Source organism: Tachypleus tridentatus, chromosome 7 (genome assembly GCF_004210375.1).
Source record: "Tachypleus tridentatus isolate NWPU-2018 chromosome 7, ASM421037v1, whole genome shotgun sequence".
NCBI lineage: Eukaryota > Metazoa > Arthropoda > Merostomata > Xiphosura > Limulidae > Tachypleus > Tachypleus tridentatus.
In genome coordinates, this window is record NC_134831.1 from 4,075,867 (window position 1) to 4,364,224 (window position 288,358).

At 33.6% G+C, this 288,358-nt stretch overlaps 7 protein-coding genes and 1 long non-coding RNA gene across 25 annotated transcripts; 5 read left to right on the plus strand and 3 right to left on the minus strand.

Annotated features, from left to right (window-relative positions):
* The first annotated feature begins 7,050 nt into the window (after positions 1-7,050).
* LOC143255018 (beta-1,4-galactosyltransferase galt-1-like) lies at positions 7,051-24,902 on the plus strand. 4 transcript variants are annotated; one of them, XM_076510018.1, is made up of 4 exons: positions 7,051-7,143; positions 7,244-7,300; positions 19,198-20,625; positions 22,935-24,902. In XM_076510018.1, exons 3-4 carry the CDS (start codon positions 19,299-19,301, stop codon positions 23,153-23,155), a joined length of 1,548 nt encoding a protein of 515 aa, XP_076366133.1. In that variant the 5' UTR covers positions 7,051-7,143; positions 7,244-7,300; positions 19,198-19,298; the 3' UTR covers positions 23,156-24,902. The 4 variants fall into 4 exon arrangements, with proteins under 4 accessions (XP_076366133.1, XP_076366130.1, XP_076366131.1 ...); XM_076510015.1 differs by lacking the exons at positions 7,051-7,143; positions 7,244-7,300 and adding exons at positions 10,028-10,537; positions 15,055-15,118; XM_076510016.1 differs by lacking the exons at positions 7,051-7,143; positions 7,244-7,300 and adding exons at positions 10,028-10,533; positions 15,055-15,118.
* A 16,153-nt stretch (positions 24,903-41,055) lies between these two features.
* On the minus strand, positions 41,056-51,863 carry LOC143255023 (uncharacterized). Of its 3 annotated transcripts, XM_076510037.1 has the most exons (3): positions 51,308-51,863; positions 48,852-48,959; positions 41,056-44,605 (listed from the first exon to the last, which is right to left on the minus strand). In XM_076510037.1, exon 3 carries the CDS (start codon positions 44,140-44,142, stop codon positions 42,610-42,612), a length of 1,533 nt encoding a protein of 510 aa, XP_076366152.1. In that variant the 5' UTR covers positions 44,143-44,605; positions 48,852-48,959; positions 51,308-51,863; the 3' UTR covers positions 41,056-42,609. The 3 variants fall into 3 exon arrangements, with proteins under 3 accessions (XP_076366152.1, XP_076366151.1, XP_076366153.1); XM_076510036.1 differs by lacking the exon at positions 48,852-48,959; XM_076510038.1 differs by lacking the exon at positions 48,852-48,959 and having other exon boundaries at positions 51,135-51,863.
* Positions 51,864-52,472: 609 nt separating this feature from the next.
* On the minus strand, positions 52,473-63,785 carry LOC143255024 (synaptogyrin-like). Its single transcript, XM_076510039.1, has 4 exons — positions 63,526-63,785; positions 60,491-60,712; positions 58,842-58,979; positions 52,473-58,308 (listed from the first exon to the last, which is right to left on the minus strand). Exons 1-4 carry the CDS (start codon positions 63,616-63,618, stop codon positions 58,105-58,107), a joined length of 657 nt encoding a protein of 218 aa, XP_076366154.1. The 5' UTR covers positions 63,619-63,785; the 3' UTR covers positions 52,473-58,104.
* Positions 63,786-63,965: 180 nt separating this feature from the next.
* On the plus strand, positions 63,966-83,658 carry LOC143255021 (E3 ubiquitin-protein ligase ZNF598). 2 transcript variants are annotated; one of them, XM_076510029.1, is made up of 7 exons: positions 64,017-64,333; positions 68,392-68,420; positions 72,945-73,187; positions 76,136-76,347; positions 76,976-77,196; positions 79,165-79,270; positions 81,494-83,658. In XM_076510029.1, exons 3-7 carry the CDS (start codon positions 73,002-73,004, stop codon positions 83,370-83,372), a joined length of 2,604 nt encoding a protein of 867 aa, XP_076366144.1. In that variant the 5' UTR covers positions 64,017-64,333; positions 68,392-68,420; positions 72,945-73,001; the 3' UTR covers positions 83,373-83,658. The 2 variants fall into 2 exon arrangements, with proteins under 2 accessions (XP_076366143.1, XP_076366144.1); XM_076510028.1 differs by lacking the exon at positions 68,392-68,420 and having other exon boundaries at positions 63,966-64,333.
* On the minus strand, positions 75,701-137,923 carry LOC143255025 (uncharacterized). The gene is made up of 2 exons (XR_013030414.1): positions 137,305-137,923; positions 75,701-76,370 (listed from the first exon to the last, which is right to left on the minus strand). It is a non-coding gene; the product is annotated as an uncharacterized LOC143255025 (long non-coding RNA).
* LOC143255019 (protein Gawky-like) lies at positions 120,390-177,529 on the plus strand. 8 transcript variants are annotated; one of them, XM_076510021.1, is made up of 17 exons: positions 120,390-120,587; positions 122,256-122,357; positions 142,685-142,828; positions 144,381-145,655; positions 146,612-146,838; positions 147,879-148,257; positions 148,536-149,167; positions 151,925-151,999; positions 152,375-152,432; positions 157,525-157,736; positions 159,585-159,740; positions 161,500-161,634; positions 162,264-162,494; positions 164,896-165,752; positions 166,331-166,498; positions 167,873-167,922; positions 169,226-177,529. In XM_076510021.1, exons 3-15 carry the CDS (start codon positions 142,789-142,791, stop codon positions 166,434-166,436), a joined length of 4,383 nt encoding a protein of 1,460 aa, XP_076366136.1. In that variant the 5' UTR covers positions 120,390-120,587; positions 122,256-122,357; positions 142,685-142,788; the 3' UTR covers positions 166,437-166,498; positions 167,873-167,922; positions 169,226-177,529. The 8 variants fall into 8 exon arrangements, with proteins under 8 accessions (XP_076366136.1, XP_076366137.1, XP_076366142.1 ...); XM_076510025.1 differs by lacking the exons at positions 120,390-120,587; positions 122,256-122,357 and adding an exon at positions 139,465-139,714 and having other exon boundaries at positions 169,226-174,795; positions 176,099-177,529; XM_076510026.1 differs by lacking the exons at positions 120,390-120,587; positions 122,256-122,357 and adding an exon at positions 139,465-139,714 and having other exon boundaries at positions 169,226-174,791; positions 176,099-177,529.
* Positions 177,530-188,134: 10,605 nt separating this feature from the next.
* On the plus strand, positions 188,135-214,855 carry LOC143255022 (epsin-2-like). Of its 5 annotated transcripts, none has more exons than XM_076510032.1 (9): positions 188,135-188,248; positions 191,401-191,811; positions 193,429-193,656; positions 196,203-196,260; positions 199,991-200,241; positions 204,700-204,841; positions 208,356-208,577; positions 209,491-209,661; positions 210,865-214,855. In XM_076510032.1, exons 2-9 carry the CDS (start codon positions 191,539-191,541, stop codon positions 211,086-211,088), a joined length of 1,569 nt encoding a protein of 522 aa, XP_076366147.1. In that variant the 5' UTR covers positions 188,135-188,248; positions 191,401-191,538; the 3' UTR covers positions 211,089-214,855. The 5 variants fall into 5 exon arrangements, with proteins under 5 accessions (XP_076366147.1, XP_076366145.1, XP_076366146.1 ...); XM_076510030.1 differs by having other exon boundaries at positions 188,153-188,304; XM_076510031.1 differs by lacking the exon at positions 188,135-188,248 and adding an exon at positions 188,278-188,401.
* A 4,859-nt stretch (positions 214,856-219,714) lies between these two features.
* LOC143255026 (uncharacterized) lies at positions 219,715-237,588 on the plus strand. The gene is made up of 2 exons (XM_076510040.1): positions 219,715-220,103; positions 235,095-237,588. Exons 1-2 carry the CDS (start codon positions 219,989-219,991, stop codon positions 237,494-237,496), a joined length of 2,517 nt encoding a protein of 838 aa, XP_076366155.1. The 5' UTR covers positions 219,715-219,988; the 3' UTR covers positions 237,497-237,588.
* Positions 237,589-288,358: the final 50,770 nt, after the last annotated feature.

Genomic DNA, 288,358 nt, shown 5'->3' on the forward strand with positions numbered 1-288,358 from the left:
CTGCTAAATTTGGAATAGCCAGCGCAAATAGCGCTCGTGTAACTTTGCGCAAAATTCAAAACAAACAAACAGACCCATCACAAATTCTTGTTATTTGCAAGTGACAGCGATTCAAGCTATCTTATTTAAAAAGCTCTTCTTCGCTCATCGACTTCAATTCAGATTCGCCAGATGAAAATTTGATGCATTCATGTCAGAGAAAAATAATAAAAAAAGTTTATGCTTAAGTATTTGTAAACATATTAGAATGTTTCGGAAAATAATAAGTGCAATAATGTCATATTGTCCACATATGTAAATATTTATTGATTAGGCATTGTAATCATGTGTTATAAGTTTTTACCAGTAACTATTCAAGGTGGATGCAATATATGGATAACAGACGTAAACAAATATTGAATCGTCAGATTTTAGTTATATTTTCAATTTCAAATAAGAATATTCAGGAAACTTTAGCAGAAAAATCTCACAGAAGAGTCAGAATTAATCGAAGATTCGAAGAGTATATCAAAAAGTCTTTGTTCGGTTAAGTGAATGAACCGATATTGTGATTTTGTATTTAATGTTCAATGGGTATGGAATCATTTACTTTTTGCGATATTTGTTTCGAATACCAGTAAGATCCAAATGCGTTTAAAACTTATTTATCTGGTTGTTATTATTTTTGCGCGAAATTCAAACCAACCAAGTCAAAAGTAAACAGCTCAAAGTGAATCAAGTGCTTATCAACGAGACAATTGCAAACAAACAAATAAAAACCGAATTTCCATTGGCGTGAAAGTACGAGCGTAAGAAAATAAACGAATAGGTTATTTTATTATGTCAAATGTCTATGACTTTTAAATAGTCGAAACATATTGATTTAGATAAAATATAACCTATCTAACGGCTTGTTTGTTTAAATTTCTTTATTTGTTAATGAGCAAAAAGCCATATACAATGGACTATCTGCGCCCTGACCCCACGGAGCGTGTCGAAACCCGAATTTTAGCATTTTCAGCTGAGAAATTCACCGTCGAAGTGGCTTATTTACGCTACAAAATGTACTATCTGCGCTGTCCTAGCTCTAGGTATTGAATCTCGACATTCAAAGGCATCACTATGATTAATAATGCTCTATTTTTGAGTAGTTATCAAATAAAGTAAATATTTACATCCTCGGTAAACTTTTTCCCACATTGATATGCCGTGAAAAGTATCCAAATTAATCAGGAAATAAACGAAATAATCACTTAAGAAACACATGGTGAACTTTAGTTGTTGTTGTTTTTACGCTTTCTCAGAATAAGGAGATTTTATGCTGTTTTAGACGGATCATTCTTATTCACTACTTTCTATTTGATAGACCCGGCATGATGGTTAAGACATTCGACCTGCAATCAAAGGGTTCGTCACACCAAACATGTTCGCCTTTTCAGGCGTGGGGGAGTTATAAAGTTATGGCCATTCCCACTATTCGTTGGTAAAAGAGTAGCCTAAAAGCTGCCGGTAGATGGTGATGACTAGCTGCCTTCCCTCTTACTTTTCACTGCTAAATTAGGGACGATAGCACAGATAAGCCTCGTGTAGCTTTGCGCGAAATTTAAATCACACCAAATCAATCCTATCTCATAGAACTGAAACTGGTTTTAAATCATTGTACCGTTCTTGCACTGTTATGCACATATTGTTTAAATACTTTATGTGAAAACGTATTTAGAGCCTCACCTAATTCTTTCAGTTCGTGCCACCACTTCAAATCACGCTATGTCTGCAAACCGAGCATTAAACAATGCTCCGTCGTAACATTGTCATGTCCAAAGTACATCACTTCTCCACGTTGGCTTTCCATAAACAGTCAAGCTTACAAGGACAATGGTTTCTCGGTGCTCGTTTTAATAGCCTAATAACACTAGAAACCATAGGTGCTGGATATAGCGATTTGACTACTATGTCTTCGTATGAGACAAATATCTGTTTTATTCTTTGCCCGCTTGAGGTATACGACGGTTGAATGGGAGATATGACTAGAAGCCTTATCTTCGTAAACCTATACCATCTTGACCACGTTTAGAGACGGATATCGTTTTTGACTATGCTGCATACATTTGTTATCGACCTATTACAAGACGCCACACTGCTTACTACGGTTGGGGTAATACTTGTTGCAGTTCTATTTCTAAACAATCCTGGAACCCCAAAGTGATCCATATTTTTTATTTTCCAGTGGCGTTATTTACAGGGATTATCTCCGTCTTAGAAATTCTAAATCTCTGATGTAAAACATATTTTGATTTGACGCAATTTTAGACGCGACTTGCCGAATTGCATAATTAGAAACGTTTTTGTATGTTATATTTAAGTCTGTATATATTCCACGAATATATAATGTGACGGTCAATCCCACTATTCGTTGGTAAAAGAGTAGCCCAAGAGTTGGCGGTGGGTGGTGATGACTAGCTACATTCCCTCTAGTCTTACACTGCTAAATTAGGGACGGCTATCGTAGATAGCCCTCGTGTAGCTTTGCGCGAAATTCAAAAACCAAACCAACGCAGTTATTTAGTTCGATGAAAAAAAGTTTTTGCAAAACAGATTTTCATCTTTACGGACTTTTTGATCGCGTTATAAGACTGAGGGTCGCTGCGAAAACCATATGATACCTTACTGTTTTTACTTGCGTCACATAAAGTTTTGGTCTATTTTGAATTTCGCGCAAAGATATACAAAGGCTATCTGCGCTAGCCGTTCCTAATTTAACAGTGTAAGACTAGAGGGAAGGCCTTTAGTCATCACCACTCACTACCAACTCTTGAGCTACTCATTTACCAACGAATAGTAAGGTTGACAGTAACATTTTAATGCCCCCACACCTTAAAAAACGAGCATGTTTGGTGTAACAATTTGAACCCGCAACCCTCAGCTTACGAGTCGAGTGCCCTAACCACTTGGCCGTAAGCAGTCTGTGAATTATATTTAAGAACTAAAAGTGTGATCCTATTGGAATAGTTGCATGTTTACTCTTACAAGGCAAACTGAATTTTTTCTATGATTTTCTTAAAGTTTGTATAAATAACATAATATCAAAATATTAAAGGATATTACTGCTTCGTGAACATGGAATACATTTTAATTTATACGCTTTTGTAACTTTAGCTTTAGGACTATTCCAATAAAAATAAAATATTTAGCAATTTCGTTGTATATTTGTTACTAAGCGCAACGTTTCAGTCATCATGAGTGTTGAAACCGATTTTTAGCGCATCGATCAAAAACCATAACAAAACTAATAGTTCTGAATGTTGCTGATAGATGTCGCATAAGTATTTACATTGATATTGAGCGAAATTCTATTAGTATTTCTCAATATGCAATAAGAATGTGGGTTATAAGGCACGTGTGTTACTTGTATATAGACGATGTAATGATCTCTTCGGTTAATAAGATATTAGTATACAAGCTATAAACAAACTAATTTTTAATATACATATACTGAATTTTTGGTGATATATCTGGACTTATTGTTTTGAATGAAGCACAAAGGTACACCACGGGCTATTTGTGCTCTGCTGCCCATCACGGGCTCGAAACTCCGTTTATAGCGTTGTAATTTAGCAGACATTCTGATGTGTCACTGGGAGGCATTTCTGAATTAGAAGCATGTTCTTATACAAGACAGATATACACGGTTAATTCCTAAACACGTATGAAACTATAATGAAAAACTACTAGTTTTGCTGTTATCGTTTTAAACGTCCTACAAAAACAGAAATAGTAAGATGTTTATTTTTTCAACAACTTACACATGTGAAGACAATTTGTTATTTTGTATTTCACAGTTGTTTGTAAAACAGAATAGACGTTGTTTCAATGGAATTTTAGGAAGATTAGACATAGTAAGTATGAACAATTTAAAAACATACATAGTAAATATGAACAATTTAAAGGACGGCAGCTGCTAGTTGAATGAAACGTTGACGACGTTTCGCCCTCTGTACTTAGGCCTTCAACTGAAGTAACGTCAACCTACATAATCTTCTTTGGCACCTTGGGTACACAATTATCCATGAAGGTGGCTTCGGCCATTCTTCACACGATTGGTTTGACTTTTCTAACGTTATATCCCAAGTAACAATAAAATCATATGGAAAGCTTTAAATGATAAACACTCGAACGCTACATTCGGCTCATTAGTTTCAATTGAACGTTTCGATATTTTGTGAATATTGTGAAGAATTTGTTTGTTGCGTAATTAAGCACAAAGCTACACAATGGGCTAATTGTGCTTTGCCCACTACAAGTATCGAACCTCGGATTCTAGCGTTGTAAGTCCGCAGAAATACTGCCGTGCTCCTGAAAGGCAGTATATAACCTGATGATTTAAATTACACAGTACTTTAAGACGATGTGTGATTTTGTACTTGTAATCTTTTAGTATTAAGAATTTAGGAGTAGAGGTAGTGAAACATAATTCTGACATTGTAAGAACTAAGAACGAAATAAAACGCCATTAGTGACGAAAATCTTCCTTAAGAGTCTTTTATTCTAATTTAGTTGCATGAATTACGAAACCAAGAGTGGCATTTACAAGGTTTTGCTGAATTTCAATTTGAACAAGGAAATTAACAGCTAGGAATCGATGAGTAGCAGACGATAAAAACATCACTTATTAAAACCCGGTTTGTATACTTGTTTCTAGATGCTGGTAAATCATTTTTACTAGCGTCATCAGCTGATTAAACTAGTTTTTTTCCGCCCCAGTTGATTCCCGTTAACTAGTTCATTCTAGATCAAGAGCAATAATCTTTACTCTATGAAGATCTATTCTATAATTTTTAACTCTAATGTGTCTTGCTTAAAGGAAATCATAAGTTTTATTCACAGAAACTAGCAACCATTAGTCATAGTGACTAGTGCTACCCACAAACAGGGTAATTCTCGTTCAGGCCAAAACTCCTGATATCAAATGGTTCACCACTGGAGAACACTGGCTGGCTGTCGACATTTTTTTCGACATGCAACATTATAGTTCTATCCCGTTATGAGAAGTACAGACGTTATCTCTATAACATAACAAAGGAACGAAAACAGATTGAATGTAATCAAATTTCTTGACCATGTGTTATGTGAAAACTTCACGTATGTTACGGCTGCGTACCAGAAAAAGGTGAAAATTCAAGAAACTCCCAGATCTGACTTTCCACACTGTGAAACAGCACGCAGAAACAAGGTACACTCTAATGAAATTGAAATTGGTAAAACCTATTTAAACTTATGAATAACAATAGAAGAGATACCTGCATTCAAAGAATTTAGTAAAAAAAATCAAGACAATAAATAAGATTAATATATACATTGGCAGCAAATATAAGAGGGCTTATTACATTTGGTGTAATTAATAAGTAATTATTCCTTCGAAAGGGAGCCAAGGCCACCAGGATGGTCATTTGTTTTAAACAGTCACACCACTCTACAGTGGTATGTTGTCTGTTAATCAATTAGTAGACTAAAATGAAGTCTGATGAGGAACACTCAATGTTGTAATTTGTACTGTCGTGACGTCATGATTCATGAGAAGATTATTCACTCTGTAGATGCAACATAGCACGATATATGAACTTCAAAACAAATAAATAAAAATATTTGATGAATTGTATTTTAAGAAACTATAATTTAAAATGAGTTGATACTTCAAAAATCTGAAGCATTATAAAATTTTATTTAGTTTAGTAGTAGTTTCATGTACTTAATTATGTGAATTACGTTATAATATACTGTGTTGTGACTATGGTACTTCTGATGCCAGTTAATGAAATATGACGCATTTGTTTAGAAAAAGGGCCTGGCATGGCCTAGCGCGTTAAGGCGTGCACTTCGTAATCTGAGGGTCGCGGGTTCGCGCCCGAGTCGCGCCAAACATGCTCGCCCTCCCAGCCGTGGGGGCGTATAATGTTACGGTCAATCCCACTATTCGTTGGTAAAAGAGTAGCCCAAGAGTTGGCGGTGGGTGGTGATGACTAGCTGCTTTCCCTCTAGTCTTACACTGCAAAATTAGGGACGGCTAGCACAGATAGCCCTCGAGTAGCTTTGTGCGAAATTCAAAACAAACAAACAAATTGTTTAGAAAACCTAAAAAAAGATCTTCAGAAATGTGTTTTAATAAAAAAAAAAGTGAATTTCAGTTTTCTAAAAGGGAAGTTATTCTATGACTGATTGCAGTAATTACTGAGCCCATAAAAACGTCTTGACGTAATTCGGATCAGACCAATCAAATGAGCTTATGCAAGAAATGAGAAAAAAAAATCGCACCGCTGACACGTAAAACCCGTTAATAAAATATCGTTATATTGCTGTTTGGGATGAAACTTACTGTTTTTTGTGCTCATTTACATATACCCGGTGCATGTAACCTAATGATCCAGTCTGAATGTAGCTCGGTAGTGAGCGTGGCTGGAACTGATAATTCATGATTTGCGTTAAGTCACTGCAAAAAGAAATCACACTTTAGGAGGTAGTAGGCATGTTAAAATATGTGGTAATTTCCTGCTATTTAATTATAGTATAGTTCTTGTTATTTTCCCTTCAATATATTAATTGAAAGTTAGATATAACTAGAGCTGTAGCTAAGGTTAATAATGAATATATAACTATATATTTCTTTATTATTCTGACGTTAATAGTTCAGAAACATACACTTGTAGACACCATAATAACGCTGATTCTTTACACACCTATTCAAATAATTTAATATTCTACGGAGATTTGCGTTGGTTCTTCATTGCAGAAATATAGTTGTGTGTGTGTGCATACATTAACTATAATATATACTCTTCACGTACTTGTATTTCATTTTTTTTAGTACCTGAATATCGAATTGATATCTGAAATTCTTCAGGAAAGTTGGAGGGGGGAACTCAATGTAAAATAATCAGAATTTGCAGTCGTTCCGCACGCACGGACCGTAGAAGTAACTGTAACGTGAAATGACGTTCGAACCATACATAGCAGAGATTGGTCGTCACGTGATTGATGATAAAAAAAAAAAGCTAACATTTTCCATTCCTTGAAAAGACAGAGAATTTAGCAATGTGCCTGAGAGGAAAATTTGCCGAGAAGTTGGAATTTATAAGGGCCAGGCTTTCTTAAGTGGGCAAATTTCTCTGAGTGCGTTCCTTACACTAATGTATAATAATTTCTAAACGATTGACGATGGAAAGAGCTTTCCAAACATATATAATATGAAGTTTTTTGGTTTTTTTTTCAGTAAATCAAGGAATAAACAATGAACAATGGTGGGGTGCTTAACGCAAACATAATAACTGTAAGTACGACTTAAGCCTTTATTGTGATTAATTAGTTTATTAGGTTTTGAAAATTTGTTATTATCTGATTCTTCCCCTTACTTTTCACATATAAAAGATGTAAAAAATAACGGGTCATCGTAATCGCTTGTTCTCATTTACGGTTGTTTATTTTCAAGATAACGATTACACCTTTTTGAGTAAATAAAAATATTAGAGTCTAAAGTCAGCCTGGAAAATATATAAAACAGGGTATCAAAAAATGTTTTGAATAAGTTTATTTGGAATATTGTAATAAAATTAGTTTTTTAATCAAGTATCTAATGTAGATGGCCCGACATGACCTGGTGGTTAAGGCACTCGACTCGTAATCTGAGGGTTACGGGTTCCAATCCCTGTCATACCAAACATGCTCGCCCTTTCAGCCGTGGGAGCGTTATAGTGTTTGATCAATCCTACTATTCGTTGGTAAGTCATGGAAGTAGGAAGAGGTCTAGTGTACCTGACCCTACTGGGTATACAAATAAATATACCCAAATACCAGAGAGAAGGGGGGGGGCTATATAACAGGTATGTGTATCTTTAACTGCATAACTAACATTGAGATGGCGTGCTTGGTGGTAGTTCTAGGTTTAAATTATTGATAGATTATAAAACTAAATTTGTGAGCGGTAATTAGGGGTCTGCTTATAGCAAATGGATAACTTGGTGCAATGAATGTAAAGGAGCTCACAGAATTAGTACAGAAAGTCATCATTTTAGCTGAATTCTTTATATATGATTTACACTTCTTAGTATAATGTCACATTATAATAAAATATAATATCTGTGTGAGTAGTTTAATATAAAATAATTACTTTTATTAGCCTGATGTAGCTTCGTTTACTGTAGAAATATAAAGGAGGTTACAAATGTTACGGAAAGTTTTGTGTACAGTACAATCGTAGTAAATATATTGATTAAAAATAACCATATAATAGCAGGATAATATGGAAGAGACTGGTGTAATCTCCACGTCGAAGACGTTCCTCTAAATGTCGCATAGTCTAGTGTTAAGCTCCTTGCTGACGTTTGGTTAAATAATGAAGCTCCTATGCTGACAAATATCTTGTATGAGGTTTAAATTGGTGTGATCGAAATGAAAACCTGTCGTTTTAAATCTTTCACATTTTAAGTGTTTGGAGCACTTATAAAGTTAGATGTTCTTGAAGGGTTCATTATATTAGAAATTGAAATAACAATCGTTATTTCGTCAAATGATGTGTAACTAAGTCTTCAATAAAGAGTTTTCTAACTTATTTACTATCTGTTTACTTTTTACCTTTTTACTCTGAGTGCAATATAATCTGGGAAAGTAGAACACATGTGAAAAACAGTAGCCATGTTCTTTAAGGTCGAATAATATAACGGAATGTAACCCGAGTATTAGATGTTTGACACATGGTTTTTCTGGAGTTGTGTTTTCAAGAATTGTAAAAATCGTACTTATGGGAGTAGAATTTTTTCAATATTTTCCAGTTGAAAACTGGACACATAAGAAAGCCTGGCCGCTAAATATAAGAAGTTATGTTGTATTGGAAGACAATCTTGACAACGATGTCGCAAAACTTTTTCAGTTCTTGCACGAGAGACTTGTATTATATATATATTTGATTTACCTTGAAAATCGTAGTCGAATTATGAAGGTTAACATCCTCGATCTGAATAATGATGCCTTGTTTTTGAACGCAAAAAAAAACAAACTCGACTAGTTATCACTGATGGTTAGGGCGCTTCACTTGTAATCTGTAGGTCACGGGTTCGAATCCTCCTGCACCACCAAACATGCTTGCCGTTTCAGCTGTGGGGATGTTATTCTATGATGGTCAATCCCACTAATCTTTGGTAAAAGAGCAGCTTAAGAGTTGGCGGTGTGTGGTGATGATGACTAACTGCTTTCCCTCGAGTAGCTTTGAATAAATTTAAGAACCAAATTAATTTATCCCAGCTGAGCCTTCCAAATTCCTATGGAGTCGTCCCAACTTCTTTTCAACAGACTAAAAGTTTAAAAATTTCCTTCCCTATTGTGTCACGACGACACTTCCGTTTTGTGTTTCTCAGCAACCAGAGAACACAACATGCTACGTTGTTGAAAATATGGTACGAACACGTCTAGTTTAACAGTTTCGTTTCTGTAAAATGTTTAAAAACAAACTAGTTTGTTTGTTTTTTCGTTAGAAAGTTTCGGAAAAGATTAAGAGCACTTTGTTGTTTGTTACTCTTAGCTTGAACCATTTGCGATAGCAACACGATAAATGTTCCGTAGTTATATTAGCTGCTATATATATATATATATAGTGATTTCCAGTATTTCGCTACATTACATATTTTGTCAGAACACTATGACTATTGGCTGGGTTTAGGAAGTGAAACTACGTCGACAAATAAGCAGTCCAATAAGGTATCTAAAAATGTGAAGGAATATGATACTTGTGATCTTCATTCTGTGTATAAATTTGGAACCACATGTATTTTATACAATGAAACACTACTTATGTCTCTGTTTGTTTGTTGACTAGCTCTTAGACACATCCGTTTCTGAGCCGCTGTGATTCGTCTAAAAAATGAGAGTTTGATTAAGAGAAAAACATAAGTTAATGATAATGCGTGTTTTAACCCCTAGGTTACACTACCATCTCCTTTATCAAATTTCGACAAGATTGGTTTTAAAGAAAACTTTTTATCATTATTCGAATAAAGGTCCCCGATGGTATAGCAGTGTGCTTGATGTCATGTAGCGCTAAACATCAAGGTTTGATACTCGCGATTGCCCTGACGAAGATATGTATCAAAGCATTTCAACGCAAAAAATTCAAATAAGCATATCCACTAAATTTAATATAAGTATTAGCTCCCCTATCTTGTGTATGACTGTGCCACACGAAATAAAACACTGGTGCGAGAGTAAACCAGATCGATAACGCGTTATTTTTCAACAGTTCAGTAAGGTGGACGCAGTAACAGTTTCTGCTACACTGACAGCACGTTGGACTGTTGCAAGCCTACCTCGTTGGTTCCGTCAGAAAACGCGGATTTAATTTGCAACTCGAATCAGACATTGCGTGCAGAGTTGATTGAAGTTAATCAAGCCAAGCTTTTCATACGAGATGGAGACTGTTTATTGGACAATTCATTAACACAGCTTTAATGTTCAAACGACCAGTCAGACTCATAGAGAAAGAGCAAATTCTGAAGCCATATCTTTCGATCTGAAGTCAGTGAGTTGGGGCAAATGTTATTATTTTTGTTTCAGTGGTAATTTCTTTTAAAGTGGCATATACACTAATAATTTCGTTTCATTAACTTACGCCCTTGTTTTCCAACCACTTATTTGTTTACAATTCAGAATACTTTGATTTTAAAATAGAATAACTTCCCAGTGGCACAGCGTTATGTTTGCGAACTTACAACGCTGGAAAGCGGGTTTCGATACCAGTGGTGGGCAGAGTACAGACAGCCCATTGTGTAGCTTTGTGGTTACCTTTAAACGGCCAAACAAAATGGTATGTTTATATTAACTTCCGTAATGGATTTTTTTTTTTTTTTTATTTTTTAGTTTCAGAATACGTTATCTTAGATGAAACAATAAAGTTAAAGGTGGAAGTGAAATAGTAGATTATACTTAAATTGGTTCTAATTCATACAGTAAAAGGCTGGAAACCTAAAACAGTGGCTATGGAAGTACAAGAGAAAGCTGTTTAAACAGGTGCTGGTTTACAATAATAGAAATCTGGAAATATGGAGAAATAGCTATGGTAATGAAAACCCATATTTGTTGTTCACGTCGCAATGCGAAGTAAAATGCTTGCTTTTGTTCATATCAAAGTAGATATTTTTGTAAGAAGATGTGAACGTGAGACATCTACCATTCATATATTATACACCATCAGTATACCAACAGACACCTAAAGCAAATAAAAATATTAGACGTATCACTTATATTTGAATACGTAAAAGCCATATAAGAACTCTTTGCTCTAATTTTTGAACAATATGTAAACATATAACACAAATCGGTGGAGTAAATACAAAAACAAATAATAATAATTGGGGCCCAAAAATCTATTTCGCTATAATTGTAGTTGATTTGAGTCCTTTTTTGGCTCAGTCCTTCCCCTCAGTTGCAGGGGGGTGCGAAGCCTTACTTACACCACTGTCAATAACAATATGCAAAATATATTACCTACAATATATACATATATCACCAATAATATATATATATACAAGCGTATATCACATATTACTAGAAGAGAAGCACAATACTGTCGGCATCATGTGCATTTTTTTATTATTTACTAATTATAATCAAATAGTTTTAACTCCCATAGTGAGGCAGCAACTGACCCCACTTTTTGGCCAGTGATCTTGTATTACGTTTACTCTACAGTCCTAATGACCTCAAGTTTAAGCAACCGGATGTGTGATTACTTTGTTCTAGTTATATATCACCAGTTTACCAGAACAAGAACCAAAGTCCATTATTGTTTGTTTATAATCAAGCACAAAGCTACACAATCGGCTATATGTGCTCTGCCGCTGCTGTGCCACTGGAGGACATACCCATTGCTATATTTGACTCAGTCAGATAATGTTTGTTTGTTAGAATAACAACCGAAGTCCACTGTTATCTTTATCTTGGCTAGGTAGTGTCTGTCAAATAGAAGAACCAAAGTTCCTTGATATCTTTGTCTCACTTAGGTTGGGTTTGTTTGTTAGAACAAGAACCAATGTCCCTTGTTATGTATCACATGTTTATGAAAACAAGAACCAATGTCCCTTGCTATCTTTGTCTTAATTGTGTAGTATTTATTTACTGCAATAAGAACCTTGTTATTTTTACATTTTTTACTTAGTATTTATTTACTAGAACAAGAACCAACTTTAGAAATCAGTTTATTTAAGTATAGAGTGTACAGGATCAAATAAACAGTTTTAGTAGAAAACATTTTTATTTTTTGTTGATTAGAAAGATCATAAAATCAAACCACACTTTCGCTAATGAAACTGATGTTTTAAAAGTTCTACCTTTTCTGTTATGTTGTGGATTGACTCTAATAACCAATTTTTGATGACAAAGTTGATATCTTCAAATTTCCCGTGTTAGTTAGCAACGTGATGGAATCAAAGAACCTGTTCTAATAGCCGCATTTAGGATTTATATCTGGATTCGGATCGAAATGTTGACGCGTGGTGCAATAGGTGAACTTGCAGAATGATGTTAATGATCAGTTTTTTTTTTTTTTACAAAATTAAAATTACCTGAAAATTATCTAGAAGAAACTGAAAATCTTGACTAGACCACAAAGTGTTATATGTAAAGGTACGATCAAATCATCAGTGGTTGAACGATGGTACGATCACATCGGCAATTATTTAGTGGTTGAATAATGGTACTATCATATCAGCAATTAATATTTAGTGATTGTACGATCACATCAGCAATCGTTTAGTGGTTGAATGATGGCATGATCATACCAGCAATCATTTTTAGTGGCAGTACGATAAAACCATCAATCATTTAGTGGTTGAATTATTCAGGTTATTTGTTTTTGTTAACTCCAGTAAATATTATATGTCTATATCGCTTCACGTTGGCGGAGACCATGATTCATTACTTGTACACGTACCGGTCCTCCTACGTGGCTTATTGATTATTTGAGAACAAATACTGGCAAATCTCTATCTTCTGTCGGTCTTGCTAACCAAGTACCAGAACGTAGACTTCTTTAGTAATGGTTCAAGCGGAGTTCTACGATTTCACGAAAATGTAGCTCCAACGTTCGCAGCTGGGCCTCGAATAGCCTAATGTCTTAAGGTACTTGACTTGCAATCTAAGGATTGTGGGTTCTAAGTTCCGTCATCGAACATGCTCGCCCTTTCATTCACTGAGATGTCACAATGTTACGGTCAATCTTACTCTTACTTGGTGAAATAGTAGTCCAAGGGTAGGTGGTAGGTAGTGTTGACTTGCTGCCTTTCCTCTAGTCTATCACTGCTAACTTAGGGACAGTTAGTACAGATATCCCTCGTGTATATTAGTGTAGAATTCAAAACAAACTGTACTTTTGCAGCTGCCAATATTGCAAAAGTATGACAACAGGAACCAAACGATTCTAGAAGGAAGGTGGCCAACCAACAGCATCCTCCACCAACTGTTGGGTAATTCTTGTCTAGTCGGATAGTGAAATTTGACCATCGCAGTAAGAGCACGGTAAATCACGCCGTCCCATTAATTCATTTAATTAAAGGATTAAGCCTAAAATCGCTTGTGTAAATAGATATGTTCAAAATACATCGTCTTAACTTTCTCCAGTTGAAATTTCGAAACACAAAAACAATTTTTCAGAGTCATTCTGACGTTAACATAAGATTCGCGTTAATTATATCAGAAGTTTTGGGTTTAGGAGCCGTCGAGTTCCATTATCGCTTAATCAACTTTCATGACGTTGTCAAGAGCCTATCATGTAACCCACAGTAATCTCACAAGTTTTAGGTTATGCATTTCCTCTAATACTTTATATGTATATTATTATATATAAATATAATTAACAGATTACATTTTTGTCCATTATAGTTTCTTTTCGTGTAGACCAACACTCTTTAACAGATGTATGTTTACCCGTTATAAGTTTTTATGTAAGCTAGCACTGTATGTAGGCTAACAATGCTTAACAGTTTATATTTTTCTCAGGTACAACTTTTTATGTAGGCCAGCACTGCTTAACAGTTTATATTTTTCTCAGATATAACTTTTCATGTAGGCCAACACTCATTAACAATTTATATTTTTTATCAGATATAACTTTTATGTAGGCTAACAATGCTTAACAGTTTATATTTTTCTCAGGTACAACTTTTTATGTAGGCCAGCACTGCTTAACAGTTTATATTTTTCTCAGATATAACTTTTCATGTAGGCCAACACTCATTAACAATTTATATTTTTTATCAGATATAACTTTTATGTAGGCTAACAATGCTTAACAGTTTATATTTTTCTCAGGTATAACTTTTTATGTAGGCTAGCACTGCTTAACAATTTATATATTTTTATCAGATATAACTTTTATGTAGGCTAACAATGCTTAACAGTTTATATTTTTCTCAGGTATAACTTTATTATGTAGAGCAACACTCCTTAACAATTTATATTTTTGTCAGGTATAGCTTTTTATGTAGGCCAGTACTGCTTAACAGTTAATATTTTTGTCAGGAATAACTTTGTTATGTAGGCCAGCACTGCTTAACAGTTTATATTTTTCTCAGGTATAACTTTATTATGTAGAGCAACACTCCTTAACAGTTAATATTTTTATCAGATATAACTTGTATGTAGGCTAACAATGCTTAACAGTTAATATTTTTGTCAGGTATAACTTTATTATGTAGGCAAACACTTGTCAACAGTTCATATTTTTACTGTGTTGGTTTAAGAAGTAGATTTTCGTCTATTGTAACTTGTTTCATATAGGCTCGTTAAGACGTTGATTTTCGTTATAGCTTTTCTCATGTACGCTTACCCTCAGTAACAAGTTATGTATTTAACCATTTCAACAGCTTTTTTTCCCCATTGTTGATGTAGTGTAACTGTTAATATCTGAAAGTTATATAATTTTAAAATATGGAATGATGTATATAGAGTCTGGTGTCATAGCGAGCCATTATTCCCTTCTAATCTGTATGTATGCCTTATTGAAAAAATGTACTTGTTCTTGACAAATTTCGTCCTAAGCAGATTTCTCCAGTTCTGGAACGTCGCTCCGGAAACTGAAATTGAAACTGAGTACCGATGCATAAAAGTACGAAAATATATATGTTAAAAAATTATTCAATTTACACCTAAAATTAAAGGTCTTTCGTAGCCAAACTTGTAGCTAAAAATCACTTTTGTTAGATATCCATGTTGGCAGATTAAGAAGTAAACATGTTGTTATAAAAGTTATGGTTGTTAATTTTGTGATACAGTAAGAGAGATAGTAAGTTAGTAGGATATATAATTTTAAAACTTTCTAGTGATTTTTATTTGATATACAGTTCTTGTTGTCGTGGTGTTTTTTTTTGTTGTTGTTGTTTTCTGCATTGTTACTTAATTTAAACTAAGTTGAGTATTTTTATCTTTAAAATAGTCCCCGTAATATGAGGGTCGTGAGTTTGAATCCCCTGTCACACCAAACATACTTATCTTGTCACCCGTGGGAGCGTTATAATGTGACGGTCAATCCCACTATTCGTTGGTAAAAGAGTAGCCAAAGAGTTGGCGGTGGGTGGTGATGACTAGCTGCCTTCCCTCTAGTCTTACACTGCTAAATTAGGGACGGCTAGCACAGATAGCCCTCGAGTAGCTTTGTGCGAAATTCAAAAACAAAAAAACTTTATTTCCCCTAGCGGACCCGGTGATGAAGTTTGTTTTGTTTGTTTTGAATTTCGCACAAAGCTACTCGAGGGCTATCTGTGCTAATCGTTCCTAATTTAGCAGTGTAAGACCAGAGGGAAGGCAGCTAGTCATCACCACCCACCGCCAACTCTTGGGCTACTCTTTTAGCAGCGAATAGTGGGATTGACCGTCACATTTTAACGCCCCCACGGCTGAATGGGCGAGCATATTTGGCGCGACTAGGATGCGAACCCGTGACCCTCAGATTACGAGTCGCACGCCTTAACACGCTTGGCCATGCCAGGCCCCGGTGATGAAAAAAATAAAACTTAGATTCACTATTAGGAAGATCAATTTTATTTTAGATTATTCTACACGATATTATGTGTTTATTTATTTACTCTTAATATTGGGAGACTGTTTCGAATACCGTGAAATATATTAGTACCTGTAAAACAGCTGCAGTGAAACTCACAGTTATTATTGTTTTCAAACTTTTATGTAGTTCGTGAACATTTCACTTGACCATAACGTCCTTTTATTGAATACAAAATTGTCGATATAAGTTATACAATGAATTATGCAAATAACGCCAGATATCACTCATCTCTCTTTAGACATTGTGTAACATTTTCAACCATGAAATTGTTTTTAATCTGTGTTTAAGGGTATATTTAATTATTCATTTATATGGTAATGTGAAAATGTTCAATGTTTGATACATCTGAGATGAGAAAATGTAGCAAGTAATTATAAATAATATGATAATGTATATTTAAAAAGGCATACAGGGAAGGTCATGCTCCGTCTGCCCACCGTGCATCTTGACAATAGCCCTGCAGCTTAGTTTCCAATACAAAAGGTTATAATGTCAAAGAACACCGCTCCTTCCTACATACATTTTACTATTCATCTAGTGTACGAAGACGACGGTTCCCCAGCATCCATTTCAACAATCTGATTGCACAGGAACTGATAGATGCTGCATCCGGCAACTAAACAGATACGTTTTCATTTGTTTGAAGTATGTGACGATTGAATGTAAAGAATGAATGGAAATCTTATCTTGGTTAACCCATACTCTGTTGGCATTGTTTCTGTAAAAAATCAAGTATTACTGGGTGGTACAAATAATCCAAGACATTCATCTCATACTAAGTAAAGTTTGCTTTGACCTTTCCATTGATCCAATACTTGCACAGTATCCAGTAGTGATCACGAATCCCTTGGATAAAGTTTCTCGACATGCCATATGGTACTTTTGGACGTTGTTTTGGTCCATGAATGGTGGAAATATCCCAGCAGTTATTACATTTATGAAGGTCTGTATTTATTTTGTTGTGTCACCACTTGCTTCCACTTTTGCAGATGGAATATCTTCTTGATCACGTCTTTCTTGGCCCTCAGACACGAAGATGACGTTTTCTGTTGATATTTCTGAATGTAAATTCTTATATCTTACAAGAACTTGCTTATCATAGCTTAGGCAAGACATGTTGCAGATCTCTTTCTGGATGGTCCCCGACTTCCAAGTTCATCCATATTCATTCTTTCTAATGCTTCTATGAACAAGGATTATTTTATTGAAGATTCCAAATCTCCGACCGAAATTGGTCGTTTTGGAAAAGGGTAAGCAATAGCTCTTTGTCACATGAGTGTATGAATATTTTTTGCCGGAAAAAGCTATTACTTAAGCTCTCCCAAAACGACTAGTTTTTGATGATATCACACCACAAACAATGTCAAAATATAATTTACATACATGCTGTTCCACCGCGATTTTACATTGACTGTGTTTGTCGCATGACTTGTTAATTTGCCCTCTCAAAATCGTTTAAATATAACGTACGTAACCCTCTGTATAAACAGATACTTTAAACACTATGAAAAAAGATAAAACAGTAATTACTGGAAAGTGATTTCCTTCATATATACTCTTCAAAAAAAGAAATGCAAAAGGCAAAATATGAGACAAATTGTTAACAAGTTTATTCCGGGTAGTTCTGTATGACATGTGTGAAACTTTGCACATTCACTGCTGAACCTCCAAAGTTTGCAAAGGCGAAGTCCACGCTCACTAGGTGAAGTTTAACGTTACTCAACGTCAATAACGAGTATGCCCCCGTGAGCATCAATAACTGCTTGACATCTCCTGCCCATGGAAGCGATGAGATGACGAATCACATCCTGTGGAATGGCTGTCCACTTAGCCTGCAAAGCTGCTGCAAGCTGAGGTAGAGTCTGCGGTTGAGATTGTCGCCGTTGCAGATGTCGGTCCAACTCGTCCCAAAGATGTTTGATAGGGTTTAAATCTGGTGATCTGGAGGGCCAGGGAAGAACGTTGATGTTGTGGTGTCTCAAGAAGACAGTGGTGAGTCGGGCTGTGTGAGGACGGACGTTGTCATGTTGAAAAACGTTGTTGACGTTTACCATGATGGGTTGCACATGGGGCCTAAGAATCTCGTCGACGTATCGTTGAGCCGTAAGATTCCCTCGAATGTGCAAAAGGTCTGTTCTGGCATTGTAGGCGACGGCAGCCCACATCATGACGCTGCCACCATCATATCTGTCAACATCCTGCACACAGTTTCCTGCAAAACGTTCACCTTGGCGACGGTAAACACGGGTCCTTCCATCCTGCCTACGAAGCATAAAACGTAATTCATCGCTGAACTAAACATGCCTCCATCGTCGATGAGGCCATACCCGATGTGCCCGAGTCCACTGCAGCCGTACTTGACGATGTTGCTGGGTGAGGATGACGCCTCTGACTGGACGTTGAGGTCGGATTCCTGCATCTCGTAGACGGTTGCGTACGGTCTGATCGAGAATCCTACGCAACCCTGGTATGGTTGAGGTAGTAGACGTTGCAGTGGTGGTCCTATCCCGAAGGTGACGTAACCGGATGTAGCGATCTTGTGCGGACGTGGTCACACGAGGTCTGCCAGATCGTGGACGGTCACGAGTTGATCCATGTTGTTGGTGACGATTCCATAGCCTTGTGATGGTGCTTGGGTGGACATTCACAGCTCTGGCAACATCTGATCGAGAGTCGCCTGCTTCCAAGCGACCAATGGCGTTGTTGCGTTGTGCTTCAGTCAGTCTTGGTGTAACTGTATTGCGTGTCGGTGGCTTAACACACAGCTATGGAAACCGAGAACCCGTCACTTTTATAGGGATTTTGCACATGTTGCACTTGCAGAACATGCAGATCTCTCAAACAAATTTATTGAACACGCATGCGTTTTGGCGAAAAATCCGATGTTTTCCTCCGTTTTCAAAGTGCACAACTTTTATTGTCATTTTGGTCTGACAATCAGTGCTTTAACACGTGTAACATCACATACTCTGAGCTTGTAACGTTATTACATATATTTCTCTTTAAAATTTAAAAAAAATATATCCCTTTTGCGTTTCTTGTTTTAAAGAGTATATTTTCTTATTTTCAAATTAAAAAGTTTCATTTTCAATGACATTTTTCATACTACTTATTCAATTATTTAGAATCTGCTTGGACAAGATATCTGATAATTGTGAAATCTCTGCATATTTGACCGCTGTCTCCAAAGCATAAAGAAAATTAGTTCAAATATTTGAAGTCGTGGATGAATTGTCGTCGTTGTTTCATTAAATACAGAGCTGCTAAACGCCAAAGATGGTTGCTAAATTGTAGTTGCTGGTCTTATTTTGTTAAGATGCTGTTTTCGCTCCTCCTTTTGTGTTGTGGATCTTATATCTGGATGTTAGTTTTGACTTCAACCATCGTAGATCAACAGAATGTTGCAGACTTCAGTAAAAATGGACTTCATGGAGAAACGATGGGAGGGAGCTGGTTAAAAAGTCCGTCAGTAAGAGTCACCAAATCTTTAGCTAATCAGAGCGAGGATAGGCTATATACAATTAAGAATTCGAAACGTCTCTATGTGAACATTTGGAACACTCACGTAGATCAGTGGCAGCGAGCGAATATGGTTTCGGCTCCTTACAAACTAATGGTATATTCTGCTTATTTGGACAAGAGGAACCCACATGCACCGACTGTCGTAGTCATCGGAGCTACGCTAATCAAAGGTGGTCTGAAAGTGTACTGTAAACTTCAGTTCTCTCATAAAAAGCCAGTTCTAGTAGCAGCTTATAAAAGGGTCATAAATGAACACTGGAACCTCAAATACTCTGCTTGCTTCTTCTACTGCGCACTACGTAAAGGTGACCCAAAACCACTCAATGTTTCTGTCGCTGACAACAGTCAGTTTAAAGCTGCTGCCATTCTGACAGTTTATGACAATAAGGAAGACAATGAGTCACCTCGTGGAAGAATAGCGTTGTGCGTGAAGCCCTTGCATTATTCTTACGATAGAGCTACATGGTTTATAGAGTTCGTAGAGCTTCATCGGCTTCTGGGAGTAGAACACTTTTTTCTCTATAACCATTCAATGGGTCATTCAGTAGAGCGTGCCGTGATGGTCTACAAACAGCTGGGAGTTGTATCACTTCTGCCATGGAACTTGGAAATTCAATCTCAGAAAGAAATCCGAACAGAAGGGCTTTTCGCTGCGCTCAACGACTGCCTCTACAGGTCAATGTGTCTTTTTAAGTACGTTCTTATGTTGGATTTGGACGAGTTCATCATTCCAAGTGGAAACGTCACATACGAGACCTTCCTTGCGGATATTACAAAGCTCAAACGAGGGCCATACCAACCGAGCAGTTTCGTGTTTCAAAACGTGTTTTTCTATTTGTACTGGGATAATGACACTTCGGCTTATAACGAAAAGCCGGAGACACCCCCGGCAAATATTCCGTACCTCTTGACACAGTACAAAACGAGACGACTGAAGTATCCGATGAAACATGGAAGCAGGTCAAAATTTATTGTTGTTCCAGAAAGAGTACTGGAAGTAGGAAACCACGTTGTCTGGAGAGTCGTCCCACGTAAGTTTCCAATTTCATTTTATCCGGATACTAACTTCCCTAATCTATTCATTTTGTCCTAAGAGCAATTACACATGAATTTTGTTTGTTTGTTTGAAGTTAAGCACAAAGCTACACAAAGGGCTATTTGTGCTCTGCCCATAATGGGTAACGAAACCGCTGTGCCTCTAGAGGGACACGTGAATTTTGCTGTATAACTTTGTCTTGAGAGTAATTCGTGTAAGTTAACGCTGTCACTTTATCCTGAGAGTAATTTCTGAAGGTTAATCGTTTAACTTTGTCAAGAGAGTAATTCGTGTAAGTTAACGCTGTCACTTTATCCTGAGAGTAATTTCTGAAGGTTAATCGTTTAACTTTGTCTTGAGAGTAATTCGTGTAAGTTAACGCTGTCACTTTATCCTGAGAGTAATTTCTGAAGGTTAATCGTTTAACTTTGTCAAGAGAGTAATTCGTGTAAGTTAACGCTGTCACTTTATCCTGAGAGTACTTTCTGAAGGTTAATCGTTTAACTTTGTCAAGAGAGTAATTCCACTGATTTTTTATTTATTTTCGTACGTTGAAAGTTTATATTGTAATAAAAACAAACTTCTGTTCTAGTCTTGAAATACGACAGCGTGCTTTATCTGGTCTCTTCTATTGTCCATAATTTGACAACAAATTTTCAGAGATGTATGATATTCTGTGTATGGGGTAACGAGACAATGAGACAGATGAACCTAACATTAAAACAGTTGTCACCTTGAAGTGTTATAATTCAATTAACTGCTACCAGATATGGCACAAAACATGTCATAACTTGTTTTGCCATTATAAATTACTCCTGTAAAGTACAACTGCATGTATGGTAACTGATGCACGTCAAGGTCATATCGACGTGAATGTATGGTAATAATACTGATGCACCATTAAGGTCTTATCGACGTAAAAGCAACAATCGAAAACGACTGTGCGATAATACAGCTTGTCGAAAATTTCTACGCAGATTTCACTAAGGTAGGTTGGTTGTGGAGGTAACTTGATAACATAATGTTTGTTCCGAAACTTGAGAGGCCATAAGTTTCGAATAAAACATCCCTCATGCAAGATGGAGGATTTGACCCCCATTATCAACTCTCGATACATTACTGGGGCAGGGATTGAGTAACCAATAGAGTTTTTCCAAATCACACGAAACGAGGACCGTCTACACTTCCCTGTCTTGTTAAATATTGTGCATGGGACTATCTTAAAACTTCTTAGTGTTCATGGCGCACTTGATACCTTAGAAGATCAGAGATGATTTGGGGACAATTCGTTGCACTCCAGATTCGTCACAATAAATTACAGTTTTTATTCGATAGCTGAGCTCAATTTGTATTTTCACTTTTAAACTTTTTTCTTAAGCCTACTTTTCGATTGTAAAAAAATGTTTAGCCCAGTAATTATTACAAATTGAATTGTGACCAACTATCTGTGTGACGAATAAATACTGTAATCTATTTTTACTATAACGAATACAGGTGCGACGAAGACCTTAAAGATATCACGAGACGCTAAATAAAATGCAACTGTTACAAATCAGACAGTATCTTTCAGTTCTGTTTCGTGTTCTGGTGGTTGCACGTTGTTCTTATGTTAAATGTAAGGGTTTCGCGCCTTGATAATTATTTTCGTCTTTCTAATCGTCTTATATGTGTAATTGTAGTTGAGTATTTGTTTGAAATATTTTAACGTAACTGACTATCTAGTTATACGGTGTCTAGTTCTATCAATCAAAATGGCTATTAAGAAGTTAAAACTATTTTATTTGTTTTTCATACAATGCATATCAACTACACAAAACTTAAGTGCATTGTATTTCGCTCTGTATTATATTCATGTTAACTTAACATTATTTAAATGTGTACAGATAAGAGAACCTGTTCTAAGAAACAGTTCTAATAATAATATAATAAAACAGATTTTTAAACATGAACAGTTTATTGGATGAAACAGTAGACTCAGTACACGTTGCTAAAATTGAAAGACACTGACCATATAAAGTGCTTAACAATGTATATTTAACTTATTGTTTAATATAGCAAGGCCTTATCTAAGGAGCTATTTTATCATGTTTTTATTAACCTTCAGCACAGAGTGCTTTTCAAACGGCATAAATACAATCCAGCTTTCTGAAGTAAAATCTATGAAAATATAGTACAATGAGAACACGCACTGATGTAATTGTATTTCACTTAAACTATCTTAAATTATGAATAGTTTGGGAACATTATAAAAAGTTACAAGTGTTTTAAGTTATTATATATTCATGGTTTATTTGCTATATGTAGGTTCGCAAAACATCAAGGTACCATTTTCCAAAGCTAGTCTTCACCATTATCGGATATGCGAAAACGGCGGACACCGATGTCTGAAGCAACCTTCTGTTGTTGATAGGACAGCCTTACGCTTTAACTCCACATTGTTATCACGTGTGCAATACATCTGTCACCGAAGTTTCGTAAACGTTAACACGTGCCCTGTTGTACCACCTCTCGGAAGTGAATGGTAGCAACAACGTTTCTTTCTCTACACTAAACCGTAGCCTATGTATCATTTCTGAAGCACTTAGTTAATGAATTTATTTCATGCTAAAAATTCCAAGAGAAGTCGAAGTTCCTTCCAAACGTGTTTTGCAACCAAATTTAACTGAATTTCAAATAAAACGTAGTACATGGATAAAACTTTAAAGTTGAATTGATCCTGAGATTATTTAATATTTCTATATTGAAACGATAGAAATATTTGTATAATAAACATGGCAGTAAGTCGATGACGCCACTTTGATCTATTTAAACTGTAGAGTTACCATAATGTTTACTGATTTTATCGCCCCTACAGTGGCTTAGCGGTAATTCTGAGATAGAGCTTTAAATATTAAACATCTGGTTTCGATACCCAGAATGGGTAGAACATAGATTACCCATTGTGTAGCTTTGTGTTTAACAACAAAAATAACTAAGTTTCTACACTTTTCTCATTGAAAGCACTAACACTAATTAAAATATTTCATGATTCAGGGTTTTTGTATAGTTTTCAGAATTTCATGTTGGGAGATATTTGTATTTACCAATTTTTATTTATGAAGTTATCGTCAAACAAATAAAGTTATATGTTAACACACATGAACATCTTTTGTAAATGTGTGCCAACTAAGCAATAATTTCTGGTATAGTTCTTGCAGAAGATTAAGACAATTTTGGACATTACGTTTCGCCTTTTATACAGCGCAGAACTTTTGATATTAAGAGCAAAAAAGTAGTTTTCATTTCTCTTCATGAATGATCCCCACTAGTATAGTGATAAGTCTACGGATTTACAATGCTAAAATCAAGGGTTTGATTCCCCTCGGTGGGCTCAGAAGATAGCCCAATGTGTGTATGTGTGTTTTCTTCGCTATAAGAAAACACACATACACACTCTTCATGAATACCACCGAAACAAGCTAGTTTTCTAATAAAATATTTAAGAGAATAAAAATGGTCTCTCCAGCTTCTGTAACTTGTCTTAATATTTTAATTTTACAAATCTCCAACTATCTAAAACACAACAAAAAAAAATCTGCGTTTTTTTTCCATGTAACAGAAATTTGAATGAATAAATTCGTAGAATTAGGGACTTTTTCTGCGAACTAAAACCCGAGAAACTTAAATTTAATTTTTTTTCCCACAGATCCCCAAACGTATTGATCAAATTTGTTTTAAAAAACTATTACATGAAAAACAGAACTCCATCGTAAAAGTTTTAATTCGTATAAATTTTATTTTATGAAAAAATATTCTTTAAGTAATATGTTTTAATATTTTTAATAAAATGATGGAGTTGACTCGCAGTCCTCAGTGTGAGAAACGCTGTTTTATCCGTTAATAGTATAATAACAATAGACACACACACATGTATATACGAAATTGAAACAGAATTTGATAGGAATATTTCATTTTTTAATTTGGCAGGTGGTTAAGACACTCAACTCGTAATCTAAGGGTCGCGGGTTCGAATCCCCGTCACACCAAACATGCTCGCCCTTTCAGCCGTGGGGGCGTTATAATATCACGACTAGTCCCACTATTCGTTGGTAAAAGAGTAGCCCAAGAGTTGGAGATGGGCGGTGATGACTAGCTGCCTTTCCTCTAGTCTTACGTTTGTTTCTTTTGTTTGTTTTTAAATTTCGCGCAAAGCTACTCGAGGGCTATCTGCGCTAGCCGTCCCTAATTTAGCAGTGTAAGACTAGAGGGAAGACAGCTAGTCATCACCACCCACTGCCAATTCTTGGGCTACTCTTTTACCAACGAATAATGGGATTGACCGTCACATTATAACGCTCCCACGGCTGAAAAGACGAGCATGTTTGGTGCGACGGGAATTCAAACCCGCGACCCTCAGATTACGAGTTGCACGCCTTAACCCATCTGGCCATGCCGGGCCTTTTCTAGTCTTACACTGCTAATTTAGTGACAGCTAGCGCAATTAACCCTTGTGTAGCTTTGCGTGAAATTCAAAACAAACCAAACCTTTCCTTAACTACAACGTTGTGTCTGTAAAAGTGAGTGATTACAACGTATACGTATGTTTTACTTGATGTTCTCGGAGTGTGTATGATGTATGTATGTTGTAATGTATGATGAATATACGCTGTAATCCATTGTAGTATTTTTTGTCTTTTACTTTCTTTAGTAAATATTTTAAGTAACAATTCGAAACTTATTTTCAACGTCATTAGGGTCACCAGTTTCGATCTTCATATCAGCGAGTTTCCATTATGGCTATTTGATATTTTTATAAAACACACAGACAGAAAAACAAAAGTATTTAGTTTGGTTCTTTGTTTTGAACTTCGTGCAAAGCTACTCAAAGGCTATCCGCACTAGCCGTCCCTAACTTAGCAATGTAAGACTAGAGGGAAGGTAGCTAGTCATCTCAACGAATAGTGGGATTGACCGTCACATTATAACATCTCCACTGCTGAAAGGGCGAGCATGTTAGAAATATCTATTACATTTTAATTTGTTACCAAATATAGTGTGTTTTATTTGTTCTATTACTATGGTAACAGTGTTTTATCTTCCCGTCTTTTAACGTTCACAACAAGACCTAAAGAGGCCTCTTAAAGGTTTTAATGTGTGTGGGTGTTTTCTCATAGCAAAGCCTCATCGGGCTATTTAGTGTTTCCACTAAAACGAATCGAACCCCTTATTTTAACGTTATAAATCCGTAGACAGTTGCTGTCACAGCGAAGGATTAGGTATTACTAAGTCTATTATTGGGTTAAGAGAAAAGCTACACAAAAAACTATCTGCGCTTTCTCAACCACAGAGATTCAAGTCCCAGATATCAGTGGCTTAAGTCTATAAACTTCCCACTCACCACTTAGGGACAGCTCTGATACATTCAAATCAACAAAAAAAAAATGTGCGTATGGATAATGAAAAACTTTGTCAAATAAACTGTTGAATTAAATGTTGCAGAATAAATTTACAGTTGGAAAAACAGAGACAAACAATGAAACATAAACTTACTTAGAGACTAACAACAATACTTAAATATTCTTAGAGACTAACAACAATACTTAAACATACTTAAAGACTAACAACAATACTTAAACTCACTAAGAGACTAACAACAATACTGAAATGTACTTAGAGACTAACAACAATACAGAAACGTGCTTAGAAACTAACAACAATACTTAAACATACTTGGAGACTAACAACAATACTGAAACGTACTTAGAAACTAACAACAATACTGAAACTTACTCAGAAACTAACAACAATACTGAAACTCACTTAGAGGCTGAAAAGTATACTTACTTGGAGACTAAAACAGTACTTATGTTTATTTAGAGACTAACAACAATTCTAAGCTAAGTGAGGAAAAATCTTGATGAATTCTTGGAGAAATATAAAGAATTAAGTTGTATTTACTCACCGTAAGTGTCTTAAGTTAAGAAAACATTTTCTATGGTTTTTCATTTTTTTACTGTTTTCATACGCGTAATTTGTCTGAAAAAGCCATTTTTATAATCTGTGGCTTGTTTTCCTGCGACATTCAGAGTACAGAGAGTCTACTGTGTAACTTTACAATAAGAAAACAACACAACATTAGACTGTAAGTTTGAACAGGAATAACACAATTCTCTACTGTTGTAATAAGCTTCGAATGTTAAAACGATAACCTTATTTTTTTTGTCTCTCAGTGACATAGCAGTATGTGGTGGGCAGAGCACAGGTAGCCCATTCTCTAGTCCTTATGCTTAGTAATAAACAAACATTTTCTTTTTCGTTGTTTGAATAACGACCTTAAATTTTTATCTTTCACTTTTTACTATGTTTTGATTTACAACGCGACAATCAGAGAGTTCGATTCCTGTTGGTGGACACAGCAAATAGTTTGATGTAGCTTTTTTGTAGGAAAAGACTATACATGGATTTTAATTTCTTACACACTGACTTTGCTTTATGACACATATTTCTGCTGTTATTATTGGAATTATGTTAATATCATAATATATTTCCTACTTATAAGTAGGAGGCATGGTCAGGTGGGTTAAAGCGTTAGACTCGTAATCTGAGGATCGTGGGTTCGAGTCCCGTTCGCACCAAATATGCTCGCCCTTTCAGCTGTGGGGGCGTTATAATGTGACGGTCAATCCCATTATTCGTTGGTAAAAGAGTAGCCCAAAAGTTGGCAGTGGGTGGTGATGACTAGCTGCCTTCCCTCTAGTCTAGCACTGCTAAATTAGGGACGACTAGCGCAGATAGCACTTGAGTAGCTTTGCGCGAAATTGAAAACAAACCAAACCAAACCTTATAAGTAGTGTAGAATATGAATTTAAGTTTAGGCTACTTCTATAAGTCTTCGTGCAGGCTTTGCATGTAGTCAATGTCTTTCCAGTGAACAAGGCGCACGAAAGTCATAATAATGTCTTACTTATCATTACTTATAAATAGAGATTGCACACTACAACGGTCATCTCGCATGAAAGCTTGACCATGGGCCTCCCTCTAGTTCCTGAGATTTTATAAAGCCGGTTGAAAGGGGTGACACACATACGTGGACTAGTTAGTATAAAATGAATGTGCTCTTTTCTGATAATGTTTATTTTTAAATAAGTCGTTAACGTAAAGAATTGTGGGATATCAAAGAAGGATCTCGGTTTGACATAAAACCGATTAGCTCCACAACTCACTGGCTGTTTTGATCTTGTAGTTTTACGATGTTTCGGTCCTGTTCTACATTCCAACAGCGTAACTACACAGTTTTACTGTTGAAATAAAACCCGACCGGTTTTTTTATAAGATTTTCAATTTCGTGAATAAAAATTTGTTTGAACTATTCACTTGTGTTACTTCTCTTCCTTTACCGTCGGGGTTCACTTTAAACCCTGGATAATGTTTCTGGAACCTGCGTTTCCCGATTTTTTTTTTTTTTTTGGCGTACTGGAGTAACTAACACTTTATTGCGTGTCAGAAAGAAAAAAAATCACAAGTTAATCGAAAGTTTACCGTCCACCGTGCCATCTTTTAAAAGTAAAAATACCGTTCACCAGAAACTTATATTACAGCAATATTATCCAATTTCAAAACCATTTCAAGGAACAATTTATAAAGTAGTAATTCTACAATCAATTCCACGACACTAAGTTTAAAGTGAAAAAACACTTAATGAGTGATTTTTTCAGAAATAAACAGTTTTAAAATTTACAGAATCACAGCAAACAGTGTTTATAAACGTCGAGCGAAAGAAAAGGAAATTATCTGTTTTTCTAGACACTATCGGACGATCGATCAATATAGATAAATAGTTGGCAGAATTACAGAGTTATAACTATATACGTTTAAAGATTTTCGCACAATGTTCAAATCACACAATTTGATGATTAGATTTAGTTTGTTTTACATTTCGTACACGAGGACTCTTTGCTTTAGCCGTCCCTAATTTAGCAGTAAAAAACTAGAGGGAAGGTGGCTAGCTAGTCATCACCACCCACTGCCGGGGCCGACATGACCAGGTGGGTTGAGGCGTTCGACTCGTAATCTGACATCGAGGGTTCGAATTCCCGTCGCACCAAACATACTCGCCCTGTCAGCTGTGAGAGCGTTATAATATGACGGTCAATTCCACTATTCGTTGGTAAAGAGAAACTCAAGAGTTGGCGGTGGATGGAAATGACTAGCTGCCTTCCCTATAGTCTTACACTGCTAAATTGGGGATGGCTAGCACAGATAGCCCTTGAGTAGATTTGCGCGAAATTAAAGAAAAACAAATAAGCCATCTACTGCCAACTCTTGGGTTACTCTTTTACTAATGGATAATGGGATTGACCGTCTCTTTATAACGCCCCCACAGCTGAAAGGGCGAGCATGTTTGGTGTAACGGGGATTCGAACCCGCGACCCTCAGATTGCGAGTCGAGCACATTAACCACCTGGCCATGCCGAGCCATTGATTATTAGAGTGGTCTAACTTTTCAAGTGGGTACAGTTAGTCGTTTGCCTCCCCTGAAACGTCCAAAGAGTTTAGTATTGAATGATGCCGAAATGATAAATATATCATTGTTTTGTTTCAATTTTATTGAAATGAAATTCTTAAAGAGCTGAAATGGCCAGGTGGTAATGGCGATTTACTCGCAATCTAAGGGTAGCCAGTTCAAATCTCTCTCACACCATATATGTTTGCCCTTTCGGCAGTGGTGGTGGTGGGTATAATGTCATGACCAATCCTATTATTCGTTGGTAAAAGAGTACCCCAAGTGTTGGCGGTAGACAGTGATGACTAGCTGCGTTCCCTCTAATTCTTCACTACAGGATTAGAAACAGCCAGCACAAATAGTCCTTGTGTAGCTTTGCGCAAAATTCAAAAACAAACGAACAGTCTGACATATTCATGAATAAGTAATGGTTTAGTTTTAATTTCGCGCAAAGCTACTCGAGGGCTATCTGCGTATAAGTAATGGAGTAAATGACAAATTAATATATTTATGTACACTTGTGAAAATCTGAGCAAAAATATCATTTTTCGCATGTAAATAATGATGCTAATATGGTTAGAAAGAGGGGCAAAATACAGTTTTATCTTCCTAAATTTTGGACATTCAAAGTGGTTTACTAATATTATCTTTGTTTTTGGAGAGACATGAAAGTATGCATTATTGTTGTGTTCTAGAAGAGTTGCAAAGAACAGTGAAAATTGTTTCCTTTATTTTGTAGAGTATATAATTTCACAATAATATAAATTATAATGTGTTTCTATCACATTGTTGATAAAGTGCATCAAAAAGCAGCGATATAACTTTGCTAGGTCAATAATAAAGGCTGGCAAGGCTTTATGTTTTTTAAGTGCTATACCAGAAAATTTCGGATCGTAGAATCGACATTCGTCACCGAACATATTTCTTTTCTAATTCGGGGTCGTTATAACGTGATGTTCAGTTTTTCAGAAGTTGGCAATGAATTGAGTAGCTCCCTCTGATAGTTCACTTCAAAATTACATACGGCTAGATAGTACGGTTTGAATAGCTTTGTGCGAGTTCTGGAAAACGAACAATTAGCAAAATTATATAAATATTTCGGGGTTTTACACTTCTTACAATTTGAAATCATTCAAGGGAAAAAAAGAGTAATTTAGATTTACTTCGATTTTTTTTTTTTTTTGGTGATTACGAGGTCGGTGAAATTGACCAATCTTGTATAAAGTTTTTGGTAGAGAAATTAACATAAAATCTATAAATTTTAGTGAAAAAGTTTTAAAATGTGTTTATGGTTTAGGGATTATGCCAATGGGATTTGATATTTTTGAGATGAAGAAAAGTATTTTTAATCATAAAATAAAAATCACTTTGCACTTGGACTAGAAAAAAAAGGCTCATCATATTCACGGTCACGAACATATATTTTTTTAGTTTATTTAAAAATACTTCACTGAGAGATATATTGTTTTTGTTCTATAACAGACTTCAAATGTTTAGTGAAAGTCTGCCAAGTTTTGTGAATATACATATAATATATCAAAAGTTAATAGTATTAGAACTACAATACGTACAAACTAAACTCTCTCTACAAGAAATTGGTCGAATTAACCATCAATAGACCTTCCTTTTTACTCAGTTCTTGTGCCATTTTTGTCCTTGCAGGGAGTTAAGTTGTCCCCTACCAATAAGGTCATTACATTCATTCAGCCCTTCTTTCTCAATACTTAGAAATGGTGTGGTGCTCAGATTAACATGTTCTTGTATGCGAACTGTTAATCACCTAGTGGTGGAAAAAGTATAAATTAAAGAATATTTACGACATTTATATACATATACCACATTATAATTTTTCAAGTTAAGTATACATTATTCATATCTGATTAAACAAATGGTTAAAAAACAACTCTCAAAACCTGAGATTTTTTTATGATAATTAAAGTACCGTATGAATATATTTTAAGAAATATTGATTTAAACTGAGAAGGATATTCTCCAAAACAACACGTTTCACAGTGGCGCAGAAACAAATTGTGAGTAAAGTGAATGATCTAGATCCTACACCAACACCATTAGCTTGATCAAAAGTATCATAACGAATAAAACGTAGAACTCTTCGGTGGGAAAGTTTACAAGATTCTGAAACACGTGCTTAAGAAAGCTTATTTCATCTTTTTCATTTTGATACAGAAGTTCAGTACGTGAATTTGTGGTTCTCAACTAACAGTACGTTGGTAAAAGGAAAACTTTGTATGAAAACTAGGACAACATACTCCATCATTAAACGTTCTCCAGTGGTAAGTCTGATAGGTTGATTAATATATGTGTAAAAACGGCTGGTTTGGGCTGAGAAAATTTTTATGTAGAGGAACGAACAACGTTTCGACCCTCAAAACGTTGTTCGCTCTTCTACATAAAAATTTTCTCAACCCAAACTAGCCGTTTTTACATACATATTTTTCTCTTCAAGTGGGTTTTCTCGTCATCACTGGTAGGTTGATTAATATTTTAAAAAACAGTAAAATATTTAAAAATAAAGTTAGCATCAAAATAATATAAATCTTCTTATGTGAGGAAATGATAATAAATTATTTTTTATTTTAAGTTATAGAGAAAAAAATTATATTAAAATTATAAAAATAAGAATGACTGGCTTTATTTAAATAAACCTCACAATAATTAAAAAACAGGAAGTTGTGACATACCTGCTGCTATCTGGTGAGCCGATTTGACATTTTAACCTTTGTCGCTATTTACACAATAGCTTTACAATTTAAGTTATACAATCTGTATTACTTTAAAAGTTTCACATGAAAGCGTATAGCCGTGTACCACTTCTGAAAGCTTACTTGTCTTAAAAAAAAAATACATACAGTACCAACTGTACTAACAGTGCGCCTTTAAAACTGTTTCCAGTGAAATGGTTTTATGTTTACACAGAATCTACATTAACGGGGTAATGAGAAGAAAGTGTAGAATAAAACTGAAACTATCGTATAATTGTTATGCACAAGATATGTAGTCATTCTTTATATTAACGTCCAACTTACGTGGAAAACTCAGTCTATGAAGGGAAGAAATTTGTTCTTTTTATTGCGGATATAGTATTTGTCGTTTCTTTGTAGTGCAGAAAATGTCATTATTGGTTTGTTTTGTTTTGAATTTCACGCGAGACTACGCGAAGGCTATGTACACTAGCCCTCCGTAATTTAACGGTGTAAGACTAAAGGGAAGACAGCTAGTCATCATCACCCTCTTCAACTCTTGGGTGACTTTCGCCAACTAATAGTGGGATTGACTGTAAATTTATAACATCTCCACAGCTGAAAGGGCGAGTATGTTTGGTAGGAATGTGGATTTGAACCCGCAACCCTCATAATGCAAATCAAGCACTCTTAACACATGGCCATTTCATTATGAATTGCGTGTTTCTGATATTTAAGCAAATCTATTAAATGAATATTTGTGCTAACCGTTCATAATTTTGAAATGATAAGCCAAAGGGAAAGCAGTTAGTCAACATAACTCACCATCAGCTCTTATGCTAGTATTGTCTTACCGAATAGTAAAAATTTGACGATCACTACTATTACGCATCCATGTCTCCTTCGAAGTACAAAGAGAGTTTTTTTTTTTTATATAACGAGACGTGGGCGTTGAAGTTGCAGGTGCAACAAGTTAGACGTTGAGCCACACTCTTAATTAAACATATTTTTTCGTTTTAGCATATTATTATTATTAACAAACTGATATATATTAACTACCATCTAAGTTATTTTAACCAATAAAATCAGATGGTTTTATTTGTTCCTCCATACAAACCCGGAGCGATCTGCTGGTACTATCTTTATATTATTATCTATATTTCTATTTCACTGTAAACTTTGCAAAATTGTGTTGTTGGTTATGCATCTACTGTTTTAAATAACTTGGTTGGTAGTTTTTGTTGTTGTTTAGGATTAACGTTTAGTACTAAGTTCTGGAGGACACAACAGTTGATGGTCTGTCAACTTCAAGGTTGTCGTTGAAGTTCCTTGTGGTTTAACTTGTTTGTTGAGGAGTGGTGTAGATAAACAAACTGATGGAAAAACCGTAAAATATGACTCAGCTCACAATCCAACAACGCAAGATTACGGGAAACCTGATGCCATTTTTCTTAACAACCCAACTTCCTTAAAAATGACTCATCTGATTATCAGATATTTATATGTGAAACAACTGAGTTATAACCAGTTCTATATCTCAGAATGGCTGGTATGAGTATTAACACTTTTATTGATAAGCAGAGAACAACGTTTCGACTTTCCCAGGTTATCTTCAGGTGAACAAAGGGAGTTTGCAGCTGATCGTTGCCGGATACATGTCTTTAGGGACGAGAGTATAAACGGGTACGGGACTGTAGGAAGCGTTACAGTTGGATGTTAGGCTATTAATTAGTATAGGTATAAGTATAAAGATGTTTCTTTACATTGCTTTAATTCTGGTTTTAGTTGCTGTATAATGACATTTTTATAACACAAATTGAATATAAAGCGATCACTTCAGCCTTACACACACCACTATACTAGTACAGATATGATCATACAGTTGCTGAATTCACATCTACAGAACACACTTAATTTTTTCAATCACGTTAACTCAATACACCCCAACATAAAGTTTACCTGTGAACAGGAAAAAAAACACTAACCATATAGCATTACTAGATTATACATTCCCTAGGACTTAGTACATAAAACAAAACAAAAACTCAACATATTAAAAAACCAAATAAATACAGCCACAAAACTATGTTCACCCAATAAAATTAATGATGAAATCAACAAATTAAAACAACACTTCATCAACATCAACAAATTTCCTAAAAAAACCGTTGAAAAAATTATACGCACACACCTAGACCAACAACAAACAAACAATGATAAATCCCAAGATACAACAAACTACAAAAACTTATACTGCTACATACCATATGTTCCCGACATCAGCGAAAAAATAACAAACATTTTGAAAAACTTATAACACAACATTACATTCCAGTAAACACCAAATTTATTCAAAAACTAGGTACAAAACTAAAGTCCATACTATGTAAAATCTACACTGACAAACACAACACCAACATTATTTATTAGATACAATGCAACAACTGCCACGACTTCTGTATTGGAGAAACAAGCAGAAAAATGGAAACTAGATTAAAAAAACACCTTTACACGTTTTTGAACACTGCAGATCAAATAAACACAACATAATTCTAGAAAATACCCAGATATTAAGTAGGGAAACAAATACAGTGGTACCTCGGTTCTCGAACGACTCCTTTCTCGAACAATTTGGTTTTCGAACATATAGTTTGAGAAAAAAATGTCTCGGTTGTCGAACATAAACTCGGTTTCCGAACCAAGCTGTCGTGGCCCGAACCCCCGAAATAACCCGATTGATAATCCAAACGACCCTTCGACCATTTTCGGCCCACGCCAAGCTTGCCCAAAACATTTTACCCGCACCTGTCGCTCAGTCCACACCCCCGCTAAAATCTGCTGTGAACGTTCTCGTTTTACTTTTTGTTGTTTTTCTAAATATTCTGATTAAATAAACCAGAAAGGGGTCAAAGAAGGATAATGAAAGCAGCAAACCAAAAAGAAAAACTGTTAGAGCCACAATAGAGGTGAAAAAAATCTCGTAGCGAAGTATGAGAGTGGTGTTCCCGGGTCTGACCTTGCTACACAGTTTGATATGGTGAAGTCTACAGTCTGCACCATACTGAAAAATAAAGAGGTCATCAAAGGAGCTGATGTTGCAAAAGTAGTGACAGTGCTTACGAAACAAAGATCACAAACAATTGAAGAGGTAGAAAAACTGTTTTTGATTTGGGTAAACAAAAAACAGTTAGCTGGTGATAGCATTTCTGAGACCATTATTTGTGAGAAAGCACAGCAGTTGCATGCTAACCTCCTGAAAAACACCCCTGGAACGAGTGCTGATACAAGTGATGCCATTAAGGCTAGTAAGGGTGGTTTGAAAAAATTAGGAAGAGAAGTGGCACACATAGTGTGATGAGACATGGGGAGGGTGCCAGGCAGAAACAAACCTCATTAGACAAGTTTTTAGTGAGAAATAAGTCCAGCGAGTCTCAAGCAGGTTGTAGCGGTGCAAAGAGACAGAAAAGAAAAAGAACCCCAGAAGGAGAGTTACCTGACGTTTTTGTGGAAGGTGACTCCCCTTCGAAACAATAATAACCCTCCTACTCTCCACGTTCCTCACCACCTTTCACTTACACCATCACCTCTCCTCAGCACAGGTAAAGTGCAGTTAAATTTTCATTTATTGTTTTTTTATTGTGTTTACAGTTTTTGTGGTTGGCATGTAAGTATTATTATACAGGTATAAATAAGCAATATTTTTACTTAAAATGCTTCACAATGCGTAATTTTTGGAGGTCTGTAACGGATTAATTTAATTTACAGTATTTCTTATGGGAAAAATTGATTCGGTTTTCGAACAGCCTTCATTAGTTTTATTGAGTGAGCATAGTTTTGTGGCTGTGTTTATTTTGTTTCTTAATATGTTGAGTTTTTTTTGTTTCATGTGCTGAGTCCCAGGAAAAAACAAGCAGGGAAATGGAAACCAGATTCAAAAAATACCTTCACACATTTTTGAACACTGCAAATCAAACACAACATAATCTTAGAAAAAACCTAGATACTAAGAGGGGAAACAAATATAAACAAATGCAAAATCAAAAAAGTCTTGCTTATACAACAACTAAAACCAAAATTAAACCAATATAAAGGAACACCTATACAAATCAATAACCTAACATCCAACTGCAACTCCCCCTACAGTCCCGTACCCGTTTATACTCTCGTCCCCAAGACGTGTCCGACAACGGTCAGTTGCAAACTCTTTTATTAACCTGAAAATGACTTAGGAAGGTCGAAACGTTGTTCTCTGCTTTTGAATAAAAGTGTTAATACCCATACCAGCCGTTCTGAGATACATTTCTATTTCATGTGGGTTTCTCGTCACCAAGAATTACAAAAACCAATTCTTCCCAAAAATATATACTTATATCTTTTACAAACCAAGAAGACACGGACGAAGGGAATGATTTATGAAGGAAGACAGATTAGATGTTATTATTGGAGAGTTGTATACCATACTTAGTGTTTCCACGTATTGTTGGATAGCAAACTGAAAAAAAAACCAAGAGAAAGAGTTTTTAAAAGTAAGTTTGCCAGTATCCTTTCTCAAGCTGAATGTTATATCAATGTTAATATGTTTAAGAAATATTTTAAAAATCACACAAATGAAATAAGTTTGTTTAAGAATTACATTTTTTTTTTGCTATAAAGCTTTCAACAGTCGTGGTTAACTGGTTTGAAATCTGACGAATGAATGAGGAGAAAAGAATTCTGAAATGTTAAGTTCCAATAGAAACCGCTTTTTCATTTGTTTTTATTTTTGGTCTAATTTGATTAATAATTGGTTATCAATTGGTTGATTGAATGGATTCTAAGACTCCCAACTTTAACTGAAAATAAATTCTATTTTTTATTATTCACTCGATACCTGGTCCGCCATGGCCAGGTGGGTTTAGACGATCGACTCGTAATCTGAGGGACGCGGGTTCGAATCCCCGTCGCACCAAAGATGCTCGCTCTTTCAGCCGTGGGGGCGTTATAAAGTGACGATCAATCCCACTATTCATTGGTAAAAGAGTAGCCCAACAGTTGGCGGTGGGTGGCGATGAGTAGCTGCCTTCCCTCTAGTCTTACTCTGCTAAATTAGGTACGGCTAGCGATATTAAAACAAACAAACAATACTCGATACCTTTTCGTGACATGTTTAGCATGAAGGTTCAAAGACATCGCAGTATTGAAAACAAACTCTTATAAATAATAAAATACGATAACAGTTATTTATCGTATCGTCCCAACTGCCGCACGGACTTTCATTCGTGTTTCCTAATACTTTTCTCATCACGAACAGGTGTGGTATTTTTTCTTCTCTTATCATGAACACACTTATTATTTATACTTCTGTCATAACGTGTACATGCGCTATTTTTACTTCTCTCATCATGGACAAACGTGTTATTTTCTCACAGACTTTATTATAAGTCGTGTAGACCCTCAATTTGAAAACGTAACATTATTCACATGGTAAATTTGTTTGTTTTTGCTTTGAATTTCACTCAAAGCTACACGAGAGCTATCTGCGCTAACCGTCCCTAATTTAGCAGTTTAAGACTAGAGGGAAGGCAGCTAGTTATCACCACCCTCCGCCAACTCTTGAGCTAATCTTTTACCAACGAATAGTGGGATTGAATGTCTCATTATAACGCCCCCACGGCTGAAAGGGCGAGCATGTTTGGTGAAACGGGGATTCAAACCTGCGACTCTCGGATTACAAGTCGAGTGCCTTAACCACCTGGCCATTCTGGGCCCCACATGGTAAGAAAGAAAGCATTAGTTTCATAGTGTGCACAACCATGCATACAGAGATATATACCTATTTCCTGGTTTGAAGAAATAATTTTATAGAGAATAAATGGAAAAACGTTAATTTTACCCATGTCTTTTTTGAGAATACTACTTGTGATAACATCATGTGAACTGTTGACGAATTTTCACATTATTCTTAATCTGTTCTCTTCAAAATCAAATCAGAAAAAAGAACAAGCATTTCAGAACCACTTTTTGTCTCTCACAAATAGCCCCCCACTGGCTCAGCGGTATGTCTGCGGATTTACAAAGCTAAAAACCGGGTTTCGATACCCGTGGTGGGCAGAGCACAGATAGCCCCTTGTGTAGTTTTGTGCTTAATTCAAAACAACAACAACTCTCACTAATAATTGTACGATAATCAGTGATGTCGAGAAAACCCACTTGTAGAGAAATATATATCAAAACGGCTCGTTTGGGTTGAGAAAATATTTTACATAGAAGGTCGAACAACGTAAACCTGACGTTGACCGAAGAAGGTCGAAACGTTGTTCGCTCTTCTATTTAAAATATTTTCTCAACCCAAACGAGCCGTTTTTGCATATATAATTGTACGATAGTTTACAAATGTAAACATTTTTAGTAAATTATGTTTATTTTACACAGCTGCAGGCAGATCAATAAATTTGCATATGAATTTATATATCTTCGTGAAATGTGTAAGTCTTCCAGGGGATTTAATAGCATGAAGTGTAGATTATAAGTTGTCATGTACGTTTAATAAATCCACAGTTACATTGCTCAACCAGCTTGTGAAGTTACAAATAGTAGTTGCCTGCACTATATGGCCAAAAGTATGTGGACGCCCGATTATCACAACCATATGTGTTTGTTGAACATTTCATTCCAAAACCATGATCAACAATAAGGAGTTGGTCCCTTCTTTGGTGCTATAACAGCCTCCACTCTTCTCGGAAAACTTTTCACTAGATTTTGAAACATGGCTGTGGGGATTCTCTCCTACTCAGCCACAAGAGCATTAGTAAGGTCAAACACTGGCGTTCCAATTCATCCCAAAGATGTTCGATGGGGTTGAGGTCAGAACTCTGAGCAAGCCAGTCAATTTCTTCCACACCAACCTCGGCAAACCATGTCTTTATGGACCTCGTTTTGTGCACGGGGCCATTGTCATACTGAAACAAAGAAGGGTCTTCCCCCAAACTGTTGCCACAAATTTTGAAGCACACAATTCTCTAGAATGTCATTGTATGTTGTAGCATTAAAATTTCCCTTCACCGGAACTAAAGATTCTAGCCCAAACCATGAAAAACAGTCTCATACTATTATTCCTCCTCCACAGGCAGGTAGCGTTCTACTGGCATTCGCCAAACCCTGATTCGTCCGTCAAACTACCAGATAATGAAGCGTCATTCATCACTTCAGAGAACGCGTTTTCACTGCCCCAGAGTCCAATGGTGGTGTGTTTTACACCACTCCCGCCAACGCTTGGCATTGTGCATGGTGATCTTATGCTTGTGTGCGGCTGCTCGACCATGAAAACTCATTTTATGAAGCCCCCGACGAACAGTTCTTTTGCTGACGTTGCTTCCATAGGCAGTTTAAAACTCGGTAGTGAGTGTTGCAACTGTGGACAGACGTTTTTTACGCTCTTCAACACTCGACAGTCCTGTTCTGTGAGTTTGTGCAGCCTACCGCTTCGTGGCTGAGCTGTTGTTGCTCTTAAGCATTTCCACATCACAATAACAGCTCTTACAATTGACCGGAACAGCTCTAGCAGGGCAGAAATTTGAAGAACTGACTTGTTGGAAAAGTTGCATCCTATGACAGTGCCACGTTGAAAGTAACTGAACTCTTCAATACGATCCATTCTACTGCCAGTGTTTGCCTATGGAGATTGTTTGGCTATATGCTTGATTTTATTCACCTGTTAGCAATGGGTGTAGCTGAAATAGCCGAACCCACTAATTAAAGGAGTGTCCACATACTTTTGGCCATGTAGTGTAGATAAAGTGGGTGTATCATACATAAATGTAATTTAAATTACAAGTTTACAATTGACGTATCATACATTCACACGAATAAGTTTTATCTTACAGAAAAAGAAGACTGAATGATTAGTTATGTGATTCAAACCTAGATGGCACTAAAACCTTAAGCAAAAAAAGTAGGAATTACTACAGGTAATACCACTTGATTATTTGCGACAGAAGTAGAGCGCTCCACGTTAGGTTTGGTTTGGTTTGGTTTTGGAATTTCGCACAAAGCTATTCGAGGGCTATCTGTGCTAGCCGTCCCTAATTTAGCAGTGTAAGGCTAGAGGGAAGGCAGCTAGTCATCACCAACCACCGCCAACTCTTGGGCTACTTTTTTACCAACGAATAGTGGGATTGACCGTAACATTATAACGCCCCCACGGCTGGGAGGGCGAGCATGTTTAGCGCGACTCGGGCGCGAACCCACGACCCTCAGATTACGAAGCGCACGCCTTAACGCGCTAGGCCATGCCGGGCCTTACTTCCCGTTAGAGAATTGTAAGGATAAAAGGCTGTTACACTACTAGTTACCATTGAAAAAGGAAGATTATAAGAAATATTACCTATGTGATTCTTTGGGTATGATTTAATTATTAAATTACTTATTCCATTAATTAAACAGTTATTAAAGAATGCGAGAAGTCATAAGTTTTAGCGTATTAAAAATTATTAAATTTTCATTTTATAAATCGTTTGTGTGGTGTGCTTATAAGTTTTAATTTGTTCTACAATTTTTAATTTTTTCAAATTGGTTTACTTCCTTAGTTATTTCAAACAATTTGTTTTTCTAGGTTTCAAATCTTGGAACTATGTGCTATAGTAAAAATGAGTTTACGATTTAAAATATGTAAGCTTAATAACAATCGTTCAAAATAAGACAGAACTGTATATCCTCCGATTCGCAGTCTGGTATGCTATCTACTAAGCCTCGTACAGCCCAATAATAATGGTAAAATTGAAATAATGATTGACTAAATACGTAACAAAAACAGCATAAATGCTTACAGAAAGCTGACTGTATTTTGGTAAAAGGTTTTAGTGCTAGTTTTAGCAGTTATAAAACTATTTGTGCAGTATTGATATCTCAAACTGAACGCGCCATGTAGATAAACGGCCAGGGAAAAGATCCTCAAAATTCAGGCACAGCCACCTCTAATTTAAAATTACCTATCATATAGAGAACACCAATCAATATCACCCATCGCCTCTTCTGCGGTTACTCTTAAACGGATGGCGGAATCGACTGTTATACTTATAACGACTTTGTAGCCAAAAGTACAGGAAGCGATCAGTAAGCAGCCCGTGTAGGAAGTTATTTAAGATACTTTGAAAAGTGCTTGTAAAAGCTATTAAGGCGTCGTATGGATAACAAAGAAAAGTGTTTTAAGTTGTAAACTGTGGAGAAACATACAGAATTCAAAACATTTTGCTACCGACTCATATTTTCACAATTACAAACAAATAATTTCTTTTTTTAAGTATTTTATTTGCAGTACAATATACAGTTTTTATTTAATTATAAGCGACTAATTATGACACAGTAGTAAATGTAACCAATAAAAGGCACGAAAAACTCGTCGTATTTCTGAAACTATAGAATCACCATTCTGCTTCCTCTGCAATAACTTAGAAAAAACAAATCTTAAATGACCTGAACAGATCTCTTGGAAGAAGAGTTGGCACTCTAAATATACATGTGTGTATAGTAAATAAATAGCTTAAAAATACTAGCATTTTGTACATAATTATTCTTGGTACGCACTTCAAACCCATTTTTAACAGTCGGGTACAAATGATGCCACCTATCATATTTGACTTACTATAAAAGAAATAAACGAATGATTCTTTCTGTGCTATACATTCGGAGCAGTTTACAACTTTATGCCTGTTATAAGTTAATTTACTTTTTTTCAATTTACCATTTTATACTAGTTACAAGTGAACTGACTTTCCCGTTACCAGTTTAAACTAGTTCATGCTAGCTTACTTTCCTTTAATTTACTAGTTCATACCAGTTACAAGTTATTTTATCTTCCTGTAATTTACCAGTTTATATCAATTTCAAGTTAACTTACTTTCCTTTAATTTACCGGTTTCTATCAGTTATAAGTGAACTTACTTCATTTATCATTTTATATCGGTTACAAGTAAACATACTTTTCTTCAGTTTATTATTTTATATCAATTACAAGTTAACTTACTTTCCTTTAGTTTACCAGTTTATATCAATTACAAATTAAATTATTTTCCTTCACTTTATACCAGTTACAAGTTCACGTACTTTCCTTAAGACTAACTCCCATGAAGGCCGCATCCGAAATTCTGATTAATGGCAGAAAACAAACAGTCTTTGTTTATGTTTTGTATTCTAAGTTATTGTTCTAACGGCTATCAAGACTGCCAGAGATGGTTTCAAGAACAGTGAGTGTACATAAAATGATAACTTCAAAGGCGTTAAACTACTTTTGTTATCAGTGTGGAGAAACATCTACAAGTAAAGGGAAGGTGAAATGTTCTATGAAAATTCTCATGCTATTCAGTAGCTTATGGTAGAAAACCTACTACTAATGGGTTTGTTTCTTTGTGGTTAAGCACAAAGCTACACAGTGGGTTATCTGTGTCACGGGGTTGGAGGCGAGTAAGATGAACGTTAAAGGGGTACGTCACACTTTGCTCTGTCTTCTTTTCTTATGAATGTTTTTTTCCCTCAATACCACACTTCAGACTATATTCCCATGGCTGTCCTTAATTTTGAACTGATAGACTAGAGAGAAGGTTACTAGTCAACTGCATACACAGCCAGTTCTTGGGCAAATAATAAAATTTGTCCGTCACCATTATAGTGCACCCATAGCTCAAAAGTATGGAGTGTATTTCTGAGACAGCACGAGTTGCGAACCATAAATTATTAGGTTTACGGTCCGAAGAAATTAAGTACTAGAATACTTCCGTGAATTATTGTAAATGGATGTGTTCTTAAACTGTAATTAGTCCTTTCAGTGAGAGATGTTGATGTTTATGTCTGATGAAACGGTGGAGAAGTTACACACGAACTCCCAGTTTCTCAGACGTGCCTGTACTGCTTGAACTAGTTGGTCCTTCCAACGATAAATCCTGCGGTCCACCACGGACGTCGTGTTGACACAGTCGTTTCCTCCGAACTCACAGATTCGGTAGTGATGTAGAAATCCAATGTCCGAGGGAATGTTGACCATGGCCCGACCTGGGAGAAATTCCCACACGAAATGGTTACCCATTTCTACCACTCGTTCTGGAAGCATGATACACTTGGAGCGCTGCTTGTGAGGGTGAAACTTCAGTTTCCGAGTAGTTCTTTCTAGCGTTACCAATGGAAGAGGCAGACTTTTGGACTTAGGATCTTTAGGCCACGGAAGATAAAAGAAAGAGTTTTGGAAAGAATAAGCACCTGTTTTCAGAGGTTTGTTTTTAGTAAGAACTTCCAGCATTTCGGTGAGGGATTCGCTCTTGTGAGGAACAATGAATTCATCAAAATCGATCATTAAGACGAACCGAAACCTATACATCGTTCTGTACAAACAGTCGTTTAGAGCAGCGAACAAGCCCTCTGTCCGGATCTCCTTCTGGGACAACATGTCTAGTTTCCAAGGAAGAACAGTCATAATTCCGTTTGCCATATATTGTCGCATAACACACGCAACGTCACGACCGATTGTGTTATTATATAAAATATAATGTTCAGCGCCAAAAATCCTGTTTAATTCAATAAATTCGATAAAGTTCAACAGTTTGTTGTAACTGTAATGCATGGGCTTCACACAAACTGCTATTCCGTGAGAGGAAGTGGAGTTTCTTTTATTGTTATGTACAACCAGCCAGTTCGTAGTTTCAGCGTTTTCTGAACTAATTATGGACACCCTTTCTGGCAATGCGGAAAGACCATTACTTAACGGACACAGCACAAAATAAGCACTGTACTTCAAGTTCCAGTTTTCTTGTATTAACTTGTTAAATGCATGAACAGTTTTGGGAGGATAACCATCTGTAAACCAAAACTTACATATTACTTTATCCGCTGTTCGCGTTCGTGCGGCTGCGATTACTCGAACTAAACGAACTCTTCGAGTATCTAAATAGGCTGAGAAAACAAAGAATTTATCTTTCGTACCCCTAACCGGTTGCCAGTGGTCGACAAGTTTACTCCCAGGTAATTCTTCATCCTCTGCCATAAAATCTTGTTGAGAATCATAGTATAGATTCACAACGACGTCCAAATCTTCCTGTACAGTATCAGTTATGACTCGTGCAAGCTCTCGTGCCAGGTGAGAGGGCAGCACTATCTCTTTATTCATGTCTTTCTTCCACCTCAGCCTTTCAAACAAGCTAAATTCCGTGGAGGAGTTCTCTTCAACGAAAAATATTTCGGTAAAGAGAATACTAAGAAAAAAAAGCATAAACATCAAAACAAAGTAAAATGACTTGTTTCTCCTATCGTTTATACGACTGATACCCGCCATTTTGTCTAAATGAATCCTTCTCCGAACAGGCATATTTCAAAATGTTGGTAACAAACAAGGTTTCAAAGTCTCCACGTCACTTCTTGTCAAAATGTTGGTAACAAACAAGGCTTCAAAGTCTCCACTACGCTTCTTGTCAAAGTGTAGTTAACAAACCAGGTTTCATAGTCTCCACGCCACTTCTTGTCAAAGTGTTGGAAACAAACAAGGCTTCAAAGTCTCCACTACACTTCTTGTCAAAGTGTTGGTAACAAACAAGGCTTCATAGTCTCCACGCCACTTCTTGTCAAAGTGTTGGTAACAAACAAGGCTTCATAGTCTCCACTACACTTCTTGTCAAGTGTGGTAACAAACAAGGCTTCAAAGTCTCCACTACACTTCTTGTGTGTACAGAAAATAAATCGTCAGGAGGTGCTTCTAATGCAAAACTACATCTCAAAATCTTTGTTTCTTTTACTGTCTCTAAACCACTTTCTTCTCAGTCAGATTGTAGAACCTGAAAAGGACACATATATGTTTATACGAACAAAATTATTTGATTTCAAAACCAATGTATTTCAGACAACAATAACAGGTCTAATTATAACGAAGTAACTTTAAAAATAAAGGATTTCTGTGTTTCGGAGCTGGCTAACCGGATTCGAATCTGTGCGACATCACGAAATATTCCTCTCACTTGACATCTTGAATGCGTTACAAAAGTGACAGTTAATTCCTCAAGGTTGTTGGTAGCGTGTTGCTGATTAACTGTTTTGCTTCTGGTCAACAATTCGAAACAATAAAAAAGGTTTTAATCAATAAAACATGACTATCGTTAAGAAAAGAGTAATAAGCTACAAAAACTTTTAACACCTTAGCAGTGGTAGGTACAATGAATAAATTGGAATGGCTGTTGACACAAAATGGAAACCGAATGAACTTACTGGGAGCAGTAAGATACTAGTGAGCTGGCGAGATATTTCTGGGTTTTCTTATTAGAAAAGTTCGATTTTGTACACAAGCGTTACATTGTAATAAGTAGAATATGTTGTTGTCGTTCCCTTTTTCGAAAGTTTTATGTAAGTATTGCTCCCAGTGGTTCAGTGGTAAATCTCGAGGCTTATAATGCTAAAAATTGGAATTCGATACTCAATGTGGGAAGATAACCTCTTGTGAAGATTTGTGCTTAACAAGAAACGAACAGCAGGCACATAATGTTTTTTCAGATGGAAGGCTTGTAACTCCGTGTTGTTAGCAAGCCACTTAAACACCAGAAAATTATAGTTTAAAACTGTTGTTAACAGTGTATTGCACATGCTCAAGAACAGAGAACCAGCACACGCTATCATGAAGCATGCTCCTTATCAACAGATAGCTTGTTTTGTTGAGTGTGTGTTTTCTTTTAGCAAAGCCACAAAGGCTATCTGCTCAGCCCACCGAGGGGAATCGAACCCCTGATTTTAGCGTTGTAAATCCGGAGACATGCCGCTGTACTAGCGGGGGACTTGTTTTGTTGAATTTTGCATAAACCTACACAAGGCCTATCTGCGTTAGCTGTCCCTAATGTTTCAGTGATAGAACAGATGGAGGGCAGCTAGTCAACATCACCCACCACTAACTCCTTGGCTATTACTGTAGAATTGAGTAGTGGAATTTGACCTTTACCCTTTTAGTGTATCCATAGAAAATGTTGATTGAGTTGACATGTATAAAATAAGAATACAGTATACAGAGCTCGGGCAACTTATTAACACTTTTTAACTCAAGTTTTAAGATGAATTACTGATAAATATAAACATAACCCTTACTGTGAACCACGTGTTGATCCCATCTGCCTGATTGGAAAACAATGTTAATGTTTCACATGATTTATTATTATCCAACATGTGCTGAACTCTTCATAACCAATAGTAAAGAGCAAATAAACGCTCTAAAGTGATTTGATATGTTAAACCTTATTAGCATCTTAAGTGGCATACGGAATAAACGTCTATTTCAGGAACCACGTGACGACACATGGGCTACATGGCTAGGTAAGGAACTCTGTGACGATACATGGGTTAAATGGCTAGGTCACGAACTCTGTGACGACACATTAGCTAAACGGTCAAGTCAGAAACCCCATGACGACACACGGTATAAATGGACAGGTCAATAATCCTGGGGCTACACACGGGCTAAATGGACTGATCATGAACCCCGTGATGACACACTGGCTAACCGGGCAGATCAGGAACCCTGTGGTGACACACGAGTTAAACGGCCAGGTCAGGAACCCAGTGACGACATACAGGTTAAATATACAGGTTATGAACCCCTCAGTTAAGGCATAGTTATATTTAATTTAGAATTTTGACATGAAGGAATTATTCAGCAGCATCCAGCTACTCTTAACATAATAATGGTTTTACATTTTAACGCCCCCACCCACGCACAGCTGATAGTTGAAGTGTGTTCAGTCATCTACTACACTGCAAGACAAAATCTAGGCCCTCTCTTAATGTGGGTAAATATATAAACACACTGGCTGACAACTTTATTAGAAACTATACTTAATAATGGGCTGGGCTACTTTTTGCCATAATAACAGCCATAGAATGATGTGGTGTATAATCCATAAGATGTTAGAGGGCGTTCTGAGGAGTTTTCCTCCATTCAGTCATTACTAGTGTATCATCCTTACCGCATTCAAAGCATGTTTTCTGGATAGTAACGAAATCTAGCGACTCATTCAATGACCCCCTACTGCCAGAATCCATTACTTGTTGCAATGTTCTTCATGAGGTACAACTGAAGATAAATGTGGATCGCCATGTACTGATTCTTTCTGATGACAGTTGGACTTTATCATCCTGTCATTACGTGTTTGCGGCCATAATTTGCTCTCGCAGCAGACACATTAATCTCTTTTTTTACACTGATGATAAATTGGAATGACCAATGGCTTGGAGCAGTCTGTCAATGAAACTTCCTTGAACAACGACACATGTTAGACAGACACCCAACATCCCGTTCCTCTTTTGAGCGCTGGATATTTTTACTTTTCCACATATCTGTTATTACTGTAAACGCAAGTGTACTAGTCATGCACAGGGATCACCTAACACACCTAAGCCTAAAATGGTATATAGGTCCTATTAATGTGGTCAGCAAGTGTAGAGGTATCGGTCGTAGAATTTTCGCGCAAGGCTACACAGGGACTATTTGCGCATAACTGTTATTAATTTTAAACTTATGAAGTGCAAGTAAGGTATTTAATTAACATCACTTGGACAACTTTGTGTGATTGACCGTCTCTTTTTTTAACGACCCTCGACCCCTAAAGTGCAGAAAGCAGTTTTGTGGCAGAGAAAGGCGAACCACGAATCCACGGACTTACAGACTGTCCAGTTATGCTAGCCTCTAGATCAGTCTCATTCATCTCTCTATCTCCAGAGATAGATACAAGTCATCAGTCAGTATACTCGCGTTATCATGTAAGTCATAAATTGGGTTTGAAAAACACATCTTTGGAACAAGACCTACCTGAGGTCTAAAATTTCTCATTTTATTCTGATAAAAATTAAACTGTACAACAATCTTTAACAATAGTGTTCCTTCAATTATTTTTAGGGCCAGGCATGGCCAGGTGGTTAGGGTCCTCAACTCGTAATCTTAGGGTTGCATGTTCGAATTCCTCGCCCTTTCAGCTCTAGGGCGTTATAATGTATGGTCAATCCCACTATTAATTAGTAAAAGAGTAGCCCAAGAATCGGCGGTGGGTGGTAATGACTAGCTGCCTTCCCTCAAGCCTTACACTGCTAAATTAGGGACGGCTAGAGCAGATAGCCTTTGTGTAGCTTTGTGCGAAATTAAAAAAAACAAACAAACAATTTTTTTTGGAGAGGGAGTGATTATGTATTGTACTGGAGCTATTAATATTTTCCTATTTTCAATTATCATTTCTAATGCTTGCTGACCAAAGAAGAAACAAAATTTGTTTTATGCTGTTACAAAATATGTATGTAGTTAATAAAGACATAATTCAGAGAGGTTACATCACCTTCCTGATGAGAAAGTTAGTCTACATCTACTGAGCACACACAACTTAAAACCAGCTTTAACAACAAACATCTCATCAGAATGTTCAACATTGTCTGTATACAAAGTCCAAAAATTATTTTTTTGTTGGATGTAAGGAGCTATAGGGAATGTTAAAGGCGCATTTTTTTGAGTAGGCTCAGCCCCAGCAAGCCCCCTTCACCGACCCCAATCCCTGTATAATATATATACCCGAGAAGAAACTTTATTAAATATGAACATAAAGTTTCAAGTACTTCGACGACAAGTATAATGCGGTAAAAGAATCATGTAAATAGATAATTAGTTTTGCGATGGCCAGAAAGATAAATTGATTACTATTATATGAGTGCATGCAGCCCTCGAACACCTATTTTTAGTATTATAAGCCTTCAAACTAATCATTAAGCCGTCGTGGGTGGGAAGAGCTAACATAAAGGAAACATTTCTATAAATGTAAAAACAACTGGTTTGGGTTGAGAAAATTTTCTCAGCCGTTTATACATATATATTTTTCTCTACAAGTGGGTTTTCTCGTCATTACTGATTAAAGGAAACATTTCGTAGTCGAAAATTTAAACTTGTAAATAAGTGACATTTTTCGTCCAATAAAATTAGGTATTTTCAAGCACTAAACATTAACCACCTGTATCTTATTACTGTGTCAGTCAATAGAACTACAGTGATGGTCTGAAAAAACTAACCTCTCACTGGTAGAACAACGTTAAGTTTGATGAACTTACAACACTAATATTCGAGGTTCGATTCCCCGCTATGGACACAGCCGATAGTCCAATATAGGTGGCTACACTCTAAATTCAAACAAACAAACAGATGAGCCAAACATTATATTATTATTTCAAGATCACCCTTTAACCTTTAGTTTTGTATGTGTGACGTCTCCACATTCAAATAAACGTATTGAAATATATGTCGGGGGGCCGAATCTTCACCAAATCTACAGGCCCGACATGGCTAGATGGATAAGGCACTCGACTCATAATCTGAGGTACGCGGGTTCGAACCCTCGTCATACCAAACATGTTCGCCCTTTCAGCCGTGGGGGCGTTATAAAGTTACGGTCAATCCCACTATTCATTAGCAAAAGAATAGCCCTAGAGTTGGCGGTGGGCGGAGATGACTAGCTGCCATTACTCCAGTCTTACACTGCTAAATTAGAGACGGCTAGCGCAGATAGCCCTTGTGTAGGTCTGCGCAAAATTCAAAACAAACAAACCAAATCAAGTACTACATTGCATATACAAACTAAGTCTCGGAGTAGAGTTATAGACCTCAACTAAACCTTAATGCTTAACTTGTTACTGAAAATGTTATAAACAAGAAAGATAACAAGAAAGTACATTAAACCTATGTTTTTGGATCGAACTCGACGAGATCTGTTCAAATATTATCTCAAATTCTAATATTTAACACTGGCTTTCGTAAATATCTGAACTTTATGATACGAGTTACATTTTCTATTAAAATGTGTTGTTATAGTATCTTATATCTTCTTATTACAGTTAGCCTAAAACATCAACAAATGCTGTAATAAGTAGTAACAGTTACAATATATGCAAGCGAAAGGAAACAGGGCCGCCCAGGAGGAAGAGGGAAGCATCTGGTACACTTCACACCATCTTTCAAATAAAAACTGCCACCTAATATACAAATTATTGTTTAATAAAAGCTGAAAAAGAAGCTAGAAGCGGACCAGAAAAACAAATTTTGATTAAAAAAAAGGCCCTTAAAACACAAAACAGATTTAAACTACCTGATTGGAATTCGGAGAGGTTTGTTTGTTTTGAATTTCGCGCAAAGCTACATGAAGGCTATCTGTGCTAGCCGTCCCTAATTTAGCAGTGTAAGACAAGAGGGAAGGCAGCTAGTCATCACCACCCATCGCTAACTCTTGGGCTACTCTTTTACCAACGAATAGTGGAATTGATCGTAACATTATAACGCCCCCACGACTGAATGGGCGAGCATGTTTGGTCTAACCGGGATTCGAAACCGCGACCCTCGGATTACGTTTGGCCATGCCGGGCCTATTCGGAGAGGAACCAGCTCAGAGATAACATTTCTTGTGATGTTTATAAAGTTACATTTGTTTCACATCCAAAATATAACATAATTTGATTATCGTTATTGAATATGCTAATGAATCAATTTTCAAGACATTTCATACAGTATATACAAAACTATTTTGGAGAAGTCCCCACCTTTTTAACTGTGTCTTGGACCCCTTCAGACCTCTGGATAATTCTGTAAAAGTCTAAAGATGTATTGCAACATAAAGCTATGCGGAATATACTGTAAGATAGTTTTAACATACAGACACAAAGTGTCAATACTAAAAAAGGCGTCACGTAGAAGGCTGAAGATATCGTGTCCGGGGTCGATGGAAACTTCCACGAGCTCCGGAAAATGATTATTAAATTATGTTGGCTTCTTTCTCCTAATCAATTTATCTCCTGCCTTTTTCGGAGTCCTCTTCAGATCAGTGGGTATTGGGAAATGGCTCCGACCTCTCGGTGAGACTGGTCATGCGACAGACGGTTTTACAGAATATCTTCTAAAATAACTTAAGCCTAAATAACAATATTAGCCCGACCTCCAATAAACCTACTGACAATGAGGGGAGGACACTCTTTATTTACTGATTTTTTAAATTCGTATATTTATCTTCACATATCAGTTTCACGTAGCACGAGTTATTAAGCCATATTGATTAAAATGAATACTCTAGAAGGAGGATTGACACATAAGATGGTGCTGGTTGATGACAAATAAAGTTACAACAGTTTCCATGTGTGTATGGTCTTCAAAGTTGCTATCGTTAACAGTGAATGATTTCATAGGGCAGTTATAAGCTGACGTCAGCATGTGATAATACTCTTAAACGTTTTATCGGTGGAAAGTGAAGACAGGATGTCCGATTCGTTATTGTTTATATATATGTCACAAGCAATTGTAATATGTCATACCATTAGTCGAGCTGAGGGCACGGAGATACCTACTCCTAACTGCACTGCCTTCTCCCAACGTGTGGTGATCTCTTTCTATCCACTCCACGTTAGCGAGTAGTTCAAGAGAGGAAATACACAACAATGAAAAATTGTTAACAAATACGTTTACATAATAATAAAACACCACTTACTAGTCACTCTGATCTGATCTTAACCTCCATGACAGAGATGATCACGACTTCCCTGTTTCTCTACACTGCAGATTCACCTTTTTCCCTACACTGCACATGCTCATGTATCGATTATCTTATGGGTTAAGTCGCCTCTGCTCATGTCCACACACACACAAAGCATTGCATCTGGTCGTTTCGGGGGCTTACCGTTAGTGACTCAGTATTATAAAAGAGGAAGTTTAACGAGGGCTAGATTACAGAACTTTCAAAATGAGAGAACAGGAGTAAATAATAATATTATGGATGTCGAATTGACCAGTCGGTAGGGTAAAGAGATTCATAGAGTGAAGCAGCCTGCAACATAAAAATTAACAAATATTTACTGTCGAAATACCAACTGACAATCTTATTTGCGTGTCTATCTCTCGCGTTATTTCATGAGGAAATGTTTATTAAAGTTTTACGATTATTTATGGTATTTCCATTGCCTTCTGGAAATTTCTTTATCGTTGTGGTTTTTGCAAACTACAAAATGACGTAAAAACAAAGTTAGAATGAAGAATCGCTAAAAATAGCAATCCGTTAGGCTTAACACTTTTCAGGTGTGAGCTGTGCAAATAACAATGTCAATAATACAACTAAAATGAAGGATGGCTTATAACGTTAAAAATCGAGTTTCGATATTCGCAGTGGGCACAGCATCGATAGCCCATCGTGAAGTTTTCGTAAAAAACTGAATTAGACTTAGTAAAAAAACAATGGGTTAATTTCCAGAAGTATTTTAAGACGATTAATTTTTTTTTTACTTTCAACAGACTCGCGTTTTCTGATAACATGTTTGATAAATATGAAACAGATAAGTTTAAAATTAGCACGTTTGTTCTGAACGTAAGCAACATTATATATCGCAACAATACGAATATCATTTTATTTTTCACACATGTTAAAAGGGTACAAAACATATCGATTATGAATTACATATACGTTTCATGTAAAGTATTAATGAAATTAATATGCTATATTCATTACAAATTAAATAAACGTATCGGACCGTTCATTAAGAAATAACACGAAGCAAATCTATACGCGTGAGCAAACTAATCACACAGATTAGAAGTGACTGTTTCAAAATGTTAAAAAAACAAGAACCGATATTGGTTATAAAGTAAATAAAAACCAAACATTTAATTTTAAACATTTATTTTGACTAGGAGTCATACATGACACATTTACACGCATTATGTTTACACACAGTAATAATAATAATGGAATAAAAGTGCCATATAGTCGTCTAAAATGGCAGCATTTGTATTTCATACGAGACTAAACCTAAGCATGTGCAACTGGTTATCCCATTAACATATAATACACCAATCCAGCTTCTTAGATTAAACTGAAATATCGTAGTCATAATAGAAAATACGTCAGTCACGAATTCTGAGGTTATACGTTAACTAGGAAGTTTTCACAAACGTAAATTTGACTGACAAACACACACAAAAGGTTGTGTTTTTATACGATACTCCTAGGTTTTTATAAATTAGAAACTTGTATGATCTTGTGAAATATTTAATTATAAAAATCATAAAAACGTCTCTGCCTGCAAAAGTATTAAATATAATTATGATACGAACCTCCATAAGAACAACATATTATTGGGTGCTGAATTAAAGTTCTTTCGCAAAGCGTGTATAATTGTAAACTATACGGCTAGGCTGTCATTAAACTATTAACATAATTATCTTTTGATGTTGTTAAACCTTTGTACAAACTGATTCACTTACAACATCCAGTAGAATATACTTAACATAACTAACAACTTTTTACAATCCTTTAAAATGTAATTCTTTGTACTACACGTTTTTAATAACTAATGAAAGGCTTAGAAATCTCCAGTTATTTAAATCTACAAACCATTCTACTTCCATGTTTTAAAAAAGGTTATTTTCTCTTATAGGTACAGAAGGTAACACTGTTATTTGAGAATCCAATTCAAGCAATTAATAACTGATAGACTTATTATATTTAACTATTTATATTAAATATAATAACAAAACATAACAGCCATTCACTCCAGATAAACTGGAATATAGTTTGTCCAATATTTACCATCTTCAAAATGTACATAAAACTAAATTACAGTTTTAATCAAGAGTCCTAAAGAAACCATAATGGGAAAACATTAGACAAACTAAGTCCCAATTAACTTAGAGTAAATGATAGTTTTTATCCAGTTTTGCAAATGAAAAATATTTAAAACTAAAAACTGTAAACATATTCATTACAGTTTTCTTGAATCTTTTAATTGATAAAAGAGGGTGCATCACATACAGAAACATAAAACCTGAAACACAAATCAACCAAACAATAAACAACTATTTGAGGTAAATTTTTTTGGAACCAAAACTAAAAATCACGAGAAAAACACTGATGAATAGAACATTTAGAAAATTACACATTTATAGTGAGACATAAGCTTCTCTTCTCAGCTTTATTGGCAAACATCCTAATAAAAATCTAACTGAAAGTGAGCTTCCAGATGTAACTGTCTTGTGAAAGATACAAGATTTTAATAATATCTAACAAGGGAGAAATATTGGCAAAATGTTTGTCTGACAACCACTCCAAACTGTTGAAATATTTCAGTTTTAATGAAAATAAATCTTCAACAAATAAAACAAGTTCACATCACTTGTTAAAGTTCTGATAAAATAAATGGGTATTTCCCCTTCAACACCAAAATCACACAACTAACAACATACAATGCACATGTCTCTGCCACTATTTATCCCACTATTGTGGCTTTAGGTATATGTGATGTTGAAGTCTGTTCAACGTGAAGCGAGTAGTTATTATTACCTTTGTAACACCTGTAACTCACTAACTATGCTTAAGTTATGCTTTGTGTGTAAGTATCAAGAAGAAAACTAGTGAGTCCTATACTTATATCAACACAATGTTGGCAGACTGTACCAATACTCGTGGCCTTCTTGAATGAAGACTTGCATTTTACAATTATGACCAACCAACAGTACTTTGACTCTTTGTCCATTGGTAACATTTTTAATGAGTTATGTAAACTGTAGTGCAATATTTGTTGAAAATAACTTTACAATAAAGTTAGTACCATATAAATTAGTTTTATTTAATACACTTTTACAAAAATTGGTAAAAAAAGAACCAAAAATTTAGCTAATTTCTTTATGAGCAAAAATATATAAATTCACATAATTTCTCTATATATAAATCATTTCTTTTGAAAGTGAAAAATAACATCACTAGTGATTTCCTTGTTATTTGATTACAATACTTAAACAATCAGCTTTAACTATAACTTTCATGTTATTACACACACACACACACACACACACAAAAGTTTCAAACTCTGGTTGAATTTTTCATAGATCTTACACCAGAAGAATGTAGTTTTAACAAAAACATGATCTTAGACTCATTAAACCTGAATAAAACCATTTAGGAACTTTATGCTTTAGCCAACAATCATAAACACATACTATTAAACTTACCAATTCCATTACACAGCAAATACCTGTCTGAAAAAATGGTTAGGGCTATCTTACACATGCTTAGTTCTGCTAACCAAGAAAATAATATTAAGAGTGGCACACAAGTGTAACAAGTGATAGTTACCTTTCTTTAAAAACACCAACAGTGACACACAAGTGTAACAAGTGATAGTTACCTATCTTTAGAAACACCAACAGTGACACACAAGTGTAACAAGTGATAGTTACCTATCTTTAGAAACACCAACAGCGACATACAAGTGTAACAAGTGATAGTTTTGTTTCTTTAAAAACACCAGCACTGATATACAAATGTCACTATGCTGACACCCTGTTCCAGTTCTTTACAAGATAATTGATTTTGTTTCCATATGCACCAGGTCCTAAAATGTACTTTTGTTATTCTTGAGAAACCTATATAGTCAATATGACTACCATGTTTGATTTTCTTAACAAGAACACGAAACACCCAGATATGAGGAATAATTTTCTCTGTATCTCAATGATATGTTGATAATATTAAAACATTAATATTTATAAATATTACCATAGAAATACTATTTAAGGAATGTCTAAAATAATTTGAGAAATACATATCACAATGTACTTTTAAAATAGAACTTACTGAATGGTGAGAAGAAATAATAAAACTTAAAAAATGTGGCAGCTTAGAGTTGTTCTAGTTGATGCCATTATTAATTCTTTTAACATGCACACTTGCAACATAATTTGCCATTTGTGAAAAATATGACCTAACTATATAAATGACAAGTAAACTGAAGGATGTGTAATAAATAAATTAAAGAGACAAACACAGTCTGTTTATTAAATCCACAGAACTGGTAAAGAAGAGCAGATAACTAAAGCAAACAAAAGATTAAGTGAAAGAAACAAAGCTGTGCATGTACAATTAAGAGAAGTACAATGTTAAAATAATTCCATAATAAATTATTTAATGTGTAATCACTTAAACATTGTAATCCTTTTAATTTCATATGCTGGTTGAACAAATGTGTTCTTGTTGAAAATTAAATGACTGAACACACTGCAAAATCACTAATTATCTAAAGCTGGTCATTGTTCTTTAGATTCAGAAAGTATTAAACATTTACTCCATGAAAGCTATGCCTTCTAGTCTACTGTTCTAAATATGGAAACAAACAACAAGAACATTCTAATAATATTTTAAAGCATTCAAAAAAACAAATCAGTTTTGCTATTGCATTGGAAACTAGAATTTAGAGAGTACAACGAACATGTGAAAATAATTATATGAAAATTACACCCTTAAAGTCTACTTAGATACAAATGTATTAATCAGTAATGTGAAAAATGAATTTTATGAAAAACAATTTTTTTTATATTTTTAGTGTTAGTATAACCTTCAATACAACACTTAATAATTAAAATGCCAATAATAATAATATATTCATATTTATTAAATAATTTATTATTTAGACCTTAGAAAAAGGTAATAGCTTTTTAAATTTCCTAGTTTATTTTCAGAACTTTTATTTTTAATAAAATAACTACAAATAATTCCTGTTTCTGAAATTATGCAGGCACAGAAATTTATTTAATAGACTAGTTTTCATTTTGTACATTAAAGCAGAATATGAGAGGCCATTGAACATGCATGCACAAATATTCTAATTATTTTTGAACATAATTTGCTTATTGACAGTTCTTACCTAGAATATTCCCATTTATTTAGTCCACTAAATCATTTGGTAGTGGTCAAGTATAAGCATTATAATTTCTTCTTACACTTTGCACATATAATACCCACCTTGAGTAAAGTGTTTTGTTACAGCAAAGCCACATCGGGGTATCTGTGAGTACACCGAGGGGAATCGAACCCCTGATTTTAGCATTGCAAATCCACAGACTTACTGCTGTACCAGTGGGGGACTTGAGTAAAGTATTATACAAAATAGGATAAAGAGTAGACTTTTGTGTTTGTGTAAGGATATTCTAATGTTCCAGAAAAACAACAACTAGGTCTACAACTAGCTACATTTCTAGGACTGTATCATTCAGTATCTAGTCCAATAGCTACCACTTAAATTTTGGTGAGAATGGTAATAAAATAGCATGCAATACAGAAGATAAATGAAGGTGTTTTTTGAATACTTGGCCTTGGCAACAAAATGGAAGTTAGGTATACAGTAGAGCTACATTTATGCAGGGTGTTTGGAAAGTCACTGTGCACTTACATATTTAATAACAGACAAAACTCCACAGTGACTTTCCAAACACCTGTATAACCATCCAGAGAGGGCAATATAATTTTAAAATATATTTTATTAAGAATTTCAATAAGCATACTCATTTTTAATCACAGAATTCATTATACTGAAGTTGAAAAAATATATTATTTCCGTCTTTAGTGACATAGTAAAAAATTTTCAGGTCAACAGTGTAAAACAGTTGTACAAAAATATATGAAAAGATTTTTACAAAATTGTTACAGAAATACCTTTCTTGATGGGAATAGTTTGAAACATGTTTGCTAACACTTAGCCAGGGAACAACTTAGGGCAACACTGCAGCATGCTTATATTTATTTTTATTAGTATAGCAATAAACACAAACTGATATAAATGTCAATCACATGTTTGTGTCATTTTGACATGCAATATATTCTAACTTCTTCCATTTTATCACAGTTTGACATTTTATGTATTGTGGCATGTAATTTGAGCTAGATTGTTATGTGAAAGAAATTTCACTCATCTAATCATTCAAAATTTTGATGAAGTATATTCCACAGATATATAAATCTACCAAAATAATTATGATACCCCTGTACAATAAAATACAGGTCCCAGTTAAAAATAACTTTATGTTTCGACTTTAAAAAAAAAATTTAATTAATCCAAATCTATGGTCCCAGAAACAATTAATACATATTATAACATGTTTTACTATAAGCAAAATAAGTTCAATAACTTAGTAACTCTTAATAACTCTCAGACGTGTAGATTCCTGAAACCAAAAAATCAAGTGTTTGATACAGTTCATCAGATACACAAACTATCAGCTCCACTAGTATTTTAAACAAAGCACTCCATAAAAGTATATACACTATGAATATGATAGTTTTTACCTTTTAAAACTAAACAACAGTTAACAATCTTAAATTCCAAGAGCTCACTCATAAAAATACACACATCGTGAATGCCCTCACCACCTCGAAGGATCCTCGGAAGAGAATAAAGAGAAGTTGGTTTGGATATCTTCTTCCTGCAGTCCGGATTATGAATATGAACCAAAATAGTCCATTTTTTAGTAAGAAACTTGGAAGTTGGGACCTCCTACATTTATTTTGCTTTCTTGAGGAAGTTGTGAGAAAGGTGGCTCTTCGTATGCTTCATTCATGTCTGGACCACCTGGGTAACTATCATATGGACTTCTTGAATTATTGCCAGTACCAAATGACGCATCTGCATCTTGATAGTAACGTCGATAAGCAAGATATGCACATCCAGCCTAAAATATTAAGTAATCATTATTTTCAGTTACTAAATATAAAGTTGTTTCATTAGGATACAGTAACTTGTAAGGTCTTATACTGAAACAAACAATATTTAAACTGGTTTTAGTTGTGTTCATAATACATTTATTTAGTGCCAGCTATTTGGAACACAGTGCAAGTAAACTTCAATAGACTGGGTAAAAATAAACACAATTCTATATAGGACATTCATGCTTAGTTTCAGGCATTAAGACTGGACTTTAGGTTAAAACTAATTTGCTTCACACAAATTACCAGTGCTGAAAATGGAACCCGAGTGGTTTTGAATAACATGAAATAGCTATTTTAAAAAATCATTAACTGTCTTTCATAAAACTAAAACATTACACAAAAACTGATTAAATTAAATGAGGTAAAGCTTGTACTACTATAAATTTCACCTCATGAACTGTATCAAGAACATTCAATCTTGCTAATTTATTCAGTTACATCAATATTGTACGTTCAAGTTCTACCATAATTAACTACCAGATATTTTAAGACTTACCCATGAAAAGATAGAAAAAAAACTGAAAGCAATGGATGCCTTTGCATTTCCAACACCAAAACCTCCTATAGGGTTGATCGACTTACGCCACGCATCACACAAGTAGCAAAACCCAATAAAATACAAGAAGGACCAAAAAACCTAAATAAAATAATGTACGAATACTGTAACTGAAAGCAATAATAATACCAAATTAGGTTTTTTACCATAAAATAATAACAGAAAACATTTGAAACTGATTACTATGTTATGATAAATTCAAATTTTCTGTGAGAGTGTGTGTGTCGCTGTATAAACAATGCAGAATGTGTTATGGTGTGTATTCCTTTTGCAAGCTAGCAAATAATAATTACAATCATACTTGTCATAAGACACTACATTCATTATATCTACACACTCTTACAATTCTTAAGTGACTAAATAAAAATAATGTATTAAAAATGTAATACACTTAACACTGATGTCTTACAACACATATAACTGTGCTTATTCTTTACCAACTAACAAGTGGGGCATGTGCCACAACAACTGTCGTTGTAATAAATGGCTTGTATAAATAGTTAGAAATACTATGTTTTTTGTATCCCACACAGACTGAAGAGCTTTGGATTGAGTGAAACACATCATTAGAAATAGATATAATTAATATAACATGGTTAAACACTTATTATATACTTTTATAATTCTTGGAAATGCCTGAGAGACTAGATCAAAACAGCATAATACTTAAAAATGTAATAGGCTTAATACTAATATCTTATGACTAGCATAATTGTAATCATTTTTTGCCAAATTACAAGGGTCCAACACACAATAACACATTTTGTGTGAACAAACTTGTACAGTGATACACAAACACACACAGAAAGTTGATATTTATTGAAACACAAATAATCAGTGCATGTAAAAAAGAAAAGCTGTATTTGCTTTTAAGTCTTAGAGTTACTTTACTTCAATGTAAGTATCACATAGAATACATTAATATATACAAATACAGGACAGTATTTTAATATTACACACAAAAAACCTTTTTCCCAAACCTCAAAATTCTATTTAAAAAGGAAATACTCTTTCATCTTTATGGAAAGCTATTTTCTTAATAATGCACCCAGGTTAAAATTTATTTGTAGTATGCAAAACACCTGGAAAGTTCTCTACACATTCTCACTGATCTGTCATTTCAATAATTAACAAATTTAAGAAAACTTGTTCAATTAAAAACACTCAAACATTTATATAAAATGTTATAGCATTCATAGTAAGAATAGTTTAATCCATAAAAAAATATTTTATTATTCATTTCTAGTTTCTGTTAAACTTATTATACAAATACAGAAGAGATTATAAATTAATTATGCTACAGTAGTTGCTAATGTTCCTAATGTGAGCTAGAGAACCAAATATTACAAAGTTATGGTGGTACTAAGTTCAAGCTCAGTACAAACAAGACAATATTAAACAATTATTACTGCACAGACCTCTTACTTAAAAATGATCCAGGCAAATAAGTAAAGCTCACAAAAATATTTCTTCCTCATTACAAAAACTCCACTACATATGTAGAAATAAATTACATTTTGTGATAAAATATTCTACAAATGTGCACACATTTTTTTAAAAATATACCAAAAGTAATTAAAGTGAAACTCACCTGAAACTGCTAAATCACAAAGGACCAGTTGCTTACGAAGTCTGATGCTTGAGATAGTTTCAAACATTACTTCACCCACTAAAAATACAGTACTAGCTAAAAATGCAAATACACCTATGACAACTCCATAGTTGCATGCATGGATGTCACCGTTGAAAATACACTTCCCATTCACCCACCCTTCATCAGAAATACATCCAAAAACAACAACAGCAGAAAGCTAATAAAAAACAGAAAACAAAAATTAAATATTTTGTACACTAATACATATTGCAAGGAAAACATTAAGCAAATAACACTAATACTGTGTCAAAGGTATCATGAGAATGACAAGATATATAACACATCCAAAAGTATACTGTGTTCTGCTTTTCCAGGTTCATATAAGATGAAAAGTGTATCTACAAATTATTACAGTAATGTTTTTATATGTTCAGAACTCTTCATACAGATTATTATACTAACTCTTTTATAAATACAGAACTCTTCAAATGGATTATGAAGATTTAGGCTTTAAGAAACAAACCATACAACATGCATTACTGTCATCCACTTAAAAGGATCACACCTAGTCCACATCTCATCTAGCATCACTGTCATCCAATTATAGGATTATGTGTACACTGTTAATTCTGTGTCTGATGTAACATCACTCTTTCACAGCCTCATGCACTATTCAAACTTGAATAAACTTACAGTTGTCATTCTGATGAAGACCTCAATGATCAAGCACAAGGATTACACAGTATATTTTAACATATGTTAATAGATGTAATACATTACCAGAAATAGACCACTGCCAGAAATGTGTGGACTGGTTTGATTATCTTATCAGACCTTCATACTTGTCTGTTACTGAATTATAACATTCCTGTTTCTACAAGTATAACTTATAAAGATTAAAAATCCTCCTAAAGTGGTTAAGTTGCACTTTCACATTTTAACCAGTACAATATTTAATTTTAAAATGCATAGTTACAGATATTTATCATTGTGTTTAATCACACCATACACAAACATGTTAATGTCAAGTTATGTCTAACAGTTTGCACAAACAAGAACAGAATGGATAGAAAAGCTAATTAGTTTAAATGTAAGAGATGTGGTCAGATATACTGGAAATGTGGTGCAATACAATAATAAATTAATTAAACTATTTTACAAAAATTGGTAAATATATGAGTGGTCATTGCTTAATTAATTTACTCTAATCATGCCTAAAAGAACTTCAACTGCCATGATTATTGAGGATTCCCTCTTGTTTTATCAATGTGTGATCTCTAATGTACTTTCTTCCATCCCTAAACCCACACTTTACATCTCACAAAATAACTGAAACCCCTCTTAAATGTCTATGATTTCTAAGATTCACTACTTCTCACAGTAACTTATTCCATAAGTCAACCACTCTGTAAAAAACAATAAAACCATTTTAACTGAAGCATGTCTGTCTTTCCAAATCTTAAACCTGTGTCCTCTATTTCCATTATAGTCACCTTTTACTCTCTTAAAGAATAATAATGAAGTTTTCAAAAGCACTCATGTTTTGGGTCTTGTTCAAAAACCACTACAAGTTTTGTGTGTAATCCTGTGTGCTAACTTCTTAATGATAATCAGTTATATTCCCAACATAACACAAGCAGTCAGAGGTCTTTATCCATCTGATCCCTGAATAATCTTTAAAATTTCAATACCACCACATTATCCATTTTATGTAAGACCAAAACTGTACACAGTGCAGTGTTCAAACTGAGTTCAAACTGAAACCAAACTATTAATTTTTATTGATAAACAATTACATTTTTTGACATATAGATGCACCCTAAAACTATACTAGCATTACATTAGTTATTAGGATTCCCTCTTATTTTATCAATGTGTGATCTCTAATGTACTTTCTTCCATCCCTGAACCCACACTTTACATCTCACAAAATAATTGAAACCCCTCTTAAATATGGTTCCAAAGGCTTGAGTAACTAACCTTACTACCTATTACTATCCTTTTCTTTGGTATGCCCATTGTAATACTTTTCCATTTTCCAGAGTGAAAGTTTTTTTTTTCATGTGGAGTGATACTATAATAACCTTGAAACATTAAATCACATCACACATTTGCCATTTGTTAAATAACATAGTGCTAATTGCACTGCATCTTAAGACAAAACAAAATTCTAAGAGCTTATATAGTTAAAATATTGATAAATAAAGTATCCAGGTATGAGCTGTTTTGAATCTACTCACAAAAAAAACTCATTTTCTTTTCCATAGTTGATTTTCAAAACTCATTTCCCAGCAGTGTGTTCCAATTTGTTTTGTCAAATGATTATACAAGTTAAAAGAGCCATGAATAATGACAAGCCATACTACGTATGAAATTCACACTAAGATACAGAGTAAATGGGACAAGAAAATTAAAACTAAAAACTGGAATGACTACAGTCTTACTGGTTATGTCAGGCAACTTTAATCACATTACTGTTTGTTTCCATGTACATTTATATTGGATGTACAATTCAAATTACAATAACCTAAATATATTACATGAAACTTACTATATTTAATAAACGTCATTTGCTAAATATTTATTACTATTTCTACAGATCCAAACATATCATATTACTAGTTGTAATGCAACTTGTGTTATTAATATCAGTATTAAATGAAAAATATTAACCTTTCAGCTTTACCATTTGCTTACTGTGTTACTCATTTTTGGTTTCAGTAACATTTAAGTGCTACTTCAATTTGAGGCAGTCTTAAAAAACTTTAAAAAGCTACTTAAGTAACATGATGGTTGTTAACGTTGTTTCTACTAGTTTATTATAAAAATTATGTTAATATAATATGGTGTTCAATTTCGACAAACAATGGTTAGCGTTAAGCCTTGACCACTGTTAGTCGAATGCTAAAACTGATATGATCTTAAGTTTAAGGTTTACTTTTGAAACTGAAATAAATATATTGTTACCACATGTATTTTCAATTGCGTTAATTATTTCAGTTATAAAATTTCAACAGCAACTGTTCTTACCCAGCATAGTAGTCTTAATATAACTTGTGGCTTTTTGATGAATGATAAAGGATCAAACGATTCCCTCGGATTAACTCCCCCACGTCCTTCCATTTTGAAATCTAATAACCACCAACGTACGATAAGAACGAGAATGTTGGAATTGAAGGTTTGATTTTGCCTGTAGAAACTGTAATCTAGTTCACAAGTTTTTCTTAATAGCTCTCCTTAGTTCGTAAATATCAAGTTACTCGAGTCTACCAAAGATAACAACCGAAAATCAAATACTATCACTCCAACGTCATTTCCTGTATTTGAAACCATATTAATTAAGTAAAAGTTATAATTTTATAACTTTTATAACAGTTATAATGTCAAACTAATTCGCAAGAAATTATTTTTAATAGCATCTAAAAATTTTCAAAAGTTAAATATATACAAAGTAATTCAATTAAGGTTTCATAGTAAGAATAATTTACGAAAGTCTTGTTTCTTCATAAAGAGCAATTTCCGTTTTCAAACGAGGTGATGTGTAGATTACTTTTGTGGAATAGGCTTCATTAAGAGCAAGTAGGAGTTAAAGGCTTAATGCATATTTGTAATTAATACATCATTTAACATCTACTTTCAATAGAAAAAAAGGAAAGATTAGCTAAAAATGAATTCAGATGACCTATCAAGTGATGATAATTGTGTAGTGTGTTGTCGCAAATTGAACATATTTGCGGTTGGTATTTGCGACCATCCTGTTTGCCACGAATGTTCAACGAGAATGCGTGTACTTTGCCGGCAAAATGAATGTCCCATATGTAGAAGGGAGACGCCCAAGGTAGGCTTATTTTAATTTTTAATAATATTAATATAAACTAGAAAGGTGTGTAACCTCTGCAGTGGAAGCGTTTCGTATGCCATATCTGCCATCTTGTGAGTATTTTGACAACCCTTGTCCTATGAAAGCAACTGCAAGCCTCGAAGCATTTTTAAGGTTGCTTTGTAATGTTACTTTGTCTATATCACAACCACAATGATAGTTGATACTACACATTGATTACTCCAATCTGCTTAAATTTAACTTGAACGAGAAACAATAACATAAATAGCCATGTAATTAGAAATAATGTTAAAAATCTTATGTGCGTGTGTTATAAAGACTTATCAAATCATATCACAGTTAAGATAATATATTTTAGTGATTGAATGTACACCTTCTAATGGAATTATGTTAAGTAGTAAGGTGTTTTTGAGAAGCTGTGAACAAATTAATTAAAGATAATTAAATGTTTGTAGTAGTGAGTGGGCCTGGGTACTTTAGTAAACAAGTTGACAAGATAGCAAACACAATGAAAAATTAAAAATAGGAAGTTATGAGCATATGTTAAATAGTAAAATAAAAATATTCAAGTGTGTGAACTTTAAAATAGTAAGATGAATATTAAACTTGGATGCATTTATTGCATTTCTTTTTTGATATCAAGAATTATTGGGAAAAAGTAAATACCTCAAGGTTGTAGTTAAAATTTAAGAATATGAATATGATATAAAGGAAATTAGTGCAACTTGGTTAGATTTGGAGAATGGTGGTTATATTAACAGGAATTATTTTGCAAGTCTAGGTTTTAAGTTATTTAATGGCCATGGACTTTTGAACAGGAGTTGGGTGGCTACCTGTGTGAGTAATTAACTGTAGTCTGATAAACATAAAAAGTGGTAGTCAAGAGATTGAATACAATTGTATGAGTAATAATTAGGGTTTTAAGGGTAGTGCATTTTTAGTGGATAATGTTACAGTCTACCTGATTGGAAAGAAAGGGTGAATGATAAAATGTGTAATGTTATCATTTTTGTTAGTATAAGGATGATAGTGTAATAACTGTCTCTAAATACACCCTAAAATTCTATTGCATTCACGACTAGTCATAGAACAATGCACTGATGGGTTGAATGACCCATTTGCCACTTTTCCAAGTTCTTTTTATTCAGTTGTGCTTTTGAGCAAATTTCCATAAATATTAAATATGTGATTAAAATTCTGATAATATAAATGTACTATTTTGTGCTAACTATAAGTGTTTCCATTGGTAACACAGCTGTAATCTCATGTAAATTCTTATTGACTTCATGAAAAACAAATTCAAATAATGAGATTTATTAAGAAGTCTACTTGTGGTAAAGAAACTTAAATTTAACTTTTTATTTTAGTTTTGTTGAAAGGGGGAGAGAAGTATTTAGATGTAAATGTCTATAAAATTCTTAGTTTTTTTTTTATCCTTGCTGAAAAGAGTAAAGAGAAGCATTGAATCTATATATAGGAATTTTGAATTTAGGAACAAAAACGTTGTTTGAACAAAGTTGTAGTCTTCTTACTATAATAATAAGGATACCAGTGTGTTGTAATGAGTGTAGACAGGCTATGATAATTATTTGTGCTTTAGGTACATTACAATAAGTGTAGGTTTGTAAACTTTTCTCTCTCTTTTGAAAGCCAAGTAATTAATCTTTTCAACTATCTAAAATGTTTTAGGGTTTATACTTTCAGTCTTTCTTTGGGTTGCCTATTTAAGTGGCAAAATGGAAAAGTTAGAAATATAAAATGGAATATTAATAACATAATGCCACAAGTTGATATCAAATTTGTCTCCTCATTACAATCTTACAAAGAAAGTAACCCCACCTAATAGCACCTCCTCACATCCATATAATTATCAAGCAAAATACTTGAAGAAAATCAAACTATCAACATATAATGTACCACTTGGAAACCATTTCACAACCTAAGTCTAAGAGATAAGTGTTTTTTCAAATATCTGATTTGAACCAGTGGCTTCCATCGCTTGTATTTAAGTTCTCTAGTACTCGGGATTTCATCCCCACCACAACTTCAGCACAACTTCCTTGAGAAATTTATCAAAGTCTCTGATAATTTTAAAAATCTGACTCAAGTGGCTTTTCACTCATCTACATTCTAGAGAAAACAAGTTTAAACCAGAAATAATTTTGATAGCTCATTTCTTAACTGTTGTCAAGGAAATTAGTATCTGTTTTATAATATGGGGACCAGATCTGGACACACTACTTTAGTTAAGATCTTACCAACTGTAAGGATAACCTGTCTTTTCAGAAACTTAAAATTTCTTTATATAGATTTTTGGAGCATTTTGCTCTTTTTATCACTTCCAAATGTTCAGCAATGACTTTCAAGCATGAAAACACTTTCATGAACAAAAAGAAATTTTAAAACTCCAAATGTTTGTTTATAAATCTTTTAACTGTAAGTAGGGGTGGTGGTTCAAAGGGGCTCTTGGAGAGTTACAAGCAGTTAGGATTGAAGGTGGGTAATTGATAGAAATAATATTAATAATCAGGAACACTAATTTTTGGTCATTTTATTTTCCGTGGTTATATCGTTGAACAGTCGTATTGAAACTTTGAGTTAATTGGAAGTAATAATGACAAATCATAATGACAGTGTTTTGATTATGTGGGGCAGGTGGAAACAGTAAGTTTGATTACATTATAATTTTCATGACATAATTCAGTTGTAATTTTGATTAATAGATTATTTTGCATGACACTAATTGCTGCAATAATCCAGCTGTATATACCAGTGTATATAACACTATGATTTATTACCTTGGATCTGATAGTTATCCAAATAAGGCCACCCCAAAATTATTTGCTGGTCAGAATTTGTACTTTATGAAGTACTCTACATTAAATTTATATTGTGTTGATTTATTTACTGGAAAAATTTTATAGAAAAAAATGTTGATACCTATATGATTTTTACTAATTTACATTGTAGTTCAACCCAAAAAGCAATGAAAATATTGCAAACTGATTTTAAGAAATTCCAACCTCATGTTTTGTGATGTTTGAATTCATGTGTGAAACACCTACACATTGATCGTAAATATTTATCAGTGGTAACAACAAGTAAAGAATCCATCTAAAGCTAATAACTTTCTTAACTCACCAGCAAAACAACAAAACAAAACATAATTAATGTTTAAAACTGTCTTGAATCAAGTTTAATTTGTAACTCATAGAACTTTTGTTTTAATACAGACCACACTGGTGTTTTTAACTAATTTTGAAACAAAATACTATAATTAATAATTTACAGTTCTGTGAAGATTATTTCATCTAACTTGAACTGTTTTTTGTTTAAATAATTTCCACATCTTAATGCTTCAATTTATTTTTGTATTTGAATAAAAAATGGATACTGAATGGTGAGGCTTGAATTGTATCTGTTTAATTGCATACAGTACAGAACAAAATTTTTATAATAAAGTACAAAATGAATGATTATCTTAAAATTTTCTTATATTTGCCCTAATATTTAAGGGAAAATCAGTTTAAAAAACCAAAAGTTGAAAGTGTTTGACATAGAAAAATGGAAATTATTTTATTGTAATGAAGTATTGTAATTTTATGTAAAAAGTATTTTAATTAGCATTACAGAAAATTTCCTCAATACTATTATGTACTTCAAAGAGCACAAAAATTATGTGTCTCAAGTGAAGGTATGAAGCTGAAATGTTCTTCCATTAAAAGAATGACAAAAATCTTCCTTACAATTTTGGAATTTTTAAATCAATGTTGAAGGTAAAATTGAAAGCCTAAAACAAAAAATTGTATTTTTAACATTTTCAAGTGTCTTGACAAAATTTTGAACACGTCACAACATGATGATGTGAAAACTGAATCTAATTGTTTAAGCCTAAACTAGATACTGTAGGTTGGATCAGAGGTTCACTGTATAAAAACTAAAATCTTGTGTTAGTAATAAAGATGTTGAACCTTATCTTACTTTATCAGGGCATCTGTTTCCCATTTTTATGTATCTTGTGAATTCAGCATAATTTTTATTTATTTTGTTTTCAGGCCACAGTGTTGTACATTACACAACTACTGTAAGTCAAGTTTTCTAATTATTCATTTTCTGTATTTACATTTTCTTTGCATCATGAATAATACAAGTTGTATATCTGTTATATTCAGATGAGCTTTAACAAAAATTAGAGTACTTAGGTTTATTTTGTATTTATTATAAGAGTGAATGTCATATTGGGAAATTTTTACATGTAATTTTTTTGATACATTCTGTATCTCAGAAAAAAATAGTTTCATGAAAATAATCAACTAATTAATATTTGTTTCAGTTTATTACTGTTTTTAATTATTCTGACCAACCAAATAATTGAAATATTTTCTTTATCATTTCTCATTGGTTAATTCAAAAATAATAAACTAAACAAAATTGGTGTTTTGTTTATTACTATGTTTGATTATTCCATATATACGAGCTTCAAAGAATAATTAACAAATGTAATTGGCTTATAGGCCTGGTGGTTAATAAATTAGTCAGCATTAATAATTACTTTATAAAGGTGAAGTGGTGGCATTCTTTGTGGACTGTAATTTTAATATCTGCAGCACTATTTGTAAAGAGTTCAGCAATACTATGTGTATAGAACCTAGATTATTAATATTCAGTATACATTCACACACAGTGTGATCCCACCCAATAGTTTTTGCTCACATCCAGTATCTCTGATAAATTAGTGTCACAGATACACTGCTTAGTATTCTGAGAAAACATGATATCCAAAATAATCTAAATTGTATTATAAGGTGTAGTGAGACAGAAGAACATCTGTGAAACATTTTTTTTAATTGGATGCTGTAATGTACTGATGATTAATTTCAATATGCAAATTTAAATAATTTTTAGTAGTTTTACATATTCAGAAATTAGAAAAAAAATTTCTTTATAAAAATTCTGTAGATCACAAAATGTAGGATTTATAGTCATCTGCTTTGTATACAGGCAACTGGAGTAATATCCAGATGTGAGTAAAATGCCAGTCAAGTCCTTTAGCTCGATAACAATAAGGGAAACACTTAAGTGCTAAATTTAACCTTCCTGCAGCTAAAACACCAAAAAGAACTATTTTTATCTAAACTCTTTTTAAAAGGAAAAAGTAAAGATTACTTATTTTATGGTAAAATAAACTGATAAAAATTGGAAGAAATGTCAAGAAAACAATCTGTGGAAGGCAAAGCGATGAGAGACAAACAGGATAATTATCCACAAAGTTATCTTTAAATCATTTTTAAAATGATCATTCTTATGAGTGTTTTAAGGAAGTAGGATATTACTTTTAAAACAAGCTTAAATTACCTGTTCATGTATAGCTTCTTGTTGTTAAATATAAGTTATATATTTTTGTAAATATTTATTTCATCTGTTGTTCAAGAAAATGAAGGGAATTACTACTAAATGTTTCTAGTGTGAAAAACAACTCTAAAATATTTATAGTACTTAAATATATAGCACAAGTTACAAATGTGTATGTACCTATGAAAGAAACATAAAAATTAGCACTTGTTCTATACTGTAAGCTCATATTATAAACAATCACTAGTAAAATTAGGATTATGTCATCAAATGTTACTTGTCGCAGTGAGTTTGTGATGTGGCATTCAAGCTAAGAGAGCTAAGAATGATAAGTAATGCAAAAAAGTCATTTTGAAAAAGTAATATTTGACCATATGAACAAAAAAACTGATAAGTATTTGCTGTTTCGATGTATTTCATAACGCAAATATATACAAAGAAAAATTTCATAGTAGCTAGTCCGTACCTACACTTTAATACTGTAACTTATTCTTTTCTTTTAGTTACACTTCTACTATTACAGATTAATGTTAGTTTATCTAATATTTTAACCACTTCAGTTAAAGCACTTTTATTTGTACATTACTCTATAGAAGATAATCTCTTATTTTTGAGCCACTGAATTTTTTAAAGCAAATAATTATATCAATTAATTAATTATTATTATGACTGGCAGTGCTTGAACTTCTAATTATAACCTCAACAGAACAAAAAGAGTAGACTTTATAAATATTTGAATGATAAGGGTTCACTTTGAAATGTTTTGGAAGGACATCCTAAATGGATCAACATGTTCCTTTTTGCCCTGAAATTTTAGGTTAAAAGCAAAGTGTAGTATCTGTTTCATAGTCTATATCCCTTGTCACTTGGGCTTGGCCTGATAGTTAGAATGCTTAATTTGCAATTCTAATCAAGGGATTAAAAATTGGCATGAAACATGCGTGCCATTTCAGCTGTGAAGGCATTATAATTTTATTATCAATCCCACTGCTCATTGACAAAGGGTTCAAAAAGAGTTGACAGTAGATGGTGTTGACCAAGTGCATTCCCTATAGTCTGTCACTTCAAAGTTAAGAATGGTTAACACAAATAGCTTTTGAATGACCCTGAGCAAAATTTAACAAATAAACTCTTCAGGCTTATCTGAAGTCTATAAATGAATGTTTATGTTAATATTGATTTAAAAACTTAAATTTAAAGGATTGTTATTTATCTTTATATAAAAGTATGGAAAAAGAAGTAAAAGTAAACTAAATTTAATAACAAATATTTAAAAAAGAATCTAGTAACTGAGAAGTAGTAATTAATATACATCTATCACTTTAGGCTTAAGTCTTAAAAACTAAGAACTAAGAAATAGGTTGGTTGGATATGTGGAATAATTTTTATTAAATGATGGCTTTCATTTAAACAACACATGGACTAGCATGTTAACAAGGCTATTAACTCAGCTGGCTATAGTATTAGTAAAATAGGAAATATAATTCCTAAGAAACATTCTACATGAGACATAAAACTTGGACATATTTTAAAATATATGATTAATTGTTACTATTCTAATGCTAGGAGTATTGGAAATAAAACTGAGGAGTTCACAGTAGTTGTGGAAACTGAGGATTCTGATAGTATGGGTATCACAGAGACTGTTGGATTTCAACAATTTTGATGAGAGAATTTTTTTTTTTTAATACCAGACTACAGTTATTACTAGAGATAAGGTGTTAAAAAGGGGAAGGAATAACTTTATGTGTTAGGAGTGAATTGAATCATGTTGTGTTAGAGCATATTAAATAAAATAGAATTGAGGTTGTATCAGTTTAGGTTGATTTTAGTGGATATAAAGGGGAATGTCATGTAATTGGAATTTGTTATAGACCACCAGGTTAGAATGTAGAAGTTAATGAGAAAAATTGCATAGTGAGATCAGAATGGTAGTTGAAAAAGTCATTGTTATTGTAGTAGGTTTTAATTTCAGGGGTATTGATTGGGGAAATTTCGAGTCTGACGGTGAGGGGGACAGGTTTTTTGGAAACTTTTCAGGATACTTTTATACACCAATTGGTGATGGAACCTACAAGAAAGGAAATTAGATTTAATCAATGTGAGTATGATAGAGTTATGGTTGGTGATCATTTACGTACAAGCAGCCATTATACTATTAGTTTTGGGATTTTACTGCATGTGGAACTAAAAAGAATAGTACCCTGATTTCAGGAATATCAGTTTTGGTGGAATGAAACATGATCTGCTTTCTGGAGATTGAACTAAACAGTTGAGAGGGGAACAGATGTGGAAAGTGCATAAATAAAAACTAATATGAGAGCATACATATTGTCTACAGTAAAATAAAAGGCAACAAAGAGTAATAAGCCATTATAGTTTAGTAAAAGATTTAAAAGATCATATTAGGTGTAATGATTAAGCATGCATTTAAGGCACTTAAAGCAGCTTCATATAGTGTCAAAAAGCCAGCATGATTTCACTAAAGTTTCACTTGCTTAAAAGATCTGACATTCTTTGAGGATGTTACTGTAAGTGTTGATGAAGGAAACACTGTGAATTTGGTTTATCTTCATCTTCAGAAAGCATTTCATAAGGTGCCTCACAAAAGACTAAATCTGTAGATGTGGGGAAAATGTTAAATTGGATAAAAATTGGCTGGAGAGTAGAAAGTAGGAGGGAGTGGTAATAGATGGGGTTGGATATGACTGGATCACAGGTGTGCTTCAATGTTCTGTGTTGGGTCTTTTGATGTCTGTGATTTATGTTAATGATGATGACTCTGGAATGATTATCAAAATATTGATGTTTGCAGATGATACTAAGATTTTTGGAGTGACTAACTGTATCAGAGCTGCTGCAGACTTGCAGTTAGATTTAGGTCATTTGGTGCATTGGGTCAATACATGACAGATGATGTTAAACAAGGTAGTTTTCTTGGTCTCCATATGTTTATTGATTTCCAAACTTCTACAGCAAGCTCTACTGCATTCCCAGTATACCTGTTAGTTTACTAAACATACTATAAATGAAAGCAAAAACCATCTTTTGCTACCACAGATTATTTTTTTAGAAATAATAAAAAAAAAAATTAATTTTATTATATGCCTCCTAATTTTGCATTGTTTCTTTGTTTGGTTTTCAGACATTTAATATTCATTTTCTCTTTTCCAGTATTCTGTATTTCTGCAACCAGTATTTTAGTTCAGAATTTAAATTATTTTTGTGATTATAAAGACACTTGTTCTTGTTGCAGGTCATCTTCACAAGGAACTTACATCCATTTGCTGAGCTTTCTAAGAGCACATACCCAATGGACCAGAAATATAAGATTATGTTTGAAGACAAATCAGTTCAATCAGATTATGAAAAGTTGTTACAACATGTTTGTAGCGTGTGTCATACAAAACCAACCTTTCGAAATTTCAGTTTGCTAAAAGATCACATGAGACGATACCATGAACTCTTCTTCTGTGATCTGTGTGTGGAACATCTGAGGGTATGTTTGAAGTCTGTGTGTTTTTAATTTTTAATAGAACTAGTGTTATTTGTTGGAACTGCTGAAAACATTTCTATAATAACAACAGTGCTAAATATCATGCAAAGTACTTTACCATTATGCAACATAAAGATGAGCAAAGTTAAATAAAGCATATTTATCATTTAGTTCCACACACACACACACACACACACAAACATCATAAAGTTCAACCCTTCGCTCCATAAAATAAAATAAATCAGTAAAGTTTTAGCATAAAATCATATAACTATGGTCAATAAACATATGAGTTCCATTCCAAGTTGTGCCCTTCAATGAAACCTTGAAGTGAAACTGAACTTTGTTTCATAAATATATGTATTTATAATTACACCAAGAAATTTAACCAATGTAATTGATTACACATTAGCAGAGATTGCATTAGTTGAGTGTCTTGCAAGCTGACAATTTAGTATAAATAATGAAAGTAATGAAACTGTTGTCATTATGATTTCATGTTATTCTTTATGATTAATGACGTTACTCAGTCATGACTTCTTAAAATAATCAGTTGATCAAAACTGACATGTACAATTATTAGTTTTTAATTAATCTGATAATTAGTTATTCAAAATTAGTTGTTCCAGGTTTAACTGTGTTTCTTTATTCCATCTGTTGAAGTAATCAAAGTATTGTCATTATGTGTATTGTTAAGAATAAAGCTGCATAACTGCAGGTGCCTCACGATTAAAGAGTTTCTGGTTCCAGTCTCATTACTGCTAAACTTGATTAAGTGTTAAATAATACTGTATAAAAATTTATTATTTGTCTCCAATGTGTTATGTTTCTAATTTATAATTGTTTAACAAATCTTTAATGTTGTAGAAGCAGATAAGAGTCTACAGTTGGGTCTTGTCTTTATTTTTCAGAAATTATTAATGTATTTTCTGTTGTACGAGTACACACAGCAATTCATAAAAAAAACATCCAGATGTGTTTACAACATTAAAGAGAAACATTAGATATTTGTTGTTGTTTTTCTGTTATGTAATTTGACTGTTTATTATCAGATTTGTTGTGGGTTTTCTGAAATTGATAAAACTGCAGTCTACAGCCAATAAATGATTACTTCTGAAATGAACACTAGTTAATTAAACAATGCTTTGGAGAATATTTATGTCGTGTCTTTTTACCAGCTGCTCTAAGAATTGCCGTGATCTTTAGAAATTTGCTTTTGTTAAAGTTAAGAATGTCTGGAAGTGCATAGTAATTAGTTAATTAATTAGAAAGTCCCACAAATTGCTCATCTTTGTTAACCAAAGTGAACAATCCTAGAACAATTTGGATCAAAAGTTTATAGTTTGTTCTTGATACTTCCATTATTCAGAAACCATTTCCAGCCCTTTTGTCCATGATTTCTTACAAATGTAGACAGCAAGTTGAAACTCCAACCAGCATTCTTGGTTGTCATAATTAAATTACTTTATAGGCCAAATATATTTAACATTTATCAAAGTACTCAAAAACCAAAATTTCTCAAATATGATTTAAACAGCTTTCTTTTGAAAGCACAAGTTCAGAGGTTTATTTTTGATTTTTTTGTCTTTTTTTAAAAATTCCTGCATTAATTTGCTCATATTTCAATGCTGAAACCTTTCAGACATGCAAATTTAAAATCTTGCCCTTATGATAGAGGTTTAGTACATTTGTTTCTCACTGTTGTCTTCTTGAGATGTACACTGTAGAATTACATTATTTTTATTGAAAACAAATATTTGTCACAAGTTGGAGTACCTGTCCCATAGATGGAAGTTGTGTAAGTTTATGACTAATAAAAAGTTACCTTAGAATATGAAAAGTTGCTTCCCTTGTATGTAATTGTAAAAAATGCAAAAAGAAACCATGCAAACTGCAAAACATAAAATATGAAACTGAAAATTTTTATACATCTCTCCATGGACACAACAAACCTCCATGTCAGATTTGATGAAGTAGTGGTAAGAAACACAAAAATATCTATAAAAACTGCACACTGTAAAACTGAAAATATACATATACACCCATATAGATCTATTGAGCCTTCATACCAATTTTGGTGAAGATCCATCCACACCTAAGTCTTTACATGGATATAAAATAGATGCTACTATTATATTTATATTGACAGACAACAGATGCTACTATTATATTTATATTGACAGACAGCAATATTATATTTATATGGATATACAACAGGCATCACTATTATGTTTATCATTTACTTTGCTTAGTAATCAGTCCACAAAATAACCAGTGGAATCTTAAATGTGTTATTGAGATCTGAAATGTTTGAGTCTCATCTTGTTTGTTCTCATCAGCACAAACATTTCTAACCTTGGAATCTTTCTTAATTCACTTAAACTACAGATTTCTGGACGTGTGCATTTGGATTGGTAAAACAAATTTGTAAATAGTGAACATTTGTTTTCCAAAAGTTTATTTTAACAGTATTACTTAAGCATTTATTTCATGTAACAACAACAAAGAATCAATGAAATTGAAAGATCTTTAATTGATTAGTAAGACAGGCTAATACATACAAAGTAGAACATAGTTAAACATACATAATGTAATTCAAAGTGGGGAAAATAAGCAATTATTAAAAGAAAAATTTTTAGGTAAGAAAAATGTGATATTAATACAGGACTTTTTTTGCTACATTCACCAACCAAATACTAGCTGAAACATGCTGTGTATGTGTATATATGTCTTTGTTTCTGTATAAGGAAATAATTCATTCTTTATACATATGTAACATAAAAATAGTGTAATTTTTAACTAAAAAATATTAATTTTCGAGCATTTTATGTGCATTGCACTTTTTTCTCTTTTATTTCAAATCCTGCATCAATAAACAAAAAAAAAAAAATATATTTGTGAGTATCTATAAAATGCCAACTATTGACTTGCTTTTAAAAACAATTCAACAGATATTCAGTTTTGAACGAAAGTGTTACACCAGAAAGGAACTTGGACGGCACCGAAGAACTGGAGACACTGATGATACTTCACACAGAGGTCACCCTCAGTGTAAATTTTGTGACGAACGTTTTCTCGACAGCGACGAACTGTTTCGACACCTGAGAAGAATACATTACTTCTGCCATTTCTGCGATGCTGATGGACTTCATCAGTTTTATAGGTATTTTCGTTACCTAAACTATCCTGTAAACAGAGAACAACCAGATGTACATGCCAGATGTATTAATGTTGTTTGAGTGTTTATAGATTTTTTTACATAATGTCTGTGAATCTGTGAATAAATGTGGTGAAGATAAAGTTCATGTGTCAGTTTTGTTAAATTCTGCTGGGAACCTGCTAATCAGTAGTATGTATAACACACAAATAATATTTCTTGTTTGAAGACCTCTTTCTTTAGAATAGATGAAATTTATGTATGCATATTTTTTGATTGTCAAATACTGTATATGTATGTATTTTTTTGTGCTATTCTTCAACTTTTATAAATAAAATAGAAGTCACAGTAAAACAAAAATATCTCCAAAATAATTCACTGTCTTCCTTTTTAGTTACCACTTATTTTATTATTTCCATGAAATATATGAAATTAATATTTTATCTTGAAAAATATTGAGGCGTGTGTTTATGTAACGATTATATAAGGAACTTTTTTAATTAAATATTTTTTATCTCACATTTTGAAGTGTCTGATCCATGTAGCATTATTAGTTGTAATTGAAAAGAAATTCAAATTGGTGACTAGCCTAATAAATGACTATTATTTATTAAGATTCTTTTTAACATTCAAGTGACTATGAAGAATTGAGAAGACATTTTCGTGATGAACATTATTTGTGTGAAGAAGATTCATGTCAAGAGGAGAAGTTCACATCAGTGTTCAGGAATGAAATAGATTTGAAAGCCCACAAAGCCCAGAACCACAGCAAAAACATGACAAAGATGCAAGCTAAACAGTCCAGAACTCTAGAACTGGAATTTACTATCACTCCTCGAAATTCAAAACCAAATGGTGATTACTTATGTTGCAGATTCTTCAAAATGTTTTTCTTGTTGTTGTATTATTAGGCCTCTGAGATAAATTAAACGTGGGCTTTTATCAAGTGATTGATTGGACTGTACTGATTGTTGATGTATGTTATGGCTTCACTTTCCAAGTGTGAACGTAACTGTATCTAGTGACTGACTGATTGTATTGATTGGTAGTATAGAATATGATGGTCCAAGTGTGGTTGACAGTTGTGTATTACTTGTTGATCTATAATGTAGCTATCCAAGTGTAAACTGACTGTATCCTACGGTTGACAGGTTTGTACTGATTGTTGATGTATAGTGTAGCTATCCAAGTGTAAACTGACTGTATCCTGTGGTTCACGGGTTTGCATTGATTGTTTATGTATAGTGTAGCTATCAAAGTGTAAACTGATTGTATCCTGTGGTTCACAGGTTTTTACTGATTGTTGATGTATAGTGTAGCTATCCAAGTGTAAACTGACTGTATCCTACAATTGACAGGTTTGTATTGATTGTTGATGTATAGTGTAGCTATCCAAGTGTAAACTGAATGTATATCAGCTCTACATGCTTGTATTGATTGCTGACTTACATTGCATCTGTGTAATCATACATTTACTATATTTGGTGAAATTCAGTATTGTTGTTTGTTTATTAATACAGAAGTAATTAATATTTATCATAATCATAATTTTGATTCCATCATACTAGTTATTTTTAGGCCTTGTTAATAATCATTAGCTACTGTAAAAATAAACAATTACAACAGTTTTGTGTGTAGTTTAACACTAATATTAATACTCATTGTTACACTCAACATTTCAAAGTTTCAAATACAAGTAACGTTTTCTTAATATGGAAGGTGGTTGTGTGATGAGAGTGTTTTTATCGTGGATTCGTGTGTCAAGATGTACTGTACTATTCATGTTTGTTTTAAACCCAATGCTTTGTTTGTTCATATTTTCTGTGAGTGAAAAAAGAAAAAGAAACAAACTTTTGTCAGAACTAAAATCAATATTTATTAAGTAGCATTTAACAATGCTATTAAAAATGCAGGAACTGGGAATACTTCAGATCTGAACGTTGCTCACAGGGTTAATATTCTACATCTAAGATAAATGGTAAATATTTCAGTCCTGTGCTTAAAAATACTTTGGTGTAATTTGTTTTCACATTGCTTTGGGTACCAACTATTAAGAGAGACTAAATGTTAAAACCTGTTGGATTCCCTTATGTCAGCACCATCCTTTCACTCATTTTCTCCATGGTGTGTACATGGACCAGTTGAAGGTGGATGTTAATTTGTAACATTTTCTGTGTTATATTAAAGTTCTCAGTAAAAAAAAATACCAGATATTAAAGAGATTGTTTGATAGTACTGTTTTTGTATTTGTTTCAAATTTTAATATAATTTGATCTTCTATTTTTGCTTGGGTCTCTTACAATACAATTAATGTAATTTGTACAGTTATGTGCTATCATTTTTTACAAACAAATAAATTTGTAGTTAATGCTATTTCTTTTTATTTTAGAGCTAAATTCAGATTTAGTACTTGAACTAAGATTAATCTAGTAGTTTTGGGCTACCACCATAGTATTATTATAATTGATGTTCCAGCTTGTTCCTTTCTAATTATTTAGTGTGTTCTAACAAATTGTAGAAATACTAAAACTGCAATAGTAAGAGAAGTTAATACAATTGTGAATGTTTTGATTGCATACAAGATGTTTTTATGTTCGTCAAGATGTTCCTAGTGTAAAATGCACAAAAACTAACAGACAAGCTCAGTTTTGCTTGTTTTAAGATCATACCAAATTAAAAAAACAAAACTTCACTCAGTTACAGTCAATATTATAAATTTTACCATCAATTAAATGAGTATGGTATTGAGAATTGTGTTTCTTGAATGAATGTTAACCTTGACCTCTGTTAAACCATTAGAGACAAATGTGGATCTATTTGCAGGAAATATTACTGCAGCTGATTATGAGGATTACCACATGCAGAACAGAAGAAGTCGACGAGGTAATCCGCGTGGCCAACCGAACACTAAACCACAAAGGCAGAAAGGGTAACATGAGGCTTTGTTTTTTATACCAAGTAATAAAGACTTTTAGTAGAAATTGTATTTTAACACTTGGAGGACTGAAACTTTTTTTGAAATCCATCCATTCTGTTGTCATGCTCACAAGCTATTAACTATCCAGTCAAAAGATCATTGATTTTGTTATGTTGGGCACTGTTGTTTACCCAATAAAATAACATATTCAAAAAGGATATCCAGTATAAAGATCATTGATTTTATTATGTTGGACCCTGTTGTTTGCCCAGGAAAATAACATATTCAATAAGATTATTATTAGTTTATGTTCAATATATCATTGCTGTTTAACACATTTTAAGACTAGTTTATATAAAACTTAATCCTGACTGTTAATTCTTTCACCAAGGCAAGAAAACCTAACCATATAATATCTCAGTCTAAATTATTAAGTGGTATAAAACTAAATAATCATTTCAGTGCTTAGTTTCACATTACTTTTGTTGTGGGATTTGACTTACCTTGGTGAACATTATGCTGGACTTTGAGTCTAGGGTTCCATTGTTCACACCCTGTTGCTATAACATTGATCTTTATACTTTAAGATTGTGGGTACGTCATTGTTAAAATAAAATTGTAATGTTTGATTAGAGTAAGTAGTTCAAGATGTCTTCTGTCTAGTGTATCAGTTCAACAATTAGTGCCACAAACCCTCTTGTAGCTTAACACAAGTACCTGAAACAAACAGTTGTTATTTTGTAAGTAGTTCAAGATGTCTTCTGTCTAGTGTATCAGTTCAACAGTTAGTGCCACAAACCCTCTTGTAGCTTAACACAAGTACCTGAAACAAACAGTTGTTATTTTGTAAGTAGTTCAAGATGTCTTCTGTCTAGTGTATCAGTTCAACAGTTAGTGCCACAAACCCTCTTGTAGCTTAACACAAGTACCTGAAACAAACAGTTGTTATTTTGTAAGTAGTTCAAGATGTCCTCTGTCTAGTGTATCAGTTCAACAGTTAGTGCCACAAACCTTCTTGTAGCTTAACACAAGTACCTGAAACAAACAGTTGTTATTTTGTAAGTAGTTCAAGATGTCCTCTGTCTAGTGTATCAGTTCAACAATTAGTGCCACAAACCCTCTTGTAGCTTAACACAAGTACCTGAAACACAGTTGTTATTTTGTAAGTAGTTCAAGATGTCCTCTATCTAGTGTATCAGTTCAACAGTTAGTGCCACAAACCCTCTTGTAGCTTAACACAAGTACCTGAAACAAACAGTTGTTATTTTGTAAGTAGTTCAAGATGTCCTCTGTCTAGTGTATCAGTTCAACAGTTAGTGCCACAAACCCTCTTGTAGCTTAACACAAGTACCTGAAACAAACAGTTGTTATTTTGTAAGTAGTTCAAGATGTCCTCTGTCTAGTGTATCAGTTCAACAGTTAGTGCCACAAACCCTCTTGTAGCTTAACACAAGTACCTGAAACAAACAGTTGTTATTTTGTAAGTAGTTCAAGATGTCCTCTGTCTAGTGTATCAGTTCAACAGTTAGTGCCACAAACCCTCTTGTAGCTTAACACAAGTACCTGAAACAAACAGTTGTTATTTTGTAAGTAGTTCAAGATGTCCTCTGTCTAGTGTATCAGTTCAACAGTTAGTGCCACAAACCCTCTTGTAGCTTAACACAAGTACCTGAAACAAACAGTTATTTTGTAAGTAGTTCAAGATGTCCTCTGTCTAGTGTATCAGTTCAACAGTTAGTGCCACAAACCCTCTTGTAGCTTAACACAAGTACCTGAAACAAACAGTTGTTATTTTGTAAGTAGTTCAAGATGTCCTCTGTCTAGTGTATCAGTTCAACAATTAGTGCCACAAACCCTCTTGTAGCTTAACACAAGTACCTGAAACAAACAGTTGTTATTTTGTAAGTAGTTCAAGATGTCCTCTGTCTAGTGTATCAGTTCAACAATTAGTGCCACAAACCCTCTTGTAGCTTAACACAAGTACCTGAAACAAACAGTTGTTATTTTGTAAGTAGTTCAAGATGTCTTCTGTCTAGTGTATCAGTTCAACAATTAGTGCCACAAACTCTCTTGTAGCTTAACACAAGTACCTGAAACAAACAGTTGTTATTTTATTTCCTGTTTTTCATCAAAAAAAGGGGGTGGGATTTTGATTTTTTTTTGAAAAGCTGTTGTTTTTATGTGTAATTAACTAATGTTAAACTTTAATTTTGAAAGTTTGTTTATGATTTCCAGAGATGCTGGAGAAGTGAATGTAACAGCATTTGACCAACCTGAAAAAAATATCAATACAAAGTGTGAAAAAGAGTTTCCCCAGCTAAGTACAAACTTCACCAGAGGAGCAACCCTAAACAGCGATACTGGAAGTATGACCACTAGTAATACAATGGCAAATCGTTTGGCTAAAGCCAACCGTTTTACCATTCGTACAGGCGCTCCTCTTAAGACGGGCGGTCGAGTGAACCTTACGAATGCAGAAGAATTTCCAACTTTAGGATCTACTACAATACAGATTCCTTCACAGTCTTCTTCCCAAGTAACGGTGACATCTAAACCAGAATCGCCCGTAAGTCCGGGAACGAGGAAAACATTACTCTTTAGAATTAACAGCCAAGAAGAAGGTAATAATTCATCTAAGCGGAGGGCTCCTAATTTATCTATCCAAGTTTCTCGAACTCAAAATGTGATTCCACCAGATGATGGTAAAAACTCCATAGCAGACAGTGGGACAATGAAAAAGGTGTCAAGTTACCAAAATATAATGCTTCAAAAACCTGGAACTTCAGCTACAACAAGTGGTCTTACGTCGGTATCGTCTGATGTGCACCTGGATGTTAGAGCTTCGAGGCCTGGTGTGAAGCCATCGTGGGTTAGTACAAAGACTGCCAGTCAAGGAAAATTTGATGATGAATTTCCTCAATTAAGTGAAACAAAGGAAGTTTCTCAGTCATCTGCTAATAATGCCTGGTCCTCTGTCACTATTCCTGTTAGTAGCTGTGATGTGCCAGTTACTGAATCAAGTGACACTTCTAAACCTACAATGGTGACAGTGAAAAGTAAGTCCAAGAAGAAAAAACAGAAACCCATTAGCAATGAGATAAACATTAAAGAAAAAAATGAAACAAACAAAAAGAAAAAGAAAGAAACTGAATTTTTTATTAGAGAAGAGGATGAAGAAATTAGTTGTGGTAGCAAATGTTCTGTTGCAAATCAAGAAAACGAAGACCCCGGTTGTACCCGAGAACAAGATTCCACTACAGATCTAAATAAATCTTCAGAAGAGAACCCTAAAATAACATCTTCAGACAGCACAGAGGAGTTAACCCAACAAACTAAGAATCTAACCATAGAAGACTTTCCACCTCTTAATGTTCTAGTGAGTAAGAAGTCCTCAACTCCACCTGGCTTTAGTTCTAAAACTAGTAATGTTGTCACCACCACTCCTCCTCCTGGATTTGATTCTGGCCAAAGTGTTGTAAAACCAAGTGTCAATATCTCACTGAGCTCAGTAGCAAGACAGTTGACCTGTACAGCTTCTCCCGTGTCCTCAATGACCTTCACCAGCAGTAGTGGACGAACCTTTCCTTTGTCTACACAACCAACAATACCAAATCATAATTATACCCAACCTTCAGACTTTCAGGAGCGAAACCATGCCCTTATTCAAGCCATCCAGGTCATACTCAATGGAAACATGGAGCGGTTTCGGAGTTTCAAAACCTTTTCCGGACATTTTCGACAAAACCTCATCTCTGCTCAGGAATACTTTGAAAATTGCCTTGAAATACTAGGTAAAGCTGAATTTATCCGTATTCTCCCAGAGTTAATAGTACTGCTTCCAGACATCAACAAACAACAAGAGTTACTAATAGTTCTCAACAATTTCAAAAAAAATGAATCTGACAAAACTGGAGGAGCTATCCCAAAGAACAATACATCAGGAATATGTCATTTCTCTAGTATTCAGTTTTTGGTTTGTGCAACTTGTCAGCAAGTTTTGGCTAAAGAAGACTTTCACAACCATATGGCAGTACATAATCCAAGTACAGATAATTTGTTCCCTTCATTATCTCCACCGAGTGCCACTACCCGTATATCTTGGGTTAAAAAGTAACCTTTGTTTCCGTTTTTGTATAGAAAAATACTGTTGTACAGGCTTAGGAAATTTCAAGTCTTATGCTATTTTGTGAAGATTAAAAAAATTCATGTAGACTTTAAGGCTGTTCTGCACAAAATTAAAAAGGAAGTAAAGTAATTGTAATCAGTGAAACATGAGTATTGATGAAGTAATTCTTGTTTGGTTATTGAATTTTTCATGTCATTATTAACAGCTTTTTATTTTGTAAAAAAAAGTAATAAATAGATCTGTAGTTTCATAAAAGTAAAAGCTTATGATTTGTAACCAGTTTTTGTCAGTTTTTTTTTTTATTATTATTATTTATGAATGTGATACTCACCAAAGAATAGGAGATACTATAAAAAAAATAGTACATCACCAAAGAAATTCCTTCCAAATTTTGCTTGTAAAATTTTTTTTATTAAAGTACCTTATAAACAATCTTATAATGCAAAACAGAAAATGTTAGAACAGAATTGATACATTCATGTACACATACTGAATTCTATGGCTTTGTTTCTCATGTTATATTTGTAACATTCACCTTTCTGGGAGTATTTTAAAGTGCTCTTTGGAAACAAATTTTTGCAGCTGAAATGTTGGAAATAAGCCACCTTCACTTGAAGTCAAGTTGCAAATTATTTTTAGTGTTTTGGTTTGAGTTCACCTAGTTACCACTGATGTACTTAAGTTGTAAAATATTATAAACTTGACTGTGGACTGTTTTACAAGCAAATTGGAGAATTTTAGTTTCTTCTGTATATTTTGTTTGACAAAAAGAAAATATAGAGAAATTTATGTTTAGTCCTCCTTTAGCAAAATCTAGAGATTGAAACTTCTACATTTATAAAGTTTTTATTTGAATTATACATGCTAGGCATGACTTTTGAGACCTGGAATGGGCTCTCTAGTTTTGTCTGCTCATTTGCTGTAGGTTCTATTATAAAGAAGCTTCTGAAGATTTTTTTCTGTTAAACTTCAATAGGTGTAGGTATTAAAAGTAGCAAAACTGAAACACAATATTTAAGTTTTGTAGTTTAAATAATTTAGTTGTAAAGTCACCAATGTAAATGACATGCTAAGATGTTGCATGTCAGCATAATTCCTTGTATAAACAAAAAAAGGAAAAAAAAGAAAAATATATATGTTTACGAATGTGTGTGTGCATATCTAATTACACACACACTTTTTTCTTTTTTTTTCAAATGACTGTTTCTCACCTTTCTTAATGTGACACTCTTTCCCTGAAACAAATTGAATTGTCTTTGAATATAGCTCTGATTAAAAACAACAACAAATGATAAAAACCCCATTTCAGAATGGTCATACTTTTAACTTTATGAACACTGTAATTCAATATACAAAATGTTTTTTCTTTCAGATGCATAACATCGATAACATGAAAAATGTAGGCCCTTGGGTAGCTTTATGCTTAACATCAAACAAACCTGTAAATTAGTAATTTTCAGTTATTTTGAATACCTGTAAATTTGGTCATTAAACTTGCATCTTAAATCTGATTAAAGCAACTAAACATTTTGCTAGACTTGTGACTGAAAATTTTCTTGTCACTGATTGCCCTGCTTTTAGAAAGTAACAAATTTTATGTGTATTTTCTCATTGATCGTGAAGGTTAAAAGCTTCATCTCAGAGTAATGTAGATCATTTTAAATCTGGAATTACAGCTAGTTTTTATTAATTTAAATCTATATAAAGTTGTATGTGGTTTTAATTATTTTAATCTGGTATTATAGGCAGTCATTTATTTATAAACAATCTGGAGTTAAATGTAGATTGATTTATTTAGAAGCATTGGATTTACATGTGGTTTTATTCTTTTAGAAACATTGGAGTTATATGTGGAATTATTCTGGAGTTACAAAGAGTTTTATTTATCTTGCATCACTGGAGTTGCTCATAGTTTTATGTGCTTTAAATCTCTGGAGATGTATATAGTTTTGCTTATAAACTAAACAGTATGTTTGAACCAACTGAATCATTCATTAGCTCTGGCATTGGCAAACTGTTTAATCACTGGAAAGTAAACCATTGGTGTTAATTTTGAGTAACTCAAACTGGAGATATCAGATAGCTTCATAATCAAGAAACTAATGGTTAGTTTCACGTAACATCATAATTATGATGCTGAATGATAGTTTCACTTAGTAACCTTTTTACCAGTGATTAACTTGTTGGATGAAATTAAAAAGGATTTCTGTTGAGATGGGATTAAAAAAAAATGTGTTAACCATTATCAAGGCTACTAATTGGTGGAGGAGAGTGATGCAATGTAACCAAGACTCTTAAAATTAACTGGGTAATTCTTAGGTAAAATATCAAAAACCCAAAACAATTTCTTGGTCTCTGATCCATTTGCAAATGTAGGCTAAACAGCCAATTTAAACACCTCGAGACTGATATAATTGGTCCAGGTTCTTCTAGGATGTATTATTTTCATACATTATTTATACAAAATGTATCAAACTTTTGTTATTTTGTTAGGATACAGGACATAGTAAGCAAGATGTTGTTTTATGTATTGGACTTGGATGTTTTCCCTAACCACTTCATTCTTTTCAAATGTTTGCAAGTCCTGTGTAAGAATAATCAGTTATAGCGTTTTTACAGTTACAACGAGTGTGTGCTCAATTGTACATTGGAGCTCGAAAATTGGACTTTTCTATTTACAGCACAAGTTACTAACCTTGATGCCATGATTGGTCCCTTTGAGCCCATCTTGAATGACTCTGCATTCTTTTTGGAATTATTGTGTTTAGGACACGTTAAGGTTCTATAGAGTGTGTATGTGTTCATTTGTTGGATGATTTAATCACCTAGTCTTCCCACAACATCTATTTTCGTTTATGATTTTTGTATCTTAAATGTATTAGTGAATCAGGTGCATGCACTTCGAATCAAGGAAAAATAATTACGTAAGTAACTTGCCAACCTAATACATCTATTGACTCGTGGTAGATCAAAGGCAAGTCAAAAGCGATAAAATTCATGGTTTGATACCAGTGATGAGATTAACTCAATTAGCCCATCATTTCTTAGCAATAAAATATCTATGTTAGCAGTCCCTCCTTTTAGTGATTCAGTGATAAGTTTGAAAGCACAACTTCCTAAAATTCAGATTTTGATCCCCGTAGTGGTCAGAGCGCAGATAGCCTATTTTATAGCTTAGTGTTTGAGAATAACTAAACCAAGCTATATCTGATATTCAAGTAAGTGCAAACTGTGTAGGCCTAAAAAAAGAACACTTTGAATACTAGATAAAATTAATAACTGGAAGTAATTCTATTCACAATGATAACACGTACTGATTAATTATTTTTGTCGCAGATGAAGGCGTGGTTATTTCTTAAAGATATTGTTTTCTGTGTTTGCTAGTTTTCCGGACTATATGTTCATAATAGCTCTTCGTGCAAAATTCAATATATAGCATCAAGACGACTTGGTCCTGCTTATTATATAAATATTCTTTCAAAGTTTAATAAAAACCAAACGTAAGCTGGTGGAGAAGAAAGTGGGTTATAAAGCGAGGGTTGATTCTACTATTAGTTCGTTAAACGTAGCTCAGTAGTTGGCGGATAGTGCTGCTTGACGGGTATCTTCTTTTTGGTCGGTAGCTCAGAAGAAGAGAAGGCGGCGTAAAAACACAAGTTTTCCCATCAAGTTAAAAAAACAGTCTCTTCTACCTCTTTCTTTCAAGAGAAAATGATAGATCGTAACCTATCCTTATGGAATAACTCATCTTAGCTCTTCCCTGAATCCTTTGTAACAAGACAAGACCAAACTAATGACTTGATTAGGGTATTTACTGCAGAGCAATTTATTAATAAACTGGTGTACGCAAAAGCGTTTGTTAAGGCTACATTTCAATCATCTTCGAGAATTCTTGTTTAAACTTTTATTTCGAATGGGTCATGTTAAATCTTCGTTGTTGATAAACAAATTAAAGCGAAAGTCCTAACAACTGACGCAGAAAACGTTGTTTGTCGCGGCGCTCTTATAGCCTCTGTGTGTATCTAAGACACCTTAATTCTCTGGAATATAAAGTACGGTGTGTCTGCCGGTTACAGTTTATTTTCCTAATGAGGCACGAGGGAGCGCTTTGAATATCTTTTTTAAACTAGCGATTAATTATATAAAGTGAGGATGGTAAGTGTTTTCTGAATTTTTAATACAGTCAGAGCATCAAACAGGTTCGCTCTTTCAGCCGGGGGGCGTTATAATGTGACGGTCAGTCCCACTATTCGTTGCTAAAAGAGTTGCCCAAGCGTTGGCGGTGGGTGGTGATGACTAGCTGTCTTCCCTCTAGTCTTACACTGCTAAATTAGGGACGGCTCGCGCAGATAGCCCTTGAATAGCTCTGCGTCAAATTCAAACCAAACCAGTACAGTCGGAATACATCACTGACCATGTACGTTTGTATACCGTTAAGTTAGTTAAGTTCTTTCAGATTGGAATATGTTTAAAAAAGAAAAAAAGTTTTTAATTAAATATTTCTTTTGGTAACGTGAAAAGTCACTCGTTCCTTTCTTAGATTTATTATGATGATCCTATTCAATTATAAAATAACTATAGGGTATTTGTTGTTATTTGGGTGAGTGTTCCGTTATAGAAAAAATTGGCTTTTTATTTTGAAAGGAACATTTAGAAAAAAAAAAAAAATAATTTATCGGAAACATTGTTTTCTTAATATTCGATAGATAGCAGCACTATCTGGATGTAATAGAGGATTCCTCGATGCGTGAATTTTGTTTACAACAACGAAGTTCACTGGATGACAAGTTGTGACTTAGGGAAGTGTGATATAAGTTTTGGTTATTGTATATTTTACAAAATTCTGAAAAGTAATTGGAAATTACTCTGTTCTAACTGTATAACGTTTCATTCATAGTTTAGCAAATCAATTTTTAATTATATTTGAGTGTTATAAAAGCATGTCAAAAGTTAGGATACTTCTGCTGTCTCGGTATAAAGTGACATTCGCAGCAATGTTAAAGAAGCGCAGTAAAATAGGTAATAAAGTGATTTATTGTTGTATAACGTACGAAGGTAATTTTAATAACTTAGAAAGTGCTGACAGTTTACCTAACCATTTTGATCATAGGTGGCGTGTTAGTCTTGTTTGGGTAGACATTTTTGTCACGTGGCGATGAGTGGTGGGGGTTGCACTGTTTGAAATAATCAGTTTGGGCTCCTATATATAAACTTTCCTCAGTGATGCAAATACCTCTTATTCTGTGTGTGTGTGTGTGTGTGTGTGTGTGTGTGTGCGTGCGTGTGCGCGCCTCGCAATGTAACAATATTTTTGTATCGTGATACAATTTATATGGGGTGGTTATGGTATTGCAGGAGATAACGTTATATATTCATTATTCTTTGCAAGTTGTTAAAAATTGTCTCAGGGGTTAGTTTGAAAGACTGTGACGCTACAAATCAGGTTTCGATACCAGTGGTCGGCCAAGAAAGGTGACTCCCTTACGCTTAACAACAAATTAAAAGTTTCCACTGGGATCCATTCCTTTAACAATAAGCTTTACGTGGTTTAATCTGACTCATGGTCTTCGAATAGAAGCGAATCAATTTCACGTACAGCTACTAGAAGACTTTGAGCACCAGACGTCACTAACTTGGCATTGAATGACTAGAGGGAAAGCAGCTGGTCAACAATTCTGTCGTCAGTTCTTGGGGTATTCTTTAACGAATAATAGTGGGATTGAGCGTTACATTACAACGTTCCCACGGCTGATTAGAGAATTCGATCAGTCAAACAACAGATAGTGATTCGAGTGCTCTAAATACCAGACCTTTATAAACCGAATATTTATAATTATAAACTGTTTATATTTTGCTCTTTTTATTTTCCCTCTTTTCCGGTTTGTAAGGCTTGAAATCGGTTTTCGATACCTGTGGTGAGCAGAGCAGACACGTTCAAATTTCATGAATATTTATTTATTTACTAGAAATATTATCCTTAGATATTATTCTACAATCTTTTCATTTTAACAAAGAAAGTGAGAAAAGTGTGATTAATTACAAACAAATAAACATATTTTTCTCACTTTTTTTGTTAAAATGAAAAGATTGTAGAATAATATCTGAGGATAACATTTCTAGTAAATAATTAAATATTCATGAAATTTGCACGTCTTTTTTCTTCACAATTCTGTAATCATAGAGTACTGCAAAGTACCAATAGTTTCAAGTATTAATTATAAAGATATGTGATGTAAAGATAACCTCTTATTTTGATTTAAATGTACATGCAATACACCGAAGGTTAAATTTAGTTCACGTTATTCCTTGAAAAGTTTGCTTGTTGCCATGCGCAGAAACACACAGTGCAATATCTGTGGTATGTTCACCGAAGTATGGACATCCGATTTTGTAAAGGTTATAAGCGCCCAAACTTCCTGTTGAACAAGCAGACAGCGTCACAAGTATGATAGAAAATATGATATTTAATTCCAGTAGAAATGGAATTTTATCTTTGCGTTTAAGTTTAGATTCGCAAGAATTGTTTGTAATTTAGCACAAAACTAGAAACGCGGTTCTAAACTTTGCAAGTCCACAGATACACCCACTTGTTCCCCGCTGGTACAGCGGTAAATCTACGGATTTACAATGCTAAAATCAGTGGTTCGATTTCCCTCGGTGGACTCAGCAGATAGTCCAATGTGGCTATGTTATAAGAAATCACACACACACACTAAGCTTCCGCCAGCGGGGTGGGGGCGGTTTTACTAATTAAGAGGACTTTTTGTTCTGATTACAAAATATTTTTCCTCTAATGCCTTAGCAATAAGTTTACGGGCTTACAACACTAAAATCCAAGGCTCGATTCTCTGCAATGGACAGATCGCAGCTAGCCCATTGCTCTGTAACAAAGAAACTTAAACACTATTTTAGTCAGCATCATATAAATGTTTCTTTTTGTTGCTGTTTAATTTGATTTCCTTATTGGTGAAAGGTTTAACCGCGTTTAAATGTTGGGTCTAGCTTATTTTAATTACTATTATCGGGTTGTCATGGCAACTTACAAAACTTTAAATTATATAAACACATTGATTAAAGGTACGATTATTTAATCATTGTTACTCTACCCGTTTATAATGTTAAACATCTCAGCTTTCCTCAACGGTGGCTAGTCTACTATCTTATTACAGCGTTAAAGTTCAGGACTCGATTCCCGGCAATGGACATAAAAGATAGCCCAAAGTAGAATATTATATGGAGTAGCTTGAAAAGTTTATTTATTGTATTTCATAATATTTTTTTAAACCATTATTTTTGAATTACGGTCTGGCTTAGCCAAGTTGTGAAGGAACTTCATTCGCAGTCATGGGTTCAAATTCCGTTACTTAACATACTCGCCCCTTTCAGTCGTGAAGGGCATTATAATATGACAGTTAATGCCCCTATTCACTAAAAGTAGAGTAAGAGTTGGCGGTGGGTGGTGTTGACTAGTTATTTTCCCTCTAATCTTATTTCAAAATTAGGGACAGTTGGTGCACGTAGCGTTCGAATTGCTTTGCAAGAATTTCAACAAACTAAACAATGCCTCACAGCAACTAGGGGTCGCAATATTGTAATAAAATACGTGTATATATGTCATTATATTTTTTTAGATCAATTCGTGTTGTATTTTATAGAATTCTTTCTGAGATATTGTTTTAAATTACAAAATTAAAGAACGACATAAGTTGTTGGTTTGTTTGTCAAAATAAGCACATTTTGTTGTTATGACAGTTTGTTTATCTCGCACATTCCCGCAGAGTAAGAGCGATCCATTCATATCCAAATTGTATTACATAACCCCTACAGCAGCACGTGAGAGAACCCAGTTTCTCGAACCGTCAACCTCTGATTTCTCCGCACACAAATATAGAAGTGGGAATACGAAACCTGCTGTCTAGGGGGCTTTTATTAGACGTTTTGTTTAGTTTGCAGTTCTAAATGTGGTACTAACACCCCTACGCATACATGGCTTGTTCACCAACCTTATTTTAGGCATCTAGCTATCTCAGTTGCACGCATCAGAACTGTATTTGTTTATTATTCCTTCCACGTAATATAATAGACCTGTTGAGAAATCCTAAAGAATGCAACTATTAACATAATATTTCAATAGAAAAATGCATAATCGTATTTTCTTTTGTTTGCATCCAAGATACTTACGCCCAGGAAGGAAGATTCTCTCCCATCCCACATGATATTTTCTATACACATTGTTTATTTACACAAACTTAACATTTTTTTGGCGCTATTAGTGTTATCAAATTCATTATATTGTTTACACACAATGCTAATGTTGACTAGCTGTAACTGCCTGTTGTACCGTTGAATTCGTTGCTCGGCGTAAAGCATGATTTTGTATCAGGTAGAAATTGATTTAAACCACGTGTTATAATTTCTAAAGAAGTAGGCCTTCCAATCCCTCACCTCCCCCGTGGTTTTTTGTGGAGTTTATAACGCTAAAAACTTTGGGTTTGATTCCCACGGTGAACATTGAACAATTTCAAGCTTTCAAAAATTCTTAGGGTTATATATAAAATTATTAGTAATGTACATCGTTTCGTGCAAAATTCTACAATAAAACATTTAAAAATAAGCTTCATTTCAATTTCATTTCCGTGACATTTGACCCTTCTACTTGTTTAGATGGGAGACGAGAGTACAGATAAATGTTGGGTTTTTATTTACGAAACTGGTCATCCGTTTCATAATGATGTCTCGCTGTTGGATTTCATTCCTATTATTTAGTTGAAAAAGCCGAACAATGCTGAAGAAAAATATCAAAGCGTTTCATTTATTTAAAGATTTATATGTGTAATTAGCGTACTTATAAACAATAATATTTGCAGAAATAAAAACGACAAGAGATTCAGTGATTAGCTGATTATTGCAGTTTGAGGTCAAACTTGTGTTCTCGTATCGCACGTTTTTTTTTCAGTAAACTATGTTTGTAATGTAAAATATCTAAAGCCCCAATTAAAAATTATAAAAAAAATAAACATTTGGGTTTTCTGTCACTGACGTCCTCTGTCGGAAATTAATTCGGTAAAAATGTAGAACAAAACACTCAGATAAACCAGTTCTAACTCAACTGCTCTGAAGGTTTTATTTTGTTTTTGTTGGGCAGGCATTAATATTTTTGATTAATTCTGCTCAGATTAAATAACGAAAGCACAAACTGCGGGACAAAATAAAACTGTTAATTATAATACTAATACTCGGCAGTACAATTAATAATGTTTTTCGATGCGTGTGTGTGTATGTGTATTTAGAAAGTCAGAAATATCGATTTTTTTGTCAATATTGCACAATAGATAACAGTCATAAACACGGTGTAGCAGCGTTATCAACGCCTTCCGTTCGCTATCAGAACTATAGCGACAGTTCGAGAAATATCACTAGAATCGATAATTCCAGACCTGCAGAACTGCAGTTTGATACAGAAGCTTGATTTACATAAATAAAGACGAAGGTTTATTACTAACGGTTCTGGTTCTTCCTATCAGAGAAATAACAGGGGTTCTACTGGTCTTATTACATCTGAGCTGTATCCTGACTTCAAAATGACAAATAAATTAATTCGCAGTTTACTATAAAATGTTACATGCGAACAAGTTGTAGAAATCTGCGTTGACAGTGGTCACAGTCTGTTGTTGTGAGTATAGAATGTTACATGTAAGCATGTTGTAGAAACCCATGTTGGCAGGAGTCTCAATCTGTTGTTGAGAGTAAATAATGTTGCATGTTAGCAAGTTGTAGAAATACGTGTTGACATTGGTCGCAGTCTGTTGTTGTGAGTACAGAGTGTTACATGTGAGCAAGTTGTAGATATCTGTGTTGACAGCAGTCACAGTCTGTTGTTTTGAATATAGAATGTTGCATGTAAACATGTTGTAGAAACCCATGTTGACAGCAGTCACAGTACCGCTATAAGGATAAGATAAAAGACTTGACATTACTGTGATGTCAGAGTTCTCTATATTTTGTCTTCGATAAAATAATTCATTAAATATTACTAAAGGGTTTGACGAGAGTGAGATCTCTATCTTTTGACTCCTGTTGCTATAAAGTCCTGAAACTGTCTTTCATTTCAGTTATAATGATAATCATTGCTAGGAAACAAACATAAGTATGTACGAAACCAATATAACCTAAATCAGATGTGTTTTTTGCTTGTTAAGCTTAAAGCTACAAAATGGGCTATTTTGCACTGCCTTTCTTTATATCGAAGCTCGATTTTTAGTGTTATAATTCTTAATAATTATTGTTAACCGATGGAGGACAAGATATTGCGATTCGTGAAATGCTAAGTGTTAAAAAAAAAAAGCGTGCAATATAACAGAGAAGCCATACGAGCCAGTATGTTACATGGCTCTAAACCTTATGGCAAAGCCACGGTTCGTGAACCGTTTTTCCTCCTTCACCAGAAAATTTGTAGTTGCTTGTAACTTAATCTTACTAAGTTTTTCGTACCGCTTTTAATTGCGACAAATAAACTTTTGCATAATTCAATTTATTTTCACATCCGTGTCTGAATGTACTACAGAACAGAATGTAAATAACTGAAAACAATTTGCACGTGCCAGGAGAACAGCATGTCACCACAGATAGCGAGTTGTGGCGCTAGGTATGAATTGTTTAAAACATATATAAATTACACTAACGTCAATTTTCCGACCACTGAACGTGTGATGACGGCTGATATTTAGTTACAGCTACAAGTCCATATCACAACCCTTTCCAACAAAGAAGGTTAGTAATGCAAAATATTTAAACGATACAATTTCAAAAAATGGCGGAACAGCGAAATACTTAGAACAGCAATAGGCTTCGAAATCACATTACAAGTCAATACAAAGAAGTGAGAACTATGATTACAAAGCAGGACCTTCTAACCCTGAAAGTCTGTACAGCGAAACTCGGCATATAACTGTTCGAATAACAAGGTGATAGGTACTGATTTGAAACTAAGTCTCACAAACTGAAAGTTGAAAATCTTCCAGTCGCACCACGAAATATGAGCTGTTTACATGAAATTTGTTAATTTGTTTTCGGAATTCAGCGCAAAACTACACGAGAGCTATTAAAGAGTCCAACAACCTTTGCTCCACAATGTTTTCGGTTTATGGAGCAACTAAACCATGATATAAACAACAAAAATGAAATAAAATCCCTCGCTTTCACAAGCTATCCAGTAGCACGTCTGTGGACTTCTACTTCTAGAAACCGGGTTTCGATACCCGTGGTGAAAAAAAGCACAGATAACCCTTCGTATAGCTTTGTGGTTAATAACAACAACAACAACACCCTTACGAGTGTAGGTGTAGGTAGCTCTGTGGTTAATAACAACAACAACAACACCCTTACGAGTGTAGGTGTAACACCCTCACGAGTATAGATGTAGGTAGCTCTGTGGTTAATAACAACAACAACAACACCCTCACGAGTGTAGGTGTAGGTAGTTTTGTAGTTAATAACAACAACACCTTCATAAGTGTAGGTGTAGGTGCTAGGACATTCTTTTTCAAGTTTTGATCATTCTTGGAAAACCTTAGTTGGTATTGTTATAAGGAAATTGGTTGACCTTAAGCGTGACCTTTAATCTTTATGCTACATTCAGCAATTTCTAATCAATTGGTCCTTGTAGATACCCAACCTTTGTAGAGAATTTGATCAAGATCATATGAAAATATTTCTGGTTATACGATTGACAAAAACACATGTGACTAAGGAGTAAGTTTGCAACCTTAGAATTCAATGTTTTGTCCTCGCAGCGAGCACAACTCAAATAACAATTTATAGAAATAATATATTATTTATTGCAGGGTGATTTATCATGTTATGTTTGATACTATAATAATTATGTCGTACATGATATATCAGAAAAACTTAGTGTGTTTAGTGTCTAGCGTTGTGGGCTGCTTATCCAAGGGTCGAGCTCTCCATGTGCACTATCATGGATGGAAATGTTGTAAAAACCAGAGTCAATTATATGATTTAGTCCAGCTGTCCGAAATTTGGAACAGCTATGCCTGAACATCGAAGACTCTGACTTAGTCATGTCTTTTTCGCGTGGGTATATTTACTAATATAAGAAGGACAGATATATATGTATTTCTTAAATAATAGGTAGAAATCTGACTATAGAGTATTTAACGATTTGTTTATTTATGTTTGTACAAAATATTTACTCGTAAATTTTCAGTCATTTACAGAAGTTTTTTTCTTTCAAAATTCCGCATAAGGTTGTCCAAGGACTACCTGGACATAGACGCCCCTAATTTTAAACCATTCGACTATAGCGAAGCCAGCCGGCCAACAGCATCCAGCACCATTTGTTGGACTATTTTTATTTCATCGAATTGTGGAATTTTATCATCGTTCTTATAACAAACTCACGACTCCAAAGTAGGTAAGCCGTTCGTAAGGCAATGAGATTCGAACCTTGAGCCTTCGGATTCACAGTCAAGGCAAGCTAATTATCTTTTTCTGTTTTGACACTTAATATTTAAACAGAATTAAGATTTCGAAAGTTAATTTGGACTGAATTGGATTTTGAATCACTTGCAAAACTACACGAGGGTTATCTGTGCTAGTCGTATCTAATTTAGCAGTGGAAGACTAGAGAGAAGGCAGCTAGTCATCACCACCCACCGCTAACTATTGGGCTACTCTTTCACCAACGAATAGTGGGATTGGCTGTTACATTATAACGCCCCCACGGCTGAAAGGGCGAGCATATTGGGGCGACGGAAGTTCGAACCTGTGACTTTCATATTGCGTGAGGAGCTCCCTAACCACCTGGCTATACCGGGGCATAAGTTAAATGATAAATAATGCAAGGAAAAATATTATTTTAAGTTTCAAAGCTTCCTCAATTGGAAGAATTCCCCCCTCCGACATTATCTTCGAAAATAGACAATACAAAAAAACATAGAACGAATAGCGATTGGATAGACTTAAAATTATCATAACTTGGAAAACGTATTAGTATATGCAGACCTGACCACCACTTTTAACCAACAGAATGTAGACTGTGTGTAGACTGTTATCAGTGCACAACGGAAACAGGCCCCGCTGAGATGATAAATAGATCGCTAAAGTTATAATTTGTTTCATTTTTGTTTGTTAGCGTATGTTTTTGTTACAGAGCAAAGGCACACAATGCGCTATATCCAGAGCAGGGGAATCCAAGTTTCGGATTTTAGCGTCTGTAAATTTCCTGGTGACTAACTGGGAACAACTTGTTTATGAACCGGTTGGCGTTCTTATCGTGAAAAAGGTTTGCCTGTCTGTCTTAGAGCCATGTGCTCCATCCACCACGTGGAATCGAACATTAGTATGTAGCGTTGTTATAAACTTACCGCTGTCTCACTGGTGGGACTCATGAAGAAGGTTACCGTATGGTAATGGTATGAGTAATTAAAAAAATAATTTCACACTCACTCATGTAAACAATAATATAATTGGGAAATTCATGTTAAACTGTTTCAGGTTATGTGTTATTCGCCAATCGTGTTACTGCTCTTAGCGCCTCTAACAACGTATTCAGAAATTAATTAATATATATTTTGTATAGAATTTATACCCATATCAAAATAATATAATATGATTTTGACTAAGTTACATAATATAATTAAGTTTGTTGTATTTGGTTACTCCAACAACAATGTAATCAATCTTTTAACTCTGGGTGGGATATGAGATATGTGATATGGATATCATCAGATGTTTGAACACATTTTTCTTTAAAATATTTATTCATTAAAATAAGTTGCACACAAAGTATTTTGCCTGGTAGTTGGAATTGTCGACTTCCAGTATGTATGTTACAGGTTTGGATCCCGTTACCAAAAATATTCATCATTACAGCCGTGAAGTAGGTGGGTGTTTTTCTTATAGCATAGTCACATCGAGCTATCTGCTGAGTCCACCGAGAAAAATCGAACCTCTGATTTTAGCGTTGTAAATTCGTAGACTTACCGCTGTGCCAGCAGGAAACCAAGCCGTGAAGACGTTATGATGTGTCAAACAATCCCACTAGACATTAGTAAAGAGTAGCCCAACAGTTGGCGACGGGTATTGTTAGCTAACTCATTTTCTCTCTACCTTCACTTTTAAAATTCAGGGGTGGATACCACAAATAATCATTGACAAGCACTGCTTAAAATGAACACTAAAAAAAAACAACTCAATAATGTTAAACAAAAATACCGACAATATTGCATCTAATACAAATAATTACTGGTGGGGAACCTGGTCCCCCTGTGTAGCTTACTTATAATACGGTAATTTCACCTCATATGTCAGTTCGTTAAATACAAAGTCACTTAATAAGATGCAATATGTGGTCTCCATCTGTAATAAATGATATATAAAATAAGTCAGTACTTGAATTTGAGGATTAATACAATTTTTTTTTCACTTTCGTTCGAAATGTTTGTGGAATAAATAATCATGTTAAAACTGTAGGAGGTCCTTTGGTCCCTAACACTTATTCCTTAAATTGGCAGAGACATTGAATACTATTACACAAACTTATTAAATTGTTTGTAAGCTACATTGGAATATTTGCCACGTACGTCACAAGGAACTAAACTCCAGGTTTTTAGCGTCTCAAACTTACCGTTGACCCACCACCTGGAGAGTAACTTATTAGAAGACACATATTATTTCTTGAAAATCATTCTAACGATTGCTTTAAAATATACTTTATATTCCAGTTATCACCCAGCGCTTGAAAGAGTGTTCTATACATACTGTCAGAAGCAACATTTACTTTGAAATATAATTTATAATCTATTATCAAGCAACCTTTAAACGTTTGTTTCACCTTGAAAATATATCTTGCAACTTTGTAAGCTCATTCATTATCGTCAGGACGAAAGTTCTCTTTTCAAACAAATATATCATATGGATTTTATCAGTCTGATTAGGAACAGCACCAACAAAGAAAGAGGAAGGAGTTGGAGTGAAATCCGTTCGTTGTCGTCGCTTCATAACACATAAACTGCAACCATTAAGCCTAGTCAAAATGGCACATGTAGCTGTTGGAACAGCTACCGAAAAACAAAAAATAAACTAATCATAAAAAAAAAAACAATTCAGAGAGAATTCAGGAAGCGACGTAAAATAATAAACTCGATAAAGTTAATCTGTTAACTTGAATTTACTGCATTGTAATTAATTTTGCGAGTCACGATTAAAACGTAGATTTATCTAACTGCTACAATAAACGAAACATAAAGTGGAAAAAAGTGGCTGACCCATATCGGTGCTCTGTTATTGAGCAAAAAACCTTGTCGGTTGCGGCACATGGTTAATAAAATGCTTAGTTGAAATGCGATCATACATTCATTATATCGAAAATCCATAATGGGCCAATCAAGAATTATGTGATTCGAATTATGAACAGTTTTGTTGTGATTTAATACTACGTTGTCCATGTCGGCCTGCGAGTCAGTTCCAACTAACTCTATAACCACCAAGCAAAAAAAAATGAAAATAAACATAAGAAATGAAGCTATAAAAAAGCGTATTTACCACCTTTGATTTTGAGTTTCAGCCCCTTCTCATTTATTACCTGTTACTGTATCACATTTTATAACAATTAACTTGAATAAATATATGAAACGTTTTACTTTTTCACCAATAACTAGTGTTCATTGTCCAAGATCGAACCTGAAATCGTGACCCATCACTGCAGCATAAAACTGAACAACCTGATTTAATATTAAACAAGTTACTACAATGACACAAGATCATGCTTCGACATCTTATACGATCCGATAAACTTTGATCAAACAAACCTTATGCACTTGATCCATTACATTTTAAACTTATTTCTTTACTTATTGGTATGTCCTCGGTAGTATAGTGGTGAGTATCCACGCGGGAGACCGGCGTTCGATTCCCCGCCGGGGAGTACGTGTATTTTCTTGGCCAAGCGTGTTAAGGCGTGCGACTCGTAATCTGAGGGGCGCGGGTTCGCATCCCGGTCGCGCCAAACATGCTCGCCCTTTCAGCCGTGGGGACGTTATAATGTGACGGTCAATCCAACTATTCGTTGGTAAAAGAGTAGCCCAAGAGTTGGCGGTGGGTGGTGATGACTAGCTGCCTTCTCTCTAGTCTTACACTGCTAAATTAGGGACGGCTAGCACAGATAGCCCTCGAGTAGCTTTGTGCGAAATTCCAAAACGAACAAAACTTATTGGTATATGACTGCAGCGCACCCTTCATTTTATAACATAATCTTACACAATTGCCCATGCGTATCATAAGATTTACTACATGTTTTGTCCCTTTTGTGCAAGTTGCGCGGTTAGCATCTTGGGGCTTCGTTTGTAAGGGTCAAGCTTTTAAAATGTGATGTGTCTGTGTACATTTTACACTTTAAACTGTGTATACCATATAAGAGTAGCAGGATATTCCGTAATTTGGTTCAAAATTTTTGACAAAGCTGTAGAAAGTCAAAAAGTAACTTAAAAGTAAGGACTACTATACCTGAATCTTATAGAAGTATCTGACCTAACCGTTTAACCTTCTTGATTGTAAGATGTCGTAGAGGTATAATAAGTACAAATTTCTTTCTGAAAGATTGAGGCTAATTATTTTAACTTTCTCCGATTTCCTTATTTTATTTGTTTTGTAATAAGTCAACAGGCATAAAATACAGTAACTCAAAGGAGTTACAACTGTAATTGAGTTAATTTCAAAATCCATACCAAAGAACATTTCTTAGTTTCTCCTGTTAAATAAAACAACTCAATATTATTGTTAAAATAAATGACATTATAAAAATTGTTGTGATTATTTATATGTTTGTTTATGGGTTTAAATTATGTTTCTCAGGAACCATATTCCTCAGTGGTGGGTATTACTAATAACAAGACATTACATATGTTTCTATCTAATAATAATAAATAATGAACTTCACAGGCATATGTTTATTCCTTTTTTGCATGATTATGAAAACAACATTTGAACTATAAACTCTTGCTCTAACAAACATCTGCTTGATTATAGTGTTGGAAGTTGTACTGTTGTATTAAACTGAATTTTTGGGGGATTGAAAAGTGGAACACTGGTTTATTAAAAAGCGAAAATTTATGTGTTTATCATACTTCCAGAGAAGTTTCTAAGTCTAATACAGCACTTAGAACTTTCTGTATCCAATATGGCAGTTAGAACTTTCTAAATCCAATATCACAATTAGAATTTCTAAATACAATACGACAATTTTTCGAAGTGGGACTCATTCATGGTATTTAATACAAGGAATCGACCATATATGTATATTTATTGCAACCAGGCCTAATTTTAATATATATGCTAAATACAGTTAAGCCTTATCGTTAACATTTACGATATCTCACTTGTAAAGGTATCAGTAACACAGCGGTATAACTGTGGACTTACACCGTTAGAAACTTGATTTCGATAGCCGTGATGAACATAACACAGGTATCCCATCGCGTAACATTGTGCTTAACTTGAAACAAACACAATCATTGTTAAACCTTATTGTTTGATTTTATTTATAAAACTTTGTGTTTCCTTTATTCATTTATTTTCCTTTCAATAAGTAACCAACCTATCGTTCATTCATTCCAAGAGGTAAAACTGTGTAGGTAATGTAACAGGAGGTGTACACCTTTCTGTAGGGAAGATATTCCAGGAGGAAAGTTGACGTTGTAAAATGATGCTCTAAAGTGTTTAAGCCTTGTTTTAGTCAATTATGAATGAACGTAGAATACAAGCAAAGAAAGACATCTTCATGCAGGATAAGTAAACGAAGACTGTTGTTGTTGTTGTTTTTCTTTAGGGAAATATAATTTCCTGGGTCACCCCCTGGAAGAAATGTCTTAGAGATGTTGAAGAGATTTTCAGCTGGAGAGAGCAGATTTTGTGAAAAATGAACCGCATAGTTTAAAAAGTCGACAAGGGTGATACTGTGAGGCAGGAAATAGTGGCACGAAGTCTGTGAAGAATATTAGGAAATATATTTCGATCAGACATCTGCAGAGTTGGACTTGGTAGCTTTATTTCCAAAGTCAAATGGAGAATGTGACTTTCGAGTATCGTAAGTTGTTCACAAAAGGAAGAGACAGATATCCGTGAGGTATGATCGTCGATAATACCAGGATGAATAAAGGCCTTAATAGAGTGTAGGAGAAATGTTGGATTCAAACCCCAAGTGGTTTCAGTCAGACGCCACAAAAATGTGAGACGTTGTGTAAATTTAAAGTTCACTGTTGCAAGGTGAGTCTTTCTTGTGAGATGCTTACCGAAGGTGACCCCAACTGAATATTTAAATGTGTTAGTTGTACAGGAACATTGTCTATTTGAATACAAAAGAGATTATAATTAAGAAAAATTGATCATTCCCTTTGCTTTGACGAAACAGAATAGCTTTTCATTTATGTACATTGAGTCTAAGCCATCAGTGATTTCACCATACAAGGAACGACTACTGTTTGTAGAACCTTGTTCAAGGTGGCGATGGTTGAGCAGATAATAATTACGACAGCAACTTTTATTGACCAGAGGAGTTGGACCTCTGGATAATCTTTAGTTTGTCAAAACTTTAAATCTCCCTATTTTGGGACCATTTGCTCTGTTTATTTTCTATGCCATTTAATATCTATTGAAAAAACACAAATTACACAATTTATATATAAGTATTCTTGAAGTCTCATTTGAAGTTAAGCACAAAGTTACACAATGGGCTGTCTGTGTTTTTTTCACTACGGATATCGAAACCCGATTTATAGCGTTGTAAGTCTGCAAACAAACCGCTGTACCCCTGGGAGCGGAGGAAGGGCAGTCGTTCTCCGATAATGAAAAAATGCTATTAAGCAAGAAAGCGATAAGGGCAAATATCCCTTGCCCAAAGTAAAAGAGAGTATGTAATAAATATGAAAAATTAAATCACATTATTGTAAAACTCGGATTATTGATTAATGGTGTAAGTATGTCACACGCTTTTCTTAGATCAGAAATGTCCTTCGGAGTCAATAACTTGATGAGTAAACTGTTTGTGTTAAAATATTCGCACGAAACTTCGCAAAGGTTATCTGCGCATAACAGGGACTAATTTTGAAATGATAAATCAGAGTGAAGGCTGGTAGCCAAAAGCGCCCACCACCACCATTTGGGCTATTTCTGTCTGACCGAATAATAGGATTTGAATGTTAGTTTTATAGTATACCCTGACCCCAGCGTGAGTGTTCATGGCAATGGAACGTGAATTATACCCTTTTGATTTACAGTTCCAGTCCACTAACTACTAGTACTTATAGCGCTTTCATTTTGGCAAAACTCACAGTGTTAACTTATATATACACAAAGTGAATCGTAATAGATGAATCACAGTCATGTTTAAACAAACGTTATATGCTTTTCTACCACAAACGTTGCTAACTTTTTGAAACTAGATATTTACTGATGATAGAAAGTCAAGGAAGCAAATAAAGTATTTTTATCAACTCTGATGAATCTTTCCTTCTTTCGTCATCACCATGTTATATGTTAAAACGCTCAGAATTACGTCACATCAGCTCACGCTTTAGTTTGTTTCGATTTTTCGCTCAAAGGTACTGAAAGGGCTATTTGCACGAGCCGTCCCTAATTTAGCAGTGAAAGATTAGAGAGAATGCAACTAGTCATCACCATTCACCGCCATCTCTTGGGCTAATATTTTACAAACGAATAGTGGGACTGATTGTAATATTAAGACGCCACCACGGATGAAAGTGTGAGCATAATCAGTGACGGTGGTTCGAACCAGCGATCCTTAGATTACGAGTCGAATGCTCTAACCGCCAAGCCTTGTTAAAGTTAAAAAGTATTTTTTAAACTTATGTTTTTCTCTGTTTTCAGATCAAAGTTGGTTATTTCTGATGCATAACTACAGCCAGTAAGATGACCAATACTAACACCGACAAGTGTAATATTAAAATTTTATAAATCACGTATGTACCAAACTGGTTGTAGTTCCTCAATTTATATTTCATACGGTCCCTAAGAATATGAATATTATCAATGACAATATCATCAGTATTACATTAATTACTAAGGGGACCATCTACATATAAAAATGTGTGATTCCAACCAATTCTTTGAACTGAGTTTTGTAAAAGGCATAACAATGAAACTACTCAGAATAATGAAGTATACAGACCCTACCAGGAATGAACTGTATAAAAACAGTTCACTGACTTAAGGGTTAATGTGTGTTTTTGTGTGCGTCTAATACTGTCTTACTCCTTCAGTACACGGCCCGGCGTGGCCAGGTGGTTAAGGCACTCGATTCATAATCTGATGAAGTGTATTCTTTTCTACAAGTTTTCTTTTTTATCACAAGTGTTCCATTGTTTTCTTTGTTTTATTAATGTTTTTCGTGTAATTTGATTTAGATACTTACTGCTAACTATTACTTCTTTTATATTTTCTAATTCATTTTATACGTTTTGTTGTAATTTTTTAACAAGATGGTATCTTGCAATGTTTTCTCTCCATGTGCTCATTATTTAACTCGTGTTTCATTTGATGTACTTTTGTTTACACCCCCTCTTTGAGGTGGGATGAATAAAGAGAAAAAAAAAAACTCGATTCGTAATCTGAAGGTCGCGGGTTCGAATCCCTGTCACATCAAACATGCTGGCACTTTCAGCCGTGGGGGCGTTATAATGTCAATCCTACTATTCGTTGGTAAAAGAGTAGCCCAGAGTTAGCGGTAGATGGTAATGACTAGCTGCCTTCCTAGCTGCTAAATTTGGAACGGCTAGCGCAGATAGCCCTCGTGTATCTTTGAGCGCAATTCAAAAGCAAATAAACTTTCAATATAAACATAAAACTTCCGAAAATGTCTTTAAGAACTATAGTTAACCAAAACTGAGTTGCACAGTAAATATGTACTATTGATGAAATAAAGTATTTTAGTATAATAAGTTTTAAAATGTATCTCGTCGTTTCTTAACATCAGTTTATATTAATTCTTCTAAGTAAATATGACTTGTAATGTCAACGATATATTCCATTGATTGGGTAACTCTACCAAACGTTTGGAAAATGTGCTGAAAGAACGAAACAAAAAAACCAAAGATAATAACTACGAATATAAAACCCCGGCATGGCCAGGTGGTTAGGGCGATCGACTAGTAATCTGATTCTCGTGGGTTCGAATCCACATCACACAAAACGTGCTCGCCTTTTCAGCCGAGGGGCGTTATAATGTGACGATCACTCCCACTATTCGTTGATAAAAGAGTGGCCCAAGAGTTGGCAGTAGGTGGTGATGACTAGCTGCCTTATCTCTAGTCTTAACTGATAAATTAGTGACGTTTAGCACAGATACTCCTCTTGTAGCTTTGTGCAAAATTCAAAATAGACAAATAATCGACTAGATCGTTTTCATAACCTACATATATTGAAAGACATTGTAGACGAGGACAGTGAAAGCCTATCAGCACGATAAAGAAATAACAACTTGTAGGTGAGATTATTATAAATGTACAGAAAGCTCTCAAATACATTATAAGTGTGTACTCACTATCGTATGAAGTGTATTGAAAGAATCATGGATGAATATGGTTATGTTCTGTTTACATAGAAGCCATTAATATCATGCGTGCAGCTTTGCAACACACTATGGGTATCAAAGTTTCTAATGTGCAAAAATATATCACTGATTGGTACGAAACTTCAAAAACAGCTAGAACATTTGAAAGTTAAGCTATAAGAGGATATTTATGATTCACGGTATCGCATTTAGATCCTCTGGATCTATATGAATCATATTAGTCTCCGTAGAGATGCTTAAATGGTCTTTGTCTCTTCGCTGTGTTACAATGTACAAAGCCTAGCTTCTACTGGTTATTGCCCTATATTTTTTTTATTTGTTGCTGTTTTTTAATCTCGCGCAAAGCTACTCAAGGGTTATCTGCGCTAGCCGTCCCTAGTTTTGCAGTGTAAGACTAGATGGAAGGCAGCTAGTCATCACCACCCACCGCCAACTCTCGAGCCAACGAATAGTGGGATTGACATTATAACGCCCCCACGACTGAAAGGGCGAGTATGTTTGGTACGACGGGGATTCGAACCCGCGACCCTCAAATTATGAGTCGAACGCTTTAACACATTTGGCCATGCCGAGTCTATTTTCTCATTCAGCATTAATATGTATATAGTCATAATTTTCAAATATTTTTATGTGAGTGACATAAAACATAGATCTATTTATAACAACAAAGACTTCAAATTTATTTTTTCCATAAACAGTAGTTTATATTGGATATGAAATCAAACATGGTTCGATGGTTAGGACGCTCGACTCAAAATCTTTGGATCGTAGCTTTAAAGCCCATCATCGAACATGCTCGTTCTTAAACCATGAGGACGCTATAATGCTACAATCAGTTCCCACTGGTGTGGTAAAGAGCACCCCAAGAGCTGCCAGAAGACAGTGTTGCTTAACTACCTTCCCTCTAAGCCTATCGTTTGTTTGTTTTTTAATGAAGGACGGCTAGCGCAGATAGCCTTCAAATAGCTTTGTGAGACCAGCAAACAAACCCAGTCGTGCAATGTCTGTTGGAAATGTTTATGCTATCTTCTTTCCTTTGTGTTCTTTTGTCAGATGTGTGTGACTCCTGAGTTGCTGAAGATAGAATAAAATATATACTCTATGCCTCTTTAACAAAACATGTAAACGTTTTCAACAGTATGCACAATCTCCGTTCTTATGTTCAAGATTATGTGAAACCTACTAATATGAGCACTTGACGGAGTTGTTTGCCAGGCTTTTTAGAACAAACTACAAATGGAACAATAGCAATTATCAAGGTGCGTGAGCAATTTCATGCATAATATAAAAAATCGAGTGTATTACACGGCGTTTCCGGTTGGTCTCACGCAATACGCATTTGTCAGTCTCGCCCCAGTTGAATAAATAAACACACCTCGAAATTAGGTTGATATTGCCTCAAGTCCGACAAAGAGCTAGAAAACTGTCTTTTAATGCTGCCCAGTACAACAAGAGCTTATTTTGGAGCACGTATGTGAATACAAGTCACGTGGTATCCACCTATTCTTCTGTCCACCCTGATGGTGTGCACGTGGCATATTCATTATACTGTCTGTACGCAAACAAAATCTTATCTTATTAAAAGTAAATTACCAAGACTTAAGAATACCATCCTTCACTTTGAGCCCTCCCCCCAGTGGCACAGTGGATTTACAACGCTGGAATCCAGATTTCGATACCCGTGTTAGGCAGAGCACGGATAGCCCAATGTGTTGCTTTGTGCTTAACTTGTCAAACAAACAAACTGAGGATGTGGGCGCACGATTAAATCCTACTATTCGGTTAGACAGGAGTAGCCAGGAGTTGGCGGCGGGTAGGGTTTTATTACTTGCCTTCCCTGAAATCAATCAGTTCAAGATTGGGGATGACCTTACACGAAATTTTGAAATAAAAACTATTTTTTACATATTTAATGGTAAACAGATTTAACACTTTTGATTAGAAAACCTACATAATATCTACCCACATATTACGGGAATAATCGTAATGTATAATTACATCATATTACCACTGTGTATATACGCATTTTAAGGCTACTTGTAAGTACTTTGGTAGAGCAAGTTTACCGTGAAAACTCAAACCCTCATTTAGGTAATATCTGGACCCCGTGTGGCATGAACTTTATAAAAAGGTCCTAGAAGATATTTGATTGTTTGTTTACGGTTATATGTCGCTGTCTCTAATTTTGAATCAACCAGAGGGAAAGCAACCAAGTTGGAAGCATCAACCGCCAACTCTTGAACTACTTTCTTTACCAATGAGTAGTGCGATTGACCATAACATTATAATTCCTCCACGTTTGAACTTTCTAACCACAAAGTTTTGTTCAATTGTATTCAGTTTGTTGCGGAATAAAGTCTGCAACCCGTTCATAGATGTTACCAAAGGCCTACACAGCAAATGCGATTTAAGATTACCACAAAGATTCTCAATCTGACTGAAGTTCAGTAATTCTTACTGATCAAAAAATATAAACTGACATTAGTGCCAAGCTCTTCGAGCCAATTTTGAACAATGCAAAAACTTTGTATTGTTTGTTATTATCTTGAAAGAACCCTTGTACACCTCGGGTGTAAATGCAGCATCTATAAGTGATGGATGCTACTAAACCTTAAAAAATATCCAAAAGACTCAAATCCTGCCAAAAGAACATTCCTCACACCATTATATTACTTGTAACTGTTTCCATAGTGGAACAATATAAGTTGGTTCAAGTGCCTCATCTAATTGTTTATCCTTCTGTTTTATGAATTCATTATCAGTTTATTAAATGGTTGACTGTTTCAACAGTTTTACCCTAAGAAACGTTGAATCCACTGCTTGACTCGTCTGAACTAAACAGTATTTTAGGGTGGATCTCGACTACCACATAGCAATTGTTATTAGTGTCCTTTACATGGTAAGATTGAGGAAGAAAAAGGAATCCTGTTGAAAAAAATCAGCTGAAAGTTGCAGTTTGTTATATTTTAAAATTATTTTTATATTTTGTTTGTTTTGAATTTCGCGCAAAGCTACACGAGGGTTATCTGTGCTAATGTAAGACTAGAGGGAAGTCGACTAGTCATCACCATCTACTGCCAACTTTTGGGCTACTCTTTTACCAACGAATAGTGGGATTAATCGTCACATTATAACGCCCCCACGGCTGAAAGGGCGAGCATGTTTGGTGTGACGGGGATTCAAACCCGTGACCCTGGAATTACGAGTCGAGTGCTTTAACCACCTGTTCATGCCGGGCCACTTTCTATGTAATAACCTAGCATAATGTTTAGGGACAATAAGGGACTTGTTGGTCCATATGTCTTCCTTCTTGACTGCCGACTGCCAATAGCACATTACAAATACAGCATCTCCCTTTCTATGTGCTACTATTAATGGACTTCAGTGGACCATTATTCTTATTAAACGGGGTTCTACTATTGTAGTATTTTAATTTTATTTGCGTTTCTCGGATTTCAATTAGAGACCTGTCTCAAGACATGCGATATTCTACCGAAATCAAAAATAAGCTCGTCATCACTTGCTATGAAGTCACCTTTTAACATCTCAAACTACTACACTGTCACGCTCCTTTAAATGTCGGTGAGATCATTGAACTTGTAAGTGAACCATGATAAGACAACAACTTTACACTTATGTAAATTATACAACTCAAGTAATTATCTAAGACGTCACGTAATCAGTGTATTTCGCATATGCAAATATCTGGAGCTCTCTACAAATATGCGTGAGAGTCCTAACAATGTGTACATTTCATTTAGATGTTCACGGAAATATTTTAATTTCTGTATTTACTGAGATTCATAAAACCCAGTTGAATACAAGGATCAAGTTTGCGGTTTTTTTTTTATAGAAATTATATTTTTTTTGTCGCTACAATGAAACTAAAACAAAACTGTGATGTATTATAAAAGGTTAGTGTTACAGAATTTACGTTAAAACGTTTAACTCAGGCAAAACTACAAATTTTCTTGTTGTAATAAAACTAAGGCATCAAGTTGCTGTGATTACCATGCTAATAACTAGTCACTCTTCACGAAACTTCCACATAACTGTTACTAAAAACCACAGTTGCTTTGTCATGATCTACTGTGCTTACCTGTGTTTATACAAACATCATGAACCGTATAATAAAAGCAATCTTCTCTAGATTTACACTGAGTATTCTTTAGAAAGGAAAACAAAACAACTAATTCACTCTTTGTATAAGTGGTGACACATATATGTTTGTTTGTTTTTTTACCTTTACAGGGACCCGGCATGGCCAGGTGGTTAAAGGCGCTCGTCTACCTAAGAGTAGGAGGTTTGAATTTTCGTCACACCAAACATGCTTGTCCTTTCAGCCGTAGTAGCTTTATAATGTTTCAGTTAATCCCGCTATTCGTTGGTAAAAGAGTAGCCCAACAGTTGGCGGTGGGTGGTGATAACTAGCTGTCTCGCCTCTGATCTCACACTACTAAATTAGGGATGGATAGCGCAGATAGCTCGATGTGGCTTTACTATAAAAAAAAACACACAGAATACCCCCCTCGAGAAGTTTGCGCTTTACCTCAAGTTTAAATAGTTGACGTCTCCTTGAGTTGTTTTTTTTATATTACTTTTCAGTGGTTTTAGCTTCCAAAGCTTAGTATTTTATGTTTAGTACTTTAGTATTTTATGTTTCTTAAAACTTGACACACTTCCTTTTTTCTTTTTCTTTTTTTCAGCCATAAACAACTTTATAATTATTGGATATATTTCTGTTCGCAAAAACTCTTCTATGCACACAAATGTCAGAGGTATTTGTCACGCGGGCTCACTTGGCTTAGCGCCACTATTGCGGACAAAGTGTTGGCAAAAGTTATATTTCATTCTATTTTTATAGCACCAGCTGTTATATATTACAACCACGAAACTGACACACCTTACACGTGACACCACTGAAGTCCCGAGCCTTCTGAGGTAAAATTGGGAAAGCGATCGGAATAGAGAACGCTGAACACGTTCGTTCACAGACACGTTAGATAAATACAAACATTGTATTAAAAGTTAATTACCATTACAATTAGACTTTGACATATATATTGAACTATTTTAACCCCATTTGGCGTAAACTTACTTTTTATTTTGCTTTATAAATTCTTGTTGTCACCACCAAAACACTTAAATCCATACCACGCCATACTGAAAAGCCCAAACGTTTAATCTTTAAAACATGCTCGTCCTTTCATCCGTGCAGGCGTTATAATGTTGGTTTTGAATTTCGTGCAAAGCTACACGAGGGCTATCTGCGCTAGCTGTCCCTAATTTAGCAGTTTAAGACTAAAGGGAAGGGAGCTAGTCATCACTACCCTCCGTCAACTCTTAGGCTACTCTCTTACGCTCCCACGGCTGAAAGAGCGGCGTTATAATGTGACGGTCAATCCCACTATTCGTTGGTAAAAGAGTAACCTTCGAGTTGGCAGTGGGTGGTGATAACTAGCTGTCTTCCCTCAAGTATTACACTGCTAAATTAAGGACGGTAGCGCAGGTGCCCTCGTGTAGTTTTGCGCGAAATTCAAAACAAAACTCATTTTTCTGTTTCACTTACCGACGCTGAAAAAAAAAGTCTTAAACTCTTTCAATTCATGTGTTAATTACTATTTTATTGACGTATTTTCGAACGGTATAGATGTTAAGTAATACCTGTTTGTACGTAATTTTGTATTGACGCCATAATTAAACACGTGTTGAATGCATTTTACATTAAGTGTAATTACTAATTAGGAGATAAAAATATGTTATAGTTATTTTTGTATTAGGATTGTCAGTATCATAATTGAACAACAACGTTTGAATGAAGCAAATTATTAAGGGTTTATTTTGAATTTCGCGTAAAACTACACGAGGGCTATCTGCGCTAGCTGTCTCTAATTTAGCAATGTAAGACCAGAGAAAAGGAAGATAGTCATCACCACTCACCGCCAACTCTTGGGCTACTCTTTTATCAACGAATAGTGGAATTGACCGTCACTTTGTAACGTTCCCACGGCTGAAAGAGCGAGCATGTTTGGTGTGATAGGGATTCAAACCCGCGACCCTCGGATTACGAGTCGAGTACCTTAACAATTTGGCCATGCCGGGCCCTGAATTATTAAGGGATAAACTTGTATAGTGTAAGAAAAAACTGGACACATCTAATGAAGTAGGTTTACTTGTGACATGATAAAAGTATATTTGTGTGATGTAATAATATCAGTTGGCATCTAGGGATTGTTCTAGAGCCTTGCTGTTGGGGGATGAGTGAAATATCCCCCCGCTGTCAGGAGGGAGCGAATGGCATCTTATGTAAGATATTTATAGTGAGTCTGAGTTGACATATATATGCAAATTACGACACAGCGTGGACCCCCAGATAAATTTGTAAATAGCCCACGTGAAATCAACTTTCAACGCCCCTCTCCGAAAAAAAAAAAAGAAAGTGAAATAACTTGACAGTTATATGCAAAAATATACAACTGCAGTTACTACCTCATAATTTTGGATAATTCTTTAAAAATGTGTTCTTAATTTTTACTTGAAATTGAGGGTCACTTGATGACCCTTTAAGATGCAAAACGTATTCTCCCCTCCCCAACTAGCACCGTTGCTGGTGACACATTAAGAATCTCAATTTGTGTTTCATTAGATGAATTAAACTCTTTCTATCGTCTTTCTGAAGATACTCTTGGGAAATAGAAATGATCAAACCTTGTATTTGATTATGCGCTCAACAAGGTTTTTTAACACAGCATTCAAGAAACGATAGCACTGGAAGATGTATTCCCACAAGTGCACAGCGCCAACTCTTCAATTTACACTACTTTTTAAAATTAACATCCGAGTGTTATGACCTCTGTGAAATACTAGGTTCTGGATCCTCGGTGGCTGTGCAGTACGTCTAAGAACATATAACACTAAATATCGGGTTTCAATACCCGTGGAAAAAAGAGCACAGATAACTCGTTCTGTATCTTTGTGCATAACAAACAAACGCTTGGTTCGGTACATTTCCATGAGAAAATTTTCAAACTCAGTAATTTGACGAATATTGAATTTAGTTTCGACTCATTCTCTCAGTAGGTCAGCGGTACGTTTAAGAATTTTCACCGCTAAAATCTAGGGCTCGATTCTCTGTGGTAGACATATCGCAGATGGTCTGTTGTATAGCTTTATGATAAAGCAAACAAACTTTGGAATCGAAAATGCAAATACTAAATTCGTCATTGAGAACGCGCTACAACAAGGTACAACTTGTTGTTGTGAATGTTGTAATTCATTACTATTTCTACGCATCCCTCCCCAGTGGCACAGTGGGATGCCTGCGGACTCACAGCGTTAGAAGCCAGGTATCGATACCTATGGTGGGCAGAACACAAAAACAGCCCATTGTGTACCTTTGTGCTTAATTCCAAAACAAACAAACCATTTCTACGGCGAAGAACATAACCACAACCATGGATAATATCTTGAAGATGGGGTAACATAGATTTTTATGGACTTTTGCGTATCGAAAATAGGTATTTCCTTTTTTTAATTCATAACGGAATTCATAACGGCTGAATAAAGACAGCGATTTCATTTCTAACAGAATAAGCAAATTCGTCCTCGCTCTACAGAACCAGGCGCACAGTATCTCCAATAATGTGTTACACGAACTACGTGTATCTGCACTTTATGCACATCGACACAAAGAACTGAAGGAATGGGTGAGAGTTTTTCCGCCACATACAGACAAAATCGATAGCTAGACTGTGCGGCTAAGACTTTAAAATACAAATCTTGATATGAATACCTGAGTTTTGAGAGAAGAAATAAAGGGGCCTGAATCACCCCCACCCCCGTCTTGCTACACCTGTAACCAAGAGCCAATAACTAGAGATGTAAACATATTTTAAACCGTGGTGTAATATATTATGAATAAGATAAGTGTGTGTGTTTTTTTTTCTTATAACAAAACCATATTGGGCTATCTGCTGAGTCCACCGAGGGGAATCGAACGCCTGATTTTAGTGTTGTAAATCCGTAGACTTATCGCTGTACCAGCAGGGGACAAATAAGATAAGAGGTAAGAGAAAATACACCGTAGCATAAAAGCAAACAAGCAAACAAAAGGCATCTTGATAGTCTTATGAAAATCATACCAGGTAACCCTACAATTTTACTATTGAACGTCTTTTATGAACTATCGGTAAGACTTCCGATAATGCAAATCTTCCTGATTGTATTCTCAAGAATAACATCACTATGTATTATATACTTTTATTAATAGTTAGTTGTCCATATGAGACTTAATATAGTATTTCTCTCAGTTTAATAGATGTCTTGAACATACGCGTTTTCCTAACACAATGAAACCTCTGTCTATGACATTGATAGCTTTGTTTGTTTGTTTTGAAACTGTGCAATGGACTATCTGTGCTGACACCGATGGCTCCACTTTATCTTGCAAGTTATTATTGCATTTCAAGAAAACTGAGGAAACATGGTCATGGTCATTTTTACTTTTTATAAATGAAACATTTCAATTTTTTAAAATTTAAATATTTGTGTAAATACTTAATTTTCAAGGATAGCACGTACAATCCAAGAACAGTCACAACATATAGTAAATACGTGTGCTTCAAATCCACCTATTTTCGACTCAGAATTTAGTTGTTTTTATTTTTTAACGTGAATAATCAGTTAGCAGCTCCCACCATCAATACAGCTATTCTTAGCCGAACACTGGGATTGACTGTTACACTTATCATAACCCAACAACTGAAATTGGAAAGACCTATCAGTAACGTATCGCGTATCGAACCTTGAACCTTCCAATACGTAACCTGTCACGCTTAGCAGTAGATCATGCCCGGTGCTTATTATGAGTATAAACCCACCAAAAAGCTGCAAAAATGCCTTATGGGTCATTATACTGTGAATATAACACATGAGGCTCTGTAGTTAAAAGTTTCCACAAAGCCTGTGCATAGGAACTCTAAATTTCGGCTGAAATATACAAGAAATATTTTATGTAAAATACAGAAAAAAACTTATTTAGTTTTTGTTTTGATTGTAGCAATGGCATAGTTGGCATAAGTAGAAACAAATGTTATTTACTATAACGTCTAGTTTTTTACATCACAAACAGAGATAAATATAAAATGTATTTATTGTACGATTCTGCCAATTTTGTTTTTATTATTTGTTGAGGAACCACTTATACAATGTTAGATAAAAATAGATAAATGATAAAATAACGAGAGTATATATTAAAAGTACTTATTGCAAATATCAGCAGATACGACAGGCCTGCGAATTTAAACTTCATTAAAATTATTTTGGTTTTAATAACAGATTTTTCATAATTCCGTTACGCAGATTTTAATAATAATAGTAATTCGTTTCTATCACGTAAGAATTTGTTTACAAAACGGGAATAAAGAAACTTAGATCAAATTATTATTTTGTTTTCCACAATGAACATTTTTTTATTGTTATGTTTGAGTTCTAGAACGATCGATAAGTCTCTCACGTCACAATTGGTCTAGAGAAATCTACAGCCAGTGGTTGTCAACATTTTAAGCACAATAAAACGTGACTCGATTTCATGAAAATGATTTTCTTACGTAAAAGTACATATGAAGTTTCGTTAAAAAATCCATATGTTATGGAGAAAAATGGATATCATTTTCGGATTCAGCATACAGGAATTACTGTGGAGCATTTAAGAATTTCAAGAGAATAAAACCATCGCAAGTCTGTGTTAGTAATAATAGATAACTTAAGCCTAACGAATTAATAACGAATGTATATAGCTTTGCGCGAAATTAAAAAACAAACAAAAACAATCATAGTTTCTAGACATGCCTAAAGTCGAATGTATCTTAACATGAATTTTCCGTAGTTTTGTAACAATGCTTTTAATGACAAATATAGCCAGTAAAGGAATTGTTACCAATTTAATTATTATTAATTATGCATCAGTAATTAGCTTCATTATCTATAATTTTAAATTATGAAGATTAAATTATAAAATCCTTGGCACTCGATACATTTTGGAACAATAAGTTTGAAAGATACTTTTGTTGCCAAACGAAGTAATTTTGTTTTCATTTGGGTTTCATAAAAACGAAGTTAAAATGTTGCTAAATCATAACTAAAATAGATTCTACTTTCAGTAGAAAGTATAGGTAACTGGTTAAACTTTAGAAAAAACGATGTCCTGTCTAATTCTGAAGGTCAAATGCTATGGTTTTCTATTGTTCTCAATTCCTGGCTGTGTTTACCAGTTTTCTTAATTCAAGCTCCTCACGTCCAATACATTTTCTAATGTCATCAGGCCAAACGAGTCTCTGCTTGCCTCTCTTTGATTTCACCCATATGAATCTCTGCCAACCTTCTATTAGGTCTAATTATATGCCCCAAAACGTGCATCTTCCGTGTCATACAATTATTGTCTTTATCTTTGTACGTTCCAGTGTTTTCTCATCTGTTTTTTCTATGTGGCTGATCCTCGTCATTCATCTCTAATATCACGTTACAGATGCTTCCAACTGTCTTATTGTTTCAGCAGACACAGTTCGCGTTTTCACTCCGTTGAATAAGACTGACCACGTGACACTTTAGTATTTATTTTCGTCAGTTCTAGCTTGTCACTCCAACTGAGAAGTATTTAAGCCCCACTATTTGTTGTACAAGAGTGGCCCAAGAGTATTGACTAGTTGTCTTTCCTCTGGTTTTTCACCGCTAAATTAGGGATGGATAACGCAGATTGGCCTCTTGTAACTTTGCGCGAACTTCCAAACAAGCCCATGAGAGTGAGATGGTGAAGAATAGCAAAATCAAACGGTATCTATAAGTGCACGTTGCTCCAACCAACAATCGTGATATTTTACTACTTTTACATTACGCAAATCCGCTTATAAAAGTAGTTCTTGTTAGTGATAAGTCATGGATTTAGGCCATAGTTTTGACTGCATAAAGTTAAGTTACATTTTTATACCGTTTAGTCACATAGCTTTTGAGGTACACTTTGTCATTTGGAAATAATATTAGAAGTAGATTAATGTGATATAGCCTAATATAACAACAATAGCAAACAGTCAAGTCTCCAGGTATGGACTTACCACTCTAAAATTCGTGGATCGATTTATCACGGTGGGCACAACAAACAGCCCAATGTGGCTTTACTTTAAAACCTCTGCTCTCTCTAATGGCACAACGGTATGTTTGCAGATTTTCAACGCTAAAAACCAGATTTCGACACCCATGTAGGGCAAAGCATAGATAACCCAATGTGTAGTTTGTGCTTAACTCCAAACAAACGAACAGAAATAAACAAAGAATATACAATTCGGGATTAGAAATTTGAACGAAATGAACATAATACTAACCTGTTTTGTAGATTATCCGTCCACTTTATTTCTCATTTCTTATGAAATCAAATTTCATAAACAGTTTTTTTCTGAAAGAAGGTAATGATTGTGGGACTTTTTTGGTTGCTTTTAAGTTTTATATTTGAATTTTTATGGTACTGGATTTCAAAAACAATCGCACGAAAATAAAAGTTGCAACTTTAATTTTGCCAGAGTTTATTGAGATTTTTTAAAATCTTCATAAATAAAGTTAAGGCACTCGACTCGTAATCCAAGGGTCGCGTTCTACCAAACATGCTCGCCCTTTCAGCCATGGGAGCGTTATAATATTACGATCAATCCCACTATTCGTTGGTAAAAGAGTAGCTCAAGAGCTGGCGGTGGATAGTGATGACTAGCTGTCTTCCCGATCGTCTTGCACTGCTAAATTAGGGACGGCTAGCGCAGATAACCTTCGTTTAGCTTTGCGCGAAATTCCAAACAAACCAAAAACAAACTGATGATACAACACATTCTAATATTAAAAAGACTGGGACTCCAGAAAATATAACTGGTTTTATTTAATCCAACATTTTGACATTACGATTTCATCGGAGCTGACAAGACACTTCATAATTAATTCAAGCTTGTACAAATAATTCAAATTAATTCTAATTTGTGTAATATGATAGGCTTTACGTGAGAAAACAACTTTCAGATTGAAAACCAGTCGTGATATTACTAAGTTATGGCATTGTTAACATTACTTCTACAAGCACAAAAAAGAACAACAAGAAAAACGAAAACCTTGTTCATCGGTCTGTTTATCTACATATAAAAATATTTGAATCAAAAGAATTTTAGAAGCTTTAATAATTAATAAAATAAATAAAATAATGGATACAAAAAATTACAAGTAATACATGCTACCAGCTATATAAATGTTTCACAAAGCAGAGAGATGGATTGGATAGCATAACTGGCATTTCGAACTTTAAAGATACAACCGAGTTTAGAATCAGATCGTGTTTTTTAGTATGGTGCAGAAAAAATATTGGTCTTTATTAAGATAAAATTAAAGCATTTTTTGGTGGTGTGGCTGTTAAAACCCACAGATTTTCAGATGAGGAGATACTCAAGCAGTTTGAAGCAGATCATTCATGTTGGTGCAGACGTACAGACTTCAAACCGTTTCCGAGATAAAGACGTGTGACTCAACTATTCCCTAAGCAGAAAACGATGTGACAAACACGCTTCACCATTTATCAGAATAGCAGTGTCTAGCAAGACAAACATTATATGAACAGCGCAAGGCGAGATGGAGATATTTTTAGAAGTTATATGGTAGAAAAAGTGAATTTGAAAAAATAATGTAGCAAGACATTTGGAAGTTTGTGCAACTAGCACCATACTTACAAATAAAATTTGTTTTAGTAGTTACGGGCAATTTGTCAACATCAAGAGTTAGATACTGAGTTGTTGCTAAAATATATAAGTGTGTTCGACTTGACCATTTCATAGAGCTATTGGGTAACTTTCATATTATAGGTCGCAGTCGTTTGATGGAAAGCACAATCACCTAACTATGATGAACCGGTTCGTACTTATCAGACAAATATATCTGATGAGATGTCTTATTGTTTCGTAGCTTACATGTGGCGACTAGTAAACTTTCTACTGTGGAGATCTAATTCATATTTCGTTTATCTATTTATTCAATAAAATTTCTCTATCATGGAACTCCAGCAGATAGTAAAGCTATTTTTTAATTTTTTTACTAAACACACAATTTATATACTTTTTATTTGTTTTGCTTTCATCACCATAAGATGTATGCTTTGATCTCCAAAGAATATATAATGCCTTGTGACTTACATGTGTACTCTTATCTACATTTATTTTCCTCTGAAATTGTGACGACCACTTTGGTAGATGTTACATACTTAGAGCACAATACATTAATGACCAAAAGACACGTTAAACATTTTACTGTATTCTTCCTATCTGTTATCAATTTATAATCGAAATAAATGAAATAGCGCAATAAAAAAATTTTTAAAAGTCAGTCAAGATACGTCAACAATGCGCTTTTTCGCTAATGGGTTGTTATAAATTGTAATATGTACAAACAAACAAAAACATCTGTGTGTGTGTTTGTTTTGTTATAGCAAGGCCAAATTCGGTTATCTGCTGTATCCACAGAGAGGAATCACACTCCTGATTTTAGCATTGTAAATGCAAAAACTTACATCTGCTAAACCGTAGTGAAAGTTAAGAATCAATATATATGTTTGGAAGTATCATATTAATTACTTTGTTGTATACATTTTTAAGTTATGTAGCAAAAGTGAGGCTGAAAAATAATTTGGTAAATTATGAATTATTTGAGACTCATGAACATATCTTATTCGATGTCTTCATTGATCTGGTCTATTAAAAATTAATGTTTGTTTGTAGTTTGTTTTTGAATTTCGCACAAAGGTACTCAAGGACTATCTGTGCTAGCCGTCCCTAATTTATCAGTGTAAGACTAGAGGGAAGGCAGCTAGTCATCACCACCCACCGCCAACTCTTGGGCTACTCTTTTACCAACGAATAGTGGGATTGACCGTTACATTATAACGCACCCACAGCTGAAAGGGCGAGAATGTTTGGCACGATGGGGATGCGAATCCGTGACCCTCAGATTACGAGTCGCACGCCTTAACACGCTTGGCCATGCCGGGCCTTGTTTGTAGTTAAAGAGTAAGCTACACAATGGGCTATCTATGCTGTACTCACTGGTATCAGAACCCGATTTTAAACGTTATATAGAAATTAATGTTCACATTTTATCACAGTAGAATGTAGTTTTATTTCTCATAATATTTTGGAATAATTTTTAATCCAACAAAAAATAATTTAAAGCCCCCATAAATAGAATATTTTGTAAAACAAATAGTATTTATACAATGATTTTGTTATATCATGGAAATATCTCAGAGCTTTAAGAACTGTAAAGCATCAAATTATTTAAAAACTTTTTTCTGTATCATTGCCAATCTATTTTTATAGTTAGCAAACGAAATAATTTTCATGTTTTATTTTTTATTAACAAGGTAAACATAGCCGTTACGTACTGTCGCTTTACGATTGTTTAATTAACGCCAAATATTGCATTCACTTTAACGTTCTTTAAATCGAAAATGTTAGGTGTCGTTATGAATAGTAGGTGGAGTTTGACAATAGAGACAATAATAAATTTGTTTTTATGATTTTACCGAAATAAATGAAAGATCTATCGCCTTGTTCATAAAATTTCCCCAAGTAATTAATTTCCCCTGAACAAATAATGAGATTATATAAATGTTTACATTACACACGCTTGTTTAATGATGTTATTTTATCCATTCAAAAAATATATTCCTCCATCACAGTAAATAAGCACTCGAAGGAGGCGGGATATAGAAGAATTATTCGCATAAATGTCAATCGATCCGATGTAAATGATTATTGAAGTTATTTCTGATATAATCCCGCGAAGTGGCTTGGGGACTTTTTCATGAAAACCACTCACCGTAGTTCTTACGTACGTACAAAATATACAAGGTAGAAATTAAACCTAGTGCAGAATAAAGGATCATTTAGTTAAAAACAAATATTAATATATGGAATTGAAGGTTCAACATGAAGTCCTTTACTCGTCACGAACAGCTTAAAATTCTTATTAAAATAATTTAGATTATTAAAAGTGTGTAACGGGCTTTACATTAAGCCTAAAGGTTAGAGTAGTTTCATAGACTACCCTTACTGTTGACTCGTGTATTAGGCAAAACTAGTCTACTGCAGAGGGGATAGCGAAGTAAGGAATAGATTAAGTCTACGTCATTCATTGATTATTTATTTTCTTTACAAAAAATACAGATTTTAATGACGAGAAGAAAGATTCAAAATTACATATATACGTTCTACATATTTTGGTATTTCACTGGCCCCAGAACAACGATTTGTTGTTTTACAAACAGCTTCGTATAGTTAGTTACTTTTATCGCTCATTTATATGATATCAAGACCCTCACGACCAACCAGTAACACTCAAGGCAAATGGAACGGAGCAACGTTATGACGTACACGGTTTTGTCACGTTGAATTTGGACTTGTTTGGTGTCAACTGACGTTAGTTAGAAGATAGTGCGATAAATTTATTATTTAATTGGTGCAAATTGAACTTTTGTGACAAGCCTGATAAATAACAACGGTAAAGTAGAGTCGAAACTCAAGTTTTTGGTATGTTTTTACTTTATTTAGATTATGCTTTTTCGTCTAAAGTTTCAAATTGTTGTAGTACTAGTCGCTAGTACTAGTAAGTATTTAACTTTAATAAAAGTAATAACTTGTACTAATGGTTGGAAAACTACCAGCGTTTGATTTGATTAAACAATAAATAAATTCCTTTAACAGGCTTAGACTGAACTACATTCTAAGAATCCATAACTGGAAGCATAGGCAATTGCGTAGCAATATGTCAGCCGCATGACTTTTGCTATATTCAGAGCAAACGAGTCTTTTCTTCTACTACCACTGCCAGGGCTTATCAAGCCAGCTTCCATACCGTGCTAGTAGTAATAATGGTCTAGGTGTTATATTTATATACATTATATGTATGGATGCGTGTGTTTAAATTTCACGAATAACGTGAAGTAATTTGTAGTTGCACTGTTACTGTTAGCATTGTAGTTAATACTACTGCTATAAAAGTGTATCTTGTATTAATCCTTCGTTACGTAAAAGAAATTATTTTAGTTTTAGAAACGTAGCAGACAAATTTCGAATCGATGGTATACTTACACTATCAGTGTCATCTAGCAATAAAATTTTGTAGGCCTAATATTAACAGGGGTGAAATATGTATTATTATTATTAAGAAATTTAATGACTACATGTAATCTTATTTCGATTTTTGCAGTAGTTCCAAAGTACTACATGTTTTTCTTTAAGTACTTTTAGTAAAATGTAGCAATGCCAACCGTGCAATTGTAAGCTGTAACTTATTTTTAACCCTTAACATTCTATGAGAAAATGGAATTAACCTCAATCTGTGTAATGGTAAATATTACTTGTCTTTCATATTTTACAAGCTTGGATACTTGTACAATGCCAAAAGTTGTTGTAGGCTTATGTTATAAATAATGTTAACTAGTGTAAAATAACTTCATAAGCACTATAGTTAATACTAATTGATTTAAGCTTTTTAAATTACAAAAAAGAAACTTCACAATTATCTCATATTTATAACTTCAAATTAGCTAGAATACTTTTTCACATCTTTAGAACATTCAAAGTGTTCTAGGCCTATCTTATTACAATCTTTTTCTCTGAACGTTGTCATTAAAGCTTGTAGCTCCCTCTGGCCAGTAGTGAAAGTGCAACATTAAAAATGTAGTGTCCAGTTACAATAAGTATGTTGGGGCATAGTTCCTGAAATTTTCTGATGGCTTTAGACTCTTGGTTATTTCTAGCTATATCGAGGATTGTATTTAAAAACAAATACACACACACACACACACTTTGATCATTTGGTAAATTGGACCAGTATCTGGTTAATTATATTTATTTTTATAATAGGTGCAGAATTATTGATTTGGGCATAATTTTGATAATGAATATTTAAAAATAATGTTGACTTACTGGAAAATGTTCAGATGAGGGCTACTAGAATGAATCTAAAGGTTGTGTTATAGGATATAGATTATGTTCTGTTTACTTAATTGTTCTGGAGAATGGGGTAGAAGGTAATCCTGTAAAACTTTACAAGATTATGTAGGGTGTTTAATAGGATGAATTCCTTATTTTTTTTTGCAAGCTACATTCTGAAAATAATAGGGTAAGAAAGCACAAATTTAAAATTTAGAAGAGGCATGCAGAGCTTCAAGTAAACACTTTACTTTTTAATAGGGAGATTGACTTGCAGAATGGGTTACAATTAACTGGCAACTGTGGAAGCCATTACTTTACAGCAGTTTCAGAGGGGATTGATGTTCTTTTGGGAAACAAAGGGTGAGTTTAAATTTTTTAATTTTTTCAAGGGTAGGTCTGCAATGACATATTTAAAGTACAAAGTTGTGTCTTGTTATCTGTAACATTGATTGCCTGTATTTGATCTGTATTTAATACTTGACAACGGAAATGTACCTTTTTGTTGTTATTGTAAACTCTGTGTGTGTTGAGATAATGGATAAAAAGACGAGAAGATATATTTTGTAGTTTGTAGTCCATGGTAGTTACTGGTAAAATCTTTTTGCATTGGAGAATCCAAGTGACACTTAGGATCTTTACAACATGAGGAAAGTGTTTTATTTCCAAGAATACTGAAAATTACTTAACACCAAATTTAATTTTGAATAATGACTTAAAAAAAATTCATATTCAGGTATTCATTTCAGCATAAAAGGATTCTTTTTTTTTTCTTCTTCTTCTTCAAGTGGAAGAAACCATCAGTTTCCTTACAGGTAATCTTACAGGTGGTTAGGGTACTTGTCTTGCAATGTGAGGGTCACTGGATTGAATCTCTGTCCCACCAAGCATGCTCATCCTTTTAGCCATGGGTATGTTATAAAACAACAGTCAATCCCACTGTTTGTGATAAATTAGCACAGCTTTTTTATGGTGGGTGGTAATGACTAGATGTCTACCCTCTTGTCTTTTTTTTCTACTAAATTAGGGGTAGCTAATACAGATAGTATTCCTGTAACTTTGCATAAAATTCAAAACAAACCAAACTTATAATGTTACGGTGATATTATATATTAGTAATGCTACAGTTTTATTGACTATTAATAATGGATCTGTTATTAGGCCAAAGTGGAATTGGAAATTAAAATCTTTATATATATTTACATCTCCATCTGGGTTCACTGACTGTTACAAAGGTAGTTTGTAACTGGTCTAGTTCTTCTGTTACTTCGTCTGATTAGAGCTCAGATCTTTAAATCACAAAGGAAATAAAGTAAATAAATGTCATTATTTTTATAATATTTGTATTGGAAATAAAAAGGAATTTTTCTTATGTTTTATGATTACCTGCTGAACCCACTGAGGGGAATTGAACCCCTGATTATAGTATCGTAAATCCATATACTTACTGCCGTACCAAGACATTCTACCCATGTAATAACCTGTTCTTTACGCACGCATGCACAAGGGAGTATAATAGTTTGTTTTAAATTGCCAGGCTTCTATGTATCTTATTTTACACATAGAAACATGTTTTCAGTTAGGGCCAATTAAAGTGTTTTAGATATTTCATGTGATAATATTCACATTTATAACAAATATTTCCCTACTTATTTCTATCGTATGAGAATATATAGCATTTTTATCAATGTGTTTTTTAAATAGAAAATGTTGACATCCATGGTAAAATTCACCCATTTCAAAGAAATAAATTTTTGTATATGTAAAAACGGCTGGTATGGGTAGAGAAAAACTCTTTATGTAGAGGAGCGAACATTATCACAAAATTTTTAATTATGTTTAACATTTCATATCAACTTTATGAGGGTTCCATTTATATTTTGATAATAAAGTATGCTACTAAATTTAAATTTTGAAGTCAATTTTAGAATTTCTAATGTTTATGGACATAATCCCAGAGAAGATGGCTAATATTGTATATAGAAGTTCAGTTCACTTGAATAGTTACTGTTGACAGGGTTGTTATATTTGGCATGTTTATAATAATGCATTCAAACACTACTGGTTTTATTATTTTCACTGTGGGAAGCTTTTTATTCCCTAATTTAATCATAGTTGAGATTAAATAGAAACTTTATAATAAATATTCAAATTGCTTATAAACAAGCTACAGAGAAAAATTTTTAATGGCTTGTAATTTAACATTCTGTTAATTTGTTTTTGTGCTTTTTAAATTATTTTTGTGGCCAAATAATGATATTTAAGAACTGATTTTAGGCTTTTAGTGATTTAAAAAAAACAACATGATAATTTTTATCAAAAATACTAAAAATTTTAAGAAACTTTCACTGAATCACTCACACTAAATTTGAAAGGTCATTAACCCCTCTGAACCTTTTTGAGACTTCTTTAGGAGTCTTAATATCTTCAATATTTTATATTCCTCTCCTCTTTAATTTATAGGATAAATGTATCCTAATGCTTATTTTGTTTTAATGAAAGTGTTAGTTAAAACCAGATGATGAATTCTGTTGGAGAGAGATCAAAATGATGACAGTAAATTTGTCTTCTGTATTGGGGACAAAAATAGAAATACATTGGAAGAAAATTAATCTGTAGCAAGAGATTTTAGGGAAGAACACGAAAAGACCTTTGTGTGTGGTTTTAAAATACTGTATTTTAAGTTAGAAGTAATTCAGATATAATAAAGGGACGCTGAAGTACAACTGATCTGTAATTACAGAAGTGTTGTACACAGTACAATGAAATAAAACCAGCTGACATTCATAATTCAACTTTTTCTCAACATGCTCCCCAAGTAACTTAAATTTTAGTTTGGTTATAAAAAAAAAATTTTCAAACAAATACCACTTCAAATTATGATGCTACAAAAAAATTGTAGTTGAAAGGGAACATTGCGGTTTGACGATAGAAATAAAATGTTGACTTTTATTTTAGGAAAATTAAATTAACCTACCAAAGGAAAAATGTGACTGAGACTGTATTGAAGTATATCATTAATTGACACAGCCAAAACATGTGATTTACATAGATTTGTAGGTCTTGAGATAAAGAGACAGTTTCAGGTCTTGTATTCATCTTATTTGAAGGCCAGTAACTACAGGCTCCACATGACCCAAGTGGTTAGGATGCTTGACTCATAGACTTAGGTTCATAGTTCCAGTCCCCATCACACCAAACATGCTTGTCCTTTCAGCCATGTAAGTGTTATAACATGATGGTAAATTCCACTGTTTGTTAAAAAAAATAGTAGTCCAGGAGTTGGTAGTGGGTGGTGATGACTAGCTGCCTTCCCGACTGCTAAATTAGTGATGGCTAGCACAGATAGCCCTCATGTAGCTTTGTGCAAAATTCAAACAAACAAAACCAGTAACTGCATTTTTGATATATTGTTCTTGACACGTTTGTTTTGATATTGCATGTCTTATAACTAGGAAGACTTGCTTGGATTGTGGAAGTCTAGACTCGGGAAGACACAGTTCATAAAACTTCAAAACCTGCTTCAGTCTTCTGTGCCCTAAAGTTTTTTTAAAACAAGTAATAATATGTATTGTATGTGGGATGGTGAAAAATGGGAAAATAACCAGGGGGAAATTATAGTAAAATACTTATTTTAATAAAGCTGGGATACTATGTTTACTTCTAGTGCTGTTCTTCTCTATGTTAATTGCATAGGATAGAGAGAGAGCGTAAGTTATCTACAACCTTGTATAAGCATTTTTGTCTGTTTGGCGTGCATATGTCTCTAGATGGTGATTCATCACTTTTATAGCAGAGTGGAAAGACGAGTTTTCTTATAATGGTACTGGTATGGAAGTAAACTCGTAAAGATTTTAAGATAACATTTGACACGAAACGTTTGTGTAGTTAATATCACTTTTAATTACAACGGAATGACAAATATTTTTTACAATTTGAAACACTAGTAGCTGTAATTTATTTACGGTGTTGTAACCATACTATAATCAATGACTATATCGAACTAAACCTGTCGAGTTTTTTTATATGCAAAAACGGCTCGTTTGGGTTGAGAAGCCGTTTTTGCATATAAATTTCTCAACAAGTAGGTTTCTCGACATCACTGTCGAGTTTTTACTGAAGGGGTAAAGAGAAGTTGTTAATTGAGCATTATTCCTTAACTAGTGTGGGGTTTCTAACTTTGCTGTTGAAGCCATGCGACCTTGGCACGTGTGTTATTGTGCAAATGTTTGGTACAATCGCCGACTAGATTTTTATGCCATTTAACAAAAAGTTGAAGGTACAGTCTTCGTGGCAACTATGTACCACGTGAGGTTCAATATTGACTTCGTAGAGATACTGTGTTGTTTTTCCCAGAGTCTAGTTGCTTCAGCCATGATTTAATAGTGTTAATGAAATATTTGAGGTTTGGATTTAATAGAATCATTTTAAAAAACGTAATGAGGATAAGTGTTAATGGTATATATGGCGAAACATCACACATATAGAGCTAGTCTTCAGTTTCATGAGTGGTTTAAAATAAACTATATTCCTTTTGTGTAAGCCTAGTATACTTTCAGAGTGGAAGGTAGCTCTATTTTAAAAATAAACTTTAAGGGATTTAACTTTGATAATAACGAGTCACAAGAAAAACAAATTGACCCACAAGTTTGACTGTGTGGGTATTTGGGTATTGATGTTGTTAAATACCCAGGAGGGTCAGGTACATTTGACCTCTTCCTCCCTCCCGAACGATTATAGCGTCTGTCTTTAGGGTTGTTTTTTTTTTTAAAGCTTTGGGCCAGAGTAAAAGTATAACATCATACTCAGGTCCATTTCAGGGCTCAGTCCATGCATGGACGAACAAGAAGTTTTTTGGTTTTTTTTTCCATTTAATTTTTTTTTTTTTTTTTTGTATTTTCATATATATATATTTTTTTTGTATTTTTCTCCTTTTCTCCATTGAGAGAATGCTACTACTACTTGTAGTAACACAAACACTCACACAGAAAGAAAGTAATAATAATTATTATTATTCAATACTTGAATAATAATTCAAAAAGAGAAGAAAATAAAATTAAAAAGAAACAAGGACTAAGTGTCTAGTGCATAGTGGCCAGCTTGTGTTACATTTCTTAAATATATGTTAAAAGGGAGAGGTATTTAGTACCATTTACATCATGTACGTGATATCTGTCGAGATCACACATTAAGTTATTTTTGTGCCAATTCTTATTGAAATATTTTAGAGAATTATGCAAGAGTCTTTCAGCTATTGTATCTATGTTTGCATACTTGTGCATGAATGTGGTTGAGGTGCTACGTGGTACTTTGTATGCTGAAGTTAGTACAGAATTTTGTATACGTTGAAGTTTCTGTACATGTGTGGGTGCTATGTTAATCCAGGCAGGTGATGCATATTCTATTGTTGGTCTAATGTACGTTTTGTAGTGACCCACAAACGCTAGTTCATCTTTCAGTTTCGTGTTTTGTTCTTGCTCATTGTTTCAACCAATGACATGAAAGATCCAGTGGCTAATATGGTTATATACTGAGATATTTAATAACACATTGTCACTAATGCCCCCTGTGAAAATTATTACAGACATGTAAATATATATATATATATAATAGCAGGTTCTACTACATTTACGTTCAATTTTGATTTTTTTTAAACTTTAACAAGCAGTTGAAATTCGCTACTTTTAAGACTTTACCGCCTGGTGGGTCAGCAGTAAGTTTTTATAAACGCTAAAATTTGAGATTAAATTCCATGCGGTGACAGACCATATGCGGCCTGTCATGTAGCTTCTCATTACATAATTGTTAAATATCAACTCAGTGACTAAGGTTCAAAATGTAATTGTACGAAGACTCTCAAACCAATCTAATTATATAATCATAAAATACAATCGTCTGTCTCATGAGTTTTTTTACACAGATTATCCAAAACATTTTTCTTCCACGTAAATCACAACTTATTTAGGGATAGTAAACGAAGACCTACACTGTTCAACGGTGCGTCTTTAAATAAAGTTTTCAACCACAAACAGTTCATAAAGGACCCTGCATGGTCAAGCTGATAGAGCGCTGAGAATTGAGACCTGAGAGTCGCAGGTTCAAATCCCCGTTTTATGAAACATGCTCGTCCTGTTAGTCGAGGCTGTGTTATAATTTAATGGTCAATCCCTATTATTCGTTTGTAAAAACAGTTGTCGGTAGATGGTGATGACTAGATGCCTTCCCTCTAGTATTCCATTGCTAAATTAGGGACGGCTAGTGCAGATAGCCCTCGTGTAGTTTTGCGTTAAATTCCAAAAACAAACAAATTTTATGGAAACTGCTGATATTTCGTAGTGAATTGGAGGATTTCGAACTTTGAGCTTGTGAGCTTCCGTTTCAAACAATTGTTTATTACCTTTCTATTCGAACAAGGTGATATGCCCAGTTTGAAAACAAACACAGTTCACAAAACAGTATGGCGCACTACTGCTCAGTTATAGTTGCTGGTAGCTTTAGAAGTGGAACTAATTCAGCGATATTCTTACCTCTACCATCGAAGATGACTGAGGTCATGTTTTCATCAGTGTGTGTTTGCTAAATTAAGAATGGCTAGCGCAGATAGCCCTCGTGTAGCTTTGTGTAAATTCATAAATAGACAATGTAAGACTAGAGGAAATGCACCTAGTAATCACCGCCAACTCTTGGGCTACTTTTTTACTAACGAATAGTGGGATTTACCATAACTTTATAACGCCCACACGCCTTAAAGGGCGAGCATTTTTGGTGTGACGGAGATTTAAACTCGCGACCCTCAGATTATGAGTCGAGTGCCTTAACCACCGGGCCATACGTGTGTTTTTGAGCAAGATTTCTTGAAGGCAGTTGAATGGATTTGGACAAAAGTTGGAATACATTTGGGCTATTACCTCACTCCAAAATTATTAATTTTGGGAGGGTCAAAGTTATAACAAAGCCACAGATTCCAAAAAAAATTATGTTACTATGGGAACACTTTTTGTTCAATAATCCACTCTTTATGATCAGGATTATGCATCACTAAATGCCCTCTGGTCTTTTATGTATTTTAGTAAAACGGAAATAGTCCTTGTGTGTGTGTCGATATAGATTTAGTATATCGTGGATTATTTCAGAAGTAAAGTTTAACGTGTATGTAAAAATGTTCTCGTTTTTAACCCTCAGTTTACCGCTTGTTTTTATGCCTTACATTACCGAAACATTATTTGTACCTTTTTACAATGGAAAAAATGACCAGACGTTTAGTAACTGAAATAATACAAACTTATGCATAGTTCATTATTTAAAGGGTAATAGGTTGGATTTATTACAGTATGAGAAGGGCCTCAGAACTAACGACGTCATGACCCTTATCTGTAATTCTTGTTACATGATGGTTTATATAAATTTGAGAGGTTGAAAATACATTCGAGTTTTAGAGTCCATTGCCCATAAAAGTATCGGCTAGATTCTGTCTTTGTAGTAAGTTTTGTTATATCAATCCTATATAATAGATTAATTTTATAGTGCTAAAGAGGGCGCTAAGAACTGTCGACGTTTTGCATTTTATGGTGCTTGTAATTATTGCTTATGATTTTTGTCACAGTTTCGAAAAGTCAAGTAGTAAAGAAATGTTTTGTGTATTTATAAATCATAATCGTCCAACTATGAAAACTGTTTTCCGTTTTAACTGGAGCTATCGATAGAACGTAGCGGTTTAGGTGTTCTTGCATGGTCGCGAGCTCAAGTTTTTTTCTCTGTTATGATAAACTGTCTGGTATTAACCCTTTTTGACTGAGATTTGCTGGGGGCATAATGTGTACGTTCTATCGTAGTGTACCAGCCTTGTAGTAGTTATGTTGTGTAAATTTAATCTGACTGTCGCGTATCTGTAGTTGGCTATATAACTTGCTTTCACAGAAGTTTCAGGACACGTATCCGGGCTTCTTCGATATCGCCTGCTATACTTCTGCGTCTTTATGTAATTATTTCGTCATGATAAACTTGGACATTTTGCAAACGTTCGCTGTCACGTCTACCAGATTTTCTTCTATCATACAAGTGAAATGACTAAAGTACCAAAAGTCTAAGAATTTACTCCAAATAAGTTTTATAATACGAAACACCAGTAAAATTAATTTTCAAAATTAATTGTTTGTTTTGGAATTTCGCGCAAAGCTACACGAGGGCTATCTGCGCTTCAAAATTAATAAGTGACGTAACTGAGTGCAGTCGCCCTAAAAATGTTGCACTTTTTTTTTAATTGCTACCATGAGATAAATGACTATGACGTCACAAAATAAATAATAGACAAATTTTTAGTTGTTTTAAAACATTCAGTAAAAACCGTTGTTATATTAAAATTACCAATAAGAACAACAACAACAACATAAATAAATAAATAAACGCTGTTACCGCAGTTAAGTAGGAGTATGGCGAGCGATCAGCTGATGCGTGGCAGTGTTGGAACAGGAGAGACGCAGCTGATCGATCTGTTTCCACTTAATACGTTTAGCTAAGTTCGACCGAAACACTTGCTGGTTTACTGGGGGAGTTTGAGAGCAGCTGTTCACTGGCAACATTACGAGTAAGGTTTTCTTTTCATTAAATCAACCGACATTTTTGGTTTGCTGGGGCTCAGTTCAGCCTTCTGAACTGGTGATTCTCATTTTACTGTTGTGAAAAATCAGAAAATAATAACAAAAATCAAGTTCTGACTTTTGACGCCATTAAGTGTATTATATATACTCAATTAGAAATAATCCAAACGTATGCAATGGGTGCTGTTGACTAGTCATCTTTCTTCTATAAAGTTTTATCAGTAAAAATTATGGATAGCTATATCAGGAGGTCCTTCTGTAGCTTTGTGCAAATTTCTTAATCAAGCCAAAAACTGGTATTGTGATAGCTGAAGTAACTATAGTGTAATGGTGTTACGGTACATGATGTTCTATATTTCTCCATAAGTTACAGGTGAGATTTTCTCTATCAACTGTAAAATCTAGTTGCTCCTAGTTACCAGTTGTTGGTTGTTACTGTATTTCTATTCCTGTGTTTAAGTTGTAATTATTATTCATTCCTTATACAAAGAGAATTAAAGTTGAGCATTTCTGATGTGTTCATGCTGGTCTTTGTATTTAACAGTATGAAGTGTTACTTGCTGTAGTAACTCGAATGGAAATGCTCATTATATCATCTGTATTGTTAACCAGATACAAGTTTTATGTAAATTGATTGATTGCTAAATCCCAGAAAGACTACATAAAACTATTTGGCAAACATTCAAAGTAAGAATAAATTTTTATCTACAGATTAGATGTTACTTTGGTTTCTAGTATCCAGCAACTGTTTTTAAATTAATTGTTTATAATTCATTCTACATTAAACTGCATGAAAGAACACAGTTTCTTTAAACTGCACAATGCACATTCCTCAAAAACCAAAATACATCAGTGTATCCAGAATTTACTTTTTTGGTGTTATTTTTGTCACCTCTATGGGTGTCTTAGTTACCATTTATAGCTCTAACCTATAACCATGGTAAATTATTTATTTATTTATTTGCTTATTGCATGAGCTATCTTAATTGCAAAATCCATTTAGACATTTGAAATCTTAATTTCCTAAGAACTCTGAAGGCCTGGCATGGTCTGATGACTGGGGTGTTTCACTCATAATCTTGGGGTAGTGGGATTGAACTACATTATTAAACATGCGTGCTCTTTCAGCTATATCGATTTTATAATGTGACAGTAATTCCCATTAGAAATAACATTCAGTTACCATTCTGAGCTTCTGTTTTATTTTTTGAATGATTGAATTTTGTTATAGAAAATGTGATTAAATGTGTAAATTATTTTCATCTCTTTTGTATTCTTTGGGGAATAAATGTTAATGTCTCATCTTTATATAATTAATGATATTTTTATTTTGTCAATAAATGTTACAAGCTTGATTAGTAAGTAGCATTTCAAGGGTGTTTCAATTAACCAGTTATACATACTCTGAAAAAATAAATCTATTCTTTGATACACTGTGAAGAATACTTCAGTCTGTTGTAAAAAAACAAAAACTGTTAAACAAAATTGTTACCAGAAAACCTTACTGAACCATTAAATAATTGTTAAAGTGCCTATAATTAAATTTAAATATTGTTTAGGCTTAGCAAGTTAGGCCTAGTGAACATAAAATACTTTAGGGTATTATTTTGTATATATATATATATATATATGAACATTGTAAATATCAAAGTGAAAAATGTCATAAGGGAATTATGACTAGTTCATGTACATAACCTGTGTTAATTTTCCAAAAAGGAAAGATTCTAAAATAAATCCTTAATGCCCACAAATATATTCAATCCTTTATTTCTCAAAAATCAGTGAGTCATTTGTAAATTCTCAGATAATCCTGTTGAATTTTATTGTAAACCAGTATCTCTTAAACATTTTATTGACTTAATTAGTATATTTAACAGTTTAGCATATTTTCTAATCTGTACTTTGTTTTACTGCATTCTTGCTTATATTAACATTTTATTAGATAATTGGCTTTAATTTATTTCCCTCTGTTTTGAAAGATTTAATCATTTTAAGGTTTGTAAATGACTTAAATATGAGAACAATTTGTTAAAATTGCATTATATTAGAAACTATAAAAACCACTTATGGGTTATTTATGTTTCAATTTTTAATAATCTTATAACATTTTGGTAGGTGTTTATAAATACTTTTGAACAAATCTTTACTTCTGCTATGAGAAACTTCAGTATAGAGAGTGATGTGTTTAGATAAAAATCAAAATGAGACTACATGGGAAATGCTAAGAAATTTGTGTAATTTGTACTAAAGCATGAATTAATATTAATGTTGGTAATTACAATACCAAGTTCATACATGTACATAATATATTTTTTTAACCACATTCATGTTGCTCAAATGTATTTTTTTTAATCTTAAAATAACTTTTAATTAAAAATTCATCCTTATTATTTCAACTATTTGCCAGAGTTTGGAAATATTTAGTCCATCTATGTTTTTGTGGACAGTCTGATGGCTTAGCATCATGTTTGAGGACTTGCAATGCTAAACATTGAGGCTCGATGACTGTGATAAGCACAATAAAGATAAACCAATGTGTTACTTTTTTTTTTTTTTAATCCACAAAAACCTTTATTTTGTATGAAGGATTAATGCATGTGTAGTTTTAACAATGAATATTCTTATTTATATATATTAAAAAAATTGCAGATAAGGAGTCTTTGCTTCTTTGAAGATAAGTATATCTGTCAGTTCTTTATCTAAACTTATTAGTGTGTTTGTATTGGAAGAATATTTACTAAAGTATTGTACTCTTAGTTTCAAATCTAACATTCACGTGTGTGTGTGTGTGTGTGTGTGTGTGTGTAATGTGCACAGATTTTTAAAGGCAGTATGGAACCACTGTGTGAGAGAGTGTTGGAAAATTAGGAAGTCCTGCTAAGTTAAACATCCTGGTTGGTTGAGTTATAGTGTCCATTGGCAGGGGCTTCACTAACATCCAAAATGATTTGAGGCTAGGGCCCCAATAAGCAGTTACTGTTTAAAATAATTAAAACATGATTGCAGTATATTATAGTTTTGTGTGAGATGGATCTAAACATTGTGAAATTAATCTGAGGCATGAGGCTATTGCCCAATGACATCTCTGTTCAGTGGATTAACCTCTACAGGTCATTTGGTTTCTTATAATGCTGAGTGAATATTTATGTTAGAGCTAGAAAGAGAGGAACAGGTTGATTATAATTATTTGCTCTTTACCTCTTGTGAAAAGAAATCTGTAATATAATGAATTGAACATTTGGTGTACTTTATAAAATTAGGCACAAAGACATAATAATATTTATACACCTAAGTCAATGTAGGTAACTACATGGCAAAATGACAACGACCAAGAAATTCCATCATGAATTGATCTGATCACAGTAAGTGTTGTAAGTAGTTAATACTTACATTAGTGGCTGATAAGTAGCTGTTTCTTTGTTGTAATATTAGACATACTTCATTATGGGTTAAAGGAGTTGATCACCATTGAAAATAAGTGAATTTCATTTGAAGAATATTAATGATTCAAGTTGTGCAGTTGATCTTAACTGAAAAATTTATAATGTATCACAAGGAGGAAAGCAACAGTATTTTAATAAGACACTTCAGTGAAATATAATGCACATTCAGGACGGAAGAACTGTGATGAACACTAGGATTGACTATTCATGCATTTTGAGCTACACTGTCAGCTTGCTTTTTCTTTTAACATTTGTTGTTTGAACCCCTTTTTTACCCCTTTATCCATGTGACTTTTATTTCATGAAAATCATAATAGAAAATTATCCTTTCTGGGTTTTGATAAGTACAAAACTACAAATTAGCTGGTGGTCTGAGTGTACTACAGGTACCTATTAAAACCCTGTTTTTAGTATAAGTTTTGGGGAGGATTGGGGTGTTTCATGGATTTGACATTTTTGGGGGTTTTTACTTTTGTATGTGACTAATCAATGTAGATTCCTTTGTGCTTTTGCTTAGTAAATTAAAATCTTTATTCTCATGATGTTGAAAGTCTTCAATAAGTAGTAATGGGTTATTCTATAGGCTGTCTTCTCAAGTGTTAATGCCTGAGAAGGTTAAAGAAAATTTAACTGTCTTCTTGGAGATTACCTATATCTATTGTTGTTACTATTTGTTTTGTTTCTTAACCCAAATGAGACCCTGTGTAATCATGATGGAATAAATGACCGAGTCGTATACCCCACTAGTTCATTCATAGACTGAAATTAAGAGTAATAAATATTTTTTCTTGCTTTAGAAGTTCATATGTCATGCTGTGTTGTACCATACAGAGTGCATAATTCTTCTCGTGATTCATACCATGTGCACGTTTATTGACGTCACAACAGTAAAATTGCAACGTTGAGCACTCCTTACATAATGTCATTTTAGTGTCTTTTCACCGACTGACAGACGATATTCTGCTGTATAATTGTGGAAGTGGTTAAAGCAGTTAATCCCTCCAGGTGGTCTTCAACCCTCATGTGTGAAATAACTATAATTATTATTATTATTATTATTATTATTATTATTATTATTAAATTAGTCCGATGCAATAGTGTGTTATTGTTAGGCATTTCAAAGCTCATACGAGCGTGCTAAATAACGTTTACAGAACTGAGCACGTCTCACTGTTATCTTAGGCCTAAAACGTACTCTACTTGCATAAACCATGCCTTCCGTTTAGTCTAACAGCATTTAAATCACTTGCAAGTAGCTAGAAAATTGTAATTAAATATTAGAGTATTACCACGTGTATAAATCGTTCTAAAGCTGTAGGTTAGCGCGTGGAAGCTGCGTCTGTTGATTCTCATTTCGAAACACACTTTAATTCCACAACTGATTTATTTGACTTGTCATATGAGGAAGAATATCGGATATAGCTTTACGTAGCAGGCTGAACAACTTAGTTATTACATTACGGTAAGCTAATTAAATCTTCGTGAGAGTAAATTCTTAGCCTAACAAATGTGTAAAAAAACTGATTTATTTATATCAACTTTTGTGGCTAACATAGTTTGCTACAAGATTTTATAGGGCTTTGTATGATATAAGCATATGTGGTTCTTCTTGAAATGGGCACATTTACGTAGACAAAACAAGCGTTGTTTTTTGTAAACAAGAAATACTTAACGGTAAGCTATACAATTTAAACGCTACAATTCGAATTTCGATCCTCGTGGTGGACACTTCATTACTTATTATGCAATTTTATATACATTGAAAAGTAAAACAACGAAACTCAAACGGTCTAGAAAATTTAACTTCACTAAAGCTTAAAACTTAATTTTCAATATTATTATTCAGTAGTGGTAACTTTACGAACCTACAATGCTGAAATCCGGAGCTCGATTCACCCCCACAAACAAACAAAAAATAAGCAACAGTAAATTCTGCCATTTAATAAAATACAATAAGTCACTGTATTTTGACAGGAGTAGCAAACAGAGAAACTTACTCTGAATCATTTTTATTGTCCGTCCAAATTAACTCTCGGATAATGGTGATGACAGGTCGAAACTGTACAGACGTCCGAGGTTCGTTTGTGGGATTTTCAGCTTTTTTCAACTCTCCGTCTAGTGACCAAGTTACGTTCATTGTGTGACTGATGTTATGGTGTTACGCCTAATTGATTATTCTACATCATACAGTGGAACAAGTGTTTAATGCTCGGCATGGCCAGGTGGATAAGGCACTCGACTCACGGATTCGAATCCCCGTCACACCAAACATGCTCGCCCTTTCAGACGTGGGGGTGTTATAATGTTGCGGTCAATCTCACTATTCGTTGGTAAAATAGTTCCTCAAATAGAGACGGCTAACGCAGATAGCCCTCGTGTAGCTTTGCGCGAAATTCAAAAAACAAGTGTTTAATGATTGTATTTGTTTGTTTTTTCCACTAAAATAAATATATCGCTTTTCCTTTCTTCCTGGAGGGAAATGTATTGCTAATGATATTTTACAATGCGCCATTTAATGTTGAAAGTGTTTCTTTTATTGGTTTATATTTGGGGACAATAGAATGTGGCGTACTACTCCTGTGATTTACAACCCTAATATTTCACATAGTGAGTGACTAGAAATGCTAATACAAATTCGTGAACTTCAGCAAAGGTGCCAAGAGTTGGCGGTGGGTAGTGATGAGTAACTGCCTTCCCTCTAGTCTTACACTACTAAATTAGGGACGGCTAGTGCAGATATCCCTCGTGTGGCTTTGCTCGAATTTCAAAAACAAATAAACGATAAAGATACTCCGTAAAGAGGCATTGTAGAAATGTATACATGCAATATGTGTAGAAAATAGATATTAAGTTTTCTAGTTGCACGTTTTTTATGATTCTAACGCCATGTAAAAAAGTGTGATTTCGAAACTAGCTATCTTCAACAAAGTGTTTTATAATTCGTGTGTCTTAATGAAAACAGTCAGTTGTATACGTTTGTGGGAAAGGTATTATAAAACTGTTTACCAGTTGCAAAATGACTGGACTAACTTTATCACAGCTAATTATGACGTCATTATGAACACACACACACACACACACACACACACACACACACACACACACACACTGTTATTAGTTATCAAACAACGTAATGGGTGGTGTTACCGATACTGCCAGGGATAAAGTTTTTAACCAGTTTAAGAATCGTATGCCTCCCGTCTCCTGTAGTCATAATCACGATTTGTTTTGTTACTCTAATGGTTTTATAATAACAATCTTACGTCTTACCTTAAGGGCATAGAACGGTTTGGTTGGCGAAACATGACCAAGATTTAATAGCGTGTATTTGTTAGTACGCCACACTTAAATTGTTACGATCGTCTTCATTACATCTTTCCCTACGAGACGGACACCGCACACGTACACTTTATCTTTACACTTGCAAAATTACAAGTCCATGGGCATATGTGCACGCCTCCCAGTTTCAAATCTGGAGTGTCAACTGTATTTCTGTACATACCGCTATAGACGAGATCCTTAGCCTAATATAATAAAACAAAAGGTTTATTTGGGGAAGCCAAGAAACACGCAGCACGCTTTTTAACCACTATACGTCGTTAGTTGAGGTGTTCTCTTTAAATCCTTTTCATTATAAACGACTTGTATTTCTATTAAAGGACATGGTATAAATTATAATTCTTATGAAGTTATAACATGCACAAACTTCATAACTTACGTTTAACAAAAGGCATGCCTTCAGTACATTATTTCAATGGTTGTTGTTACTGAGTGCTCAAATGGAGAGGTCCGGCATGGCCAGGTGGATAAGGCAATGGAGTCGTAATCTGAGAGTCGCGGGTTCGAATCCCCTTCACGCCAAACATGCTTGCCCTTTCAGTCGTGGGAACGTTATAATGTTACGATCAATCCAACTATTCTTTGGTAAAAGAATACTCGAAGAGTTAGCGGTGGGTGGTGATGACTAGCTGCCTTCCCTCTAGTCTTACACTGCTAAATTAGGGACGACTAGCGCAGATAGCCTTCGAGTAGCTTTTCGCGAAATTCAAAACAAACAAAAATACAAACGGAGTTAGTGTTACAATCTTAGAGTGGTACGTAAATAACTATGGTGTTCGAATATATACCACCTAAATTGTCTATTAGTGTTTGAGATATAATTTCCTTTTCGTATATTTCTTGTTATCAGTGTTCTAGCTGCTTCTTCTCCTTTTCAGATTATCCACGGTTGAAATAAAGATACATTTCATATTTTTAAATGTTGATCTATTATATTTTCTGGTATTTCTGGATATGTATCTATTGTCTTGCGCCTCTCTCTTCTAATTTGTTAATTTTTTTTTCTTTCATGAATTCTGTTTCTTTATCACCAGTCGTTGTAAGAGCAGAAATATATTTTATTTTATAATATATTCGAACTCCATAGACCTAGCGTGGTCTGGGGGTTAGTGTGTCGACCTTCATGTCATAAGTACAAGATTCGTGCCATGATCGCTCTAAATACGTTCCACACCTTCAACTGTTGACGTGTAATGCAAGTGACAGTCAGTTTCGTTATTCGGCGCAAAGTTTTTGTAACAGCGGTTGCTGTTGACTGGATGCTTTCCGTCTGTTCAGTTACTCGAAATTGGAATGGCTGCACCTGAACTGTTAGGGGTCTTTGAAATGGCTGCTTGGTCTATATGCCGCATAAAATTGTGTTTAAAATTCACATATTCAATCCGCATTACATATTAGCATATAGAATATATCATAGTATAATTTTTGTAAAATGTTTCAATAAAATAGGCTTCAGTATGTACTATTATGGTATTATTCTTAATTTTCAAAGCTAGTATTCTATTATATATTATGCTCTATTTTGGAAGCATGGCCAGCGAATTTTGGTACGTGTATGAAAAATATTGTTCCATACAAGTTGCAGTATACAGTTCCACCAATTGATAGTGTGGTTCCAATTCATAATTTTACTGTACTTCCGTGTTTTTATTTTGTCTTTCATTCATGCACTATTTTGTTGTTGGAATGTCGACATAAAAAATGTTTCCCCAGCGCTTTTATTTAATATAATTGCTTTTCTTGTACGTGTTTTCAAAAATATCTCGTATTGAATTCACGGGTTCTGTCTGTAATTATTTTTACATGCATGAGCCATGTGGCATGAAAGGTGTACCGTACTCAAGTGTGTAAATAGTTGAAAGTTAGTGCGTCTTATTCCAAGGTATAAGTGGCTTAAGATCAGAGCACCTTATGCAAAAACAGCAACAAAAATGGTATACGTGGGGATCATGTGACTAGCAAGTTTCGTTTTAATTTTTTTTCAACTTTCGACGTCATTGGTTTACGCAGCTTTGTCGCCCGGCGTAACTTTGTACCTTCCTGTTATACGTGGTCATCTATTTGAGGCAAGGAAGCCTGGGAAGGATCTATATAATGTTGAGCGGGGTTCGCCTGCGTCATCAACATCGACGGTTGTTCTTGCGTGTAGATGCTGTAGAAGTAATAGAAGTGAACTTGTTCTTGGTTGTTATTAGTCGTTTAGTGTCTGCGATTATCTTGTTACAGCACACGATTCTGTTTGTAAGAATGCCCAGTTGTGTATTCCAAAGTACATCAATCAGATATAACCAGCAAGTTGTATTGATGGTGTGAAAAGAACTGTAAGTGCAAAAAAATGCAGGTCAGTTTGTGTAATAAGGTTTAGATTTAGGATGTAAAATGCGTTACCCGAAAGGTCGATGTGTATTCGTCTGCAGACTATGCTACCACGCAGGAACTTTCTTGTGTTTACATATTCGTCGTCCATGTTTGCCGAGTCTCTCGATTAGCAGGGAAGCTTTCATTGGCTTTCTTTTGAAGTGCTAGTTTTGTACGTTGTAACAATGCAACATTACTGTCTTTTAATTTTACTAAGTAGCAGAAAATAATAAATGTTATTGAAAGATTAAAACACGATTATGAGGTTAAAGATTTACAGTATGTTCAACTCGGTTTTAAGTTTAAATACTACAGTTTTAGTGTAGGCCTAAACTAGCTGTTTCTTGAAATTTTGATTCTTACAGGATACTAATATTTAAAGCTTAAGTTACGAAAATAAGTTTTTTTTTTTAAATAAATGTAATTGCCACGTATCCTACTCAAGTAGTACTTAAAGTAGCATAAATGAAATTATATGAACAGATTGAGGGAAAGGAATGATTGGATTAAATAAGATAAATGTAAACTAAATTATGTTTTGAAATTTAATATTATTGTAATACTAACATTTAATGATATTAAACAGACAAAAATGTTCTATGTTGTTTTAAGCTTTTGTACAGTGCCAGTTTTATGTTCATGAATAAGAAATGTTCGTTCTGGTATTGCAGTAACGTCATCAAAGTAGTAGGTTTATTGGGCTGATAGTGTTGAACTATATGTTTTAAACACATTTTTAAAAGAATATTCAGCTGCAGTGGTTGTAAAGCTCAACTTGCTCTGAATACCAAATCTGATATCAAATTTTTGTGCTTGTTCACACACAAAAAAATTAGGCCTTTAAATCTAGGGTGTATAGTTAGTAGAACAAAATTGACGTTTTAAATAAAGCATTTTCTACTAATGTTATGTGTTATATAACTACTGTTATATACAATTTTTAGTTTCCTTATGTGGTTTAATGATAAACTTGTGAAATACATTGAGTGAAAGAAAATAGTTTTGTAGAACTACATCAAATTGAGTACAATTTCTGGTTTGAAAAAGCTGATAAAATCTTAAGAAATTTGTATAATGAACTGTTTTTTTGTGTATGTGTGAAAATTGTGGAGATTGTTTGTCCATATTGTGTTTAGAAAGAGAAAATTGAAGTGGGAGTACTTGACAAGACTTAAAAGTGGAAATGAGGAATGTGACTGGAGAAAAATCAGTTTTTTTTTGGTGTAACTGTTTGTAAAATCTAATAAGAAATTGTAAAAAAAAAAAAAAAGCAAAAACGGGTTTTGAATGTAATATCAACAATATGAACTAGTTTAAAACTACTGTAACAGCTTGCTAATTTTGGGTAAAGTGGGATATGAAATTCTGAGCCCTCAGCTAGTTGAAGTGGACATGTTTATGAAAAAGATATATTGGTGTAAAAATAAGTTTCAAATCTCAGTACCAGTATTACTATAAAAGATAAATTGTGATACTCTGTTTAAAGTCATATTGAGACGAGAAAAACCAAGTGAAAGAAAATGTTTTTAGTCAAGTTTTAATAATGACATAAAGCATAAAATCAATAAAATCATTTTCAAGCATGATACTAAGATTGCTATGTATCATGTTATAGCTTTAATATTGCAGTACCCAAAACCTAGTATTTTTGAATAGTTCATGCTAGTTAACTTTTAAAGTAAGGTTAATTGCTACTACAGGGGAAAAGAAAAAAAATTATACAAATGAAAATTAAATAATTTTGTTTTCTTTTTCCCTGTCAGATTGTAAATTTTTAATGAGATGTAACCTATGGACAGTAAGGGACCATTAGCCTCATAATTGGCTTTCCTTGGACATCCACCCATGGGAGAAAATGGAAACTTTAATTTTTGGGGTGTCATAAGATGAATGAGGTGTATGAAAAACGTTGACTCCCCATAATTATACTCAGTCTCAAGAAGTTGGAGAAAAGTAGAATTAGGTGAAATTGCATATTTTCTACCTAAAATATGAAAGGAACCTAGCAGTATTTCCAAGATCACTTTGAACATTGGTATTATTTCTTTATTTCCTGGGTGACCAGCAAAGCAATGGGTCAACAAGGAAACTTCTTTCATTCAATTTGTTTAGAAACAATTTCTTTAAAAAGCCAATGGCATTCATCTGTAATTTTAAATTAAGTTTTTATGACCTTGAGTATTATTTTAATACATGCCATTTTCTCACATAAATGTTTCTGGAGGAACACAATGTATAGCCTAGTTTGATCTGAAATGGCAGAATACTGCCTGATTTGGCCTGATATGGAAAGTTGTTGAGGCACTAGTCTTGCACTCTGAGAGTCAGTTTGAATCCTTGTCTCACTAATCATGCTTGTATTTTTAGCTGTGGGTGGTGTTATAATCTAATAGTCAATCCCACTATTCATTGGTAAAATAGTAGCCCTTTGTTCTTACACTGCTAAGTTAGGGACGGCTAGCACAAATATCCCTCGTGTAGCTTTACTCGAAATTCAAGAAATAAAACCAAACAAATCGTATCTTGATTTGCGATTTCATTTTTATGTGTGGTGTGTGTACTTTTATGTATTACATTTCTCATTGGTAGTTGTAATACAGCTTACCCAGAAATATTATTACCAGTGATGGTACATAATCAAACTATTTTCTGGTTATTTAGAAGTGTTTATGATGTAGAAACTACCTATGAGTTTAAACTTGTGTAAATTCTTAATGTCATAAACTAACAATGCTTTAGTGTGTTATCACTGAAATGTTATTTTATTAGTTTTTTTTTCTTGTATTGTCAAATCGTGTGTATATTTAAATTGGTATTCTACACCCTAAGGGTGCGAGTTATACATTATGGACATTTTTCAAACAAATTCTTAAGATGCTGTAGAATATGTTGTTAAAAAATTGGAGAATTTATTTTTGTTACTACATAATTTGATGTCTTATGTGATGTGTAGGATTACTCCAAACTGTCACTTCAGAAAAGTTTGGTAGCCAGCTAAAGTAGTCTTCTGGTTTCAAGTCTTGGTTTATATTAACAAAGTTCGCTGAATCCCACTTGATGACGGAACCCACAGACAAAGGAAGTTCATTTGGAGGAGGTGTGTGGTTTTCTTTTACACCCAGTAATTCAGAATAACATTTCTCTTACAAAATTGCCTTTTTATTTACAGCACTGATTACTCTTAAGGTTCTTAAAATTGCTTGTAACTGTATATTTGGAATTTAATTTTGATTTTACATCAAAGTTCTAGTGGCACTTTAGATAAACTTTAGGATTGATGAAGATATCTGAAATTGAAGTTAAATATTTGATTTAATGTTTGTTTTTTATTAGTCTTGAAAATATTAAATAATGCTGCTGTACTCATTTTTGCAAAGATACTTTTGTTTTTGAAAACTAATATTGAGATTCCAGTCAATGCTGTTTTATTCAAACTTAGGTGACATTGCACATTAGGAGAAGTTTTTTCAGTATTTACTTTGCTAGTGGACAAATTTTGGGGGTGGTCTCAATTTGCTTGCACAATAAGATATTGTAGATATTTTGTGGTAGAAATGACTTGTTTGTATAGAATATCTAATAATTTGTTCTGACCTGTGATGGTCATAGCTTGCTTTTAAATAGTTATACAGACAATGGGTCTTGGTTAGTGTCCTGATTGTAGTATTATGGTAGGTGACTGACACATCCTTTAACCCAATTACATAACAGTAATCAAAACCTGTTGTTTTGACAACTTATTCTTTGATCAGTGTTCTTACTGTGATGAATGTGTAATAATTGGCCAAGTAAATCTTAAAATTGTCTATGTTGTAAGAAAAAGTATTTTCTAATCTGAATGCTTTAATTTCAAAAACTATTTAAATTGTGATTGCAATTGCAAAAGTGTAATGTACTTACGTGTGCACAAGTTATTAATTTGTTGGATGAAGAAACCTAGTTTTAACATTTTGTTTCTATCATGGAATTGAACTCGGTTATAAAACTAATAGTTAAATAAAATAGAGCAACAACATATTTCTTGTTGGGTGTTTTTTCTGTCTTCACAACATTTGTGTTTGAAGGTAAACCACTTTTGAAATGGAGAATTTGTATGTCAAAAATACTAAAGTCTGCATTTCCAACTTTAAAACATAAAACTACTGTAATAAATTGTACATTTTGTTTAAGCCCTCCAACTTCTGAAATTGGGAATGTAATAATTTTACTTTTGTACAAGTAAATTGCTCTCATTGATTGGTGTTTTTAAAACTGTATTTAATTAATAAAGTAATATTTCTAACTATAAAACTTGTGTATTGACCACATTTTGAATGTAAAACATATAGGAATCCCTGTGATTTACTAATATTTGAATAAGGTATTAGTTTAATGTGTAATTTCTTACATCTACAGTCATTTATTAATAATTTTATATCAGTGGAATCTTAATGTATAATTTTCTACTCATTGTAAGTGTGGTTTATTGTTGTTTTCAAGAAGGCATAATGTGGCTATATATAAATCTTCCCAATTAAAGATCTTGCATAATTTGCATTTTTTTTAAGGCCTGTTGTATGTGATTGAATCATTTTGTTAGATTTTTACTTCACAATCATCATGTTAAGTAACATAAGTAGGTTTTATAGGTTATTTGTTTTTCTTTTTAGATGGGCATTTCAAGGTGCAGGAAAAGGTGGCAATATATGATTATAAAAACAACTTTGAAAAGTCTTTAAGGGACAGCCAAACTAAGATAATTATGGAATTGGGGTCTTATTATCCTAATTCCACCTCTGGATCTGTGATAACTAGCTCAAACTTTCCCGGTGTGCAGGGTACAAATGACTTTTTAATTCCCATGGAGGGAAGTACCGATTACTACAATTCTCATCTTGGGACCTTTTGTCCTCGAGAAACTTCTCATCAAATCATTCAGTGTTCAGATTCTTCCAGAGAGGTCAAATGCATCCAGGTGCAGGGAGGTGTGTACAGTGATGGTAGTGGTAATCACAGTTTACTATCTCCCAGTGTCTCTGATCATGGGGAAATTGGACCTCAAGACAGTAGTCTCACTACTGTGAAAACAGATGCATGTATAACCAAACTTTGTGGGTCATTATTTCATAATTGTCAATCCAATTCATCAAGCACAGTACAACAGTTTTTATCACAGAATATGCAACCAGCTCAGCACCAAATGAGAAAGTGCCCATCAATGAAAAGTCTGTATTCAAAATTAGATTTTAATTTGAATATTCATCCAAATCTAGACGAAGAAGATAAAACTGCCGGCCATTCCACAAACTTCTTTGTAGAAGAAGCTGACATTACAAAGCATCACTTGGATACAGAAAATGGCATACAGCTAGGCAATTTGGACGAGAATGCCCAATTGAATGAGAAAGAAAATTCCAGTAGTATGCTCAACACCCTTAGTTTGAAGTGGCAGGGACCAACTGGTGACATGCCTAGTTCATCCACTGGACTTTACATTCCAGATACAGACTCTTCAAAGCAAGATTCTTGTGATACTCAAAATACAACAAAGGGTGTTGGTTCCAGAAGCTATTCCAAAAGTACTAAAACAAACCTAAATTTCTCGGTATGTCAGGACAATACTGAATTCATTTTTAAAAACTGTGAAGGATTAATTGGAGCTACTGGAGGCTGTGACCCACCTTTTGACGAGAAAGAAAATGAAATGATCAATTTGAATCATCAAACCAAACAAAAACGTGTTCCTCCTGTCCGTCTTGGTCTTCTTGGAGGTGGAGAAAGTTCCCTGAACAATAGTACTTCAACCTGGGGACCAGGTTCATCTGGTAACCCTGGTGCCTCAAACTGGAGCGTAACTAATAGCGTAAATTCTGGAACTCAGTGGAATTCTAATGGAAGACAAGGAGAACCAAGCACATCAACTGAGAGTAATGGCAATGACCAAAGTAAGTTGTAACAACAAAATTATATTACTATAGCTGTAATACAAATGTATGATAAGTCGTACTTTATCCATCAAACTTACTTTGAGAAAATTGCTGGTTATCTGTTTTAAATAAAAATGAGATGAAGTTTGCTGAAAGGCTGCTCAGTTTCATTATCCTTTTAAACCTAAAACAAAATAATTGACAAAGATCTGGGAACTTTTAAAACAGTTATATAAAAACTACTAAACCTAGAGTGCCTTTTCATGCTTTCACTGTTTTGGGGATCTATGGAAGACATCCCTTAGTGAAACAGCAGTCAGCCTATGAACGTGGTATTAAAATCTGCAATTTGATTTCCCATTATGAATGCAGTATATAGCCCAATTGTCTTTCATCTCAAACAAATTGTGCAAGGCATTTTTGTACAGCTTCTTTAAAGTGAGGGACATTTAAAACTGCATACTGAATTTCTGTTCCAGTGATGATGCCCTTCTCTTTCTTATCTAGAATGTGATCATGGCATGATTGTCTAATATAAGGGTATATATTTTAAAATGTCTTCCAAAAATTCATTGGATTCCTGTTGCAAGTTATGTCCTCTGAAGCATTCTAGGACATTGTATGGTAATGCTGAATGAGTGTTTGTATAGAGTACAGAATCAAGGTCCCATTAAAGCTCTGAAGTTGCATTGAAAAAAAAAGTTTTATTGCAAGCATGTTCTGAAAAAAATTTTATTGAAAGTAACATTCGTCATAAAAACATGCATGTTATGTCAAAGTGTAGTATTTATAGAGACTGCCAAAGTATTTCAAAACATGAACAAACTATAGTCTGTTCTATTTGTTTGTTACATTCATCTTTGTCATTACTTTTTGTGATGTGTGTGTGTGTGTACTCTGAAGTATTATTTTACTTGTTAAGAGTTCAGTATACATCATCCATTTATTTATTTATTTTCATTTTTATGGTTTAGATGTGTCAGTACAAAAGCAATCTAATACTTGGGCACAGGCAGCAGGGAAAGGACTTTGTAGCAAATCTCAATCTAATGGTGACCACAGTGATGGAAACAGTGGAATCACCCCTCCCTATGATCAAAATGAACACAGTGAGAATGGAGTTTCTGTGAAACCTCACGTTGAAGATCACTTGAGTGAACTGCAACTAGCAGCTGTTTTAAGTGATGGTTGGGGAAAAACTGTAAGTTAGCAGTATTTTGTTATAGAATTGCAGACCTTTTATATAGAGCTGTCAATTAGAAAAACTGTGCGTGATAACAAGGTAAAGAAAAATGGCAGCAAAGAATGAGTTGCTTTATATATATTTAGATTGTTTGCATACTCAAATATGTTTTCATGTCAAAATTGTTTTATTACAAACGACAGTAGAACTAAGAATAACAAACTTTTCATATAAAATCTTCAAGTCCTAATGAGATTCAGAACTTATGTGAGTTTGAATCCTATTTCATTTGCACACTGCATGTTTCTGAAAGTTGGAAAATTCTAGATCTGCTATCCTAATGAACTATTAAGTAAGTTGATTTTGTCAGTGAGTTTGTCACTGTTTGAGACAGATTTTTTTTTTTTTTCTGTCTCATGTGAAAATGTAAAAACTCCTCATCAAGTTTGAAACCAGAAACAGTAGTAAACCATGTGTAAGTAATATGGTTCCAATAGTGATATTCAGGAAATTGAAACTGCCATATGAGGTCTAGTTATTTGAGGAAAGGAAAGTTTCTAAATTCCTAAAACATCCAAACTGCATGAAATTTGTTAAGGTAGCATCAGAAGCAAGGTATTAGAGGGATTAGGGCAGAAATATCGAATTAAGTGTAAAATAAAGCCCAAAATTGTGATGTACAGATGGTAAGGTGTGGTTTTCAAATGCTTTCACATTTATCCCATAGACATTTTGTTCAAACATTAAAAACTGAAAAACATTTTATGGTAAAGAAACATCACATTAACCATAGTTGTACTATTCTCACCAATATACTTTCTAGTAAGCTAATAGTTAATATAATTTGTAGTTTATACATCAAGTTACTGATATTAGATTTTAAATTCTTTTGCATTTTGCACCAGTTATAACTTAATGTATAAAAGTAATAATGAGATTAGCCTCATGTTGAAAACAAATGTTTGCTTAATTCAAGCTATATTCAAGCATTTTCAACTTCAGGTGCTTTGTATCTGTGTGTATAAATTATTTCCTTAAAATTTGACTTTGATTTTTAGACTGTCAATCAAGACACATCTTGGGATGTCCCAAGTTCACCTCACTTGAGCCCTAAAGAAACTAACAGCTCTGTGTGGAGGGCACCCGTTAACAATGGCACTGAAGTCTGGGAGAATAACATTCGTCATCGCAATAAAGGTAGTAACTTGTCATCTGCTCCTGGGCGAAATAATATTCAACCATGGGGTCACACTCCTTCAACAAATATTGGAGGTACATGGGGTGAAGAGGAAGATAATACCAACATGTGGACAGGAGTGCCTCCATCAGAAACTAACAACTGGGGTAATGTTGAACATGGAACCAACATGTGGGGTAATTCTCCCAATTCTGGTAGGCAAGGGCAGTGGAATGGTCCTGGGCATGGATCATCTTGGGGTAATAATAATAAATTTGTGTTATGTAGCTATAAAGATGTGAGAAATATTTTTAAATGTTAATAATATAAAATTCATGTTTAGTTGTTTTTTGTTTATCAAGTATTTGCTTGTGTTTTCTTGGTGTACATGTCATGGTATTGGTTAAATTAAATTATTTAAAGAAAATTTAATGTAATCTTTTAAGATTTTTTATTTATATTGTAATAAGTAGATTTATAACATAACATTATACACACGTTGCTTTGGCAAAACGTTAAGAGGAACGAATTTCTGTAGATGGCTCAGGGGGTCCAAGAAATGGACAAGACAATAGTGGCTCAACTTGGAATCATTCAAGCAAAGCATCAAATATTGATACTTGGGCACCAATAGCCACAGCAAAGAAAGATTTTCAGTCTTCAGGATGGGAGGATCTCTCATCATCCACAGCACGTCATCCGTCATCTAGTTTTGATGATGGCACTTCTTTATGGGGAAACCCTCACAGACAAGCAAAAGTGTGTAATTGGAAAGATGGACCCCCTACTAAAACACCTAATGGAATTACAGGTAACAATATGCCATCTGGAGGATCTGGTATGTTCCAAACAGGTCCAGGCATGATACGTTTGCCATCATCAATGAATCCAGCAAATAAATCAGAGCTGGCTTCAGTGTGGGGCAAGATACCTCCTATAAACCATGGCCAAAACTGGTCTGACATACCTCGCAGAGATTCACCTGGCCCAGGGGTCTGGGATGAGTCTCATATGCCTCTTAATTTGAAGATGCAAATACAAGGAGCTCCAGGCTGGAGTGAATCCAATAGTCCAATGGGTCCACCTTATTGGGGTGCTAAACCTAGAAATTCTTCCATGCCAAACTGGATTGATGGCCAAGTTGATACCAGTAACTGGACACCAATGAAGGTGAGAAAATGTTTAGAATTTTTCAGAGCTTACATGTTAGTTTTTGGCATTTTAGAGTTTTTAAATTAGGGAGTAAATTTTAACTGAATTTCGTAAGTCTGGTGAGGTTTGGATTTTGGATAATTGTCACATGGTAATGATTTGATCTTGCATTTTCAACATTTACAGAATGATTTAAAATAGTTAAGGAAAGTGTCGGTGATTTTGTGACAGCTCTCGTAATAATTATTAAAGTAAGTAGAAGATACCAGAATGTATAAGAAGAAAATAAAATACATTAGTCTGCATTACAAGCTCAGCATGTCTTCAAAAGTTAAATTTGCAATATATTTTCATCATAGTGCATTAATGCTGTAGGAAGCTAGTTTTGTGTGTTAATATGAGGGCATAGGTGTTTTAATGTTGTTGTCTAAGATAAAATTTGCACAGTGAAAGATTGGCAGGTGTAATGTTTATGTGAAGGCTATTTACATACATAAATTTAATTTCCTAGAATCAGCTTAAATACTAGTTTAATGACATCCTCATTCTTGCTTAATTCAGTTTTCTTTTCTCCCTATTGCCATGGGTATCCTTTACTGTGTGACCCAATAATTTAGTGTTTTACATTCAAATTTTGAAGTATTTTTTGTTATACCAGTTAGTATAATTTCTTCTAATGTGACACATGTAACACATTTTCTTTAAGCAACTTCTCCAAAAAGTTTGAAATTAAACAATTACTTGCTATAAAATCAAGTTTGTTTGGTTATGGAGCTTTCAAATAGAAAATCAGGCTCTTCCTGATACACCAACCTGTTGCATCTTCTCTTTCAGCATTTTATACTTCTCTTGCATTTCATTATGTGTTACCTATAACCAATAGAAAGTCAAGGTTTTTATCTGTCAAATGATGTTATATAATATTGTGTTCTGAACAGACAATTGTCAATTGCACTTGGAGAACAAGCTCTGTTTTCACAAAAAAGCCAATGATTGGCTTGGATGAATTTATAATAGCTCTTTGTTGCATAGTTAGAAATTCAGGAAAAGTGAGAGTTGAGGGAAATTATCTATTTGCATGTTATTAGTCTATTCTTTGGTGCATTATTTAAATAAAATTTTAGTACATTAACCATCAATAATAATAATAATGAAAACAGTTAAGTATCATCAACAATTGACAGTGAGAAAACAGAACATTGTACTTTTATTTCTTGTTTTCCATGTTTATTTTTTGTTATGAATAACTAAAATGTCAAAAATTAGTGATATTTTAGATTAGTTAAAATTAGATAAGGTAAAAAAATGTTTTGCAAGGCATGCATAGAAGCAGTTCATAGTAGCTGGACATATCCTGTAATTATTTGCAACTCATGATGATGCAGATAGTAGTGAGACAGAGAACAATAAAACAATAACAACTGCTTGGAATTAATTTAGCCATTTTTTTTTCTTTTTCCTAAAATAGTTTCAAATTGTAATTGTTTTTTTTTGTTTTTGGGTTACAAGGATTTTCAAATATATTGAACCTATATAAATAGGGTATTGAAAATACAGATAAAATATAATGTATTACTGAAAGCAAACATTTGAAATGTAATTTAAATGTTTCAGGGATTATACAAAGGAAGTTTAAGATGAAATATATTTTTAATCTTTACATGAAAATCACTTTGCACATGAACTATTAAAAAAAATCAGTATATTTGTGGACAAATTTCATTATTAAAATACTTCTGTATGTGAAAGACTTGTAATATTAATTGTAATACTGCCAAAATTTTGTGAATTTGTACACTAAATTGAAAGTGGGAAGTATTAATTCTGTAACTTAAATCAGTACAAAGAGGTCACATGGTTGGTCAAATTAATCAGGCCAGTGTTGAGAGAGCAATATTACACATGTTCAGATATAAAACAAATTACCAAAAATATCTCTGTACAAGATATTGCTAGTAATTTGTATATGGCATTTACAGAAACTCAAGTTTTAACCCTAAGGAAGAAAAATTAATTTACTTTGAAGAGTGAAAGGATTAATTATTTATGAAAAGTGTTGTAGATGAAATCATGAGTGGTTAATATAATTATATTTTGTGTGAGTAGATGTTGGTGAATGAATAATAGTAGTTTGAGTTGGGGTTTTAGAAAATGTTACCCAATCGTAAGCTTCCTAAAGTAATTGTAAATTATTTCATAATGAAATATAATAAATTAATTTAAGAAAATAAGAATGCTGAAAAGCTTCACCTTGGCTGTTGTTTTGCTAGTTTTACACTGCTAAATTAGGGATGGTTAGTGCAGATAGCCCTCATGTAGCTTTGCAAAAATTTCAAAAACAAATAAACCAGCCAAGCTGAAGAGGTCAGGTTCTTAGTGAAGGTCATCATTATCAGTAATAAACCAGCCAAGCTGAAGAGGTCAGGTTCTTAGTGAAGGTCATCATTATCAGTGATTGTAGCTGATTTGGTGTAACTGAGATTTTATTATTCTTTACATTTACTCAAATGTTTGTGTTCATAACTTGCTCTAGAGTATTCAGTCCCCAAAAATGGATGAGATTATAAAATTTACAGTGAATCAATAAAAATTGCAGGTTACATTTTGTTTCTTTTTATTAAGATCCATGTTTTGTGAAAAGTGTTCTTAAATAAGGAAAGATGCTGTTTTGTGACTGATATTTTCAGAAAAAGATTGAACTGTGAAAAACAGAATAAATTTATTTGACCAAAAGCTCATTCTATAACATCTCAAATGTGTGTTGATTTATTTTAGGGTGGAAAACCACTCACTAAAGATCTGATATGTGCCAGTAAGCAGTTTCGTATTCTGACTGAAATGGGATTTAAGGTGAGCTATTTGCTTTAGAAATTCATGAAGGCCATGAAAAGTATTCAGTTACTAATCATGTTGTACATAATGTTTAAAACATATGTTTTAAAAAAATTGTAAGTATACTTAATTCCTTTTGTCGTAACTGGAAAATTTTCTTGCCTTTGCTGATATCTGTTGAAAAAAGAACTAAGAATAATGAACACTTATTCAGTAACCAATTTTTAATCTCTCCTAGTAGTCAAATTCCACATATTAGTTTTCTTTGTGCTGTTTGGTTGATTTCTTGGGTTTTAATTTTATGTAATTGAGTGCAATATAGTTTTTGTGTGTGTACATAGGTTTTATTTTCAAAATTCTTTCAGTTAATTTTATGAAATTCTTATTTTTCAGAGAGAGGATGCTGAGAATGCTTTGCGAAACAATCTCATGAACTTGGAAGAAGCAGTTGGTAAGTTATTCAATAAATATGTTCATTTGTAGCACTTCTGAGCTTTATGATTGAACACAAACCTCTCAAATTCTGTATTTAGTGGTTCTTGCTCAATTGATGCGAAATGCTTGATTTTAGCCATTTTCTATGCCAAAATTTGTATCTAGAGTATGTAATTGGATGAACCTCCTGAGGAATGGATCTGTGTATTTGGCAGCTGTCAGTTTTTTTTTTGTTACAATAATAAACTATAAGAAACTTGAAAAACTTTAAAGATATAGGTTACATCTAACTAATGTATATATTTAGTACTTGTATAACAGTTTTTGTAAAGAAGTTAAATTCTTTTATTTTCTGTGATAAGATTTTCATTTCTTGTATATTATCAGCTTAATATTCGTATATTGAAACCTTTTTGTCCTAATGAAACCATCAGAATTTACAGAAGCTTGCACATGATAAGTGGCCTACATAGTGTAAACTTGTAACATAAATGTATGTAGAAGTAGAACGTGTAAGTCGTGAAAAATGTGCATTTTATATATCAATTAAGTCGTAATTTTTACTTCCATTAACACTTGTTTCTTTTTAACTTCCTTTTGTTAGTTTTTATTTTTAAGTCAGATTATGTAAATCATAACTGTGCACAACTCTATAGGCCTATCTGCTTTCCAACTTTTAAGTGTCTTTATCTGAATTTAAGATTCTAATGAAATATTTTTGTAGCCTTCAAAAGGGAAAAATACAACTGAGTTTCAATACGAGCAATATGGAAAATGTTGCCAAAAATAGTTTTCCAGTTTCTTTTATCAGGGAACTGTCTCTCGAGTGTAGTTCAACTACTACTACTGCTACTACTACTACAGTAGGAAAACCTATCTATAAATTGACAAACGCTCATTTTGTTGGTGTTTAACTGGATTATTTTCAAGTATTAAATGCATGCTTGTTTGTAAAGATTGTGTAAGATGTGTGGTCAGGTTAATTTGTTTGTCAAATTGTAAATCATCTTATGCTGGTTCTGAAAAGTTAAAAGAACAGTCATTTGTGGATTTTGTTCACGAAAACTTTCGTAAGCTATGATGGCTATATGAAAAGATATTGCAAAATGTGTGAATTCCATCCTCCTTAAAGTACAACTAAAATGAACATTTAGTCAGCTTTTGATGTGTAGTTGTAAAGCTGAGTAGGTAACAATTATGAAATGGTTTAAGTGAAATACTTCAGAATTATAACCTTTTATTACTGACATGTAAATATCTCAATTATTTAAGGTCAGTCACTGCAGTCCCAGAAGGTGGTTAGTAATAAATTTTGTATTATATAATTGTTTTACTTGTAACAGTAAGAGTAGTATTACACTAACATTACAGCTAGGTTATAGCTCTATACTTCTCTAAATCTTTTAAAGCCATGTGGTGGATCCAGTGCTAAATCTGACTTTTATATTAATAGAACTTGTAAATCACCACATCCGAAGCATATGCTTTAAACATCTGGCATGATAACTTTTGGGCCTTTTAAATTAAAATGTGTACTTTTGTAGGGTCCCTGAAAGCATTCTGTTTCGAGTAAATAAAACCAAAATTAAGACTTAAGTTTTATTTCTTGGTTTTGAAGTCTGTGGAATTTATAATTCTTGTGATTCATGAAAGTAGCATGTTTTACTGATGTCACAGTAGTACAGATTGCAATGTTAAGCATCTCTTAATCACCTTGATGGGACATCAGTAAGTTTACAGATTTACAATGCTAAACTCGGAGGTGGACACAGCAAATAGCCCGATGTAGCTTTGCTATCAGAAAACACAAGCATTCATTATATGACACTTTAATATCTGTTGACTTGACAGGCAATACTGTGCAAATGATTAAAATGGGGATATTAATTTTTTGACAATTCATGCTTCATTATACAATGAGAAATAAAAATGTTTAATATACTGCTGGTATTTATTTCAATGTATTTCATACATAAAACTTACCTATGGCCTCGTGTTGTTAACTTAATATTTTAAAACAAGTTTTGTCTTTACTGTTTCCTAGTGGCACAGTATGTTTAAGTGATAGCCTCATGACTGATAATTAAATTAGGCTTGTAATATTTGGACCTAAAACAAACAAAACATTCATTTACACCTTAAAGGGTACATAATACTGACAACCATGTGCTGTTCAAGAACAGCTGGAATTTACAAAATATAACTTTTTGAACTATGTTTTCTGTTCAATATATTTTTAACTATTTCAAATCGGACATCTTTTTCTATGCACGTCGAGATTTTACTAAGGTATGCTCAAAGTTTTTAAAAAATTTATCATGGTATAGAAATAATCTTATCAAAATGTAACTAGTATTCTGAGTTTTAAGTTCTTAATTTCATAAGGTAATATTAAAAATAAATCCAGAACTTCCTCCCAATATGAGAATTATGACTTTCACTTTGTAGGCATTCATTCATTGTTTAATTTATTTACTACCCTTCTGGATAAATACAAACTATAATATGTTGCTCATCACATTATTGTTACTTGGGCAAAGTATAATTTTTATAGTTTTCAATTTTACTTGTTTGGAGAGCCACAAAGTAAAAAAAAGAAAATCAGACTCCTCTTTCACAAATTTCCAGTAGCTGTCTCTAACACTTAATGCTTTGTTATTTATAACCAATATAAAACTACAGTTTTAATGTATTAAATGCCATATTACATTGTTTTCAATACAGGGAATTGTATTCTCAAGACAGCATGTGTGGGTATTAAAACTTTAAAATACAGAACAAGGTTTCAACCTTCATACACTGTCTTCAGGTTAACAAAGAGAGTTTGTAATTGACTGTTGCCAGGCACGTCTTTGGGATGAGTGTGAACAGGTACAGGATTGTAGGGGGTTTTGCAGTTAGATGTTAGGTTATTAATTTGTATTGGTATAAAGGGGTTCTTTTATATTGGTTTAATTTTGGTCTTAGTTGTTGTATAAGTAAGGCTTCTTTGATTTTGCATTTGTTTATATTTGTTTCCCCTCTTAGTATCTAGGTTTTTTCTAAGGTTATGTTGTGTTTTATTTGCAGTGTTCAAAAATGTGTGAAGGTATTTTTTGCATTTTTTTTTAATCTGGTTTCCATTTCCCTGCTTGTTTTTTCCTGGGACTCAGCACATGAAACAAAATAAACTCAACATATTAAGAAACAAAATAAACACAGCCACAAAACTATGCTCACCCAATAAAACTAATGATGAAATCAACAAAATAAAACACTTCATTAACATCAACAAATTTTCTCAAACTGTTGAAAAAAATTATACGCACATACCTAGATCAACAACAACCAAACAATGATAAATCCCAAAATACAACAAACTACAAAAAACGTATACTGCTGCATACCATATGTTCCAGATATCAGCAAAAATATAACCAATATTTGGAAAAAAACTTATAACAAAACACAACATTCCAGTAAACACCAAATTTATTCAAAAACTAGGTTCAAACCTAAAGTCCATACTATATAAAAACTACACTGACAAAAAAAAACCCTAACATGTTTTATAAAATACAATGCAACAACTGCCACGATTTCTATATTGGAGAAACAAGCAGAAAAATGGAAATTAGATTCAAAGAACTAAAAAAAGAAACACCTTTACACATTTTTGAACACTGGAAATCAAATAAACACAATATAACCATAGAAAACTCGTTAAGTTCGGAAACAAATATAAAGAAATGCCAAATCAAAGCCCTTCTTATACAACTAAAATTAATATAAAGGAACACATTTATACTAATCAATAATTTAACATCTAACTGCATTGCCTCATACAATCCCATACCAGTTTGCTCTCATCCCTAAAATGTGCCAAGCAATGGTCAGTTGGAAGCTTTTTTAACCTGAAGATGACCTAAGAAAGTCAGAACATTGTTCTGTACCTTATTTTAGTTGAAGCAATAGTATAGGTATAGATGGTAAAATATAGTAGAAGAAAACCTATTTTTGCATGCATGGTTGCAAGCAATTTGAGAGAAAGTAATTGGATTGGACAACACAAGTCCAATGTTTGCCAAGTGATTTACAGCTTGTATGGTGAGTTTATTAACTAAGACATAGTTCAAAGGGCAGTCAAATTAACTAAAAACAAATGTATACTGTTAGTTTGGAGCTATTCAGGATAAATGGTTGTAGTTTGTTAGAGCTTGAAGTAATTTTAGAAATAAAAGAAGGATAATGTAGAATTATTTAATATTTATGTTTGTTAGAAGGTCTGACAAATTGACCAACCTTATATAAAGTTGAGAAAGTAAGAGACAAAAGTATTTGTGATTTATTTTATCAAGTTTAAGAGGTTATGCACAAGTTTGACAATTTTCATTAAATAAATGTCTATTTAATCTTAACATGAAAATCTCTTTGCATTTAAACCAGTAAAAACTTTGATTTCACATATTTGTAGTGGAAATTTTAGTAAAATTACTTCATTAAAATGTCTGACTACAAAAGACTTAATGTATACTGAATGTTTTTCAATTGTGTGAAGATACACAAAACATGTTTAGAAGTTGCGTGGAAACCATAAAGGTCAAGTTGGGTTTCGAACTCGGCTGATTCGACAGAGCTTGTAGAGAATGTAAATAGTCTCATTATGTTTAATAAAACAAACTGCTAGTATAAACCAGTTAATGAGCTTTGTATGTTGACCAAAGCACTAAAGTTAGATATTTGTTAAGTAGGTCATGTCCAGTTCACCACTGATAAGGTAGACTAGCTATCTCTAGGTGATGTTTGGGAAGTTGCTTTTGTGGTTCATGTATAAATCACCTTTCATTATATACATTTATGAATATTTTTTGTCTGGAATAATTATTTTTAAGTATTTATTTAAAAAACAACAACAACAAAAAATGTCAAAAAATTAATAAACCCAGATGCAACTTCTGTAAAGATCAACAGCCTTTCACGAATGCATAATTACATGACCTAGGTGATGATTGTGTGGTTTGTAATAGGTTGTATTATTTTTAACATGGTTATAAATATTTAACTTAAAACTTAAACTGTGCAGTACGTGTGGTGTGAAGTATTAAAAGGCTGAACATATTTTTCGAAAGGTGAACTACAAGCAGTGGCCACTAGAAATAATGCTATGGATATGTTTATGGGACATCAGAAATTACGACATGGCGTTGTAGATGACATTAATCTGACTGATTACTCTCACCAAGATCCATCCTTTGGACCAGGAGGGGGTTTGCAAGGTCCTGGGGGGTTCCAAGGACCTCAGGTGTTTAGTGGTGGTCCTAGTTTCAAGCATCAAATTAAGGTAACTAGTTTACTAGATAGGTAATTTTAACAATTAAGTAACATTTTTAATCTTGGGAATTAAAATGAACATTCTCCTACAGATAACATCTTTTTGGGAAATTAATGTATGTAATTCACATACAAAAAGATAATTTAATAAAAAGTTTTCGTATTGTATAAAACCATAAGAACTTACTCTTGTATCAAAATATAGACCACTGTTTTGTTTATACACATGCATATGTATCCATGTTTTAAATTCAGATGAATAACATTGTGTGATACACATGTACATAAGCTAAATTTGTGTTGAATTTTAATAATTTATTATCAACCACCACATAGTTATAAATATAGTAGCTTAATGCATAGTGTTGATGTTTAATTACTTATATCATATTTTTAAGTTATATAGATGGAATACATTCCTTGATATAATGTATAATAAATACAACAGTTTAACATTCAGACAATTTTTAAAACAGTGCAATATGCCCACCCACTAAACTTTAAGTGTTTGTGGTTAAAAAGTTAGACTATACCCAGTATATACAGGGTTTGAGCAGTTAATGGAAATCGCCTGTTTATTCCAAATGTTGATGTCTTAAGAGAACAAAAAGAAGTGCATAATAATAATAATATAACTAAATTATTCTTTGTCACTGAATTTGTGTGTATACAAATAACATTATTTTCCATAGGTTTTAAAAATATCAAACAGAAAACATGTCAGATTTTCAAAAAGGCATGACAGTAGTTGAATTTCTAGCTGGATTATCATCAACAGACTTACAATAATGACAGTATCCAAAGTAATAATATTAAAATTGATGTCAGAATCAATATTGAAAAATAAAACTACCTTGGACTAACACAATAGTAAGAAGAAACTAAGTTTGTAGATAAGCATTAATTCAAGGATTGTGGCAAAAGCAAGCATTTACAGTGTTATTAGCATGCACAGAAAATGTTCCTGACAAGGATTGGTTAACACTCCTTATTGGACTGCACAAGATGTCATTGTGTAGGTTTGCTATTCATAAACTTCTAGTAATACAAGGTTCCTAAAACACGTACAAATATACATCAAAAACAAGCATTGGACCCAAAATTAGTGGAAGTATGTAGTTTGTTGAGATGAAATTTCTTTTGTACTTTACCATCAATTGTAAGTTTTATGTAAGGTGGAAACCAAACAACTTGCAGTTCTTAATGTCTTGTGGCATCAGTTAAGTATGGTGAAGGGTCTCCAGTGGTATGGGGGTGTGCTTTTTGTTTGAATAATTTAGGCTGTATGAACTCCAAGAGGTAAAGGGACAGTAGATGATTACTTGAAACTTGTTGCTAAACAGACCACCCTGTGATGAATGTCATTCTTAAACCGAGTTGGTCATACTTCCACAATTTTTGGATTGGTTCAAAGAACAAGATGGAAGAGTTTGTCCACTACAGTCACCATACTGTAATGTTATCCAGCCCATATTATCAGTTATTGAAACAAAGTTTTGAAGCAGGTTTCCATAATTAACACCAATTCAGTAATAATTGGAAAGTTTTGATCATGGTCAAAGTATTGGATTATGATATACAACACTGTTTCATTAAACTTGTCTCAAAAATGTATTATTTGTTGGAGAACAAACTTCATGCAAATAAACGTAGAAAAGAACTAAGTATCTATTACTTCATTCACCCCCTGTATATGGTAACCTGTATCAGTGCTTGATCACATAATGCATTATAATACATAATAAACATTGTACATTTTTAATACTAGGTTAGTTTGGTGCTAGTTTTCCTCTCTAGTATCTTGCAGACACACTTGCACATAAATATTTGTGTTTGGGTGTTTTTGTTTTTGTCACAGGGCACAGCTTTAAACAGCAATGCTTCTAGTCTACTTAGTAATGCTGTCATTGGTGGACAGCAATCTAGTCTTAACCTTGGAAACAGTATTACTGGCATGAATCAAACCCTGATGCAAAGACTTTTACAACAGCAACAAGCACCTTCCTTTGGTCCTGTGAGTAGAATAATTAAAGATGACGGTGTTTATAGTTTATTTGAAACTAAATTTATTTTGATATATCGAAGTTTTCATGTGTAGCATAATTTCAGGTGTACAAGTTCAACAATAGTATAAAATATCAAGATCCATCCTTCAGACTGAAGTTTGTGGTTTAATTTAACCAGTTTTATTTTAGTATTTAACTAGTAGGTATTTTATCACTGTGGTTTCAGTGTTTATTCATTACCTGACCCTTTCTGATATTAAAGACCACACCAGAGTAACTTTCCTGTCAAGTGGCATCAGCTCAATCACAACACTAAAGTCATTTTGCTGTAGGAAGTAACTGTATAGTCCTGAATATGGTTTTAAACCACAAAATGTACAACTTTTGCATCATATAGTTAACTAGAATAATTGGAGCACATGTTCTTGCAAAGTGTGAAAAAGGAATGTTAACACTTCTTCTTTATCTTTTAAAATTATTAAACAAGTTAACTAATGATCATATTCAGTGATGTCTGTATTATTTTAGGCTGTGGTTTGTTACACACCTTTTTCATTGTTAAGATGGAAGTAGTACAGAATGTGGCTAGGGTTTGAGAATTTCCATTGGTAGATTTTATCATTGTTGATGCGGTATAGTTATGCTATGTCTTGCATCAAAAAACATTTCCCAAAAAGCAATTATAATGAATAAAAAAAGTCTTGCAATCTTTAGGTACATGGGAAAGAAAACACCTGCAGTATTGGTTAAGATTTACAATTTAAAATATTTTAATTAAAACTGGACTAGACATTACCTGATTGTTATCATGCTACACACTAAATTTTGTTGTATTCCCACTGTAGCAAAATAGTGCTTGTACTATGAGGCTGTAGGTGTATTAGAAGAATAAAGGTTATATCCCACTAGTTTACTAGAGTATTGCAGAAGTTGGTAGTAGATGTTGATAGTCTGTTTTCCATTAGTTATTTCAAATTATGTACAGCCAGTGCAGATAACCTTGTAATCTTTTTCATGAATATCTGAAACGAGCAACTTGTTAAAGCTGTTAATGTTTTTAACACAAAGTTAACACTAAAGATTATATAATGTAGGGAATATTTTAAGAATTTGAGCAAATGTGAAAATATTAGTGGCTTGTTAGTTCTTTTAAAAATATTATAAATATGCTTTTTACAAAAGAAACTAAAATGAACAAGAAAGAATAGTGCTAATTTTTTGTTTTGTTTTTAATAGAAAAAATAAATTCTCCAGTTCCCAAGTTTATATTTATCTGATAATTTACTTTGTTACAGTGCAACTTCATTTAATGCATAGTACTGGTTTTTCTTTGTCTGCTTGTTATCCTGTCTATTACTGTTTAAATATTTTATTGTTTTCATTTATAGTGTGAAACAGGAAATTTTAAGGTCAAAAGTTATTTTCACTTATGAAAATTTTAGTTTTTTGTGGGATTAATTGTAGTTTGATCACATTATGTTTGAATGAAATTATTTCTGTAAATTCTTACTTTATTAGAAATTCCCATAAACTATTTTAACTTTCATTTTTTTTTGTTAGGAAATTCTTAACATATTTTCAGTCTTGCTTCCTTATAAGTATAATTCTTATTTGTGTATGGTATTTTCTGGCTTACTGCTGATTATAGGCAGTGTTACGGGAGATAAACTGGTACTGCATTTTCGATACAACTTGGCATAAGTAAACTTCTGTTTACTAAAAGAGTACTTGACATTTAACATGGTCACGGTTAAATCCTGTTTTCAGACAAATGTACCACACAATTCCCATGGTGGACAAGCAGGAAGAATAAACCAACAGAGTCAACCATCTGCTACACAGTTGAAACTACTTGTACAACAAATACAAATGGCAGTTCAAGCAGGACATTTAAACCCACAGGTATGTTTGAAATCATAAGTTTAAATTGTTTATTGTTGGTGTTGTTATTCCATTTTATCTATCAACAGTAAATTAAACTTCATAAGGCCTTTATTTCATGACAGTGCAATAAACAGTATAGAAGCTTTTAATGGTAATTTTATTTTTTTAGTTTATTAGTTTACAAACCATGTTTTTTGTAAATTCTGCAGCGAGATAAATATTCCTCAGAATTTTGCCTGAGATCATGAATACATGAAAGCAAAACATGATCTTGAAGGTTAGAATTTTGTATAATTATTACTTGAAACTGTTACTACTTGGTGAAACTTCATCCTTGAAGATTTGAAAAAAACAGACGGTTGTTGATGACGAGAAACAGACTTGAAATAAAAATGTATCTTGGAATGGCTGGTATGGATATTAACACTTTTATTGATAAGGAAAGAACAAACTTCTGTTAGCATGAAGATGACCTAGGAAAGTTGAAATATTGTTCGCTTCTTACAATGAAAGTGTTAATACTGATACCAATTATTCTGATATACATTTTTATTTCATATTTGGTTTCTTTCTTTTTGGAATGTTAAATAAGAGTGTGTTATGTCCAGTCTTAATACATTTAATTTGTATGGTGTTATGTTTTTCAGATTTTAAACCAGCCACTGGCCCCTCAGACTCTTCAACTTCTGTACCAGTTGTTACAACAGATCAAAGTCCTTCATCAGATTCAACAGCAACAGCTGCACATGCCTCAACAGTTTTGTAAAGGAGGACCGTCTCCACAACAATTAAACGTACACATTACTCAAACTAAACAGCGAATTCACAACTTGCGTAACCAGATCGCTGCCCAACAGGCACATTTCATAAAGCAGCAGGTATAATTTTCCTTCCTTCCTGCAGTTAAAGGTTTATTGTTAACATTATTATTTTTGTACTTGTTTAGTTAGAAAAGTGTGAAATCTCTGAACAAAGTTTTTTTTTTTTTTTTTAAGGTGATTCTAGTAAAATTACCATTCTTATTTTTAGAAAAAATTATTCTTGAAAATGAATAATTAAGTAATTCTAAATTAAGTTGTTTTGTTTTCAAAAGAACTTTCAATTATTGAATTTATTTCTAAACTTTTTTATTTATAGCCATGTTTTTCCTTTATTGCATTGTTTCAGGAACTCGTATTAAATTTCTCATTTTTATTGAACAGTGGTAATAAATGAGTTTTTTTAAATTTATATATACATACTTATGTTTCCTAAGTAAATCCTTTTGATACTGCAGTCTAATACACACATGCTAATTCTGTTGCTGAGCTTATTAATTTTCATTATGATTCATGTGGGTATTGTATACAGATACACATAACATCAATTCTTAGTATTTTCAAATTTTCTGATATTTTAATTTGTCTTCCATGAAACCACAAAATTCTTAAATTAATATTGGGATTAATACTGACTTGTGTACCATCTTTGCAATTGCTTTTAACCCTGTATTGTCTATGGAAGGGTTTTCTTTCCATTATTGTAATTGGTATTAATATATGGGTGGAGATGATAAAGGGTTAAGTTAAAGGTTGTGAAAATAAACATTCAACCTTTTTGACTATGAATTTTATTTTTCATGTCACAAGATACTTAGTTATTTTGTGATAAACATTTTACACATTGTTACTTGTTTAGCTGTTTCGAAGTGTTACATTTATGATACAGGAAAACAAAAGTAGCCAGAGTTTTCAGTGCTTAAACTTTGTCTTCTTTCTAAATTAAGAATGCCAATAATAATAGCTATTTTTCTGTTAGCATAACTTAAGAGTAATAAATTGAATGAAGTAATTTTTCTGAAGTTGGGATCCTAAATATTGGTTTTAAAGGTTTACTCTGTGCAAGTATTATGATGCACATGCTACATAGGGAGATAAAGAAATTTATAAATAGAAGCTGATGGCATTTGTAGTGATGAATTAAACTCTTTTAAAGTTTGAATTTTTCTGAACAGAATTTGTCTTTGAAAAGTACACTTGAAGTTTAGATGAGTTATTTGTTATTAAAATGTGAAATCTGTAGTTTTATTGGTAAAAATTACGAAATCTATTAAGAAGTCTTACGAAGCAAAAATGTTAATAAGCATGAGATTTTAGTTTTGAAATATAATTTCAAAATGTACTTGTCACAAAAAAAAGATTTTGATGTAAAATCTAAGATGTTAAAATATTTACATTTTGTTAAGTATATGGACATTTAATTTATATTGTGGAGAAATATGCAAATACAAGAGAGAACTGGCAGAAAGTAACTTAGTGCATGGTAAGATATAGACCTAGGTCTTTGTATCACTTGAGTTACTTATATAGAACTTTGTACAGTTTTTATACTCTCTGAACTTTAAATTGTCTTTTTTTTTTTATTAAAATGAAGAATTTTTAAGAATATTTGGTATACATGTTTGACCTTGAAGAAGAAAGGCACACCTTTTTTGAAAGTGCTTGGGTTATAGGGTTTTTATTTTATCTCTATCATATTTGAACCTACGTGTTTTTTTAACATCATGGTATATGTGCTGTAATTTTTTAATCTTGGTGAAATTTATCTGAATGTGTGTTATACGTTCTTTAAAGACTTCACATTTTGTTCTTGTTTTTTTCAACTACAGTTCTTTTTAAAATTATATCAGACCTCAGATCTAGAAGTACTTAATGTTCACTCATTAGCCAGTAATCTATAAAGACAATTTAATGAATGCCTAGGTGTGTTTTGGTGTAAATTATTTAACTTGAGCAAGTTTCATTGGATTGTTTTCTTCCAATTTTTTCTTGGTATTTTTGTATTGGTAAACCCTTATTTGATTTCATTGCTACAGTGATAGGTTGTGTTAAGGTGTTAATTTATGAGTTTTAAAGTGTGCACTAAAGTTTTGGTGAAGGTTTCTATTGTGTAATTTCTGTAAAATTAAATAATGAAGAGACTTTTTTTAATTTTCTGAAAACATTTAAGCTGCAAAAACTTCTATATTAGAATTTTAGGACTGATCTTTAACTGATGTCTTAGTTGTGCTGTACTCTTGTTTTTATTCTAATAAATATTTGATATGCTGAAAGTTTTAATAATAAATGATATTCAATAAGTGGAGAATAATTCAAGTAAATTTAATAATGTAATAATGTGAAAAAGTAAGAATTAACATAATGTGCAGTCACAAAACCTTGTGATAAATGTTCAATATTTTATACCAAATACATAGGTGTGTTTTGATAATGAAGTACAATTTCTGTTTTTCTCTCATAGCAAATAAATCAACAGCCATCTCAGGCAGCAAACATCCCAAGCCCTCAGTCATCTAATGAACTCTTCAAACCTAGTCTAGATTCTATCACCAGTCTAAGTTCTGACCTGCATGATCTTTCTATTCAGGAACCAACCACACCTCACACTCAGTCTCGACTTTCCCAGTGGAAGTTGCCATCCGTGGACAAAGGGGAAAGATGCTCACCTGTTAGAAATGTTGGAAATAATTATAATGGTTCAGGAGAGTTCAGTCGTGCACCTGGAACAATGTCAAAGCCCATATTTTCAAACAGTTCACATTCCACATCTAACATACATTCTGTAGTAGGTCAAGGCAACAGTACCTGGTCTAGTCTACCACGCGCACATAAAAGTACTGGCACTTGGCCTGAGCCCTCCTCAGCTGTTGACACTCCCTCTGATAAAAGGATCACATCTCCAAGTAGCAGTATGGGCACTAATAACTTAACCATTTCTTCTTCAACAACTCTTACAGAGCCTCCAGGTAACAACTCTTCAGAAGTTGACAAGAAGGAACTGGTAACTTCAGTCTCTTCAAATTCTACCAGTACCAACTCAGTCTTGCAACCCTCATATAATCTAGCTGATCTTGTTGCAGAATTTGAACCTGGAAAACCATGGAAGGGCAATTCGCACATTAAGAATATTGAAGATGACCCACATATTACTCCAGGTAGTGTGGCTCGCTCACCTCTCTCTTTACACAACATAAAAGAACCAGACTTTCTAGGTTGGTCATCTAAATCTAGACCTCCTGCCACCACTGGTGGGGATTCCCTCGCAGCATCACTTGCTTCACTGACTTGGGCTATCAATCCAGCCTTATCCAATGGGAGGTATGTATTTGTTTTCATCATGTTTTATATTTATAAACCAGTTTATCCAGATGAAATTATATTTGACTCGGTGATTTCATCTTGTTGACTATCTTCATCTAAATGTTTACTTTTTCCCGATGTTCACACTTCATGAATATTTCTGTTGGGATAATAATAATAAAAAAATTCATCATTACTGTGTTATATTTTTGTCCAGTGTCTTTTAAACTGGAATTGTTTTCTTGTCTTCATTGTTTTTTTATTTCTAGAACCTGGCTTATAAGTGTCTTTTAATATTTAATGACGTTTAGTTAGGGTTTTTTAGTAGTAATATTACAATACTGTCATTTAACTCAAACAAGAAAGGAGAAAACGCTAGTACTGCAAAAACATGCTAATTTGTAAATAGATCCTATAATGTTTACAGCCTTTCCTCTGGTGATTAGAGTTTAAGATTACTATAGGAAGGGAGTCTTGGCCCATGATGTTGGGCACATTAAAAACATTTTTATTTACCATTTTTTGTCATATTTTTTTCCTGTTTGTTTTTGATATTACAATGTACAGTTTGTTTAGTTTTTCATATTTATCTTCAGTGGTTCCAACAAATATGGTGTTTCTAAGTCCAGTTGGAATCACTTTGGACCAGAAAATCTATTACCGTCAGGATGTGTGGGGAGCTTCAGGTTCAAAGACCACTAGACCCTCTCCTGGCTTGGCTGGACAAATGAAAGGAACTAACAATGCCTGGGACTCAAACCAAGGTATTCAAGAAAGTGATTGTATTGGTTAATTATTTTTAATACTTGTCGAAAGTTACTGGACTATGATCAATGGAGATGAGCTATTTTGAGTCTGAGCTTTAGATTAGATACAGAAAATTTAATATTTTACCATTGATTAGAGAAAAGTTGGCTTTTACTATATTTTTGTTCTTACAGTTGACATAAAATTTGTACATTTCCACAACCAACAAGCTGTGATTAGGAGTAAGTGTAGATAGAGAAATTATCACTCTAGAAAAATCTGAAATATCTGAAAAATTTAGCATGTTAGTTGAAGAAGTGGGTGGAAAGGATATCCATAATAGTAAATAGAAGAACAAAATAAATATTTTCTGTTGCACTTTAAAGAGGGTAAATTATTCTTAGGGTAGAATAATCTGAGAGTTTTGTTTTGCCTTACAGGTGAGATCTCTGATTTTTCATTTATAAAAAAAAAAAAAAAAAAAAAAGAATTTGAAGGGTTTTCGTCTGTCTGTTTACTTTAATATTTACAACACCCACATTTCTAAATTCCTCCAAAAATGAAAAAAAAATGAACTTTTTAACTTGCATTTTCTTTAGCTTTGAAATTGAAAACCTTGGAAATAAGATATGTAATTTTCAGGACTTGGAAGTCCTGGATAACATTTGTTTTTCAAGTCATGCACTTGGAAAAGTTCTGTAATTTCATTTTCAGTGTGTGTATAAAAAAAAAAATCCATGAAATAATTAGCTTATTTACAAATGGATAAACAAAAGTTTCTCAGAATCATTTGGATGATGAATCTTGTCTCTTGATACAAAGTTTAATCCTGCATTTGTTGGATTTCAGTCTTGAAGTTCATTATTTGTTGTATAAACTTAATTTTTTTTAACCCTATTTAATTTCCTTTAAATCTGAAATTTGAAACTAAAACCATAATTCTTTTTATGCTGGTAGTATCTTGTGTGGTAAGTTCATATTCAATTGGCCAAGGGGGGAAAAAATGAATTGCCTGTTGTGATACTAAAATATTGTAGCTGTAGATCAGTCAGTATTTGCAAGAAACTTGTGGCTTGTTTGGGGTAGAGATATTGTTATAAAGTAATTTAGAAGTACTTTTGTGTGTATAATTTGTTTAAACTTTAATCTTGGACTATGAACTGCATATTGTGAAAGGTTATAATTGTTTAGAAATTCCTTCAGTAGAATTGTATCAGTCTAAAAGATAAGTGAAATTGTACAACAAAAGAATAGTTTTAATGTTTTAATATTGACACACATTTTGTATGAACTATAAGTTATAAATTAGAAAATAATATTCAGTTGAAATTTATTGGATTTTCTATGAATTTGTGATGGAGATTATCATAAAAAATGTTTTATTTTTTTAGCCTGGGATAAACAGAATTCTTTCCTTGTACTTCGAAACCTTACCCCTCAGGTAATGATTTGCTGAATTTCCAAAGATATTTATTACTAAAATATTACGCACAAAATTCAATCTTTTACTACAGGCTGGGTCCCGTGGACCAACCTCGTCACCATTTTGTACTTGTTATAGTTTTCATGCTGTAACTTCAATATTGTTTTTGAAGATTGTTGATAAATATTACAAGTCTTGTGTATTCAAAATATCAGATTTTATTATTAAGGTTTTTTAAGCATGAAGATGTGCACCAACTTTATTCAGATGTCTTATGATATGACCTTACATTAACAGAGGTATTGTGTAATCTATCTACACGTGGTGGTTTTAAATGGAATGAATTATCTAAAATTATAAGACTACACAACACAGTTATGCAGACATCTTTAACTCCATATTTGTGGATATTTGGTGTTTCCAAATATTCCCTCACATAAGTCATCTGTTACTTTGTGCCTGCAATATAATTACGTACAGGTACTATAAATTTTTTTTCACTTTGATTACATATGGATCATGCAGAAACTAGTATGGCAATGGTGACTGCTGTATCATATTGTATTTGTGCAGGAAGAGTGTCTGAGATGCCAGAATGTTTGGATTTGTTCCTTTGGTGGAATCATACAAACTGTGTCAACTATTATAATATTTTGTGTCTATGGGGCTAATTGTTTGGAATACCATGTTCGTTTCTTAACTTTCTTACCTCGGTGTCACATAAACCCTGGCGACTTGCTGTTATACCTCAATGTTTTGAAAATAACAATGGAACTTTCTAACATAATTTTCAGATTTTGCTGATGGTGGAACAAGTTATTTTAAAACATTCAGTCTTGTAAATAGAGATGAAAATAAGTTATAATGGTTTTTTTTGTTTTTTTATACTGTTTCAGAATTTTTTTAGATAAATGTATATCTTTAACATTTATCTTAGGATACAAAATCTCTTGATAAATTCTACCCCCAAAAAAACAAAAAAAAAACATTATTTTTCACACTTCATGTGATTAAAATTCTGTGTACAAATTGATTTTTTTAAATGTAACTTTTCATTTATCTTTTTAAATTCACAATTAAAGATGGTGAATTAATATGATTAAAAAAACAGCAATAGTTAATTCAATAAGATGTAGAAAAAATCTGTAATTTATTGTTTACAATTGTATTTGTAGAGAATGTATTTTTTGCAATTGCAGTTTTACCTGTAAGCATAGATTACAGAATTACTTTCAAAGCTTAAAGTTATTTCTGTCTTCAAGGATATGGTGAATGAATTATTTGCATTTTTGTTGATATTTTACCCATCAAATTATTTCAGATTGATGGATCTACCCTGAAAACACTTTGTATGCAACATGGTCCGCTCCAGCTCTTCCATCTTCTCTTGAATCAGGGGATTGCTCTGGTTAAGTACTCTACTAAAGAGGAATCTGCTAAAGCACAGGCAGCTCTGAATAATTGTGTTCTTGGCAACACCACCATCTTTGCAGAGATCCCCTCAGAGGCTGAAATACAGAATTACCTGCATCATACGGGAGGGGGTCAGATAACAAGCACAAATGGATTGGGATGGTCAAGGAACCAGTCTCCAAGCAGTAACATTATTGGTTCTAACTTACGAGGAAGTGGTTCATTCTCGTGTGGGGATAACCATGGAAATGGTAACCATGATAAAGGAGATTCTAATACCTGGAATGGTGCATCCCTCCAAAATTGCCCTTCTCAGTTGTGGTCTTTTCCTGGTTCAGGAACTAGTCTCTGGGAAAATCCATTTTCTCCAAACAACTGAGATATGATACAACATGAATTGCATGTTGCCTGAGAACTTGCCAGGCAGTGACTGTGTGTGACTTGGAGTAAACATAGCTAGTTATGGTGTGTTGCAGTGTCTATTCATAATGCTGCTGGTTTAGTCCTTTATTAAGAAGTTGTTTGAATGAAATAATTATGGTGTAAAGAATATTGTCATATTGCAAACTGAAAATTGTTTTTTTTTTTAAATTAAGTGCATTTTATATTTATGGATAATTTGGGTAAATAAGATGTTTAAATGGAACACTTAACACCAATACATGTGAAAAAAAGGACAGAAAACCAAATAGACTTCATAGAAGTCTGTGTGATAGATAACTAGTTTTCTTTTTCAATTTTTGAAAAGACATTTTTTGATCCTTTCAAAGTGCATCATGATTAATTGGTTGAGAATTCAAGGTCTGTTCTTAGTGTGTGTGATATTTTTTAAACTGCTTTTAACTCATTGTGGGCTTTTGACTACAACTCTTTCTGTGCCACAGATCTTGACAACAAACAAAATGCTCAGTTGTGGAGTGAGGTAGTTTGAACTATAAGAGTTTGATAATTACATAATATTTGAGATGTTACAGTATTTTAAGTGCCAGAATTAATAAAAGAGAGCCTTAATTGAAACCCCTTTGACATTGATGTCAAGGGGATTGTTGTAGATTTAATCATGTACAGTACTTTATGTACAAGCCTTTTATATACGTTTGATTTGTGAAATTTTTCCTATTCTCAGAGTTGAACCTCAATTTTTTTTGTATTTATGAATTCTTTGAGCTTTAGTTTTGTGCGAAGAAAACAGTTGCATTATTTCTATATTTCACAAAATTTACAATTGATGTAGGTGCACAGGTGTGTATGTGTGTGTCTGTCTGTCTGGTTAGATGGCTTCAATATTTTCAGAGAAATCTTGTATAGGGGTACGTTATACGTTACAGTTAGGTTGTAGTTCCCTTTGACAATATAATAATGCAATATGAACAGCAGTTATGAGAGCAGTGGTTACCAATTAACACACATTGTCGAGGAACCATTCCAAAGTGATCTATATAGTAAAACTTTATAAGGAAATTGTTTTTCTTTTAAGATCTTAAGTGTGTAATATATGTTTATAAATTGATAGATTATGAGGTTTATGTGTTCCATTCTCATTATCCTTCTGTTGATATTGTAGTTATATTATAATTGTTATGAATGTACTTATTCAGGCCAAATTCAACAATACTTTATAATTTTATGTGAATGGTTTGAGCATTGTCTGATAACTTAAGTTCAAAATATATAAATATGTATGATAAAATTGCTTTTAAGTCTTTTGTGTAAAATTATATAAGCCCCACAATTATTTTTTGTTTGTTTGTTACCTGAACATTTCTTCAAAAGTACAGAGGGGTTTTAGATTTTTGCTTTTCTGCCTTTGGACAATCTCCGAATGTAATAATCTTAGTTGTAGTAGAAGATTATTGATGTTATTGAAACATTGTTGCATGCTTGAATATCAGGGCATGATGCATTTCATTTCTTAAATAGTTATTTTGTGTAAACAGCTGCATCATAACTCTTAAGATATATCCTAGTGGTATCACTAGAGGGATATCTTTTGTGAAACAACTTGTTATTTACAGAATGGTGTCATAATACAATACAAACAGTGACATCTTGGGAAACTTCTTTCACATGTCACCATATTCAAATGTTTGTGTAGTTTGATGACTACAATTGTTTATATTAGCTTTGGTTTGTTTAATGTTAGTTGTGGAATGAAATACACATATCAAACTCTGGCTTTTTTTTTTTTTTTTTTGTATTCTGTTTTGTTTTTCCGTGTAAGGTAGGTGCTAAAAGTAGTACCAATTATTGGTCATAGCATATGTTTCTTTGACCTGTAGAAACTGCTGTAAATATGTACATGTGTAAGTGCAGTCTCAGAAAGAAAGTATATTATCTATGCATCTTTGTGCTACATTTTATTCAGACATAAAACTTAAAACCTTTGATTACCAGTTTGTGTACCCTTTCATATATCCAGATTATAGAGTATGTACTTTTATATTCTGGTATGCTTCATATCTTCAACACGTGAAAGGTAAGATATCTTTTTTTGTCACATTTGACCAAAGATGACAAGGTGCCATTTTTGTACTTTATATGCCTGTGACCAGCAGCTTCTTCCAAATAAGATTTCTCATCATCCATCCCACAGTCTTTGGAAACATTTTCTGCATTGGTTTGTACTACGTTTTTCTCTGCAAGTGTGGTTGACCACATTGTCAAGACCACGCATAGCTGTGTTAGTAGCATTGGACCGTCCAGCCCTATCCATATCCATAGGATATTAAAAAAAAAAAATACAAAAAAACAAAAAAATACAAAAAAACTTGCTGATTTCTTTTATCAGAGTCACAAAGTAGTTGGTATTCACTCATGTAAATATACTAGGTGCTAGTTCTTAGACTCAGTGTGGGAGGAGTTGTTCCACTCCATGTTCCTGTATTATCTTTCTGCAATTATGAATATTAAAAAATAAATATATGGGAATTGTGACAATATAAGTGACTGCCATCTTGTGCTTATTTTAACCCACAAATATAAATAGCTGTAATGACATTTTCATCCAACCATGAGCACATTTCCCATGGTAGTACAATTTGTGATATTTTAGCTGAAGGTTGGTTTTTATAAGAACAGGGTTTGAATAGTGTTAAAATCGTGGTGCAGTAAGCTGTCCTACACATGTGACTTTTTTTCTTTACCATTTTTTTTCTTTTTCTTATGACAAACTTTCGATTTAAGGTAGATCTTAGTAAGGTTTACAGTTTGTAATTGCAAACTTGTTAGTGTACTTTAACTATGTGTGTAAATGATATGGTGGTGATTTAGGTCATAACTTATCTAGTTTAACTTGTAAGGTTGTGTTCCTTAGACAGATATTTAAAACTGTGTTTATTGCTGATTGGATTTCTATTCATTTAAATTATTTTTTCAGTCACATTTTTGCAGGGACAGAAAAAGCCCCTGGTGTGTGTGTTTGTGTGTCAGTTTTTTGAAGTCATTGTATACGTAACAAATAATTTGTTTTTCCAAGTTGCACAGATAGTTGCATTCTCTAACATATTCATGGACCAAAAACTATTCTCGGTAGGGGCTTGAATTACTAGCTAGGAGCATAGTCTCTAAAGAAAAAATAAAAAAAAAATAAACTTCTGTTCAAGTGATTTTGTGTGGTTGTGCTGAATATAACATCATTGCCAAATAGCAGTGTGTCCCATATTTAAAATATTTGACGTAGTACGTGTGTATTTGTGATGTATGTTGTTTACCCAATGCCTTCCATTTTAATTGTACCTGCAAAAAAAAGTATTGTATATATATATGAAAGAGCTCTTATGTCTTATGCTCTTCAAGTGCAAATTTACCCAAGTGTGGTCAGTGTTGAAACAGCAGATTTGGGTTGTGTTACAATATTCCTTGGATTATTAAAAAATTGTATCTAGTGGTTCTTAATATGAAAGTGATGTTAAAATGCTGAAATGCAGCTAATATATAGACTGACAAAAAAAACACACCATATGAATCGCTTAGAATTACTGTTTTTAAAAAAACAAGTAATTATTCTCTAAACAGAATTTTTCAGCAGCATATATGAACCCTTTGAGAAGAATAGTTACATTGTTATTCTGTATAAAACTTGATGTATTATTTGAGTTGTTTTTCCGCCTTTTGCATTAACGGTATGTTCCATGAACTGTGTACTTTTGTTAAAACGTGAAATCAAAAGAAAACTGTTACTCAAACAATGTTCTCCCAAGTTTGTGCTTGCAAAAACAAAGGTGTGATTTAAACACCAAAGAATAAATACGTTATTGTTGTGTATTCCCTTGAGTGTTTTGGTAGATTTGTTATATGGTGCATATTAATGCAAGGTTGAAAATTCTGCACTTGGTCTTAACATAAATTATAATTCATGCACACAGCATTCCTTTTCACTGCACTTTATTAAAAACAAATCGTTTTGGCAAAGAAACTGACCCACAATGATTAGTGATCTTACTGATTCCATGTGTCCACTAAATTATTCTTGTAATTTCAAAAGAAAATTTACTTTAAATTTTGCAGGATTGTATTAAAACTTTTGTCAGTGCTAATTCAAAATCTTTAAACTTTAAAATGTGTGGATTTCTAGAGTTAGTTCCTTTTATGTTCTTCAGATTTGTATGTTTCTACATGTTATGAGGGAGGTGGTGACGTGACATACCTCTTTTTAAACTGTGATCATTAAATGCAGATTTTACGTGTCTTTTTTAAACCAATTTTAAATAACCGAGTTTTATAATTTCACCCAAATGATGTTCAGTGGATCTTTACCGATCTGCATTTTATAAAATGTTACTGAAAACAGTTTTTGTTAAGTAGACATTTCAGAATAGTACTGATCTTTGTATTTTTGTTCTACGAAACAGTATAAGCAAAAAAAAGTATTTCAAAATTCACGTGGATTTGCCCAAAAAATAATTATCTTAGTGTCAAGTGTTCTTGTGTAGAACACGTTTGTTCAGGGATTAATGTTGTGTGAATAATCACGTAACTGGAGTTTTTTTACCTTTCTTCTTAGGTCAACCTCCATCTTACCAAAAAGATATAATGTATTCTCTCACACATGCGCAGAAAAAGCAAGATATTACTCTTTCATCCACTAACAACTTGCCCATTTTGTATACTGTGCAATACGACGTGAAGTGTCTCTGAAATTTAAAGCCTACCCTGATTGGTTCTCGGTTTTATCAACATGGCTTTCTAGTTTTTAAATAAATAACATTATGAAAATATCTTTAAGAATGTAAACTATATATTTCAGAATATATGAAATGTATACCTAAAGATAAGTAATAAATTAATTCAATGTATTACTGTATTATCTAAACGCCGTTGCGTTATTGTTAGGGAACCCCTGGTTTAAATCAGTTTCTATATTTGTAAAGTGTTTCAAACATATGCATCTCTACTGTCTAGATAACTGGTGTCTCACTGTTCACCAGTTCAAGTCGGGCTTCCACCCTTAATGATCAACATAGCAGTCGCATAAAGTAGGTAAGGTCTTTGTTTATTTGCTTTAGGAATTATTAATCAATACGTTAAACCTTCATTATCAGTTTTTATTAAGTAGATGTAATTTAAATAGTTTTTTGTAATAATTTACCTGAGAAAGATTCAAATTTTAATTTGAGGTGTAAACATTTCCTTTGCCTATATCTTACTGTGGTATTAGGTCTGCGATTTGTAACATTACAATAACGACCGATATGTCATCAAGAATTCTTGCTCACAAGTTTGGCATATTATAATGTGACAACGTGCCAAAATATAACGAAGCAAAAAAAATCTTTGCAGCCACTTTTGGTTATATTTCTCGTTTATTCCTCTATATTGCGAAATGAAATCGAAAGAAAATTCTCTCTGGCTTGCGCTCTTCGTGAAAATCACGTATTAAGTATGCTTCACAGTTTGAGGTGCTAAGCCTATTTGTACGTTCGATAATGTTTAATGAACGTATTGTTTTCCTAATTCATGTTGGATTTCTCCTGAGTGTATTACTCTGTCCGTTTGGAAAACTACATAGTCGTGCCATTTAAGAGAGCGTGTTCTCTTTCTGGGAAGTAAGGAAATGCGCTTCGAAAGTTATTTCTAAATTCAAAATACTTGCACATAAACACATTTGCAGGGAAATTGAAACTCGGAATATTTGCTAAATGCATTTTACACACAAGTTAAAGGTGATTTTATTTCTAACTTTTAACTTGGTTTAGGCTAAACAAAACAGGTAGAAGCATGATTAGCAATGGGATTATGGCCGAAAATGTCGGTAACAAACACCCATTTGTAAATCAATGCATTCTGTTTGTTTCTTCAGTATTGCACACTACATGTTACATATTATTATTATTAGAATAGTTAATTTAATTTCTGTGTAGCTTGTTTTGATCAGGAATTATGAATGAGCTTGTTTTCTAAAAGCGTTGTATTGATGGTATCGTTGAAAATATATCAAGACAACTAAGAGATTTTGTTTCAGTAAAGGTTAAGTTCGAAACTTGTATACACACACAATATAATATTGTATCACTAATGTGTACATTTGAAACACTAGCTTCTGTCTTAATAGTATATAAGTAAGCCTATGTGTAAGAATATTTTATTTCTAGTCATTTTAAGATTAACAATCAACCATAGATTATAGTGGTCACGTTAATAGAGAACTTCACTAGTTATATTACATGACGAGCAAGAATTAATACCATTACTCGTTTTATTGAACGTTAGACTTCGTAGATAACTGGCATTTTAATGTAGCTTCGAATCTTAAATTGTTTTTAAAGATCGGGTGATCTTTTAGGTGTATGTTCGATATTTGCAGTGTTAGAAACGTATAATGGTGTTGTGGCAAACTCAAGAACTTTAGGTTTCCGATGTAAGTACTTTGTATTTATTTTCGTTTGATAACGTTCAGTAGTATAAACATATTAAGGTATATAAAGTATGAGACAAAATCATAAAGCTAATGTGAAGAAATGTTTGACAAGTCACAAATAATAAACGATATTAAATTCGGTTCTGTTAAGCCTAATCTATGAACAGTAAATAGTGTTAAGACAGACAATGATCTATATATTAAGGATATCACATAATTGTTCTTTGATCTCTTTTCCCATTTTATTTGGATAATAATCCCTCTTTCTTCTTTCTAAACAACTTATTATATATGCAGTGAAAATGCTTTAAGACTAAATGATTGACTTGTAGCACTTGTTCAGTGCGTGTTGTAGCTCAAATTATTTTTTAAAAGATAGCATGAAACGTGGAATTTCATTACCCTATGAACATATTTTTATGGGAAATCCAGAAAGAAATAGTAATAATTTGCTATAGGTGTTTAATAACGTATTTTAATATAGAATTAAGTATCTGGTAGCTAAGACGCCATAACTAAGGTTTTAATGTTACTTTTGACTACTTGCTTCAGAATAGCATGACAGGCATATTTTTACCGTTCTATGTGTCGTAGGTGGCTCTTAATTAACTACTCTTAGTGCTGAAGTGGACCACGTAATTGAGCCCAAAGTTCAGTCATAGATAAAAGTACTATATACCTAATTATAAATTGGCAGAGCTGCTTTTATTACGCTGTTCAAAATCTTGTAATATTTTGATACAAACGTACAGTGCAAACGTAATTTGGTTGTGTGCCGTGTAGTCATCTTGCCCGAAAGAAAACAACGTTGCGACTTTTTAAGTCCCGCACTTACAGAAACGAACGAACTTAAGAACGTAATCTGTTTATTTCCGTGCTATTTAATAACTGTTGACGACACATGTTCATTTACTATTACATAAGGTGCGTGTAACGGGTGGCCTTCATTGGTGTTATCAACCAAAGTTTGTTGTACGTATTTACTAATTTACTTAATCTGTGAAGTTTACCGCTATCTATACTCAGGTGTTCAGCTAGTGTTAGTGCTTAAGTCTGAGAAGTAAATATTTTCGTCGTGCGCATCTTCGCAGAGATGCGTTATAATGCCACCATCTTAAGTTAGTTACCGGTGATTCCAAATTATTATAAAGTGTGTATGTGAATGTGGTCATAACCGAATCGTGTACGCTCCTACGTAACGTCAGAGATTTTGAAAGCTGAAAAGAGTCGACTATGGGAGATTTTGTCTGTGTACTTCGCCGCGAACAACGTTGATTGTGATGTATAGATTTTTTTTATGTATATGTTGTATTGGTAGTAAACATTGGCATTAAAGGTTTGTGTATTATATATGTATCTTTGCGTAATTGTGGTACTCACTTCTTTTATTAATTCTTTTTTCGTGTAGAAGGCGCTTCAAGAACGTTTTGTTGTTTCCTAATGTGTTAGAACTTACTGACGAAAGCGAAACTGTCAAATAACGTTAAGTGCAAATTTCTGATGTGCTGAAAACTATTGTATACTGTAATATTCGATATAAACAATTCCAACACACAAATAGTAATAAGATGGGGAATGATTATATTTTCTATGCAAAAAATAATCGAATCACACCAGTATTTAATTCGTTTTTGTTATTTTTACATGTGTTACAAGTTAGTGGACCCACGAGCACCTGCCACATAGACAGTTTTGAGAAAAGCAGTTACATTCCATATATTATTATAATAAGATAATAAACCAGTAATGATAGCTTTTTTTTCGTGACCGAGGGTTAAATACGCATTGTTTTATGGTGTACGGATTTCAAAACACAAATCAACTTCAACATTTGGCAAAAAAAAAAAACAGAGTAAAGAAAGCAGGATTTAGTTACAATAAACGGAATATATATTAAAGTAAGACAAGTAAACGTAAATTTAACTAACTGATTGTTTTACCATCACACGAAAAGGTTAAAAAATACCCCATATAAGAATAGAGATTAACAAAACGCTTTTTTTTTCGGGCAAAATGTGTGTGTATATTGAGTTAAAACAAATACAACTCGTTTCTTTAGACTAAGCTGCTATTTCAGTTCGTTCAATATTTACTTAAATTGTTTATAAGAGACCCGGATCTGACATCCCAGCTAGAGGGCAATGACCCTATTTGTCAAAAGATTAATATCAAGTTAATTTTCATATGCTTTAATTTTGTAATGTAAATCCTACCATAATTTGAGATGTGTCCGTGTTTGTTTTTAAGTACAAATCTACATAATGGGCTATCTTTATTGGGCCCATCTTAGTTATTAAAGTCCGCTTATTATCGACTACTATAAACCTTCAGACTTGTTGATGAGCCGCCAGAGGACCTTGCAGATATACCGAGTGCTAATTAGATATTTGCTTAATCTTGATTCTCTGATATTTACTAGTGGAATTTAATTTTAAACGTTACATGAACATACTTTATTCTATTTTCTCGGTGTACAACTTACATTCCTTTGAGATGTAAGTATGCTGGTATGTCGAACTTTCTAGACAGATGTAAAATTGTACCCTACTGTATGGTAATAAACAAATACACTTTTTATCTGTAGATCAAGCAGGAAAAACTTTATAAATGGCTTACGACATTAAAATCGTGTTTCGATACGCAAGTTGGACAGAGTACAGATACTTATTGTTAACAACATCTACGACCCGGCATGGCCAAGCGGTCACACCAAACATACTCACCCTTTCAGCCGTGAAAGCGTTACAACATTACGGTCAATCCCACTATTCGTTGGTAAGAGTTGGCTGTGGGTGGTAATGACTAGGTGCCTTCCCTCTAATCTTACACTGCAAAATTAGGGACGGCTAACGCAGATAACCCTCGTGTAGCTTTGCGCGAAATTCAAAACAAATCAAACAACTGACCGAAATGTTTACAAGAGGCATTTAACAGTGGTCATAAATTGAATAATATAATAGACACGTGCGTACAAGCGACAAGTGGAAATAAATGGTAAATTTCTGTATTTAATCCTTCAAGAAGGACTCATAGAGAAATTTATATACCTTACTGGTCTTCAGGCTGACAATATCAGCAACAGTGAGGTATCCAACTGAAGAGTCGATGTATTCTAATCATGATTTTGCATATCTCCACTTGTTCCAGTGTATAAAATTAGTTTCGTTATGTAAGGGCTTTTGCTCTGTTTAACTAGCATGTTTTAATCGGTGGTTATTGATAATAGTGAACTTTATATCAGTAATGACTTAAACCAAGACCAGTGTATTATCACACTTCCTTCCAAAGTTCATTACCGGGTTTCCTTGGTAATTCCTGTAAAATGTTCCAATTTCCTGAGCCACAGTAATACGTACTAAATGCACTTCCGCAGGTTTTCCCCCAAAGTTTTCTGCCTCATGAGTAAATGAAACCAAAATGGAAAGAAACCAATATTTTTATTTCTTGCTGTGGAAGATTATATGACGGTGCTGCGTTGTAGTCTACAGAGCACATAGTTCTTGTATTACTGACGTCACGGCATTGTAGATTGCTAATTTAAGGGGCCCTTACGTGACGTCATTTTAGAACCTACTGACTGACAGACAATACACTACTGTATTCTGCTTAATCTAGGTGATCCTCCAAGCGACCTTCAGTCCCCTTTCGTGGAAATTACTTAATTTGGTGATATGTTGGCGTTAACAGAAGAAACGAAGTCAGCTTAAAAATTTGTAATTTATCTACTGAGCATCGAGCAGTGAGAAATTTCTGAAGAGTCCCAGGCTGTATTTTTCAGTTAAAATGTTAAATTAGTTGGATATAAACCATACCTACTTGTGGATCTTATATATGAACCAGTCACATATAAATTGTCTATTTAGCTCAGTCAGCAAACCAGTAAAAACATATTAAAAAAATATAATTAACTGAACTAATTAGAGGCTGAATCAGTTAAAAGATTATAGTAAAACGTAGAAAATTACTTCGTCATATAAATTTTAGCTTGGCATGGTATTTGGCATTAGTAAGTTGTTTTGCTCACCGAAAGCATCGAAACACGAATTTAACGTTATAAGACCTTCGGTTTAGTGGGAAGGAAGAGCAATCGCATGAGAGAATTTCTTTATTAAATCATGGATATCTAATTGAATGAAAACATTTCAAATAGAGACGTCTCGTGCAAGAAATCAAAGTATCTCGTGTTTTTTAAGAGGAAATATTAATATCTGGTCAATTATATAACTAAAATTTATCTTAGAATTGGCTTGATTGATTCGTATAAACTTAGAAGATAAAATAATGCCATAAATCAATACGAAATAAAACGAGAACTTGTAATTAGTTGAGGTAAGACATTCGAATTTATGTTGGAATGATCCTGAAAATTGACCATAAATTCTAGATTTAAGTGTTATCTATATTACCCAACGTTTCAGTTTTTGCTCTTTTTAAGACTTAAATTGCTTCTGCTGTATATAAAGTTTAAATGGTGTGTCATAGAAAAACAACAACCGACAATACATGACGCATTGGTACGTGACTACAGTTGTTAAAGGAAAAGTAGATGCTACATGGGAGGGGTGTACATGAATATTAAAAGCGTAGGCGTCGGAGGTTGATCCCAGCGCCCCAACCCCTGACATACACGTTTATAATATATAAAACAGTATGTATGGAGGGAAACGTATCTTGAACACGTATGCTACTGAACTGTGTAATATACAATACAAAAGTTCTAGATTCGATTCCCCGTGGTGTGGAGATAGTCCATTGCATTGCTTTGCACTAAAACAATGGGTGAACATACACTAGTAGAAGCGGCTGTCGTTTGATATGCACATTGTGCCTTTTGTTCGTTTGTTAGAAGACTTTGTTCATTTATATATTTGTTTTTTTTAATTTCGTGCAAAGCTACTCAAGTGCTATCTGCTCAAGCCGTCCCTAATTTAGCAGTGTAAGATTTAGAGGGAAGGCAGCTAGTCATCACCATTCACCGCCAACTCTTGGGCTACTTTTTTTCCAACGAATAGTGGGATTAACCGTCACGTTATAATACCCCCACGGCTGAAAGAGCGAGTATGTTTGGTGTAACGAGGATTCGAACCCGTAATCCTAAGATTACTAGTCGAACGCCTTAACCTACCTGGCCATGTCGGGCTTCATTTACATATACTTATCTAGTCTCGTGATTTCACAATTAAAGAAACAAAGCCCACTCATGAATTATAGCAAATTCCTTTTACTTGTTATTTTTCCCTTTGATACCAGTTGGATAAATTGATTTACCTAAACAAATATCACGTAGAATATTCATGTTGGTGCACACTGTTCATTCATGCAGCAGTTTCTGCAACTGTTTCTCGCCTCAACGCATGGTTGGTTGAGCAGGTTAAGCATGTTTATGCCAAGTCGAAGCTGAACGGTTAACTCTAGCCTGTACTGGATTATTCATCATTAGGAATTTCATGCCTAAGTATCTCAAGTTATCCAACGTACGTGCGTCAACCTATATCTTCTGATCATGTAAATCTATTGGCCCAAACGTCTCATCTCTCTAGACTTCTCTCAGGTAACAGTTTAGTATGGTTGGCATAATTAATACTTAATGCTCCAGAAAAAAAACGTTAAAATCAACACTGTTGTACATCTCAACTGCACCTTGCACTGAAATAACTTGCATCAGAAATATATTAAATCATAACCAAATAAAACACTGGTAATACCATGCTTAAATTTAGCATGACACATAGTCCACCGGTTGTGAATTTCGCTTTCTACAAATAATTTCACCTGTTCATGAATATTTAGACTTAATCCAAACGGAAATAAGCTTCACCACTCTTACCAAAAATGATAGGTTAAATCATCCTTCCTCTAAACTTAGTTCATCTGTTACTTTTATCTCTTAAATAAAAATATTTCACCATTATTAATGAGGTTATATTTTTAATTCACAGGTCGGTAATTAAAATTTACACTATATTGCAGCATCTTCCTATCTTAATCAAATTCTTTTTATTCACTACTTTATGCATCAACCCCATGTGTATGGAACACAACAGAGATGTACATGGCTATACACATCTACTGACATATACATGTATCTCAATATCACGTCATATATACGTATTTATAGTGTTAAAAAGGGCTTCAAGATTGTTTTTCATTATCATCGTAACCAACAAAATGGACTATCTATTACATGCATGTCACAACAGTTGCATTACCACAATATCAAATAAATGATTATAGGTAGAGTTTTTAATATTTGTTAGCTAAAGCTCATTCAGCCAAGAATATTTTTTTTTTATTAACTGTAGCGTTCATCACTATGCACATTTAGGTTGACATAGGCTTTGTAGAATATTCTACAGTAAAACGCCCTCGCTGCCTTGGATGGCAACAAACAAAACCACTCGTCGAATCATGAAAGTTGAGTACCGCTATAATATACAAATATTCCATGCTTTTTCGATCTTATATTTTGAAATCAATCAATTTATCTGTGTAAGAAGTTTCATATAATACGTGGTTAAGAAGGCCGTTTTTTTTTTTTTTTTTGCTTGAAATAACACTTTGTACATGAATGTAGGCAGCAGTGTTTTTCATATTGAGACGCGGACGTTACAACCTCCCTCATATTTAGATTAAAATGGCTAGTCAAGTGGGGAGAGTTACTCACTCTGGATAAATATGTTGTTGCTAGGTTGTCTTAATAGTCTTAGGGCTAATTAGCCTGGAATATAACATCAACTCGTGCCATTTCGAGAGAGAATAATCCAGACCCAGTAAAAACAGTTGTCCAGCATCCAAAGCAAATCCGTACAAATTATGTTTGCGATTTAAATAAAGATTGTTCCTTATATTGCTGTACAGTGACGTCTGGTCTCTTCATTTAAACACATTATGGCGAGGAAGTTAAGGTATTCGACTCCTTATCCGAGGGTCGCGGGTTCGAATCCCCGTCACACCAAACATGCTCGCCCTTTCAGTCATGGGGGCGTTATAATGTTACGGCCAATCTCCTTATTCGTTGGCAAAAGAGGGAAGGCAGCTAGTCTTACACTGCCAAATTAGGGACGGCTAGCGCAGATATCCCTCGTGTAACTTTGCGCGAAATTCAAACCAATTATTTATTTAATTCATCCTAACAAATTCATTTACCATAGGAACCCAGAAATACTCTGCAATAGATATCTTGTCAAATCTCATGTTGTGTTTGGCCCTATCCTATCAGCTCAACGCGGAAACACCACTCCACTACTTAAAATTTAGTCTACACACTTCAGCAAGCTTCAAAGAAAAATAATTGTAAATAAAATCAATTATACCAAGAACTTTTCCATTTACACTAATAGAAGTCTGATTCATCATTCTGTAATGACCATCAGCACAACTGCTTCACTACCCATGCAAAAATGATATATATTTGTAAAAGTACCTGTATAATACTCGGGTGGTGTTCAACTAGTAAAGTATTCTGCTAATGTTCATAACACAAACGACTATTTGAGTGATTGAAACATCCTTTTAGTCTTTGTGCAAGCTATTATTTGAAAATACAAACTTGTTACTGCTGAATATTGCTTGATACTTTGAAAAGTAATGGCTACTGTGCACTTTCAATCCAGTTAATCGTGGAAACAACAAACTGTTTTAACTTTGTAATAGTCAAGTGGTTATCACATGATATAGTGCCTAAATATTATCTTGAAATATCATGTGACAGCTTGGAAAGAGAGAAATGTCTATTTTTAAGTCATGGATCTTAAAATCAAACAATTTTCCAATTTTAACAATTAATTCTAGACACATAAATCGGGAAGTTAACATGGCATTTCGACCAATCACTAAAATAGAGGGATGTTTCTCCACTGACTTCTTTTGGACAGCATCTTCCTCCTCACCAGTTAAATTGAGATGGTACAAAACAATAATAAATAGGCACACAAAATATTGACCTTAACATGTCAACATTTTTATCATGCTTATACCCATCACACAACAACCTGCTAGAAAACAAGATGAGGACATGTCCAGCTGTAACCAAGCTGCTTCTATGCCATTGGACACATATTATTGTCCACGCTAAAATGTTTTCCATTGTGTTAATTGCGGTGCTTTTTCACTCGTGCAAGTTTTTACTGTGTAATTTGGTGTCATTGTTGTAGAAATACTTTTAACTCTCACGTAAGTTCACGCCCAGGACATTTATTGTAGCGAAACAATCTATTGGTGCTCCTGTCTCTCAGAACTGGAAGGTGATGTAGAAAAAAAAAAGAACAATTGAAATTTAATTTAAGGTGCAGAGTTTTAACTAAAGAACATTTTAAGATCTGAATTATTTTGCCCTAGTCTTCAGTCTATCTACTATAAGAACATGCTTTAGTGAGAGTAGATAATGATGAGAAGTTTTGGAAAGTTCGGGCACAATATGTTGACAATATGATGTAAAATCAATGAACTGGAGATTTATTGTATGAGTTGAGATCAATCTTGCACTATTGCGAGTTTTGGAGGACCCATAGAGACTCCATCTCTACCAAAAACGTAGCCAAGAAACTGCATCTGCATATCTATAAGAATATACTTTCTAGAATTTTAATCTGGTGTTTCTTATCCACTGAAACACCATGTTTTAGAGTTTCAGCAACAGCTTAAAACGCATGTCAATCACTAAGATGTAAACAATACAGACCAAGCACCTCTCCCATTGTAGTCTTCTTAGTGTAAGCTGTATTAGCCTCTTGAAAGTGTGTGTGTGGGGGGCACATTTTGCAAGACGAAACACTTGATGATAGAACTTGCACGATCCATCATTAGTACTAAAAGCATTTTAAGATTTACTCTTATCACCTAGCTCAGCTTGCCAGTGGCTGGATGTTAGATTTAATATGCTGAATCAAACAGCATCCAGGTACTTATCTGCACATTAGAGCTGAAAGGAATTAATGAGGGTCACCATGTTCATCCATGCAATATCATCACAGAACGTTGGAATGTCACACTCTTTCCTGAAAGTATATTGCATGAGTCGATCACTACATCGAGAGGTAGTAAACGACAGCTTATCGTATGTTGCAGTGAATCGTGTCATCATGAAACAAAGTTCAAATAAATTAAAAAAAAAAAAAATTATTACATCTATTCTAAGTCAACTTTGAAAGTACTGTTGTTTGGACCAAAGCCTTTAGGAATAGGCTTATGAACAGCATCATAAATGATTGAAAAAAAATGTTTTAGCGCCATTCCTAAAGGAGTATATTAACCCTAAAAAACTGTGAACTAGAACTTATTAATTTATAGTAGGTATAAACCTTATGCTTACTGCAACCATTTACAACTTTTAAAAAAATCTTATATTTTAGTTGTAGAAGAAACAGAGCGTGTAATGTGTTGGTTACGTCACAACAATACGATAGATTTCATCCATAATACACCACATAACAATATTTGTGTATTTGAAAATTCAGTATAAGACAGTTTCCCACGAAAACATACCAGTAGTTAGGTGTAGTCAGAGACGTGTTTTTCCAGTTAATCACTAATAAAACTTTTCAATCAGTCGAGAAACTAAATGGAGTAAATAATTTTGCCTATACAGGCCGTTCAACATGGTGACCCATCAGTATACAACCAAAGCACGTGCTTTTCCCTTTCTTTCAGTGTCATATTTGGTTAAAAGTATCATTGACACATGCTGTATCAAAACATCATTGGAAGGCTCGAGAAGACTTGCATATTCATTGGTATCCCGTAGGTCTATGTCACAGTAGCAGAATGTGTCATGGTTAACTCACCACTGATGTAATAAAACGAGCTCAGTATAATGCAGGCGCCTCAGCAGGATGGTCTGGATAACACACAGCCACCCCAAGCTCTTATTCTCTTGTCACTTGCCCACAACTACTACATGTAACATAATTGTCATAGACACTTTCTTCCATCAAGTTGAAAATGCTTCACACATTCCTTGAATTATTTCACTGATGATACATTGTTTCGCTCGAGTAATCTCCTAAAAACTTGATCTGCTGATTCCATAATGCAGTATGCCTGCTTGTGTAAAAGACACAGATTGTGCGTATAAGTGGCCAAGTTTTTCATGAAACCGCTTTTCTCTGGCCTTTAATTTAGTGTGATAGAGAACTGAACTACCAAAATACCAGTGAAACTTGACCATGACTGTATCGTTGTTTAGCACAACAGAAAATGCTGCGTTGACATTTATTTCCTGGTCATGACACAAACATTTCGAACCGACATGGCTAAGTTAGGGACGGCTAGTGGAGATAGCCCTCGTATAGCTTTGCGCGAAATTCAAAACAAACCAAACACAGACATTTCTTTTCTTCTAATTTATTGACTTTGCAACGTTCTTAGGTACAGATTGTCTCATAAATATGAGTATATAGTAAATGAAATAGGTTAAAGAATACCATGATATATATATATATATTCTGAATTAAGCTTAATTTTTGTAACTATTATCCAATTTGAGCCAAAAAAAAGATTAGATACTATGTGGACAAAGTGAAAATTAATCTTTATTTAAAGTTCAAAATGTTGTGAAACTACCACATTTCAGTATGTAAAAATGACTGTTATGTCATTGTGTGCCATTCAAAAGAAATTGAGGACACATCCTCAAGGTAACATTGAACGAACCAATAGAAAATTCTTTGTTAACCTTTACATAAAATATACCATTTGATAGCTGTCTTCTCACGAGAAAGTGCATGTGAAACTAAAGGGCACGGCCCAGAATAATAGGCAGTTAGGGCAAAAATAATTTAGCCCGCGTCCCATTACAGACATTCTATTGTCAAAACTACACGCACATACAGAACTAGAAACATGTATGTGCAATATTTTTTGTCAATTTTTTATATTTACAAAATGTTTTCCTTACTAAAATCCGTCGAATTGAACATGCTCGTCCTTTAAGCCGTGGGAGCGTTATAATTTACAGTCAATCCCACTATTCGTTCGTAAAATAGTAGTCCAAGAGTTGGCGGTGGGTGGTGATGACTAGCTGCCTTCCCTCTACTCTAGTCTTACACTACTAAATTAGGGATGGCTAACGCAGATAGCCCTCATGTAGCTTTTCGCGAAATTAAACAAACAAACAAACCTTACTAAAATAAAGAAGACAGAAAATATTAAATATACTTTGTATATCACAATTTCAGGGCTTATAACGATAAGGCCGAGATTGGCCTAGTGATTAGTGTGATTTGACTATGAATACAAGAGTTATTGGTTAATGGAGAGTTACCTAAAAAAAAAACCTTTCACAATTTGCAGATGAGTGTTCTACAAAGATGACGATGAAATCCCACTATTCGAAAAGAAAAGAGTAGCCTAAGAACTGGCGGTGGGTGTTGTTGATTAGTTGTTTACCCTATCGTTTATCAGTTCAAACTTGTGAACGAATTTACACAGATAGTCTTTCGTGTAGCTTTGAAACAAGCGAATTTATATATAAAATTTAACCTTTGATCGTTCAGTGGACACAGTTCTAATAATACATCTTGAAGTTTATGTTTACAACAAAAACAAACAACATGGAAGTTAAATATACCTGTCAATTATCTTAATGTAACTTCCAAGTAAACCAATAAATAATGCTATATGGTAAAATAAAACCCAAAGAAGAGTGAAAGTCTAATTTTTTTTTCAAGTTAATGCACTTATCATGTTACTGTTTGAAAATTTCGTTGTACTATACATATTGGTAAAGCGTTACATTTTCTTATTATTCTATTTCGCTGAGTTATTCATATAATAACAATAACACCTACTGTTGCTTTGGCTTTCACACTATACTTATACTGTACTATGATTAGAAAAAACAAACAAATAAACAAAAATATACTTTAATTTGAGATTAAAATGCTGTTAATAAACGTCGTTCTTACATAATCTCAAAACTCAAATTTTTTGACACTATTATTTTTAAGTCTTTCTACGTAGTAGCTATTCATCTGTGAGTAACAGTGTTTTTAATTCTTGACGTCATAGTATACTTTTCGGTGAACTTAGCAACGATATATAACTAGATTATGAAATTAGGCCTACTTGTATTTTCCGGTAGGTATTATTGCGTGTTTTGTGGAAATGCAGAATCCATTCAAGATTTTGGTTTGGTTAGTAAAGGTGTTTTTCTGAAATCTAGTATTGTGTCTTTAGTGTTATTGTTTTTAAAAATTTCATCGTTACAAGTTTTTGTGATAGTGGTTACAGGTGAGAGTCTAGATTTGTAAAGTATAACTTTATTCTTTGGTTTACATCCTAGCATTAGAAGCTTATATAAGTTTAAACTAAAGGTAGAAGGCAGTTCACTTAAACTACCACTTGTTTTTATTTAATCAATACTATAATACTAGTACTACATTGCTACTAGTGCTACATTACTACGGGAGTAATTTTTACTTGAACTCTTTATTAACTTAAGTTATAATGTAGTTACTGAGCTAGTTGATTAAGAAGTTAACACAGCTTAAGCCTTAACTGAGTTATCTAAGTAGTATATTGTACTGCAATAGAATTAAAGAATTACTTTTCACTCGAGTTTCAAGCGTAAGCGAAGTTAGTAAATCTAACATTTATTTAATAATATTTTATGAAAGTTGATAAATCCATAACGTAATTACTAATACTAAAATTTTACACAAGTTTCAAGCAAGTGCAAAAGTAGTGTTTATGAATTAACTGTGAGGTCTTAAACTTACCACTTGGCATTAAGCTTAAACTTTTAAGTTTCAGATTAGTGCAGGCTATAGTAAGTAATGTCCCATGATTTAGCAGATCACATGAAATTGTCTGTTGGAGAAAGTATGCCTCAGTTTGTTATGGTAGTGGTAAAGTACCTGTTCATTTTGTGTAAATGAAAATATTTAATATTTCTGTTTTTATTAATTAAGGAAATGGTTATTTCACTATTCATAAATATTGTGAAATATGTTCATTTTAGTTATACATTGATTTCTTGTTTGAATATCACAAGTTGTCACATAACATTACATTCAATTTCAGACATTCTTTGTGTAATATATTTATAGTTTTTATTATTGTAGACATACTCTTATAACATCTAAGAGTGTGTACTATGCATTTTTTACATCAGTTAAGCAAAATATTCCAACTTTTAATTTAAACAAAGATTGATTAGATCAAAAGATAGGTACATATCCATATGTTAAAAGTAAGGTTTAATGGTGTAATTGTCAAGCTATTGCAAATATTATGCACAGCAATTTTTATTATAATTTTACTTTAAAAGTATGAACCATATGTATATCTATGGGCACAAAGGATGAATATCTGAGTTAATAGAGTAGAAACATCTGCATATGTTTTAAATTCTCCTTTTCCTTAGGAATTTTTTATTAACTCAATGGTATTTTTATCTGAGATTTAATTTTTTACCTTCAGAGTTGATTTTTGTAAAAGGTTTTGTGTTGACAAATCAAAGAATGTTGTGTGCTTTCTATACAACACTATTACATATTTATGGCTTTCTTTCTCTCCTTTGGAGAAGCTTTCTTTCTTTAAACTTACTTATTTCTATATGATGATTTTTTCTCTAGTTTTTTTCTTTACTGGAGATTTGACAAGTTGCATGTTGTTGTTGGGTTACACCTCCTATGGGCTCATTATTCTGTAATTATGCTTTTATGACTATTTATAGGACTGTATAGGAACCTTTTTGGATATTTAATGTATGTTTGGAATCTCAGTCTCAGACTATTGAAATTATACATGTAAGATCCTCCCCCCCAATTTGTAACATGATCCATTTGAACATTTTCATAAAATCTAACTAATATGGTGTTTGTTTGAGAGATATTTATTTACAATAATACAATATTAAAATAATTAACAATAAGATGAAACTCTTCTGTCCTGTCTTCCTCATGTCTACTGCCTAGACATTGGCATGGGTTCTCAAAAACCTAGTTATCTGTCATGTTTGGAAGTACTTGTTCAGACTCGGGACTCTTGTCACTCCCTAGATATTAGTTGTTAATTTAAGAATTTAACAAACATTTGCTAAATATTACAATAGTGCAGTTGTGAGTGTGAGTCTGTGGCTGGCATAGTAAAGATTAGGTTTAAGGGTGCCACATTTGTACTGGAGCTCTTTAACTGATGAGATATCCAGGTTTTACAACTAGCAATAACACGCAGCTGTCTTGCTAATGTGAACGTAATAGTAGAATATGGTTGGTAGATGGTACGAAGAATCTCTCAGCATGTAGCATATTTAACATTAATAACTATTCAGTGTGAAGTGTTTTTATTAATACATGATTTTCAGTACTAAAAGAGGCTACACAAGTGTACAGATTTGAAGAAAGAATATATGTTTGTGTACTGTATACAGCATTTAACTACTTAATATTTTTTATTCAAGTTTCTGTATCTCAATTGTCTGAACAGGATGCAAGTTTTTGAATATTTTTTATATTATGTTCCTGGTTTCAGATTTTTTAACCTTTCCAACCTCTACTACCATCTGTTTAATAAAAAGAAACTAATCAATGCCAGTTGGAAAAAGGTACTCCTTAGTGTGTGTGGATATAGACAATGTTTACACTGTTGGTCAAAACATAGTTTAGTGAGTATACTATACAGAGCAGGTTTTAGTTCCAGTGCATCCAGAAAGAGTAGCTGGTTCATACCATGTAATTACTTTATACATTAGAGCCTAAAATTTATGAGGTGAATATATAAATTAAACTTACACTGTTAATGGATTATTGGTGAAAAGAAGTATTGGGTGAAATTGCCTTACATCTCAGTTGTATTAATTGGTATAAAAACAATTAATCTTTATTTAGTAAAATCACAACCATTTATTAACGTAAGATTGTGTGCTAACTAAGGATTACAGCTATGTGTATTAATGCTTAAAAACCCTATTGTTTTGTAGGTGTTGTATAACCATAAATGGGTTTTATTATCACTAAATAATTAGTGTCGGTAAATGTAATGCTCCTTAGCTAAGTGTATTATGCATTTGAAATAGGTTTTTAAGAATGCTCTATATGTAGTAAACATTACCATATATGAGTTTATTAAAGGGAGTGTTTAGAATGATGTGTAATTTTTGTATTTGTTGTTATGCACATGAAATGTTTTAGTTGTTAGCTGTTTTGTCTAATTACATGTGTATAAGTTGTAGTTTTCAATGTACGTATATAAATATTTATATACGTACATATTTTTATTTGTTTCAGGTTGCTTTCTAAAGCTGTAGAAAAATCTCCATAAAGTTGTGTAACCAAGTCCTACGTCTGTGAAAATAGCTGAATAGTTCTCATTGCTTTATAGATATCTTAGAGGTGGTATCAAACTACATCTAAAAATAAAAAAAAATGAATGTTCATGGCCTGAGGCGTAATGTGAAAAATGTTGTTTGTAATTATTCTGATGCTCAAGTAAAAGTACGTAAAGCAACTTCTAATGATCCATGGGGTCCGTCAAGTACACTCATGAGTGAAATATCTAACTTAACTTACAATATCAGTGCTTTCTCAGAAATTATGCTGATGATTTGGAAACGACTAAATGACCACGGTAAAAACTGGAGACATGTATACAAAGCACTGGTGCTTCTAGATTACTTGATAAAAACTGGATCTGAGAAGGTTTGTTTTTTGTTTCTATATATTCCTATTATATATGTATTAATTAAAGATACAGTAATCTGTAATCTGAAAAACTAAATTTTTTGTTCTTGCATTACAGGCAGAAATAGTGGGGTTTCAATGACAAGGTGCATGTAGTAACAGTAAAATAAATGGGTGGGAACAAGGTACATGTAGTAAAAGTAAATATATAAATAAATGGGTGGGAACAGTGGGGTTTCAAGTACAAAGTACATGTAGTTACAGTAAAATATAAAAAAAATGGGAACAGTTGGATTTCAAGTACAGGTTATATGTAGTAACAGTAAAATATATAAAAAGTGGATGGGAACAATGGGGTTTCAAGTACAAGGTACATGTAGTAACAGTAAAATATATAAAAATAGGGGGGAACAATGGGGTTTGAAGTACAAGGTACATGTAGTAACAGTAAAATATAAAAAAAAACAGGAACAGTTGGATTTCAAGAACAGGTTATATGTGGTAACAGTTAAGAAATGGAATCAATAAGTGATTAATAGATATTAATATTTTTAATACATGTGTTAAGTAATATCAAAGTAAATGACTCAGTAAGGTGACACAACAGATCATTCTTATTTTTTATATTCTGCTGGGATATATAACATTGCAAAAATCATTTCATCAGTTTGTGTTTCTAAAAGATGTGTGAAGGAGAGTATATTTACATGCATGTGTTAAATGTGTAAACTGAGGTCACACAGGTACATTTGCAGTGTTCTGTTTGAATAGTAAATAAAATCAAAATTACAAATAGCAAATATTTGTATTTCTTGTTTTTAAAGTTGATATGTCATGCTGTTTTGTAGACTACAGAGTACATAGTTCTTATGGTTCATGGCATGTGCATGTTTTACTCTATACAATACAAATTGCAATGTTAAACATCTCTTGTGCAACATCATTTCAGTGTCTACTGACTGACTGACACAGTACTGTATAGTAGTGTGAATAGTTAATACAGGAGACCTTTCTAGTTGATATGGTGATTTTTGCCCTTCTTTTGGGGAAAATTGGCTGTGATTTGTAAACTAATCACTCATATAGTAAGAGAAGATTCTAGTAAAAATATAACTTGTTATTAACAAACTGTATATCAATTATATTCTTAAATTTACCTTCATAGCTATTTGAGGTATTTGTTTGAATTGGATACACAAACTAGCAGTACAGTTCCATATGAGAATGTAACATCATTTTGGGGAATATAAATTTCTCGGGACATGTTGTTCTCAGTTGTATAGAGTACAGTGGATGTTTGTTACATAAATGTTTTTATGTAATTTTATATGCACACACAACTTTTTGTGATGCAGTTTGCTTTGTCAGAAAAGTGACAGAGGTGAGTGTAAATCTTTTTTTTTTTTTTTTCATTTCCAAATTGTGTTTATAAATATCATGGAAAGTTCTTGTAATCCAGTTCATTAATTTTTAACACACTGTTTTCTTTTCATCATATTGTTTTATGTAGGAAATTCTTTATGTATTTACTTTGTTTCTTTTTGCTTCTACAGACCTTTGAAGCAAATTAGTGCACTTGAATCTTTAAAGGAGTTGTAATTTCTTTATTTATATTGATTCCATAACTTGTTTCAGGTAGCTCAACAGTGTAGAGAAAATATTTTTGCAATCCAAACACTCAAAGATTTTCAGTACATTGAAGAGAATAAAGACCAAGGAATGAATGTCAGAGAAAAATCCAAACAGTTAGTAACGTTATTAAGAGATGAAGAACGTTTAAAGAGTGAGAGAGTTAGAGCTTTGAAGGCCAGGGAAAGGTTTGCTCAATCTATTTCCCATGCAGATCATGAGACAGCTGGAATGGTAATTGAGCTTTCTGTTCTTAAATGAGATGTTACTGATATAGTTTAGAACCTAACATATTACAGCTGGAGATGAGAAATTAATGGATTTTTTGAATCGGTTACTTGTGGAGGCTTAATAATTGATTATTTTCACATCACACTAGGATTGTTGGAAAAATTAAAATAGTAACAACTGAAAACACTAGATTTATTACCTGGTTAATTTTATAAGTTACAACACTAATTGATTACAGTGAACAATTTTGAATTAACCAAAAATAATAATGATAAATCATAATGGCAGTATTTTAATTACTTTGATAGTGAGACTAATTGGAAACAGTAATAACAGAAAATATTGATTTTGATTAGTTGGTTGTTTTTGCATAATTTTGATTGATCGATATTTTCATGTGGTACTTGTTACTTTAACCAGTGCTTAAAGGTAATCGGTTACATTGATCGAGTTAATTACCAAGCTTTAATACAGTCTTTTTTTTTTAATACTTTTCATTGTTGATACCTGGTAGTTTTTACTTTTTTCTTCAGCTGTATTCCATTATATTTATTATATACATTGAACACTTAATCCTAAATTTCTAAACTTACGTTTTTGTGTAAAGACAAATAATCATGATAGACTGTAAATTGATGTAAGACAAAAAAATTCATGACTATAGTTAATTAAAAAAAATTGATAGTTATTGCAGGACTTTGAGAACAAAGTTTTCCAAAAAAAATTATATGAATGTTGTTTAGGTAAAATATCAGTCATATGAATTTCCATTTCACAAAATATTCCAGTGAGAATTTTTCATACAAACTTAATGAAGTGCTATTTAATAGTTACATATGATAAGCTGAAACAATAGTTAAATATTTTTGCTTTCCTAAGCCTTTTAGCATAATGTGTATTTCTAGTAAGACATCAGCTTTTTTTAGCTTTATTAATAGTTTTGTTTCTTTTTTAGATGAAATTTGGAATATTGCTTAACTATCTCTGAGGTATTTTTAATTTATTTTGTAAACAAGTTAGAGTTCTGAAAAACATGACAAAATTGGTTTAATTTAAAGTATAGACAGCACTTAATAATTACAACAGTGAATTTAGCTAGAAATTATTTTAAGGATGCAAAGGGTGCAAATTTTTTCATATAAAAGCATGTTGTAAAAAATACAACTGAAAGTAGTTCTTTAGTACAAAGTTTTAGAAAATAAAAAAATGTATAATTTATGTGTTAAACAAAATATAAAGTCAAAAAGAAAGAAAAAACCTGTTTTTTTTTTTTAAATTCATAACCACTCTTAAGTCTGTTTAAACAGTATGATGGGAAACTGTGGAAAAATTTAGCTGTGAGGTGTAAATTTGATTTAGTAGTTTTAAGTTTTGGACTTAGGTTTAAGTGCTCACATTGGGATGTTTTGACCAAAGTAAATATGTATTATTTTTCATAACACAAAATTTGATTTTTTTTTAATCAAAGAGTTTTGATACTATGATCAAAGTTTTAATGTTAAACTGGTTAAGTTTAATTTATACATTTTTTTTCTCCTGTTTAGACAATTAGATTTGGATAAGAACTGGTGAAAAAGTATTGAATTTAGAGATTTTAAATACATTTTTCATTGCTAATAGTTTTATGTAGGTTATTGAAAACATTTTTTTATTTCATTTAATATTAGTTTTTATTCTAGCACAAAGTAGCATTGGGTGAAGTTATGTGTAGTGTGAAGTAAATTGAAAATTACAAGAAAAAGTAAAAGAGTAGCCCAAGAATTGATGGTGGATGGTGATGACTAGGTGCCTTCCCTCTGGTCTTACACTGCTAAATTAGGGAAGGCTAGAGCAGATAGCTGTCGTGTAGCTTTGTGCGAAATTAAAAAAACAAAATACGAGAAAAACTTTGTGTATGTAAATGAAATTTTGTAAAGTTCAAAAATATAAAGGTGATGTTCTCCTTTTTTAAAATTAGAGAAAAATAGAACAGTGATTTGTACATTGAGAGAGGAATTATTTTGGTGGTTTGTAGGTTTGTTTGAATCAGCATTCCTCAAACGTGTAAGGAACTATTCAAAACAAGAATATTAGTTTGAGAGTTTTTGAACTGAAACTCTGATACAAGAATCGGAAGGTTTTGTAGCTGTCACGACTGGGTCCGTGTATTTACATGAAATAGATATAGCTAGATAAAGGGTTGCAAAAATTAACATCTAGTTTTAGATTTTATAAATTGTTATATTGAGGCTCTTAAATGTGGAATTGAGATGTTTCCAGGTCTTTTGGAATTTACTATGTTACATGAAAATTGCTGTGAATACTTCACAAGACTTACTCTGAAGAAGGTGTGCAAAGTTTTGTATAATTGCTGTTTCATTAATTTTCATGGGAGATTTAGTAGCATTAACTTCTAAAGGAAATTCAGGAGTTTTACTATTGGTATTGTTAAATTGTTATTTCACAAACTACATAAATTTCTTTCAAACTTCTAAATGAAATTCAGTGACATTGGTTTGATCCAAACTTTTTCATTAGCCCTTTGTGACATTGTTTGATCCATTTTTCAGCACGAGTCTTCACGTAGAGATGCCTATGGATCCCCAGATGGTGCTGCTTCTCCAAAAGGTTTGTCTTTTATGTCTGTCTGTGTTACCACTCAGTTATTTTTGTTTTGTTAAAAATATTTTTGTACTACTTTAAGTGTTTCATAAAGTTTGAAGATGGTTTGGATGGGCAGTAGAAAAACTTTATTACAATTTTAACATAGTAATAAGTGTACAACATTTCATCTGGAACTGGCTTCTGTCCAGGTGATAATTGGACAGTAGTAAGAGGAATGAGACTGGGTTAGAAAGTGAGTTAATTTGTCTGTTGTCTTACAGGAATGAAGAGGGCAACAAGGCTAAAGGTATTGGTTAATCAGAAACCCAATAAAACCTGGGGATTGGGAAGTTTCCAGGTACTAGGAATATTTATTCCATGAGCAGTATATAAATGTCATTTGACCAATGTATAGACTTGTGATCCAGGTTTAAAAACGTAGAGAAGATCACAGTTTTAAACAAACAGTTGTGACCTTATTTTTAACCTGCATACCTAGTTGAACTTTTGAACAACTGAATTCACCTGACATTACATATTATCAGTTTGTACTTGTCCTATTTAAGATAAAGTTCTTGACCACTCCTGGTGTCTATGTCTTTGAAAATCTGGGTGTTTTCTTGTTTTTTTATCTGTGTTCCCAGGGAAGATACCTTTGAATTACACAAGAGTTATTTATGTGATGATGACCAACATGCACGTGACTTCCTTCATCTTGAAGAAGGAGACTGTGCTGTCAAACCTCAGTATTTGTGAGTTGACGTAATGTTCACAATGGCTGAACCAATAGACAAAGGTGTATTGCTGGTCAATGCATTGAACGTAGAAGACTTTGTTGAATCCACTGTTGAGCTCACCTTGAAGTATCTAGGACCCATGAAACTCCCATTGGTAGCTGTACTGTTTTTGGAAACCTCCACTGAATGTACTGGCCATGAAGGGAATAATATCCGAGACTGCCTTGTTATCTTTGGAGTAACCAGTCTCTAGCCAGCTGTATATGCTGCCTTAGGAGGAGTCGTTACTTGTGAACAAATGGGATCTCCTTCTTAAATGTCCCACTGTTGTGTGTGATGTCACTACACAGTGAAATTGGAATATATGCTATCTCATTCAATAGGCACACTACCTTCTAAAGCCCAAGACAACCTTTCTAGAGCATGAATGACTTTGGGAAGATGGGGTGGCATGATGGCAGCTGTAGCTAAGGATCCAACCATCTGGTCTTATTTTTCCACCACAGTTATGACTTTGATACATATGAGCCAGCTGTCTCATGAATCACTGTCACTGTGTTATGAATATGTAGTAAATTAAGGGCATTGACAAAGATGGCAGGAATGGCCATTGTCTGGACCTAGCAAAAGAACCATCCTTGTAGCTGTCAAAGTATCACTGGCAAAGAAACTTTGTTACAAAGCCCAGAGAGAACTAAAGCTGGAGCTCCTGTTGAATCAAATGAGGTCTTGACATTTTCACCTTATGCCAGAGCAGATCCCAGTGTGCAAGAGATACTGCAAGAAAGTGACCTCTGACTGGTCAGAGACTTGGGCTCTCTATAACAGAAATTAAAATTGGCTATGGCAAAGGAAAATACCTCTGTCATAGTTAGAGGACAAAATTCATTACTTGTGGGCACAGCTTACTGCCACTTAATAGAACTTTAGCAAAAGTCAGATATGATTGATGAACTGCTGTTGCAGTCATCTGTAAGATGATGGTGGCACTAGAGAATCTGCTGGTGAGATCAAGATGAGAAAAGGAAGTGCCTCTTGCTGGTTCTGGATGAGTGTTATAAATCTAGAATATCTAGTTTTTTAACTTAAATTGTAAATTTAAAAAATGTACATATATATATACACACACATACACACACACACACAACAAATAACTATGTCTACATGTTTCGTAGGGCTATTCATATTCGTTTATTTTATACCTAAAAAGTTTACTTTGTTTTTTTATTTGATATGTCTTAAGGATGGCCTTTTTTCATTATGTATCTATAAAGGGTTATTTCTTATGTGAGTTTGAGTGCATGAACAGTTTACTTTAGTTTAAGTTCTTGCAGTGTGTATGATCCTCTTAAGTGATAGTTCTAATTGATTGGCCTCGTAATAGCTTTGTACTTGTTATAGTTTCAATACACACTGTGTGTATCTTCACAATATATGGCAGACTTTTAGTAAACATTGCTTGTCATCTGCCCACAAATAATCAGTTTTTTAATGTAGTATTCTTACTAAAGATTTGTCTGTGAATATATGAATTTTTTGTTTTTGCTAATCCAAGTGCAAAGTTAATTGTGAAAATACCTTTGTCTCAAAAATCTCCAATTTTATTTGTATAACAATCTAAATAAATACAAAATGTTTTCTTTCAGTAAAAGTTTATAATTTTGTGTTATTACCTCTACTTTAACATATTTGATTATTCGGCCACTAGACAAATCATTAAAGTATAATGAAAAGTTGTAAAATCAGAAAATAAGATGAGTAATGGTGCCCTTTTTTCTTTATTATTGATCACAAAGTTTCAAACTACTTCTCTACAGAGTTTGAACTGCTAAACATTTCACATTTATTATCTGAGTTTATTTTACTGTTAACAAGTAATGTGGAAATCCAATGAAAATAAACCAACAAATCAATGCTTGTGTTATTAAACATTATGTGACACTGTAATAAAATATAAAAAGATTAATAAAACACTTGTGAAGAAATAAGCCAACTTGACCTCTTCTCTGGGAACATGATGTGGAATTTATCAGCTTATGTATCTTATGGTGTTTACAACAAGAATTTCCCAGGGTAATAAGATTGTACTTTAATTCTGTGAAAACGTTTATGATAAGGTTTGGAGCCAATACAGTAAACATTGCAAGCATCTGAATATTGGTCATCTTTCTGGGACGTTCGGAATTTAGTGGTATACCGTAAAGGCACATGAAAAGATATTATTTGTGCACATGCTTATAAAATACTATTTTCCTTTCACAAAATTTATTCATCAACCAATAAATATTGTTTATTAACACATGTTAAAATGCTTATTATTAGTTATTTTTATTGAAATGTAAATGAATAAATAAAAAATACTTTGCAAAACAAAGGTTTCGAGTACTTGCATTGTCAGAAGATTTTCTGCTCGTGTGTTGTATATGCTTAGCTTCTTCCATAAGCCTTGTTTATTATTCTGAGTGGGAGTGAAGAAATATTAAATTTTATAGGATTCAAATATACATTTTAGAAAACAAAACAACTCTCAACTTACTATATATTTGAGCACAGTTGTGGATAAATCCAATGTTCCCATTTAAGTAAGAAATACTAGATTTAAACACAGCTACATAGGATCTCAAATGAGTTTGTTGATAGGAAAATATGTTAGGTGAAAAAGCCAGTTAGTCAATTTATGAGTTTAGTAGGGGATTATCCTTTATCTGTTGCAAGTGCTCACACTGGGTTTTTCTGTCTTTACCATAAATAAAAATTGTTTTAATTTTGTATAATACATCATGTCTAGTCTGTTTATTTCTTTGCTTGAACTTTGTTATTTTAGCTACACTTAGACTTACTTCATAATTTATCTTGCTGGTCCTCTCATTATTCTGCCTAATTACTCCTTGAGCCAACCAGTTTCACCTCAGAACACCAAAATAAATTAGCCAGTCGTGATTAACTAAGGTGAGTTGTCTTTATAGTTTGCCTTTGTTGAAGTGTCTCAATCAAAATCACTTTGTTTGTTGCAACAGTGCAATCAGAACTAGAAGGTGCTCGTCCTCAGAGTCCAGGAGAAGAAGAAATACAGTTACAGCTAGCTCTAGCCATGAGCAAAGAAGCAGCTGAGCTAGAAGAACGGCAACGACAAAATGACGACCTACGTCTTCAGTTGGCTATCACAGAAAGTAGAGATAACAGTACCATGCAGTCATCATCTTCATTTAACAACAGACAGGGCATACAACAGAAACAGATTGGTTTGGATGATCTATTTAGACAGAAGGTCAGTGAATAACTGTTTTTTTTAGTATAAATTTTGAACAAACTGACTGAGAACCCTGGTGTCTGTCTTTGTAATTTATACACGGTTTACAATAAATGGTCACTTTAATAATTTCACATTGACTTAGACTTAAATTTTTTTATTTTTTTCCTTCGCTCACTTCTTTTTCCATAAGATGATATAAGATATGTATTAATTGCCTCTCATATGTCATTTTTTAGTTGTCAATTGGGGCTGGATGAACATCGTCCGTGTTTTTTCAGTTAATGTAAATAAAAGATATCTTTCTTATTTTCTGGTCTTGTGTTCATTGGTTATGGAACCATGTGCATATGATAGTCTTGAATATAATGAATGGTTAGAATGTAATGCTCGCCATGTAACATATTTCAAACAAATATATTTCCCAACGACACATAGGTTTGCTAATGTTAAAAGGAAATGGATACCCTGAAATAATGTGATATTTCTACTACTTAAGTGTGAGTGGTATTTTGCATAAAACAAATACACTTATCTAGAATCAAATAGGTTAAGTCCATAACTGTTGTATAAATATTTTAATTTTATAATTACTGACCTTTTTCAGCTAGAAAAGAATGGAATATAAGTTGTGATTTTTTTCTGTGAAGCTAAATTCATTGTAAATTATAATTTTGACACATTTCCATGATGACAAGAATTTTTATAAGCTTTGTTTTGTTCATCCAAGAGGGATTTATTTTTGTCATGAAAATTTTTAATGGCTATTGCTCTATTTTGTTCACGTAGCCAAATTTTCTGTTTACAATAGCGAATATATATTTTTCATTTATTCCTGAATTATATTTTTCAATCATCTGTACAAGGTGTAGTATTTTTGTTTATAAACATTTTTGAAAAATTGTACTTAGTTTAATTATCTTAAATGTTAATGCAGAATATGGATGCAGTCAGGAAAACAAACATCAAAATAAACAGATTCGGAAATTATGGTTTACCTTGTTTCAGATATTTGACAAAGCTACACAATGGCCATTTGCATCTATAAGTTTGTTAGATTAGAGGAAAGGCAGTTAAGCAAGAGTAGCAACTACACCTCTTGTCTTACTGAATAGTTGAATATGATTGTCACTCTTGAAGTGCATCAGTGGGTCCAAAGTGCACATTTCTGTGGTTCATCAGAGACATGAACCACAAACCCTTGTATTCACACTGCAAGCATGCTAACAATCACAGAAAACCATTGTGATCTGTTTATTCTAATGATTACACTGCACAACAGAGTTTTTGCTTCTTGAACACTTGGGTGTTCCTTATAGAGTTTTGGCTGCTGATCATGAAAATCACATCCAAATTTGCCTATCATGTACCGTTTCATCGAAATCTTCAGTTTCGTCATGTTTTTTCTTATATTTGTGTCCAAAATTTTTTGTTTCTGTAAGAGACTTATGAACAATATTTTGTGCAGTCTGGGCATGTGCAAGCATGAAATAAGGTCAGGTTGGAAGCTGTTCTGTAGAAGTATGCAGCTCGGGCATGCCTGGGCAGGCCGGGACCAGCTTGACACCCTTTCAGCAGACTATAAAAGTGGCTTGCATACACAGATGCTGCTTATTGGATTAATATAGACCTTATAATGTGTGCGTATTGTTTAAGAATATAGCATTGCCTCACTAGCACTGTAACAAGTAAGTTAGATGTTATAGATGTTTTACAGGACGACTGGTGTCGGTCAATATGTCTCGCCAATTTCGTAACAGCTGCGATACATTCTGCTGTATTTGTGGCGAATATATGCTTGTTCATCAGAGATGCTCAATGACTGCTCTTGTGAAGAAAGCATATCATCTGTACTTCAGTTGTAAAATTTGTGATCAAGACCAGGTATGGGTGCTTCACATTTGTTGTGTGACACGTGCTGCCCGCCTGAGAGCTTGGCTCAGAGGCACTTGAAAGACAATGCCATTTGCTGTCCCAGTGATATGGCGAGAACAGAAAGACCATGTGACAGACTGCTACTTCTGTTTGACTGATGTGTCTGGTTTCTCTGCCAAAAACAAGAAGTCAATTGAATACCCTAATTTGCCTTCAGCAATGAGATCCATGCCACTTGATGACAGTCTTCCAATTTTGAAACCACCAGAGGAATGGACCTTAGATGAACCAGATGAAGAAACTGAAAGAGAACAGAAAGACCATGTGACAAACTGTTACTTCTGTTTGACTAATGTGTCTGGTTTCTCTGCCAAAAATAAGAAGTCAGTTGAACACCCTAATCTGCCTTCAGCAATGAGATCCATGCCACTTGATGACAGTCTTCCAATTTTGAAACCACCAGAGGAATGGATCTTAGATGAACTAGATGAAGAAACTGCAATGCAGGGAACTGGCAGTGACATTGATCCAGATTTTGAACTGTGCTCCTCAGGCGATCCACATCTCATAACACAGTCAGAATTAAATGATCTGGTCAGAGATTTGGGTCTGTCTAAAGCAAAAGCCAAATTGCTGGGTTCGAGACTGCAGGAATGGTGTTTGCTGTCACCAGGTATTAAAATTTCTGTTTTTTGAAGCTGCCAAGATGATGTAACCAAATTCTTTGCATAGGTTAATAGTCTCTGTTTCTTTGTTGACATTGAAGGATTGTTCTCTGCTTTGGGTTGTGACCATGACCCACAGAGTGGCATCTCTTTATTGATTCATCAGCGTTGAGCCTCAAAGCTGTTCGGTTACACAATGACAATGTTCACCCTTCAATACCTGTTGGTTATGCAGCACACATGAAAGAAAACTACGAGAACATGGAAATTTTGCTGAAGCACATCCAGTACAGTAAGTACAACTGGAATATCTGTGGAGATCTGAAAGTTGTTGCTCTGTTATTGGGACTGCAGCTTGGCTACACAAAGTACTGTTGTTTCATCTGTGAATGGGACAGTCGTGCCAAAGAGTCACATTATTCCAGTTAGTTCCAGTACAGAAAAATGAACAGCAAAAGATTTTTTTGCCTCCTCTTCACATAAAATTGGGACTTATGAAGAATTTCATGAAAACAATGAACAAAGAAGGTGAAGGTTTTCGTTATTTAAGACAGATGCTCCCAAGAATAACTGAGTCCAAGATTAAAGAGGGCATTTTTGTTGGCCCTCAGATCAGACATGTTATGAGTGACAAGTGGTTCAAAGATCTGTTAGTTGGGCCAGAAAAGATTGCCTGGAAAGCCTTCAGAGATGTTGTTGACAAATTTATTGGCAATTACAGAGCCCCACATTACATTCAGCTTGTAGACAAACTTCTCAAAGCATACAAAACAATGAAGTGCAACATGTCACTCAAGATTCATTTTGCCCGCTCACACATGGACTTCTTTCCCGCAAATCTTGGTGCTGTCAGTGACGAACACGGTGAGAGGTTTTACCAGGGCATTGCTACAATGGAAGAACGATATCAGGGCAACTGGAATCCGTCAATGCTTGCTGACTAATGTTGGACACTGCAACATGATGCACTGGACATTGAATACAAAAGAAAATCGGGAGCAAAACACTTTTAATTATGTTGAACTTAATAGCGTATTAGAAACATAAATGCAATTAAATATATCATTGCCAGTAAACAGTTAACTGTCTATTTCTCAGAGTTCCTACATGATGAAGCAAAACCAAAATATATATATTCATACTCACCAGGTACCTGTCACAATCAGCAAAAACTTTTCAGGAAGCAAAACTTTTCAAAAAAAGTGTTGTGCAGTGTTATACTTACTTTAATTACGTGTTATTCTGGTTTTCATTCCAAGTTAACTTCACTTCCAGTCATTATATGTTCATTAGAAGCTCTGCGTCGTTGCAAATAGCAAATTACAGTTAAAGAAATTATGTATGCAGTAATTGCTTAAAGCTAAGCTTTAATTAATAGTGACTATTAAATTAACATTATAGTAAATTAATATGTTTAATAAAATGCAAATTAGAGTTAGCACAACAAACTGTTATATAGTAAATCTGACAAACAAATATGTTGTGTGCAATACCAAGTGTGTAAATCTTTTATTATTCAAATTTTATGATAAACATTTGACAGATACATTTTAAGTTGACAGTTTTAAATTTGAATATTTATTTGGTTCAAAGAAAAGTTTCAAAAAGATTTGCTATTGTGTTTAGAAATTGGTATAGTACAAGGAGAAAATGGTGGCCAATTTGGTTTACAATGGTCAATTATTACAATAAGTTTTTTATTATAATATTGAAGTTAATGTACAGTCAGATATTTAAATTATTATCAGCACTTGAATTTTGGCAGAGTTTTCAGTCTTTGTATTGAAGTTTGCATGCATTTTTTAATTTATAGTTAGGCAGATTTCTGCCTGTTATAATGCATGATATTTTATGTAACTTGGGAATGGATAGTAAATAGGTTGTTTGCTTCTGTCATATTCTGGGTTTATTAGTAGTGTTCTGCTTGTATTTTCAGATGGACGATCCCTGGTCTTCTTCAACTGTGACTTCAGAACCAACTCATCCAGGACAGGATGTGACTGATCCATGGGGTTTTCCCATTTCTTCTTCATCATCATCATTGTCTGTTCAAATGTCTCCCTGTCACAACGTTTCGAGTATGTTTAGGTTTACTTTGTTTCATCTGTTACTAATTTTTAATTATATTTTAAAGTGGCAACAGCACTTAAAAAAAATTGTAGTTATATGTTGTCCTTGTATATGTCTACATATGAATTCAACAATTTTTCTAATTTTACAGATAAAGAAACTTAATTTAGTGAGTTACCTTGAAAGTTTAAAGTTGATAATACGTGTTAGAATCCTTCACTTTGTAACCTAATTACATGAATGAGTGTTATTCTTTCACATATAGATTTAACTTTTTGGAAAAAAAATTGTGTTTATTATTTTAGATTTTTCAAACACTTGGAAAGTCAGGTCTCTTCCTGTCTCTCTGAATGCTCTGACACATTCTAGTGAAACTATTAATATAAATTTTCTTAGTTTAATATGACCTGTCCAGTCTGTCTAAAATGTAAGAGTGAAGTTGGTGGAAGGTATTGTGGAAGACAAGTACAGTGGAACCCCTCTAAAGCATCCACTTTCAAGACTGAGACAAACTGGCCTGATTAGAGGGGTTCCACTGTACATAATTAGGGATTATGTAAACAAAAAAGGGACTGTGATTGAATGACCACTTTCAAGGGATGACTGAATCTAAGGGGTGGCCGCTTAGAGGGGTTCCACTAGTGAGTGTCGATAGGATAAGTAGAGGTTGGAAGGAAACTGAAAGGTTATAGCACAGTTGGTAAACAGGAGTACTTGAAAATAATGAGTAGGAATGAAAGAAACATTGGCTAAAGAATTGTGTGTTTACAGAGAACTTTTTTCTGAAAGAAATGAGCACAAAACCATGTACACATAGAAAATATTAAAAAACATCATGAATACTTAGATAACTTATTTTAAAGGACAGTCAAATAGCATGCATATCTATGGAACGTTTTTAAAAAACAGTCAAAACACTGCATATATACAGGGTTCAAACTTAGAGAAGATCCTTAGAGGCATCAGGATTCTATATTTTGTTATCTAGTAACTAAACATTTGGGAGTCAACTTGAATATTCTTAGTTATATATTTCCAATTATTCAGTAATGCATTTCACTTGTATTAAAATATGTACAATTAACTTACTAATATGAAGGCCTGGCATGGCCAGGTGGTTAAGGCACTCGACTCGTAATTCGAGGGTCATGGGCTCGAATCCCCATCACACCAAACATGCTCGCCCTATCAGCTTTGTTGGTAAAGAGTAGCCCAAGAGTTGACAGAGAGTGGTGATAACTAGCTGCCTTCCCTCTAGACTTACACTGCTAAATTATGAACGGCTAGTGCAGATAGCCCTCATGTAGCTTTGTGAGAAATTCAAAACAAACGAAACCAAAGTAACATGAAGTATCTACCAAGATGGACATATTAAAAAATACAAAATATTCATCTTTGATGGAAGTTGAATTAAAATAAGATAAAAACTTGAACATCCCTCTTCTACTTTCTAAAAATAAAAACGTTTTCAGTGCCATCTTCAACAACCAAGAAGTGTGCATAAAATTGAAAACTATAACAATGCAGTGCCAGAAATCTAAAATCTGGAAACAACCTCCAATATTTAAGTGGTTTCTGTAGCATATTGCTAGCCAATCCAATAAGCACACCAGATTTACCTGTTATCTATTCTCCAGTATAGAAGTGCATGGGAGAAAGGGACTCTCAGAATGTCTCTCTTTGTTTTTGATCCAATTGTATGTTTGAAATAAATGTTTGTAGATTTCTCTGTTTGAATTTTTAGTTTTTATAATTTGGTCATCGATTAAGTTGTTCATCTCTTCTGTTTGTCATTTGATGACCTCTTTTTAAACAAACAAACTGGGTGTTAATTTGATGATATGAGTAATTCATTTCTCATAAGTTTAGTGCAGTGACTTGTACGGTTGATGATATTTTTTGTGGAGGTGCATAATATTTCTTTGGTTACTTGACAAAGAGGAAATAATCTATACTGTGTAAGCTACAATTCTAAATTTATTGAGTTTTAAAAGGATGTAAAACAAGGGAACAGTAAAAAACAAGTAGTGGTTTAAGAAGTAGTATTAGTCATTAGTTATGATACTATATACAAGCAGGCTTTTTACACAGAGAAATCGTGTGTGTGTGTGAGAGAGACATTCCCATTTCTAAAGTCACCAGTAGTGAGTACAAGTTAATATGTGATTTTACTATAATATATTAAGCTTAGTAATTAAGGTGTATTTAGATTTTAAATAACATGAAACTTTGAGCAGACTAAAGACACAACCAACCTCATTGAAATCTTGAATCAAAAGAACATGGTAGCCTTTTCAAAGATTAAAATGGCTGAGGAAACCACTCTGGGAACATTCTAAGCTGTTGATTGTTTTTCACATGTCATATATATCGAAGTAAGTGTGTATAGGGCACCATTTTCAAAAATACATAAGAAAATATAAAGATATGAGGTTCTTATTTTATAATCTAACTTGTCAGTGTTAGTAATTTTAGTTCCTAATTTATACAAAATTATAGGCTTAGTGTTTTGACATCACACACATCTATTTTTAAACACTGCTACATTCAACATGCTATGTGACTCACTAAAATCTATATTTGGATGTGTCCTTTGAATATTTACTTTTATAATAAGAAATTAACTCATATATAATATTAAAGTCTGAATTATAATGTACAATTTGATTTCAAACTTATTGTCATAACTTCATAAAATAGTAATTCACTAAAATTTTGAGTGTGAATCAACAAACAGTGACATGGCCTTTGACCCATGACCCACAGTGAAAGGGCTAAGGAAACAAACAAAGAATTCCATATATCCAGGTAACTTTTTCTGAAGAAACACACAATTGTGTACATGTAGAGAATTTTTTTAAAGAAATAGCTGAAGAACCATTTTTGTATATAGAAAAACATTCAAAGAAACAAGAAACAATTGTGCCTATGTAGGAAACTTGAAGAAAAGTAAAATTATATTTATGTAAAGAATTAGTGCTGCTAACTGGTTGCACTTCCAGAGAAGCAAGAAACAATTGTGTCTATGTAGGAAACTTAAAGAAAAGTAAAATTATATTTATGTAAAGAATTAGTGCTACTAACTGGTTGTACTTTCAAAGAAACATGAAACAATTGTGTCTATGTAGGAAACTTAAAGAAAAGTAAAATTATATTTATGTAAAGAAGTAGTGCTACTAACTGGTTGTACTTTCAAAGAAACATGAAACAATTCGTCTATGTAGGAAACTTAAAGAAAAGTAAAATTATATTTATGTAAAGAATTAGTGCTGCTAACTGGTTGTACTTTCAAAGAAACATGAAACAATTGTGCCTATGTAGAAAACTTAAAGAAAAGTAAAAATTACATTTAGGTAAAGGACTAGTGCTGCTAAGTGGTTGCACTTGTATTGGTCAGCAGGTCTAATTTAATTTAGAGATAGTTACATAGGAGCTTTGGCGATCTCTGAACTGCCCAACTAGTCCGTATGGTATGGTACTATTCACAACAAAAGCACCAAATATAGTTGTGTCTGCTTTCAGGTACTGCAGGAGACTCTTGGAACTCCATCTCTTCTAGCTCACTGAAATTGAATAATGATCCATGGGGTTCTATCCCACCTACAAAATCACATGTAACCAATGACCCATGGAGCACACTTTCAACTACACAAGATGACCAAGCATCAGCCTGGACACATTTGTCAAAATCCAACAATGAAGATGAATTCCATGCACTTAAGGATCCTTTATCTCATGGAGAAGGTAACATATAAGTGTTCGCTGTTTCATTTACATCTCTTAATTTTATCAACTCTTTCTTTTCTTAATTACATTCAGTTGTTCTAATAAACTCTTCAAATATAAAATGATAAATTAAAACCATAATAAAATTGTCCAAAGAGAAATATTTACTTATTAAAAAAAAATAAAATTCAACCTGTTTCTGTTAAAACTCTGTTTATTAAAAACAATGTTTAATTGAAAAGTAAACTTAATTGTATTAGAAACAGCACTCTTATTGTCTGTGAATTGAAGTAGTAGTTAAGGCTTATAATCTGAGGAGCGTGGGTTCAAATACCTGTTACACCAAACATGCTCACCCTTTCAGCTATGGGGCATTATAATGTGACAGTCAATCCCACTGTTTGTTGGTAAAAGAGTAGCCCAAGAGTTTGCATTGGCAGTTAGTGGTGATGACTAGTTGTCTTCTCTCTAGTCGTACATTACTAAATTAGGGACAGCTAGCACAGATAGCCATCATGTAGTTTTTTGCAAAATTCAAAAGGAACAAACATGCCTGTCATTTAATCTTTTTCATGACATTCACTGACATGACGAGTAGTTTACTGAAATTAGTACTTCAATATGAAGATACAGTTGTGTAATGACCATGATATGTTTAGTGGTTTATTTTACTTTTGGATAAATTATAAAGCTTCTGGCTTGGGTAATTTAAATTTTAATGTGAAATTATCATATTTATTGGCTGCAGGTATGAAAAGATCCAGAATGATTGGATTTGTACATCTAGCAATGATTTAAAGTACTGGTTAGAGTAGGACAAATTTATGTATATTGTTGAGTCCTCCCCCCTCTTCACACTGCAAATAAACAATAAACAAAGTTTAATTTTTGTTGTTTACTTTGTGACTTGTTTTTTACTTTATTCAAACAGCTTGCTTGTTGTCACCATCCTCAAAGGCATTTGAAATGCCACAAATTAAGGAAAGCTTACCCAACAATGCTCAAAACATAAAAGAACCAAAATCTGTGGAAAACTTCCTTGGAGCTAATTCTAGCCTGGTGAATTTGGATAATTTAGTAAACACAAAGAGCTGCAAACTTGGTAAGATGATGGAAATTATGGGTGGTAAAGGTACATTAAGTGTTTACTGCTCCTATAATTTGTGGTAAAGTAAAAAACTGAGACTGTTTGTCGTATCTCTGTCATTCTTATTTTTTTTACTGAGAAAATATGTGTAGCATACTGTTATATTTTGTAAAATAGTTAAATATAAATTACTGAACATTAGTTAAAGGTTATAATGACCTGGTTTTGTGTATGTGTATACAAAGAACGGCTTGCTGGTTTGTTGGTTCTTCTGAGTGATAATTAGATAAAATAATGATATTAAAGAATTTGATGTTTGAAAAAATGAATATAATGTCAGAACTTTACCATATGTTGTGACTTGAGATAAAAGTGATAAAAATTATACTTTAACTTAGTACAGTTAACATCAAAATGGTTGTTCAAAAAGTTTGAAAATATAAATATTGTCTCAACATTTACTACATATTTCATATCCTTGTGTGGGGGAAGAGTTCTTGAATTGGATTTCATTGGCACCAGATATAGCAGATGTGATGCAGTTCATACCATACACTCACTCCTCTATAGTTCTATAGTTTCACTCAGAACTTCTCATAAGATGTACATTCTGTAGTTTCATTCAGAAGTTCTCATAAGATGTACAAGTACATACACATACAGTGCTGTACTAATGCTAGAGCTGGTGGGGCTGCAGTTCTAGAGTCCTGACAGCTTTGGGGTCACCATCAATTTTGAAAACATTTGAAACGTACTTACAGCTCCACTGACAGGCACCCAGCAAGCTTATCCCAGCTCTATGTACATGTATGATTGACCTTGTTTACCTTGCATGGTATTTGAGGGTTTCATTTTGAACATTTTTAGCTCATGTCACAGTCAAATGAAGAATGCTGGTTTAATAATCAGTATGAAATCTTTGTGTAACAGTGAATATTGCTTTGAAGACTTGTACAAGTATTCAGAGTTACAAAATACAAAGCTGTAAGCTTAAAGGTGAGATAGAACTGGCTGTTGTGACATAAACTACTGAAAAACTTGATCAGTCTCACAGAGATACTTGCTTTTGAAATCACATATTATCTTCTTGGAAATTTATGATGATTCAATAATTAATTTCCATTTACAATATCTGTTGTTTGTACTCAGGAGCTCAAGGAAGGGCAAAATAAGATAGAAGTTTGTTTAAAGCATCCGTTAATTATTGTGAATTTTTAGTTCCAGGAGCAGGAACTAACCCTTTCTCCACTACCATCTACAATAACCCTTTCCAGTTGGTAAAGCCACAACCACCATCGATGAACCAGCTTCGAGCCCAGAACCAATTTCAAGCTTTTCCTACTCATCCTCAGTCTAATGACCATACTGGGTCAGAAGCTTTTCAAACTCCGTTAGATCAAACTTGTCAGTTTACAAGCTATCCTCAAAATCCCTTCATGTAAAGAGCTGAATAAAACTGATAAAATTCTTTTTTTTTGGAGACAATTTTGTATATAAAGATCAAATCATATAAAAAACATATTTCTTTGTCATGTTCCTATACATACATATACTCTGTGTTAATGCAGTAAATTATTTCAAATATGGTGCTAGCTTCTAGAAGAAGAAACGTAAAATTATGCTCAGTAATATATGAACTATATTGGTAATTGTTATTATTTTTTTTTACTCGCAGAAGCATTGGTTAAAGTATAGAAAATTGCTGGAATAAATGGAAAAAAATTGCAAAACAAATTTTGACTGTTTATAATTTTCATATATTGTTGTTTTAACTTGATTTGTTGTGCTCTTGCAACTATTCCATTACTTGTAAAATCATTTATTTCTTTAAGGCATAGTAATTCATTTTTAAGGGTCACGACGCAACTCAAATTTACGTGATCTTAATAAAACTGGCTATATGACCATTGATAGTAAGTGATGAAGAGAAATCATAGTGAGCCATTTTAAAATGCTCTATTTTTTATACTTTGTGAGTTAAACTAGTTTTTTTCTAAAGTGTTTTTACTTCATTCATTGTCCATGGCTTTAAAACGTGGTCTGATGTATAAATAAAATATTGGTGAAACATTTACTGTAATGTTTTCTTTTTTTTGTTTTGTGAGTAAAAGTTATTTGATTGAGACTTTCACATATTTTTTTTAATGATACTTATTGTGGTGTTTGTTTTTTCTAACTTCTAAAACAAATTGTTTTCTTCCTTTTTATGATATTGCCGTTCTGAAATTATGTTTTGTTTCTTCAGAAGCTTTTTATAAATATTACAGAAATATCTGTATGACTTCCTGGGGTCATCTCAGTAAATAATTAAATATCATTTAGTTTGCTTGTATATTTTAGCCATTGGCAAAGGAAGGAATATTGAGAGAGTTATTTTTATGGACATGTTACCATCAGGATAATTTCAATATTATATGTCTCGAGAATTTAAAATGTTTGATGGAATGCTGGGAAATATTGAGCATCAATACATGTGATCAATACATGTCAAGAGTTGTCTGTTTAAAATAGTTTCACATTTCATTGTTTTTTTTTTTAAATTGTGAAATTTGATAAAAGTTTCAAGATGTGTTGGTAAACATCTGGGAATTAGTTTAATGGTTTTATGACAGTTTTTGTTCAAGAACAAAAATAACAATGTTAAAGACTATCATCTAACCAAGTGGTACTTGAATTACAAAACCTAGCTATGTTGAACTAAATGTGGATATTAAGACACGTGAAGTATTTGGAGAGTTACATAAAAAAAACTAACTTGTTAGTTATTTTGTCTATAAACTTGAAAATTGACATAAATTGTATTTTTTTCTGTAAACCTTGTATCAGTAAGATCTGAAAGAAAACATTAGAGTTTCTGCTTATCCATTTGCAAGAGATACATTAATCTTTTTTAATTTAAAAGTTATTTTTAATACACCAGGACTTTGTAAACTAAAATTGAGTTCAAGATGTCATAATAAATATTTCAAGAATAAAAGCATACATATTAAATTTCTTCAACTTAGGAAATCCTTACTTATTTTAGTGAATACTTCATAACTTACTTATTAAGTTATTTGAAGCAATATTGTTTATTTCTTAAGCATCTTAACATATCTTGCTTTTGAAGCCTGCACTGCATTTTATGTATTCATAAATATTACTTATTACTTTCTAGATTTATAAAGGTAATGAAATTATATCCTGAATTTCATAACTCTAGTAATTCATTCTAAGCATTACTTATCACACTGACACTGCATTGAATTATGTAAAAAATATGTCTTGTTGAGGAATTTATTAATCACTGTGGTTTGGAAGTATATTTCCTGGTACACTGAAATATATGCCTCAGCCGTAGTGAATGAGTTAAATTAGAACATCTGGAGATTTATTATTGGTGATTTTGATATTCTTAAAGAACCATACATAAAGCTTTGAGGAATATAATGAAATTAGGCATCAACAGTTAAAAAAAAGTTTTATGATGTAAGAGATTATGTAATTATCATCCTGGTGTAATTACTTTTATAGTTCTCCTGTAATCTCTATTGAAACAAACTTTAAAACAATTTTGATATTGTAAATCCAGCTTTTATTTTCATTTGTTTTAAAGTGTTTGTTAAATGTTTGTGTGAAGTGGACCTTTTTATAATATTTAAAAAATTTACATACCAAATGGTCCACCCATATTTTATAACAAAAATTAACATAATAAATATTGATTACTTGAAAAGGAAAAAAAAAAAAGCTACTACATCTGGTGTCTAGAGTATTTATCTTGTGGTAGACCAATGATTAAGTTGTAAATTCACTTGTTCAGTGAAGTCACTTGAACTTAATTCTCAGTCCTCTATTTTGAAACATAATGATACTAAAAACAAAAAAACAACTGTGACATATATTTTGTGTATGAACTATTATTCCATGAGTGCCTAGAATTATGGTTTATTATGGACTTGTATTTGTTCGACTTTTATGTAACTAATGACAAATATCCTGCTAGCTGTTTTGTTTGTATTTTGTATGAGTATATATATAAGTTATAATGTTAACCTACAATCTCCTCTGAATGAGTGGAATAGCTAAGTCTTTGTAGTAAGATAGTTCTTGCTGAAAAAGACCACTGAAAAGTGAAGAATGAAACATACAGTAATTAACTGGTTTGAAATGTATACTAACTAAACATTTATTATTACATGTTTTGTTCTTGTATATTTTTTTTTGAAGTATTCTTTGGATTTCATTGAAACTTCCTAATTTTTTCATATTTTTATATATCTTTTATGCATTAGAATGTTTACTTCTATTGCTACTATTTAGTTTCAGCACAGGTATTACAACTTTGGGATAATTCAACAGAGTTTATTTTTGCCATTACGTCAATCCTGTTTAATCCACATTTATTCTAAGATTATCAAAGGAGTAATTTTATCCAGGTGCAAACTATTTCTAAATACTCATTTTTATGTTGGGAACATAGAAAAATGAAACAAGCTTTAAAATTATTGTAGAGATAATTCAGAGTGAAGTATTAAATGTGTTACCATGATATTTTAAGCTGTGGAGTGTGGAGTTTTAAACTAAACCTAAACTGTGGTATCAGAACTGGTTATTTGTTTTGTTGTGACAATCTTAGAATATTAAAAGAAATCATTTTACCAGGGTATTTGATGTTTAATAATGTGCTATTATAGATTTAAGTACAATACTTTAATGATAAAGGGTATATTAAAGGTATTATTAAGACTATTGTATTGATTATCTCGGTAATGCTTTATATTGTTTTTCTCATGTTACTTGGTAAATCAAGCTTCCCAATTTCCCTCAGATTTTGGGAAGCGTTTTATGGAGTGTCTAGAGTTGTTTTGATATATACTACTAATAAGGGTGGAAATTTAAAATTGGGGTTGTGTGTGGAAATAATGCCTAACTAGTAGAAACCACTTTTATTTATCAGTACCTGAAATAACAAAAGTGTATGTTTCATTAATCTTCATAAAGACAAAGATACTCCTGTTTGTAAGAGAGTTTGTTAAAGATATTTCTAAAGTTATATAAGTTTTTAAAAAATATAAGTGCGATTTATAGAAGCAGCCCTCAGTACAATTAGAATTGTGTTATTTGTGTAAAATCTATATTAATAAAAAAAGTACAAGTAACCAGTTTAATAATGCTTTTTTATCGTTAAGTATGTTAGAAAATAAAAGAACAAAAACCCTGTACTTTATATTACTGTCAGTTTTGTTTGTTGTACTTCAGTATCTGGTAGTTTTAAAGTTTTTTTAACTCTCATTTATGCAGAAAATTACCAACTATAGGTATATATAATTTTATAAATTTATATATATAGTGCTTTTGTATCGACATGAATCCGGTGATTACAAAGCAAAAGACAAAAACTACAAAGGTGAATTTTTTCGACACGTTTTGCGTTAGATATTTTTGAATTAATAATTTTTGACAGAATTTCATTGTATTCGGGAGAAAATACCTATTTATGCTCTACAGTACTATTTAGTTAATAGGAGGAACTCGGTTAACAACACCAATTTATTGAGTTTAACTAAAAGTTTTGTGAATTCGTCTTGCTGACTTGTAGTTGATGTTTTTATTCATACGCTCAATTTTTAATTATGAACTTTTTAATAATTTATGTTAACCCTGATAAGTTGTTAAAAAGATACAAAACGTTAAGAAGAGACGCTTTATTTACTAAGCAGTACATTTTGTATGTATGAAATTTCTAAATCTTAATTTACTTTGCTTTCGATAGAGGGATATTAAATTCTAAGTGTTCAAGAATATCTGATAATATCGTCTGCCAAAGTGTAAGTAGACTCTCTTAAACTGTTCTAAGCACTATTCAGTGTTACCTTAAAAACACAAAAAGAAAATCGAGTAGTTTGTAGAAAATAATGATTGGATGGAAGGCTTTATGCGACAGTAAAGTCCTTTGGGAGCTGAACACGCTTAACAACTTTACTTTGAGTTCAGTGAGCTTGTTCAGGAAAACATCTCAATGTCGTCGTGCTCGGATGGAAAGTATTCGAAGCGAGCGATAGAGATGAAACGATTGTTTACACATGAGATGCATATTTATTTTGTAACAGAAATATAGCTTCAAAATTTCCAGATTTTAGGACCATATCTAAGGAAAATATATTCTTTAAAGTCTGAGTAATGTAGAACATAAACTTTAAATCGTATTCCAGAGCGTTGGCCTAAAGGGTACTTATTGATAAAGGAGAGGATAAATGATGAAAGAAAAGGAGAAACTGTTCCGTAAAAAAAATTCTATTTATTTTAAATGCATTATTTTCATACATAGTATGCATTTTATCATAAACCTGCATGCCCAATAAACATAATGATAACACTGTGTTATGAATCGTTATATTTTTCACTGATCCTGTACATACAGAGCATAATAAATTAATGAAACTTTTAGGCCTTTTTAAATCACCGCATTCATTGTTGAGTCCCTTAGGGTTTTTCAAAATAATGTGTAATAGTATTTTCTTGACACTACTCTCTCAATATCCAAAGCTGACGACGCGTTTCGCTCAATGCAAAGCTCACCAGGCCGACTAGAATATAACAATATAACAGTGATTGGAGCATTATGTAAGCCATTTATTACAACAGAACTGTTATTGTATGAACACCATTCTAAGTTGGCGAAGCATGATTATGATTAATTAGTTATAATCATTCTTCGCCAGCGTTCGTACCGTCACAATTATTATAACAAATAATATACTCTTCAAAAAAAGAAACGCAAAAGGCAAAGTATGAGACAAATTGTTAACAAGTTTATTCCGGGTAGTTCTGTATGACGTGTGAAACTTTGCACATTCACTGCTGAACATCCAAAGTCTGCAAAGGCGAAGTCCACGCTCACTAGGTGAAGTTTAACGTCACTCAACGTCAATAACGAGTATGTTCCCCGTGAGCATCAATAACTGCTTGGCATCTCCTGCCCATGGAAGCGATTAGATGACGAATCACATCCTGTGGAATGGCTGTCCACTCAGTCTGCAAAGCTGCTGCAAGCTGAGGTAGAGTTTGCGGTTGAGGTTGTCGCCGTTGCAGACGTCGGTCCAACTCGTCCCAAAGATGTTCGATGGGGTTTAAATCTGGTGATCTTGAGGGCCAGGGAAGAACGTTGATGTTGTGGTGTCTCAAGAATACAGTGGTGAGTCGGGCTGTGTGAGGACGGGCGTTGTCATGTTGAAAAACGTCGTTGACGTTCACCATGATGGGTTGCACATGGGGCCTAAGAATCTCGTCGATGGTTGCGTACGGTCTGATCGGAAATCCTACGCAGCCCTGGTATGGTTGAGGCAGTAGACGTCGCAGTGGTGGTCTTATCCCGAAGGTGACGTAAACGGATGTTGCGATCTTGTGCGGGCGTGGTCACACGAGGTCTGCCAGGTCGTGGACGGTCACGAGTTGATCCATGTTGTTGGTGACGATTCCATAGCCTTGTGATGGTGCTTGGGTGGACATTCACAGCTCTGGCAACATCTGGCGTTGTTGCGTTGTGCTTCAGTCAGTCTTGGCGTAACTGTATTGCGTGTCGGTGGCTTAACACTGAGGTATGGAAACCGAGAACCCGTCACTTTTATAGGGATTTTGCACATGTTGCACTTGCAGAACATGCAGATCTCTCAAACAAATTTATTGGACACGCATGCGTTTTGGCGAAAAATCCGATGTTTTCCTCCGTTTTCAAAGTGCACAACTTTTATTGTCATTTTGGTCAAGCAATCAGTGACTTAACACGTGTAACATCACATACTTTGAGCTTGTAACGTTATTACATATATTTCTCTTTAAAATAAAAAAAATATACCTTTTGCGTTTCTTTATTTGAAGAGTATATTATTGCAAAAATAAATAACCATTAACTTGGTTAAGAAGAAACATTGTTCATATTATTTATTATTGAGTCTGGTAGTTCAACGGTAAGTTTCAGGGAAGGCAGCTAGTCATCACCACCCACCGCCATTTCTTGGACTACTATTTTACTAAGAATAGTGGGATTGACTGTAACTTTATAACGTCCCCACGGCTGAAAGGGCGAGCATGTTTGGTGTGACGGGGATTCGAACCCGCGACCATCAGATTAAGAGTCAAACGCCTTAACCCACCTGACCATGCTGGGCCTCCATTCGAAGGGTAGGGGTTCTGATCCAAAAATATTGAGTAGTGGATGAAGAGAGGGGAGGGAAACATGCTCATTCGGTCATAACTCAGTAAACAGAGAAAAATGGAATCTTTAAAAGAATAACATTGCTGAGCTTATTGTCTTTAGATCTAGTACAGTATATGTTTATACACTACTTGGCCAAAAGTATGTGGGACCCCTTCTAATTAGTGGGTTCGGCTATTTCAGCCACACCCATTGCTAACAGGTGCATAGAATCAAGCATACAGCCAAACAATCTCTATAGACAAACATTGGTACTAGAATGGGTCTGTACTGAAGAGCTCGGTGACTTTCAACGTGGCAGTGTCATAGGATGTCACCTTTACAACAAGTCAGTTCGTCAAATTTCTGCCCTGCTAGAGCTGTCCCAGACAACTGTAAGTCTTGTGTGCGGCTGCTCGGCCATAGAAACCCATTTCATGAAGCACCCGACGAACAGTTCTTGTACTGACTTTGCTTCCAGAGGCAGTTTGGAACTCGGTAGCGAGTGTTGTAACTATGGACAGACGATTTTCACCCGCTTCAGCACTCGGCGGTCCCGTTCTGTGAGCTTGTGTGGCCTACCGCTTTTTGAACTGACATTTATTACCAGACATTTTCAACAGGAGACATAAACAATAATATACGCGTTTGAAATAAATAAGTGATTCTTCTTGCTCAATTAATATCGAAGGGTAAGAATGGTCTTGTAAACCTCTTAAATTTAATCACGTGCAAAACGACAACCCATAATGACTGATAAATTCCTGTTGCAAAATCTGAGCGGAAGTAACTGGCTTGGTTTGTTTTGAATTTCGTGCAAAGCTACATGAGGGCTATCTGCACTAGCCGTTCCTAATTTAGTAGTGTAAGACTAGAGGGAAGACAGCTAGTCATCACCACCCACCGCCAACTCTTGGGATACTCTTTTTACCAATGAATAGTGGGATTGAGCGTCACATTATAACGTCCCCACGGCTGAAAGGGCGAGCATGTTTGGGGTGACGGGGAATCGAATCCGGGACCCTCGGATTACGAGTCGAACGCCTTAACCCACCTGGCCATTAGGACCTTCGGATTACGAGTCGAACGCCTTAACCCACCTGGCCATTAGTTAACTCTTAGCTTAGATGCGCAAACATTATTTTTATCAAAACTCATCATTAATCAACGAGATTAGCTGTAAACTACATGATAATGTGTTGTTAAAATATATGAATATTAATTTTCATTTTGTAATACATGCACGTTGGATTAAATTGAAAGTCTTAGATATAATAAATTACCAAATGATATAAAAGCATTGAGATTTTTTTTAAATTATATTTTAAATAAATTTAATACAATTGGTTCCATGTTACAAACTCTATGCTGTTGTTTGTTATTCAGCACAAACTATACAAAAGTATAGGGTGCTCTGTCCGCCACGAGTATCGAAACCCAGTTTGCAACGGTATCAGTCCGTATAAATATCGCGGTGCTACTGGGTGCCATGAACTTTTACGCTGTGTAAAGTTATTAAGCTTGATTTCTGCAATTTTAAACAATAAATTGGTTTTCGAATTTTGTTTATTTTATTTTTAGTCGTGAAGCGAAGAATTAGGGAACGGGTTATTTACACCGTGCTCACTGTGGGAATTAAACTCCGAATTTTGGTGTTTAAGTTGCTTACCCTGAGCGCCACAAAGATATAGTTTTCTAAAACAACGACAGTAAAAAAGTACTAATTAAGTTCGTTTATTGCGAGGATGTGTTGTGAAATTCAGTCACTGAATAGTTGCGTACATTTTGCGTCGTGAATATGTTAAAGCTTTAACTTCCCCTCACGGCGTCTGAAAAATATGTCTTTTAGCGTCGAATTATGCTTGTTATTCCGTACTGGGGCGCCATCTTTCAGAAACAAAGTAAACTAATAGGAAGACATTTTCTGAGTTCTCCCCATCCTGATCGACTAGTTCAGGAAGGAATAAAACCCTGCGCTGTTTATACTGACACGCCAACTGCCTCTTTTGTAACAGAATGAGGAATTTTGCAGGGGAGAAAATCGCGGGAAGGAAAACGAGCTTAGTTACTTTGTAACTGAAAGTACGTACAGCTGTTGATGTTGGAACGCACTGAATCGAGCCACCGTAATTCGGCTGGTAGCGATTACAACGCGGGAAGGAAAACATGGATGTCAGCAGCTTTTTGAAGAAAGCTTCGATCTCCCTTCTCACGCTGAACCACCTATGGCTGGGAATTCTACTGGTTTGTTGTATGGGGGCCGACGTCAGGTACAGAAACGGTAAGATAGTTTATATGTTGTTCACAACTCATGCAGTATTCTTAAAAGATGGACGAACCAGCAAGTAATTGTTTTTGTGTATGACACGGAGCGTATATACTCATGATTTATTCATAAACACGCATTAAACGCATTTCCGAAAATATTCCATCTCACAACTTCTCAGAAAATTCAGATCTATCTATCTATCTATCCAGCTGAAATATTTCGTGGAAACGTTTATTACCTAAACCTTTCACTATTTTATTTCCTTTTTCAAAAACAACAACAACAAAAACAAAACATTAACTATTTCTTAGGAATTAAAGCAACATTAGTGGTTTGGACCATAGTTCTTTTTTTCTTTTGGAGGGCTGATGTGGTTGTATTTAAGTGCCCACAGTCAAAATAACATCCTAGTGGAATGGAATGTATCAGAACTATATTTTGACATTTTTTTTTTGGGTTACTTACATAGTATGATGCTATCGAAAATGTAACAACCACTTGCGGCGCGAAGTATTTATATAATCAAATCATGAAAACGTGTTTAGATCACGGATTTAGAATTTCCAAGACAGTGTTATATGTTACATTTAATTAATGGCATTGGAAAAAAAAAAAGGAAAGTCAAACCCAACTTGGTAAGAAAATTGCGTTGTTTAATAACAGGTGAAAATCTATGAACACAAAGATGAATTTAAAAGCCGCCTCAGGTAACAATATGCAATGTAATAAAGGCCCTCTATCTGGAAAAGTGACATGGAGACTTCCACGACATAGGTGTTCAACCTCTGAATATCTCAAGGAGCTGAAGATTAGGACGAGTATTGATGTGTATAAAAAATAGCGGTTAAATTACCAAACACAGCGCCTATAAATTTTTATGTGATCGGATCGTTGAAACGAGCGCTCTCGTTCACTAGATGGCTTATAAAAAGCTTGTGGAGAGGAGGGATGTGCTTTGTACATGACAGATTTATGATGGAGCCTTTGATAATGGAAACTACCGTATAGGGATATTGCCAATTTGCTCGGTTGCCAGGAAGAGCATAAGTGGACATGGCGACATGAAATGTAAAAACGTGGCGAAGTTTCATCATCGTTTTAACACGCTGTACCTTTGAAACTCATGATTCCGAGAAAACCTTCTTCGAAAATCTCCACATAGTCTTTTTACAGTAATGTCTTGTCCAATATTTAAGTTTGAAGTTTGGAAAATATGTTAATAGACCTAATGAATGAAAATGAAAGTTCGATCCTGTTCATTTCACAGATAAAACATTGAAGCCAGGGTCAGTTAAGTGTTAATTTACTTATATACACGTTTTATATAGAAAACATTAGAAATGCGCGTTTTATAATATATAGCACATCTTAATAAATATATATACTGCTGGCCAAAATCTTAAGGCTAATTAACGTAAAGAAAAAATATACATTTTGCGTTGTTAAACTCGACCACTTATTTGAGTAGAGCTTCGAAAGATGAAAATAAGAAAAGGGAAAAAAAAAAAAAAACTTTCTTAGCATTTAATAGGGAAAATGTGAAAACTATTCAATTAGCCTAAATACTAGCTGGTCAAAATTTTAAGACCATACCAAAAAGAAGTCCTAAACAGGGTAGGAAATGCTCAACAAGAGGTCTCAGTAGTGAGCTGCACGGCCGTCATTGCGAATAACTTCAAAAATTCGCTTTGGCATGGTCGACATAAGCGTTTGAAGAAGGCTGGCTGGAATGTTATTCCAAGTGGTGAAGATGGCTTCACGAAGATCATGCGCTGTTTGGAATTGACGTCCATTTCTATAGACTTTCCTTGTCATCCACCCCCAAACATTTTCAATAGGGTTCAGTTCGGGCGAACACGCTGGATGATCCAAAAGAATCATGTTATTAGCCATGAAAAAGTCCTTTCTCCTGCGGGCATTGTGAATTGCAGCGTTGTCCTGCTGAAATATCCAGTCAGTTCCACACAAGCGAGGGCCGTCAATCAATAAGGAAGCTCTCTCCAACATGCTAATGTAGCCAGCTGCTGTTTTACGCCCCTGTATAACTTGAAGCTCCCTTGTTCCATGGAAGGAAAAAGCACCACAGATCATGATGAAACCTCCTCCACTGTGTCGTGTAGAAGTGTCTCCTGAGGGATATCCTTATCATGCCAGTAACGTTGGAAGCCATCTGGACCATCCAGATTAAGTGTTTTCTCATCAGAGAACAAAACCTTTGTCCACTTTTCTACGTTTCATGTTTGGTGTTTCTCAGCAAAGTTTAACCGAGCTGTTTCGTGGTGTGGAAGGAGGCGTGGCTTTTGAAGATGTTTACAGTTTTTAAAGCCTTTCTCTCGTAAATGCCGTCTTATTGTTCTTGAGCTGCATTATGGGTCCGTAAGGGCCTTTATCTGGTTCGACGATCGGCTGGTGTCTTGCCGTCGAATCCTCCTGCTTAACGCCGGCGAAATTTTCTTGGGCCGACCACTTGAAATTCTCGTTCCGTATTCCTCACTCAGGGTCTTTTAAGAAATTTGCAACAGCATTTTACTACGCCCAATCTCACCAGCGATGGCACGTTGAGAGAGACCTTGCTTTTGCAGCTCGACAATTCTGCCACGTTCACACTCTGTCAACTTTTTATCCTTTGCCATGTTTTTACTCAATGTAACACAGGAGATGCCAATGGAAGATGTTGACAACACTAATGCTTGAACACAAGTGACTAAATTGCGTTACGTGTTTACCGATTAACGCTTCGTTTCAGTACCAGCTAGTATTTAGGCTAATTTCATATTGTTTATATTTTCCCTACTAAATGCTAAAAATGTTTTTACTTTTATTTTTCCTTTTCTTATTTTCATCTTTCGAAGCTCTACTCAAATAATTGTTTGAGTCTATGTTCATTGGCCATGAGATTTTGGCCAGCAGTGTATTCAAGGCAGTAGTAAGGTATATATTCATGCATTGCAATTTTATCGAAATCGCTTCATAGTATGCATCATTTTGACTTATAATGATCGATTTCAAATATAACGAAGCTCTACCAAACCATTTACAATGTAACTATATAATAAGAGTAATGGGAACGCTTACATATGATAAAAAAGGTAAGATAAAAGTTAAAAATTTTTTTTCGATGTTCAGTTGGAAGTGAAACATTCAATATTACGCACATACGCGCGTACAAGCACGTCTAGATATAACAATGAAAGGTCTTATAGATTTATATATAATGTTTTTTAAATAATTTATGCATTAATCTTAAGAAAAGAAAACTGAAGGCATATAGGGTTCTAAGCCCAGCATGGGCAAGTGGTTAAGACGCTCGACTCATAATCTGACGGGTTCGAATCCTCGTCAAACCAAACATGCTGCTCTTTCAGTCTTGGGAACGTTATAATGTTACGGTCAATCCCACTATTCGTTGGTAAAAGAGTAGTCCAAGAATTGATGGTGGATAGTGATGACTAGCTGCCTTCCCTCTAGTATTACGCTGCTAAATTAGGGATGACTAGCGCAGATAGTCCTCGTGTAGCTTTGTGCGAAAATTCAAATCAAGTAAAGGGAAAAGTTAGATTTATATTTGAGAGTGGATGGGGCTGCGGTATATTTACCTTTCCATAGAGAACACGACGCATCGTGTACAAGTAAGATATGATCCTTGGGGGGATCAGAAGTAATAAACGAACCACATTGTTATTTTTACTTGATGTATTAGTGTAACATGAATATCTATATGTGTATTAACCCTAACCAAACAAGATGCAGGAAGGAACGAGCACTGTATCTTTGATACTAGTCTTCAGGGTGAAGTTCAGCTTTGATAAAGGGTGATGGTAGACTTTACCATGAATTTCCAGGTCCGATAACACCTAATTAATGAAACGTCAGTATGATGGCTAAGGTGATCAATCACCACTAAGGTTCCTTATTTACGGGCTCCTTGTTCGTGGCTAGAACAACAGCCTGCACGCTATGTTTTTATGGTCCATATGTGTCTAGAGACGTATATGTTTTCGGTATTCTAGATCTCTCGACTGGACTGAGTAATGAGAAAATTATTCTTTTATCAACTGGATGAAAATTGGAAAATAAAACCATTTCCGCTAAGTGGTCGTTTTGGGTTTCCGTTCTGAAGACAATGCGGTGAGTTATTACTTTTATCTGAATACAGAGATAGCTGTTAGCGTGTTCACGGTAGTGTATTAGTTGTTGATCTAAAATGAATTGAACACAGAACCAGTCATACATGGTGTAGAGACCAGAAATGATTCAGCCGAAGAACAACGATTTCCGACAACTGTGGTTGTCACTGCAAATGTTTCATCATTTTCGTAATTTGCTAAATAGGTGTTGTTTCGAAACGCTTAAACTCTTTTCACACCAAATGAATTGTATTTTTCTATGTTTCAAAAAGGAAGAAAAGTGGGTAAAAATGAAACGAAAAGCGTCTTTGATTCAACGTATTTAAATCGAATTTGAACATTTGATATTTTTATAAATCGTTGGTAATTTAGACTTAATTATCGTTCTATGAAATGTTTGCAAAGACAAAGCGAATAAATAAATATATATATTTTCTTAACGCGCAGTCGTCTTTCAGTGGCGCAGCGGCATGTCTGCGTACTGACAACGCTACAAACTGCGTTTGGATACCTCATCTCTGAACAACCAAGTATCTTGTTGTTTTGTAAATAACATGTCTACCTCGTTATAATTAGTTACTAAGATTATTTTTCATAATAAAAAGAGAAGGAACGTCTACAATATAGGTGAGTATATACGGATTGCTCTTTGTGTAGCTTTGCGCTTAACAACAAACAACGTCTTTCCCTACGAACAGTAGATTTTGGCTCTGTTGTTGTTATTATTATTATAGTATCAGATGTTTGCAGATTGTATGTTTAGTGTGTTTTTCCTGTAAATTGATTTTTGGTACATTTTCACTGATTAAACCTTCTGTTTACACCGCATGATGTCTCCATGAGGTCCGCGCTAATGATGTTGTTTGATTCCAAGTTGCTGAGGTTTTGTTTAATTGATATAGTTTTTTTTTTTCTGGTTGTACTTCTCACACTTACACAATACTAGATTTATTTTCTTAGCGTATCTATGTAAAATTTCAGTAGTTGTACATTCTCTCTCTCTCATAGTTATTTGGGTATTTATGTTATATACCCAGGAGGGTCAGGTTTCGTCAACCTCTTGGTTGTATTATAAACCGTCATTAGTTTGTTTTTAAATTTGTGCGCGATTCTAGTCAAGGGCTATTTTTGCAAAGCCACTTTTGAATTATGGTGGGAAAGGCAACTAGTTAATGAAATATGCTGACAGTTCTTGAGCTACGCTTGTTCGATTGAATAGTGAGATTTGACCATCGCTCGGTCTCAAAGTTTGCGTTTTTGTGGCAACGGTTAAAACATGTTGTTTCGTTAGGAATAGAAAATGCACCAATATTTTTGAAAAGGAGAAAAAAGTGGCTAAGTTCGCTCGTGCCAAAACCAATCCATTAATCTTGTCCGGTACAACGACGTGTCTCAGGTCTGAAACGTTTTAATCATCCTGCCTCTATCTGATGTTTAAATTTATCTATCGAGGGATGGATTTGAAATTGTAATACTGACCACAACTATTGAAATTGACTTATATACAGTTAATATATGAAATACAAGTACAGCACACACGAAAGATGTACAGTACTTCCAGGGTGAGTAGGGTGGTAAACGGAAATAAAATCTGAATATCGACTTCTAGGGGAACTCTAATGATGTATGCCTGGTTTGGTGACGGTCGGTTCGCCAGTTATAACAAAAAACACATGGTAGCTACGTGATTTTACTGTGAACTACTGGGGGATTTGTTTGTTGTTTGAATTTTGCGTAAAGCTACACGAGAGCTATCTGCGGTAGCGGTCCCTAATTTTGCAATGTAAGATTAAAGGGAAGGCAGCTAGTCATCACCACCCACTGCCAACTCTTGGGCTACTCTTTTACCAACTAACTGTGGGATTGACCATCACTTTATAACGCCTCCACGGTTGAAAGGGCGAGAATGTTTGGTGTGACGGGATTCGGACTCGCGACCCTCAGATTACGAGTCGAGTGCTCTAACCACTTGGCCAGGGGGACGTAGCAGTTAGAGAATTCTTGTTATTCTCCAGGAAACCTTGGACAAACCCAAAGAACAGGTATAAGAAACAGAGAAGGAATTTTTGCTGACCCCCTCTTTATTGATGAAGCCAGTATTGCCAATCACCATTTTAAATATATGTATTTTGTGTGGGGAGGGAATCCTCGTCGTTTCTGTAGGAAAATATAGGTAAATATAAGTTAAGAAAGAATTAAGTATGCACTAAACATAGACAACACCATACATTTTCACGTCCCGAATTGTTTTTATTGTTCAAAGTAATAGTAAGATAAACAATAACAACGTACAGTTACAGACAATATATTTTGAGTAAAATTATTTATTTTAGATAAGTAAGAGGATAAACAACACGTGGACTATAGAAGAAGAACTGGCGTTATTCCAGCTTTCAGGGATAACAAAGAAATAAATGAACGAACAGGGGTAGCACGTCAGAGAAGGGAAGTAGGTGGACGGGAGAGGGGAGACAGCAACGAAGTAAATGAATGAACAGAGGTAACACGTCAGAGAAGGGAAGTAGGTGGACGGGAGAGGGGAGACAACAACGAAATAAATGAACGAACAGCGGTAACACGTCAGACAGAGAGACAACAACGAAAGTAGGTGGACAGGAGAGGGGAGACAACAACGAAATAAATGAACGAACAGGGGTAACACGTCAGAGAAGGGAAGTAGGTGGACGGGAGAGGGAAGACAACAACGAAGTAAATGAATGAACAGGGGTAACACGTCAGAGAAGGGAAGTAGGTGGACGGGAGAGGGAAGACAACAACGAAGTAAATGAATGAACAGGGGTAACACGTCAAAGAAGAGAAGTAGGTGGACGGAAGAGGGGAGGGAAGTAAGTAAAATTTGAAAACAAAAGAACGTGAATTAACAAGGCTGTCATCAAAACGGCCAATGTGGTTCTGCAGAAGTTGTAGTAGTAGAAGGTGACAAACCAAGATTAGATAGAGCGTCACTGATACGGTTCCGGGTTTGTTTGTTGTTAAGCGTAAAGCTATACAATGGGCTATCTCTGTTGTGCCCAAGCTTACAGAATTACCGCCGAGCCACTGGAAAGGTCATGTTTTTGGTATCGATCATAAATTATGCTTCTGGGTATATGAGTTCTACTAACGGTAGATCCTTGTGTAAAGCTATGATGTTTTGGTCAATGACACATTACCTAACTTTACAATTTTATTTCTTGCGCTCATATTCTGCAACGTTTGGTAAATTGAGAAGAAAACACACAAAAATCGTGGTTGCGTGGAACTTTTAAAATTCATAAATCAGTCAGTCCAGCACGTCCAGGTGATTAAGGCACTCGACTTGTAATCCGAGGGTCTCGGGTTCGTGTAGCTTTGCGCGAAATTCAAAACAAACAAACCAAATCATAAGTCAGTACTTCCGTTTCCCCAGTTTAACAACTTTAATGATAACAATTTTGTTCGAGCAAAACATAAATGCGAATATTAAGAATGAATTAATTTTTTTGAACGAAGATGTGTCTTCTTGACGGGTCAGCGGTAAGTGTAGAGGCTTGTAACGCTACAATCCCGGGTTCAATGCAAAGAGCCCATTACCTAGTTTTGCTTTAAAAAAAGTGTGAAATCAAGTTTGTAGAGTGAATTTCATGTACATCACAGATGCAAAATAGCATTTTTCAAACAGACAGTTTTTTTGTTTTGTTTTTAATAAATGCAGAAAATCTAAAATTTAAGTTCAAAATACCAACTTAGGACTTTACTAAAGCAAATTATTATTCCATTATTATTATTACTATTAAAGTGCGATTTAATGAAAAGAAAATAATATGAAAATAATTTTGTTACGCGGATATTATTTTGGTGCCCCCCAGTGATACACCCCGTATTTCACAGAATCACACCTCTATAAACAGGGTTTTGATACCCGTGGTAAGCAAAGCATACATAGCCCCTTGTGTAGCTTTGTACTTTATTGCAAACTATCAGTTAATAAACTATTTTGGACGGTTGTATAAGTGTTAGCCATCTTCGGATCTGTTATGACGATCTATGCTGTCGTATCTGTATCTATGTATCAGGCTTAACTTGTTATCTATTCATCTGTTCTGATAATAGAAGTGTCACTCAAGGTGAGATTAATGAATCCTTGAATTCAACTGGACAATTTATATTAACAACAGAGAGATAAATATACAGAGAGACAGACAGACAAACATGAATTAGATCCAATGATAATCGTGATGTTAACAAGGCAAGAATCGCACCTAGAAACAAGCTTGAAACCCGATTTGTCATTTGATTCAATACCTGTCACCAGTTTATACCAGTTTAAGGAATTCTACCTCTCATCACTAATCACTGGCAGAGACAAATCGAAAAAGAACACACAAAAATACAACAAAAACAACACTAGGCTTTTCATAACGGTGGACTGTGTGCTGTATGTGTGGTGCTTTAGTTCTACTTTACTCACTCATACTAACAAAAACAACACTAGGCTTCTCATAATGGTGGATTGTGTGCTGTATGTGTGGTGCTTTAGTTCTACTTTACTCACTCATACTAACAAAAACAACACTAGTTTTCTCATAATGGTGGACTGTGTGCTGTATGTGTGGTGCTTTAGTTCTACTTTACTCGCTCATACTAACAAAAACAACATTAGGCTTCTCATAATGGTGGACTGTGTGCTGTATGTGTGGTGCTTTAGTTCTACTTTACTCACTCATACTAACAAAAACAACACTAGTTTTCTCATAATGGTGGACTGTGTGCTATATGTGTGGTGCTTTAGTTCTATTTTACTCGCTCATACTAACAAAAACAACATTAGGCTTCTCATAATGGTGGACTGTGTGTTGTATGTGTGGTGCTTTAGTTCTACTTTACTCACTCATACTAACAAAAACAACACTAGTTTTCTCATAATGGTGAACTGTGTGCTGTATGTGTGGTGCTTTAGTTCTACTTTACTCACTCATACTAACTGATCCTTCTGAATTGTGTTGAACAATAGCGATATCAGATAATATTGATTTGGAACGTTTTGAAATATCTCTTGTAGATATGAAATACGTGGCCAAGCTGTAGAATTCTTCTTATAACTGCTGTAAATGTAGTACCAGTTTTGGCGCCAATTTTGATTTCATTCTTTCAAGTTGCACGTTTAATTCTTTTCAACCCCACTTTTTTTCAAATCGAAGGTGTTTCTGATTAGATATAATGACTTTTTGTCAATAGACACCAACAAACCACAGCTAGTAAGGAAGTGACACTCGATAGTAACTAACATTAGCTTTAGAATCGCAACCCTATTATTCGGACCAGATTTACTTTATAGTAATGCCATGGAATATAAGTTAATAGTTTCTTGTCATCACCTGCATGCACTGCGGTATCAAACATCACTATGTACGCTAATTGCTTAAGTTAATATCACGTGACGCTAAACACTCTTTAATTATGAAAATTTTATAAAATTTAGTAAATATTTGCTTAAAATTTGACAATAAATAATCAATAATAACCTTCCACCTCTATGATTATTTTTAAAACTTGAGCTAGAAACTGTTCATTTAGTTGTCTCGGCCTAAGCAGTACTTGTGTATCAGCACGTCATTTCACGTTATAGTTTAGCTGCTAATAAATCAGACGTGTTTGACCTTATCAGAACTGCCTGTTAAAGCATTAAATGTACTTCATCATAAAATCTGGTTTTCTTGTGCAAAAATTTTGTAATGTTTGCTAAAGTCTACCAAATTTTGTAATTTTCACTTAATATATTAGAAATTATTTTTGATGACGAGAAACCCACTTGAATTAAAAATGTATATCAGAACGGCTGGTATGGATATTAACACTTTTATTGATAAGCAGAGAACAACGTTTCGACCCTTCTAGGTCATCTTCAGGTTAGCAAAGAGAGTTTGCAACTAATCATTGTCGGACATGTCTTAGGGACGAAAGTATAAACGGGTACGGAACTGTAGGGGGCGTTGCAGTTGCATGTTAGGTTATTAATTTGTATAGGTGTTCCTTTTTATTGGTTTAATTTTTGGTTTTAGTTGTTATATAAGTAGGGTTTCTTTGATTTTGCGTTTGTTTATATTTGTTTCCCTAACTAGTATCTGGGAGTTTTCTATGGTTATGTTGTGTTAAGCATGGACTTTAGTTTTGTACCTGGTTTTTTGAATACATTTGGTGTTTACTGGAATGTTGTGTTTTGTTAAAAGCTTTTTCCAAATGTTGGTTATTTTTCGCTGATGTCGGGAACATATGGTATGCAGCAGTGTAAGGTTTTGTAGCTTGTTGTATCTTGGGATTTATTTTTCTTTGTATGTTGTTGGTCCAGGTGTGTGCGTATAATTTTTTCCACGGTTTTTGAGGAAATTTGTTGATGTTGGTGAAGCGTTGTTTTATTTTGTTAATTTCATCATTAATTTTATGGGGTGAACATAGTTTTGTGGCTGTGTTTATTTGGCTTCTTAATATGTTGAGTGTCTGCTTTGTTTCATATGCTGAGTCCCAGGGAATGTACAATTCAGTATGGGTGATTTTTGTGTGGATTTCTGTTTTGAATTGTGTATCAGTTCTAGCGATCTGGAGGTTAAGAAATGCTATATGGTTAGTCTTTTCCTGTTCACAGGTGAACTTAGTATTTGAGTGTATAGAGTTAACGTGGTTAAAAAACTAAGTGTGTATTCTGTAGATGTGAATCTAGTAATTGTATCATCAACATACCTGTACCAGCATAGTGGTGGGTGTAAGGCTGAATTGATCGCTTGATATTCAGTCTGTGTCATAAAAATGTTGGCTAGAACTGGTGACACGGGATTTCTCATACTTAGGCCATTTATTTGAAGGTAGTTTCGGTTATTGAACATAAAGTTAGTTTTAGTGGTAACGAATTCTTTAAGGGTTGCTAATTGGTTGCTGTATCAATGGGTAGGGGTCTTGGATATAAAGTACTAAAGCTATCTTGCAGGCTTCACTTGTTGAGACTTCTGTGAAGAAGGAGATTACATCAAAACTGACCATTAAGGTTTTATGATTTAGTTGATTAAGAATATATTTAAAGTTAAAAGAGTCTTTGAAAAAGGAGCCGGCTGATGTTACATATTTAGAAAATGCCCTTTTATATATTTACCGAGATTGTAGTTAAATGATTCAATGTCGATATTATGGGTCGTAGTGGACAATCGGGTTTGTGAGGTTTTAGGGGTGCAGTATTGTTGTAGTGTGGGTGAGTCGGTCTTTCGGAGATAAGAATAAATATTTTCTAAGATTGTGTTGGTTTTTTCATTTGTAGTAGTATTTTGTTTAATCAGTTTTCATGTGTTTTTGATAGATTTGTGTTTATTAGCTTAAATTTGTTTGTATTTGATAAGATGTTTTTCATTTTTTGAATGTATTCATTTGTGTTCATTATAACTATAGCACTGCCTTCATCTACTTTTATCATTTTTATACTGTTGTCTTGTTTTAAGTTGTTTATGGAATAAATATTTTTTGTGTGAGGTTGTGTTTTAGTTTTCTTTTCTGTGAAATTATGTTGATAGTTTTGCGTGAAAATTCTTTGAAAGGTTGTTTAAGATACTGTTTTGAGGTGTTTTGGGGAAATATATGTTTTCAGTTCTACCTGGAAAGATAGGTTATTAGTTGTCGGTGGAATTGTTGTTTTCTTTCTGGTAGTTATTTTCCATTGTTTTGTTGGTGTTTTCAGTTTGTATAGAGTGGATTACCAGTCTTCTAGCTAGGTCTTCCAGGCAGGCTTTCATTTCGATGGATGGAATATTTTTGGGTTTACTGCGAAGTTGAGTCCTTTGTTGAGTAGATGTGTTTCTTCATTGCTTAATTTTCGGTCGGATAAGTTAATTACGAGGTTTGTTGGTGGTTCGTCGTGTTGGCGTCTTTTTTTTTGTTGTTGGCACCTTAATTTTTCTAGTTTCTTATTGTCGCGAACCTTCGTTTCAGTCGTGGGGGCGTTATAATGTGACGGTCAATTCCACTATTCATTGGTAAAAGAGTAGCCCAAGAGTTGGCGGTGGGTGGTGATGACTAGCTGCCTTCCCTCTAGTCTTATACTGCTAAATTAGGGACAGCTAGCGCAGATAGTCCCTGAGTAGCTTTGCGCGAAATTCAAAACAAACAAACAAACCTTGTCGTTCTGAAGATGACCTAGGAAGGTTGAAACGTTGTTCTCTGCTTACCAATAAAAGTGTTGATACTCATATTAGCCGTTTTGAGATACATATTAGAAATTAGCAGTACGTGAACCGTAACGAGTACAAATGTTTGCGACGTTGGTCATACAGGCCATTGCAGTGTTCAAAGGGTTAATCCCAATGACAAAAAACAAAACAACTGAAAACAGCCCACTTGTACTCTTACAAGAAACTGTTGTAAAAATGTTAGACCGATGTCTCACGAAAAGATTTGCGTAGGTGTACGCAGAAAGTTTCATTAAATTTGAATGGTTTTTTGTTGAATATGTTTGCACATGTTACTTATATTTATACCAAAATGAAACTCCTTATTGTAAGTTATAAAGACATATCAGTTTATTAAATTTGAAAAGAATCCATAAAATATAAGTATGTTTTTTCTATGAAATAAAATTTCCATATTTTTCGTGCAAAGAAAACAAAAACAGAAAGAAACTCAACCAAAATTGGAGATGTTATATTTCAGATATTTCTTAATGGATTACATTGAAGTAGGTCCAGTAGGATCGTCTACTGAAAATATGTGACAGTTCTGATTACCACAGTCAAAGATTCAGAAGATGGAAACTCTCTAAACTATCACTCACATTAATAACACATGGTGTGTCCTATAGATTATTCTTGCCACACGACACATTACCGCGTGTTGGTCGTTATTTAGTGGTACTTATTGTAATATATTTCTATGGTGAATTTAATATATTAGAGATTTAACCGGTGTCTGAGTTGTGGTAGCAAAACGTCTTTGCTTTATGAAAACAACGAAAGCAAAAAACACTTATTCGTATTTTTTTACCCTCTCAGTCATATTTGGATCATGTTTTTTGTTTTTGAATTTCGCGCAAAGCTACGCGAGGGCTATCTGCGCTAGCCATACTTAATTTAGTAGTTTAAGACTAGAGGGAAGGCCGCTAGTCATCACCACTCACCGCCAACTCTTGGGCTACTTTTTTACCAACGAATAGTGGGATTGACCGTCACTTTATAACGCATCCACGGCTGAAAGGGCGAGTATGTTTGGTGTGATGGGGATTCGAACCCGCAACTCTCAGATTACAAGTATGCTATGCCTTCCGCGGGTGTCGAAAGCCAATTTTTATTGTGAGTGGCTCTCATATTTATCAATGAGTCGCCAGAAGGCCATTTAAGAATGAATATACATTTATGATAACTACGTTAACTTTACAATCACGTCGTACGAGTGTTTTAGAGGGAAATTAGAACAAACGGCAAGATTTTTATTGAAAATCCAACTAAAATGATACGTTATAAATCTATTATTCACATACGTATTTAATTCGTTATAACTTAAGGATAACAATACATTTATGATAACTACCATTAACAAAACTTTAATAAAACATATTTTAAATAATTTAAATATCGTTTTTGTTTGCTTGTTTTAAATTCTGCGTGATAAGGAGGCACTCGACAATCAATATGAGGGTCGCAGGTTCGAATCCTTATTACACCAAACATGCCTCCGATTTCAGTCGTGGGAGACGTTATAGAGTGACGACCAATCCCACTATTCGTTGGTAAAAGAGTAGCCAAAGAGTAGGCGGTAGGTGGTAATGACCTAGCCAACTCTTGGGCTACTCTTTTACCAACGAATAGTGGGATTGATGGGTTCATTATAACACACCCATGGCTGGAAGAGCGAACATGTTTGGTATGACGCGAATTTGAATCCGCGACCCTCAAATTGAGAGTCAAGCGCCCTAACCGCCTGGTCATGCCGGGCCGGGGTCGTTGCAGTTGAGTTTGAGGTCATTACACTGAACTTTAGGGTTATTACGGTAGAGTTTGGGGTCATTTCAGTACATGTCGCGTGCAATATTACAAGTTTATTTTATGGGAATTTCAGTGAAGTGTCACTATTTATTACTGATCACTACGGCTATAGGGCTTACTTGCTTTAATGCGTTTCTCAAGTTAAAGACAACTTTAAAAAAGGAATATCTAGAAGTTATGACCTTGTGTGTCAGTATTAGTAGTAATGATTCCATAGAAGTTTACTTTTTTATTTTACTTAATTTAATATGTTTCACCTTTTATTTAGTATAAGCAGTTTTATCGTGTTCCTCTTCCCCTCTTTGTAAGTGTTTTTAAATCTGTACCTCGTATTTACAATTCATTGTTTGTGTTTATGCTTGAAGTAATCTAATTATTAAAGTGCCGGGTTGTGATTGCAGGTCCAAGATTTGAGCCTCTGCTACTAATTGGTCACCTGTAATTGGTATCCCGTTTTACTTTAATAAAAATTATGATCAACGCATTTCTATAATTGATATTATCTTTTGCTTTAAAATGAATTATACTAATAGTTTAATGAAATACTCAATTTCTTGTTAGTTTGGACTGAACTGGTTTCTAACAAAAATACATTGTCTTTAACAATGAACTTTTTGAACATAAAGTTTTTAGAATTTATGTTGCAACAATCAGCGCAAAGAGATAGAAAACCATGACATCCGGGTGAAGTAAAATTACTGTCGAATTGTAATAAGATGAATCTAACTTTTGTTTTATTCAAATATCTTTTTAGCTTCTTTAAATAATGAAAATCAAGTATTAATATTTTATCATTATTATCCATATCATATAACTGTACAAAATAGTTTTACTGTTGCAAGGAGTGAAATCGACATGTATATAGTTTTCTTTTCTTGCAGAAGACGAGGACCGATGTAACAAAACAGTTGACATTCACCAGTCCATCTCCAACCCACCTGTTACAGACAGGAATCGGGGACGCTCTCTACACTGTAATTACGAAATCAGAGTACGACCTGCACGAGATGACTGGGTTATATTTGTAAAATTTATTAGGATGCGCGTGGGTGAAACAAGCACTGACCGTCGTCAGTGTTTAGGGGGTTACTTGCAAATTATAGATGGATTTAGAGACAGCAACACCACCAACAAAAATGCTCCAGGGTTCTTTTGTGGCGAGATCGACTCACCAAAGACGTTCATTTCCGAAACACCTTATGTTAAGATCGTGTTTCATGTGGACACGTACAATGAAGGAATGTTTTTACAGTTCATGGCTAACGTTGAGCGTCAGAGTGAAGTTCTAGAACGCTATGGACAGTATCCTTATGTCTACCCTCACCGGAGGGGACAACCAGTTCCTGACACGTACTGCGAACGTGTCTTTAAAGACTGTTCTTCCTCTGATCGATGTTATGTCCAGTCTCCTGGTTATCCTGGAGTTTATCCTCCAAGTCTTCAGTGTGAATACCATCTTAGTGTTCCAAAAGGCGTAATCGGCTTGGAACTCCAGAAATTTGACGTAGATGGGCAAGGTTGTGATAGTCTCTTGTATTGCTTTCCAAGACCCGTTACAACTACTGCAGAAGAGTGTCCTTTTGACTACGTTCGTATTCATGATGGTCCAAGTGTTTCACATCCCGTGATTGTCACCTTGTGTGGAAGAGGTCGCCTAAGGTCCAACATAATTGGATCTAGTTCAGTGCTGCTTGTACGCTTCAATACATCTCCAGCTGGTCCACTGTTGAACACAGGATTTCATTTTAAGGCTTATGAGATATACGACAATGATAATTCTGAACCACTAGAGCTAAAAAATGGCAGCTGTATTGTAGAGAAATATCTTGAGGAAAGTGATGGCTATCTTTTCTCTAGCCTCAGGTCATGGTATCCTGAGAACACTACGTGCACATACAAGTTCAGAGTTGACGAGGACGAAATTATTGCTTTGGACTTTTTGTGGTATAGGATTGAGAGGGTTACGCTATGTGAAGATTCACTTAAAATGTATGACCATTATGAAGCTGACCCCAGATACATTATTGTTAAGCTCTGTGACATGAATCGACCACAGACTGAAGAATCACAGAGGGTTTACGAAAGCAGTGGCCCTGTGATGTTCGTTGAATTCATTGGGAAAACAGGCTCTTTAGAAGGTTCTTCACTGAGTTACAAATTTCGCGTGAAAAAGCAAACAAAGGCGTCACAAAATGGAATTTTCTCCAATCCTTCTTGTAATCAGGTGTTTTCAGATGATTCCAAAAAATCTGACGTTATTTCCGTTGGCAAAAATGATTTACTGTCAATTAAAGAAGGGGATTCGATTGTGTGCAATTACACGTTTATAGCCAACAGCATTTCACAGGGGAGAGTAGTAATAACCATACTTGGCTTTTTCAAATCCGGTTGTGACAGTTGCCGAGGCAATGGTCATAGTTGGATTTCGATACACTCCCTCTTACCAGAAGAAGATAGTTTCTGTTTCTGTGAAGTTGACAAGCTTTCAACTTTCAGGCTAACTTCTCCAGGGCCTCGCCTTCTTCTTGTAGCGAATTTCACTAGACCTTCAAAACAAGAGTTTTCGAGTTTGATCGACAATGAGCCATACTTACAGATTGAGTACGGGTATACTGAAGAATCTCAATGTGGACCAGAGCAAATGGAGCTGGAACTTCAGGGCGAGGTAGACTTTCCTGCTGTCATGTCTGGGCCCAAGAAACCAGGTCTTCTTTACTGTCGATGGTCAGTACCGGTGTTTCATGGAATGGACGTATCTTTTGTTGCACAAAACCTGTACCTTCCCGGTAACTGCAGCACCAATTACCTTTCAGTGGGCAGTGTTTATTTCTGTGAAGATAGTTCTGGAAGTATGGATCGTAATCTAGTTATTGAAAACGGGAATATAAAAGCTGGAAAAGTAATCGTGGAATTCCGTACAACAGATGCTTCTAATAGTAGCTTCAGTCTTGTCTACACTCAACTGAAGATGCTTCAGCCATCTTTAAGTTCCGATTCCTTGGTGTCTTTGGACAAGGAATGTGAATTCCTCTGTGCACCCACTATGGCGTGTCTAAAGAAAGAACTCGTGTGTAATGGTGTCCCCAACTGTCCAGTTCTTGAGTTTTATGACACTGGGGGCGTGGCATCCGATGAAGCTACCAGTCTGTGCTATGCTGAAAAAATCGCCTTCCCTTACTATTGGTGGGTTATAGGCGTGGCAGTAGCAATATGTATATGTGCTGTTTTCTGTTTTGGTATTTCTCTTTGTCGAAGGTGGCAAACAGGAAGAAAAAGGCTTTAAGTCACAGTAAATGTATTTGTTTAAGTTGATTTATCTGCCATTTACGTTATTAGTGAAATAATGTAGTCACTATTAAAGCCAGAGGAGCATAAGTTATGGAGTTTTTGTGGCAAAATATTTCATATAATTTTCTCCCTATATCTTCAAAGAAAGTTCGCATACCAGCTGATTGTAGAAGTCTTTTAAATCTAATTTACAGAAGTTAAAAAACAACAACACCAAAACAGACATTTGGGTATATTTTAGTCTTAATGTTTGGAAATCTATTTGTTATATTCAAGTCACCTACTGTCCCCCTTTATTAGCTGCTATATTCTAAAAAGTTTGTAGTTATAAACATATTTAATGTTACACATTTGTTTAAAAAAGTGACGTTTTCTAATAACGTTGTAATGTTGTTTGACTCAATATTTATTTTTATTATGGTTTGTTTTGAAGTTTCGCGCAAAGCTACACGAGGGCTATCTGCGCTAGCCGTCCCTAATTCAGCGGTGTAAGACTAGAGGGAAGGCAGCTTGTCATCACTACCCACCGCCAACTCTTGGGCTACTCTTTTACCAACGAATAGTGGAATTGACCGTCACATTATAACGCCTCCACGGCTGAAAGGGCAAGCACATTTGATATGACGGGGATTCAAACCCGGGACCCTCAGATTACCAGTCGAGTGCCTTTAACCACCTGGCCATGATTTTTATTATGATTTAATTAAATAGACCAACATGGCATGAGTAATAAAATGTGAAGAACAGACTCATATTGCAACTTATTATGTTGTGAACTTTGTACACACACCTCTTGTTTCGTAAGAAACAAACTAAATCTAATCTAGAACGTTTCACCTGTTGTAAGTTTTCAATATAGAAAAGTAACGCATTAGCAAAATATAACAACATTCACCTGAAGACACCAATGTTTATAAAAATCGTACTTAAATGGAGCTATTCTCAATAATTTCACCGAGAGAATAGGTAAATCTTTATTTAAGTGTTTAGAACACGAAATGCTGAATCATCACAGATAATCACTAGAAGTGAACAAACACTGATCCTTCCAGTGGTTTCGGTTATTCAACGTCTATCTGTTTTGATCTTTAAGTAATTAAAAAAAAATTACGAACACAAAATCTGTTATATACAACATTTAAACATTAAACATATACTTATGGATACATCTGGTTGTAACAATGTTCTTTCCACGATATATATTCGTCCAAAAAATAAAATCATACCAATAGGTGACTTTTAGGTATGTAGGTTTAAAGTTATAAGGTTTTCGTCAGTGGGAGAATTGTTTGTTTTTTAATTTCGAGCAAAGCCACACAAGGGCTATCTGTTTAGCTGACCTTAATTTAGCAGTGTGTGTTTATATATGTGTGTTTTTGTTATAGCAAAGCCTCATTGGGCTATTTTCTGAGTCCACCGAGGGGAATCGAACCCCTGACTTTAGTATTATAAATCCGTAGACTTACCGCAGTGTAAGAGTAGAGGGAAGGCAGCTAGTCATCACCACCCACCGACAATTCTTGAACTACTCTTTTACTAACGAATAGTGGGATTGGCTATCATTTTATAATGCCTCTCACGGCTGAAAGAGCAAGCATGTTTGGTGTGACGGGGATTCAAGCCCACGGCCCTCAAACTACGAGTCGATCGTCCTAACCACTTGGCCATGCCGGACCTGGGAGGGTGATATTTTATCTATTGGTGTTTGATATATATATAATAGAGATTTGTTTATTTGTTTCGGCTTTGGAGCAACGAACAATGGGAGTTGCCATCGCTTTATAATGCCTTCCACGGCTGAAAGAGCGAGTATGTTTGGTGTGACAGGGATTCGAACTCGGGACTCTCGGATTACGAGTCGTGTGCCCTAACCACCTGGTCATGTTGGGCCACAGTGGAAGGAATGAGCCTTAGTTAATTTCTCCTTTTATGAAGTGGGCGAATGGTTTGACTCTCAATATGTGATTCACCAGACTGATGCAATCACCGAACATGCTTATCCTCTCAGTTTTTGGCCGATATAATGAAATGGGAAATCCTACTGTTCCTTGGTGAAGGAGTAGCTCAAGAGTTGGAGGTGAGTGTTATTGGCTAGATACCTCGTCTCTAATCTATCGTTTCTAAATTAGGGATGACTGGCGCAGATAGTCCTCGAATATCTTTGCGCAAAATTCAACAAACAAATAAAACTTTTGTAAATCGAAACTGGAATTACAATTTTTTTCAATAACAAATGAAGTTAAAACATTAGCTTAATTATATCTATGTGGGTCTAAAGCAAACATTATAACATTCTGACCAAACGAGTGAAGTGAGTCTACCAAATGATTTCTGATTTTGTGGGCCTAAAGTAAGATTAATATATTAATATAAATGGATTAAGTAAGTCTATTTAATTACTCTTGATTTTGTGGGCCTAAAGTAAGATTTTGTTTGAAACGTCATCTCAAGACTGTAAGTGTGATAAAGGATTTCCAAACTTTTGATGTTATTTTCTACGATGATGTAAAAAATACAAGTAAATTAGAAGTTACGAAATAATGATTTCCATTCCTCCTAAGAAATCAAAGGTCACAAATTCGATAGATATCGGTAAATCAACAAAGACATTTTCAAAGTTTATAGAATCTGTTTTCATTATCACAGGAACTGTATTAACTGTAGAGAATACTTTTACTCTCTTTCAAGAAAGAGAAATGTTATTTTTTTAAATGTGTGATTGCGGTGTTTATGGTTAAAATTATTTCTATGTTGACATATATATCAATTAAGAGTAATGCGTCCAAACCGTCTTCTCGTGGATCAACGCTAAGTTTACGAAATTAAAACACTAAAAATTCAAGTTCGATTGTCTCTGGTAGACATATCTCAGCCTATGGTAGGCATATCTTAGATAACTTATCTCTTATTCTTGCACTAAGACAGAGAAACAAGCAAAAGAGATATTTGAGGTGATTGTTGTGACTAAACTTCAAATAAAAAAAGAAAATAAACTATTTTATTATTACTATTAAACAAAATTAAAGTCACGCAGTCATGGAAGAGTAAAAGAGACACGAAATATATTTTGTGTCCTATATGTGGGCAGTATCTATAGAAATAAAACAAAAGTCTATTAAAATAAGAGGAAAAAAAACACTAACATAAAACGGAAATCATTTGATGTTTTGAACATGATAGTGTGCGTTTTAAATCATGCGATGTCTTGATTTGCAGTCAATTGTATTGAAAGCAACAAGAAATGAAGTAAATTAGAAGTACGCTCCATTTTGTTAATTTATAAATATATAAGTTACAAGTAACTCTGTAATTAACATGGAAATATTAAGTAATTGTCCATTTAAAATATTTCAATAATATTAACTTAATATTACTTTTTTATCAATATGCCATTCGATTATTACACGGACTACATCTCTGTAAAGTATGACATAAAACTTTCTGGAGTACAATTATTACTTAGAATTCTGAAATCTGGGATTCGATTCCCCTCGGTGGATAGAGAGCGCTATTAGTCCGTTGAATGGCACCGCACTAAAATACCAACAAAAATTACGACACTTCAAGTTATTAAAAAAGAAAATTCGATCCCTCAGGAATTTTCTAAAGTGTACGAAATATCAAAATACAATTTAATTTTCTTTATATGTCCCCTCTGAGAGTGAGTCCTATCGTGAAATTGATTATTTTAGGAGTTTATCCCACGGTGAAAATGTTTTTTTCTAAGAGCGAACCCTACCACGAAACCTATCATTCTCTGAGCGAATCCCACTTTGAAATCCGACCATTCGAAGAGAGAGAATCGCACCATGAAATTGTTCCCTCTAAGAACGAATTCCGTCATGAATCTTCTAACTAGTCGTGTAATGAATGTCCTAATTCTTTCAAATCGCCAGTTCACCCTTAGTTCTACGTATTATAAACCAAGTAATACTTAAAAAACAAACTTATATAAAGTTTGTAAGGACAAATTTCCACTTTATCATTTTATATCAAAAACGTTCAAGAACCAAACCTGAAAAACCCTAAGTTATAATTTGCTGGCACTATTTATGATTACTTATGTAACTCTTGGTCTAGAATCCTTGAATCCCCCAGCTGTAAGTACAAATTTGGATTCACATGATTGTTTGTTTGTTTGTTTTGAGTTTCGCGCAAAGCTACTCGAGGGCTATTTGCGCTAGCCGTCCCTAATTTAGCAGTGTAAAACTAGAGGGAAGGCAGCTAGTCATCACCACCCACCGCCAACTCTTAGGCTACTCTTTTACCAACGAATAGTGGGATTGACCGTCACATTATAACGCCTCCACGGCTAAAAGGGCGAGTATGTTTGGTGTGACCGGGATTCGAACCCGCGACCATCGGATTACGAGTCGAACGCCTTAACAAGATTTTACGCAAAACGATCAGCGCATCTCCAAACAATGAACACAAAATATCGATAAACAAATAGTTTAAAAGCGAGATAACATCTATGTTCTGATCTAATTACAACACGAAGCCGTACTGAATGATTTATTGTTTATTTTTAATTTTATAAAAAGGTACTAGAGGGATGTCTGCGCTAGCCGTCCCTAATTTAAAAATAATAGAAGAGAGGGAAGTTTGTTTGTTTGTTGTTTCTTAATTTCGCACAAACTACACGAGGGCTATCTGCGCTAGTTGCGCTAGTCCTAATTTAGCAGTGTACCAACGAATAGTTGGATTGACCTCAACGTTATGACGCCCTCACGACTGAAGGGACGACCATGTTTGATGTGATGGGGTTTCGAACCCGCGACTCTCGGAATACGAGTTGAGTGCCTTAACCACCTGGCTATGCCGGGCCATTTTGGTTTGAGAATCAACCTTTAAAATCAAACACATTTCTAAAAACTCAGTTCGGAAGCAGAACACACATAGGCCACTGTACTTAACAACAACCACATCAAAATCCGATAAACACATGATATCATGATAAGAAAAGCTAAGTTAATGGATTATTATTCGGTAAATTATGTTTGTTTGTTTTCTAGAGCAAAGCTACACTGGGTTATCTGCTGTGTCCACTGTGGGGAACCGAATTCCGGATTCTAGCGTTGTAAGTCCGTAATTTACAGCTGTCCCACCGGTAAATTATATAAAACTCTTTGATTGGTGGACTTCATTCTATCCGATGTTATTTATTGAGCATTTCAGTCGAAGCTTCCTCGAGCTTTGAAATGTTAACAATAAAAATTACTAATTGTTTTTATCCATAATTTCTACAAACGAATTTCTGTAATATTTAATAAAAGCTTCATGGTTTTCGTGAGAATTTCTCAATGGATCAACGGTAAGATTAAGATTATGCAAAAATCCAAGGTTCAATTTTCCGTGGAGGACATAGAAGTCAGACTCCAATGTGGCTTTGCGCTAAGACAAACAAACAAAAGTCTTTCGGAAGATTAGTTGTGTAATTAATATTATATGACGAAAACTACATCAAGTTACAAACATGAGAAATCTGATTATTGTGGAATCTGGGCAATTTAGAAATGGGAAAGAATTATAGGACCAAAAACAATATTCACTAATAAGAACAATTACGACCAGACACCATATGATTACGTCATCAACATCAGAGAGATCGTTGCTAGGAGAGACAGTAGAATGACATCATAATTTGTTCATGGAGGAGCAAAAAAGTTGAGCTTTCACACAGGCCTGTGAATTTAAACTCATAAAAGTTATTTTGTTTTTAATAACGCATTTTCTATAATTCAGCTACATAGATATTGAAAATAATATTCATTTTTTTATCTATCGTGTAGAAAATTTTCACAAACTTAGATGAAATTTACAGCAATTTCACCACAAATGTAACAGAATATATCTGGGTTATTTATTTTCACAAACCTCTTGTCGCCAGGAGGACGAATGAATAATACTGAAAAGAAAAAAATAATGTCACGAATATGTATTATACAGAACATGTGAAGCCTTTTAAGCATTTATATAGTAAAGGTGTGTTTCTCGTGAGTTCTAGAACAGCAGACAAGACTTTGACGTCGCGATTGGTCAAGAGACATCTATAGTCAGTGATTGTTAATATTTTAAACATAACAAAATGTGATCCGATTTCGATGAAATTTTGTGAAAAATCTGAAAAATGTAATAACTATATACACTTTGTGTGTTCTAATAATGTAAATAGCACACAAGTTTTGTATGTTCTAATAACTTAAATTACGAGAGATTTTCAATTAAGAATTGTTCTTTTTAAAAATATTTTGTGAGATTGCAGAACCACATTTTTATGACAGGTCCGGTTCGAGCCTCTCAGTAGAATACACAGCTAAAAAGAATAGCCCTTAATTTAAGATTTTATGGAGAGCTTGACTTTTAATTTATGTTAGGATATGTTTTTATTTTGCTAACATTACTATGTGTGTATAGTATATTGCACTAATTAAACAGAAATATTCTGTTGTTTCACTAGCCCAGGATGATTGTATTGTCCCTTAACTTTATAACGCCCCCACGGCTGAAAGGGCGAGCACGTTTGGTGCGACGGGGATTCAAACCCTGGATCTCAAATTACGAGTCGAATGCCTTAACCCACTTGGCCATGCTCGGCAAATAAGTTTAATAACAGTTACTTAGGGCTCAAACCATAAGTAAACGGGTAATTGATTAAGTGGATTAAGTAGTACTTGTCGATACGTTAAAAAGTGTAATTATTGTAAATTTTATCATTCAATAGCCTTCAACAGTAATAATAAGCTAGACATAACTGCTTACACTTCCTTCTTGAAATTTTTATAAATATTATAAAAATAGCAGTAACAATTATGGGAACTTTACTTATTTTATAGCAATATTTCTGTTATAGAAACCTCGAAATTATTAATAAATACGTTAGTCCTAATATACAAGTTCCCTTAATGGGCATGTTACGAATAAAGGGATTTTCAACATGGCTTCCATTTGATCTTGCTACAGAGTTATTCATTGGTTGAAACACTTTACACCAAACCAACTGAAAACCGGATTTGATGTTTTTTGAAGTAGGTGCCAATTTTGTTATATTATGGGATTTTTCAGTATTTATTGTTACTATTTCTTTAAAAAAGATGTGGCCTTTTTTTTTAGAGCGTGGGTTTCAAGTTGATTCCATCGCGAAGCAAATTCGTTGAATGTAAAAGAAAATTGCATCATTTAACACCACTAGATAGCGCCAGAATCAGTTATCGCGGTCACTGGAAAGATTGAAGAGCGACTTAAAGTGATTTTACTTTATGAGATGCGATAACACAAACAGTCGACGTTAACTTTCTTATACTACCCAAAAACTACAAGAGTACTTTAAAAAATGAATGAAGATTTCGTGACGTAGGCAAAAAAAAAGTTGTATCAGAATATCACAAGTAAACTTATTAACAAACTGGGCCCCCTGGGAATAATTTATCTTGCTTTTTCAAAAAGAAAAAGTGCCACGACAAACAAAAGTAGGGTAAAACAACGCACATACACAGAAGATGTTGAAAAAGTGAGATCTGGAGAGTCCTAGCTTAGTTGTGTTTCTCTTGTTATCGTTATATGTGTAACGTTTTTTTTTTTTAAGGGTATAACTACTAAGCCAACTACATTGGATATGCAAGGAAAAGCAAGCACTGATTATTTTACCTTCTTCCAACACGCATATAAAGATACCGTATTTTTACTCATGGAAACGTTAATGGTTACAGTAAATGATTGATTGTGTTAATAGCGAAAGTGCATTACTAAGTAAATAAATAAATACAGAAACAAAGAAGAAGCGAAACAAATAATAAAAAAACACCACAAAAAACATCTAAAGGTCTTCAAAGATTTTTCGTGACTTTTCCTTCCCTTAAAACATTATATTACATGTGATAGTATAAGTGAGATTATATAAAAACAAACTAAAATAACATTGGTAAAAGACAGCTCTTATTCTAGGAGCTTTTTTTGCAGTTTTTAGTACCATGTGAAATCCTACTCTACGAAAGCTTGTGGTTGTTGTTATAAATAATGGTTGTAAGTGTCTCCGATAGGGGAGAAAAATGATGTGATAATAACTGTTTGAATTTCGCGCAAAGCTACTCGAGGGCTATCTGCGCTAGCCGTCCCTTCTAGACGGAAGGCAGCTAGTCATCACTACCCACCGCCAACTGTTGGGCTACTCTTTAGCCAACGAATAGTGGGATTGACCATCACTTTATAACTCCTCCACGGCTGAAAGTGCGAGCATGTTTGGTGTGACGGAGATTCGAGCCCGCGCCCCTCAGATTACGAGTCGGGTGCCTTTACCACCTGGCCATCAGTGGTGAGATATTAGTCCAGTGTTAATGGCTACATTTAAGCCAACTAACCAGTGGAGGGCTTTTAGTCGTTTACTACTAGACAGATATAAGTCAGCAAACTAGTGGAGGGATATCGTTCCTTCACTGTTGGCCAGATATGTTAGTCAGGGTAAAACATTAGGTAAATAAGTTACAAATATATGCGCATGCGATGTAAAAATATCTAAAGGGGTTGGAAACATGTGTTTTTTTAAATTCAAAACAAAATTTTAATTGTTGCATACCCGAAACTGAGAAACTCGGGTTTTTCTGTTTGAAAAAAAAAGCAATAGAAGTTTTAAAATAATGAATATGTTCGTTGAGTTTATATATTTTTCACTTAGATCTGATAATTATTCAAATTCTGCTTTAATCATAGAATAATGAAACTCTTACTTATATGATACTAAAAAACCTTTTTATTTCGCAATGTGCAACCACCAACTTCGCGAAATTTTTATCCTGTGTGCTTGTAGATTTGTAATAGGGGTCACGATTTTCTCGTTTAGACTCCGTTTCCCGTCACAGAGAATTTTATTTTTGTTCATTCTTAGGGTGCAGATATGACGTCATGAATACGTCACACGCGGATGTAATACACTGGCGCCACGGGTAATCGGTTAGTACATTTAATGCATCTAGAGAATTCTTCTACTCACACTGTATCTGAAAGGGATGCTAATTTTGGGGCTTGACATACAAAATCGATTCAACCACGTATATGAAGCTAAAGATCTGATAAAAAAAAACAAACTTAGAATCGTTTAAAATTCAATGTTATAAGCACGACCTCAAACCGGATTCACTAGCTCAACGTTATCCACCTAAATCGAAGCTGACGGATATATAAATTCGCTAAACTTTTTCGCACTATCTTTAGGGAAATAAAATCCTGATAGAGCTCGGCCTTAAATCTTCGGAAGAAAAAGTGAAAATTAGAAAACCACGGGAGTCGAATTAACGCATTTTGTCGCTTGGCTTCGTACTGAACACTCAGTTGATAATTTTTCTTACTTATGTTCCAATCCACTCAAAGTGCTTACAATTTAAAGCAAGCATTTTTTCATGGAACTAAACGTTCAACTGTACATCATTTGTTGTCATTATGTTAAGATCAAACGACTACGTTGTTATGAGTTAGTAGAAATATTTAAAATGTTTTGTTGCTGCTTTGGCTATAACTCGGAGGACCTGTACGTTAACATGATAATAACTTGGAGGACCTGTACGTAGATATGGTATAACTTGGAAGCAGTATAATAAGAGTAAATGTTAGTGTCACTCAAGAGTCGATATACACATATATATATATATATTTCAGGAATCTTACAACATACGTTTGTTGTTCTTGCTGAGGTTCAAACATTCAGAATACTGTTTTTTTTTTATTCTATTTAGCAAATTATTTCTACTGTTGAAACGGAAACGAACAATTTTCCAGCCTCCAGCGAGGAGAAACGTGCTCGTTACCCTGTCTCCTTAATTCGGTACAGAGCTAGTTATTACCGTTCCTATCTCGTGTACGTGCTAAATTTATTGGAGGTTGTTTTCCAAATCGACACACGAGACGTGCATCGAATCCATCAGCACAGATTCACTCCATGCCTAAGACTTAACTTGTGGGTTGTCATAGCAACGATAGAGTATTCTCAAAGCTCGAATCAACAACCACCTGCGACCCATTGGAATCAATGAGATCTACTTCACAGGATAAATAGACATTTCTAGGAGCTTTAGAGGATAAATACACGATTCTATAAACTTCAAAGGATAAATGGACATTTCTAGAAGCTTCAAATGATATATACACGATTCTATAAACTTCAAAGGATAAATGGACACTTCTACAAGTTTAAAAGGATAAATACACGTTTCTATAAAGTTCAAAGGATAAATAGACATTTCTGGAAGCTTTAAAGAATAAACACACACTTTTGTGAGTTTCATAGGATAAATAGACATTTCTAAAAACTCCAAGAAATAGATACACAGTGCTAGAAACTCCAAAGAATAAATACGTAGTTCTCGAAGCTTCGAAGAATAAACCCACAGTTGTAGCAGGCTGCGTTATAGGTTAATCTTCGTCACAGCTGGAAGGAAAACAAGCTCTCTGAATGTTATTTCTTAACAAAGGCATCTTTTAAGATCGCAGAGATATAAAGTTTACATCTCGAGGTTTCAAAATAGAATGACGCAAATATTTACGACATAAACTTGGAAATATTTTGTGAGTAGATAAAGTGTGATGGACATAATTATTTTTCCTCCGTTTTATTCACAAGTTCTCAGAATTACTGAAGTGGTTTTCTCCCGTTGACACTGCAGTTATACGATTCGCTCTAGAAATAACATGTCTAATTCGTTAGCTCATAAGTTCTTCTATTTATAATAGTAACTCATTAATATATAAAATAATTAAATTATATTGTATTAGTAATCCCTACCCTGAAAACCTTATTTGTAACTGAATTAAACAGAGTTGATAATGACTACAAATGACTTACTTAATCTATGTCACACTATAACAGTCGTTGTTCATAAACACTGGTGATATAAATAGCATGCGTGCCATTAAAATATCAGCCATATCCCAGCAGTACTGATGAGCTCTGGTGTTGAGCGAAAGGTCCAGTTGGCACTGGATGTGTTAAAGATAATATTATTGACGCATTATTAAACTTTTTTCTCTGCTTTCAATTAAAAGTTCTTTGAAATCGTAAAGAATTCTCAAGAGAAAATATTTACGTTGTATATACAAGAGGTATAAGAGTTTACAGAGTTGAACTGTGTGATCATAACGTTAATCTGGCCTTCTGAAGCAAGATTAACTCAAAGAGTTAAACCGAATGATTATTATGTTAATCTGACCTTCTGAAGCAAGTTTAACTCAAAGAATTGAACTGTGCGATCATTACGTTAATATGACCTTCTGAAGCAAGATTACTCAAAGAGTTAAACCGTATGATTATTATGTTAATCTGACCTTCTGAAGCAAGTTTAACTCAAAGAATTGAACTGTGCGATCATTACGTTAATCTGATCTTCTGAAGCAAGATTAACTCAAAAAGTTAAACCGTATGATTATTACGTTAATCTGACCTTCTGAAGCAAGTTTAACTCAAAGAATTGAACCGTATGATTATTACGTTAATCTGACCTTCTGAAGCAAGATTAACTCAAAGAGTTGAACTGTGTAATCATTACGTTAATTTGGCCTTCTGAAGCTAGTTTATGTCAAAAAGGCTTACATTTACAATGTAAAATTAAACTCAAAGATACAAAAAGTATGAAATACAGCATGTTTTAACTTTTAGGTTTAGGATATATTTCAATAATACTAAACACCGTGGTTAACTGTTTTGTGTCTACCACACAGACATAGAACAAAATTCTAGCTCTTTGAGTCCTTAAGCCAATTTACAAATGACACTAACAAGTTCAAAAGTAAAGGTATCATGTTGTGTCACAGAGGTTTGGCAAGTCCAAAAGTAAAGATATTATGTTAAGTCATAGAGATTTGACAAGTTGAAAAGTAAAATTATCATGTTGTGTCACAGAGGTTTGGCTAGTTCAAAAGTAAAGGTATCATGTTGTGTCACAGAGGTTTGGCAAGTCCAAAAGTAAAGCTATTATGTTAAGTCATAGAGATTTGACAAGTTGAAAAGTAAAATTATCATGTTGTGTCATAGAGGTTTGGCAAGTTCAAAAGTAGAGGTATCATGTTGTGTCACAGAGGTTTGCCAAGTTCAAAAGTATAGGTATGTTGTTATACATTACAGAATCTCTTAAACGTATTTTTTATTGTTGTTGCTGAAATTCTATATTGTGTTTCTTAGTATCGATGAAGATAATTGAGTCTTGTTTTATGTCTTAAAAACATTTCAAACAAACTAAAACTTATATCACAGAGGAATTATAAAGCCAAGAGATATGGACATAAAGACATCTAATGTGATAATCCTTGAACTACAGTCCATTTGTTTCAGTTTTTCATTTCTTTGTTTTCTCGGTTTTGTCTCTTACTGAAGCGCCTTCTAGTGGGCTTATTGAAGTTTGATCAATTGCTATACAAGAAAAATCCATCCTAGGAACTGTACTGATTGATTTACGTAGAAAATACAGCACGAGCCGCCACAAGACTAAAAGCATCTGGACAAATTACAAACAGCAGCCAAAGTTGTACGTACAAACTATCACTCACTGTTTAGGTCATTGTCTTTTGTTATATACGTCTTAATCATTGAGCGACTTGTGACATCTAAAAATACTCAAAATGATCCAATATTTTTGCATATTATCATTCGACGTTTTAGGCATTTGGTTTATTAATCACAGCTATGGCATTTAGATTCACAGGTTCCTGCCAAGTCCTAAAAAAGCCAATTTATTGGTCAGTTTATCGTTGCTGACCTCATACCACACTTATTTTACAAACCCCGTTCATGAGAGTTTAATCTTTTACTCCTGATGTCTAATATTACCATTCTTTGACAGTTAAAATCCCTAATTTTTAAATAAATAACAACATTCTCTAGCGGGGCAATAGAAAAGAAATCTATCTTCGAAAACCCCAGATGTTTACTTCTCGTCAACCGACTTGTCAATGCCGATTGTCTATTGGTCTGCATCTAAATTCCTATCAGTTATATTGGATTTCCTTTAGCGTAACTGAGTCAAATACTCTGTATGAATATTATACTTTCACTCGATACGAAGGTAGTTGTGTTGGATTTATTTTAATGAGTTAAATACATTTAATAAAGATCTATTTACAGAGACTTTGAAAATAAGCTTCGTCCTAGTGTTTGGACTAGTTATGAGTTCTCTACTTTCTGTTTGTATAACGTGAATGAGAAAACGGAGCGAACACAGCAGGCTAAGATGATTATTGTAAATTATATGACTAACCACAACAACACAACTTAATGTTCATATCAATCGCCGATTTCAATTTCCAACATAAACTACTGCAACGCCACCTAACCGCAACAACAAATCATTCCATTTTTCCAATAATTATATGCTAAAATGGTATCCCAAATATTAATGACCAATATCATTGAGAAAAAGTGATAAAGGTCTGCTTTCGATAAAATCTATGGTTAGATTCTTTGTGATGAACACTGTCCAAATAACCCAATTTGTAGCTTTCCACTAAAATTACAACAAAAGCTTTGCACAAAAGTACGTGACTTAATCGTTTGATGACCATTGCACAAAGTTACTGCATTTAAACTGATACACACACACACACAGTACGGAGTGAATTTAAATCTCAGCTCTTTTGATATCTTGAATTTACTGTATTATAGAATCGGCTCAAGGCATTTTCTTCACGAGTAACTTAACCCTTAAATTGCAGGAATGTTGTAGGTTGTAGTATCATTTGATGATGGCCGCCGTTCAAGGGTTAATTATTATTGGTTATAAACTGATATAACTGTGATTAAAACAAAGATAAGCCTCGATATTTAGCAACTGGTAAGTGGTTTCAGGTTACATCCCTTCATAACAGTAGTAGAAGAAAACCTCTCCTTAGTATATAGTACTTATCAAAGATGACCCGTCTTTAAAGAACCCAAGAATGTAACGCGCTTATAAACCTGTTTCATGTTGCTTATTGAAGACTTAGGTTTGTTGTTGTTTATTACAACTATTTTTTATGTTTAGTCATGTTACTTTCCCTGTCAGTAATTACAGTTTTTATGTTTTCACTGTAAAGGGGTGCGGCATGACTTGATGATTCGGGGATCTCGCCTCACAATCTGCGGGTCGTGGGCTCGAGTCTCGTTACCGAACATACTCGTTCTCGCAACTGTGAGGGGGAGGAGTTATGATGTGACGATCAGTACATCGGTGGTAAAATAGTAGCCTAAGAGTTGACGGTGGGTGGTGATGACTAGCTGCCTTCCCTCTAGCTTACATTACTAAATTAGGGACGGCTAGCGCAAATAGCCCTCGTGTAGCTTTTCGCTAAATTAAAAACAAGCGATTTTTCTTTCACCCCTGTCATGCCATGACGTGAACAGACGTTATAAGTTGACAAACTTGCACGTTTTCAAGCTGGAATTTTTGATTCACGAACACTCAGTGGATGGATACAATTAACGAGTTCCTCAAAAATTTTCAAAACTTAATTTCCAGAAGACCATCTACAGAGAAGAGAAAGTTTCTCCGCCAAGGCAGAAACTTCAACATCGGATCCACGGTATTTATTTATTTTATAGAAACTACGAAACATATTTTAAAAAATTGGCAGATATGTTAACGTTTCAGCTGTACTTTAAATAGCATCAATCGTCAACAACAAACGCAGAAATTTAGAGAACTATCCAGAGTTGGTATGATTTCTTCCCCAGCTGTGGCCAACGTTTATTGGTCCTTATGCGCACTTTTTACCGCATGTTCAGGGCTACACATAACAAAAACTGAATATGCAACGCCCGGCATAGCCAGGTGGGTTAAGGGGCGTTCGATTCGTAATCTGATGTTCGCGGGTTCAAATCTCCGTCACACCAAACATGCTCGCCCTTTCAGCTGTGGGGGCGTTATAATGTGACGGTCAATCCCACTATTAGTTGATAAAAGAGTAGCATAGCCCGATAGTTGACGGTAGGTGATGATGACTAGCTGCCTTCCCTCTAGTCTTACACTGCTAAATCAGGGACGGCTAGCACAGATAGCCGTCGAGTAGCTTTGCGCGAAATTAAAAAACCAAAAACAAACTGAATATACAAGGGACGACGTACGGTAGTTGCTTTACAAGATACACAAGCGAAAATAATGTTACTTGTTTGGTTATCTGTTAGCTATCGTCACTGAAAAAGGTTTGGAAGTCTCAGTTAAGTCTGCGAGTTCATTATAAACGTTGTTTTGTTACATAATTCATCACGCGTTAAAGTTTGGTTCAGGAATTTTTAAACTCTACATGGAAACAAACTTCGCGAGAAGTTAAACCATATTTTGAGTTTGAAATATAGCGTAAACCTCAGAAAGGTGAGAATTTTGTGATGTACAGAGTTAAAAATTACCTCGAATTTTCCTATTAAACTTTCCTCGTAATGATGCGAAATCACATTAGACTCCAATATATTTTTTGATGTGGTTTATTACCATTAACAGGCGCAGAATGGCTGTGTGGCTAGGTCGCTTAACACAGAATTTCAGGGTTGCGGGTTCAAATCTCCGTTACATCATAGATGTTGCCCCTTTCAACCATGGGGACGTTACAATGTAAAAATAATAGCACAACCGAAATTAGGTATGGATAACCCTTGAGTGTATTTTCTAAAGGGAACGAATCTGGTTAACATCACTTATTGCCAACAAGTGGGATTAACGGTCACCTTATAACACTTCCACGGCTAAAAGTACGATATGTTTGGTGACGGAGATTCGAACCTTCGACTTAAAGATTGCAAGTAGACCGCCCTATTAACCATCCCTACTAATTCAATAAAGTTTGTGTTTAATTTTTCAACGAAGTGTAGTCCAAATAATTTTTATGTGAGCAAGGGTTCGAGTTAGACATTGGAAGAAAACCACCTATTCGTTCTGACAAAATTAACAGACTGCTGTTATTACAGTGCATGTGAACAAGGTAATTAAGTTGTTAAACATTAGCTCCAAAACATAAAATGTAGTTTATGTGAAGGTTTTATTCGAATACATGAGTTAAAACTGTGTTTTCCAGTTATTCGAAATATAGATATAAATACGTTTATAATTATACAACTACTGAATTATAAGGGGTTTAGCCCTCTGAGAATATTCGCCATTTTCATAAGCGTTCAAGACGTTTCCTTAGGAAATAATAGTCAGCCACTTTATACTGAAAAAATATTTAGAGGAACAAGGAGAAGCCGCCCTCAACTCGATTATACGAGTATATATATATATACATATATAAGAGGTAGACAACGTTGTGAAATTGACTTGACGAATATAAGCAAGTTTGACTACGCGGGAAAAAAACAACAAGAAAAGTATATTATATTACACGTGAAGGCGTTTCTCGGTCAATAGTAAAGTAAATGTTACTGTAGTGATGTCTGAGTAGTGTAGTTAAAACAGTGAATGAATTCGGTTTGTTGATTTTCATTTCATTTTAACCGAGAGAATTACAGTATAACAAATTTTACTTATCCGGTTCGAATCCCGTTTACAACAAACATGCTCGCCATATTCAGCCGTGGGGCCGTTTATACTGCTACTGTAAAATCCACTATTCGTTGGCAAAAGAGTAGCCCAAGAGTTGGCAGTGGGTGGTGATGACTAGCTGCCTTCCCTTCTAACCTTACACTGCTAAATTAGGGACGGCTAAAGCAGATAGCCTTCGTGTAGCTTTGCGCGAAATTAAAACCAAACGGTTTTCTTTTACCCCTGTCACGCCGTGACGCGAACAGACGTTATAAGTTCATAAACTAGCACGTTTTCAAGCCGGAATAGATAACAACTGTGACACGATAATATTTACGGTGACGAATCGTTTAATTTTACGAGGATAATTAACGTCAGTTCCGAAACACACCCATAGGGCATTGATCAGTTTTCGGGTTTCATATGTTCTAGATAATGTAGAAACTTCAAGGGCCCTATTTGCTAAAGCGAACATACAAAGAGAGATTAACGACTGCTAAAATAACTTTGAGGTGACTGATGAACCTGGAAGATCCTTTGGTTTCCTTGAATTTGTCTGGAAAACAAATTACAGCAAGAATCTATTATTGAACTCTTCTCCCAGTAGCCTATACAAGAAGGATTAAACTTTCCACCCATGTGTAGTTATAAACATAATTTTTGTGTAATTTGGTCCACGGGCTATACAATGACATAAGAAAAGTGATTAAACAAAGCTTTATCTAATACGGACTTGATAAAAAATTCTTGCTTGATATGAAAATGATCAAAAAATCTTTACAATTTCTTAAAAGTAATTAAAGATATAACTGGTTTTAAACTTGTAAAAATCTAATAAAATTCATCAAGAGAATATTCTTGAAACTCAAGGGCTATTTGTGCTCTGCCCACGATTGGTATCAAAAGCTTATATCTTGCGTTGTGAATCCGCAGATATACCACAATAATAATTGGACAAGAAGACAAGTTGAATAAAGACATCCATCTTCCAATCACTAACCACTTGTGGCGGGGGTTTTGTTGATCGGAAGGTTGGGTACTATAGCTCCCACCTTTTCGCGTTGGCCTGAGTGGTGACACAGTAATGGGCAGACTTTAAACTGAGTAGACTATATTACGCGTTAACAACATGAATACGACCTTAGACACTGTACATACCATATACCTTCGCATATGAAGTGAGACCAACGTTTTTTTGATACATATCCTTAAAATAATTTCGTATCTGCTCTTTGGACTAGAGTTTTTGGGGTGGAACGCCCATTTTTGAACATAGTTTATTATACTTAATGCATATGAAGCATAACGTTTCACTTCTCCCTCATTTTAATCTATCTTGCTGCCAATCTGTTTATTTGAGAGAGTTTTTCTTCATTGAAAGATGTGCATTATGGGCCAAGTCAATTACATTTCCCTTCTTTACTCACTCCATCTGGTGCCATAAAAAGAAAACCAAAACATTAATTTTATGGAGATATAATATTTCTTTAAATTTATGACACGAGGACTTTGTATACCCATGACAAGGTTTCATTTAAAACGGAAATCATTTAAAGCAGAAAATAAACCCTCTTGAAAACTAATGCCACGTGCATTTCTGTTAACACAAGCACTCCAAACAACAGAAAGTCGCGACATAAAAGATGACGTAAGGTTTCTTTTCTTCCACTTTTTACAGATTATGGTCCAGGTGTGAAAATAGTGATGTATGAAACAGTCCTGAAGTTAACTAATATACAGTGAATACATTTATGTGCGTTTCGACTGAATAAAAGAGACTGTAAAACGCACATTTCCTATTTCATGCTGGGCACTGCCTACTTTCGCAGTGTTATTATAGGCACTGGGATATCAGGTAGGTGGCGTTATATCTCGGTGAAAGAAACAAGCAGGTCAGCTCAAAAGCTGCTTGAAGATAATTGAAGAAGACGCAAAGAACCTTTGGTATAGAAAGACTATTAACAAATAAACTGTGGTTGCAAGTATAGGTGATTTTTGTGGAAAAATATAACAGTTCTTAAAATATATTTTTCGCATCAGCCATGTTTTGAGCCTGCTTGGCGTCCAGATTAAGACCTAAACAAAACCTTCATGCTACTCTACTGCAAACTGAGGTCGCCAGAATCATTTGTAGTCGAGTAGACTGAAGCAAGGCTATTAGGTTTTACTAAACGGTGATTACGTCTTGTGTTATGATTATATTTACATCTTTGTTTGACTTAACGTTACGTATCTATCTAAACGTGAAGGCGTTTCTCGGTCAATAGTAAAGTAAATGTTACTGTAGTGATCTACAAGTAGCGGAGATATATTAAGAGAACTAAACTGTAAAAGAAAAAGAAAAGCCCACAAAACACGGACTATAGCGAGAAGCATTAGGACCTGAGACCGTCGCCAAACATTACTGTTAATTAGTTTGGCTTGTTTTGAATTTCGGGCAAAGCTATTCGAGGGCTATCTGCGCTAGCAGTCCCTAATTTAGCAGTATAAGACTAGAGGGAAGGCAGCAAGTTATTGCCACTCACCGCCAACTTTGGGCTACTCTTTTACCAACAAACAGTGGGATTGACCGTCACATTATAACGCTACCACAGCTGAAAGGGTAAGCATGTTTGGTGTAACGGGGATTCCAACCATCGGATTACGAGTCGAGTGCCTTAACCAGCTGGCCACGCCGGGGCCCATTACTGATGAACAATAATTTCCGAGGTCCCAAACGTTTCACCCAAGGTTATATAAATCAACATTCCTGTTGTTAATCGTTTGTACGATAACCCTATCTTTCAATTTTCTTGGCAAATTGGAAGAGATTGAAAAACCATTTCTCATCTGCTATCTTCTTATTGTGATGATCAAGGGTCACAAATCACCAGGATTTGACTGTTTATAGTATCTGATCCTGACGAATTTAAGCTGCTAAATTACAGCTCCCATTTTAACCCGATGATAAGATCAGCGGTCTAGTGTGGCCAGATTGTTAGGGCTCTCGACTCGTAATCTGAGGGTCGCGGGTTAGTTCGAATCCCCGTCGCTACACTACACTACAACTGGGGTGTTCAGAAACATTTTTGTCTCTCTTCAACCTTGCCCGTGGAATTTTGAGTTGACTACTAACTAGGTGATGAAATTGTGATAGATATTTTAAGTTTTAAAGGAAAGTTTGCTTTCCCAACTGGGGTCGGAGATGTCGGTATTCCCCTTCGTCCCGCTCGCGATTTGATTTAGGTTAGTTTTTATTTTCATGCTTCGTGTTGATTGGTTCGGAAGTTTTTGTTAGTTGTGGTTCTCAACATGAATTATTTGATTGATTTTGACAAAGCCAGAGCTGTCTGGTCGGGCCAAGGTTGCAGAGTGATGACCAGCAAGGCCGATAGCATGACGTTGGTTGTGATGGCCGGTGGTTTGGCTGAAGAACAAGAATACGGTATACGAAACATTTCTTAAACTCTTTTCCCCTCAAACGGCCCATGATCTCACCAAATGTTTCGGTTAATCCCACTATTCGTTGGCTAAAGAGTAGCCCAAGAGTTGGCGGTGGGTAGTGATGACTAGCTGCCTTCCCTCTAGTCTTACACTACTAAATTAAGGATGACTAGCGCAGATAGCTCTCGTGTAGCCTTTTACGCGAAATTGAAACAACAACAAACAAACCTTTTCTATATCCAAGCCCGGCATGGCCAGGTGGGTTAAGGCGTTCGACTCGTAATCCGAGGGACGCGGGTTCGAATCCCGGTCGTACCAAACATGATCACCCTTTCAGCCATGGGGGCGTTATAATGTGATGGTCACTCCCACTATTCGTTGATAAAGGAGTGGCCCAAGAGTTAGCGATGGGTGGTGATGATTAGCTGCCTTCCTTCTAGTCTTACATTGCTAAATTAGGGACGGCTAGCACAGGTAGCCCTCGAGTAGCTTTGTGCGAAATTCAAAAACAAACAAACAATCTATATCCAACATTTTGCCAACTATACAACGCTGTGACCTAGACTTCAATATATATTTACAACGTTGTTTATCGAATAAATTACTTGTTAATTTGACGTATAATTTACATTTCGTAATTTGTAGAATTTCATCTTTAACACTTGAGCGTCACTCAGAGTTTCAACTTTAATATGTAAGTGTTACTCGTAGCATCTGCTAAAAACTCATTGACAACGAACTTGTTATTAAGAAACGAGTTTGAACGAGATTATTTTTCAAAACAAGTAAACTGCTCTAGCCTTCCACCAATCACATTCTAATCTTCCACCAATCAGATTCTAACCTTCCACCAAACTCACTCTAACTTATCACCAATCACACTCTAACCTACTAATCACACTATAACTTTCCACCAATCACCAGTCCAGAAATGCACGAATTTATTAGGCCCTTCCCATTTATAAGTATAATAGCAATAATTATGACGAATAATGTGTTATTTTCCATCAAACAGTCACCAGTTTTTATTTAGTATATATTAAGGTTTAAAACAACTGTAAAATTAAGTCGTTTAAGTTTCAAGAACTGAAAACACGTGACAGAACCTTAATGTTTGTTACGTTAATAGGCAGCTTTGTTTTTAGTCTGTAACAGTTAACAACTGCTGTATAACAGTATATACATGTATAGATTTTAAAGTAACCACAGTTTGCATGTTTCAGTGTCGTTTCATAAAAAAATACTACACGTGATATATTTTTCATCGATTGATCTGGCATCGAATTTCTTAAGGTAATCGTTATTTGTTTAGTTTATAAGTTATAAAAAATATTTTTAAGAAACAAGGTTATTGGTTTTAAAATGTCTATACAAAGAGTTCTCCTAGTTAAACTTGAGAAGTATTTCAGTCAACCACGTGTTATGTGAACGTACACAGGTCGTGTTGAAAGACCAAAGTCGGCTAATGACATCTGTATTCATCTTGAATCAATAATAAGAAACAATCTTCAAGTTTCATGTAATCATACTTCCATTAATATTAGCTATAAGATTCTTTTTTTTTTTGGTTATTAGCACGAACTCAAGGGTTATCTGCGCTAGACACCTTAATTTTGAACTGACAGATCAGAGAGAAGACAGGTAGTTAAACGTACCCGCCAATAACTCTTGGGCTACCCTTTTCTGACACATTAGTTGGATGTGAAGGTCACACTTACAGTGTGCCGACGGCCCCAAACTAGAAGATCGTTTTTCTTGTCTTTTTTTTTTTGTGGTATTTACTAGGCCATTCCCTGCTCCCGGCGATTAAGTACACAGTGATTTTGGCCTTACGAACTACACTATAAAGCTCTTAAATATAAAATAAACAACAACAAAGAAAAAAACAAAACATGGAAACATTGATCTTAAAAAGAATATAGAAACTGAGTTTCGACATAAATCAATATAATGTATTGCTATCACAGATGTCTGGTACATAAGAAAGCAAAAATATGTATATATACACACAAACTGAATTCTTTTTACTTTAGCCCATAGAAGTTTGTTTCCCAGTGGTTCAGCGGTAAGTTTATGGACGTATAATGTGAAATTTGGAGTCGATTCCCAGCTGTGAACAGAGCTCAGATAACCCATTTCATAGATTTGCATTAAAAAGACAACAAATATTTATTTTGCATATACACAACATTAATTGGTTAGTAGTAAATTATCTCTTACGACGGTAAAAATTGGGGTTCGCTCCCCTCTTTGTGGAAAGAGCGTACATAGTCTATTGTGTAGCTCTGCGGTTACCAGAAACATGAAAGTTTTAATTCTTATGACCATTGTTAAAAACGATCATATAATAGATGATATTTATATTTACGTACCTCAGAACAATACAAGCTTTATTATCTGGCATTTGCCGGACCTGAGCGATGGCGGATGGGAGGAAATTCCGATTTCGAAAGTTTTTGCTTTACGATATTTGACAGGAAGTATTTGGACATCTTTTTAATATTCTAAAGTGCTACATAACCTACAATAGGCCCGGCATGGCCAGAAGGTTAGAGCTCTCGACTCGTAATATGTCATTCGTAATATGTTCGAATCACTGTCATAACACCCATATTATAAAGTTAGAGTCAATCTCACTATTCGATGGTAAAAAGAGTATCCCAAAAGTTGGTTGTGGGTGGTTATGAGTATTTTCCCTCTAGTCTTACACTGCTAAATTAGGGACGGCTGGCGCTGATAGCCTTCGTGTAGCTTTGCGCGAAATTCAAAAACAAACCAAACACTTACAGCAGTAACAGTTTTAAAGAATAATAAATGTCATTAAAAAATTAAACGGTATAAGAAGTACACTATTGTAAATGTAAATCACAGCACAGTCGGACGTTGTCGGAGAGAACGAACGTAAAGAAAACCACAACAATATACACTAGAGATATTGAAATTTGCTGTTTTAAAAGCCTTCCGGATACGAACATGTTGAAGACCCCTTGGTGGACACAGCAAACAGCCCGATGTGTCTTTACTCTAAAATCACACACACTTGTAGTTCATAAAAATAGCAAAACTAAAGAGCATTTTATAAAAATAAATACAATAAATGCTCTTTATTTTTGTTAGTTTTATGAACTACAAGTGTGTTTTTTTTTATGGCAAAGCCACATCGGGCTGCCTGCTGTGTCCACCAAGTGGAATCAAACCCTCGATTTTAGCGTTGTAAATCCAAAGACTAACCACTGTTCCAGCGATTGACTGTAAACTACAAACCTATAAGGCCAATCGAAACACGATGGTTCACGTGAAAAGCCTTCAGACTTATTTCGAGCCAAAATGGGATAGTCTCGACTTAAGCCTATTTGTTTTGAAATTTCATCTTCTGGCACGGTTTAAGTTTTTTTTTTTTTTTTGTGGGCGTGTGTTAAAAACTTATTGTGATTGAAGTATTTACTGTTATACAGGATCAATGTTTATTCAGATATTAAGTTCGGACCTAGCTATTCTATGTTTTTCGTCTTTTTCTTTTTAGTTTCAAAACTGGAAGAGGTGTCTCAATGACTGTTTTCTATTTTTCGGAACAAGTAATTGAAAATATGTATATATATATATATGTATGTGTATTTTATACAAAAACAATATTCCACTAAAACATCTATATAGAGATATATTATGAAGATACTAAAGGCACTGAAGTTTGAATTTCGCTCAAAGCTACGCGAGGGTTATCTGCACTAGCCGTCTTTAATTTAACAGTGAAATACTAGAGGGAAGGCAGCTAATAATCACCACCCACCGTTAACTATTGGACTACATTTTACCGATTAATAGTGGGAATGACCGTAACTTTATAACGCTTCAAAGGGCGAACATGTTAGGTGTGCGGGGACTCGGACTCGCGACCCTAAGATTGCGAGTCGAGCGCTCTAACCACCTGGCCACGTCAGGACGCAGACATGAAATGTAAACATGTTTTGATAACAATAAGATATCGTAATAAAACTGGTTTTAAGCCAAACATATGTCACTTATGGGAAAACATAAGAATATTTCAATCTCTGTTTACTGCTAAAGTCATCGTCTCGTTCTAGAATATTCGATTCAATACGCGTACATACAGATAGTCAAATAAATAAATAAAAACAAGACCCAACAGATTCGTAATTTATTTATAGAATAGAGCAAACTACAAACGAAGGACTGTAATTATAGCGAAATGATTTTGTTCGACGAGTGATGAGACTCAAATGATGGCCGATTCAATCGGTTCACTCGTAATAAGTATAACGTTCAGTAGCAAGCAGCATACGTTGTAACTCTCGCATGGTATCCACTGGCGCCAGACGATAAAAACTGACTATTTTACTTCTTTATCATTTCATACATGAAAATGTAGACACACGACAATTCCATACCATCGTATGCCACAACAAACTGTTCAACACAAATGACGTCATAGGAACACAGCCTATATTGTATTTGTTTTTCTTGAACGCAAAGGTTCATAGTGAGTTATTTTACCTATACACAACACAAGGTTCTTAGTGTTATAAGACTCCAGGTCCTGAATTCTGTAGACAGGTGCGTAAATACTTACAAAATTCTTCAGTTGTCTTACTTTATTAACGTTTTCGTGATATTAAAATTGATCAGTCATTACGAAAGAATTAGTATAAAATATCTCCAATAAACCGAAGGCGATTTTAAACGATCCAGAACGTAAAGGGCATTCGAAGGGTTTAAGATTCTTTTTTAGGCCTAATGACCTTAAGTGGGTGGAGGACCTTAACATTCGGCGATAGAGATTCGAACTCGTAACCCTCAGATTGCAAGTCTAGCGCCTCTACTCACCAGGCCATGACAGGGCCGGTAAGGTAACGCAGTTGAGTTTTCGGGTCTTGTGATATGATGGAATTTGATGATATGGAGTGTTTATGAATAGCATAATAATAAATGGTAAAATCTTATAAAATTCTAAAACAAATTTTCGTTATGATTTATTTTGAAAACAATTAATACAAACGACCACACGTGAAGTTTGCTACTGTTTGGTGTTAAGCACAAAACCACACAATGAATTATCTGGGTTGCGCCCATAACAGGTATCGAAACTCGGATTGTAGCGATATAAACCTTCAGACTTGACCCTCCGCTGAGCCATTAAAGAAACGAAAAAAACAGAATAATTAACTTGTGATGGAAATATCTGGCAGAAAATGATTAAAACTAAGTTTCAGAGCTAATTATTAAGGAAATAAATGACGTAAGTAACTGTCTTTTCATGGTGGCTCAGCGATAAGTCCGGTCTTTCTCCAGACACCAAGCAACAATATTAAAAACAGTCTTTCTCCAGACACTACTGCATAAAATTAAAAATAGTCTTCCACAAGACACTAATTAACAATAATAGAAGCTGTCTTTCACTAGACACTAATCAACAATATTAGAAGCTGTCTTTCTGTAGACATCAATCAACAATATTGAAAACTGTTTTTCTCCAGACACTAATCAACAATATTCGAAATTGTCTTCCACTAGACACTAATCAACAATATTAAAAACAATTTTTCAATAGATTCTAATCAACAATATTAAAAACAGTCTTCCACAAGACACAAATCAACAATATTAGAAAATGTATTTCTCCTAACACTAACAAATAATACTAGAAGCTGTCTATTTCTAGAAAATAAACAATAAAATTATAAAGTATCTTTCTCCAGACACTAATAAACAGTATTAGAAACTATCCTTCTGTAGACACTAATTATTAATGTTAGAAAGTCTTTTTCCAGACACTACTCAACAACATTAAAAATAGTCTTTCACTAGACACTAATCCACAATATTAAAAACATTCTTTCTCCAGACACTATGCAGTAATATTAAAAATAGTCTTTACTTAGACACAAATAAACAATATTAGAACCTGTCTTTCTCTAGACACTAATAAATAATATTAGAAATTGTCTTTTTCTAGACATTAATCAATAATATCAGAAAGTGTCTTTCTCCAGACACAAATCAACAATATTAGAAACTGTCTTTCTGTAGACAATAATCATTAATATTAGGAACTGTCTTACTCCAGATACTAATCAACAATATTAAAAATACTCTTCCACTAATCACTAATCAACAATATTAAAAACAGGCATTCTCCAGACACTATGCAGTAATATTATAAATAGTCTTTCATTGGACACAAATCAGCAATATTAGAAACTGATCTTCTGTAGACATTAATCATCAATATTAGGAAGTGTCTTTCTCCAGACACTACACAGTGATATTAAAAATAGTATTTCATTAGAAACAAATCAACAATATTAGAAACTGTGTTTCCCTAGACATTAATCAATAATATTAGAAACTGTCGTTTTCCGACACTAAAAACAATATTAGAAACTGTCTTTCTCTAGACATTAATCAATAATATTAGAAAGTCTTTCTCTAGACACTAATTAACGGTATTAAAAATAGTCTTCCACTAGACCCAAATCATTAATATTATAAACTGTTTTTCTCCATACACTAATCAATAATATCAAAAACTCTTTCTCCAGACTCTAATCATCAATATTAAAAATTGTCTTCTACTAGACACTAATCGACAATATTAGAAACTGTCTTTCTCCAGACACTAATCAACAATATTAGAAATTATCTTTCTCTTGATACTAATCAATAATATTAGAAACAATCTTCCACCAGACACTAATCAACAATATTGGAAACTAATTCTTTTACTTCGTTGAATGCATTTTGTAAGTACGTTAAACATTACACTGTAGTGATAAACTTCATCACATTGTTTTGTTAGTTGTTGAATATCTAAGTAATGTTTTACCTTAGTCTACTTGATTTTACTTCTCTAAATAAAAACTCTATGTATCTACTTACGCTGGGCTGATAGTCAAGTCTGTTCGTTGCACACTTAGTAACACAGTTTGGTAAGAGATTGCTCCAAATCGATACCCGAAACAACAAAAAAATTAGAAGCAAAAATGAGTTGTTTTGTCAGTGATCGATTGGCAAGACAAATCATACTACACGATACTTGGAAAACATGCCGAATGAGAAAGTCGATTAATAATAAGAAAGGAAACCTAATGATTCCAGTGCTTCAGCCGCCATATCTACCAGGTGATGTATTACTAGTTGAATTTTGTTGTAATGTTGTAGCCCCTTTTACTGTAATTTTAAGCTACGTCTTGATAAATTAGAACTGATAAGAATAAATAACAGCTACAACATGATGTTATTCTAATGCACATCAAGATGCTTTGGAAATAGTAAAAACTATTTGTTTTCAACGGTTTGACTCCTCTGCCATCAAGTTAGGCAACCTGTTTTGATGGTTTAAATACGTTGTTTGTGTTTCTTCTGTGCGTAGACCAAAAAGATCTGAAGATACCGCAGAGTAAAGAGACAAAAATAATAGTGAAAACTACTGAGCTACTCTTCATAAAATGGAAGTACAACTTTTCTATATTTCTAACGTCTATTTGTGATTGTCATCAAACACGTTAACAAACACCGTGCTATATATAATTATAGAAAAAAACTGTTGTCAGCTGTTACTTAATTCGTTTTTCTTCTATTGTATAAAGAAGGAACTGATATACAATACAGTATCGTGTTCATAATTTACATTCTGATTTGTTTGTTTTGTCTAGTCAATCAGATAATACAACGTCAACATATTGCCTTCTAAAGTACAAGGAGATATACTATTCCCATCAGTAATGTAGTGAATGCACTCATAGTTTTCAGGAAAGAAGTAGCACATGATAAAGGTTTGAAATGATGACATGGCGACAGATTAAGCCGAAATGTCATGTTTCAGCAGGAGTGTAATGGAAACTCTGAAGAGAGTACAAGAAACATAGAACCATTGATACTAGTAGTGATCATGGTAGGTGGTTCTAACTATTAGAAAGTAATATTAAGTCGGTCAGGGCACAATGTTTTACGTGATACAGTGGATATCTTATTAATGACCTAGCTATAAGAATAAGTGCGAAGTCCACACCCAGTACAGTAATATTTACATTAGCTGGAAGTGATCTGAAAAGACGTGTAACTGTAGAAAAAACGTCGAGGAGGTAACTAAACCAAACAAGCTAAGAAGACGGAACATCAGTCTTCAATCAATGGGAGAAGTACGCTGCAGAAGACTTCTGTTTACACATTACACTAAAGTGAATGTAGTATGACTGTTGACAAGAACCATTGGGCTATTTTTCCATCATAGTTAATTCTCTTAGGAACACAGTGTTTTCAAGCATATATCAAATGTAGTGAACCGATTTCTGAAAAAAAAGACGTCTACAAAACCATGGATTCATCAACATAAAGGCTCGAAATCAATACTATAAAGCTATACAAACCTGTACTGTAACTAGCAAGAACTTGATCGAATTGTTTGGAGTTACACAGACTATTGGAAACAGTATCTCAAACTCACTCATCGATAAACTCCCATAAAACTTTGTTTAAAGCAAATTCAAAATTCTTGCGTATTGTGTACTACGTATTCCCTTTATTTTATATTTTCGATAGTAATATACTGTACTTAGTGGAATTATTATTTGATTTCCACACGGTAGAACATTTTTAAGCCTATTACGCTAACAGTTTCATATTGATAATTGTTGGCCTGATCAATTTATCACCTGTTTCATGAAGCACAAAATATTGAAATGAAGCGTATGTATATAAATAATTACATACATGTATATACAAATATATCAGTAATTTCCTTTAAATGTTTACGTCTTTACTTGTTATGTTCTTTTTTTTTACATTCTTTCAACAGTTACAAGTAATCTAAGACAATGAAAACATTTTAACATCTCATAGAATAAAAATTCCTTTTTGTCTTAGGCAAGCCACTGATGATAGCAACATCTGTTAGGTGAGTTAATCGGAAATAGAGATTAAGTTACTTAGTCTAAATCTTTAAATAAATATTGGGATTACGGCCGAAAACGTCGCTAACAGCGAGGGCGAATTAATCGTGCATTTTAATTACAATTTTTCTTTAACGACACTGCGTAACCCTGTATAAACCAGTGTATATTATTTAGTTTGTTAAACATAGAGCTACACATTGAACTGTCTGTGTTTTCATAACCACAGATATCAAAATTCGATTCTTAGAAATATAAGCCTTCAGACTTACCACCGAGACACAGGGGAGTAAATATTAATTCATTGCTTTCTTGGGATGTCAATGAAAAAATAATTAACCAAATAAATATTAAAACTACGTCTAGTGACAGTCATCACCTTCGAAGTGACAGAGGTAGTAAGCTGGTATTATTAGTGGTGTACCTTTATTTATTCAACATTTATTGATAAATATATTTCATAAATAAACTATTTATTTACAATGTGTTTATTTTTATTGTTCTATTCCGAGATGTATCTATACAACGTCATTTTGACAATATTCAGGATATGTTTGGTATTAAAACAAAATCCATATAATTAATAACTATAACGTTAATGATTTCTAAAGTTTGATTACATAACAATGAAAGATGATTTAAAAGTTTTCACATAACAAAGGCGGAGTAGTTTCAACTAGGACTAAACGTTCACGTTGTAGAGAAAACACATTTCAGGTAGAAAGTACGGATGGTCGGACAGCTGTAAAGGATGTTAATCATATGTTTTGCGCGATGCCTAAACGACGCTTAGACGTTGTGCAATACACATACGGAGAAACTGGCACTATATTAAAGGCGTGTGTTTTGTGGAATCAATTTCACTAGCATATGCAATCGACAAGATCAAAATAGCAGGATACAGAGCAGAAAACCGAGAGAAAATTACACTGTTACTACATGGTACAAACCTATTTTGACTTAAACCGAAACGTTACTGTTGAAACAAAAGAACGCGCGCTTCAGTGTGTGTACTTCACGTTCTAGCATCGTAAACTCTATATCGATTTTTACCAATACATCATTTAAATGGTGTTATTGTTTCTACTGATCGATGATACCCAGTTTATCCTTGTTACAGTAAGTAGTTGTTAATTATCCTGTAAATAGGTCGTCTATTTTGTACGCTACAAATTTTGGAGTTATAACTCGTCTTTGCATAGGAACAACCAGTTATCTTCAGTCAATAATTAGATAAACTTTACTACCTCAAAAATATCTAGAAGTGTTTTCATGCTTAGTATGTAACCAAAACCCTGTAGATAATGTTTCGTGTGCAGACAATATTCATATTCATTTAGATAATAGTGTTATGTAACCAAGATCTCAGATTTTATTTACTATGTAAAAAAAATACACAGGTTGTGTTTATTATGTAAACAGGATTCACAGGTTGTGTTTAGTATGTAAAAAAGATCTACAAATTATATTTAGTATGTAAAAAAGATCCACAGGTTATGTTTGGTATGTAAACAAAATCCACAGGTTATATTTAGTATGTAAACAAAATCCACACGTTATATTTAGTATGTAAACAAGATCCACAGGTTATATTTAGTATGTAAACAAGATCCACAAGTTATATTTAGTATGTAAACAAGATCCACAGGTTATGTTTAGTATGTAAACAAAATCCACAGGTTTTGTTTAGCATGGGAACAATATCCACAGGCTATGTTTGGTGTGTAAACAAGATCCACAGGTTATGTTTAGGGTGTAAACAAGATCTATAGGTTATATTTAATATGTAAACAAGATCCACAGGTTATGTTTAGTATGTGAACAAGATCAATAGGTTATATTTAGTATGTAAACAAGATCCACAGGTTATGTTTATTATGATACACAGATTATATTTAGTATGTAAAGAAGATTCACAGGTTACATTTAATATGTAAACAAGATCCACAGGTTATATTTAGTATGTAAACAAGATACGCAAGTTGTGTTTAGTATGTAAACAAGATCCACAGGTTGTGTTTAGTATATAAACAAGATCCACAGGCAATGTTTAGTATGTAAACAAGATCCACAAGTTATGTTTATCATGTAAACAAAATCCAGAGGTTATAATTAGTGTGTAAAAATGGTCCACAGGTTATGTTTAGGGTGAAAACAAGATCTACAGGTTATATTAAATATGTAAACAAGATTCACAGGTTATATTAAGTATGTAAACAAGATCCACAAATTATATTTAGTATGTAAGCAAGATACACAGGTTATGTTTAGAGTGTAAACAAGATCTACAGTAATATTTATCATGTAAACAAAATCCACAGATTATGTTTAGTGTGTAAACAAGATCTACAGGTTATATTTAATATGTAAACAAGATACACAGGTTATATTTAGAATGTAAGCAAGATACAAGGATTATATTTAGTATGTAAACAAGATCCACAGGTTATGTTTAGGGTGTAAACAAGATCTACTTTTATATTTAGTATGTAAACAAGATCCACAGGCGATATATAGTGTGTAAATAAGGTCCACAGGTTATGTTTAGTATGTAAACAAGATCCACAAGTTATGTTTAGTATGTAAACAAGATCCACAGGTTATATTTAGTATGTAAACAAGATCCACAGGTTATGTTTAGTATGTGAACAAGATCAATAGGTTATATTTAGTATGTAAACAAAATCCACAGGTTATATTTAGTATGTAAACAAAATCCACACATTATAATTGGTATGTAAACAAGATCCACAGGTTATATTTAGTATGTAAACAAGATCCACAGGTTATGTTTAATATGTGAACAAGATCAATAGGTTATATTTAGTATGTAAACAAGATCCACAGGTTTTGATTAGCATGTGAACAAAATCCACAGGCTATGTTTAGTGTATAAACAAGGTACACAGGTTATGTTTAGGGTGTAGACAATATCTATAGGTTATATTTAATATGTAAACAAGATCCACAGGTTATGTTTAGTATGTAAACAAGATCCACAAGTTATGTTTAGTATGTAAACAAGATCTACAGGTTATATTTAATATCCAAACAAGATCCACAGGTTATGATTATTATGTATACAAGATACACAGATTATATTGAGTATGTAAACAAGATCCACAAGTTGTGTTTAGTATATGAACAAGATCAATAGGTTATATTTAGTATGTAAACAAGATTAACAGGTTACATTTAATATGTAAACAAGATCAACAGGTGATATTTAGTATGTAAACAAGATCCACAGGTTATGTTTAGTATGTAAACAAGATTCACAAGTTATGTTTATCATGTAAACAAAATACACAGGTTTTGTTTAGTGTGTAAACAAGGTACGCAGGTTATGTTTAGGGTGTAAAAAAGATCTACAGGTGATGTTTTGTGTGTAAACAAAATCCACAGGTTATGTTTAGGGTGTAAACAAGATCTACAGGTTATATTTAATATGTAAACACAATCCAATGGATATATTTAGAATGTAAACAAAATCCACAGGCGATATTTAGTGTGTAAACAAGGTCCACAGGTTATGTTTAGTATGTAAACAAGATCCACAGATTATATTTAATATGTAAACAAGATCCACAGGTGATATTTAGTATGTAAACAAGATCCACAGGTTATATTTCGTATGTAAACAAGATCCACAGGCGATGTTTTGTGTGTAAACAAGGTCCACAGGTTATGTTTAGGGTGTAAACAAGATCTACAGGATATATTTAATATGTAAACACAATCCACAGGATATATTTAGAATGTAAACAAAATCCACACGTTATAATTAGTATGTAAACAAGATCCACAGGTTATATTTGTATGTGAACAAGATCCACAGGTTATGTTTAGTATGTGAACAAGATCAATAGGTTATATTTTGTATGTAAACAAAATCTACAGGTTATATTTAGTATGTAAACAAAATCCACACGTTATAATTAGTATGTAAACAAGATCCACAAGTTTTGATTAGCATGTGAACAAGATCCACAGGCTATGTTTAGTCTGTAAACAAGGTACACCGGTTATGTTTAGGGTGTAGACAATATCTATAGGTTATATTTAATATGTAAATAAGATCCACAGGTTATGTTTAGTATGTAAACAAGATCCACAGATTATATTTAATATGTGAACAAGATCCACAGTTTATATTTAGTATGTAAACAAAACCTACAGGTTATATTTAATATGTAAACAATATCCACAGGTTATGTTTATTATGTATACAAGATACACAGGTTGTGTTTAGTATATGAACAAGATCAATAAGTTATAATTAATATGTGAACAAAATCCACAGGTTATATTTAGTATGTAAACAAAATCCACACGTTATAATTAGTATGTGAACAAGATCCACAGGATATGTTTAGTATGTGAACAAGATCAATAGATTATATTTAATATGTAAACAAGATCCACAGGTTATGTTTAGTATGTAAACAAGATCCACAGGTCATGTTTATTATGTATACAATATACACAGATTATATTTAGTAAGTAAAGAAGATTCACAGGTTACATTTAATATGTAAACAAGATCCACAAGTTATATTTAGTATGTAAACAAGATACGAAAGTTGTGTTTAGTATGTAAACAAGATACGAAAGTTGTGTTTAGTATGTAAACAAGATCCACAGGTTATGTTTATCATGTAAACAAAATCCACAGGTTATGTTTAGTGTGTAAACAAGGTCCACAGGTTATATTTAGGGTGTAAACAAGATCTACAGGTTATATTTAATATGTAAACAAGATCCACAGGTTATATTAAGTATGTAAACAAGATCCACAAATTATATTTAGTACGTAAGCAAGATACACAGGTTATGTTTAGGGTGTAAACAAGATCCACAAGTTATGTTTATCATGTAAACAAAATCCACAGATTATGTTTAGTATGTAAAGAAGATCCACAGGTTACGTTTAGTATGTAAACAAGATCCACAAGTTATGTTTATCATGTAAACAAAATACACAGGTTATGTTTAGTGTGTAAACAACGTACGCAGGATATGTTTAGGGTGTAAACAAGATCTACAGGTGATATTTAATATGTAAACAAGATCCACAGGTTATATTTAGTATGTAAACAAGATCCACAAATTATATTTAGATGTAAGCAAGATACACAGATTATATTTAGTATGTAAACAAGATCCACAGGTTATGTTTAGGGTGTAAACAAGATCTACTGTTATATTTAGTATGTAAACAAGATCCACAGGCGATATTTAGTGTGTAAACAAGGTCCACAGGTTATATTTAGTATGTAAACAAGATCCACAAGTTATGTTTAGAATGTAAACAAGATCCACAGGTTATATTTAGTATGTAAACAAGATCCACAGGTTGTGTTTAGTATATGAACAAGATCAATAGGTTATATTTAGTATGTAAACAAGATTAACAGGTTACATTTAATATGTCAACAAATCCACAGGTTATATTTAGTATGTAAACAAGATCCACAGGTTATGTTGAGTATGTAAACAAGATCCACAAGTTATGTTTATGATGTAAACAAAATCCACAGGTAATGTTTAGGATGTAAACAAGATTCACAGGTTACATTTAATATGTAAACAAGATCAACAGGTTATATTTAGTATGTAAACAAGATCCACAGGTTATGTTTAGTATGTAAACATGATCCACAAGTTATGTTTATCATGTAAAAAAAATTTACAGGTTATGTTTAGTGTGTAAACAAGGTACACAGGTTATATTTAGGGTGTAAACAAAATGTACAGGTTATATTTAATATGTAAACAAGATCCACAAATTATATTTAGATGTAAGCAAGATACACAGATTATATTTAGTATGTAAACAAGATCCACAGGTTATGTTTAGGGTGTAAACAAAATATACAGTTATATTTAGTATGTAAACAAGATCCACAGGCGATATTTAGTGTGTAAACAAGGTCCACAAGTTATGTTTAGTATGTAAACAAGATCCACAGATTATATTTAATATGTAAACAAGATCCACAGGTGATATTTAGTATGTAAACAAGATCCACAGGTTATATTTCGTATGTAAACAAGATCCACAGGTGATGTTTTGTGTGTAAACAAGGTTCACAGGTTATGTTTAGGGTGTAAACAAGATCTACAGGTTATATTTAGTATGTAAACACAATCCACAGGTTATATTTAGAATGTAAACAAATTCCACACGTTATAATTTGTATGTAAAAAAGATCCACAGGTTATATTTAGTATGTAAACAAGATCCACAGGTTATGTTTAGGGTGTAAACAAGATCTACTGTTATATTTAGTATGTAAACAAGATCCACAGGCGATATTTAGTGTGTAAACAAGGTCCACAGGTTATGTTTAGTATGTAAACAAGATTCACAGATTATATTTAACATGTAAACAAGATCCACAGGGGATATTTAGTATGTACACAAGATCCATAGGATATATTTCGTATGTAAACAAGATCCACAGGTGATGTTTTGTGTGTAAACAAGGTCCACAGGTTATGTTTAGGGTGTAAAAAGATCTACAGGTAATATTTGATATGTAAACACAATCCACAGGTTATATTTAGTATGTAAACAAAATCCACACGTTATAATTAGTATGTAAACAAGATCCACGGGTTATATTTAGTATGTAAACAAGATCCACAGGTTATGTTTAGTATGTGAACAGGATCCACAGGCTATGTTTAGTCTGAAAACAATTTACACCGGTTATGTTTAGGGTGTAGACAATACTTATAGGTTATATTTAATATGCGAACAAGATCCACAGGTTATATTTAGTATGTAAAAGAGTTCTACAGGTTATATTTAATATGCAAACAAGATCCACAGGTTATGTTTATTATGAATACAAGATACACAGATTATATTTAGTATGTAAACAAGACCCACAGGTTGTGTTTAGTATATGAACAAGATCAATAGGTTATATTTGGTATGTAAACAAGATTAACAGGTTAAATTTAATATGTAAACAAGATCCACAGGTTATGTTTAGTATGTAAAGAAGATTCACAGGTTACATTTAATATGTAAACAAGATCCACAGGTTATGTTTGGTGTATAAACAAGGTACACAGGTTATGTTTAGGGTGTAAACAAGATCTATATGTTATATTTAATATGTAAACAAGATCCCCAAGTTATGTTTAGTATGTGAACAAGATACACAGATTATATTTAGTATGTAAAAAAGATTCACAGGTTACATTTATTATGTAAACAAGATCCACAGGATATATTTAGTATGTAAACAAGATACGCAAGTTGTGTTCAGTATGTAAACAAGATCCACAGGTTATGTTTAGTATATAAACAAGATCCACAGGCTATGTTTAGTATGTAAGCAAGATCCACAGATTATAGTTAATATGTGAACAAGATCCACAGGTTATGTTTAGTATGTAAACAAGATCAATAGGTTATATTTAGTATGTAAACAAGATCCACAGGTTATGTTTAGTATGTAAACAAGATCCACAGGTTTTGTTTAGCATGGGAACAATATCCACAGGCTATGTTTGGTGTGTAAACAAGATCAACAGGTTATATTTAATATGTAAACAAGATCCACAGGTTATGTTTAGTATGTAAACAAGATCCACAGGTTATATTTAGTATGTAAACAAAATCCACAAGTTATGTTTATCATGTAAACAAAATCCACAGGTTATGTTTAGTGTGTAAACAAGATCCACAGGTTATATTTAGGGTGTAAACAAGATCCACAGGTTATATTTAATATGTAAACAAGATCCACAGGTTATATTAAGTATGTAAACAAGATCCACAAATTATATTTAGTACGTAAGCAAGATACATAGGTTATGTTTAGCGTGTAAACAAGATCTACAGTTATATTTATCATGTAAACAAAATCCACAGATTATGTTTAGTATGGAAACAAGATCCACAGGTTATGTTTAGTATGTAAACAAGATCCACAAGTTATGTTTATGATGTAAACAAAATACACAGGTTATGTTTAGTGTGTAAACAAGGTATACAGGTTATGTTTAGGGTGTAAACAAGATCTACAGGTGATATTTAATATGTGAACAAGATCCACAGGTTATATTTGGTATGTAAACAAGGTGCACAGGTTATGTTTAGGGTGTAAACAAAATCTACAGGTTATATTTAGTATGTAAAGAAGATCCACAGGTTATGTTTAGTATGTGAAGAAGATCAATAGGTTATATTTAGTATGTAAACAAAATCTTCAGGTTATATTTAGTATGTAAACAAAATACACACGTTATAGTTAGTATGTAAACAAGATAACAAGATCCACAGGTTATGTTTAGTATGTGAACAAGATCTACAGGTTATATTTAATATGTAAACAAGATCCACAGGTTATATTAAGTATGTAAACAAGATCCACAAATTATATTTAGTATGTAAACAAGATCCACAGGTTATGTTTAGTGTGTAAACAAGATCTACAGTTATATTTATCATGTAAACAAGATCCACAGGTTATGTTTAGTATGTAAACAAGATCCACAGGTTATGTTTAGTATGTAAACAAAATCCATAAGTTATGTTTATCATGTAAACAAAATACACAGGTTATGTTTAGTGTGTAAACAAAGTACACAGGTTATGTTTAGGGTGTAAACAAGATCTACAGGTGATATTTAATATGTAAAGAAGATCCACAGGTTATATTTAGTATGTAAACAAGATCCACAAATTATATTTAGATGTAAGCAAGATACACAGATTATATTTAGTATGTAAACAAGATCCACAGGTTATGTTTAGGGTGTAAACAAGATCTACAGTTATATTTAGTATGTAAACAAGATCCACAGACGATATTTAGTATGTAAACAAGATCCACAGGTTATGTTTAGTACGTAAAAAAAATCCACACGTTATAATTAGTGTGTAAACAAGATCCACAGGTTATATTTAGTATGTAAAAAAGATCCACAGGTTATATTTTGTATGTAAACAAGATCCACAGGTTATATTTAGTATGTAAACAAAATCCACACGTTATAATTAGTATGTAAACAAGATCCACAGGTTATGTTTTGTATGTAAACAAGATCCACAGGTTATGATTAGTATGTAAACAAGATCCACAGGTTATGTTTAGTATGTAAACAAGATCCACAGGTTATGTTTAGGGTGTAAACAAGATCCACAGGTTATATTTAATATGTAAACAAGATCCACAGGTTATGTTTAGTATGTAAACAAGATCCACAAGTTATGTTTAGTATGTAAACAAGATCCACAGATTATATTTAATATGTGAACAAGATCCACAGGTTATATTTAGTATGTAAACAAGATCCACAGGTTATATTTAATATGTAAACAAGAACCACAGGTTTTGATTAGTATGTAAACAAGATCAACAGGCTATGTTTAGTGTGTAAACAAGATACACAGGTTATGTTTAGGGTGTAGACAATATCTACAGGTTATATTTAATATGTAAACAAGATCCACAGGTTATATTTAGTATGTAAACAAGATCCACACGTTATAATTAGTATGTGAACAAGATCCACAGGTTATATTTAGTATGTAAACAAGATCCACAGGATATGTTTAGTATGTAAACAAGATCAATAGATTATATTTAGTATGTAAACAAGATCCACAAGTTATATTTAGTATGTAAACAAGATCCACAGGTGATGTTTAGGGTGTAAACAAGATCTACAGGTTATATTTAATATGTAAAAGGGTTCCGCAGGTTATATTTAATATGTAAACAAGATCCACAAATTATATTTAGTATGTAAGCAAGATACACAAATTATATTTATTATGTAAACAAGATCCACAGGTTTTGATTAGCATGTGAACAAAATCCACAGGCTATGTTTAGTGTGTAAACAAAATACACAGGTTATGTTTAGGGTGGAGACAATATCTATAGGTTATATTTAATATGTAAACAAGATCCACAGATAATGTTTAGTATGTAAACAAGATCCACAGGTTATATTTAGTATGTAAACGAGATCCACAGATTATATTTAATATGTGAACAAGATCCACAGGTTATATTTAGTATGTAAAGATGATCTACAGGTTATATTTAATATGCAAACAAGATCCACAGGTTATGTTTAGTATGTAAAACAAGATCCACAAATTATATTTAGATGTAAGCAAGATACACAGATTATATTTAGTATGTAAACAAGATCCACAGGTTATGTTTAGGTGTAAACAAGATCTACAGTTATATTTAGTATGTAAACAAGATCCACAGGCGATATTTAGTGTGTAAAGAAAATCCACAAGTTATAATTGTTATATAAACAAGATCCACAGGTTATATTTAGTATGTAAACAAGATCCACAGGTTATATTTAGTATGTAAAGAAGATACACAAGTTGTGTTTAGTATGTAAACAAGATCAATAGGTTATTTTTAATATGTGAACAAGATCCACAGGTTATATTTGGTATGTAAACAAAATCCACACGTTATAATTAGTATGTAAACAAGATCCACAAGTTATATTTAGTATGTAAACAAGATCCACAGGATATGTTTAGTATTTGAACAAGATCAATAAATTATATTTAGTATGTAAACAAAATCCACAGGTTATGTTTATTATGTATACAAGATACACAGATTATCTTCAGTATGTAAAGAAGATACACAAGTTGTGTTTAGTATGTAAACAAGATCCACAGGTTGTGTTTAGTGTATGAACAAGATCAATAGGTTATATTTAGTATGTAAACAAGATTAACAGGTTACATTTAGTATGTAAACAAGATCCACAGGTTATATTTAGTATGTAAACAAGATCCACAGGTTATGTTTAGTATGTAAACAAGATCCACAAGTTATGTTTATCATGTAAACAAATCCACAGGTAATGTTTAGGATGTAAACAAGATTCACAGGTTACATTTAATATGTAAACAAGATCCACAGGTTATATTTAGTATGTAAACAAGATCTACAATTTATGTTTATCATGTAAACAAAATCCACAGGTTATGTTTAGTGTGTAAACAAGATCTACAGGTTATATTTAATAGGTAAACAAGATCCACAGGTTATGTTTAGCATGTAAACAAGATCCACAAGTTATGTTTAGTATGTAAACAAGATCCACAGATTATATTTAATATGTAAACAAGATCCACAGGTTATATTTAGTATGTAAACAAGATCTACAGGTTATATTTAATATGTAAACAAGATCCACAGGTTATGTTTAGGTGTAAACAAGATCTACAGTTATATTTAGTATGTAAACAAGATTCACAGGCGATATTTAGTGTGTAAACAAGATCCACAGGATATATTTTGTATGTAAACAAGATCCACAGGCGATGTTTAGTGTGTAAACAAGGTCCACAGGTTATATTTAGGGTGTAAACAAGATCTACAGGTTATATTTAGTATGTAAACAAGATCCACAGGTTATATTTAGTATGTAAACAAAATCCACACGTTATAATTAGTATGTAAACAAGATCCACAGGTTATATTTAGTATGTAAACAAGATCCACAGGATATGTTTAGTATGTGAACAAGATCAATAAATTACATTTAGCATGTAAACAAAATCCACAGGATATATTTAGTATGTAAACAAAATCCACACGTTATAATTAGTAGGTAAACAAGATCCACAGGTTATATTTAGTATGTAAACAAGATCCACAGATTATGTTTAGTATGTGAACAAGATCAATAGGTTATATTTAGTAAGTAAACAAGATCCACAGGTTATGTTTAGTATGTAAACAAGATCCACAGGTTTTGAGTAGCATGTGAACAAGACCCACAGGCTATGTTCAGTGTGTAAACAAGGTCTACAGTATATGTTTAAGGTGTAAATAATATCTATAGGTTATATTTAATATGGAAACAAGATCCACAGGTTATGTTTAGTATGTAAACAAGATCCACAAGTTATGTTTAGTATGTAAACAAGATCCATAGATTATATTTAATATGTGAACAAGATCCACAGGTTATATTTAGTATGTAAACAAGATCTACAGGTTATATTTAATATGTAAACAAGATCTACAGGTGATATTTAATAAGTAAACAAGATCCACAAGTTATGTTTAATATGTAAACAAGATCCACAGATTATATTTAATATGTGAACAAGATCCACAGGCGATATTTAGTGTGTAAACAAGTTCCACAGGTTATGGTTAGTATGTAAACATGATCCACAACTTATGTTTATCATGTAAACAAAATCCACAGGTTATGTTTATTATGTATACAAGATACACAGATTATCTTCAGTATGTAAAGAAGATACACAAATTGTGTTTAGTATGTAAACAAGATCCACAGGTTGTGTTTAGTGTATGAACAAGATCAATAGGTTATATTTAGTATGTAAACAAGATTAACAGGTTACATTTAATATGTAAACAAGATCCACAGGTTATATTTAGTATGTAAACAAGATCCACAGGTTATGTTTAGTATGTAAACAAGATCCACAAGTTATGTTTATCATGTAAACAAAATCCACAGGTAATGTTTAGGATGTAAACAAGATTCACAGGTTACATTTAATATGTAAACAAGATCCACAGGTTATATTTAGTATGTAAACAAGATCTACAATTTATGTTTATCATGTAAACAAAATCCACAGGTTATGTTTAGTGTGTAAACAAAATCTACAGGTTATATTTAATATGTAAACAAGATCCACAGGTTATGTTTAGTATGTAAACAAGATCCACAAGTTATGTTTAGTATGTAAACAAGATCCACAGAATATATTTAATATGAGAACAAGATCCACAGGTTATATTTAGTATGTAAACAAGATCTACAGGTTATATTTAATATGTAAACAAGATCCACAGGTTATGTTTAGGGTGTAAACAAGATCTACAGTTATATTTAGTATGTAAACAAGATTCACAGGCGATATTTTAGTGTGCAAACAAGATCCACAGGATATATTTTGTATGTAAACAAGATCCACAGGCGAAGTTTAGTGTGTAAACAAGGTCCACAGGTTATATTTAGGGTGTAAACAAGATCTACAGGTTATATTTAATATGTAAACAAGATCCACAGGTTATATTTAGTATGTAAACAAAATCCACACGTTATAATTAGTATGTAAAGAAGATCCACAGGTTATATTTAGTATGTAAACAAGATCCACCGGATATGTTTAGTATGTGAACAAGATCAATAAATTAAATTTAGCATGTAAACAAAATCCACAGGTTATATTTAGTATGTAAACAAAATCCACAGGTTATAATTAGTATGTGAACAAGATCCACAGGTTATATTTAGTATGTAAACAAGATCCACAGGATATGTTTAGTATGTGAACAAGATCAATAGATTATATTTAGTATGTAAACAAGATCCACAAGTTATATTTAGTATGTAAACAAGATCCACAGGTTATGTTTAGGTTGTAAACAAGATCTACAGGTTATGTTTAGTGTGTAAACAAGATCTACAGGTTATATTTAATATGTAAACAAGATCCACAGGTTATATTTAATATGTAAACAAGATCCACAAATTTTATTTAGTATGTAAGCAAGATACACAGATTATATTTAGTTTGTAAACAAGATCCACAGGTTATGTTTAGGTGTAAACAAAATCTACAGTTATATTTAGTATGTAAACAAGATCCACAGGCGATATTTAGTGTGTAAAGAAAATCCACAAGTTATAATTGTTATATAAACAAGATCCACAGGTTATATTTAGTATGTAAACAAGATCCACAGGTTATATTTAGTATGTAAAGAAGATACACAAGTTGTGTTTAGTATGTAAACAAGATCAATAGGTTATTTTTAATATGTGAACAAGATCCACAGGTTATATTTAGTATGTAAACAAAATCCACACGTTATAATTAGTATGTGAACAAAATCCACAAGTTATATTTAGTATGTAAACAAGATCCACAGGATATGTTTAGTATTTGAACAAGATCAATAAATTATATTTAGTATGTAAACAAAATCCACAGGTTATGTTTATTATGTATACAAGATACACAGATTATCTTCAGTATGTAAAGAAGATACACAAGTTGTGTTTAGTATGTAAACAAGATCCACAGGTTGTGTTTAGTGTATGAACAAGATCAATAGGTTATATTTAGTATGTAAACAAGATTAACAGGTTACATTTAGTATGTAAACAAGATCCACAGGTTATCTTTAGTATGTAAACAAGATCCACAGGTTATGTTTAGTATGTAAACAAGATCCACAAGTTATGTTTATCATGTAAACAAATTCCACAGGTAATGTTTAGGATGTAAACAAGATTCACAGGTTACATTTAATATGTAAACAAGATCCACAGGTTATATTTAGTATGTAAACAAGATCTACAATTTATGTTTATCATGTAAACAAAATCCACAGGTTATGTTCAGTGTGTAAACAAGATCTACAGGTTATATTTAATAGGTAAACAAGATCCACAGGTTATGTTTAGTATGTAAACAAGATCCACAAGTTATGTTTAGTATGTTAACAAGATCCACAGATTATATTTAATATGTGAACAAGATCCACAGGTTATATTTAGTATGTAAACAGGATCTACAGGTTATATTTAATATGTAAACCAGATCCGCAGGTTATGTTTAGGGTGTAAACAAGATCTACAGTTATATTTAGTATGTAAACACGATTCACAGGCGATATTTAGTGTGTAAACAAGATCCACAGGATATATTTTGTATGTAAAGAAGATCCACAGGCGATGTTTAGTGTGTAAACAAGGTCCACAGGTTATATTTAGGGTGTAAATAAGATCTACAGGTTATATTTATTATGTAAACAAGATCCACTGGTTATATTTAGTATGTAAACAAAATCCACACGTTATAATTAGTATGTAAAGAAGATCCACAGGTTATATTTAGTATGTAAACAAGATCCACAGGATATGTTTAGTATGTGAACAAGATCAATAAATTACATTTAGCATGTAAACAAAATCCACAGGATATATTTAGTATGTAAACAAAATCCACACGTTATAATTAGTAGGTAAACAAGATCCACAGGTTATATTTAGTATGTAAACAAGATCCACAGATTATGTTTAGTATGTGAACAAGATCAATAGGTTATAATTAGTAAGTAAACAAGATCCACAGGTTATGTTTAGTATGTAAACAAGATCCACAGGTTTTGAGTAGCATGTGAACAAGATCCACAGGCTATGTTCAGTGTGTAAACAAGGTCTACAGTATATGTTTAAGGTGTAAATAATATCTATAGGTTATATTTAATATGGAAACAAGATCCACAGGTTATGTTTAGTATGTAAACAAGATCCACAAGTTATGTTTAGTATGTAAACAAGATCCACAGATTATATTTAATATGTGAACAAGATCCACAGGTTATATTTAGTATGTAAACAAGATCTACAGGTTATATTTAATATGTAAACAAGATCTACAGGTGATATTTAGTAAGTAAACAAGATCCACAAGTTATGTTTAATATGTAAACAAGATCCACAGATTATATTTAATATGTGAACAAGATCCACAGGCTATATTTAGTGTGTAAACAAGTTCCACAGGTTATGGTTAGTATGTAAACAAGATCCACAAATTATGTTTATCATGTAAACAAAATCCACAGGTTATGTTTATTATGTATACAAGATACACAGATTATCTTCAGTATGTAAAGAAGATACACAAATTGTGTTTAGTATGTAAACAAGATCCACAGGTTGTGTTTAGTGTATGAACAAGATCAATAGGTTATATTTAGTATGTAAACAAGATTAACAGGTTACATTTAATATGTAAACAAGATCCACAGGTTATATTTAGTATGTAAACAAGATCCACAGGTTATGTTTAGTATGTAAACAAGATCCACAAGTTATGTTTATCATGTAAACAAAATCCACAGGTAATGTTTAGGATGTAAACAAGATTCACAGGTTATATTTAATATGTAAACAAGATCCACAGGTTATATTTAGTATGTAAACAAGATCTACAATTTATGTTTATCATGTAAACAAAATCCACAGGTTATGTTTAGTGTGTAAACAAGATCTACAGGTTATATTTAATATGTAAACAAGATCCACAGGTTATGTTTAGTATGTAAACAAGATCCACAGGTTATGTTTAGTATGTAAACAAGATCCACAGATTATATTTAATGTGTAAACAAGATCCACAGGTTATATTTAGTATGTAAACAAGATCTACAGGTTATATTTAGTATGTAAACAAGATCCACAGGTTATGTTTAGGGTGTAAACAAGATCTACAGTTATATTTAGTATGTAAACAAGATCCACAGGCGATATTTAGTGTGTAAACAAGATCCACAGGATATATTTTGTATGTAAACAAGATCCACAGGTTATGTTTAGTGTGTAAACAAGATCCACAGGTTATATTTAGGGTGTAAACAAGATCTACAGGTTATATTTAATATGTAAACAAGATCCACAGGTTATATTTAGTATGTAAACAAAATCCACACGTTATAATTAGTATGTAAACAAGATCCACAGGTTATATTTAGTATGTAAACAAGATCCACAGGATATGTTTAGTATGTGAACAAGATCAATAAATTATATTTAGTATGTAAACAAAATCCACAGGTTATATTTAGTATGTAAACAAAATCCACAGGTTATAATTAGTATGTAAACAAGATCCACAGGTTATATTTAGTATGTAAACAAGATCCACAGGTTATGTTTAGTATGTGAACAAGATCAATAGGTTATATTTAGTATGTAAACAAGATCCACAGGTTATATTTAGTATGTAAACAAGATCCACAGGTTATGTTTAGGTATGTAAACAAGATCCACAGGTTATGTTTAGTGTGTAAACAAGATCTACAGGTTATATTTAATATGTAAACAAGATCCACAGGTTATATTTAATATGTAAACAAGATCCACAAATTTTATTTAGTATGTAAACAAGATCCACAGATTATATTTAATATGTGAACAAGATCCACAGGCGATATTTAGTGTGTAAACAAGTTCCACAGGTTATGGTTAGTATGTAAACATGATCCACAACTTATGTTTATCATGTAAACAAAATCCACAGGTTATGTTTATTATGTATACAAGATACACAGATTATCTTCAGTATGTAAAGAAGATACACAAATTGTGTTTAGTATGTAAACAAGATCCACAGGTTGTGTTTAGTGTATGAACAAGATCAATAGGTTATATATAGTATGTAAACAAGATTAACAGGTTACATTTAATATGTAAACAAGATCCACAGGTTATATTTAGTATGTAAACAAGATCCACAGGTTATGTTTAGTATGTAAACAAGATCCACAAGTTATGTTTATCATGTAAACAAAATCCACAGGTAATGTTTAGGATGTAAACAAGATTCACAGGTTACATTTAATATGTAAACAAGATCCACAGGTTATATTTAGTATGTAAACAAGATCTACAATTTATGTTTATCATGTAAACAAAATCCACAGGTTATGTTTAGTGTGTAAACAAAATCTACAGGTTATATTTAATATGTAAACAAGATCCACAGGTTATGTTTAGTATGTAAACAAGATCCACAAGTTATGTTTAGTATGTTAACAAGATCCACAGAATATATTTAATATGAGAACAAGATCCACAGGTTATATTTAGTATGTAAACAGGATCTACAGGTTATATTTAATATGTAAACCAGATCCACAGGTTATGTTTAGGGTGTAAACAAGATCTACAGTTATATTTAGTATGTAAACACGATTCACAGGCGATATTTAGTGTGCAAACAAGATCCACAGGATATATTTTGTATGTAAACAAGATCCACAGGCGATGTTTAGTGTGTAAACAAGGTCCACAGGTTATATTTAGGGTGTAAACAAGATCTACAGGTTATATTTAATATGTAAACAAGATCCACAGGTTATATTTAGTATGTAAACAAAATCCACACGTTATATTTAGTATGTAAACAAGATCCACAGGTTATATTTAGTATGTAAACAAGATCCACAGGATATGTTTAGTATGTGAACAAGATCAATAAATTATATTTAGTATGTAAACAAAATCCACAGGATATATTTAGTATGTAAACAAAATCCACACGTTATAATTAGTATGTGAACAAGATCCACAGGTTATATTTAGTATGTAAACAAGATCCACAGGATATGTTTAGTATGTGAACAAGATCAATAGATTATATTTAGTATGTAAACAAGATCCACAAGTTATATTTAGTATGTAAACAAGATCCACAGGTTATGTTTAGGTTGTAAACAAGATCTACAGGTTATGTTTAGTGTGTAAACAAGATCTACAGGTTATATTTAATATGTAAACAAGATCCACAGGTTATATTTAATATGTAAACAAGATCCACAAATTTTATTTAGTATGTAAGCAAGATACACAGATTATATTTAGTTTGTAAACAAGATCCACAGGTTATGTTTAGGTGTAAACAAAAACTACAGTTATATTTAGTATGTAAACAAGATCCACAGGCGATATTTAGTGTGTAAAGAAAATCCACAAGTTATAATTGTTATATAAACAAGATCCACAGGTTATATTTAGTATGTAAACAAGATCCACAGGTTATATTTAGTATGTAAAGAAGATACACAAGTTGTGTTTAGTATGTAAACAAGATCAATAGGTTATTTTTAATATGTGAACAAGGTCCACAGGTTATATTTAGTATGTAAACAAAATCCACACGTTATAATTAGTATGTGAACAAAATCCACAAGTTATATTTAGTATGTAAACAAGATCCACAGGATATGTTTAGTATTTGAACAAGATCAATAAATTATATTTAGTATGTAAACAAAATCCACAGGTTATGTTTATTATGTATACAAGATACACAGATTATCTTCAGTATGTAAAGAAGATACACAAGTTGTGTTTAGTATGTAAACAAGATCCACAGGTTGTGTTTAGTGTATGAACAAGATCAATAGGTTATATTTAGTATGTAAACAAGATTAACAGGTTACATTTAATATGTAAACAAGATCCACAGGTTATATTTAGTATGTAAACAAGATCCACAGGTTATGTTTAGTATGTAAACAAGATCCACAAGTTATGTTTATCATGTAAACAAAATCCACAGGTAATGTTTAGGATGTAAACAAGATTCACAGGTTACATTTAATATGTAAACAAGATCCACAGGTTATATTTAGTATGTAAACAAGATCTACAATTTATGTTTATCATGTAAACAAAATCCACAGGTTATGTTTAGTGTGTAAACAAGATCTACAGGTTATATTTAATAGGTAAACAAGATCCACAGGTTATGTTTAGTATGTAAACAAGATCCACAAGTTATGTTTAGTATGTTAACAAGATCCACAGATTATATTTAATATGTGAACAAGATCCACAGGTTATGTTTAGGTGTAAACAAGATCTACAGTTATATTTAGTATGTAAACACGATTCACAGGCGATATTTAGTGTGTAAACAAGATCCACAGGATATATTTTGTATGTAAACAAGATCCACAGGCGATGTTTAGTGTGTAAACAAGGTCCACAGGTTATATTTAGGGTGTAAACAAGATCTACAGGTTATATTTAATATGTAAACAAGATCCACAGGTTATATTTAGTATGTAAACAAAATCCACACGTTATAATTAGTATGTAAAGAAGATCCACAGGTTATATTTAGTATGTAAACAAGATCCACATTATATGTTTAGTATGTGAACAAGATCAATAAATTACATTTAGCATGTAAACAAAATCCACAGGATATATTTAGTATGTAAACAAAATCCACACGTTATAATTAATAGGTAAAGAAGATCCACAGGTTATATTTAGTATGTAAACAAGATCCACAGATTATGTTTAGTATGTGAACAAGATCAATAGGTTATATTTAGTAAGTAAACAAGATCCACAGGTTATGTTTAGTATGTAAACAAGATCCACAGGTTTTGATTAGCATGTGAACAAGATCCACAGGCCATGTTCAGTGTGTAAACAAGGTCTACTGTATATGTTTAAGGTGTAAATAATATCTATAGGTTATATTTAATATGGAAACAAGATCCACAGGTTATGTTTAGTATGTAAACAAGATCCACAAGTTATGTTTAGTATGTAAACAAGATCCACAGATTATATTTAATATGTGAACAAGATCCACAGGTTATATTTAGTATGTAAACAAGATCTACAGGTTATATTTAATATGTAAACAAGATCCTAGGTGATATTTAGTAAGTAAACAAAATCCACAAGTTATGTTTAATATGTAAACAAGATCCACAGATTATATTTAATATGTGAACAAGATCCACAGGCTATATTTAGTGTGTAAACAAGTTCCACAAGTTATGGTTAGTATGTAAACAAGATCCACAAATTATGTTTATCATGTAAACAAAATCCACAGGTTATGTTTATTATGTATACAAGATACACAGATTATCTTCAGTATGTAAAGAAGATACACAAGTTGTGTTTAGAATGTAAACAAGATCCACAGGTTGTGTTTAGTGTATGAACAAGATCAATAGGTTATATTTAGTATGTAAACAAGATTAACAGGTTACATTTAATATGTAAACAAGATCCACAGGTTATATTTAGTATGTAAACAAGATCCACAGGTTATATTTAATAGGTAAACAAGATCCACAGGTTATGTTTACTATGTAAACAAGATCCACAAGTTTTGTTTAGTATGTTAACAAGATCCACAGATTATATTTAATATGTGAACAAGATCCACAGGTTATATTTAGTATGTAAACAAGATCTACAGGTTATATTTAGTATGTAAACAAGATCCACAGGTTATGTTTAGGGTGTAAACAAGATCTACAGTTATATTTAGTATGTAAACAAGATTCACAGGCGATATTTAGTGTGTAAACAAGATCCACAGGATATATTTTGTATGTAAACAAGATCCACAGGCGATGTTTAGTGTGTAAACAAGGTCCACAGGTTATGTTTAGGGTGTAAACAAGATCTACAGGTTATATTTAATATGTAAACAAGATCCACAGGTTATATTTAGTATGTAAACAAAATCCACACGTTATAATTAGTATGTAAAGAAGATCCACAGGTTATATTTAGTATGTAAACAAGATCCACAGGATATGTTTAGTATGTGAACAAGATCAATAAATTACATTTAGCATGTAAACAAAATCCACAGGATATATTTAGTATGTAAACAAAATCCACACGTTATAATTAGTAGGTAAACAAGATCCACAGGTTATATTTAGTATGTAAACAAGATCCACAGATTATGTTTAGTATGTGAACAAGATCAATAGGTTATATTTAGTATGTAAACAAGATCCACAGGTTATGTTTAGTATGTAAACAAGATCCACAGGATATGTTTAGTATGTGAACAAGATCAATAAATTACATTTAGCATGTAAACAAAATCCACAGGATATATTTAGTATGTAAACAAAATCCACACGTTATAATTAGTAGGTAAACAAGATCCACAGGTTATATTTAGTATGTAAACAAGATCCACAGATTATGTTTAGTATGTGAACAAGATCAATAGGTTATATTTAGTAAGTAAACAAGATCCACAGGTTATTTTAGTATGTAAACAAGATCCACAGGTTTTGATTAGCATGTTAACAAGATCCACAGGCTATGTTCAGTGTGTAAACAAGGTCTACAGTATATGTTTAAGGTGTAAATAATATCTATAGGTTATATTTAATATGGAAACAAGATCCACAGGTTATGTTTAGTATGTAAACAAGATCCACAAGTTATGTTTAGTATGTAAACAAGATCCACAGATTATATTTAATATGTGAACAAGATCCACAGGTTATATTTAGTATGTAAACAAGATCTACAGGTTATATTTAATATGTAAACAAGATCTACAGGTGATATTTAGTAAGTAAACAAGATCCACAAGTTATGTTTAATATGTAAACAAGATCCACAGATTATATTTAATATGTGAAAAAGATCCACAGGCGATATTTAGTGTGTAAACAAGTTCCACAAGTTATGGTTAGTATG

Excerpts from the sequence above, each read along its gene's own strand:
- LOC143255019 (XM_076510021.1), top strand. The coding sequence starts at position 142,789 with ATGACGGAACCCACAGACAAAGGAAGTTCATTTGGAGGAG. Across the intron at positions 142,829-144,380 it reads AGGAAGTTCATTTGGAGGAG|ATGGGCATTTCAAGGTGCAG; the intron begins GTGTGTGGTTTT and ends TTTTCTTTTTAG. Across the intron at positions 145,656-146,611 it reads GAGTAATGGCAATGACCAAA|ATGTGTCAGTACAAAAGCAA; the intron begins GTAAGTTGTAAC and ends TTTATGGTTTAG.
- LOC143255026 (XM_076510040.1), top strand. The coding sequence starts at position 219,989 with ATGGATGTCAGCAGCTTTTTGAAGAAAGCTTCGATCTCCCTTCTCACG. Across the intron at positions 220,104-235,094 it reads CGACGTCAGGTACAGAAACG|AAGACGAGGACCGATGTAAC; the intron begins GTAAGATAGTTT and ends CTTTTCTTGCAG.
- LOC143255023 (XM_076510036.1), bottom strand. The coding sequence starts at position 44,142 with ATGCCTGTTCGGAGAAGGATTCATTTAGACAAAATGGCGGGTATCAGT.
- LOC143255018 (XM_076510018.1), top strand. The coding sequence starts at position 19,299 with ATGAATTGTCGTCGTTGTTTCATTAAATACAGAGCTGCTAAACGCCAA. Across the intron at positions 20,626-22,934 it reads TGTCTGGAGAGTCGTCCCAC|GTTCGCAAAACATCAAGGTA; the intron begins GTAAGTTTCCAA and ends TGCTATATGTAG.
- LOC143255022 (XM_076510032.1), top strand. The coding sequence starts at position 191,539 with ATGAATGTTCATGGCCTGAGGCGTAATGTGAAAAATGTTGTTTGTAAT. Across the intron at positions 196,261-199,990 it reads TGGTGCTGCTTCTCCAAAAG|TGCAATCAGAACTAGAAGGT; the intron begins GTTTGTCTTTTA and ends TTGTTGCAACAG. Across the intron at positions 209,662-210,864 it reads CACAAAGAGCTGCAAACTTG|TTCCAGGAGCAGGAACTAAC; the intron begins GTAAGATGATGG and ends GTGAATTTTTAG.
- LOC143255024 (XM_076510039.1), bottom strand. The coding sequence starts at position 63,618 with ATGGAAGGACGTGGGGGAGTTAATCCGAGGGAATCGTTTGATCCTTTA. Across the intron at positions 60,713-63,525 it reads TATTAAGACTACTATGCTGG|CTTTCTGCTGTTGTTGTTTT; the intron begins GTAAGAACAGTT and ends GTTTTTTATTAG. Across the intron at positions 58,309-58,841 it reads TTTTTTCTATCTTTTCATGG|GCTGGATGTGCATATCTTGC; the intron begins GTAAGTCTTAAA and ends TTAATATTTTAG.
- LOC143255021 (XM_076510028.1), top strand. The coding sequence starts at position 64,163 with ATGAATTCAGATGACCTATCAAGTGATGATAATTGTGTAGTGTGTTGT. Across the intron at positions 64,334-72,944 it reads GTAGAAGGGAGACGCCCAAG|GTCATCTTCACAAGGAACTT; the intron begins GTAGGCTTATTT and ends TTCTTGTTGCAG. Across the intron at positions 79,271-81,493 it reads AAACCACAAAGGCAGAAAGG|AGATGCTGGAGAAGTGAATG; the intron begins GTAACATGAGGC and ends TATGATTTCCAG.